The sequence below is a fragment of the Vanellus vanellus genome (genome assembly GCF_965231255.1).
Source record: "Vanellus vanellus genome assembly, chromosome: 23".
Lineage (NCBI taxonomy): Eukaryota > Metazoa > Chordata > Aves > Charadriiformes > Charadriidae > Vanellus > Vanellus vanellus.
Genome location: NC_138928.1, coordinates 450,030 through 735,427, shown reverse-complemented (window position 1 = coordinate 735,427; position 285,398 = coordinate 450,030). Strand labels below are relative to the sequence as shown.

The 285,398-nt window shown below is 50.9% G+C and overlaps 4 protein-coding genes across 5 annotated transcripts; all 4 read right to left on the bottom strand.

Annotated features, from left to right (window-relative positions):
• Window positions 1-16,616: 16,616 nt before the first annotated feature.
• RABIF (RAB interacting factor) lies at window positions 16,617-18,494 on the bottom strand (the record flags this gene model as incomplete). The annotated part of the gene is made up of 2 exons (XM_082494524.1): window positions 16,617-18,190; window positions 18,306-18,494. 2 exons carry the CDS (start codon window positions 18,492-18,494, stop codon window positions 17,948-17,950), a joined length of 432 nt encoding a protein of 143 aa, XP_082350650.1. The 3' UTR covers window positions 16,617-17,947.
• A 5,617-nt stretch (window positions 18,495-24,111) lies between these two features.
• KLHL12 (kelch like family member 12) lies at window positions 24,112-49,628 on the bottom strand. 2 transcript variants are annotated; one of them, XM_082494492.1, is made up of 11 exons: window positions 49,388-49,628; window positions 43,592-43,745; window positions 42,554-42,771; window positions 39,739-39,888; window positions 37,810-37,924; window positions 33,852-33,958; window positions 32,696-32,891; window positions 30,520-30,678; window positions 29,228-29,326; window positions 26,053-26,239; window positions 24,112-25,701 (listed from the first exon to the last, which is right to left on the bottom strand). In XM_082494492.1, the coding sequence occupies exons 1-11, from the start codon at window positions 49,610-49,612 to the stop codon at window positions 25,575-25,577; spliced, it is 1,737 nt and encodes a 578-aa protein (XP_082350618.1). In that variant the 5' UTR covers window positions 49,613-49,628; the 3' UTR covers window positions 24,112-25,574. The 2 variants fall into 2 exon arrangements, with proteins under 2 accessions (XP_082350618.1, XP_082350619.1); XM_082494493.1 differs by lacking the exons at window positions 24,112-25,701; window positions 26,053-26,239 and adding an exon at window positions 28,271-28,524.
• A 26,466-nt stretch (window positions 49,629-76,094) lies between these two features.
• LGR6 (leucine rich repeat containing G protein-coupled receptor 6) lies at window positions 76,095-224,224 on the bottom strand (the record flags this gene model as incomplete). Its single annotated transcript, XM_082494688.1, has 18 exons — window positions 76,095-77,332; window positions 79,880-79,960; window positions 85,493-85,653; window positions 87,761-87,886; window positions 88,680-88,751; window positions 90,399-90,470; window positions 92,978-93,043; window positions 95,855-95,926; window positions 96,898-96,966; window positions 98,096-98,167; window positions 99,379-99,450; window positions 100,941-101,009; window positions 115,124-115,195; window positions 124,078-124,293; window positions 147,987-148,058; window positions 160,461-160,532; window positions 171,970-172,041; window positions 224,028-224,224. The coding sequence occupies 18 exons, from the start codon at window positions 224,222-224,224 to the stop codon at window positions 76,095-76,097; spliced, it is 2,871 nt and encodes a 956-aa protein (XP_082350814.1).
• An 8,652-nt stretch (window positions 224,225-232,876) lies between these two features.
• On the bottom strand, window positions 232,877-268,020 carry LOC309680867 (receptor-type tyrosine-protein phosphatase V-like; the record flags this gene model as incomplete). The annotated part of the gene is made up of 39 exons (XM_082494618.1): window positions 232,877-233,318; window positions 235,660-235,795; window positions 236,463-236,620; window positions 237,146-237,268; window positions 237,771-237,905; window positions 238,266-238,342; window positions 239,014-239,104; window positions 239,604-239,691; window positions 240,498-240,577; window positions 241,157-241,292; window positions 241,683-241,843; window positions 242,324-242,446; window positions 243,017-243,151; window positions 243,982-244,058; window positions 244,601-244,691; window positions 245,635-245,728; window positions 246,166-246,213; window positions 246,334-246,460; window positions 246,635-246,702; window positions 249,501-249,711; window positions 249,821-249,955; window positions 250,185-250,463; window positions 250,932-251,201; window positions 252,045-252,317; window positions 252,836-253,108; window positions 253,885-254,157; window positions 254,565-254,834; window positions 255,282-255,554; window positions 255,846-256,118; window positions 256,576-256,845; window positions 257,394-257,663; window positions 258,098-258,370; window positions 258,946-259,206; window positions 259,858-260,130; window positions 261,601-261,867; window positions 262,442-262,711; window positions 263,738-264,004; window positions 266,795-266,858; window positions 267,955-268,020. 39 exons carry the CDS (start codon window positions 268,018-268,020, stop codon window positions 233,259-233,261), a joined length of 6,819 nt encoding a protein of 2,272 aa, XP_082350744.1. The 3' UTR covers window positions 232,877-233,258.
• Between the last annotated feature and the right edge of the window lie 17,378 nt (window positions 268,021-285,398).

The following is a 285,398-nucleotide window of genomic DNA, read 5'->3' as shown; positions in this document are numbered from 1 at the left end:
CATGCCCCGCCACGTTGCGCTCCGGGAACGCAGGCAAACGCGGGCCCCGGGGGCGGAGAAGCCGCCCCAGGCCCGGGCCCCGGCTCCCCGCTGTTGCGGAGGGCCCGGGCCGGAGTCACTCCCGAGGGAGACGCCACCTCAGAGCCAGTCGGGGGCTGAGGGTCCCGCCGCGGGCGGCCATGTTCTCGGAGGCCACCATTTTGGGACGAGGCCGCGCGGTGAAGGGCCGCCGGGGCGGTGCGGCTCGGGGCCCGCCGGCGACCACGGCCCGGGGCCCGTCCCTCCTCCTCCCCACCGCGGGCCGGGCAGACCCGAGCCTCCCACCCCACCTCCCCCGCACCACCTCAGCGTGCGGAGCGGCCCCGGACCCCCCCTGCCCCGGCCGCCCCGCTCACCATGGCTGGGGCGGGCAGCGCTGGGAGCAGCAGACGCGCAACGGGTCTGGACAGCACCTCAAAAGCGGCAGCCCTTCCCGGGCCCACCTTATATAGGGGGGGGGGGCGGTGCGGCTGGTGCCTCGCGCCTTGCTCATTGGCTATGCCTCGCTCGGAGGCGTAACTTCCTCGCGGCGCTATTGGGTGCCTCCGCATCGAGGTCGTCCGCTCTCCCAATCGAAGTCGGGCGGCGGCCGCGTGGAATGCGCCCTGCTGTGCTCCATTGGATCGCATATATGAATTTCACCTTCCCGCGCTAACTATTGGTTGATTCGTAACTAGGGGCGGGGAGGAGGCGGGACTTAGTCTTCCCGCCAACGGTGGCTGGAACGTCCCTCCTCAGACTCTGTTGCCCGCCGGTTCCGCTGCGGGTTTCGCTGGTCCCTTGGCGGGGCTGGGGCTGGGGCTGGGGCTGGGGCTGGGGCTGGGGCTGGGGCTCGGGCTCGGGCTCGGGCTCGGGCTCGGTGTCCGTGGAGCCAGCGGGCAGCGCAGAGAAGGAGAGGGTGGAGCGGAGCAGCTTTGCCCACCCGAGGGGCGCAGCGGGCGGGCCCGGTGGTCAGCGCTCCCACTGGCAGGCCAGGCCTGAGGCGGGCGGAGGGCTGTGGGAGTACTCCTCTCTGAGGAGAGTGCGATGTGGGCAAACCTTTGTATTTTCCCTCGGAGGAGAGAGGAGACAGCTCCATTGCAGAGCCACCGGGCAAAGCAGTGCTTGTGCCAACTGTTACTGGAGTCACACAGAGGACTTAAAGCCAAAGGACCAGATCTGGAAAGCCGTGGAGATCCCACTGAAATCGGTGCCTTTGGTGTTTAAATGCCCCTGTCTAAGGGGCACAGTGCTTAGATGGGAAGTGTAAAACCCCCGTGCTGTGTCCTAAATTAACAGAAATGTTAACGAGATTGCCAAACATCTTGGGTGGAAAGCGTCTGCTGTAGTGCACGCATGTAAAGTTGGTAACTGGAATGCCGTCCTTTCAAGGGCAGCACAGACATCAGTTTCAGGAAATTGCTTCTCCCTCCCTTGCTAAGCTTTTGATGGCAGGATAGGTATGTGAAACAATTTTGAACAATAACAAAGGAGATCATGTTTTCCTCTTCCTGTGAGGATCTCCAGCCCTGTGAGCAGTCTGAACAGAACTAATACTTTTGAAGGGAGCGTGGTGGAGTGGTGTCAGGCTGGGTCTACAGTCAGCTGGAATGAGTGGTGGGAAGTGATGAACCCCCTTGCTCCTACTGATCTCCAGGGCATGGTAACTGAAGCCTGCTAAGGACGCTGCTATTGCTATTTCCCATTTCATTGTGATCATTTCAACACAGGGTGTTGACCTGCATGGGCGCACACTCAAAATTACTGAAAGAAAGGAAAGGCAACAGTCCTCCAGAAAGCAAGGATCAGAGGATCAAGAGAGAAGGACAGAGATGGAGGAAGGGGAAAAACCCACAAATCATACTGACATACTTATTTTTCCAAAGAATTATGCCAAATGTAATAAGTGGCTGAAAAACAGGTAAAAGAGTACTAAGCTGTCTGTATTTAGAGAATTTGGCTGTGTCCACACTAGAGGAAGGTTGACTAGGGCTTCAGGGATGGTCGGGAATGATCACATGTGCAAGTACCTGTATCAAGAAGCAAGCTTCAGCGGGATCGAGTTCCTCCTGTTCAATAAGCACACTGTGAATATGAAACAGAACACCTTTTGTTGAACCGTGAGCTCAGTGGCTAGGCCGGTTGACATCCGGGGAGTACATACAGCTTTGCAATTAGTTTTTTTAAAATAATTATTCTCTGCTTTTATGTAATCTAATGCTCAACAAGCACAAACTATTTACTTAATGCTATCAAGTTGTTATATATCTGAAGAACGCAATCAACATTATACTTCTAGTAAACCCCCGTTCCAGCTAGCCTCTTGTAATATGCTCCAGTCAGCTCTGAGACCTGAAAGAACTTGTCTTTCTGTTTTTTCATCTCCTTTGTTTTATGCTAATTGCTTAGCCTAATTTAGCTGGGGTATGACCTTGGCCACAAAGTGCCTGTAGCTCAGGCAGTCTCCTTAGCGAAGCTATTCGGTAAAGACCAGAGCAGTTCTAGTTGTTCCAAGACAGGCAGAACTGAAATCTGCAGTCACAGGCGTTCATACTTAGATTGGAGGGATCACACCTGAAGTGATCATGAGCCATCATAGCAATTACTAATGGAAGAGGCAAGTAGCTACAATATTTTAGTTTCTTTTGTTATTTTTGGAGAAAAAAAAAAACAAACCAAACAGTTAAATGTTACTTTTTTTCCTCCTCTTAATCTGTTGTGCTTTTCTCAGTTGGAAACAAAAGTATCAGCACCACATGACTGATCCGACCTTTACAAACCCAGCTTTGGGAATCCTTTTCCTGCAGCATAAAAGAGAAAATAGGCCAAATTGGATTTCGTTCTTCCACATGTTGTGGTTGTATTAAAAATATTTCAGTGTTCTCTTTCTTTTTGCTTCTCTTTAAAGCCTCCCATTTTAGGTATCAGATGAATCTGTGAAAATTTCATGCATTCATTCAAAAATATATTTTGTTCTGTCCTTCTGAATTACTAAGGAGATCTTCAACTTATGAGAAAAGTTTGACCTAAACTCTAAAACATATGGAAAATAAGTGCCCCCCAAAAAGGTGATTTTTTTGAAAAAAAAAAAAAAAAAAATCTTATGATTTTTAAACCACCGCCTCAAGGGAACTTGTGTGTTTTATTGGGGTGGATTCTTAGGAGCTTGAAAGATTTGATTCATGCTTTTAAAATGCTCTGCCCTGAAATAACACTTGACCTGCATGGGCGCACACTCAAAATTACTGAAAGAAAGGAAAGACAACAGTCCTCCAGAAAGCAAGGATCAGAGGATCAAGAGAGAAGGACAGAGATGGAGAAAGGGGAAAAACCTTTCAACTCTGCCAATGCAGTTTAGCAGTGGGTCAGACCCTGAGTTGTCAATCGTACAGAATCACAGTGTAGTATTTTATTCTCCTTTAGAATTGTTACAGGACCATCAAACTAGAAGGGTCAGACACCTTGCAAAAGCAGAAAATTAAGATGGTATCATTTTGTGAGTGCTGTGAGAACTCTTTTCAGCTTAGTTGACAAATAAAATCTGAGACTCAGGCCAGGCTGGGGTGTTATAGTATGCCCTGGTCCAGCTTAAACTGAGGTTTTCACATACTGAACTACTGTACAAATTACCTGGTCTGATTTGTCTTAACAGCTATTGGGAAATGGATTTTTGACATGTACCTCAGCTCTGAAAAGCAGTGTTATCCCTGCTAGTCTGGATTTCCAAGACTGCTCCAGCTACATGAAGTATTTGTCAGACTTTGGTGAGAAAATCAGGTTTTGATGCTACTTTGTCAGACTTCATACAGACACTTCTTGGGCAGCTGAAATCTGTTCTGTCGTACTGTCTCAGCTGCTATAAAGCTTCATTCACTGGCCTTCAATGTGCTTCTCATGTGGCATAAAAGGGGGTGTCAGGACAGTGGGACCACGCAGTTGGCACTTCAAGCTGAGTTTGCCTCCGTGTGCTTTTCCATAGTTGATGCACTGACAAGAAATAATCCAGTCTCACAGAAGCTTGTGTTGCTGGATACCCAGAAGAATGTTTATTGTGGACTGAAGTGCATTTGATTTAGTGTGACTAACAATGATAAGTCCAAGGAGCTATCATGTATCCAGGTTTTCTTGAACACATTTTTTTTTCCTGCTGGAGATTATTTCTGCGTGCAGTATGAGAATTTTTTACATTTGTCCGGGATTTCTGTGTGTCTGGTAATGCTATCAAGGCCCACGGAGCAGAGACTTTGGCTGCATACCATGTATTCAGTGAATATGATACTTTCAGAAAATGCTGGACTTGCTGAGTATTTGTGATAAAGTCTCTGTAGCTGCACAGTGGGTCTGGGGATTCCCGAGGGTTTTGGATGAACCTTCTTTGAATGTACAGCTATGCGGCTCTTGCTTTCTGTTCTTTCTCAGAAGTGTTGGACAAATAATGAATGCACATGCACTTGATCGGTGAATTCCTAAAAACGTGATAGCCTTAACCCTGTACCTGTTTGCTAACTACCTGTCTGTGCTGGGTTTGACATTACCTGTGATTTCCATGCACCGTTTTCTACCACTCAGATTGACAACAGCACTGTGCTGCATAGATTTCAGTGAGGTCTTGACTCCTCCTCATTCCCAGGTCACAGAAAACTCACCTGGGTGTGAGAACTGATGACTGTATGTGTATAGCTAGTATGAAATATTCAGATTTCATGGCTATGGGGCAATGCTTTCACAGAATCACAGAATCGCTGAGGTTGGAAGGGACCTTTAAGATCATCAAGTCCAACCATTAACCTGCCCTGACAAAACCCACTTCTAAACTATGTCCCTAAGTACCACATCTACCTTCCAGGGATGGTGAATCCACCACCTCTCTGGGCAGCCTATTCCAATGTTTAATAACCCTTTCAGTGAAAAAGTGTTTCCTAATATTCAATCTGAACCTCCCCTGACATAACTTGAACCTATTTCCTCTCATCCTGTCACTTATATCCATCCTTATATCACAGTATCACAGTATCACAGTATGCTAGGGATTGGAAGGGACCTCAAAAGATCATCTAGTCCAATCCCCCTGTCGGAGCAGGAACACCTAGATGAGGTTGCACAGGAAGGGAAGGGGCCGTGTTTGTGAATGATTAACTACCTTATACCTTCCCTTGCCCCGACCCCAACCATGTGTTTTATGAATGAAATGAATGAAATGAAACCTTTACCAAGGTTTCATCTTTTTCAGTACTCAGGTTCACCTCCTCCTCTACGACTGCAGATTCATTCAGTTTGAAATACCCACCCTCAGTCCTGTGTACTTCACCCTAGCGGTACCTCTGGCTCCTTCCAGAACTGTACAGCCCCTCTGACTTTTTCATGGGAGAGAGACTGTCCTTCCCAAACGGCTCCTTTATGAAGCCCAGAAAACCAAATCCAGATGCCTGTTTGGAAAATTCCTACATAGTAACAGGGCAGACACAGGGTGGGACTAGACGGGGACTCTGCATGTCCCCGGGCAGTGCAGTTTTTCCTGCTCTCGTTTCAGTTGTGCCTGTGGCCACCAGCCTTGTGCCATGAGATGTTTCAGCCCACTGCAGGCCAGGGTCAGGAGGGTACGTAATCAGCGTGAGGGCCTCGCTCCTCAGTAACAGCTTTTATTCTGTGGCTCTGAATGACTCTTCCAGTCTATAACATAATGATTTTCTTAATTACTTTAAATTCTAGATGCAAGATCTAGAGCTGACCCTGGATGTTGGCTGAGAGCCGGTGAAGGGACATGGAGCGCTTGCAGCAGCTTACAGCAGGGCATAGCAGGTTGCAGCACGTAGTTCCTTAACGCGGATTTCACCTTCTGATAACCCAGGCAAGTGGGGACGGACCGGACCCGGTCACCCATCTCACCTCTCTCCCATTGCAGCAGGACACAGCTGTGGCCGGCTGCAGTCTTTATGGCCATATGCTCATGTCTCCCTGTGTCGTTTGCCATCTAAAGTCTTCTTTCTTAGCTCCCAGGCACTAGTGTTACTCCATGTACTTTCATTCTTTTCTCCCATTCTTTCCTCATCTCTTTTTCCAAAATGAGCACCCAGGCTTTCTCTTGGCTGGGTCAGATTAAACAGCACCAGGAAAACACATGGTTGGGGTCGGGGCAAGGGAAGGTATAAGGTAGTTAATCATTCACAAACACGGCCCCTTCCCTTCCCAGCGCAGGGGCCGCCGGGAGGTTATTGATTTGTCAGCAGGCTGCAGGGTCTCTGCCGAGGGCAAGATGGGGTGGTGCCTCCCAAAGCAGGGATTGATCGCCTCGGCATGCACACAACAAGGGAGTTGTTGCAAGCGAGGGCCCACGTCTGTGCCGATCCCGGGTGCATCTGTCACATGCTGACACAGGAGCAATTAGTGCTGAGCTGAATGTTTGCACTGTTGTGCTGGTGTGGGGTCCCTCTTTACACTGTTAATGCCTCCTGGATGTGTTGCTGGTGTGGCAGAGAATGAGAGGTTGGGTTTAGATATATATCTTTTTTTAATCTTGGGGTGACTATACAGATGAAGAAATTGCGAAGTACATAAGTGTAAGAAAAGTCACATTGGAGAAGACACATGGCCAGTAGCCATACTGGCCTGAGAATACCCCTCTCTTTTGATCCCAGAAGCCAAGCAGGGTCAGGTGTGGTAGGGAGACCCCCCAGCAATACTGGGCGCTGTAGGCTAGTATTTTTTTTTGCATCCAAAGAAGGGCAACGAAGAAGCAGCTGAGAGAACTGGGGTTGTTTAGCCTGGAGAAAAAGAGGCTCAGGGGAGACCTTATTGCTCTCTACAACTACCTGAAGGGATGTTGTAGCGGGGTGGGGGTTGGTCTCTTCTCCCAAGTAACAGGATAGGACTAGAGGGAACAGCCTGAATTCTACCAGGGAAGGTTTAGAATGGATATTAGGAAACATTTCTTCACCAAAATAGTTGTCAAGCATTGGAACAAGCTGCTCGGGGAAGTGGTTGAATCACCATCCCGGGAGGTATTTAAAAGATGGGTAGACGTGGTGCTGAGGGACATGGTTTACTGGTGGATTTGGCAGTGCTGGGTTAAACGTTGGACTCAATGATCTTAAAGGTCCCTTCCAACCTAAACAATTCTATGATTCTATATACCTTCTGAGCATAGTATTATTTCTCTCATAGTGGCCCATAGGAAATGCTTTAGCAAAAATGTAGAAGAGGGCCCCAGTGTAACAGTATCACTACCCCAAGATATTCTTCCCACATTCAGAGATTCCTGTCTCAGAGAATTCCTGAACCACTGGCCTGTGTTTCCTCACCCCAAACTATGATCTGGCCACAGGTTTTTGCTCATCTGTTTTATCCTGCCCCATTCCCCACAGGCAGCTGAGTGCCTGGCCAGAGTCCATGAAGGTAACACAGAGAGACCTTCTGGATTTGGGGTCTTGTATTGCTACAGAACAAGTATTTTTTAGTCTTGGCAAGGAATTCCTCCTAAATTGCCTTGACAGAGTACTTCATGTATTTTGGTTTTGTTTTGATCTTCCTTTGCAACACTGGGTGCAGTTCACTTGGGATCATCTGATCTGGTCTAATCCTTCTCATGAAGACAGGGCTCACACCCTGCCCAGGGCAGCTTGCTATGGAGTTTTATGGGGCCTCCTATTGCACAGCCCCGACCTTTGGCTGTTGCAGAATACATTCTCAGCTCCACAGAGGCTGGCGAGGGACAAAGTTCCTGACATCAAGTAAAGCAGCACCTTCGTTAGCCTTTTGGAGAGGTGGAAGGGAAAGAGAAACAGGGATTTTGTTTTTTTTTTTATTTGCTCTGTAGACTGGGAAGGGAATGGCAGGTAAGAAAAACTGATGTATAAAGTCTAGCTAGCAAAAAAGAGGGAAAACAGTACTTTCCTGTGCCGTGTGATGAGATTTTTAGTTGGTTTAGCACTGGCTGCAGTCACGTACTGCCTAAACTAGCTCATCTGGCCATTTAGGTCTGGATGTCACTTATGGACCACATGCCAGTAGCCCACAGCTGCACAAGCAGAGAGCACCGTGTCCTTTTCTGCCTGACTGTATTGATGTGAACTAAATGGATTGTGCAAATCAATAAAAGACAACCAGAATGGAACGCTCTGTTTCGCTAGACCGGTTTAAAATAGGAAACCATCGCAGGGTGCTCTGCAGACCTGGGGATGCCCCCATGTCCAGGGTACAGAAAGGTCACCCTGTAGCAGGAGTTATGTACACAGCAGATTTCCATTTCCTCGGCAAGTTGAATATCAACAAGCCCTGCCTAGAAAGGGAGGCAAACACAGCTCTGCCGTCAGGCCAGTGGGGGTAGGGCCCTGCCAAGGAACTGGTTGTGCAAGCGGAGGTGCGCCCGGCTACCTGGGACGCATGGCTCTGAGTGGGATGTTGCAGATCTTGTGACAAACCAGTGCAAATCATTAGGCTTTGATTGCAGTGCAAGGTGTTTATCCCATCACACATACCTGTACATTTTATCTCAAGTGCTGCCCGCAGCAAATGGAGGAACAATTTGGGGAGAGTACACAGCAGGTGGAAATGCTTAATGCACTGATCTCAGGCCAAACTTCCATGGGAGGACATGGATTCTCCATGAGGGTTTTGGGAATGTTTGCTGGGTGCCAAAAATATCTTTCATGTCGAGCTGAAAACTGTGCAACTAGACCGGGCTGAATTAATTTCTGACCTAAACACTCCCCATTCCAGATGGGCTGGAAATCCTCCGATAGGGGAATGATAAGTGCAGAAGACAGAGCTAGAGTAGTTCGTATAAGGGAAGGAATCATTCCTCTCTTGAGCACTGAACATGTGCAATAAGTATATCTCTAATTATAGGATTATGCCCTGTTTATACCTGGTCCTCCCCCTGCAGGGAGTGTCAAAATAAGTGGAAGGATGTGCTTGAGTTACCAGATTGGAACCCCAAAGGGCTGGGCTCTCCTTTTGTTTCGCGCGATTTCCTACGTGATAGTCAGCAGAATTGCAGCAGAACGTATGTACACAGGATTAACATTTCATCAGCAAGTTTAATATCAGCATTCTCTACCTTGATCATTTGACTTTGTAACCTTAATGTGCTCTTAGCGTGGCTTCTTGTAGGTAATCCTTAAATAAGATCCTGTTTTTAATGGCCTTAAATACATTCCCTGTTTTTAAATCTTACATTATTTGCTTTTCCAACTGTTTTAATCCTGCTCCTGCAAGCATGGACTTGGCTACCTGCCCTCTTTTTTTTTTTTTTTCTCTGCAAGTCCACATTGCTGGAGCTGATTCCACTCCCTGCTTGTCTCAAATGCTGCTTCAGCCCTGGCTTTCCCACAGACCTCCTTCCCTGTCCGCTCCCCTGCTGGTCTGCGGAGACAAACCTCCATCAGACATTTCTCAAAGCTGAAACAGCTTCTCCGTCAAGTCCATTTACTTTTTCTTTATTTTACAATTAAAAGGCTTTCTGAATTACTCACCTATTTGCAGTGCCATCTGTATTGACAGTTTTGTGTTGCTGCGCTGGTTGGTACCCCTCCGCTTCAAATTATGACAGACTTTGGTAAGTGGATTGGCTGTTAAACTTCTTGGCCCCGGTTCTGTTCATTACCTGGGAATAAACTGACTAGTCTACAGTTTTTGTTGTGTTCTCCACCACAAACTTTTGGTTGAGATACTGAAAATGTACCTTGTCCTGCCCTGCTGCAATAATTGGCCTCTTTTTGTGTGGGTAACTAAACCCACCAGATCTGTCTCACTGGGAAGTTAACCTTCTTCCCCTGGTCAAGCAGTAGCACTGTCTACCAACTTATTTGTATTTCCAGCCTTTGGACATTCCTATCTGTACTGATTCTTTGCTGTGTGGTCCTTTTGACCAAGAAACCAGTCAGCTGATGGTGCAGTTAGCGAATATGGCAAACAGTTCACATCCTGTACTGGTTTTGACTGGGGTAGAGTTACACTTCTTCGTGGTAGTTTGTATGGGGCTGGTTTGGATGTGTGCTGAAAACAGTGTTGATAACACGGGAATGTTTTTGCTATTGCTGAGCAGCGCTTACACAGCGCCAAGGCCTTTTCTGCTCCTCTCACCATCCCCCCAGTGAGGGCTGGGGGTGCACAAGAAGTTGAGAGTGACACAGCTGGGACCAAAGGGATATTCCAGACCATATGATGCCATGCTCAGCAATAAAAGCTGGGGGGTGAAGGATGGTGAGGGCTGTCCTTGCCTGGGGACTGTCTGGGCATTGGTCAGTTGGTGGTGTGCAATTGTTTTCTTTTGCATTGCTCATTTTTCAAGGGTTTTATTTGCCTCTCTCTTTGTTGTTTTTGTTTGTTTTTCTTACTTTTTAAAAATTTCTTTTTAATTATTAAACTGTCTTTATCTCAACCCATGAGTTTTCCTCACTTTTACCCTTCTGATTCTCCCCCCATCCCACCAGGGGGGAGTGAGCAAGTGGTGCTTAGTTGCCAGTGGGGGTTAAACCACGACACATCCACAGCCCAGAGGCGCCGGTGGCAGGGCTGTATCCATCTGTGACGGTCAGGCAGCATGGACTCTGTGAAGTGCCACAGATCTGAGTCAGTTCTTGCTATCTTAAGTGCATACAGGGTAGTTTTAAAGAGAATCCAGTGGATCATTGACCAATAAAGCTGGTAGGAACATAAACTCCTCTGTGGACTGCCTCAGTTTTGAGATCCACAGTGAACTCGTGGTGACACTCACCAATTGCAGAGCAGCATCGGGACAGAGCTGAGCATTGATTTCCCCATCAGCCTTGAAGAGCTAAACGCACTGTACATACTGACGTGGCCAGAGAGCTCCAGGCGGTACAGTAACCTGCGGAGGGGTGCGTATACAGGGCAGAATGGCTTTGCAGGTGCACAGCAGGACCCCCACTGCAACCGGTGCACCCAGTTCAGCACTGCATTGGCCTTATGGTGCAACTGCACATGGCAACAACCTTTCTTCACCGATATCTGTGTCAACACCAATTAAACATCAGTTTAGCTGGATCAGCAGCACCATAAATCTGGTCAGAAAGGCAGGGGATGCCTACAAGTAGAGCAAGAGGGTCCCCGTAGACAGAAGCTGCACTTTATGCTGTGCGGCTCAGACTACGTGCAGCACGTGGCTTCACCTCTCCCACAATCAGGAACTGGGTCTCAGGTACAGGCCAGCTGCTCACAGACATTGCCTTTAGGTGCTAGCATTTCTGTTTCCAACAGAAATCCCCAAATCCCAGCTGGGCTCTGGAGGGAAGGGATGGAACCAGACCCCTGTGAGTGGTGCTGGCATCGTGAGGGTCTTGTGGACATCGGCACCAGAGCCAAACGGGGGGACCTGTGGCTGCAGCAGGGGTTGAGCTGCTCAGGGCACTGAGCCTCCATGTTGCTGCTGGTAGCCACAGCTACATCTCTCGCTCTGGTTATTCCTTATCAAGGGAGGTTCCTCCCACCAGAGTCTGAAGCTGTGCCCTTCTCCAAGCATCTTTTCTTCTCAGGAGTTGGGTCCTGTGTTTGCTGAGTCCTGACACTTCTTTCCTCCTACCCTTTTTGGTGCTAGCTCCTTGGACCTGCCCCAGTTTGACACAGAGAACCGAGTCCTTCTGCCTGTTCTGGAGAACAGGAGTCACAGACTGCTCCCTCCCGAGCAAAGCACAAGGCAGCAAGTTCTTGGAGCCACGTCCTCATGCTCCATTGCCAGAGATTCCAAATTAACCAGGGATTCTGCAATGAGCTGCGGTCTGGATGTTTGCCACGGAAAGAGCATGCTATTAACAGCGTTCCAGGCAGCGTGCAGAGCCAGCTGCTCGAGGAGGGGAAGGATACCTGTGCTGACATGGCTTTGCTTATTTTCCCTTGCTCTCAGGGCATCTCTTCCAGCTGGGTTTGAACAATGGCAGAGGGCGACTCCTGGCAGCACTCAGACAAGATCACCCTGCCTCTGCACGCACGACGATTAAGGCGAGCAACTGTCTCCCTTCCTCCGGGGGAACGCAGAGACTCCTGGAAGATAAGGAAGATGAAAGGGGGAGCAGAAGCACTGCTGAGCATACACACACTCTCTGCTGCTTCCCCAGCGAGGAGGAGCATGGATAAACACATCCATGCAGGGCACTCTCCTCATGCAGCTTCTCAGCCCAGGGACATGTGGCTCCTATCGACGCCGCAAATTGCCCTGAAAGACGTTTCAAGGACAGACTTTGCCTGCAGTTCTGGCCTGTCCTGCCAGACTAACACCCGCCAGGAAGGCAGGCTTCTGGAAAAAACACAGCTCTGGCTCTTTTGCTTTGGCCTCCTCTGGCGGCTGAACGGCAGCTGCTCTGGGCAGAACATGCCCCACTTTCAGGCCCAACTGTGTTTAGGAGATTACACCCCGCCTTGGGCTGCTTCCCTCCCGCCACAGCCTACGCGTCTGATAGAGCAGTGCCGAGGAGGGACAGGTAACCGTGAATTTCTCCACGCAGAAGCTGCAGCTGAACAGTTCATATTTTAACCGAAGACAAAACTGAAGCCCTCAGGAAGTGACCGTGCGATGATCAAGGGCTATATCAAGCTGTTACCACACGTGTAGCTCTCAGATTCCGACATGCAGTACTGAAAAAACTGAACTGAAGCAACCCCTGGGTTGGACTGTGCCATTTTGGATTAAGTTTTGGGAAAGATGCAAGAAACAATTTTTCCAGAGCCTGCTTCCCCCTCTCAGGAGATGGAAGCGTTATCTCAGTGACCCGGGAACCTGCTCCCTCAGGAAGAGTGCACTCGGTGATTGCGTTTAGGGAGCAAAACATGTGTTTTTTCCTCTGTGTGCGGTCAGATAATTTTCAGACGCCAGTGCGCTTCCTCTGAAGCACACTCCTGCGAAGACAGCCTTGGCTTCTCTCGCTCACCGGGGGGGTGCAGCCCCACGGTTCAATAGCTCTCACCCAGATTGCTGGGCTTCCATCTGCCTCTTCTCTACCCCCACCAACACAAAAAGATCCAGCTGCACTTGTAAGAAAGCTGCACTTTCAGAACCTGGGTGACTCGCAACTCAGCACAAAACTATTTATGCTGAAACGCATAACAGAAATTATTGGTTGAAAGAAACATAAAGCTGGCTTTTATCAAAGCCCTCATTTTCTCTTTCCATTTTTATAGCAAGTTCCACTCAGCTGCTGTGGTTTCTTTCCATGTCCCCCAGCAGCTGCAAAATACTTGGTGGTTTTTGGCAAAATACTTGATGGTTTAGCGTTCCTTTGATTCTAGGGTTTGGCCTTTATTAACCTGGCTTTGCAGGAGGCAGGGAAGCATTTCCCTGCAATATTTGTTGAATGACCCCGAAGCCATTTCCTCTCTATTGTTTCCTTTCCTCCTACTTTTCTTGTTCCTGCCAGGGAGTGTAATGTCAGGCACGTAAAATGACCTTCAGAGAACATTCACAACACATTTCAGATATCCCTCTTCTCCCAAACACCCACACTTTGTAGAAACCGCCCGTGCTGATATGGCAGTATATGTTCACATAGTGTAATCGTGCTCTGTAGCGCTGGTTTAGCGAAATAATCAAGACAAGATATGTAGATGTAATGCCAAAAATACCTCTCCTAGCAGAACTGGCCCTATTTGTATCAATGCACAGCCCTTTTCTGAACTCTGCTGAGCTCCATGTCTCCAGACATAATGGCAGTGGGTTCTGCAGCGCTGAGCTGCAGGTATTGCAGAGATCCTACCTCAAGCCCTCCTGGCTGCCTACATGACGACTAGCTGAACGGCAGAGGTCTACAACACAGCAGGGAGGCAAACAGCAAAGTCCTCCTCCAAGCTATTACTTCAAAGTCCATATTGTCATAACTGCTCTGCCAAAGATTTCTTCTGTTAAGAGATGAGCAGTCATGGAGAGAGACCACGGGTGTTGTCAGGCCCAGAAACCAAGACCTTTTGGCTGACTTGCAGCACTGGGGAAGAAAAGAGATCCTTGAATTCCAGTCCCCGCTCCAAGCACCACTTACCTATTTCACTGAAATACACGTAATTTAGGGAAGGAAGAGTGTGAATGAGACCTCTTAGCAAGGAATGGCTTGCAGCAGTTACCCAAGACAGCTCAGCTGATCTCGCAGCCTCCTGCTGCCAAAAATGAGAAGACCTGCACCCTGCCATTGCCTACCGAGTATCTCATGCGGGCTGCAGAGCTCAAACTCCCGTGTTTCAACCCAGCAGCCTGAGAAAAGAAGTGGGTAGCTTTAGACCAAGTTATCAGACGGAACAGTCTCAGCAAAGGGTTCAGCAGCTGGCTTGAGGGAGCGGTTTGGGTGGGAAAGGGAGCAGAGAGGTGAAGCTACGAGGTGTCAATGTCAGCCGAAGCCCAGACCATGGTTTTGGGGCTGTAAACCCGTCTCAATACCTGAGTCAGCATAGAGAAAGATCTGTTTTCACCCATCCTAAATACATTTATATTTATGGTATATAAACACCTAACCAGTACAAACAGCCATGCCTTAAAGCCAGATTGGGAAGCAATTAGACAAAATTGTTATTATTTGTCCCCACCCAAAAGCAGCATGGAGGTTTTGTGTCCTGCCGTGCACAGTCCTCACCCACCTCACTGGCAGGATCGGCCAATGCAAGGGGTGCAGGCTCATTAGCGTTCCCTCTCTTGGCAGGTCTACAGCTTAACACAGAATGGGTCTAATGGGTCTTAGGAGTAAAGTCTATGCAGCTATTTATGTAGCAGAATCAACTTTCAAGTTAATTTAAAAGTGACCTGCATGTGGAAATACTGGTTCCTGGTCTGTCTTATTTATAATAAAGAAAGATGGGCTGCAAGATGAGCGTTGACAGGTCTTAAGAAGCTCTTCCCATACCTGAAGGTTGGCCCTTGTCTGTCCTTTTCCTACAAGTTCCTGCAGGCAACTGGAAAACAGTTTTTCAACATTCTAGGTACAAAGCAGTGAAAAGATTATGTTTATTTGTGAGAATATCCAAAATTTTATTAGCTCTCATTAACACAAAAACTGCTCAGTGCTTCATTAGATGTTCCCAAATCTGATGTTGCTGTCTGTTGCATAAACTTTTGCCCAAGGTGAGGCTTGCTGACTGCAGACATTCTGCCTCTAAAGCTCAGTTAACATCACAGTGGGACTGCCTGGGCTCAAATTCCACAAAGTGATGCTGCCTGTTCCCTCTTCACCATTTTTTTTTTTTCTCTTCTACCCTTCATTCTCACATCAGCTCTCAGGATACGCTCTTACCCCAGAGTTAGCCCAGGGCTCCTGGTCAAACTGCTCTATTGCACGGCTATATGTTCACCAGCACCACGTCCCTGCCCATGCTACCTGGACATCAAGGGTGTATCTCACAGCTTCTCCAAGCTGCAAGAAGCCAAGATCCTACCTGAGGTTGAAAGATCCCAAGATCTAACAGTACAAAAGTTTCCTCTTGTGAATTCTAAGAGACTTCTTAGCATTTCCACAATCTGTATGATCCTACCTCACATTTAAGAGTCAGTGGGAACCAAAACTGGATGCTGTGGAGGATGTAGCCATTCAGTACACCTTTCCTCTCAGGCTGAAGGGCAGGAGGAGCTTTCATTACTCACCATCACTGAGCAACGCCACACTGAAGCGGATTCAAATTGCTGCAGTGCTGATGTGAAGAAGGCCTTTGACCCTATGTCTCCCATCTCTCCAGGAAGCATTCTACTGCGCTAGAAAGCGCCTGGAAGCGATCGAGAAAAGCTGCTGCCACCACCTCAGCTCTGTCCCAGTGCCACCCACTGAATACTCCCCAGTATCAGGAATCCACATGTACCATTTTTTTGAGAAGTGTCATTTTACTCAGCATTAATCCTGCTGATACCCACAAGCCCATTCTGCACAGTGGTGTCTCCAAAATGAAACTATTGTGCAGCACGTTTTATATTTTAGTAACACAGGCTATAATCTAGGTATTATAGGTCAAACCACATTCCCTAATAGATAGCAATCTAAGTGAAAGTGTGAAATTAAAGTGACGTGATCCCACTATTTCATTGTGCCTGTGCAGAACCCAAATGAAGTTCTCCTGTCCTTCTAGGACAGGAGATGAACCTGTTCAGTCACTGGGCTTTGGGCTAAACAAGAAGGGCAGAAGGAAAGAATTTTTCATGTTAAATGTGCTCCTGACACATTCAACAAGGACATAGCACAAGAGTCACCTCCTACCCAAGTGAGAGCCTGAATCACCAGAGTATGGAGTTATGCCTCTCACCCTCCCATTAATAAATCTTGACTGCCCACAGCAGAGGTTTCTGATAGAGCAGCCCCAGAGCAACCAATATCTTCGTTGTTCTACATGAGGGCAGAGTCTCCAAATCTTAAAAGTGCAGCTGCTCAAGCACTGGAAGAGGAAAGGACTTGTTTCTCCTTCACCTGCTGTCAGGATGCCCTTCTGGAAAATCCCCCTGAGGCTGTGCCTGCCTTACAGACTCCTGCCAGCAAAACTGTTTTAGTAGAGGAGCAAGGAAAGGGTCTCTTCCACAGCCTTGTGGCAGCAACATTGCTAATCTTTAAGTACAACCGATCTTGATTTTGGTGGCAAATACAACTTCATCATCCCAGCGCAATGACAGTTGTGCCTTTACAGCAGTGTTGGTACCAAAAGTGTTTATTAGCGTAGCACACTGACACACCTCCTGCAGTAAGGCATGCCCTCCGTGACCCAAGACGATCACTGTAAAGCTGCTGCATTATTCATACAGGGGTTTGCAAACAGAGAATGCAAACTGGACCACAATCACCAAAAAATAAATACAGTGAGAACCATTGCTGCTGCAGCCTCCTTCAATTTTCAGTCCGCTTTGTGCCCATCTTTTAAAGGGCAGGGACCAAAACTGGACACAATAACCCGGCATTGCTCCTACCAGCTGTGTTTACAGAAGAGAAATTCCTTCCCAACTTCTCTGTTTAATATACACATGTCTGTTTTGATATTCTGCAGCACTGAGACACGCGTTCACTGGACACTGCTTGTCCAATGATTCAAATCCTTTTCAGATTGGAATCTCTTAATTCTTGCTGCCTGGAAATACTATGATCTTGCACATTTTCTTTATTTGCCATTCTATCAGCCTATGCTGTCTGCAAACTCTACCTGTATCTTATTTTATTTCCAAGTACTCAGTTAATAAAACGGCATACAGTGTTAATTAAAATGCCTTACACACACTTTAGGTGCCATATACTCTTACAGGTTACGGTTGTCAAGTAGGATGAGGTTTTAGAGAACCTAAATGTTAGGGTTTGGGGCAGGGAACATTTCTTCTGAAAATCAACAGAAGATACAGCCTTCGACCCTGTAACTGCTTTGGCTGTAGTTCAAACAATTTAAGCCACCACAATGATTCAATGCAGCAGTCCTGCCCTCCCCTTGCCCTTGTGCCAGCACCCACATTTACACAGCCGTGTCACAAACTGACCAGCCTCAAAGACATCTTAGCATGTTTTAAGAACAGCAGCTGCACACGGAAGAAGTGACAGGGAGCAGCCAGGAAGGCCTGGGGCTGCTTCTAGCAACAGTGGCAAATGAAACCGTTTGGCAAAACTGTCACGGTGAACTGTCCCTGCAGGTCACAGAAGACCGTCCCGCTACCGACGTCCTTCAGAGGCTCAGGCGAAGAGCGGGCTGTGCCGGTGCTGCGCTTCTTGGTGCTGATCAGTCTGTGGACCTGGGCTGAGGGGTGACCAGCCGGGCTGTAGGTTAGTCAAGCTGTGGGGTAGCCAGGCTGCGGTCAGTCAGGTAGCCGGGCTGTGGGCTGCCACAGCAGGGCTGCGGGGTGGCCAAGCCACGGTCAGTCTGCCGGGCCTCGGCTCAGTCTGTCACTGCCATGGCGGCCCGGCTCCAGGGCAGGCGGGGTTCCCGGTGGCCGAGCCCCGGGCCCGAGCGGGTGTCTGGACCCATGGTCCCCATCCCCAGCCCAGTGTCACTCGTGGGCCACGCGCTCCAGCGCCACGTAGAAGCTGTCCTTGTCGTCGAGGCAGTGCCAACCGATGGGCCCCGCCTCGCAGTCGGCGCACACCAGGAACTTGACGTTGCCCACGTCGCGGGTGAAGCCCACATTCTCGAAGGAGAACATGTCGCGCACCAGCCAGTGCTCCCGCACCACGTCCCCGCCGCCGCCGCCCGCTGCGGCCGCCGCCTTCTTCCTCATGGCGGGCAGGAGGAGCTGCGGGAGACACGGCGTCACCGCCCGGCCCGCAGGGGGCGCCCTTCCCCCCGCCCGTCCGCCCGCCCGCCCGCCCCCCGCCGCTCCCTCCCCCTCACCCGCCGCGCCCCGGTACCTCACGGCGGGCGAAGGTGGCGGCGCCGGGCAGCAGCACCCGCGACCCGCAGCGCTGGCACAGCACCGCCTTCAGGTTGCGGCCCTGCGCGCACACCAGCTCGGCCGAGCCCGGCGCGGCGGCGGGAGGCGCAGGAGGAGAGGGAGGAGGCGCCGCCGCCGGCTCCATCTCGGCGCAGGCCGCCGCCATGGCCGCGCAGGCGCGCTGAGTGCCGCCACCGCCCGAGGGGCGGGGTGGGGCAGTGACGTCAGGAAGTGACGTCAGGCGGCGCCGCCGTGTGCGCGCCCGGCCCTGAGGGGCGGCGGTGGCGGCGGCGCGTCCCCTCAGCCGCGGCCCAGCGCCCGAACCTCGGTGCCGCCGGGCGGGGCGGCCGTGGGCGCCGCCAGCAGCCGCCGTGCTGTGGAGCAGCGGGGTTTGAATGGCCCCTGGGCGCCTGCCGGGCCGCTGGCGTGTGAGGTGACTGCCGCGGCTGTGTAGGCCGCGCTGCTAAGGCACGCTGAGGCGGGCGGGCCTGGCAAAGCGTCCGTTCCCGCTCTGCGGGTGAGGGGACGGCGCGGGCTGAGCAGCGGAACGTGTGGGGGATCACAGAATCCCAGACTGGTCAGGGTTGGAAGAGATGTCTGGAGCTCCCCCAGTGCCACCCCCCGCCAGAGCAGGGGCACCTCCAGCAGTGGCACAGGACACGTCCAGGCGGGTTTGGAATGGCTCCAGAGTGGGAGACTCCCCCCCCCCCCTCTCTGGGCAGCTGTGCCAGTGCTCTGCCGCCCGCACAGGAGAGAAGTCCCTCCTCAGGTTGAGATGGAACTTCCTACGGTCAACTTTGTGCCCATTCCCTCTTGTCCTGTCACTGGGCACCACTGAAAAAAGCCTGTTCCCACCCCCCCCCGGCACCCTCCCTTTAAGTATTGATAAGCATTGATAAGATCCCCCCTCAGTCTTCTCCAGACTGAAAAGCCCCACGTCCCTCAGCCTTTCCTCGTAAAAAAGATGCTCCGGTCCCCTCATCATCTCTGTAGCCCTTTGCTGGACCCTCTCCAGCAGTTCCCTGTCCTTCCTGACCCGGGGAGCCCCGAACTGGACACAGCGCTCCAGATGTGGCCTCCCCAGGGCAGAGGAGAGGGGGAGGATGCCCTCCCTCCACCTGCTGGCCACGCTCTGCTTGATGCCCCCCAGGATGCCATTGGCCTTCTTGGCCACCAGGGCACATTGCTGGCTCATGGTCCTCCTGTTGGCCACCAGGACTCCCAGGTCCCTTCTCACAGAGCTGCATCCCTGTGTGAAACTGGGCTGTGTTACAAGCTGGTAGTGAACAGTTGGCACCCAAAGTCTGTTGGCCTGCCAGCCAGGCCTGTCAGGGACAGTCACTGCCCGGCCATGGGAACCTGGAGATACTTCTTTTACAGCTGTGTTATGGTTTGAGAAACCCACAACAATTTATTGTTGTTTAGACAATCATTCTATCACCTGATGACCCCTCCCCACCCAGGAAGGGGAATTGGGGAAAACCAAGGAAACACGAGGGTTGAAATATAAACAAATATAATAGAATCAGATTAGATAGTTAATATTAACAACACTAAAGCACCAGTATTGATCCCAATACCAATAAAATATACAAGGATTATGCTCAGCCCATTCTATCCATAGGAAGCTGTGCGCTCCTAACAGGAGACAACCAATGTTGGACACTGAGCACTGCGGCTTTGGGAGGAAGGGAAGGGCTCAGGGGTCCGGCACTGGGACAAGGAGTTCTCAGGGTCGCCGCCATCAGGGGAGAGAGAGAACTCAGAAAACTGTCTAATTTGTATTGAATGTGCCATTCATGGTATGAAATACTCCTGTTGGCCAGCTTGGGTCAAGTGCCCGGGTCTCGCTTCTCCTCATCCCCGCACCTGGCGAGCTCGAAAACACTGAGACCTTGAGCCCCACACACCATTGCTGGCTATGAAGTAAATATTTTCACAAATTCAGACACTAGAGTCTTCTAAAAGTGCAGTTTTCCCAAGCATTAGAAGACAAACTAGTCCTGTGTCGCTCAAACCAGGACAAGCCATCAGAGAAAGCAGATCTCGGCTGATGCTGGACACAGGGGAGTCGTCTCCCTGCAATGCTGCTGCATGTATTTCACATGTAGTGATTGCATCAGCATTTCTGAGAGCCTGGGCTGTGCTATTTTCCTGCTGCTCACAGCAGCTCACTTGGCTGCTTGGTACAGAGAGAACCCCCTCAGAAATGGGGAAGGGGAGGGGAAGAATGCACTGAAAGGGTGCTGACATTCAGAACAATACATTTTCCAGGAGAGGAAACCAGAGTTCAGCCAGGCTCTGGAGAGCCTGGGGAAAGCAGGAGGCTGTGCCGGTGCCTGCAGGCAGCAGTGCTGGAGACGAGGTCCTGGGGCCGGAGTGACTGTTGGGCTTGCTCTTCACTGAACAACTCTGAGTTCTGCTGATCTCGGGACCTGCTGCTAGCAGCCCACTGGTAGCACTGTTGGAAAGATGGAAACAGGCCTGTTGATTGTATCCACTGCTCCCTTAGCGGGTAAAACAGATCCCAGGAGAGCCCTGATTCTTGCTTTTCCCTGACTATTCGTTGTAAATATACACCATCCTCCTGCTACCTTGCTGTCTCCTGACTGGCTGCTCCCGAGAACTCTCAGGAGAAGCCAGAAATGGGAACTGATATTCAAGGTATTAAAGGCACGGGATTTCATCAGCAGTCCAGCTGCTCACCTCAGGCTCCAGCCTGGGCAATCCCAGTCCTGAATGCTGCATCGTCAGCCGCAGCTCTGCTCCCTGCCACGAGCTGCAAGGGCAGTGTGGCTGGTAGACACAAACCTCACCATCCTGTGAATCGTGCAGGCATTTCTAAGGCAGAAACAGCGTATGGGGCATAGAAACTCCTCAGCCACCTCTGGGTGTGTGCTGGGGAGCTGAGAGGGGAGCGGATGCACAAAGGGTGGTGTGAAGCTCAGCAACACCCACTGCAAGCAGCCCTGGGGCACCCGCTGCTCAAAAGCCAGTCACGCAGAACAACCTCAGAAAGATCTTGACTTGCCTGGAACAGGCGACAGATTTGGCTGGTGGCCGAGCAGAAGCCAGAGTGTCTCCATTCACTGAGGAACTGCGTTGAGGTGGGGACTCTGCACCCGCAGCGGCTCAGCAGTGACAGGCACAGCTGTGTGACACGGCAACAGCTCTGGTGAGCTGAAAGGGCTGAGACTTGGTCCTGTCCTCACTATGGCACAGTGACTTCACCTAAAGAGCGGTGACAGAGGGGGCTGTGCTGTGCTGGAACGCTGCAGGGAGCACAGAGGACATTTCTACACGCCCTCGGTTCTGCTGTCTCCCTCTCCCAGCCTGAGCTACTTTGTTCAGCTTTGCTCTGCCTCTGTGAAACGCCGGGTGCAGGCAGCACGTTTATCTGTAGAGGAGGCTGTGCTGCCAAGTTTCTGCATCCTCCCTCACCCAAGATGTGTCCCGCTTCCACAGGGTTTGGGGCTTGTGGCACCAGAGAGAGGAGAGGGGTTTCTGCAGCTCAGCAGTTTCCTGCTACCACAGTGCAGGAGTTGCCTGCAGAAGCACACGGTGCCCAACAGCGGCTGCTGACAGGGATTCAGATCTGCTCTGCAGCCAGAGCAACTTTGGGAAGTCACAGGATCCCCGTGCTTGGAGATACTCTGGACTCAATGAAACAACGTCCTGAGAGACCTGATCCAAACGGGATCTCCTCTGAGCAGGATCACAGACCACCAGATTGCCTCTCCCAACCGCAGTTATTCTTCAGTTCTGTGATTTCTTTTCTTGTGTAAGTGCAAACACTTTTACAAAAACGACCCGGGGTGAACATGCCCAGGAGCTCTGGCTCCGTCCCTGCTCAGGCAGTGCGCTGCCCTGAGAGCCAGACAGCCCCTGCTGCCTCCAAGGCACCCCAGCAGCGAGAGTTTGGCTTCACTCCAGAACTTCGGAGCCTCCCGATGGGTCGCTTCTGCCTCCCATGAGCAGCTGAAGGAAGCGCTGCTCCCGCCCCTGTTTGCTGTGTGCAGGAGGCTCCAGTGGAGGAGGCACGAAGCAAAGGCCCCCACCTCCCTGAGGGTAGCGTGCCATGAAGCAACACGTTTGTAGAGCTTCAGCTCGATTGTATTAAGTGTGCACATACTAATTTAGATGGTCACACTATACATGGGGAGCGAGATCCTGGTCAGTTGGGGAGGGGAGAGGAAAACAAGCCCTCTGCCTGGCCTCGGTGAAGTCCATTCCGGTTGCAAGTCAAAAGCTGACAGTGTTGCATCAATGCTTACCTCGATACCACCTGCTCGTCAAATTAACTTGAGATGAAGCTTTCCCAGCGAGATCCACCGCCCATAAAACTCCGATGGGTGGCACAAGACTACACTGCCGCCTCCCAGCCCGTGGGCCACGACTGCTGCAAGACAGGGCTGTGGTGGGCCCGGCAGGTTGTTCAGGGTCGGTTGCTGGTGGGGGGCTTGTCTTTGTTACAGTCCTCTGGAACTTTGCAAGAAAGAAAGAAAAACCTACCAACCCAAAGGGATCTTTAGCCAATTCTTAACATGCTTGGGTGGGAAACTGGTGTTGAAAAATTTATGCTCAATTCTGCATCTTGGCATTTTCTCCTAGATTGTTCATGGAGCAGAGCTTTACTCTTACTGGTCTGTCAGAATCACTACCAGCTTCTTTCCAAGCAGAACATTTTGACCCTTTGTTTTACCTTCAACAGTAGCTTATAAGTTTTCTCACCTCCAGCTATGCAGATGCAGACCATTTTGAAGGTTGATACTGTTCATTATCTAGCTGGAAATGGCGATTCCTCTTCAAACCCTTCAGTACATCTTGTCCTGGAAAGACAGTGATGGGGTCTGCTGGCCACTGTGAATAGGGTCGTGTCCTGCTGTGACCCAGTTCCGATGCTGGCCCTTCAGTCTGCTGAGCTTCAGCAGAACCAGGCACCGGACACATTTATTTTCAGCACTTGTCACTTCTGGAGCTGAAGCCCCCAGAGGCAGGAGAGCAGGGCTGGTCAGGGAAGGGAAGCTCCTGACAGCTCCAGGTTTGGCAGCCTGGAAAGTTCTCCTCCACATGCCCATCTCCCAGATGGTGTCAGGGGTGCAGGGGGTAGGACAGATCCACATATGAAATCACCGAGTCCTTCCTCATGAATACTGCACTCTCCCAAGTGGGTCCTTTTACCTTCTTGTTTCCTCACATATTTCTTGCTGGCTAAAGAGTGACAGAGTTGTTCATCCTGAGGGACACGTGTCAGGAGAGGCTGTTTGAAATCTAGAATAACGGGTCAGAGGTTTACTAGGGGACCAGGTGGTGGGTGAGCATTCAGAGCCATGGAAGGCTGCTGGGGCAGGATGCTACAGTTTGCCTTGAAATCAACAGAAGGTTTTGGAGAGGTATTTTGTAGCTACACCATTGACAGATGAATTAATACTGGGCTCCATTCATCCCACATTTCCATGGTGGACAAAGGAGCTGTTATTTTTTGCAACTGCGAGCTCTATTATAGCAGTATTATCACAGCCTTTTCTGCATCTCTGCTGCCACAGTCTTCTCAAGCAGATCTTGCAACAAATTCACCCCTAGTTAGCAAGTCCCCCAGGGCCTGATAGGTTTTTGTGCCATGGATCTCAGCGGATGGAGCAGTTGTTTTTCACTACCACGCTGAAGCCGCAGGGCAGAGGCACAGCTGCAGGTGGCTGCCTGCTCTAACAGGGGGTTGGTACATCCCTCCACGCAGTAGTTAGACACGTCTTGAACATAGAGAACAGAAGCTAAATTCCCACTGGCTCAGGAAATATTTTATTCTTTATATTTTCATTAAAAAATAAACATAGGAAACAAAACCACAGAACACTTGTGTGATAGAAACAAACGCAGAAGGTCAGAGCGTTGGCTGAAAGTGCATAATTAAGTCATGCTACCACGTCCCTGATCCCACCCTGTCCCCCAAGCACGGAGTCAGCAGTAAGCTCAACGAGCAGCACTACACGGAGCCCAGGCACTGCGGGGGCCAAGCTGACGGCGGAGGAGAGCAGAGCCCGTGCTCCCAGAAACGCAGCAAGGCAGGAGACATGCTGAGGAGAGAGCACTCGAGTGAGCCAGTGATGAAGCTCTCACTTGGGGTTCGTGGGGCAGGCGAAGGATAGCTGGTGTAAGATGTGGAGTTACGAGGCAGGGGAATAAACAGCTGAGAACAAAGGGCAAAACCGAAGCCTGGATGTCACTCCAAAACGGCCCTGGAAGCAGAAAAGTCCTAGATAAAAGGAAAATCAACACAATGAACTTGACTGAAAGGCTGATGTGAGTGCGCTGGACAGAGGGCTGTCCAGGGATGAACCCCAGTCACTCACCAGCAAGCTCTACAGGGATAGTAGCAATTGTGTCCCTACTTTCAGGGCCTCAGCCTCTGCAAGGTGTCCTCCCCACAGGGGTGGGAGCAAAGGCACTGCTGCATCACAGCAAGGCTCCTGCTGCCAGAAAATACTGGCTCTGTCAAGCTTTCTGAGGGAAACACGATGTGATGAACCTTGCTGAGCCCCCTGATCAGAGCACAAATGCTGCAGACCTGCTTCTACACCAGGCAACAAGCTCTCCCCCCTGCCCCCTGCAGCCTCAGGCTTTTGGGTCTCAGTAGTTGACAGCTTTAATCTGCGACTCCTTTTGTGTGCAGACCTGCGAGGAACCTGCAGACGCAGCTACAGTGCAGGACCCCCTTACACATGCTCACTCAATTTGGCTCTGCACTGACGTGTGCTTGAGGAGCGTGTTTAAACATTCAGTATGTACAAGATGATTTGAAGCTGGAACATAAGAGCAACTGGATTCACCCTCACACATCCACGTGGCTGAGAGCAACCAAAGGACCTGCGTGGTCCTGCAACGGCTGAAGAGACCACCCAGTTGTATGTACATGTCCTTGGAAGCATTCACCATACTGGCTGATGCCAAGGCTGGGGGCATCTCTGCTCTGCCGATAGACTTAGCCACAGGAACAGCAGAGAATGCAGCTTTTCCTGACCTACTTCACCACCTTTCTCCAGCTTCACACAGAGCCCCCGATTTCAAATGACTGCTGAGATAACACGTTTATGCACATGCTGTAGTCAAAAGCAGCACAGAAAGCTGCTGTCCTGATGCCTATTTCCACAGCATCCACAACTCTCAAGAACAGTCACTGCAAATCGCTTGGGACTCTTCCTCTGGCCGAGACTTTTTAGGATGTTCTTCTTTGTGAGTTCCCTCCAGATCACTTCTCCCGAAGGACGCAGACTCCAGCATCACAGCGCTGCATCCCCAGGGAGGTTACCACTTCCCAGTTGTCAATGATGGGATCGTAGCATTCAATGCTGCTCAGCAGTGAGTTGCCATCGTATCTGCAAGGATAGAAAGTTACAGGTGAGGGATGCTGCTGAAGGAAGAGGTTGAGGTGTTCAGAGCCCTTCCTGGGAGGCTGGACAGCTGCGGACAGCAGGAATGGCCTGAAATGAAACCACTGCATTAGGCTCCCTTTTGCTGTCAGCTGCTGCTCTCCCGCCTATCTTGACCCTGGACCAACACACCGCCTATTTAGGTTGGGCACGGTGACTCTGTGGGCTGTCTCCTCACAAAGCTTGAAATATAAATGCGAGGAGAGGCCACCTGAAACAGTGCAGCTGGCTGCGTCACCTAAACTCACTTCTACCAGCAAACAGACATGCAGGACATCTCCCTCTCCAGCTGCTTACCCGGCGATTGCATACAGCCTTCCCCGCAGCACGGTGGCCCCCACGTAGCAGCGGGGGGTTGTCATGCTTGTTACAGTTGTCCAGGAATCAGTGCGAATATTATAGGCTTCCACGGAGGAGAGATGTGCCGTCCCATCGAACCCACCAACTACATAAATATGGTCATTCAGCAGAGCCACTCCAGCCCCTGGAGAGAGAGAAGGTGGCACAGTTACACCCATGAGCGACACCGTCAGCACCGTGCCCAGGACTCGCTGTTATAAGCCTGAACTAGGTCTGTTCCTCCCTCTTCAGAGGACATTTTCTTATCCTTTGTCTCCAATACGGCACATGAATACCTGTAACTCTACGAAATGCTGCTGAATCTCTGGCGTAAGAGGGACTGAGCAACGCTGCAGCCAGGGCAGCACTAGCAACATGAGATGTTCACTTTGGCTGAACGACACCCCGACCCCTTGAACAGACCAGCCCAAGGCTCGCTCTGCTGGCGGGTACCCAGCTGGGATTCTGTCACCACACAGCCAGGTTTCTCTGGTGTTTCTGGCTCCCTGGTGTTACCCAGCCCCTGGCTGTAGCAAGGAGAATGACACTGCTCCATGTGAAGCTGGAGAAGGTATTTCTTTGACATTGCTCCTCTGGGACGCAGAGAAATGAAAACTGATGTCCACTGCACGGTCACAGAGGCGTAAGTGGCTGAAGCACCTGTCTGAACAGCTGTTGTCACCCACCCCAGTAAAAACAATCAATAATACAGTTGGCCCAAGTGGGAATTTATGACAACAGCAGAAAATATACCTCTGCCAGCCTCCGTTCCTCATCTGCAGCCCCTTTAGGTAAAGCACAAAAGAACAGAGTAAGATAACGATGCCCTTAGTGGCCGTAGGTGCTCTTGCCATCAGCTGCTGCTGTTTCAAGCTGCATCCTGAGAGGAGCCTAAACCCTGTCAGGCTGTTACCATCAATACATAACCATTGCACTGATGAATATCCCGAAGGAAACAAGCCACCTACCCAGAAACTCTTGGGCACCAACCTGTTTCTTCTACAAGTAGGGTATAAAAGATTTTCTGTTCCACTAAATGCAATCTCACTTTCACTGTCTGTCCTTGCTGAGAGCCCCAAAACAGCTGGGAATGGCCAGGCTGCTCTGACGGCCTCTCCAATAGCTTCAGTGAAGAAGACTTTGGCCGAGAAGAGACCAGACCAAGGCCTAATCAGAGAAGTCGGGTCTAGCAATGCAATATGGCCATGGTTTCTGAGGGGTGGGTGGCCCACCTCCAGAACCTGTCCTACGAGATGAAGAGAAACAAGGAGTCAATCTCTATGAATAAAGGCAAGATTACTTTTAGTCCTGGTCTTTCTTGGAATTCAAAGATCTGCATGGAGACGGCTCTAGAAAGTGTGTCAAACCTTTGGGGCAAAGGAAGTCTTACAGAGACCAAGGTCACTAGGATGGACGGACTGGAACTGACAGCAGGATGGAGGCTGCAAGTGCAACTGGTATCTAAGCTACTAGCAGTTTGGGGTGTTTGTACCACAGAGCGGCAGCACAAAATCCTGGGCCAAATCCTGTTCTTGGGCACACCCCTGTTTCAGACCTCAGTGGTCCAGGTCACAGCACTGAGGAAGGAACCCGGCTTGTTCCTGCTGGCTTGTGGCACTGAGAAGCCTGCTCTGCAGGCCGAGGCACTGCTGCCCAAAGCCTCCGAGTCTTGAGGGAAGCTAGCATGGACCTGGGAAATGCTTCTTATAAAAGGCTCTTCCCTCAAACTCTTTGCTTTTGGTCTTGCCCAAAGCCATCTTCTCTGGTGCCCACAACACACCTCTTGGGGAAAGCCACCTCAGCCTTAAGCTTTCTAGAAATCCAGGCAAAGGTCTCGCCTGTTCCCTCTGACATAGGAAAACCCACAGATATTATCACATGCTTGTACGTGGGGGTCTTCCTGGATGTGGAAAGCAACCAACTTCTAAATCAAATCCATTCTTGGCATATGGGAAATACTTTCCAAACCACACTTAACAGGAACAGCCCTGTCACGGGGGTAAATATTTAAAGCTTGGGGTTTTGGTGAATGCCACTGCGGGCACAAGAAAGCTTAAATGTTTTTAGAACAGAGACCAGTTTTAATTGAGTAACCAGCACTTGTCCCTAAACAAGAACACTGCAGCAGAGAACAAACAGAAACAATGCTGCCTAGCCTAATTGTAAAGGACATTTATTGAAAGAACTAGAGAAAAAGCAACTTCAAAAGGGTTTAGAAAGAGGGCCTGTAAGCACAGCAGAACTACTCCATCGAGGATGACAAAGCTGTGGAGGCACCGAGCATCCTGCTCATCCACACGCGGCTGACCAAGGCCATGGTTCCTCGCCAGCACAGCCATGAAGATCTGGGGCAGGTGGCCTGAGGCGCAGTGCGATAGCAGAGGGCCAACACTGGAGCACACAGGAGCTGCAGAAGCCCCACAGGAACTCCTTTGAGAAATGAAGGAGAGCTGAGACAGAAAGTTACTCCAGAAGTAGGATTTGAAGTAGGATTTAAACTATATTTTTCTTCTAGATACAGCTGCCAAACTTAAAGCTCAGATAGGGCACCAAACAGGAAAGACAAACTAAGAGTTGGTGGGGGTAACTGATGTATGACTGCACTCTGTTTCCAGTCATTACCGTAAGACTGTTGGAGCGTGACACTGCTCTGGCAGTGCTGCGCTCTGTGGTACTGCTGCCCCAGGAGCTCATGTCCAGCATTTCAGAGTGCAGGTGGAGGGCCTGCCAGAGCACTCCTGCCTTTGCCGTGTCCTGCGCAGCTGACAAGCACTGACTTAGCAAACTGTCCCATTACCTTACACTATGGTCTGTTCCTTGCTAGCTTTTCTCCAAGCCGTGCACTGTTCCTAGTTAGGGAAGTCACACAAGACTACTTCTCCCTCCCTGTAACCTATAACCCCCCACCATTCCTCTATACACATCTTAGCATGGGATGGAGACATCAGACACGTGAAAATTAATCTTTCTCTTGGGGAGATAAGTCAGCATGTCCTAAAAATCATCCCTTCTCAAAGCCAAACTACCTGCTGGGGTGAGTAAACATCCTCCAGGGCAGCAGGACAAGCCAGCAGTGACTGCTTCCTCAGTGTGGCCCAAAACATTTTGACATCAAGGCACTCTGGGCTCTTACCTGAGCGCTTAGTGGCCATTGGGGTGACATTTGTCCAGTGTCCAGTGTGGGGATCATACCTCTCTACAGAATTCAGTATGTTCAGCCCATCGTAGCCACCTGAAACAAAATACATGGGTCTGACTTCCGGAGAATGTTTTCTGTGTACAGAGCAATAACGTGCTTGGTTCATCCTTAGCACAGCGTCGCACTGCAATTGGCACAACTCACGGTACGCCGGGGCTCGCAGAACAAAGAGTGTCTCTGCAGCTTGCAGTGCCAGACCGACGCCAGCTCAGAGCGAGCTCTGCCCCTGCACTGCACAGGGCTGTGCTGGGAGACAGCATCACCTCTCCAAACCAGTACAACCAGGTTAGCACCGCACTGCCCAAAGCTGCCTCTCAGCATGCTGATGTCAACATAGACGCTATCCTGCTAAAGCTTCCAGACCTGGCGCTGGCTCAGGGTCGGTGTGCTGCAGCCCGCAGCCGCCAGCTGACGCTGTGAGGCTGCACAGTGTAGGCTGGGATGTCTCAAAGAGCTGTTTCACAAGAGGATACCAAGAAATTCATTGTGCAGCTTCAGCAAAGAAGCAGCGTGCTGGCATCTGCCTTGGGGGACAGCATGAGGAAGAAGAATTTGGGAGAGGGAAGTGAAACCCATAAACCAGTGTCTGATATCTGTGACTCGCCAGGAACAGGACTGCAACAAATGTGGGTACAGCACTGGGCCTTCCTTTTCTGGGGCCCAGAAGGTGTATCTACAGAACAAGCTTACTGAAGTCTTCAGAGTGATTTGCCCTCTAGCTCTCACCATATTCACAGCTGGTGTGGGTCTCTGAAAAAGAAACGAGTGCTACAGAAAGGAGCTGGAACACATACAGCTCAGGATACATTTCTGGAGTGCTACAGCCAATGTTGCTTTGTGCGGAGCGGATGCACCCTCTGTCCTGTGACTATCTGCTTCATCTCTAGGGCATTTCAGCCACTGCCCAATCCCTGAAAACCTCAGCTGGCACTGCTCATGCCCCACTCTTCAGCCATCCCTCAAACGTAGCCTGACTGCGGCCAATTTGCTTCTGACCACATTTACTGTAGTTATACGGCAGCTTCAGTCTAAGCCATTGCGATGGTAACGGTGCGAACAGGCTGCATTTGCTGACAGAGCTGTGCAGTGCCCAGGGCAGTGAAATTAAATCTTCTCTTCTAACCTGGACATGACATAATTGGTGCTCCTCACAGACAGCATCTGCGCTGTCATTTCCCTAAAGAGCAAGTATTTGCAGAATGCCTAGAGGTCCCAAGGGCACCTACCGAGGCAGTAGATAACTCCGTTAGCTACAACAAGCCCTGCTCCTTCCCGTGCTGTCTGCATGTCTCCCAGCATACTCCACTGATCAATGTTCGGGTCGTATCGTTCCATACTGGTGTGACGTCGGCTTCCATCAAACCCACCGGAAACATAGATCATGTCTGAAACAATAGACAGAGGTTGGACTCAGCGAGTCAAGTATCAGGCATGTACATGGAGCAAGCCTACAACACGGACTGCAAAGTACAGAAACAGCTACAGATCATGGCACATTTGGAGCCAAGACAAACCCAGCCTCCTCGCCCTAGCTCGCTGCATTAGCCTGCTCACAGACCCAACAAATTAAACAAACATAAAACCCATCTGGCCCTTAAATCTGCTTCTTGCTAATGGATGAAGGAGAACACGCGCACCCCAGTTATTTTTTAAATGCTGCAGAACCTACTGAAACACTGCCGTGCCCAAACCCTGCCTGTCACTAACAGCCTGTCAGCACCTCCCCGAAGTAAAAGTTTACAAGGTAGTAAACATACAGATAGCAAAAGGAAAGAAGATCCAAAAGACATGTCTGGATCATCAAGGTCAGTCCCTTATACTGGATAACTTAATTCATGCAACGCTTTCACAAATCTGTCGTCTTCAAAGCAGCTGCATTTTTAAGAGAATTTTCATTAATCACAGAATCACAGAATTTTCAGAGTTGGAAGGGACCTCTAGAGATCATCCAGCCCCACTCCCCTGCCAAAGCAGGACTGCCCGGAGCACATCGCTCAGGACTGCATCCAGGCGGGTCTTGAAAACCTCCAGAGAAGGGCACTCCACCCCCTCCCTGGGCAGCCTGTGCCAGTGCTCTGCCACCTGAACCGTAAAGAAGTTCTTCCGTGTATTTGAATGGAACTTCCTATGTTCCAACTTGTGCCCATTGCCCCTCATCCTGTCACTGGGAACCATTGAGAAGAGCCTGGCTCCATCCTCCTTCAACCCACCCTTTAGATACTGGTAAGCATTAATAAGGTCTCCCCTCAGCCTTCTCTTCTCCAGGCTAAAGAGTTCCAGCTCTCTCAGCCTTTCCTCATAAGGGAGATGCTCCAAGCCCTCAATCATCTTAGTTGCCCTTCGCTGGACTCGCTCCAGCAGTTCCCTGTCCCTCTTGAACTGGGGAGCCCAGAACTGGACACAGTATTCCAGTTGTGGACTCACCAGTGCAGAGTAGAGGGGGAGAAGGACCTCCTTCACCTACTGGCCACACTCTTCCCTGTGCAGCCCAGGATTCCATTGGCCTCTTTGGCAACAAGGGCACATTGCTGGCTCATGGATAATTTACTGTCTACTAGGACCCCCAGATCCTTCTCCTGAGAACTACTTCCCAGCAGGTCCGCCCCTAACCTATACTGGTGCTTTGCATTCTTCCTCCCCAAGTGCAGGACCTTGCACTTGCTTTTGTTGAACCTCATTAGGTTCTTCTCTGCCCATTAGAATAGATTGTTATCACTCTAAACAAATAATAATTAATATGGATTAAATATTAAGAAGATATTCTAATATAACCATTAAACCAGAATATTCATTAGAGTAACTGCTATTTTAATGGTTAGAAAACTTCCTCTCAATTCCACACCAGCTTTTCCCTGGCTTGTTTATAACCATTTGTTCTTATTCAATTCTTACATTGCCCATTTCCTTCTCATGACAAGTTAAACTCATAGAGAACAATCGTATCCCCTCTTAGGCTTTGCTTTGCCAGCGTAAGCAACCCGAAGTGTTCTGGTTTGCTCAGTAAAGTCATTTTCTTCTTCCAAGTCTGTGCTAAGAACCCTTCTCCGCACAGGCTCCAGTTTCCGCCTCTCTCCAGTGCTGGATAGTTACTGCTGTACTCGGTGTCCTGTGCTCAGTAATACACAACACCGTCACCACCCCAAGAGCTTCCCACTCCATAATCCCTCAGAGTTCCTTTCCTTTGATGCACAGACACATGCCGTAAGAATGAAGCGGAGGCAGAGCTCCTCTCAGGATATGTGGGCAAGTTTTCCACTTCTACATCCAAATGACGAGAAGGCAGAATTTCAGACTCACCTCCTCCCTCGGAGCCATCCCACTCTGCACATACCGGCTCAGGGCGTTTCAGCACAAGAGCTGCACAGGCTGTACCTCTCTGTCAGTACGGTGACCAGGACATACCTCCGAGGGTCGTGGCTCCTGCCAGGCCTCGCCGTACGTTCATCGGTGCCACAGAGTACCAGATACCATCCTCATCTGACGTATAATCCAAGCACTCCACCGAGCTGAGACGAGAGCGACCATCATACCCCCCAATCACATAGATCCGATCATGCAGGGACACTGTAGCAACGTAGCGCCTCTTACGGGTGATGCTCTAAAACAGTGAAAAGAATAAAAAGATCAAGGAGAGGAAATAACACTGATGCGTGGAGACCAAACACTGTTCTTCCATTATTTTTTTTTCTGCTCTTTTGGAAAATGGCCCACTACTGCAGAGGCAAACAGCCCTGGCTAAAACGCTTAAAATGCTGCGTCTGCCGCCTTCTGCCTGTATTCTGTTTCTGCCATGCTCTTTTCTCATGGCCAGGTCTCCTTGCACTAAAATATTCTGCATTAAATGTAATTTATCTTATGCTGCTACTGAATCTTTGATGCATCTCGGAGGTTTGTGTGCCTCCCACTGGCTCCCTGCAGAGACTGTTAACAGGAAAATGTGGAGACTCGGAACATTTGATGAAAATACCTGAAGCTTTTAGCCTCCAATAAAGAACATAATTTTAGGACATCAGGTGATACAGGGTCTTCTGTGATTAGCGGTATTAAAGAAGAGGCAATTCTCCACCATTTCACACAGATAAAGGTGATTTTAAATTTGGGTAGAAATGGTCCTCAGTGCAGGAGTTCCTTCTTTACTATCTCCCGTTATGCTCAGAAACAATGAAACGAGAGAAATCACGCAGCCTGCCTGAAAGCAGGACCGATTATACCGTTCCTATTGACATTTCAATTACCATCACTAACCTTAAAGCTTAACACCTCTTCAATAAGAAACATGATAGCTCTCACTCCCACAACAAAGATGTGGGTCTCTAGGCTCCTCTGATTCAAAATATGACAACCACCTCTTACACGCAGCATACTTAGCAAATCCGCAAACGTGAAGTGGTTTCAGCATTTGCTATGTAAACCTCAGCAACTCTAAAGAATTCATGTCAGAAATTCTAAGCAGAACGCAAAGGACAGCCCAAAGAGGAACGTTACATAGCTGATGCTGCAGGATCAGTGTTTGATCACAGCTTGTTCAACCCCGTGGTGCTCAAAAACGGTCCCTTACTGGCAAGAAACTCCACTCCTGAGTTTTCGGGTCGTATTTCTCCACAACATCAATAGGTGACTGCTGGCTGCCAAAGCCGCCGATCACAAGCAGGACTTCATTAGCTCCTAGAGCAAAGAGGGAGAGCAAAGTCAAGTCAATCCTTTCAACCAAAGGGTCACCTCAAGGGAATCACCTGAAGAAACCCTGAGCCTTCCTCGGTGCAACAAGCTGCCTCTAAATCCCTGTTTTTATCTGAAGCAGGCACCTAACCTGGGGAGCAGTCACTGGCGCTCCCTCTGTCCTCAGCAGAAAGACAAATTCTTCCAGGGTGCGTGGCAGTAAGACTAACGCAGGTGTGTTAGAAGCTGCCTGCTGGAGGGCCGTTCCTCCTAATGTTAGAGGGACTCTGAGAAGACAAGGTGGCTAAGTTAGGTGCTGATGTTGGCTTGATAATACCTTCTTTTGTATTCTTTCTACTTTCCGTCCCCCCCCCCTTCCAAACCTTTTACCACTCCTTGAAAGCTGAAGGAGGATGGCTGCTTCCCTGCAGCCTCCTCACAAAACAGGGCCTTCTCCCCTCGTTTGCAAATGACATCCAGACCAGGTGACACCTTTGTTCACCATTTCACTGAGAAATAACTCAAGCTGACCGATGCCCCCAAAATTAATGAAATATTTGCAAGGGAATTGTCTCTTAAATCTTATGAATTTTATTTCAAATTTGCCTTCCCTCTACTTTCTTTTCTCTGAGATTGTCCCTCAATTTTTCTTCTTTTCTCCTTGAGAGTTAAATAAGACTTGTGAGCTGGAGTTGTAACTTCACTTGTAATGATTGCCTTAGCGGTAGGTTTCTATCACAGTTTGAAAAATAGATGAGCAACCCCTGAATCCTTTGGGCCCTTTCTGCAACAGGGAGTTTTATCAGAGTTTAGAACTGTCCAGCTCTTCATTGCAGAAGGACTGAACACCGAGCAACAAACCGAACACCCGGCATCAAAGATGTAACAAGACGCTGTCTGTCACAAAGCAAAACAGCTTCCACCTCAGCCGAAGCAGAATAATATAAAAAAAATAACTGGGAAGGATTCACAAAAGAGTTCCAACAACAACATGGAAAGCTTCCTGTACAGTATGACAGCTAAAAGTGCGATTGTTTCATTTTATCCCATAGGAAGTTAATCCACAACTCAATCACAGTTACTAAGTGACACATGATAAGAGCGTTGCTGATAGCAGATGGTACTGAATCAATTAAAAAAAGTAGGGCTGAATCCAGAAGGTAGAATCATAGAATCATAGAATCAGTGAGGTTGGAAGGGACCTTTAAGATCATCAAGTCCAACCGTTAACCTACCCTGATAAAAACACCACCACTTCTAAACCATGTCCCTAAGCACCTCATCTACCCTTTTCTTAAACACCTCCATGGATGGTGAATCCACCACCTCTCTGGGCAGCCTATTCCAATGTTTAATAACCCTTTCAGTGAAAAAATGCTTCCTAATATCCAATCTAAACCTGCCCTGACATAACTTGAACCTGTTTCCTCTTGTCCTATCACTTGTCACCAGGGAGAAGAGGTCAGCTCCCATCTCTCTAAAACCTCCTTTCAGGTAGTTGTAGAGGGTGATAAGGTCTCCCCTAAGATGAACCTTAGCAATAAGGTGCACAGCTTTTGCCTATATAATTAAACAATAAAACAGTTTTGTGGTGTCTCCTTTATCAGGTGAAGCACTTCAACTAAGAACAAAATGAAAAGTGTCTTTCTAAAATGACAGGTTGAGCTGAACTGCGTGTCATTGAAACCCATGTGGGATGTTCCCAGAAAAACAGGAGACATGCTGTGGCCTGGACTGTGCTGGAGGTCAAACCACATTGTAATAACGTTCCCTTCAGGCCAAAAAATCTAATCAATATTTCTGACAAACCTAATTTACCCTCCTCCTTTAGTGGACAAACTGCTTTCTGTCCCTTAAAACAGTGTTAATAACAGGAAATGGCTATGAAGGTCCCTCCCCACCACACAGGCAGCAGCACTGGAGAACACGCAGGGAGGTTGGCTTGCAGAAGAGCGGTGAGTGCTGGCACTGATGGCAGGGCCCCGTGAGTGCGCCCGGGATAAAGGCATGGCAGAGACACTCCGGAGAGAGGGAGTCTGAAGATGAGAGAAGGGATGTCAGGTGAGGAACAGCCACAGTCATGAAGAAGCCAGTAAAATACTTTTTTTTTTTTTTTTTCTTCTGCGGGTCATTCCTACTGTTTATGTTGCTCTCAAGTGCTTACAGCCCTAAGTCAAGCATTTTCCCAAGAATTCAGTGACTGTGCTTGGTAGGAGTTACTGAAATAGAGGAAGAAATCATTATTTGATGACACCAAACTGAGTGGGGAAGCGGAGACTAGGGAAGGGAGAGCCACCCTGCAGGAAGACTTGGACAGGCTGGGAGAGTGGGCTAACAAGAACCTTATGACGTTCAACAAGGACAAGTGTAAGGTCTTCCAGGAGTGCAGCACAGGCTGGGATCTACCCGGCTGGGGAGCAGCTCTGTGGAATGGGACCTGGGGGCGCTGGTGAACAACAAGCTCAATACAAGTGAACAGTGTGCTGCTGCAGCAAAGAAAGCCAACAAGATACTGGGGTGCATCAACAGGGGCATCACCAGCAGAAAGGAGTCATTATCCCACTCTGCTCAGTGCTTGTCAGGTCATACCTGGAATAGTGTTCAGTTCTGGTCCCCGCTATATGAAAAAGATGTGGACAGGCTGGAGAGGATCCAGAGAAGGGCCACAAAAACAATCAAAGGACTGGGAAGCCTGCCGTATAAGGAAAGGCTGAGAGAATTGGCTTTGTTCAGCCTTGAGAAAAGAAGGCTTAGGGGAGACCTTACCACCATGTTCCAGTATGTAAAGGGTGGCTGCAAAGAAGGTGGAGACTTCGTTTTTACAAGGAGTCACACAGACAAGACTAGGGGTAATGGGTACAAGTTACTCCCGGGGAGATTTTGATTGGACACAAGAGCAAAATTTTTCGCAATGAGAGCAATCAGCCATTGGAATGATCTCCCCAGGGAAGCGGTGGATTCCCTAACACTGGACACTTTTAAGATTCAGCTGGACAGGGTGCTGGGTCATCTTGTCTTGACTGTGCTTTTGCCAAGACAGGTTGGACCAGGTGATCCTTGAGGCCCCTTCCAACCTGGGATTCTAGGATTCCGTGATTTATTTGCCTTAACAAGACTTGGGGTGGGGGGGTGGGGGGGAGAAGTACCTCTGAAAGGAAAGAGGGACCTCTCCATCTCCCTCCTTGTGCTTTCCCCTCTGAGATTCCCTGTTGAAAACTTATGTTCACTGTAACACAGCTGTCTCTCACCTTGCAGGTCTTTTGGTTTCTGACACTAACATCTGCCTTTTTAGACAGGAGGAAACTCTTCCCACATTTCTTGGACAGCTGCATACTGAGGTGAACATATCTGGAGGTACCAACAACACAGGAAACCGGTTTTATGGTTACAGCAGATGCCTGGGATTAAAGGCAACCAGCTAGTCCCCACATTGCCAGTAAGCAATTGTGCTCTGAAAAAATACGTACCTCTGCCCCTCGTTCCAGTCCCCTTTCTGTACCACTGGGACCAGTGGATTGACAAGTTACTGCTGTGAAACACTTCAGTGCAGTTGAAAGGCACTAGACATGGTGCACAGAATCATAGAATGGTTTAGGTTGGAAAGGACCTTGAAGATCATCGAGTTCCAACCCCCCTGCCATAGGCAGGGACATCTCCCCTCAGCCCAGGTTGCCCAAGGCCACGTCCAGCCTGGCCTTGAACACCTCCGGGGATGGGGCCTCAACAACCTCTCTGGGCCACCTGTTCCAGTGCCTCACCACTCTCAAAGTGAAAAACTTCTTCCTAATGTTCAATCTGAACCTGGGATACCCGCCAATGCCCCGGAACCCCTCAGCGTCCTGTCCTTTGCTGCTCACCTAGACGTGCTCTTGTCCTGGGTCCTTGCATCTGGCTCCGGAGCTCGGGCCGAAGATGAAATTTCTTTGCTTCATCTACAAGGTCTCTGCACTGCAGACTGCATCGTATAAAAGGCTGAGGAAAAACATGAGTCACTGGTACATGCAATGTATTTTAAGATCCCTCATAAGAACTGTCCTAAAGCCAACTCTCATCAGTTCAGACAGCATTAAAATCACTTGTGTGCAGGCTGTGGCTAGTAGTGTCATGGTGCAAATACTGCACGCAAGGAAATGCAAAGTCAACTTAAGACTGGCCTGCAGCTGAAAAGGTATGGCTCAGTTCTACGCGAAGTCTGGCACTGCAGGTTCCATAATGAAAATAACTCCATTGGAAAACTAAGGAAAACCCACTTCTGCTACATTTAAGCCAGCAGAAGCACGTCCGAGAGGGGGGACTGGAAGTGAAACTACACTTGAAATCAGTTTGGCCGGATCTGCTCCACATAACTCCCAGCATGCACCTGCCATCAAAGAAGAAACAAGCAGCACAACACAACGAGGCAGCTTAGCTGGATTCTATTAGCTTGATCCCTGTGCAAATGGGATGCGGAGCTATGAAGAGACTACGGAAACAGCAAGGTCTTTTTTAAAAGAAGCAGGGGGCACTGCAGCCCAAGGACAGCCTCAGCTCCCCCTTGCATAATGCCATGGACCAACCTCCCCTGAACGTTCAGTGTTCAGTCCCCTCTGGTTGGTTGGCGCCATATGCTGCTGCAATAAGATAAGATTTATTTTTCCAATTTCTTGGTGCTTGTGCAAGGCCAGGGTGTTCAGAGCAGATGATGCCACACAGGGCCAACACTCTTCTCTCCATGCTGCCCCGAGATGATGATGTCCTACCAGTGTGTGTCACTTCCAGACTGGAGAGGCCATTCTGTGCAGTAAGAAAGCTGAGGCCCGGTATGCACACTGTCCATAAGCTGGTTTTGGAACAGATCTAATTGTTTTGGTACCAGTCCCTTTCACGTTAGCGTCAATGTCAGCTTAAGGTGGACCATAACAATCTGACTAAACTCATTTTAGCTTTGGCACAACTTAACTGCCTGCTAGCTGCACTTATTTAAGAACATCCGTAAAAGGCAGCTATATCACATTAGAGATCAGTGTTGCTAAATCAGCCATTTCTCTACGTAGAGAAGTCTGTCATTCAACATTCTGCACCTGTCAGGTGACAACGGCTAGTAACACCTCACATCACCATCAAACCAGAGTGCTGGTTTGAACTTCTCCGTGCCTTCCTGTCAAACCTTGCATGGGGTCATCATCACGTCCAGTTGGGGATTAAACTTCCATTGCAAAAGCTTTGTTATCTTTTATCATCATCCCCATTTTGGTTTGATTCCGCAACACCCCAGCCACACAAAGAAGCAGCCTTAGATATGGCTCTGACTTGTGTGCTGGCCCTGGACATACACAGCTGCTGTCCTCATTCAAAGGTACATGCTTGCCAGCTGCACCTAAACCAACTTCTGAGGAGCCGTTTCCTCCCTCGGATCGCATGCCAGCAGCCTTCAGCCTAGAGAAGGAGAGCTGCTAGCGCTTACGAATGGAAGGCAGAAAGCACTTGTTAGAAAACTGTAACAGATGACAACAGAAAGGCGCTACGTATATCAGGAGATAACTGAATAATTGCTCTGGATGGGGCACCCTCTCAGCTGAAAAGTAGGATGCTGTAACTGCTGGCACAGCAAACTACTTCTGAGTGAATCAGTGGGCACTCCAGCTGAACAGGGACAACTCCATAGTGTCAGCATCAAAAAGCATCAGCAGAGAAAGCAGCTATTAACATGTTCTGTTAGGACAGCAGGAGTTCAACCAGAGAACACGGCAATCACACAAACACTGGCTCCCAGCTGTTCTGTGTCCACGGACCCGGGCTGCCGATACCTCGGTGTCGATGACGTCTGTGATGTAGCGGGGCGTGAGGAGCGGCATGCGCACGTACTGCAGCAGTTCTGGCAGCGATGCTTCCCGTTCTTTTTTCGAGTGCTTCACCCAGTTTATGACTGCCTCAAAAACTGGCTCTTCAGAGTCCACCTGGAAAGAGGAGGCACACGCGGATCAGACTGCAGGGTAATCTTTCGGCAACTGCTGTGGAACAGACAACTTCCAGGCTGTTGACACTGCTTGACAGCTAGCAAGAGAGCAGGACATTTCAAGTAAGAGTCTGTTACGGAAATTCCCTTGAGCTGTATTTACAAGCACTATGAAATTTCCTCATTTTATTTTCCTTAGAACTGTATTTGTTTTTTCTTTACAGCTAAGATCAACAAGTGCCAGAAAAGAGAGCTTTATCGTATGCAGCAGTGCGAGAAGCTGTGAGGGGGCCACCACTTGTGAGAGAGCCCAGTGACAGGCAGTAACTGGCAGGGCAGCTCCCCTGACTTCTCAGCGGAGCAGGAGTTACTGTCCTGCAAAATGCAAAGTGCCATCGTAAAGATGATCAGAATCATCTTCCTTTTTACAGAGCAGTGTCTCGGTTAACCTCTTGCAGACCTGTGCCCACACGCGGCCCCTTTAACACCTGAGCCATACCAGGTACATTTAAGGGTTTTTATTTCAATCCACATTTAAGAAACTATAAACAACTGGATTTCAGAGTGGAGAACCTGAGGGTGAGAATGTTACTGTTCCGACTAGTTTATTTCTCTCTCCGCCTAGGACCAGTGCATGCTGGTGCTTACACCACTTCCAGAGATTATACTGACTAAACTGCCTAAATTTGATACTTTTAAAGAACCTCAGGTGCTTTCGACAACTTTACAAACACAGCAGCTCCTGTGCACACTAAGCACAGCTGTGCAAATTCATCTATGATGACCAAAAAGTGAAAGAATTGTAAAAAGCCCTATTATATATTATTTAGGACTGGTTTTCTTTTTGCACATCTTCAGATCATCCAACGCAAAAGCAAATCAGACATGAATTTATTATCATAAGGTCTGTTAACTGTTATTAAATATGAAGATAAAAGGAGATACTGTAATAAGAGGATTGAGCCGTCCCACCGATATATGACTGGTCCACTTTGAAGTTCAGTTTGAAGCTGTCTGTTGCAGAATGTTCTGAAGCAGGGAGCCACAGAGGTTAATTACATAAGGCGATTCTTCCAAGCCATTGATTTATATTTGCTACAATGTAATTCAAAATGGCCTCTTTCTATTTGGATTACAGGGAAAGGATAATCAGAGCTCACAAAAGGAGAGCAGAGTACTTCATTGTTTCCAATTTTCCCTACCTTCTCTTTAAATGCAATAATCCCACATCGTTTTATTCCCTCCTGAACTGTCTGTCCTCTGATAATATTTAACATTTTGTTGTTTGTGAAATAATTTCTGTTTTCTGACAAACGATGAGCAACATGAAACACGGCATCACAGTGAGGACGTGCCATTACACTTCTCAAACGGCCAGGGGATTTTCTGAGTACCCTCTGATACAGCACATCACCTCTGCATTGGCACAGCGCTGGATATGCTCCCTTCCCCTTCTTAAGGTATTAAGAGTGAATGCACACCTCACTGTGTTCATGCAAGGCCTGAATCAGTCCTTCCAATCCACAATTACTTTTACTTCGCCTGTGTGGATTGTCTGGTTAGTTTGGCTGAGTCGTCCTCAAGTTCCTCGTTATTTCCTCTTCGCTGCCCAGAAGCATTATGTCAGTACTCGCCACAACCCACATCAGCTCAAACCCTCACAGCATTAAAGCTGCGGCTTGTTAAACACCAAACACACTCAGCCTTTCTCCACTGCCGATCTCAGCCTGTGCCAGGGTCTTTCACTGCTATCTTGCACGCTCTTTGTCAAGCGGACTTATTAACAAGAGGATGTCGGCTTGGCTGAAGGCCACTTTCAAGGCATACATCAAGAATTCTCCTCTGGCTACCCCTGTAATGGCTTTTCAGGAATTCCACCAGAGATATCGTTTACATCCGTTTGCTTCTAAGATCACTGAATCGTGAATCACTGAATAGCAATTGCTTCAATCACTTCTTTTACAACAGAAGCAAACATCAACTCTCAACAAAGTCCATCTCAATAAAAAAAAAAAAACAAGTGCCCTCCCTGTTATCAAGGAATATTCAACTTATTTCAATTCTCAAGAACACACATATTCATAGAAAATTCAGAAAAAAAGGATTTTACGGGTTTCAGCCAAATAGTAAATCCTCCAGACGCCAACCTTAAGGGAACAAAATCTGCATATGACTCCCTGAAGAGTCAGGCTACCTTGCACCATCATGCATTCTGCTGCTTGTAAAAGTAGAGGACATCTAAACGCCTGGGATGACACATGCATTCCTTGTGCTGCTTAGTAGCACGCAAAGGTCTACAAATAGAAGTTAAAGTCTTGAGGGTATTTCTGAAATGTAGGCATTGAGACAACTTGTCTTTGTGACCTCTGAAAGCTCCTCCAGGGAAAGGAGGAAACAAGGGAACAAGAACTACGCAGAGGTAACTAACTGTGACTGCCTCACTTGCAGGAAACACTTGTGTGACAACGAATTCTTACATTAAAGTTATATGTTACTGATCAATTTCAGATTACGTGGCTAAAAAAATTAGAATAAGCTTCTTGGAAATTAAATTTCAAATTCAGGAACTGTGTGAGAAGTCCACCTTAGACGTATGGACTAATTTCTGACTGGTTTCAACGTTTTACTTTAACGCTTGCACAGTAACGGTACTTTTCAGGTTTTACCTGAATTTCATCACACTTGATGAGCTTTTCAACCTCTTCTTGATTTAAGAGGATAAACTCTTCATGCTGAACCACCTCTGGAAAATGTTTCTGGCTGAAGACCTCTGCAGCTTGCATTAGATCAACACAATTGTGTGTCTCAGCAAAATCCCGAATGCCCAAACAATTTGATGGATCCAGCTGGCTTTCTAGAAACTCACAGCAAGCTTGTTTCACACCTACGGAAAATTGGAGGGGTGAATGAACACTGCATGCTTACTATCAATGCACTGCTTTGGAAAGGGCTTCAGAAAAGAAAGTTCTAAACAGTAATGAAAATCCAACTCAAAATAACAAGCTTAAAAATACTACAGAAACACACACATGCAAATATTTCTTTGGAGGGACATGAAAACACTATGCAGTAGACCATGTGTTTGGGCTGTTTTGATCTCTGGCTATTCTACTTAAATGCAAAAATTAAATAAATCTGATACTAGGAAAAGACTCAAATGTGAGTTGTAGTCAGCTTCATGGATTATAAACAAAAAACGTACATGCTAGTGGATATGGCTACCAGATTTCTAGTTTTTCTCCAATGTCTTTTTGATAGTTGCCTGGGATTTAGGATAATTACCTGGGCTAGCTCCATAGGTGCACATGCAATGACATCAGCCAGTTTGTTACGACCCAGACATGCTATGATGGTACGTCAAATGACATCAAGGATTTGCTTATTATTATAAATCGACTGAGCTGTAACATGCTAAACATATTGTGTGCTATACAGCCCACAGTTCCTCCTGGGAATTCTCACGCAGAAATACAGTAGCCCAAAGCATGGAACAGTAACCTGTTTCATCCTCTTTTTTTTTTTTTTCCCACTGAAGTCAGTTCCTCAACCAGTAAGACCACAGCGCACAAGACAACAGAAGTTTGACATAATTACTTATAAAATATCACACCTCCCACAATCAGTCTTCCATTCACCAAAGGTCAGACAAACCACATCTCTGAACAGCAGCGATTGTGCAATTTGTGCTGATACCTGGCAATTACCTTTCAGCTGAAGCAGACATGCCGCTGGGAGCAATTCTTGGACGTTTTCTACTGTCACGTGAACAGTTTCTGTATACACAAAGTCTAGGAGGATTTCCATGGTGGAGGCTGTCAGTCCCTGGATATCTACATAGGGTTTATCTTTCTCTGAGAGCTGTAAATTAGAAGGGACATAAAGGTTTATTTTTCAGTAATGTGATCAAAAAGCCAACAACACTCAGCAGTTCTTAAAAACGTGATCTGTCTGAAAGGTTTCAACAGAGATTTGTCCTTTCTCTTCTTGCGCTCACTGGAAGAATAAGGGGATGGAGGGAATTTCCCTACAGAATTTCCCTACACTTACAGGGTGAGTGAGAGAGACAAAGTTCATTATGGACTGGGAGGACAGCTAAATCGTATTGTAAAACGAGCGAGCTGAGATTAGAGATAGTAGAAATTACATGTGTCATTTGTGCAAGACAACTAAGCTCTCTCTGTCATGGAGTAACTCCCAGCTTTACTACAAGGAACAGTCCAGGGGGTTCCTCCCTGGGCTGGACGTGTATGACATGCTGCAGTTTACATGGAGTCTCTACCTCACCACTCTGCTCTAAAACCAACCCAAATACAATTTTTTTCCTAACTGTTCAATTCCTGATCCATTCTGCAAGCTTATGCTGAAGGTCCCTAAAAAGAATGACTATTTCCAGGCCAGAAAGTTCCAAGTTAATGGTTACTTGTTTTAGCTTAAACATTTGAAATTAAAATGATAGTACATACAGTGATGGTACTTACACAATCCTAACTTTATCCCCTGACTGTTTTATCCCCTCTAAGATATATCATTTTGCAATAATTATTTTTTCCAAGGGATGTTACTCTCCCAACAGTCAATCTTTGCGAACAGTAAATTCTGCGAATCCACCAAATTTGCACCTCTGTAGGTACAAAACTGAGATTATATTTCACAAAGCATCAGCTTTGTAGTTTAAGGCACCCATCCCAAAGCTGCTGGCACAGCATCTGATGATTCATGAACAATGGGCTAGCAGGTGGACTCACTTATCACGCCCTGCACATAGCTGCAAGCTCTTGTCAGCATGACGGGACCTCAACAGAAGGATGTCTCCACGCAGCACGCTGTAAACCCAACCTTTTTTCCCCATGGCTTTTGAAGAAGTAGTCAGCATCAGTGCAAGCACGATTCGGATGAAAGCCCTTGACTTTTCTTGCCAAGAATGAGACTGAAGTTGGTTATAGACAGATTGAGCAGAGACTTGGTGAACTGAAAGCAGGATCAAAGCACGATCACTTGGCTTAGAATCTGCCACAGTTGGGGGGAAAGGAGATGATACAAAAGTAGAGAAAATAAGAGCAGTCAAGGATATTCCTACAGAGGCATTTGATGACACAGCAGCAGAAGGGAAGAAATGTCTCTGCTGAGACTGAGCCTGTGCTGCAGAGAGATACGCTTCACAGTAGAGAAAGAAGCGCCAGAGATAATGGTGATACTCGAAGGAATCTGAGGGAAGAGGCCTTTCAAGTCTGTTGACACAGTGAACAAACTTTATGGCATCCAGAGTCAGAAAGGAACAGCAAATTACCTTGTCTGACCTGCTGTATGACAGGCCATACACGGCATTTAGAAGCTAAAATGAGTTCCTAACGTGGGCTACACAAAACATCCCCAAAACAAGACTGAGCTGCTTGGTACCACAGATAAAGGACACAGACGTCACCAAAGGTCAGAACTGATCAGACAAGATGTTCGTATGAGTCCAACAAGCAAACGGAGATGTAGGCTGTACGTACTTAGAAAAAAGAGGACAAGAAGTTACAAACATCTATTGACAGGAGATTACAAGGGCATGGGACCTCCTGGTAATGGATTACACTGCATCAGGCAGAAGCTGTAGACATGTGTTCTTCACAGATCAGCCTGGAGGTGGTAAAGAAGCTCCTGTCCCCACAACCAATATTCAACAATCAATAATCAGCCATATATACTGTTGACCAAAACACAAACCATGGGGACAACACTAACACTACAGAGATGATCACCTCCTGCTTCCCTCGTACTTTGGCTGCACTCCACTACGTGGTTGTTATTTGGCTCGCTGCTTACTCATGTGCTAAGATTGCTTGGAAGGAAGAAAATACTTCAAATAACTTCACACAATGTATGTGACGCAGAATAACTTGGGATCCTAGCATCATACCTTCTTTAAGGATCTCAGAGTGGGGAGTATTTGATTGTGAACATCCCGTGAAGACTCTGAGCTGTAGCTCCAGACTGCATACGCAGTGTTAGAGAACTGTATACGGTGCTTAGCGCTGTGCTGTGGGGACAGAGAGAGTCCCTCTTTTATCAATACAGCCACATATTTGGACTCAGAAGCGATGCAAAATTACGGTCAATGCTAATCAAAACACAGTACAAGTAGCTTTCCTTTCGCAGGTGTTTAGTGGTATGAGACATATCTCTGCATCTCTGCTGCTAGAATTTTAGATTAGTTTGTTGTTTAATATCAGAGTTCTGCTAACCAGCAGGAAGTATAAGCAATACGGGACTGATACTCCCTAATACAAGCACATTTCTAACATGTCATAAAAAGCATGCAGCAGTGCAGATCCAGAAATCAACTGGACCATCCAAGAAAACACATTCCCGCAGTTAAGGAGAGTCACTTGGAGACATCAGGAGTTTTACCCCAGGATGCCCAAGGGGCTGAGAGCCTTAAGGCAAGGGCTGCAGGTCATAGCTCTGTTGAGAAACGTAACGTTACTGTCTCCTACTCCATCCATAAATCATGCAACTCACTCTGCAGGAGAATGGGCCTAAAATTTTGGAACCACTTTCTTATTCAAAGCCGCTTCTTGTTTTAGTCTTCACTAATGCAGATACACAAAAGTACATTGTAATAAACCGCTCCAACTTCTTCTCACCTACAGGGGAAAAGAAATGCTGGTATGACAGTGCTAATATGTGGCTCACTGCATTCTGGAAGGCGTCACAGTACAGTAAGAACCTGGAAACAGAATTTGTTTATTTTCAGAATAAGAAGAGTATTTCTCCATGTTCTAGGGAAAAAAAACAACAACCCAACTTAAATTTCTAGAACATATCCTGCAAGAGAAAGCAGACTAGTTTTTTTCTGAGGTGGAGCCAATGATCAGCTTTTAATGTATTCTAAATTATGCAAAACTAGGATCCAGGGGAGCATTTGCTAAAACTGCTCCTCAATTTTCACTACGAGGAAGAACCCTGTAGGTAATACTGATGGGCTTTTCAGTTTTCCCACACTACTCAGCACACGGGCAGAGAAAAGTGTTGTCAAAAGCCAGGGACTGAACAGGTGATCAGTGGCGTCTCCTCATTCTGGAAAATGGGAACAGAAAAGGGGAAGAAATTAATACTAAGTAAGATTGAGAACTTTCTAAAGTAAATGTTAAAGTCAGAAGTGGGAGAAGGAAGGAAACTAGAGACACAGGGATTGGCAAACGCAGTTCTTTTATGATGATAATCTCTGATGACAGTCTCAGTGCTACACTGGCCACGCACAGATGGAACGTCACGAATGACAGTGGGCAGAGCCCAGGGATCAGTTCTGAGCAAAGCCCTGTGTAGGCCAAGTCTGACAACAGCCACACATTGCAGCTAGCCAAGCAGTCCCCAAATCCGCAGGGGGCGAGCGATGAAATGAAAAGGAAGCCCTCGCAGAGGCTGCTAGCCCGTTATGCAATCCGGCATTTTGAGTTCCCTCAAGTTACAGCCATGGCCAAAACACGCTGTACCCACAAGTGTTTGGAGAGCAACCAAAAGCTGTCCCTTTATGCTCACCAACATACTTGTCATTGACACACATAGGAAGCAGGTCCACTTTGAGGCTTACCAAGCTGCCATTTCCTGGAAAGAACGCTCTCCCACAAACACTCGGTAATTGTGTGTGCCGCTTGGCAGGTTTGTCATTTTGGGGTTTCCATACGAAAAAGCAAATTTGGAAGAAATACAAACTAAGCAAAAGAAGTAAAACCCTTAAAGCAGTGGCAATTTGGGAGTGTGAGAGATCGAGCAGTCATGCTCACTGGGCACTGGATGCACTTATTTTTCTAGGAAGAATTACATCTCCGAATTAAGGTCACTACAATGTTACAGTTAAAATGAGAGTATAAAGAAGGAAAGAGAGACAATCTCAGTTTAGATCCAAAGTATACCGATCCTCAGCCTTTGTTCGCCGCCACAAAGAACGTTCTGTAGCACACAGAATGATCAGATCTCTGTAGACTGCCTCAATAAAGTCCAGGAAGCCAAAAGCATTGACAGGAACACAGACAGGAACACAAAGAAGCAGAGGCAGTCTGCTATGCTGCTGTGCACCTTGAAGCTATTGGGAAACACAGAACTTCAGCCTCCAGGGACTAAATTTGCTTTGTGCATTATTTTTTTTAATTACATTTCCTTTGTGCAGAGAAAGAGCATAAACCCGACAAATTTACAAATTTCATGAAGATATGGACAGAATACATGTGGCCAGTCCACCTATGTCTATTTTTGGTTGCTTTGCACAGAACTATGAAAACCAAGACACCTGCTCACCCGACACAGCACTGAAAGGAGTAGGCAGACAGACAGCTCTGCCAACAGTGTTCATTGCTGGATAAAACAAAGAAGAAAATTATTCTCTCCTGCAATGACTACTGGGCTAGCAGGGAGGTCTTTAGGACCTTTGAGCTACTTCGTAATTTTTCTCCCCGCTAATGGGGAAGTTGCTAGGATAAGGAAAGCATCTTCTGTAAGAAAAAGCCACAAAGATTGATTCAAACTTACACAAGACAAAGCCAGGCAAAGCATCTCCTATCTAACAATATGAACGAGTGGTAGCTTTAGCTCAAATATTACCTTTCAGTGATTTCAAAAAAATAGCATGCAGGTAGCGCGAGTCAATACAGTAAGTACTGTGAGAGCAAAGGTCCTCACGAGCGAGATTTGCCGAGCACAGCACCAGGGGCTGACAGCCTCCCCCCAGGCTCAGTGCCAGAGCTTACATCCTCTTCGCCAGAGCAACAGCACAGCCCGACACGTACCAGCTGATCCACCAGTGCGCAACAGAGACCAGAACATGAGCTAAATACCCTCCATTTCAGTTTTAAAGGGCTGCCTTAATTCACCACCCGGTCTAAGACACACACCACGGCTCATGCAGCTTTGCGCTAGGGCTGGTACCCTCGGCAAGAAAGATGCCCAGAAGCATGAAGACCATAAAACACCGCTAGAAAAATCAGTAAATGTATCAGAGCCTTCCTGTTTGCCAGCTCAGCCTGGCAGCTCTCTGGTGCACAGGTTGGTCACGCAGCTGACAATGACTCAGGACCACGGTCCCAGCTGCAGCCTCTAACTCCCACCATGCCACGACAAAGGGCTCTGGGGCCACCATGAGGAGACCTAGAATCACCATGAGGGGATGCCAGGTCACCAGGAGAGGATCCAGAGAGCTCCAGACTCACCGTGAGGGGATCCTGGGCCACCATGAAGGGCTCCAGATAAACCCAGGGCCACCATGGAGGGGACGCAGGGCCACCATGGGGGAATCTAGAGCCACCACAGGGGGATCCAGGGCCACCACGGGGGGATCCTGGGCCACCACGGGGTGGGGGATCCTGGGCCACCATAGGGGGATCCTAGGCCACCACGAGGGGATCCAGGCCCAGCTGCTGAGCAGCTTGACAGAGAGCAGCCCAAGCATGGGGCAGCCCTGCCTCCTCCACCCACAGAACACCCAGGCCGGGCGTCAGCCCGCGGTCTTGGGGCGCACCGACCTCGCTGGTGAACATGGCGCAGAAGTAGTCGCTGCAGGCGGCCAGGACGATGCGGTGGGCCGGGAAGTCCTTGTGCTCCACGCGGAGGGTGACATCGCAGAGAGTGTTGCTCTTCCGCAGGGCGTTCATGGCGTTGAGGATGGACTTGGCGTGCGAGTTGGTCATGATGTCCTTGGGGGGGGCCATGGCGCCCGGCACCTGCGGGCACAGCCAGCACGGCCACATGTCACGGCCCGCCCGCCGCGCCGCCAGGGGGCGCCCTCCCGCCGCGCCGCGCCGCCCCTCCCTCCCTCCCTCTCTCCCTGCCCCGCCCGGGTCGCCCCCGCCCCGCGCCGCCCCGGCGACCGCGGGACGCCCGCAGCCCCGCGGTCCTCCTTCCCCCCCCCTCCGCTGCCCCACGCCCCGAACGGCGGCCGCGCCGCCCGGCCGGGACGGAATGGCCCGGCCGCACTCACCGCCGCGGGGAGAGGCCCCGGCCCGCGCACCTCGCCTCCCCCCCTCCCTTCCCTCTCCCCGCGCGGCGCGCTCCGATGGCGTCATTACGCCGCGCCGAGGGGCCGCGCTACCCCGCCCAGGGTGCCTCGCGGTTGCCGGGCAACGGGCTCCGGCCGCCGCCTGGGCCCGGACAGGCACAGCCCCCCCCCCAGCGCCGGACTCCGCCGGGCACCGGCCCGGCCCGGCCCGGCCCGGCCCTCCCGCACGGAAGCGGTGCCGAGCGTGACCCCGGAGCGGCGGGGGCGGCTCGGGCTTGGTCAGGTCTGGGGAAGTTCGAGAAGGCCAATGGAACCCGGGGGTGCATCAAGCAGAGTGTGGCCAGCAGGTGGAGGGAGGTCATCCTCCCCCTCTGCTCTGCCCTGGGGAGGCCACATCTGGAGCACTGTGTCCACTTCTGCGTACCCCAGTTCAAGACGGACAGGGAACTGCTGGAGGGAGTCCAGCAGAGGCTACAGAGGTGCTCAGGGACTGGAGCATCTCTCTGCTGAGGGAAGGCTGAGAGCCCCGGGGCTGTTCAGCCTGGAGAGGAGAAGGCTGAGAGGGGATTCCATCAATGCTGATCAATACCTAAAGGGCGGGTGGCAAGAGGACGGGGCCAGACTCTTCTCAGTGGTGTCCATTGACAGGACAAGGGGCAACGGGCACAAACTGGAACATGGGGAATTCCATCTCAATGTGAGGAAAAACTTCTTTGGGGGTGTCAGTCTCCTCTGGAGATATTCAAAACCTGCCTGGATGCCATCCTGTGCAACCTGCTCTGGGTGACGCTGCTTTGCCAGGGGGGTTGGACTAGATGATATCCAAAGGTCCCTTCCAACCCCTACTGTTGTGGGATTCTGTGAGTGAAATGCTACAATTTAATTGACCGCTGTCTTGCTGGAAATGGGCCTGGAGGCACAGGCAGATCCCTCACAAAGTGCTGGACACAGGTCATCCTCTGCCTTCCCATTTTGTCACTCCTTGAGGGCGAATGCCCTGGAATTGGCTCTGCTGGGACTGCTGGAGCCAAATGGGGAGTGAGGCCCCAGAAGACTGATATAAAATCCCAGGATTTTAAAACAAGTGCTATTTTTGAGCTCTTCCCACACATGCAACTCAACATCTCCGGCAGATCGCCTCCAGCTGACAACCCTGAGCTCATGGTGGCTGCCGCCTCCGCTCTCCCCCTGCCCTCGGGCTCATTTCCATGCTGCCAGGTGCCTGGGGATGAATTTTAAAACCTGAAGCTATACGTATAGTCAGGTAGTCAGCATAGAGTCATTGTTAGTGACCTGAGATAAATTTTCAGCTAAATGTAGGACAAATTCTGAGTTAAGAAATCTGTACGTGGTGGTTAAGATATTATCCTGGCCTGGAGGCTGATCGTTAATTCATAAACCTCCTTCTCAGGGGGGTAGGATCAGTCTGTTTTGAGGCTGGATATGGAACAAGATTTTGGAGGATTTGTTAGACCTTAATGGTACTAATCTAGCAAGCAACCGGAGATGAGAAATCACTGTTTAGCCAGGAGAGCAGTTAACCACTACCTTCAGAGCTGGGAGGTGCTCTGCCATGTAGGATCTGTAAAACGGTCTTTTTAAACGGTATGCAGCGTCTCTTTCTCTAGATCCAGCTCAAGCAGAAATTATTGTGGTGGAGGCAGGCACCAGTAAGTGAAACTTGGTGTCAGACTACATCATCATATGGTCCTCTTGGAGCTTAAAATCAAGAGGGATGTTTGACCAGAGTGTCAGAACAGACTGTCAGTCCAGGAGAGATGCAGCCTGGAGTAACAGAGATAAAAAGTCAGCATATGCCTGCACAGTGCTTGTCTTCATGCTATGTGCTCCTCATTTCCCAGCAGGCACATCAAATCAGTCTCTGCGTCCACCTCATGTTGATTTTCCAAGGATATATATGAAATCTCTGACAATACTGAAGACTGTTGAAAAAAAATCTGTGACTCCCTTTATTTTTTTAAGGTATTATTTTACATGCAGGGAAAACAAAGGTAAAAATTGCATATTGAAATTAAACTTTATATCACAAAGGATGGAAAATACCACACGGAATGTACTGTTATATCATATGGTTATGACAGAAGTACACATTCTTAGTTTTTGAATATTGACAGATATATTGAGTTGCTCTCCACGTTAAAGTTCTTCATATATTTTTTCCTTTTAAATAAGTATTTTAAAATAGGAAAAAGGAGTTAAAATAGAGAAAATAAAAACCATCAACTTTGTAAATGTGTAAACAAGAGCAAGGTACATCATGTGGCTCAGAAATAAAGTACAAATAGACTTATGACAGTAACTGTGGTAAGTAACATAGTAACCACTGTTTCAGAATAAGCAGAATAATTTACAGAGCAGAGGCTTGGAAGACAAGTATGTCATCCCCGTGTGTGAGCATGTGGTTCCATCACACAATGGTGGTGCTATCTAGAACATGCTGTAAGAACGCACCATGCTCTCAAAGACACCCAGAATGTACCTGGGCAAGGCTCTGAGCAACCTAACATTGGTGTTGCCTCTGCTTTGAGTGGGGTGGGACTAGAGACCTCCAGAGGTCTCTAGACCTCTGATCTAAATTGTGCTTTGAGTCTATGTTAAAGTCCACTCCTTGACTTGACATGATAGGACTTGTGGTCCTATCCTTGTAGTGTCCTCTGGGATTGCATAAAAAGGTCTCAGCTAGTACAGTATGGCAAAGAAACTTGGGAGAACCTTATCCATAGGCTTTCTTTTGGGTTGCTCCCTCAGGCTTGCTCAGACTTAGAGACCTCTTGCCACTGGGACAGTGCCAGCCCAGGAAATGGAGGAACCGTCTGTGTTGTGGCATATTGGAAGAGGCATTTGGGATGTGGTGGGATGACGTCTGCCACTGAAGTAGTGTAGGTGCTCTGCGTGGTATGGCTTTTGGGGTAGATGGTACTGAATCTCACGTGCAGCAGACCTGTTCAGGCCAGCCAAGACCTGGCTCCTCGTGCCCCCAGGACTACCCTGCAGAATGCCCTGACTGAAACACAGCACTCAAGGGTGACTGAGGTGTGCTCCTGTCCATGTGCTAGGACATCAGGGAAGCCATTACCCAGCAGAAGCACGGGCTTGGCTCACCAGAGCTGCAATACGTCCTAGCTCAGTGTCTCCTGCATAAGCCATGCTGGAAGGCTGCTGTTACATTGCCACTCATACTGCAAATCAAACCTGCGTTGCCCCAGAATTAATATACAGAGACTGTATCTCCAGGTCACATAGGCTAAGTACACTGAGATGAGATCCCCATGAAGCCCAACATCTCAGGCTGTACTCCAGCCCTTCTCTCAAACATACTCAATCTTTGCCTTAGAAAGGCAAGTCAGGCTGTTTCACTTGGGACCAACACTTCAGAACCCAAATTCACAGCCTGAGACAGTTTGCATTTACTGTTTCTTGTGGATCATGGTTGCAATCTCTCCTGTCCCTTCCTTACTGTCCTGTACTTCACAGTGACAAAAGTTTTCAGAGCTGCCATTGGCTATCAGAGTAATCTGAGAAATGTAATACTTCCACAACAGGCTGGGTGTTTTGGGAAGAAGACTGATATGGCTGAGACGAGCATGACTCTATCATAGGGAGTTCAAGGAACAGATAAATGGATTTTTGAAGAGCTGAGAGTGCCTCAAAGACAAATAGGACAGGGCCAGCCAGACTTGTCCATCTTCATATACCCCAAGAGCTCGCAGTGTCAACGTGAGTCGCAGGCGCTAGTCTGTGGTGTCAGAGGGGTAAAGATGTTCAGGAACTCTAGAGAGACAAAATAGATGTGCCCAGGAGAGATCAACAAGAGCTTTAGCCTAAATACAGGCAAAAACATTACAAACCAATTTTGATTTGTGAGCAAAGTGATTTTATTTTAAATACTTCTTAAGTTATAAAAAGTCTTTTGGAGACTTAAATGCAACAGAGCTAATGTACTGTTAAACATTAGACTGATGGCTTTCATTGTTCATTCTCAGAGAAAATATTTTATGTTAAACATTCTTTTGATTCCCCACACCCTCTCCAGTTTTGCATACCAGATCTCAAAAAAAGAGAACAAACTCCAAAATGCAGCATTTTTATGCTTAAGAGCTTCCATTTTTTTCTGGACTCTCATACTTTTCATCCCACAGTAGACAAATTCATTGTGCTTGCTGGAGACACAGAATTGTGCTGTTGTTATGGGAGGAGGAATGGTTTGGGGAAGGCAGGGGAAGAAAGGTTGGAACTGGGTTGACCGTAAGTCACTTAGGTCAAAACTGACAAAAGCCACCAGATTTGGGAACATCCTCTGGAGGATGGATCTAGAGGATGTTTATGCTCTAGAGGGTAATAGGCACTTAAAGGCTACAGCACTCAAAGTGCCTACTGGCTTCAGCTAGGCACTGCAATGAGCTGCTCATCTGAGGACATGCGAGTCTGTTTTCAATTCTTGTGGTGCAGTTTCTAGGAGAAAAAGTCAGTTACTGTATTTCAGCTCTTGTTACAAGCCCTGGGTTAAGAAATGTCTTTATTCTTTTCCAGTCCAGCTGCCTAATGGATGTTCTTCAGTTGAAAACCAGGCAAGCTTTGTAGAAAGAGGTGAATTCTTATATTAGAGCAACTGACATTCCTGTAAAAACAGGTCAGTGTTTGGGCACTCAGGCTCTCTGTGAAGCCTGGAGCAGAAGCAGGCCACCCCAGATTCTTCTTCAGCAGTGGTTTACCAGTTTGGGATGGGCAAGATTATTGTGGCTGTGATCATGGAAGAGCCCAGACTCTTTAATCGTCCACTTCTTTACTTGTTGATTTACAGTCTGGCTTTTTTCTCTGGAGCAAGCCAACTGGATCCCTGGGTGAGAAACTGATGCTCGCTGTCAGTGGAGTAGGGGAAGAGGGAACCAGGCTGGACTCCATCCTCAAGAGGTAGCAGGATTGTGACTGTCACTGTTCTGGCCCATGTTCACCCATAGGTCTCCCAAAATATTCCACAGTACTTTCCACTTTTCCTTTTATGCTCTCAATGTTTCAATACCCCTCTACAAAAGTCTGTGAAGAAAACATGACAGCCCTCCCTCTGATTTTCAGCTTTTCAGAGGAGAAGTTCTATCGCTGTTTTTCATGTCTTCTTCTTCCAAGAAGCTTGCTGGAGCTGTGACGAGAGCTGGGAGCCATCCGGCTGGTAATAGATCAGCATGGCAGCACAAGGTCACTCCCCTGGATATTGTCCAGACTGGATGCATCCAAGAGCCATGTAAATATAAATAATAATAAAAAAACAACTCAGGTTAGTAACAAGACTGCGACTGTCCTTCTGAGGCAGCATGTCTTTTCATGACTGGTATGTGAAATCTGTGAGAGTCTTCCAATGAGCCTCTGATGATACTTCGTAAACGTAGATCCAAGACAGACTTAGAGAGGGTAAGGAAGAACCTCAGGCATGGGTCTTAAAAGTCATTGGTACTTTAGACTTGGGAGTCAAACAGGAGCCCTCCTCCTAGCCAGACATAAGGCCTTTGTCAAGGCTGGGATGATTTCCATGATCTGAACTTTTCAAACATCCATAAGGACATGCTGAGGAGGAGGAGCACGTGTTTGTGGGCGCTAATAGCATGAAAAGGGAGGGCAGAGGGCAAGGAAACATGACTTGGCCTAGGGCAGATATGCTGTTGGAGGTGACGGTAACTGTCTTCAGCTGAGAGAAGGAGTCAGGAGGATGTATGTCCACTGACTGAACAGACATCCCCACACTGTCATTTCAGAGCTTTGTCTTCTCTGGTCAGAGAAGCAACAATTCTGGGCAAGGCTCATGTCGGGGACACTTCTTCTTTCAGAAGGAGCAACCACACAAGACTGGCTAGAGTTTCAGTTTAGCAACAAGATGCATCACATGCAGGACCTTGGCTAATTTACTGGGTCACGATCAGGTGCATCCTCAAGAGAAGCTGCACCTGACCCATCATGGCTGTCTTTCTTTTAGGGCTATCCCCCCCATCTTCCTTTGATGATATTTTTTTCTGTAGGGGACTGATAGCTGGGAGGGAGTCAGTGGTGGCCTGGCTCACTGACGGACCATCACAGATGTTCTATTTGGGCTTGTTGCAGACTGTAAGCATGGAAAGATTCATAACAGATTCAATTTTTTTCCTCCATGAACTGCAGGGTGGTGTTATCTTCAGCTGTCTGCAATATGGCAGGCTTTAATTCAGCCGCCTGCATTAGACGCACTCAGCTGTGGGCTCTAGGAGGAAGGGTCTGCGGGCAGATGGGATCTTGTCCCTCTGGATGACATGGGATGGTGCTGGTGAGGCTCTGCCCATGGCTGCTCCAGCTCCATGTGCCCCGTCCAGGCTCGGGCGTGGGGGACGGGCAACGGTTTATGGAGCATATCCTCCAGCACCGTGCCCAGGAACCCCATAAAATGGGGTCCGTGGTCCAATGACTGTAGTCTTAACAGGGATAACACTCGCAAATCCAACATCACTCAGACAGTTTAAATCAAATCTCTGGTCCTCCCCCAAGACACCATTACATAACCATTATGTAAACTGTCTCAAAAAAATCTATGAAATGCCTCTTGTAAAAATACCCCACCTCCATCGTGAAGCTATTGTGAAAACACACAGGAGAGGCCAAAAATATTGCCAACGAGCTATCAAGAGGAAGCTGAAATCCCCACGAAGGAGCCATTGTAAACAGGACCATAAAAATTGAGGGATCATTGTTTGAATCCCTTCAAAAGGCCCCCATGAGAACGCTTCCAAATATCATACAGAAGATTTTAATACTGGATGCTTTGTGGGATTTTTTGGTTGTTTTTTTTTTTTTTTTTATGGTCCTTTTAATGGGGTGTTTATGGCTCTGCTTTGACATTACAGATCACTTCCAAAATGGCTTCTATGTGGTGTTGTTTGGGGCAATTTTAGAGTCACCAAGATGTTCACAGTAAATCCATATGGTTTGACTCTAGGGCAGCTTCACAACTGCCTTGACAATTTTCACAATTGTTTCATCAGTAATGCCCTATGGGCATTTTCTAAATGTCCCTTCGATGGGATCACTGAGACATTTGATAAATTGCTTTGGTGGGGCCTTAGATCTATATATTTTCAAAACTGCCTTTGGCTGTGGTTTCTGGTCTGCTGAATCTGTAGTTCAGAATTTTTTCCAGCTTTCAGAGGAGTCACAGAATGGTTCCTGGGCTGGGGCTTTGGATGATTTTTCAAATTCTTCTTGGCTCTGTCTCTTAGGTGAGGTCTTTGAGTCAATTTAAAATTATTTTTGGATATCAAGATTCCAGAGCTGGGGAGTGTCTTCAGGAATATTGTAAGAAAAGTCTCACAAGTGTGATCAGAGAAGTGCTTTAAAAAGCATCTGATGATACCTTATGCTCATCTTCAAAATGGCGTGTCTTTGCAGTGTGATTTAAACGTTTATTGGATGTGATCTGTCAGGTACTTTCAGAATGCTCTGTAAGCCCATGTGAAAATGAATACAGCATCTTCTACAGACATCGATAAGGATGATACAGTGATAAGTTATACGGATGTGATATAGTGATAGCCGTAAAGATGCAGTGAGATGCGCTACTGTAGAAGTGTCCACACACCACGAGAGGGCAGAGTAGCTCCAAGTCTGCTCTAGCAGCTCTACAAAGAAAGGATCTTCCCAGCATCAGTGTTGTAAGAACTGTGTAAACTCTGTGCATGTGTGTCTGTGTGTGTGTGACAGTGGAAAGACCCCTGGTATTTCTTCTGAAGCAACCAAGCAGGAGCTAATGGTCCCTCTTAGCTTGTCAGACATCCAGATGGGGCAATATCTGAGTATTGTCATGTCGTGTCCAAGACAAGGTTACACAGCACTTTATCCAGTCTGGGTCTGAACCATCAAAGAAAGTGTCACTGTTTGGACAGCTGTACATGGGAGCACGTATGGCACACAAGCTATACCATCCATGTGGTGGGATGGCTGTGGAAGCGCGTCCTTTCTGCTGTATGGCAGGGTGTGCTGTGAGAGTCCTGCATCCCTCACCTGTTCCCCAAGGTTGAATTCCTGGGCATCAGCACTAGAAAGTGGAGGAGTGGTGATCCCCCAACAACACCACATAGTACTTGTGAGCACAGGATCTGGAAACTGTTCCAATGCCTGGGGCTTGAGATGATGCTCTTGTTGATCACTGAGGAGACCACCTGCTGGCTGTCATAGCATGCACTGGAGTTGCTACCACTGGAACCAGCCTCTTTTCACCTTCTGCCACACATTTAACCCCTGTTCTTGTTTCATAACCCATTTTACCTGACTTTGCTCTCAATGGCCGTGCAGTTGTACCTTAGGGGACATCTACTCATGTCTGCACTACTGGTGGTTGGGCACTGAGGGGAGAGCATGCCCTTGATGGCTTGTGAGGAAGTGACTGTGGGACCCAACGTGTCTCTGCCTCTCACTTGCCTTCATCTTTATAGAGTGGGTTTTCACCCAAATCAAGACCCTCAGTTTCACACATAACCTTCAGTCTTTACCTCTTCCCTGGAATACCATGATGTGTGTGTAATCTGTACTTTTTCCCTTGCGTGTTCCTTGCTTGTGGGGAGGGCTGGAGTGCCAGACTCAGGTGTCCAAGTAATTATATGGGATAAGTAATGAAAAGAGAAGGATGATGGTGTACCTAAAAGGCTAAAGTAAGAGGACCAGAGTGGGGTTGGTGCGCAGAACATCCCTAGCTTGCCCAGCACTCCTTGGAGGGGTCTGGTGTGTGCTGATTGGAGTTCTCTGTCCCCAGATGGGAGGACACACAGAAAAGATCCTGCAGTTGTGGGGAGCTTCTTGCCCCCCTTCCCCTGCAACAGCGTTTTATTCTTCTGGTATTAGAGTCAGCCAGTATGATGAGGGCCCCAATGCAGTTGATGCAGAGATCTCATGATTTTGTGAGGCTTCAGACAGGGATTTCATAGGCCAGAAGATGAGGGGGAAAAAGCATAAAGAGCCTCACCATGAGGTCTAACTGTCATTTAATTTTTGATGAAAGTTCTGGGCAGGCCAGCTAGGGGAGGTGATGGATCTATTAGTAATGTATGAGGAAGAACTGGTTTGGGATGGGATGGTTGATGGCAGCTTTGGCTGCTGGAATCCTGAGTTGGTGGATTTGGGGAAAGTGAGGAAGGCAAGCAGCAGAGTAACAACTCTGACACCAGGAAATCAGACTTTGGCATATTCAGGGGTTAGGTGAGCAATGGAGGCTGCCCTCAGAGGGCAAATCTGCCCAGGAAAGCTGCTAAACCTTCAAGGATGACCTCCACAAACAGGAAAAAGGCCCAGCCTGATCTGCAGGAAGTCAAGCAAGCATGGCAGGAAGCCAGTGTGAACAGGGAACTCATGACTAAGCTCAAAAAAAAATAAATTAGGTGCACAGAAAGTGAAAGCAGGGATGGGCTGCCCACAAGGAACATAGAAACACTGCTTGAGTGTGCAGGGGTGGAGTTAGGAAGTGTTGGCTGAACGGGTTGTGTGTCCTATTGACAAAGGACATACAAAAGTCCCCAGGCTTCACTAGCATGGCCTCCCTGGTCTCCATGCCTAGTGACAGAGTTTGGGAGAGAGAGGTACATTAGAAGAAGATAAACTTAGAGGTTATTTAGGGAACTGGACGTACAGAACCCTGTGAGACCAGACACGATGTACCTGAGAGCACTGAGGGAGTTGGCTGATGTCATTGCAAGGCCATTCTACGTCATCTTTGAAAACTCTTGGCAGCTGAGGAAGGATCTTGATGACTGCCATGAAAATGGCAAGTATCACACCCATCTTCAAAAAGGGCAAGAAGGAGGATCCAGGAAATGACAGACCGATCAGCCTCACCTCAGTCCCTGGGAAAGTTTTGGAGCAGATCCTCCTGGAAACCATGTGAAGGATGTGAAGGCACACAAAGGACAAGAAGGTGACTGGGAACAGTTGGTGTGGATTTATTAAATGTAAATCTTCCCAATTACCTTCCACAATGAGATGACTGGCTGTACTGTTTCCCCTGGCTTTTGCGAGGTTTCTGACACAGTTTCCCATACTGAGGGTCAACCACATACTGGACTCCATTAGTAAAAGTTCAGCTGGCATGTGAAGGGAAGCGTTTGTTCATCTCTACTTGGTACTTATGAGGTTACACCTGAAGTATAGTGTCCCCTTTGGGGTCCCCCAGCATAAGAAAGATATAGACATACAGGAATGAGTCCGGACGAGGTGGTTGTGGGCTGAAGCACAGGACATGAGGAGAGGCTGATAGAGCTGGGTTTCAGCTTGGAGGAAAGAAAGGGAAGGGGAGATCTTGCTGTCTGCAACTACCTCATGTGTGGCCATGTCAGAGGTGCACATTGAAAAGGCAAGAGGTTGTGGACACAAATTTCATCGAGGGAAATTCTGCTGTGAACTTTTTCCACCTTTGGGTGGTGCAGGCCTGAGACAGGTACCTGGGAGCTGGTGGGATCCTCATCCTTGATGGGTTTCAGAACTTAGCTGATAAGGTGCTGAACAACGTGATCTTGCTTTGGGGTTAGTCCTGTTTTGTGTAGGGAGTTAGACTGGAGCTTTCCAGAGGGCTGGTTTGACCAAAATTATTTTAGGTTTCTTTCATCTCTCTGCACACAGGGCTCTACTCTAGTTTTATCTAAACATCCTGTTGAACACCATATCCAGAACTTATTTTTAATTTTTGTATGTTATATTATAGTGTGGTTGGTTTGTTTTTTTTTTCATATATAAGTTTTCTCTGTCCAGAAACTCTCCAAGACCTTGTGGACAGGTTGGTTGCTGTTATAATCTATCTGGGATAGTATAAATTATTTCAAAATCATAAATTGACATTAAGAGATTTTCTGTTTGGTGGTGTTGTGTTTACTAACATGTCTTCATGTTTTGCTTACAGGCTTTTTTGTGTAGGGATAGTGCTTCACAACCTTCATGTAGTTTACCAGAGCCAGGTGAAACTTCCTTTGGCTGTGTTTTGCAACTCAGAGGGCTTTACAATGTTGTTTCTAAACCATTCTGTGTTTTGATGTTAGATAAGGAGGTCCAGGACATATGGAGCTATGTCAGTTCACATTTTATTTGTTCATTAACCAAAAAACCCAGATGAAAGTGAAGGAAAACTGAAAAGGCAGATGTCTCCATGCCTGTACACTGGTGAAAAAGCCGGTGCTTCGAGAATTTGCCCTAGATATCAGCAAAACTTTTCTCTAAAGTCTTCTCTGTTGATATTGCACTCTCTACACCTGTTTCCTCTAGAATAAAAAAGGACCCACCTATAACCTCTAGTATAGGTTTAAATATGACAGCCGCAAGGCTTTTTCTTTTTACTGTAGTAATGCAAGGGGGCTGTTGATGTACTTGGAGTTATGTGGTTGTTGGGGTGAGAAATGGATGGGAGGCCTTTTATGCAGGAAAGGTCGCTGCCATAATATGCTTTAAAGTTTTATGGAGCTGTGTTTCTATATGCCATAATTTGTGTCCCTGAAGTTCTGGTAAAATAAGAGATCGTGCTGAAGAGGAAAAATGAACTCACAAGAAAATTGAACTTCCCCAATATTCTGGACTGCCAGAAGTATAATGGAATTTATTTTCTTTTCTTTTTTAAGTCCTCAAGGTCTGTGAACTGTAAGTGTGCACCCAGAGGCCCTGCAAAGCTCTGCCAGACAGGTTGAACGTGCCTGACTTTAATAGCTGTCTTGCTCCTGGGGTTGGCCTGCAGGTCTGAACCTCTCCTGTCTGATGCAAGGTAGTGAGAAAAGCTGTGGAAGGCTCAGACTCCTTCCAGAAAGGTTATTGTCACCTTGAAAGTTTTCTGCACTCATGGGTATCACTGTGGCCATAAACTTCAAAGTGATCCATAAAAGATGGCGGTGTAATCTGGGACCAGTCATGCAATATGCTTTGCAATTGTATCAACTGTGCTGGACACAAGAAATATTTCTGCTGGTAGGATGGACAATCTGGGGCACAGGACTCGACTAGCGGTGCACTCATGGTGAATTTGAGGTTTTTTGGGTTGGGGAGAGGCCGAACCATAGTGAGAGGACAGAGAGTAGTTACACCAAGATTGTTGGGAAGAGTGTGTGCACCCAGCAGGAACTACCTGGGTGCCTTGAGTTAGCTGATGTCCAATTTTTTTTTTTTTCTTTCCCTTTCAAATCTGGAAACTGTCCAGCCTGCACTGAAATGGCCCAGACTCACTAAGTCTGGCAAGATGAATCTCGTCCAGCTCAGCAGCCATTATTTAACCTCTTCTTTCCCTGTTTCTGACTGAGGTATAACTTCTGGTGGGATCTAATTTTTATTTTTTTTCCCCCTTAAGAACTTTTCACTGGAGCAAAAATATCATGTGAAAAAGGGCATTTTCAGCTTGGAAGGATTTGTTTCTGGAAGGTGAATTGCATTTCACCCTATGGTATGCACATGGTGAGACAGCTGTAATTTCTGCCTTCTTTTAAAGCATGTGGGAGGCATTAAGAGGTGAGGGTTGGTTCCCTGGACACAGTGTTTGGAACACAGACCATCAGTTTAGGATGAAGAACTTTATATGCTGATTTTTTTCCTCTTTTTCACTTTGTTGATACAATTAATTTCACTATAAACTCCCCAAGGCTTTGTTAACAGCAGTCATTAAGGACTGCTATGAAGGAGGAAACTACTTTGACTACTTCTGATTGCAGCTGAGACAATGGCATACCAGATATTTCAGGCACAGGAAGCTGCTGCTAAGTGCTGGCAAAAAGATGTCTGGTGATGGGAAATCTCAGAAGCCAACTGCAGGCATTTGGGGGCGGTAAGTCAGAGGCTTTAGTTAAGTTAGAGATGGAAATACCTCCTGCTAGAGCTGCTGTGTAGAGGGAGGTAAGATTCTGTGAGTGACCTGGGGGCAGGATTTAGCATCTGTTAGTTGTGATCTGGAACACAGACCTCACGAGGTCTGCTTCTCAAACACCTCTTCCTACGAGGTCCCTCTCCAGACTTCTGTGGCTTTGCTCTCTGCCCCCCTCTCCTGATGCTGACGGCTAAAGATCACTGTAGGCTGTCTGAAGATAGGGGAGATTAGGAGATACTGAACTGCCAACTCTCTGCAGCACACCTTCTCTGATGCAATATCCTTCTACTGTTTATTGCTCATGTGGGAGTATGAAGAAAGCGGTGGTGCAGCATGTGCCGATGTCTGACTGTGGCTTCTCGCCTTTGTGTTTCGCTGTTCTTTAAGACTGGGGCTTCCAGATAAACCTAAGGGAGAAGGGGGGTCTCCAAAAATCCTAGCCTCAATGCACTGGGTCAGCGAAGGCCTGGAGGACAGATGAGGGCTCCAGCTGTCCATTGTGTGATGGGAGTAAAAGCCAACCAAAGGACCATTGCTCCACTTCAGGCACAGGAACAGTCAGCACCGCAAGCGATGGGACCATCTCAGCCTCTGTTTGATGGGCACCTGGGAATCGCAGGTTCTCTTCACGTCGGCCGAGGTGCAACCTTGTCAGCATTTCTCCATCATTGCTCGTGCTCTCCGAAAGCACGCGGGGCCTCAGCCTGACTGTCCTGATGGCACGGATCTCCTCAGCCTGTTCCAGTAAAGCTTCTGTCTCAGACAGGCTGTGGCAGGACAGACCTCACACTCAGATCAAGACCCTTGTCCCCCACAAGCCTCAGGGGCTCTGGGATGTTCCTTATTTACCAGCAGTTGTCTAAAGAGAGTATTGGACTCTTCAAAGCTTTGCTCACTTGACTACACCTGACAGCTTCAGATATGCAGCACAGTTTTATTTCTGTTTTCTTATTTTATTCTGCATGGGGTGATGAAAAGGCGTATGTAGCAGGAACTGGTTAATAGAAAGAAGGTTGAGATGAAACAGGAAGAGAAGCAGTGGTGCAGGAAAGTGGAGATAGAGAGGTGGGGGTGGGTGAAAGATTTGAACAACCAGCCATTCACAGCAAGGCAGAGAAAGGCCAGCCAGGCCATGGAAACTGCACTGGAAACTGCTTTGCCTTCTTGGTTTTTTTTCTTCCCTTTGCCCTTAATGTAGCTGAACATCTGTGTGTCTAGGGTGAAATTCACTTCACTATGTTCCTCAGATGTCTTCAATGTGGTGGCAAAAGGAAATGTGAAAATCTGACTGCGTAACTTTTCCAAACCAGGAGTTTAAAAAAGAACTATAGAAAGGAAAAATAAAGATCTAAATGTGACAGTGGAAGAGGAAGGAAGAGAAGAGGGGGGTTGCAGGAGGTGGAAGAGGAAAATAATCTGGTTATTTTAATTGATTGATTTAATTGGCAAAAAATGCGGGAGAAAACCAAAAAATTGTAAGGACAAAAGGCTTTTTTCCTGAGGGCTTGGAGCTAAAACAACTGCAGAATTTTTGGTGCAGTTGTTTTTCTGTTTGTTAACTGGGTCTGTTATTGTGAGGCAGCAAAGCAAAGGAGAGGAAGAGCCTGGCTGTGAAGCACTGTGTAGGAGCAAGGACTCCTTTTGGGCACCCCTTTAACCTCAATGGCAAATTTGAACCCAACTGCACATCTGCTTTTCCCTCGAGGATTAGGGTCACTTTAGCTGCGTTGCTGAAGGCTGTAGTTTCCTTAACAGCATTGCCACCAAAACAACTCATCTGGCTCCATCCTCCTCTCTTCCCCTGGTTCAGGAAATCATCTATAATGAAACTAGCCTTCTTTGTTGTTGTAGTTGTTATCCAGAATCAACATCAAACAATTCCTAGGTGGTGTGGAGCAGCTGTTGGGTTTTGTCCCGAGACTGGCAGGAATGCAGGATCAGTTCTTCCCACACACCATGGTGTAGGATGATGTTTTTTAGAGGAGGAGCTAGTTTTTGCCTCTGCTCACAAAGTTCCTGGCCCTTTGCTCTCTCCTACATCTTGGCTGGGAAAGTTGTAGTAATAAGTTTTAAAAGCTATGTTTGGTTATATGCAAAAAACAGCCCCCCCCAATATTTCTGGTCAAGTGTTATGTTAGGATGAGACCAACTGTGCATCTCCCCCTGCTTCCCTCCTGTCCCTCTGCAATGTGATGAGAAAACCTGGACATGCAGGCTGGGAGTGTGCTGTGGTGCGTAAGGATGTCCCTGACCTGGACAATGGGAGAATCGGGACCATGGGTTGTGTCCTACAGGCTAGAAGTTTTCTTTGTCTTGAAGGCTGTCCCAGGCTGCTGGATAAGGAAGGGAGACAATACCTCAAAGAATCCAGTCTCTCCCCAAGCAAAGAAAATGCTGTCATCAGGAAGAGGGGAAAATGGGTATTTAGTTTGTAGATGGCTTTGCTGTCAACTTGATTTATACTTCAGGAAAATCAGCTAATCGGTTTAAAGAAATAGATCTCGTAATGTTTATGTGTGATGCTGACTTGTTGGCCAATCCTTTCTGGTTTTAGGTTGTTGTCTTTGATTCTCATTACCTTCAATCAGAGTGCTTTATTCCTTGTGAAGAATGTGTCTCCCATGTCCTCTGGTGGGCTTGCTTTTTATTTTAGATTTTATTTTATTTTAGAACACTTCGAAAAGGAATAAATAAAAAATGGATTCTGATTGCCAATTTGTGATGATAGTCATGAATGAATGAGCAGTTGCTTAATACTGCTGAAGGAAGTACTTTGGCAGCCTGGCATTTCTGCCCTTTTATTTTTGGGTGTTGGAAACTCCAATAAATAATGAAAGAGCATGTTTGATTTTTTATGGAGAAAAGATGTCCCATTACTCTGCATGCTTTGGACACCAATATGCCTGTCTAGACCATACCTTGTTTCCCTTCTTGGAGTTATGACATTATACAATATTAGCAGTAGTTCAACATGGGTAACATTCACTGCACGGTATACATGAGGAGCACTGCTGCGTCCCAGCCTTTACCCAGCCATCGCCACACTGTGCAATCAATCATGAAGTTGTAAATCCAAAGAAGATTATTTCATCATGTTGAGTAAATATCTTAATTGCTTGCTATTAAGTCCCAGGAGAGCCTATAAGGAGACTTCTTGCCATGGACTTAATTCCTTTTAGTGTTCTCAAAGCGGAACTGGCATCTTTCTGCTGTTAACTGAAGCTTTACATGTCTGTCAGCTTGTCACATGCTCCTCCATAAACATCAGATCTGACTTTGGACACTGAATGCAAGAATATCTCTGGCTCTCTTGTGTCTCAAAGAAAAAGAAAAGGATGAAGGCTATGGGCAAAATGCTATCACGTGAATCGGGACAGGATGCTGTTAATTTAAATTAAGCTGTTCTATTTCCTGTTTCTTATGGTTTCCTAACATTGAAATTCCACCAATATAGCTCCCTTTACAGGTTAATGCATACCTGTAAATAAGATTGCCATCACTGGATTTTGATATTTCACAGTGCTGAAATACCAGTCATGGCAAGTGGTACTGTGTTTGCTGAGCTGCTGTGGATGCCAGAAAAAGTCCAACATGTTGGCAAAAGAAAGACACGTGTCATGGATTGACCTGGAAAGTGAGAACCACAGCTCTGGAAAGAACATGAGATAAGATTGCCATGCTAATCCAGTTTTGTGTCCTGTCTCTAACAGTGTTGGATGCTGTAGAGAAATCCCTAATCCCCTCCGTTCTGTGCTGAGAAGGCTTGGCTACTGCTCTGCACTGAGGCTGTGAATAAGCCCAGCTCTACACACTGCCACAAACAATAATTTTCTTCCTCTCTCAGGATAACGCACAAGGCAGTTTGGGATGGGAGTTGCAGGACTCTGGCATGAGGTAAGGTGTTTTTATATAGAAATAAGTGAATAATATGCACATATTCGTGGTTACTGGATATTTGTGTGAGTGTGTGTGCGTGCACATGTCTGAAATCGAATATACATATAACAGCATTTACAGAGTATAGAAAGACAGAGCAGCCCAGGTAGAGTCTTTTCTTGACTACGCATAGGCTTATGTAGGAAGAGAAACTATTCCGTGCATCAGTACAAGCTGACTGCCTGGGAAGCAGCTCTGCAGAGAAGGACCTGGGGGTCTGGGTGGACAACAAGCTGACCATGAACCAGCAATGTACCCTTGTGGGAAGGAAGGCCACTAGCATCCCGGGCTGCGTGCAGAAGAGCCTTGCCAGTAGACGGAGAGATGTGATCCTTCCTTTCTACTCAGCCCTGGTGAGGCCACATCTGTGTATTGTGTCCATTTCTGGACTCCTCAGTACAAGAAAGGCATGAACTTACTGGAGAGAGTTCAGTGAAGGGCCACAAAAATTATTAAATACCTGGAACATCTCTCATATGAAAAGAAGCTCAGGGAGCAGAGATGTTTAGCTGGGAGAACAGAAGGCTAAGGGGGATCTTGTCAATGTGTATAAATACCTGATGGGAGGGAATGAAGAAGAGCGAGTCAGACTCTTCTCAGTGGTGCCCAGTGACAGGACAAGAGCTGATGGGCACAATTTGAAGCACAGAAAATTCCATCTGAATGTAAGCCCCCCCTTTTTTACTGTGAGGGTGGTCAAACACTGGAATAGATTGTCAAAAGGGGTTGTTGAATCTACACCCATGGAGTTATTAAAAATCTGACTGGACACAATCCTGAGCAACTTGCTGTAACTGACCCTGCTTGAGTACGCCGGTTGGACTGGGTGATCTTGGGAAGCCCCTTCCGACTTCAGTGATTCCGGTTCTGTGATTTTGTGATTATTCTTGATGTAGATTTGGAATAGTGTGGAGTTATTCTTAAGAATAAGTGATAAGAACGATATAAATAGTGTATCTTTAAAAGCAGACTATGCCTGATAGGTTCTTACGCACCACTAGAACAACTAATATAAAAAAGTACACTGTTTAATTAGTGTCATTATTAAAATTTAGGAGGAGACAAATGAACAGGCAGAAGAAACTTATCTAGAGTATAAAGAGGGAGAGGACAATGTTCCCCTAGCTTGCAGTTCAGCACAGCGTATAGTCTTGGCTCTTGCTGGGCCAGTCAAGAGATCGGTACTTTGCTCCTCTCCTCAGGCTGTTCAAGGAAGCACTTGAACTGCTGTTCATCACTTCTGGAGAGAATGACATATCAGCTGCTGCTTCCGAGCAATACTTGCCCAATGCACTCTCTGCGTTCCTGTTGTGCCTGAGAACCAGATGAAGTCTGAGAGGTGGGAACTCTCAGAGATGCACTTACTCCTAACTTCCATCAAGTGACCAGCATTTCAAGAGCTCTGTGACTCTGGCATGGGGAAGCTGGCTAGCCCATGTGCAGGGACACACTACTTGCTCTGTCTCTCGAGTGTGGATGCAGCATATGCATCCGTGTTTAAAGGGCAGAGTGCCCTGGCTGGAGTAGTTCTGGTATTAGGGTGCTGTCTGCATTCTTACATACACACCTGCTGTCTTGAGTGGGGAAAGACAAACGGAACTCCAATCCCCAGTGGGGACTGCTGCTTGGTTCCCTGTGTAGCTGCATAATGGGCATATCCCGGTGAATATCAGGGAAAGGAAAGAGCTAACTGCATCATTCCCCAACTCCCTCCATCATTCACTCCACACTGAAACCTTACTAGCAGTCACACAAATACACAAATCCTAGATCTTTTTTTCCAAACATGAGTAAATACCAAAGTGCTTCAGAAAATGTCTTCTGCATCTTTAAGCACCTGTACATGGTTAGTAGTGACCGTTACTTAGAGATGCTCTGCCCCGGCCAAGCCTTACTTCTTTAAGCCCTGCGGGTCTTGGGGGAGGTGCCACAGAACAGGTCAATGTGTTTGACTCGGTTTATGATTGGCCAGTGTTTGAGTGTGATTCTTCTTCCTCGCTAACGGCAAGGAAGTTACTCCAGTTTTGAGGGATTCAGGAAGCTGGAGCTTTTTTCTTTTTCCACTTTGGCTTTTCACATTAGGAACTTAGCTTTTCCTGTGATTTTTTACAAGGGTCAACTTGACAGTTGCTTGTGCAATGACATCCTAGATACATCTGAAGAGAAGACAATGAGCAAGGAGCTCAAATTTACTGGTATACCTTGAATCACAACTGGAGAGACTTTGCACATCGTTTTCATCCGAGGCTTAAGAAATCTAGCAGAATACTTCCCACAATACTTCTGCCTCCCAGCAGAATACTTCCCAGCATAGCAGTGGGAGAATGTACTGGCATTCCCTGAGGAACCAGAACAAACTAACTGTTAACTCCTGAACCCCTTGCAAACCTGCCTCCTCCGCACCATGTTGCTGCCTATCACCTTTCAAAGTGGTGCCTCTCCCTCCTCTGGGTATGGGAAGCATACAGCTGGAAGCAAGGTAGATTTCAGACAGATCTGTGGCTTTGACTGCATTCCTAGGAACACCCAGTTACCAGACTCATGCCTAAAGGCTCTAAGTGCTCTGCTGCATGAAAGCAGTGTGGCCTTTACACAGCAGAGGAGGAGTGAAGTGTGCTGTGCCGTTTCCTTGGCAACACAGGATGCCACGAGGCAGTTGCTCCATGCTCTGCCCTGGCTCCTTGCTCCATTTGGGGTCAAAGGCAGAGTCCCTTGTAGTTAAAAGTCCTTCTTTTAGTTATTCTAAATTTAGTTATTCTATTTATTATTATTTAGTTATTAAAAACATTATTATTATTATTTAGTATATTGAGATTATTCATCAGATCTCGCCTTTTTCTGTGCCAGTCTGCCCATCTTTGACTGCTCTATCCTGAAACTGAGACAGACCATAGAATGTAGCAGATACAAGGGAAACCTACACTGTTGCCAGTGGACATTGAAGACCACAAGGTCTTTTCCCTTTGCGAATGAAAGCCAATACGTTTGGTCCCCTTGATGGTCTGGCTCTGGGTTGTTTGTGCCTACACCAGCCAACATCCTCTTCCTGGGGTCTGTGATGGAAGGAAGAGCTGTGTGGAGATGCAGAGCTGGGAGTGCAGTGTCCATATGGAGAAATGTTGGGTCTGGATGGCAGGGGGAACATCCCAGCAGGAATTACAGTTAACAAAATATTGACAGACAAAAAGTTGAGATGAAATGCCTTGGCTTTGCTTCCAGGAGCTCAAACCAGCAAATCTTGTGGGAATGAGATAGCCTGGAAGTTCCCAATCAGGTCTTGAACAATAATGTTTCTTGGAGCATGTTTGGAAAAGATTGTCTGAAAATATGAATATGGTTTTGTGTCACTGGAGCGCAGGGAAAAAACATTAACCCTTCGGTAGCTCACAGTATAACCTGAAACTGCTGAGGTCAGCTGCCAGGCTTGATGTGTCTATCTCAGTCACGAAGATGGGCTTTCATTCTCCAGGAGGTCTCTGTTTTTCTCTGGCCTCCGAGGAGGCTAGTACCAGGTATTGCAATCCCATGCAGAGCTTGGTCCTCATCATTTGCATTCCCGTGGCTGTGGCAGTGCTGCCATCCCAAGAGTTCCAAATCATGGCCCAGCCTTCCAGAAATCACAACCTCGGTGGAAAAAACAATGAGACTGAAAAAATAATACCGTAGGGTGCTTGCTTCACTGGCTTTGTTTCAGAGGAGTTGCACATCTACAGCCATGAGGGCTGGACAAGTGAAAAATTGACATCTGAGAGTGCCTACAAACTGCCTCTGCATTGTCCTGTTAGACAATGCTTCCGGGTCCCTCAGGGCCAAAATCCTCTCTGAAACATGCTGTCTCTTCCCTTCAGGGTGTCCTGACAGTGCCTTGCTGACGTGCAGGGGAAAACTCAATGGTGCCCAACCCTGACAATGGCTTCCAGAGCAGCTCCGCATGTCATCCAGCTACCCAGAGGGCCTCTGCCTGGAATACGCCACATCAGCCGAAATGTAACCCACAAGGCAGCGTGGCCTTGTTCTCCTCCCTTTCAACATGTCCCACCACCTCTGTGCCCTCTTGCTCACTCACGCTGGTGTAGGCAGCACCTGCAAAACGTGCAGCCATTAGCTCCTGGAAACCTCTGGTGTGTCAGAGGGGGCCCAGGACCACCAGCTGAGTAGGGGGGTTTGCCAACCCAGTCCATCACACTGACGGAGCTGCAGCCTTACTACATTGGGACTCATAGACCAGCTCCAGTTGTCCAACCACGAGGTGCAACTCATTGCCTGCTGTCCGAGGCTATTTGACACCCAGACCTCTTCCAACCAGGAGCGATCTTGCTATGGGGAGTGGGGTCAGACTTCAAGTTCTCTTTCACTCTCTTAGTTGCATATATCCCCATTCCAAAGGCTGGAATCCAGGAGAGCCTTGTCTCCAATGAAAAGAGCTCGTGAGGCCTCAAGGATCTCTGGTTGCTGTTGGGAGGCCCATGCTAATATTCGGTGGCCTTGAAGAGGATCATCTGGAAGGCGGGTATCCAGGCAGTGTGGTATCTCACTGCCAAAGCTTAGTCCAGAAGGCAAAAGAGCAGCCTCATGAGTTCTTGCTGGTGGAGGATGGGGAGCAAGAACAGCCCTCTGTTTTGGGCTTGCTGAAGTCATTTCACACCTCTGTTGGTTGCCCAACAGTGGTTTACATAGTGCAAGCTGACTCCCGATTGCCCATGGGACAGGGAAATCCAGGCTCGTAGTGTTGCCTGTGGAGCAGCAGGGTTACCCTCAGTTACCTAATGACTGGCAGAGGGCTGAGCTGCTTGAAGGTGCTCAGCCTGGCACCAGTAAGGGCCAAACCAGCTGCTGAGAAGGGAGATGGAGTGGTGTAAGATTGCTTTTACTTTTGTTTTTAATAATTATTGAATACAGAGTTTGGTAGGGTGGAAACCCTACCAAATGTGTAGAGGCTCTTAGAGATGTGATGAAAGGCGCTTTAACGAGCATTTGCCAGAGTTCATACTCGGGATTTATGGCCTGCAATAGCAGAGAGGAGGATGCTGGTTTTTGTTTCCTGCTCCTCTGCAGATCCATAAGCTCTAACTGTTTCTCAGTCACCTCTGTGGGCCAGGACAGAACATGCTCTGTGTTTATGCTCCCTCCTCTTACTAGTTTTGACAGGGACACAGCTCAGAGAGGGCTTCAGGGTGCATTTGCTCTAAATGGGCTCTGAGGGGCTCCATGTGGCCCTGGGGAAGCAGTGGGGACAGGTCTTATCCCTGCTCCATGACAAGCTTATACTCAGTGAAGCAAGGAGAGTGCAGAAGTACCATGCGGAAGGGCTCTGAGCCTGATGAGAGCTGGCTCTGTGGGGTAAAAAAGAAGGTGCTGGCTGGTGCACTGCACAGGATCTGTACCCAATAGTTTTGTTCTCTTTGGGGTAGGCAGTTCCTGGGTTGCCATGAGATGGGCACTGGCTTTGAGGGGCAACTGTTTCACCAGAGCTTCCCTGGAGGCAGCCTATGGACCCTTGGTGGGAAAAGGTTCCACACTGAATAGCAATGAAGTGCTTCTGTGATTTGCAGTGTTTCTGCTTTCTGGGCTTTAAGCCTTGGGGGGTGACCTGGTACTGTCCCAGTCCCTCCTTCTCCAGAGGTGCCCTGCAGTCTTCCTTGGCATTAGCAATGTTCCCTTCACAGTGGACACCCTGCAGCCGTGTGCCTGAAGACACAAGTGAGGTAGAAAACAGGGTGAAGCAGGATTATGGATGAACAGGGGCTAATGGTCAGGATGTACATGAGCAGCATCTACTGTGGGTGCCCCGAGGGATGGAGCGAGGTGCTGCAGGGCTCAGCTGGACGGCGCTGTGCTGTGCTGTGCTCTAGCACAGACAGGACCAGAGGGGCGGCTGGCCATTGCTTTGCCTGTGAGAGAGAGGGTGGGAAGTCCCACATTGACTACTAGGGGCCCATGTACTCCAGAGGGCTTTTACCCAGCCCTGCAGTGAAGTTTCCCACAGCTTCCTGGGGAAACATTATTGCTCTTAGGAAGGACAGTGTCTGTGCCTGCATCAACCCCATCATTATCTCTTCCCGGGTTGGGCACTCTCAGACGCTCTTCCTCCTCTTCACCCAGTTCCAGATGTGATGAGCATGAGCCCTGGAAATCTGGCTGTGCCAGACTCCTACCAGTCTTGATCTCAGAGTCCCCTGTTCCTCTGTGTTCAGTACCATGAAGGATGTCTGTAATGCTGTTTGCTAGTTGGTCTACCCTGTGGTGTCACCACCTGAGACACCTATGACAACATCACAGTGGGATCTGCCCAGCTAAACTGAGACTGTATAAGGGACAGGCAGGTTGGATGAGGGCTGTAATTCATGTAATCCCAAGAGGAAGCTGTTGGCTCTTCACCGCAATCTCTCCAGCCATGGCAGCCTGTCCGTGCACACTGACATGTGTGTAGGAAGTGTGCATAACATCCATACATTTTGGGAACCATATCTACCAGCTGGGACAACTGGGGACTCAATTTCTGCTACATTGACCATGCAGCATCCTGCTGTTTTTGTCCCAACTGCTGCTCAGCTCCTGCTGTCCTTTTGTATGACTGTTCCCTGATGGCCCAGTGCCCATGGAGAGCTCACGCACTCCATCCATTGGGGACAGCTGTTTGTCAAGTGTTTGCTTTGGTACCTTAATGCCGGCAGCAGTGCAGTGCAGGGGATTTCAGGCAAGAGAGTCGTCATGGTTTGGGCTGGACTGGCCACTGTGGTTAGTCTGTGACTTGTAATGGTGCTCATTGTGTCAATGTCAGTGGGGTTTTTTGAGGGGGTATCTTATAACTAGGGATTTCTTTAGGAGTTAGGATACATGCTGGGGAATTTGGATTTATGCTGAGGATGTATAATCCCAGTTCTGAAGGAGCATTTTACTTCTCCAAATGGAACTAGCTATGAGTCTTTCCCAGTCATGTGCACATGGGCAGCCCTAAGGAAATGGGCACTAAGATGATTAAGGGATTGGAGCATCTCACTTATGAGGAAAGGCGGAGAGCGCTGGGACTCTTTAGCCTGGAGAAGAGAAGGCTGAGGGGAGACCTTATTAATGCTTACCAGTATCTAAAGGGTGGGTCGAAGGAGGATGGAGCCAGGCTCTTTTCAATGGTTCCCAGTGACAGGACGAGGGGCAATGGGCGCAAGTTGGAACATAGGAAATTCCGTTCAAATACACGGAAGAACTTCTTTACGGTTCAGGTGACAGAGCACTGGCACAGGCTGCCCAGGGAGGGGGTGGAGTCCCCTTCTCTGGAGATTTTCAAGACCCGCCTGGATGCAGTCCTGAGCGATGTGCTCCGGGCAATCCTGCTTTGGCAGGGGAGTGGGGCTGGATGATCTCTAGAGGTCCCTTCCAACTCTGAAAACTCTGTGATTCTGTGAAAATGGCTCAGTGTTTTTAATGAGCCAAGCGTGAGAACTGATTTTGAGCATCTGTAGTCTAGAAGGATATCAGAAGTCTAGATCAGGATTCAAGTATTACAACAGGGCTTAGTTTTGTAGTTCCTACCCAGACTGCATAGCAGAACTTTGGATTTGTCACTAAATTTGGGGTTCCCATCCTCTTCTCTAATCTTTGAATCTCATTCCTCTGATTTCCTGATGATCTCTCAAGTTTTTCTTGAGATAAGACTACGGGGCTCACGCGAAGAGAAGGGAAGCAGACCTAGGCTCTGGCTGGGAGTCTGTCTTTGCATGGGAGACGGTGTTATATGATGTCCCTAAACTTTTATGCGGCAGACTCTGTCCTGCTTATGAACCCAGACATTAGATGCAGCTGAGTGGAAGATCAGGTGTGCAACCAGGTGGGTCTAATCCATGGGGTCTGGAGAGGGACACTGGTGATGTAATTCTGCTGCATAAAGGCAGGTAGTTTGGCTCTTCCCTCTGAAGAAGAGGGTGGGGAGGATGGTGCCAGCTCATGTGGACACAATGCAATTTCCCAGTCCTCACTCAGCCAATGCAGACAGCATCCAAGCAGCAGCAGCCTGGTTTGGCTGAGAGGCAGCCAGCCAGCCACTGAATGAACCAACAAGGTGCTTTTTACATGCAAGGGGCAGATGCCAGCCACTGGTCAGCAACGGGGCTCATTTATTATCTCACAAGAATGAACGACTTATACAGCTGCAGTAATATCAGCAGAACCAAAGCTTTGCCCAGGGCCCGCGGGCTCCCTGCTGCGTTGGGTGGCAGTGGGAGGGTTTGTGATGGAGAGGATGGATTTGGGAGATCCCTGAGCTGCAGGGAGTGAATCTGAGACTGTTCCCAGTGGCCTGTGTCTTCCTGATGCCATCATCCCACAAGGCTGATTTCTGTTCCCTCCTTCTAGATGAGCTGCCCTTAAAATAGGGGAGGGCAAGTGCAGCCCCCAAAATGGCTATTCTGCGTGGAGGACATGCACCCAAGAACCAACAGCCTCTTCCAGGAGTGAGGTTTAGGGGCAGTGAGGGAGCCAGACCCCATTTCCAGTGTGTCTGACCAGGAGCCAGGTGGGTATAGGCAGGAGTGCCCTGGGTGTGCTGCAGTGTGCGAAGGTGGAAGAGCAATGAAGGTGGAGGGAGCCTGGTGTTCCCTTGGGCGCCCTAGCCAGGCACTGCTGAGTGACCCCGGGCAAAGCACGTACATTTATCCAGGGAGGTGTTTGGGTTTGGCTGCCTTAGGGTTCAGAGAGCCCTTGTTAGACGCTGTGTGCCAGATTGAAAGTGGGGCTGAGCATCCCCAGCTCCTGGTATCATCTGAAAGTGGGGGTCCTGCCCAACCTATGAGGCTCCCAGTGGATGAAGCGGAGCCTCCCAAAATGGAGGCAGTCCAAACGTCAGGTGCACACATGGATACACTGCTTTTAACCCACTTCCTCTGCTCCTCCAGTTGATGGTGTGGGGCAGACACAAGCCCATACCAGGGGTCTGTGGGACCTGCAGAGGACCCTGGGGGACAAGGCCTGAGGTCCCTATGGGTGGCCACATCATTGCAGTTGGCCATTTCCATGTGTTTCTGCCACAGAGCAATGGCTTTTTCTTGCTAAGATGTCTCTGCCTCAAGAAGACATGCTTGGCTTTGCTGGAGGCTCCTCTCGGCTTGCGATGCTGTAGGATGACGAGGAGGAGGGTCTCCCTGACCCACCTCCTGAGCTGGTGGGGCTCTCTCCCAGGAAGTCCCTAGCAAGGGAAACACTCGCACAGGGGGTTTATCTCCTCCCATGGCCAGCCCTGAGTATCTGGAGCTCAGTAAGAGCCCTTCCAGGCGAGTGGCAGCTGGCAGAATGGTGCCAGTTGCCCAGGCAGATATGATGGGGGGTGTGGGTAGATGGGTTGTACTGGTGCTTTACATGGAGCAGCCTGCTGTCACCTTGCTGGCTACCCGGCGCTGGGGCTGGCCCTCAGTGTGTGGTGTGGGGCTGTTCGGCACGGCTACTCAGAGGAGATTTATAAGTGAGACGTGTAGGGTGGTGTGGGTGGCGAGGGGAAGAAGGCTATCCGGAGGCTGCTGCCGGCCGGATCTCGACTCTCTGAAGCAATCAGCATGTCACTGTCATTGAGGCAGGGACAATGCTCAGAGAAGCCCCTCTCCTTCCCCCTGGTGCCCACCCTTTGCTGGCAGGGGACAAGCGTCATGGAGGGGAAGCTGTAGCTGTCGAGGATGGGGTGCACTCCCAGGGAATCAGGTGTCTCAAATATGTGGTCAATGTCGGAGAAGCTCACCAGAGCCTGGGTAGAGTCATAGGAGCTTTTCTCCATGTCATCGACCCCGCAGGACTGGGGGTATCTCCCCTTGTCCTGGCCCTTCTGCCTCAGCAGGCGGAGGTCATCTCTGAAGTGGGGGTTGAAGAGCAGGTAGAGCAAGGGGTTCAGGCAAGCAGGCAGGGGCAGGACCACAAGGAGGACAGATTTGATGACTTCTGGGGTGATGAGGAAGAGGTTGAGTGTGGAGGAGAAGGTGAGGAAGGCCACTGGGCAGTAGAGGAGGCAGTTGGTGAAGATCAGCCACGCCACATGCTTGACCATGGCACAGTCCCAGACAGCGCTGAACTCCCCTTTCAGCAGGTTGCAGTAGAGTCGGATGTAGGTGCCCGTGATAGTCAGGAAGCAGAGCATGTTTGTCATCACCAAGGCCACAGTGAAGCCCAGGGTGGCGGGTTTCCCATCTGGGATGGGATATGGGAGGCAGAGAGGGGATGCTCCATATTCCCCAATGGAGAAGAGAGGCAGAACGGCAGCCACAGAGGACAGCAACAGGCAGCAAAAGGCAGCAGCCTTGACCTTGCCTAAGGAGGGGGACTTTCCATAGCCCCGCACGCAGGAGACTGAAATGCTGCACTGCACCGCAGCCAATGTCAGCAGAAAGATGACAGCCTCGGAGGCAAACACCGACAGGAACCCCGTCACCCTGCAGCCTGCGCCGGTCTCCCACCTGGCACCGTATTTGGCAAATTGGCCATAGGTCAGAGCGTCGACGAGAGCCAGCATACTGCAGTAAATGCCGGTCAGCATGTTGGCTCCAGCTATGGAGCCGATGATGAACTTAAGTGGAGAGAGGTAACTGGGAGAGGCAAAGACAGCCAGAATGACCAGTCCGTTGCAGAGCACCGAGACCAGAACGATGGCCCAGACTCCCAGGCGGATGATCCAGCTCTCAAACAAGTGATCGCAAGGCTTGAAGGGACCTGGAAGAAAACAAAACCCAAAGTTAAACTCAGAATATACTGCTCTGCTCTAGTGGTGCTGCTCAGAGCAGGGGCTAGGTCTGAGCCCTCTCCTGGCCCCACCAGCCCCTTGCCTACTGAATGCTGAGGGCTGGAGAGGAGCATACAGTGTTGTCTCCCCTCTTCTGCAGCGGGATGGCAGCAGTGCCGCCTCTTGGCTCTGTCCCAGCTCCCCCGCGCTCCTGACCCCTCACTGGGGTGCCTCTGGCAGGCTGACCAGGTCCTTCTCTCACATCTTGTCCAGGGCAGAAATGAGGAGCAGGGAGAGGTCATAAGTGAAATGTGAGAAATGGCAAACTTATCAGAGCTCCTAAAATGTTAAAAGGCCAGGACCCGGCAAAGCCTTTTTGCTCTCATGTCCCACACCTGACCTACGCTGAATCCTGTTCAATGGGGTAGAGTCTGAGTTCCAAGCGGACCTTTGTCCAAAGGAAGTCATGACCATAATGTCCTACATTTCTGTGGGACTCCAGACCCACTAACACTCCTGGTGTCAGCCTGGCATTTGGGCCCCTCTGCCATTAGCTGCTCTTTCTCATTGTACCCCCGGGGATCTTGGAGTCAGGGGTGTGGAGACGTGAGAGAGACGGCAGGATGCTGCATCCAGCTCTGACAATTGCCAACCTCTGCCCTTATACTCAAGACCTTGGCTAAGTGGTGTCTTATTGTTTCTGCATGAATGACCTCTGCATGGAGGGGATGGCCAAGATGAGATGAAGCGTTAAAGCAGGAGGGAGAAACAGCAGGCGGAGAGGAGTCGAGGGAGGGAGCTGGGGTGGTGCCCTGGTTTGAGCGACATGGGACTAATTTGTCTTCTAATGCTTGGGAAAACTGCACTTTTAGAAGACTCTAGAGTCTGAATTTGTGAAAATATTTACTTTATAGCCAGCTATGGTGTGTGGGTTTCAAGGTCTCAGTGTTTTTGAGCTCGCCAGGTGCAGGGATGAGGAGGAGCGAGACCTGAGCACTTGACCCAAGCTGGCCAACAGGATTATTTCATACCATGAATGGCACATTCAATATAAATTAGAAATTCTGCTGTGAAGTTCTCTCTTTCCCTTGATGGCTGCCATCCTGAGAACTTTGTGCCCTGGTGCCGGACCCCAAGGCCCTCCCTTCCTCCTGAAGCTGTAGAGCTCACAGCGTCTGACATTTGCTGTCCCCTGCTGAGAGTGCACAGCTTCCTACTGATAGAATGGGCTGAGTATAATCTTTGCATATGCCGTATTGGTATTGAGATCAATATTGGTTCTTTGATGCTATTAATGTTAATTACATAGTCTTATTCTATTAAATCTGTTTATATTTCAACCCCCAGGTTTCCTTGCTTTTCCCCGATTCCTCTTCCTGGGTGGGGTGGGGTCATCGGGTGATAATTCTATTTTTTATTCTATTGTCTAAAGGACAATAATTTGTTATGGGTTTCTCAAACCATAATGGGTGGAAAGGAAGGGACAGAGGGGCCCGGGCAAGGAGAACATGGAGAAATGTCAGGAGAAATAACGGTGGAGGATGGACATGGGTAGAAGCGGGAGTGAGTAAGGGAAGACCATGGTGGGGTAAAAAGGGGACTGGTGTGGATGCTGTTTGCCAAAGGAAAAAAAAGAGAGAGGGGAGAGTCTGTGCAATGAGTTGCCTCTGGGAGAGATTCGGAAGTTACAGTGAGGGGCTCAGGGTGGGAGCTCAGCAAAACCACAAACAGGAGGGCCAAGTTTTAGGAGGCAAAGAGCAAAAGAAATTAGAGGAAACTGAGAAATCTTGTTCAGCTCAAAGCAGGTGGAGGTCTTTGGCTGCCTTTGCTCAGAGAGCCAGCACCTCTGTACCCAGGCAGCAGGACATGCCCTCTGATACGATCTTGTTCCTTGTCTCTTTTGCAGCTAACTCAGTGGGACAAGGGGTGAAAACCCCATCTTCTGCCGGTGTCCTACGGCTGCCTGGATGGAGCCAGGCCTCTCCAGCCTCCAGCTGTTCCGGTGTAGGACACCACTGAGCGGTGAATGGGGACAAAATCAGAAGGCAGCTTCCTCGTCGCCCAGCCAGCCTGCATGTGCTGGCATCTCTCTTCGCTCCCTTTCTCAGGAAACAGAGTAAAGTACCCCTGCGGTTTGCAGTGCTGCAAGTATGATCAGGAGATCAAGGACAAGGTCTTGTCATGCAATATTCTGGGCTGGCTAGGACAAAGCAAAGTCTAAGTCTTGCAAGGGAACAGGAACTTCTTGAGAGCCAAAGTCTGACTGTGGGCAGGTTGGTGGATGGAGGAGCTGGTCATACCTGAGATTCCTGGTCAGGGATACCATGACCTTGTCCTCTCCTCATAGGAAGGCAGCTACCTCCGAGTGGGAGAAGGAAACTCCTCACTTGTCCCCAGAATGGCCAGAGCCCATCCATTCAGGCTTCTGATCTGAATGTCTGTGAGACACTGCAGGAAGGGCCGTGGGATCCTGGGGATTTAGAGAAGCTTAAAGGATCCCAGCTGTATTAAATGCAAAGGTTTCCCTGTCTGCTCACCGGGGCTTGGTGTGCACTGAATAGTGGGGTGCAGCTTTGATTCCTCATGGTCCAGCTGGAGGTCATCTGCATCTAGGTCATCTGAGGAGAAAACAACAGAGAAATGGTGCTCAAAGAAGAATGAGCAGGGCCATCAGGGCTAGCTGGGCCAAGAGCTTTTCCCATTGCCTGTCCTCAACACAGACCTTCCCAGCCATTTCCCAGCCCACAAGTTCAAAGTAGCTGCTGGTGTCCAGTTTGTCCCCTGCAGTCACTGCTGTAGAGGGAGAAGGTCTTGTAAATGGTGGTGAGTTGCAATGTGGCCAACCCCTCTGTTTTTAGGTTACTCCCAACATTTGAAGTGTAAGAGCCCCAGATCCCAGAGTTGTGTGACTGCAGATGCTTTATTAAAAATAAAGAAATATTCTAGCATATGTGGTTACAGAAAACAAAGCCTTCAAATGCATCTTCTAAATGGAAGCTTTCTGGGCAGGCCTTGTCCAATGTTAGTTCATCAACGAGGACTTTGGAGCTTTGTTCAAAGAGCCGTTAGCCTCTACTTGCAGCACAAATTCTTCGTCAGCAACCACCACCACCGAATTGCTCACAAGCAAAAAGACAAGAGAACCCGACATTTCATGCTTTATTTTATGTCCTATGATTTCTTGGGACTGTGATGCCTTGTTCTTACCCCCGGAGGTTCCCAGTCCTGGATTTCCTTAAAGGCAGACTGACTGCCCGTGCCTGCAGACTTTGGATCCGTGGGGTTTATGTGACCAGACTGCACTGCCCTCACAGACAGCCTGCTGGGCCAGCATCTCCATCGTGCTGGCAGCTGCACCCTGAGCCAGGCTTGGGCTCTCTGGGGGTCAGGCGGAGACTCCCTGGCTGAAGGAGAAGCTGCTGGAAGAGAAAGGGGCTGAGACCTAAGCCGTGTTTTTGATGGCCTGTAGGTGTAGGTCATCGCCAAGGAGAATGGCATTCTTTTAATCTAATCCAAGACATGATTTTCTGCTTTGTTCCTTGTTCCTCTTCTCAAACTAACACTAATTCACGGTGCTGGGACACAGTGAGGACAGCTGCTGTCCTGCTGCACCATCCCCACCCATGGTACCAGCACGGCCTTCTGCTCCCAGTGGAGGTCTCTGGAGGGTTTTCTGCGGGCAGGAGGAAGGGGAAAGGATGTGTTTTCTGCTTGCCACAGCCCAAAAGCCAGGGAGCTGGATCTGTGGTTGTGGGATGAACTCTCCCTTGGATGGTATGGATGGATGCTGGTGCCCAGGTGCGCACCTGGTAGCTCAGGCACTGGACAGGAAGGCGAGTTTCCACAGTGCTGAAGATATGGCTAACTTAAGTGGGATTTAGTTGCCTAATCCGTTTAGAAATGGTGCCTCTCAGGAGGTTTGCTCCCTGCCTGTGTTTGGAAATACGACTGGGATTATTTGATTAAAGAATGATGACAAATAACGTGCTATCTTTAGTGCCTCCTGACAAGCATTGTGGCTTTCTCGGCTTCAGTGAGCTTTGGAAAAAAAAAAAAATGCCATTTTTTCAATCTGTCTGTATAAGAGTTGAAATATTACTGCTGCTTTGGAGTCTGGCAAGAAAACACTCACAGTGGGATGGAAAATTTTTTCCTCCTTGTATTTTATAGTCTTACTAATCTCCAGTGTCTTTTCCATCCCCAGTGCGGAGGCTGTGATGTGCAGTCACGATACTCATATCAATGCAGAGACTTGCACTTTCTGTGCTCCCCTGCCGCCCAACCCATGGTAGTGTTAAAGTGTAAACTGCCCCCATCCCTTTTCTCTTCACAGGGCCAGAATGCGCAAAGGCTGATTTTAAGCGTAGGTTAAACATTTGCATGAAGTGAAGGAGCGATCTTTTGTTTTGCCTGGACCACTGAGCTAGCTGTGAATTGCAAAGCAATCCTTGGCCAGCACAGCGGGATTCAAAGCAGAAAATGTACCTCTCTCTGCTGGAAATCAGTACTTCTCCCAGCCTGGGAACTGCAGAGGAAAGAAAATGGCTGTTGTGTTCTAGCAAGGCAGACTGCACTGGTTTTGAAGTAGCTCTTATTTTTGTAAATTTTGCCGAGGCACTTCCACTTTCTGAGGCCTTAGGGAAAAAAACTTACTTTGCTAGTAGTGCCCTTTCCATGGAAAATGGTTCCCAGCTGGCTGTACCAACACCAAAGTGGGAGGAAAAGGAGGAGAATTGTCGGAGAAGGGGTAAACCAAAAAACACTGGGCTAGATGCTTCTTCCCCTTTTGTATTGTCTGCTTTAGCCAGGGCAGCCCCCACGTGGGGTTTGTAGATAATTGCTCTCTCCCTCAGAATTAGGGCATGGGTGGCTGCAAGGGGCCTGGGCAGGTGCTTTTGGGGGGACTAGAGTAGCCTTCTTGAATGACAGAAGTAGGAAAAGTGTCACTCTAAGGACCCTCCAGGGTTTGCTGGGTGGTTGCAAAAGTTAATTAGTCAGCTTTACAAGCTAATGGAGGTGCTGGACTGGGTAAAGCAGTGTCCTATTGTCAAGGATAACCATACAAGTGTGTTGCCTTCTCACTTTCTGTAGCTTTGTTCCATTATTGCAAACACATGCTTGTAAGTAAATACATCCCTGTCTATCCTCAAACCAATGGTCCTCAAGGGGGGGGGTGGGACTGTGATGGAAGTGCCCTGTGGCAATGGCAGGACTTGCACTTTGCCAGTCGTCCCTCTGCAGCCAGTTTTGGGAGGGTGGCAGGAGCGAGCAGCCGGGGAGTTTTGGGTGGATGTCCTGCATGACAAGCCCCTGAGCCATCTTTGGGCTGCTGCCTAACCACACCGCTTGGGGCTTGGGGCAGGGGTATCTACTAAACACCAGCAATTGTAAACCATAGAGGCATATTCCAAGCACCAAAAATTTTGGAAACGGGACCTTAAATATCTGTCGTGACAAGGTGGCAGAGTGATGAGACATGCACTAGCCATGTTCCTTTGGGCTTCAGGTGGCTGTTACTCAGATGTCAATGGACACACTAGGGTGGTGTCCAGGGGGTTCCTGGGTATCAGGGGCCCTGGGAGGATGGGAAAGAGCTGAGCTGCCATCGGGGGTCCGTGGCAGCACGTGCGCTCTGTGGCTGGAGTCAGACGGTCCCATGGGTGCTGGGCTCGGCTGAAGGACGGCTGCTGGATGCAGGAGCGGGACACTCTGGGAAGCAGCATTGCCTGGCTGCTGGAGCAGGGCTGTGCCACCGGGGACACATTTCTCACCCCTACATGACTGCCTGGGACAAGTCGCCTTTCACCACCCGGCTGTGAAGTTCTGTGGGCTTGTTCGTAAAGGGCTCCTCAGTTCCTTGCTCGAAGCACTATGCAAGGCTGAGAGGACATGGCTATCTGGAAGCGTGCCCCATCCCTCTCACAAGTTCTCCCACAGCATCCAGGCGCCCTGATGAGCCTGGCTGTACACGGCAGGGACAGAGCCCCGAGTTATTTCCTCTTAACGAGACCACTTTATCTCTTGCATGGAAGGAATGTTTGGGAGCTTTTTTCCTCTTTAATGAGGAATTTAAAGATTCATATAACACAGCTGAATACCACTGGTGGCTGTCAGAAAGGAAGCACTGGGAACAGAAATAAAGCAACAAATAATCACGTAAAATAGCAATATCACAAAACCCTCATGGTCGAGAGTAGACCATGTATTGCTGAATGGTAAGGAGAGCCATCTGCAAAAGCTGCACATAGTAACGAAGGACGTTCTTGAGCATTTCACGTTTGCACCTCTGTGGTTTGATATTTCAAGACAAACCCAGTGCTTAAACATCTGAAAATGTGAGCCTTTATGAGCTGGTAATAGTCTCATCTGGCACATCTTAGAATCAGTCAGCATTCCCCTCTGGTCCTAATATCTCATGAACACACATATAATCCATGAGGCTGAGGCTGAGACTGGCTTGGAGGGCTGGGAGCCTGTAGTAGGTATTGGTCTGCTGACGGGGCCAGGAGAGATTATCCTTTGAGACATCAAATGCTTTGGTGCCCAGCAAGTGCAGGTCTATAAGCCGTACTATGGGCCCTGGCCACAAGCCATGTCTTTTCACAGATGCTGCATTTTGTTGGGCAAACACCCCAACAGCATGCATGAGGACTGCTAAACTACAGACTGCGTTAATGATGGAAAAACTGACCCAGCTGAGAAGAAATTCCTGCAGCAATGACCGTAACATATGGCTTCTCTGTACTGTCTGCCCAGTGTAACCACCAAGTCTACCATGCTTCCAGGAGCCACATCATGCTGGTAGGAATCACACTTGCTAGCCTCTGGCTGGACTTTTTATGTTGCTAAAGCTTATTCTCAGTCTGTGAAGGAGCGGGGCAGGGCAGATGGCAGGAGCAGGGATGCAGGGCTTGTGACTCACTCGCTGGCTGTGTCATAAAGTCTCTGGGTCATCCCGCTTCCCGTCACTGCTGTGACAGAGAGAATCCAGCTGCTCTGGGTCAGTATCGGTCCCCAGATCTAGTCCTGCCTGCTTAGGATGCAGAAGGAGATTCTGCCGAGCCCCTGGTTATGGCTGAGTGTGCGGTGCTCCCAGAAGAAGGTGAGACAAGTGCTCCCCAGGGACTCAGCACTCTCCCCATCTCCTACAGGCACAAGGCACAATGTGGTTTTGCCTACAGGGCCTTTCAGACCTCGGAAGTGCATGTGGCCTCTGTATTTACACAAACATATAAACAAATGCAGCATCCAAGCTGTGTCCTGAAATGCTATTTCCACTCTCCAGCAGCTATAGAGGAAGCAAAGGAGCTCATGCTTTTCTTCACATTATTCTGAGGTTCCCTTGCAAAGGGATCACACCAGCTTTGCACCTGGAGCTGCTGTTGTGCTGTGAGTCTGCGGGCGCAGGAGGTCTGCTTCCCACACTCCTCTGCTGGCCTCGTGCGACAGACGTCATGGAGGTCTGTGCAGAAGTGCATTTTGGAGCACAGAATAAATTGACTCTTGGACAGAAAGCGCTGCTCATCTTCAACTGTGCAGCCAATTCTGCCCCCTGTGCTGAGCTCATCATATTCCCCAAATGTGTCCTTTTGCTCATACCTAACCCCGACCTTTGCTGCAGCATCAGGGTAAGCGCACAAGAGTAGCACAGACACAGGTGTCTCTACCTCCAGCCAACTGCACATTCCAGTTCTTTGGGTTCATTCTCTTTTTCAGATTAATCCCCGGGTCCATCCTCTGTATGTTGTAGCACCAAAGACTGATGTTCTGCCAAAGGCTCCATACTGCCCATAAGTCTAATGATCAGGCCCAGAAGCTGTCCCATGTGACCTCACCCACCTCCGAGTGGCTTGGGTAGCCTCCCTTGGTAGCCAGCAAGGCCAATTTAGCAAATGCATCCATGCTGTTGAGGACTGGCAGATCTTTCTGTTAGATTGTGAAGGTTTGGATGCGCCAGATCAGCTCTTTCTAATTGAAGCCCATTCACAGCAACCAGCCACCGTAGCTGGAGGAGGATCAGTCTGCCTTCCCTGGGGCAGGTGTAACTCCATGGCTGGCAGTGGGACCACTCCTGCAAGTGCAGGAGCGCATCCTAGCTCGCAGCTTGGCCCTGCCCCTGGATTGATCACCATTCAGCCCAGTTTACTCACAGTGATTGTCAGCATGACCTGGAAACAATTCCATGGTCCTCTTGTGGGCATCCTCCTCCTCAGGGCTCATGTCTTCTGCCTCCCATTGGTTGGATGTCTTGAAGAAGCTGCTGCAGCTTCCATAGGCACAGCACTGGTAGGCGTAAGGTACCTCAAGGACTCTGCAAAGAGGGAAAGCAGAACTTTTAGGTGTGTCACCTCCATGACCTGACTCTCCATTGCTTTGCGCTTTTTGCTTAATTCCCACATGTGACAAAAGCCAGTCTGTCATGTGATGGTTACACTGGAGCAGGACTTTGCTCTGGTGAAAAGGAGTCCATGTAGGACAGAGCATGAACCTAAGTCACTCCACGGTGTCTCTGCACTGCCCCACTTTTGCTGTTTAAGACACCGTCTGTCAATAAGACATTGTCAAACACCGGGTTTGGAAACCGCACTAAAGTTCCTGGATAATTCCTAAAAACCTTTCTGCAGATCTCCCTAGACTGAATTAGCTTCTCGTTCCTGTGCCTTCTGACAATATGCCTGTACAAGTACAGCCTTCAGTTTTTCACCTGAAGGCCATTTTTTGTGCAGCATCCTTTCTTTTGTTCAAGGTGAGAAGCTTCCTGTGAGCTTGCTTCAGGTCAAAGAGGCACCTCCAAACTCCAGTTCCGTGAACCTGGCTCACCCCTGCCGGCTCAGGCAGGGAAATCTCAGATCTCTCAAGCGTAGCAAGTTACTTTAATATGACTGATCTCTACTTGAAAGTAGAATTGCTAGTTGTTAATTATAGCATGTATTACAAGGTTAATTAAACAGCAGCTGAACATCATCTGGATGAAATACCAGGATATCAGTCAGCAGCTGTATTTTCTTCAAAAACAGCAAACTCCTGCTTCTTTGCTGGAAGTCAGGAAGACTGCTGATGAAGGCAAAGGGACCTCAGGTTTTCCAGACAATTAAGGTCTTCTGACAACATCAGTAAATATGGTGAAACTCTATATTCTAAAAATATGCTTTTGTTTTAAGTTCCCAAACATTTCTGGCTGAGCCCTGGGAGGCTATGGAAACTCTGTATACAAGCTTGCTTCCTGTTATAGGTTCCAAATTAAATCCTATTATTGAAAGGTGGCAGGGAGGTACAGATCCTCCCAGGATGGCTAAGAACTGTTCTCAGATGATTCCTCCAGACGTATGCCCCAAGAATAAGACTACTTAATGGCAGTACCCCAAAATTTAGGAAATGTTAATGGGTACATCGCCTGGTGTGGTTCAATGAAAAACTCCTGCAGACAGTCTCTCCAGTACAAATCCAAACCAGCTCCAGAGATGTCAACGGAATTAGTTTAGAGGAGGAACATCCCTGGAAGTGCTGAACTTGACCGGCTCTGCACAAGGGACTGCCATCTTGGGTGTGGAAAGCTCTCCAGAACTTCTGGGATCCCCTGCCATTTGGAAACCAGTCATGCAGCAGATCCAAGCTATGATAAGTCAAAAAAGTCAGAAGAGAAAGCCTTGCAGGCACCACTGCTGAGGCAGACTGAAATGAAAGCTCCACACTTTTCATTGGACCTGAGCTATTAAGCCCAATGTCGGTGCAGTGACCTGTGACCCCAGCAGTGGGTGTATGAATTTGACAAGCTCCAGCCTTGGGATCCCGTACCAGATGAGTGGGAGCATTATCAGCTCATGCATCCTTGGCTTCAGGGGAACTCCCTGGGGGACCCAAACAAAAGATGGTTTCACCTCAGGGGAATTTGAATCATCTGGACCATGTGCCCCTCAGCCTGAGGGCAGGTGCCACGCGGGAGACCCACCACTAAGGGAGGGTCAGCAGAGCCAGAGCCTGCAGTGCAGCTCTGTGCTCTGAGCGTTTTGCGGCCTCTTCTTGCTCAGTTTGACCCCTCCAGGCTCCTCATTAATCTGTAGCAGACAAGACACGGCCACACAAACAGAGTTTACTGAAGGAAAGCTGGATGTCATTAGCTAGGACTGGCTTCTGGGAATGTTTTCCATTGAGAGGAGCCCTGAGCTGGGCCCGCTCCATGCTTTCCACTTGTGTGTGTGTTTGGGGTGGGGGTGGTGGGCCCGTAAGCGCATCACCACTCTCCCATGGAAGACTTTAAAAGATGAGGCGCGTTAGCAGCACATGAAGCTTCCTCAACCTATTGGCCTGAAAGGACGGAGAAAAGCATGAGATAAACAAGGAAAGCAGGAGGCTGATTGCTATAAGCAAATACAGGCTGTGCTGAGTGCCAGAAGTGAAAGAGCCAACACCACCAATACCTCATTTTGGGGAAGCTCTCCTTGGTGAAGGGCTCAGAGAGAGCTGGGTTGCCTTGGAGCTTCAAATGGGTCAGTCCACCCAAACCATCCAGAGGCAGCGTGACCAGCTGGTTATCAGTCAAGTCCCTGATGAAGGGAAAGCAGACAGCGAGACCGTGGTCAGGATTTTGCTGCTAGTGGTATCTCAGCCAAGCAGAGGCTTGGACAGCCACGCTGCCTGCCTTGCTTGATCCCTCAAATGTCATACTGAAATGGGGCTGGGTGCTGCAACGGGGACCAGGATCCTCCGGACACAAATGGATTGATACTTCAATCCCTGGGGAACATGGGGGGCAGGAGTTAATATCCACACTGGAAGCTCTGTCTGGTATCTACCTCTCTCTGCACAGATCTGCCCCATGCATCTCTTCCCCCACAATAGGTCAGGTGTGACTGTAGCTCCCAGCCCATAAAGTACCCGAGAGTATTAGTCCAGGGCGTGGGGACTGGGGACCCCACCAGAGCCAGCAAAGATGGTTTGCGATGACTCTTGCTGGAATGGTCTATCATGTTGGTCTTTCATAAAGGCATCTAAAGTGGGTATGAAAGCATCAGAAAGTGGAGGTTTAAGTGTTCAGAGTGAGAGCATCTTGAAGATGGCCTCTTCTGCACTTTCATCATCCCTTTAATACCGATAGGAAACCTTGGTCTGGCTCACGTTAGTGCCAAGACATGCACCTCAGCACTGTGGCCTTCTGATATCTAAATGCCAGGTGTCATAGAATCATAGAATAGAATTATAGAATGTTTTAGGTTGGAAGGGACCTTAAGTATCATCTAGTTCCAACCCCCCTGTCCTGGTAGCTTGGGGACTCAGTCTGATGTCCTCAGATACCTGCTGTCCATGGCCCACTGTGAAAGACATATTACTGCAACTTACAACTTGGTGAGTGAGTGCAGGGTCACAAAGGCTTCAGGGTGAATAAACTGGATGTAATTCCAGCTCAGGTCTCTGCAAGGCAAGGACATACCAGTAAGAAGGGTGTAGAGCAGAGTAGTGAAGCTGCTGACAATTCAAGGTCAAGGGCTTTGATGTGAGCAAGTGTGGGATCTGTAGCCCCTTGGTCAGCAGCAAGTTCTATCTCATTGCATCTTCCTGGAGGCAAATATGTTTGGGTCTATAATTGGGTGGTTGCTAACAGAGGGCAGAAGAATTTGCCTCGCAGGAGATCCTCTACTAAGACAAATGGGAAAGGTTCCTTTTTGGGTTCATTTCTGTAAACTTGGAGCTTTTATGCTAACATGAGCAGTAACCTTAGAGCAGTAGACAGGTTATGGCAGTGCCAGAGCATCCCTGGTTGCTGTGGTTACACTGCTGGGTGCCTGGGCAAGGGCAGATAGGGTCAGGAACTGCATGGAAGGTGAACCAAGGTCATCTCAGAGTGTCTCCTTGTCATATACAGTTGGCTTTGGTAAGGGGAGGATTCACTGAGGGGAGCCTCAATAAGCTCTGCTTCCATCTGAGCTAGAGGGCTCATCTCCCTCTGTCATCAGCGGAGAGGAGGAACCAGCGTATCAAGAAGCATTTCTTCTCCTAAGACTGACTACATGAGCAATCGCCTACATATACCTACATCTCTCCAGCTCTGAAGGGAGCCGGGGGTGCCTGCCCAGATGTGTGTGTCTCACTGCAGAAAGCTAAAGTTGGGTGAGATGAATCCTTCCACAGGGACCCAGGACATACTCAAAGGCAAACGCTAGAGCTCACACGGTCATCTGTACATTTGTGTGACTACAGTGTGGCATCAGCACGCTCGTATTTGCATGCTTGTCTGTAGTGTTACACGTAATACGTGGGTGTTCTTCTGCACTTATAAACATGGTGTACATGACACTCATGGGATCGCCTGGAAAGCCGGCCTGTTAAATGACACTCAAATTGCTGCACCATGGGCAAAAGCTTTTATGCGATTCGGTTCACTTCCTAACAGAACAATAAATAAAGACCATCAGCACTTGCAGGGCTCTTCCCACATGTCACAGGGAGAATCATGCCCTGCGGAGCCTTAATAGCTTCTCAAAGGTGCCGAGCACTTAAGTGGGCTGTCTACCGCAAGGTCGCTATCCGTGTGTGACATGTGCATGCTTGTGTGCACTTAATACGTCTAACATATGCTTTTGGGTTGTGGGGACGCTGTCCCAAATCAGATGGGATGTTCTGCACGGATGTTCCAGGAGTGCACGGCCCGGGACTAGCATGTGTAGGGAAAGGGGTGCTAGAGCTCCTGCACACTGAGGTAAGTCCCTGCCACCAGTCCATGTCTGCATGGGCATTTAGGAAGCAGGTGTTGGTAACGTGTGCTGTGCAACATACGAGTTGGAGCGTGTTGTTAGAGCATGTTGGTGAGGAGCGTGTGTGGGACCTGGCAGGCAATGAGTTTATTTACAGGGGGTGTCTGCATGCAGAAGGAAAGCCAGGGAGAAGGTTTGTGCCCTGTTCTTTGGTAAAGGGAAGTGGAAGAGGGACTGGACAGCAAAGCCCCCCAGCAGAGGCAGAGGGATTGGCGTTGGGGAACTCCACAGCAGCCCAGCTGGGTGCTCAGAGTTCCCCTTGCCCCATCAGAAAGCCCAGTTGTTCCCCCTGCCAGACAATACTTACATGGAGCGCAGGGCCATCAGCTGCACAAAAGTGTCTGCTCTGATTTCATGGATCTTGTTGTGCTGGAGACCACTGAAAAAGCAGAAACTGATTTGTGAAAACAGCTGAAGGCAACATTCATACTTCGTAGGGATCGTTGTGTCATGGTGGCAGACGAAAACTGTCACAGTGGAAGTTGGCATTCAAGCTTGGGAGGCCTACTCTTATTGCAAGGGGTAAACAGGATGAGCAACAAAACAGCTCCAGGGCCCAGCCAGCCTCTCTGTTTGATGACATCGTGGTACAGTAAAGTGCAGTGGTCAAAGGTGCCCCATTATCTCCAAAGCCATGCTGGTTTCTCACTCTGCTCCACCCTAAGCCTGCAAACTGCTTTGTCCAGAGCAGAAGATGAGAGGTTGGAGCCAGTGAGTCGGCAAACCACTCTGTGTGACCCTTCAGGAAGGATTAAAGGTGCTGCCCTTTGCCTTGGTGATGATGAAGAGGTTTTGAGGGCTGAAGGCATCTCAGCTTTTCATGAAGAAAAATCTGGGTGTCTTGCTGAACTCACCGTCCACATCATGCACAAGTGCTTTCATAAAGTGCCTGAGCCCCTGCACATCTCCCTTCCAGCAGCCTCCTGTGCTCCCTGGGGTAGCGGAGGGAGCAGGGTAAGAGCTGGACACGGTGTTTGCTGACTGACCCATACAGTCCCCACACCCCTCGAGAAACATCTAGAACTGATCCAAGCATCCGCTTTGCGGGAAACATTCAGAGTTTTTCAGTTTCCTTTTCCCTAGTGTCGAACCATGGTGAATATTTTTTAAAATTCCTGCAAAATGCCCACCACGAATTCCCAGCCCTGCAGAAGCAGTCTACCCATGTGTCACCTTCTGCAAGGGGAAACAGCCGCTGCCTAGTGCTCTACCTACAACTCCCTTAGGACATTTGTCGGGTAGCTGACTTGCTTTTGGACTCAGAAATGACTTATCTCACACAAGGACCTGCACATGATGTCTGTAATGTCTCGGCTGGTATTTGGCCACATGTTCATGTTTCAGACGCAGGGGCTTGAGGCTCTCCTGTCTTCTCTATTGCTGGTTTCTCAATGCCCCCTGTAGCCAAGAAGGCATTCCTTGAACTTCTAGTTAAGATTTCAGGTGAGGCCCATGGGAAGCTCTGTGCACGAATTTAGGTGTCTCAGGTAGGGGAGCACTGAGTGGGGAATGTGGAGCTTGGGAAGAAGGGGTATTGGAGCAAGCTCGTGAAAAAGAATTCGGGGATGTTTAGCTGCGAGGGACCACCTGTGTGCTGCAGGTAAAAACCTGCCCGTTGGCAGTTACAGCAGAGCGACTGGCACATGTAAGTTCTTTTTCATGCCAGGCTGTACCACCATGCACCACCAGGCTTGTTTCCAACATATTTCCCAGCAGGAATGCTGATGCCTGGTGAGGGTGGGGCTTACAGGATGGTAACTTTGGGCTTAAGGGACCAAATACTCATTTTGTAAGAAAACGTTAATTTCAGACACAGTCTGTCTGACTTAAGTAGTGTGAAAGAGGGATTTACTGTGCTTTTATAGTAATGATTAGTCTGAGTTTGGTGTATTATAAAATACTTTAAGAAGAAATTTGGGCGCAATGTGTGAAATTACAGGTTTGGATTTCTGAAAGTTTGCCCTTTTTTGGCTTCTTTTCTATTTTTTCAAACATTTTCCTGGGGGTACTTTAGATAAAAATACACCTAGCTCTAACTTTGTCCTCAGAGCTTCCAGAGAGGCAGCGAGGGCTCTGTAACTCTCATTTTCATGTGACTTCACACAGTGTCCTGATGTCCGGCTTTGCTAAGGTTGGATGAAATGGTCTGACCATCCAGGCTGGAGTGCTGCAGAGAGCAGGAACAACGTGTCCAGTGTATTATTGTGGGGATATTGCTCCCACACATCTATTCTTCCAGGTTTCAGAATTCTATAAAACATCGTGGACTCTATTGTTCTTATTTTTTTTTCTCTAAAAGGCCAAGAAGTTCTGTCAGATTTGAGATGTAGTACCAGATCTCCAGACACTTTGAATGTGAATAAGTGTATCAGAGCAACAGAGGCGCCTCCCAGGGCCCAGAGGAGATCCAATTCAAGTGCTACACATGAGGAAAGCATCAGTCTTCTCTACGGAGGGGCTGACCCTTACCCACCCACCCTGACTGTGGGTAAGAGCCGCTTTGTGCCCATGGCATGGTACCCCTCTTTGAAGCAGAAGATGTTTACAGTAGAGATAAACCCCATCCTTGATTAGCTCTTTGCTGGGGCTTGCGTTAGTGAAGTAAAATTCAGTACTGTCGCGTCCTACTTCTGTTTGCTGTGGCTGTGGCCTCTGAAAAGACCCGAGTGAATTACGCTCCTATGCACTGGGGATGTGTTTTTATTGTATGTTTGCACAGGGGCAAAGCGTGGAGCTCTGTTCCACTTGCAGCCCAAACAGTGAGTTATAACCCTCGGCTTTCCCAGTGCGTGGTGAAGGCTGAGTTTTGTGTTTGGGAGCTGCCTCTATCGCCAGGTCGGCCCCTTTCCCCCCGCCCCGAGCAAGTGATAACGTCTCTTTACTCACAGCTCCTCCAGCCGCTGACACCGATGGAAACTGGGCAGGTCTTCGATTTGGTTGTGTGACAGTTCTCTGCAGGGGAAGGACCAGCACAGAAACGTTAGGAGAGCAAAAGCAAGTGCCCCTGAGCCCTCCCTTGGAAAGCAGATATTGCCGAAGAGGGGGATGACCTGACTTCCATTTTGCACAGCTGAGGAGAGCAGTAACGCCGGGTGAGGGGTATCTCTGCTCTGCACACACCTGATGCTTGCTCTGAGAGTCTTTGAGCAAGGCAAGGAGCGCTCGGTGGTTCACCTACTCATCCAGTCCCAGCCCCGCTCCCTCCAGCACAAGCTGTGGACTGGCGGAGCTGCTTCTGCAGCTGGGGTGGGCTTTTCCTCCCCAGCCCCAAGAGCTGTGAAATGCATCCATGCCAACTTCTGCCCTGCACAGCCTTGGCTTTTCTGCGGTCAAAGCAGAGAGGCGTTTGTGCCAGAGCTCCCATCCTTGAAAGCGAGTTCCAGCGAACTCCTGTTCCCACTGCTTCGTAGCTCACTGGCATGTCAGCATCCAGGGTAGAGTGACTTGGTAGTCAGAGGAAAACCTCTCCTGGAACAGCTGGATGTGAATTTATTAAACCTGAAATGGGCTGGGTAAGGAGTAACGCTTAAAATCAACTTTTTCCCCCACCAGCAGAGGCTGGATTTGCAGCTGTTCAAGGGAAATTTGCCCCAGGGTAGAGTTTTGTATGTGGACTCTTTGCTGACTTTCCAAACTCAGTTTCCATCTTTCTAACAATAAGTTGCTGCTAAAATGTTTCAATTATTTTTTTTTTTTTTTTTTTGACAACCCCCTCTCCACCAGTTTTACGGGGGGGGGGGTGAGAAGGAGGGAGGAAAAAGCAAGCAAAAGTTTTGTGCTTGGCTCTGGAGACTATCCAGTACGGAGAAAAAGCTTTTCCCTGGTCACTGTGTCAATCCACTGGGCTTGACAGGGTGGTGCCTTAGCTAGACAGTGATGGAGGGAGAACGCAACCCCAGGAGCTAATTCTGGTTCCTGCAGAGCGAGGGTAACCAGATGCAGCCCAGATGTGCCAGCAGAGCAGCCTCCATCACTGAAGCTGTGTTGTGGACACATCAGGATGAAGGTACTGGTGGCATCAAGGGACTTTAGCACCGCTCAGGGAAGCTTCAGCTATTTCTGCTTGAGAGGAAAGACAGATCTGGGCCCTGAGCCGCAGAAGCTCTGGACAAAAGGAGCAGGACGATGTCAGGTTGACGCCGAGCTCAAGCTTGGGAAGGCTGCCCTGCCTGGGTGTGCTGGGCTCAGTGCCCATGCACGGCTGCGAGCCTCACGCCCCTGTGGTGGCTCTTACAGCCCCCGTGCAAGGTCTCTGCAGAAAATTTGCAGCATGATGTGAGCAGTAAGAGGCCAAAAATGTGGCGTTAACTGTATCATCTGTGTTCAGACATGTCACGGTTGTAATGTCGACCCAACAAACTGCCAAGGGGCTGGCAAAGCGAGGGAAAGCAACGAGAATAACCACTAGGTCTGTAGGGACAGAAGGCCAACGCATTTCAAAGGCAAGAGAGATGTAAATATGCACAAACGTTGGCCCACATACCCTCTCTCCAATCTCTGAAAGCAATGCAATTAATGTCAGTAAAATTAACTGGGAGGGAGGAACAAGGAACAAGGAACAAGGTGGGGTGTCCCAATAAAACTCTCCCACAAGGAGAGGGCAGGCATGAAGAACAGGCTCTGCTGCGAAGGTTTACAGTCTGATAACTTGCAAACATAAACAGAGTGCTTGGGACCCTACAGCCTGGGCCATTCCAAAGGCTACATACGCTTTGGTGGCAAGATGTCCATTGAATCGGTCCAGATGTCTAAAGATGAGAGATCTTCCCTACAGGGACAGCTGGAGCCAAAATGTTGTGATCTGCTAAGTTACAAATTGCATTCTTTTATTTTTATGTTTTTCTCTTGTTTCCAATTTCTGTGATCAAGAATTCACTCCTGTTGCTTTCCTGGAACAAACTTGTTTTCATTTTCAGCTTGCTTGTATAAAGACTGATGAGAGGCAAGCCTCCTGCTTGCCCTAAGGCTGCAAACTTGTATAAATCTGGCTCATGACTCATTTCCTGAGGATGTCTTCGACTGCAGACAAGGTTGGGGATCTCAGGAATGAGGGGTGTGATTCCTGGGAAGATGCAGGAGTCTTTCTGAGATGCTGATTTCATCACGTACCAAGTTAAAGAAAAAAGCACATGCCCCCACTCAGCATTGTTCAGTGCCTTGCCAAACAGGTAGAGCCAAAGCAACTTAGAGACTGAGCAAACTGTGACCTGCCACTGTTGCACCACGTGAGGGGCTGTGGCTGTGTGCCCTTGCAGGTCTCCATCAGGTCAGGCCTGTCCCCTCCCGCAGCATGAGCAGGATCCTTCCTCCAGATGATGGCACTTGCTGGAGCTCCAAATGTAGTAAGCCAACATTGTGGCAGAGCGTTGTGTGACGTGATTTATCCCTGGCTTTTGTGCTGTATATACATAGGAGTTCTGAGATGCTGCTGCCGTTCTTACTGCACCCCCTCTACCCTCCTTGCATGGGGCAAACACTGCTGCTGAGCAAGGAGGAGGTAAATGTGTATGTGACTTATTGCTTACAGCCCTGAGTCCAGAGCATCACTCCAAGATGAAGCAAACAAGTTCAAGAAGATGTAGAGGCCATGGTAGTGCCTAAGAAGGTGGTGTTTTCTACACAGAAAAGACCAACCACAGGATGGTCTTCCACAGCTGGTCCCCTCCCTGAGTTAGACAAGAAGAAAGCTCAGTTTCTGATGGCACTTTTCCAAAGACCAGGCAGGAGAGAGAAATGGGCAGGAGAGAGAAATGTGTTACTCACAGGACTCGGAGGCTGGGCAGCTGCTGGCACATCCCCCTGGGCAGTAAACGGATGCCTGCCCGGGTCAAGGTCCTAGAGGAGGGGAGGAGAGAGAAGAAATGGTGTTACTGGGAGCCAGTGCACAGACTGAGACCCGCAAACCCATCTACTGGTCCCAGATGGTGGCAGGAGAGACAATATCAATAGGATAACGAAATACCTAGAGAGAAACAAAAATGGTCTTGGAAATGGGCACTGCTGCTGGACCTGGTAAAGGTGAATGTGCCTATAAGAAATTCTGAGATGTTGCTGAGTACTGAATTCATGGCTGTCCTTGGCCACGTCGAGGGCAGGTGGCAGTGCCCTCCGTGGCATGCTCTGCCATCCCAGTTCCCCTTTGTCCAGACTGGTGATCCGCCTGGAGACACAACTGCCTCAGAAACCCATGTATGGGGGATGGATGGTGTGTCCCTGGGTCCCTGAGGCAAGGTCACACTCTTGGACTGGAGTCCTCAGCTGTGGTCCCAGTTTGGGCACAGCATGTGGACCAGTGCCCTAGAGAGGAGAACTGTGGGTGGCAAGAGAGCACGTCCTCCAGGCTGCTGCTCTCCTGGGTCTGGTGGTGTGAGGATGGGACCAGACCAGTTCCAGGAGCCCCCAGCCTGGGTGGAAGATGTGGCAAACACAGCAGATGTTTCCTGCACTGACTAACAGTTCTGGTCCCAGGATGGGCAGAGACACTGGGTCTCAGCAGATCAATCTGAAGCACTGCACCCAAAGGGTTGTTCCTTCACAGACGCAGAAGGGCAGAAGTAAAAAAAAAATAAAAAAAAAAGATTGGAGCACACTCAACAGTACCGAGAGAGCAACTCACGGAGAGGAAAGCTGCTTTCAGGAGCCACAGGGGTGAAACGAAGCAGAGAGGTGAGTGACCAGGGGGAGGCAGAGCTGAAGGCAACCAACTGCACAGCACTGCGAAAGTTGTCCTCGCTGAAACAGCCTGGACCACCTTGAAGGAGTAAGAGCACAAATAGTGGGGTAAAAGGGAGAGAGTTGCCACTCACAAAACTTCTAGGCTGGTGGTGCCTTTAAGGTCTGGGAATTCTCTGATGTCTGTTGCACCGTTGAGCGACCTGCAGAGAAGTGAGAATGAAGTGAGGTGGACAGAGGACGCAGAAGCAAGTGCAGACGCCCAAGGTCCCAGACCCCATAGTGGCAAATCTGCTTCCTGACACCCAAATGGGGTGATCAGAGGCCAAGATCCAAAGGTGCCCCTGTCATCAGCGTGCCACTGCCGGCTGGATGGTGGAGCAGATGTTTCATGCAGAGCAGATACAGTGAGCCAGAGTTGGGCATTTCTATGCAAGGAGGCTTGGCAAGCTCAGACCCTCCCCCAACCACTGTCATTCTTGGCATGGTCTCTACCCAAATTAAATAAAAAATCCCAAACAGTTACCAAGGGGAATGTAAGCAGGGCATCCCACCCAAGCTGCCCAGAGTCTATGAATTTGGAACTAAAGAATGCATGGGCATTTGAAGGATTTACTTTATTTGCCTGAGTGTGTGTTCCTGCAGTGAGAGGCTGGGTAAGGCTTATAAATAGAGATTTTGAGGTTGCCTCTGCCTCAATATTTAGTGCTGTGCCATGACAGGTTAGCTGAAACACCAGCCAGTCCAGGCCAGCCTACGTGGAGCAGCTGTTCTGGTCCAGGTGGTGCCCACCACGTGGTGGTGGCCCTGGAGCAGACCTAGGGCCATCCATGTGAATGAAGCACTGCTACCACTGGCTGCCCAGTAAGATTATTTGTGCCATGGTGTTGATGTTATGGAACATCTGTTCCTCCACTTCTCCGTCTTGTGGAGGAAGGCAGGTGCCTTCAGTGGCCTTGTATTTGGGCAACTACACAACAATGCAGGGCTTGCTTGAGCAGCATGCAGCAAAGGTAATGACCCTTGTGATTGTGGTCTTTGCTGGTGCTGATGCAGCAGTGGAGACCCTAGAAGACTCCAGTGCCTGTCAGCTAGGTGGGCAGGAGGAATGAATTGTTCTCTCCAAAACGCCCTTCTCAAAATTATTCTTCCTCAGCAGAAAACACCTGCAGTGGCTCACTGCCTTTGGAGCTGGCCAGAAGAGTGGCATTGTGGACTTGTATTGGCACAAGGGCTCTAGAAAAAAGGAAAGGAGAAGGCCACAGATGTCCAGCTCACAGGGCTTGGAGCTTGGATGCGTCACCTCTCTGAGGATGTGCTTGGTGAACTTACAGAGTGTGGAGCTTTGGCAAGTACTGGAAAGCAGACTGTCCAACAAACTGGATGGGATTGTCATAAAAATGGCTGCAAAGGAAATGAGTAACTGGTCAGATTCTGCTGCACATGAAGAGAAGATGCTATTACAAGTCAAGAGCCTTGGAGCAACTAGTCGAAAGCTATGTAGAAGGTGCTGGCTATCCTGTGAGGAACTGTTGTTTTCTAGATAACCCCAGACTCTCCCACTAGCCTGTTTTAGCTGAACATTGGTACGAATGAGGTCTCCTGCTGCTGTGAAAGAGTCCTTTAGGGTTCCGTTGAACCAGGCAGGATAGAAAGATGCAATGCCCTACTTCAACCCTGCTATAGTGCTGTAAACCTCCCGGGAAACACCTTGCACTTGATGACACATCCTTTGATCTTACGTATTCCCAGCACCAGCACCTTTCCTACTTGTCACAGTCAGTGGAGAGAAGTGAACTCTTCTAGGATCCAACTAGAAGGAGTTGGATCATCCTACAAGAAGCACTTTTCCCCCATTGACTGTGAAAGACTTTAGATGGGCAGATCCAATGGAGACATGAGTATTCTGGATGTGTCCCACTCCCACATCACTCCAAGGTGCCCAAGGAAGATGGGGATGAGTCTGGTTTGTTTTGACTGGAGCAGTGACTGTTTTCACCCAGTCTCACCATGGCTTTCCAGATGTTGGTATTTCTATAACTTAAGTCCCAGACAGGCCAAGCAGAGCTTTTGTCACTAGCCATGATTTCCAATATCAGTGTGGTTCAGGGAAAAAATGTTCAAAAATCTCTGCCTGTGTCTGTGTCAGAGGGGAAATGAGCTGACGACTGGATGTATTTATCTGCAGAACTTTGCATCCATGGGTCTGAGGCAGACACACAATGGGGTGTCCAAGCTCCCCGACGCATATAGCTACTGCTGTAGCTGGCTAGCAGCTTGTCTAAACACGAGGAGTAAACACAGGCGGGTGTCAACTGTGGCTTGGAAAATTCTGTTATGCACAACAAGATTTCCATGCAGACCACCCATATATTGTTCCTTCGTTGTTATCAGCCGGTACTGCAACAATGTTCAGCTGCAGGGAAAGGAGAACCCATGGCAAAAAACCTGAGATGTAGCTGAGAAGCAGCTAATTTCAGCTTGCGTTGGCCCATATACAACAAATGTCAAATTGTGGTCATGCTAACAACTGTCAGAAATCTCAACCATAGACACCACGAAATGCCCCTTTTGGGGGATGTAAGGATTTAGGAAATATTGTTTCATTTTCTTACATTGTTTGGAGGAGGGGATTCCCAACAAATGCGTTCTCTGGAATAGCTTTGATGTTGTTGTTATGAAAACCGCTGTTGGGAGAAACAAATATCATGACATTAATGGATGAAAAAGGTTTGGAGACACCTTCTTTCCTCAACACTTTTAAAGGAGAAAGCCTTCAAAACACACATAAAATAGGAGGTGAGGTGAGGAGGTGAGTTCCCAGCAAGTGAACAAGGTCTGTCCTTTGGCAGGACAAAGCCCTTATTCTGCTGCATTTACTCTGCGTGTAGCTTGGTGCTTTGTATGTCACTCCATTGAACCTACCAAGAATACAAGGACTTCAGGTTTAAGATTTTACAGGTCAGGAAACAGGAGCAAACAAAACACACTTATTTTATACCCTCCATGAATTACAATTTTTAAGGATTGTCTCCATTATAGCTCCACAGCTGTTAACCAGAGTGCAGTCTACCATGAGTTATTGGCCCATGTGACTCCAAAGTATTTGTAAATCTAGCTGTGATATTTTTGGTTAAGCTTGAGAAAATCGATGTCAGCAAACTTTTGCAGCAGAAGAGAGCTTTGTGGCCACAGTCTGATCTCCTGTACATCAAAGGCAGCCACGGGATCCTGTGTCCAGGACCAAGGCTGGCTCTGGGTGATGCCCAGGTTGTTTGAGTCTGTGTGAGTGATTAGTTGGATGGCTGTTTGAAATTTGCCTCTTATTTAGTGATGGGTCTTTCAAAAGCCATCTCAAAGTGGATTAAGGATCTTATTCTCACTTTGAATGTCAGAGTAAATGATCATATCTGGTCTGTTCTAAGAAATCTCCTTGACAAGAAACTCTTCCAGTAACAGAAAAAAGTAGTGTCAGATTTTTACTCCAAGCCTCCCAGAAGCACCAAAGCACCTGCTTTTGTCCCACCCCAGCCTGTCACCACTGCGACACAATCTTAGGGTCCACAGGAACTGCAGGTACACATCAGCTTGACTTGACCCCATCTTGGGGCTTCTGCCTTTTTGGGTGTTAAGTGGGATGGTTTCCCATTTTTAGCATCTCACAGGCTGACCTGTTAGAAGAGAGTGAGCTAGACACTAAAATGGTCATAAACTTTTGTAATTCCCTGTTATAAATTTGTCCTAAAGGAGACCAAACTACTTCTGCATGTCAGAGGAGGTGCCTGCAGAAGTCATAGCCTCACAATGACACAGATAACTCCATGGTTGTGGTCCCAAGCTGGGGAATGGACATTAGAAGTAGCTGGAGATCAGATGGACTTTGAGTTCATCAGATACCACATGAGAATGAAGAGCTGCAGGAGGAACCTGCTCCAAGACTGATGGGGGTTCTCCCACTCCCCTCCACCAGCCGTGGTGCAGGGGCTCACGGTGAGGTGATTAGAGCTGATGGAAATTGAGGCAATAAACTGGTTTTATGTGCATAGTGGAAAGGGCTGGGAAAGATAAAAGAAAGTCTTGAACTGAGTGGTCTCCCCAAGTCAGAGCAAACGCGACACTTTATTGGTTGCTCTCCATCGGGGAAAGCTTTTGAAAAGAAATAAATAGAAAATCTCACAGCTCCTGCAGTCGGCCCAGAGTCCTGATAGCCCCAGGGAATTCCAGCAGCTCATTGTAGTTTAGATCCCTGAAAGACAGAGAGGGGAAAAACATTCATTAATGTGGCTGCAGGAACTCAACCAAGTGTATCTGTGCTTTGAAGGCACGGAAACTTGTTTGTTAAGCATGGGAGACAGGTTTTTCCTACTGTGCTGATCCAGCCACTGCCTGGAAACAAAATCTCACACATTCCTGCAGCAGGAATATTCCCTGCTAGGAGCACTGTCAGGCGAGAGCCAGTCCAAGCCATGGCTGCTGCCATCTGGACTCCTTTCCCCCCAAGTCGCTCCATGCCTGGTGCTGGACCATGCTGCTGCTTTGCATCTCCGTACTGCCTCGGCCCCCTCTCCCGGGGCCTCACCCACAGGGGCTTTGGCTGTGAGTCATTTTCCCTGCCTTTCCAGGTCAAAATGGGATGATATAAAGGACAAGAAACACACCAGCAGCTTCAGTTGTGTGGGTCTCATGGAATGGCTTTATTTGGGCCACCTCGACGTGCGGTGTGGAGGTGATGAGAGGACCGTTCCCTTGGTGCTTGTCCTGGGGACACCAGAGCTCCCTGCCACTGGGACCTGCTGTGACTGGGACCAGTGGGAAGAGTGGGCTATGGGAAGGCCTAGGTTTTCTTCCGATGGTTGGGGTGAACCCCCCATTGGAAACTGTGAGCCAAAGGTGGAAGTGATGTGCAAGAGGTATTGACACTGCAATGTTAAATTTAATTTTCAGTATAATAAATCAAGTAAAATATATGTTGGTCATAATGACAAGTGTAGAGTTTACCTGCCCTGACTTGGCAACCAGAGTAGACATATGAGCCTGAATGAAACCTTGTGAGCTGTATTTGTTCTCCAAGGATGGGCTGGCACCTCCAGAAAAGGATTTATTTGAGCTCTGGGGCACTGCTGGCAGCCCAGGAGGAAGAGCTCTCTGAAGGTACCAGTCCTGTTGTTGGCTGGAGGGGGACCATGATGACTGACTGGGATGTAGATGTGTAACGCTCCTCCTTCCTCCCCTAGTATTCCCAATGCTCTCCTTTGAAAGGCAGTTCCAGCTGAAATAGTATCATTTGACCCCATCCTGGTCATCCCACAGACCAAGACACTGAAGTCTGAAAACCATATGTCTGCTTCCTACCTGCATGAAACTCACTGAGTTTTAAGTGGTAGATACTTTGGAACACGAGGGTAATTACTGGCTCCTGGAGATTACTGTATAATTACACTTAATGGACCTCAAAGTAATTACCATGTAACCTGGATTGTGGTTTACGGAACAGAAATAACCGTGCATTTACACAGCAATGAGTTGCTGCCCAATTACCTTGTAATTCTCATCCTCTGGGCCCAGGCATGGTAATTACATTATGATCTCTCTTGCCCCCCCCTCCCCCCCGTTACATAGTCTTCTCCTTTACCGGTGTCCCTGCTTGAGAATTACTCTACAGCAGTGTCTCAGCTTTGCCCTGTAGATGTTTACACAGCAAATCACCCCAGATAGTCTCTCCAAATTGGTCTTCCCTTGTGCCTTCCAGGACTCCAGGCTTATATGACTTATTCCATACCTTTCTTCTGATTTTGACCTGTCTTGTAGTTCCCTAGGACATGAGGTTGGCCTGGGTGGGTTTTATCTTGTGCAGCCCTGCGAAGCTCCATACCAGACCTTGTCGCTGGATTCCCTTTGCAGTGCAGGGGTTGCGGCAGGTCCTGCTGTGGCTGGGTTTGCCTCCCCACACCATGGGCTGTTTTCTCTCCTCCGGTTCGAGGGGCAGTCTGGCTGCCTGCACTACGCATACAGATTTCAGCAGATGAATCCTGCTCCTGTAGGACCTACACCTCAGAGCCTGGAAAGCGTCCACGTAATTCAATAATCAGCAGTCAGCAGGAGAGGAGCACAGGGCTGGTGGCAAGACCACAAGCTCTGCCGCCCCGCTGTGTCCAACCTGCAATGCAGCGGCAGAGTCCCAGCGCATGCGAAGCTGCTGTGCACGTCCCCAGGACCTGGGAGCAAGACAGGAGCGTTGCGTCCCCTCCTCACACCAGCTCACATCTATCAGATATGGGAGCTCTGCGTCTCCTAAAGAACTTGCTCTGACACAGTTCTCATCTGGGTCCAAGTGGAGCAGTGATTTTTCCCAGTCTTCTCTGCTTGAGCCCAAAATGATCTGGCTAAGAATAAGTAGCCCAACACATGACTGCTCATACACCTCACTCTTTGCAAGGCGCACGTTATCAGCTGCTTGGGTGCTCTTAGCCAGTTTCTCTCGATGATGCCTGTCAGGCGTCCATCCCTGTCACGGCTGAGCGCCTCACATTATGCAGGCTCTGTTACGTGGGGGAAGACGGGGCAGGACTTTTACCACGTACATCCCTTCACCAAAGCTCAGAGAGGCACAGGAGTGGATTTCCAAAGAGAACGAGCAATTAGAAGTGCAGACAGGACACCGCTGGGCATTTTGAAAGCATCAGTCAAATCCCATTAACCTTCAGATCACTGCGCTGGATGAAATCAGAAGGCATTAGCAGCCTAAGTTGACTGACAGTCCCAAATCTCTATCTGCGTGTAAGGTGCTTAATACCTTTAAAAGTCTCACCCTGCAGTGGCTTTCCAAGGTTACAGCGAGGTTTTGCAGCGGCGCAGGGAGCTGCAGAGGTGACTCGAGACTGGGTGTCTGCCTGCGCTGCTTCCCTCCCTTGTACCACACACCGAGGAGCTGCGATCAGCCCGCGTGATGCCGAGGGACCGACCCTGGAGGAGAGGCTCCGAGAGCCCCGTCCCCAGATGACACTCAGCCCACCGCCATCACGCCACCGATGCTGGGGGAAGCTCTGTGTGATGGCGCGGGGTTGGGTTTCTCCCCAGCGATACCCAACGTATCTGTGAGCAGCCGACATGGAAAATATTGCCCAACAGAGAGGAGGCTTGGCTCACCTGTGATTCACTAACAGAAAAAGGGAGCTTAGATCTGTAACCAATATTATTTTCAAGGAGTAATTCAGTGTGCTGTAATATTTGCTCCTGTCTTCCTCTAAAAACGTGTTTCCTTTCCAGCCCATGTCTCTTCCAGGCAGGCTGGTCTTTCATCAGCAGATGAACATTTTGTTTGTACCTCCGTGTGTGTGCAAGTATGTACAGGACCAGTTCTTCCTGAGTGAACACACACACCTTTCCCAGCCCTGGCAGCACCTCGGTGCCTCCCTCCCCCCTGCACTTGACAGATACAAAGAGCATTGTGTTCAGCAGCTCCCTCTGGGTAAAAAAGCCATCTCCGAACGCTGGCATATACTGGGCTTGTTGGAAGGTGGAAATGCAACCAGGTGTAGTCACGCTGCTCCAGCCTGGCTGCCAGCAACCCCGGTCTGTTCAGGAGAGACAATGTGCCTGTGCTCGCTCCTGCCGGTGCTTCCTGGTTTTCGCTGAGGTGAACCTCCCTCCCGGAAAACAAACCCAATTGTGCTCGTTAACAGCTCCCCTGAGTGATGCTTGCAGCCAACTGCTCTTCATCTGTGTGCCGCTCGCACACCGCCCTGACTTGTCTCCAGCGCTGCCCTGTGCCAAGCTCTGCTGATTTCGAGGGGTTCATTTGCTTGGAGGAGGCTGGAAGAAGCTGGTACCTGAGATGGTCCGCTGGTGTCATCTGCTCCTTGCAGCGAAGCAGCTCTCCCCGAAGTCCAGACAAGGGTGGCTTCTCTCTCCCTTCTCCTTCATTCCCAGAACTTGAATTGGGCTCTGGTTCAAGCAATGACCCAGAAACAGTCTCTGACCTTCACCGCAGGGGAGCCTGTGGGTGTTTGTGGCAGTGGGGAAGTTTCTGCTCATTTAGTGAAATTCAGTCCTTGGGTCTTTCCACAGATATCTGATATCAGCAGGGCTACATCCGTCCCAGACATCCCACCTTTTCACCTGCTCTCCTGTGATGAATTTGGCCCAGCCTGTGTGCCTGGTGGTGGGTCTCCAGAGCTTCTTTTCCGGCATACGATCAATGCAGATGGGAAGGAGTCTGGGTTGGGTGGGTTGGGGAGGATTTTGCTTTCTGACTTCAGTGGCAATAAAATTTCCTCCACTGAGCCTGTCAGTGAACTGTACATCATTTCCAAACCCTTCCCAGGGGCTGGGTGGATATAGAAAATGGATGTGTTGTAGAAAATACTTCCAAGTGCCCCCTTTCTCTCCCTGCCTTATCTGAGCTGCTTGGGCAATGCTTTACTGATCCCAGCTCCACACTCTGACACTTTCCCATGGCTTCCAGCTTCGGGAAAGCCACAAAAAGCCAAACTTGCCGCCAGGTGACACTATGCCTACTGCACTGCTGTGGCACATGGGCCGGGGTGGCCATGTGGCTGGCCAAGGAGGCCTCTTGGCCCAAAGGAACTGGACCTGACACTGCTGGGGTCTCAGAAGCCCTGGCTCCTGGGTCTGCCCCAAGGCTTTGCATGCTATGTATGGGGTCTCCCAGCTGTGGGGTGCAGCCCTTTTTGGCACACCTGGGAAAGTGGACCCCATGCCAGCATTACCTGGTGGAAGGATGCCGACTCGCCATGGCCATGGCTACGCCAAAACAATAGAGAATCCTCACAGCAAAAAAAGAAGTAATGGGCATGGCATAAAGAAGAGAGTTTTGCCCATTATCAAGGGCTTTTGGAAGCAAAATCACCCAGCCAAGAGGTTCAGAAATGATGTGCAAGAGAAATGACTATAAAAAATCACTTTCCTTAGTTGGGCTCCAAGTTACCAGCTCCAGGCATCACAGTGGGTTGTCGAAAGAAGCCTTGTCTGTTCTTCTAGTTAAAATGAAAACTTAAAGGTCACCCAGTCTGCCCAAGACACAATGAACTGGCTGGCTTTCCACTGTTGTTATTTCTAGAGTGAGCCTATAGCTTCATATTTGGAAGATCTTAACCAACCCTGTTGTTTATTTAGAAATGAAAGTAAATTGACATCAAAGGCACAGTTATTTTGGGCTTTAACTGCCAGGGTGATTTGAAGCTGACAACATGCAGCCTGAAACTATTAATATCTTCAATCGGGCCAAAAGGAGAGAAGGAGGGGAAAGAGTCTCAGGTCAATTTTCTGCCTGTTAGGGACTATTAGTGGTTCCACACAGGAAGCCAAAAAAAAAAAATTATATAGTACTATAAATTCTTCCATAAGCCACAAAACACCACAAATTTGCAGCTAATAAACCTGAAGATGCAATAAGATTAGAAGCTGGAGATGGGACATTTGCTGACTATTTCAGTCCCAGTGCAGTGCAAGATGTTACTGCGGTGCCCTGGAGGGAGACTTTGTGCAGCCTCCGATAAGGACTTGCATTTCCACCTGTCCTCTGCTGGCATCTAATCGAGCTGCCAGTAAATATAATTACCACTGCTGCTAGTCGTGCTGGTTACTGTGGCCAAATCAAGCACTGGAAATGATTTAATTGGTAGTCTGCAAGCCCAAGGGGGCTGTCGTGACCATTTAGTTTGACCTCTTGCCTGGCACCGGCCAGACTGCTTTACCCAGAGGTTTGAAGGTCATGGCTTGGGGTTGAGCTTGAGCTGGGAAGAGCTGCTTGATTAGTCCAGAGTATGAAAAGTAGCTGCACCATTAGGTGCCACATTTCTGTTGTGTAGCATCAGCATAAACCCGGCTCTTCGGATAGCGACTAACGCACACGGTGAATGTGTGCCCTTCCCCAGCACGGTCTGGATGATGAGATGCTGCAAGTGCCTGTAATTAATGGAAAGAGGGGAGGGGGACAGGAAAGGACCTGGAACGTGTCTGACTCTAGCCAGGCTGGAGCCGTGCGCCCATCCCCTAAATGGAGACACACAAGAGGTAGATGCTCAAGTGTGCGCAGAAGAGAGAACTACCTATCATGAGATTCATCTGCTAGGGTCAGGGTTGTAATTTGGGAAATAAGTCCTAGAAAGGCCCATTTTGGGCAAATAATAAGGAGAAGCCAGGCTGTGATGGAGCGCAGCAGAGTTTATGGGTGTCCCAAAGGAGCAGAGATGGGGTCCCGTACCATGGGAAGGTTGTCAGGTACTGACGATACCGGATTTCTGCCAGGAGCAAGCAGCAATCTCTGCGCAAGGGATGATTCTGACAGCCTGGCCTGGAAACATCACAGCCTCTCACTTACACCCTGCTGCACCATTTTAGAGGGTTTATGTGGCACTGAAATGTCTATTGCTGGGGCGGGGGGGACCTGTCTGTAGGTCCTGCCTCGCACGCCTGCAGCCGCCAGTCCTCCCTCGCACAGCTCTGTTCTCCATTTAAAAGCGCAGCAATGCCCAGAATGTGTCTGTTCCAACCAGTATTTCTGTCTGTTCTCTAACTGACGAAGGTACCGGATTAAATATGTTTTCAATTCTGTTTGATTTATTTAACAAGGTTGAAATAAGCCTTTGAGAGCGGGATCTCGTGGGGGGTCCTGGGAGCACAGGCGCTGCCATGCACATATCATTTACAAGACACAAAAGGAGCTGACCGCAAACCGGAGCAGTGGGGACCTCGGTCGCTGGGATGCACAGACAATAACCATGGAGCTGATGACTCAGGCAGGGGAGGCACGGAGAAGGCTGCTGCACTTTGCCAAGCAGGGGAAGAAGGCAGGCTCGAGGACGCCTGGTCTACAGCAGAGCGCTTCCGAACTGCGGGAAAAAAGCTGGGGACCCCTACCTACCCCCCAAGGTGCACAAAGTCCTGATGATCGGCCCCCCCGCAGCGTGCGGCTGCTGGAAGGAGGGGTCGTGGGGTGGGGGCAGAGCTTCTGTGCATCAGCACATCCACGGTGGAAAGGTGCCCACAAGTTGCCTCTGCTGCCATTGCTGCTGCCTGCAGTGTCTGTTCCTCCGTTCCACAGGCAAGCAATTCCCTCTCACACGTTTTCGGAGGCAAAGGCTTCCCTCCTCCGGCACGGGCAGCTGCTCTCGCTCAGCTGCTCTGTGAGAGGGCTCCGTGTCCAAGGAGAAGGCTTCGAGCGAAAGCCTGAGGAGCCAGAGGAGTTGAGGATCCCCGAGAGGTCACAGCAAGCATTTCTGGAGACCCCCTCCGGGGGTTGGAGGTTTGGGGAGACTCGGTGCTGTCTGTCACTGTGCGATCAGCAGCTCCAGGGAGTGGGGAGCCAGGCTGGAGAGCTGGCAGTGTGCAAGAGGTGTGCAAGGGTGCAAATCGCGAGGGTTTGGTGGGAAAAAGGAGAATAGGCAGAGTCCTGGGAAGGGGGTGAGCCTTATAGCAGAGTTATTACCTATGCACAAATGCCGTGTCTCCAGAACTACCTTTTCACCTGGGCTGCATTCACTCCCTGTTGTTTTGATTCATAATTTTCAAAAATATCATGTCTGCTTGGGGCCATGTTCAGCCAAAGCTCAGCGCCCAGTTGGAAAGTACCCTCCTGGTTCAGAGCCTGAGCTGCATCAGTGAGGACAGGTTTCTGGCAGTCCGGGCTTTTGATCCTGGGAGAGACCATGCAGCAAAAACTGGGTCATTCGGTCCAAGGAGAGGGCAGAAGGGATGTGTCTTGTCCCCGTGCTCCCAGGAAGTGCCTTTGCCGATTCAGTTTTCAGGTGGCTTTCTCTGTTTGGAAACGCCACTTTCCATTTACACGATGATCAGAGCAAGCAGTGTACTTTATAGCTCTGTTCTTAGACCAGACACGGGGACCCATGCAACCAGGGCCCTGAGCTGTGGTCCCTCTCTCCAAACAGCCACCTGCCCCCTTCCTTTCTCCATGCCCAAGCCTCTGCCGATGTCCCCTCCCTCCTCTGGCAGGGCAGGGTGGGACCACGGAGCCAAGCTGCCTCTGATGAGCTGCCCGGAGACCCACGCTGACACACAGCAGGGTTGGAGCATTGGGATGCTGCGGAGGGAGCGGAACAGCTCAGGGCAGCAAACAGGACACCTTTGGAGGAGTCAAAGCCATCAGCTACTTTGGGAATTGCGCAGACTGGGATTAGCATCAAGAGATTGTACAAAAGGTTGCAAATTAAACATGCTGATGAAGCCAAATGCCACTTGAGGAGCAAGGTAGCACTTGGCAGACAGTTTTCCAGGAGAACAGCAAGGTCTGCCTGGCCCTAAAAGGGTTAAACAACCCTTGTGTGAGCTGTGGTGGAGATATTTCCCATTTCCTCCTTCCTGCCTTCATTGCCTGAGGTGCGCTTTATATTAATTTTTCTTTTTTTCCTCCCATAGAAAAGCCAACTCTCCGGAGGAGTTGGTAGGTTCCAGCTCTGCTCTGCGTTTACAGACTTGACTAATTACCCGGATAATAGGGCAGCGCGCTGCGAAAGCCTGTGGTAAGGGCATTTCCTGTGAGGCAAGGTTAGGCAGATAAAACGCCTGGAGGCAGAGGGTTTTGGATTCAACCCTTCTGGGAGAGGAGACGTTTTTAATTTATTAGCACTATTTTTTAAAAATAAATTAAAAGGTTATTAAATGAATGGAGTTTTGCTCTAAGTGATTTATCTCCTTTGTCTGACGAGCGGAGGAGCTGGCAGGGACGTGGATGGGAGGGAGAAGTCAGAGAGATAGGAAGAGGCAGGGTCATCCAGGCGGAGGGGACGGGCGAGGGCTGAGGGGCCTCTCTGAGCTGCTCCCCCATCACGTCCATGTCCGAGATGGGCCGGAGATGCCCAAACAACCAGAGGAGCAGCACTTTTGGGGCAGTTCATTGCTATTTTGGTGCTAGCCCAGAGGCCTTCAGCATTTTGGGCTGGTCCTGGGGAGCAGCCGTTCGTTTCCCATCCCCGCCTCTGCCCTGGGCAGCCACCTTAGCCCTGCTGCGGGGTGGGCAGACAGGACACTGCTGAGACACGTGTTCACTCTGCCAGCATCAGGGACTTGTCTGGCTGCGCGTGCCAGGGCAGAGAGAAGCACTGGCCCCTATTTTCAGCTGAGCCCCTTCTCCATGTACGTAGGGGACTCGGCCATGCCCATGGACAGGTCCACTGGGAGGGCCAAAACTCTTACTTTTGTATTTCTCCCTTGCCACCTTTGCCTCAGTAGCTCAAAATCGAGACCTGAGAGGGCATCGGGGGATACGTGATGGCGTTTGTGATGGGGGACCCTGCACGTACCCACGTCGGGGTGCTGCTCGGCACTGCCAGCCCATGTGCGCCCAAGAGCCATGTGAGGGTGCAGACCTGCCTAACCTGTATCAGAGGCCCCAAGGACTCGCCTTGATGGGTCTAGTGGCCATGCATGTGTGGCAGTTGGCACTCAAGGCCACAACACCTCCCCTCCCTGTGTGGGCAAAACAGTCCTGATGGGAGAAAAAACACTTTCTCCTTTTCTTCAAAGCGGAGCTCCCAGCCCAGCAGCGTTTTCAGTGAAGTACTACTGTTTTGGTAGAAGACATGGGAAGATCCATGCAGGAACTTTTCCACCCCTTCACCTGCCTTCTCTGCTTTCTGTCTGGAGTCTGCCCTGCTTTGCCATGGGGACACTGGGCTCCCTAACAGCAGTCAAGCGAGGAAATGCTAAATGATGGTTTATGTGCACTGGTGTTTGGAGGTAGGACCTGGGGGCCAGCTCCAAAATTCAGCTTCCATGATTAGATGCCCTCATGCCTATCTGTGAAGTGCTATATACAGACACACAGAGACGTATATATAGCCTTCACCCTGCAGAGAGCAGCAACATGGGGCTTGGCCATCTGGAGATACTTCATGCATTCGTCTTTCCCTCAGGTCTGATCCATGAAAGCTTTGTATTCCAGGGAAGCAGAGGGCTAAGTTCAGTATTATCACAACCTATCTAATGAGGTCAAAGTCAAGCACTATAAGGCATGAGGCAATTATTCGTCAGCCTTTAGATTGCATTCAGACTGGCTGCAAAGCTCAAGGACCTTAGGACACCAGTCAACTTTCCAGGTGAAGCTGGTAAGGAGGAAACTTGGGCACGGGATGAGTGTCACTGTGGAAATTCATGTCACAGGGATCCCCCCATGAGAAATACTGTCCTCACACAGCGGTGGAGAACTTGGCTCCTGTATTAGGACCATGCAAACCTTTGGATGTCATTTTTTCCTTGCTGCTCCTCTGAAAACACAGCCCTGTCTCCTCTAGCACTGTTCCCCAGCCCTGAGTACGAGATCTGAATGTTTCCAAGAATCAACCTCTGTCACTGCAGCGATGCCTCTTGCTGCAGTTGACTTTTCTTCACATTAACTTTTCCATAAACATCCCGACTTACCAGGCTTGTGCTACAGAATGGGTACAATCTAATCCCCCTTCCCCTTCTCCCCGGATTGTTAAAGATTGAAAAATTAAGTCCAACATAATCAGGAAATCTAAAAGTTAAGACCCTCCCATCCAAACGGCAGGAAGCCAGTTATGCTGCCTGATGTTTTACAGCATGCATTAAGTGCCCTAAAGAGCAATACACCACAGGGCAGGTTTTACAGGGCAAAGCAGGAGCAGCGAAGCGACGTGAAGAGCGGCGTGGCAGGAGTCTCAGCTTTTGCCATGTCTCGCTCCCGCTTCTTGCAAAATATGGTGCTTCCCTTGGCTTTGCTTTTCTCCCTCATTTCAACTTCCCACTCCTTCACCCGAAGCCCTCTTGGGATCCCCCCAGCCCACTGCACCAGGCCATTTGCTGTGGTCCCAACGCTCCCCTTGGCCAGAGGTCTTCCCCTCTGGGCATGCCTATGGGTTATGGTTGTCCTTTCCTTGGTATTTAAAGTCTTTGTCCCCAGCTGGCCCTGCTCCGCTTACCGGGCAGCGCTGGCTTTGCTTTACATCACCTGAGCTTACACCTTATTTAAAGGATCTAGTCCATTACCCAGAGAGGCTACAGGAAGAATATGTCACATAAGGACATTTACACTCTCATTTACTCCGTGTTTTTTGGAGAGGGCTAAAAAATGCCAAGTATCACCCACTTCAGCGATCTAATACCTGGTTTCACAGCTCAGACACGCTTGGGGTTTCTTCCCACAGCCCTGCAGGGTTGCTCTGTGTCATCTCTCAGGCTTATGGGAACTGATGAGGGAATCTCCCTAGGCTTCAAGGCTATTTCGAAACCTTATCGGGAATCTGGCCAGAGCGGCTCTGACTTGCTTCGAGCCCAGGTTTCCTTCCCAGGAAGCGGAGGTTGGGGGGGCTTGTGAACAGCCAGATCTTGTACTGACAGAGAAAATTTTCTTGGAGCTGCTTTCTCCAGCTGCATGCTGGTGTTTGACCGGCTGAGACCTGGTGGATGTTGCACATTCAGCTCCATCTACCTGCCCTTCATCAGCATGGAAAAGGCAGAGCTGCTTTTGCTCTGTACCTGGCAGAGCTGACTTGTGTACGGTAGCTGCAGGTCAATGCGGGGGAAAGATGAGGTCATTAATCTGGCTTCACTTTACTTCTTTCTAGATTTGCTGCCCTCCTAAAATATCAGGGCCAAGCCATCTCCAAGAGCAGATGCTCTGCTGGGATCTGTTTTTGCAGAAATTATAGGACCTGGGGTAGGCGTCTGGTGTGGTTGTGCACAGGCAGCTTGTACGCTGCTGAGACCTGCAGGGAGCAGTGGCTGCTGTGTATCCTGGAGTTTTGGCTACATGTGATAAAAATAGAAGGTTTTGTGTCCAGACAGCTTAGAGGAACGGAGGTTTCTGCACCTAAAACTTCCTAGCCTTTTCTGAAAACCCTGAAACAAATTTTTTTCCTCTCAACTTTTACAGCTCAACTATTGTGCCTGGCTTATAATCAGCATCTGGCCGCAAATGCTCATTTTAGGAACCCTGGAGAAGTTTCTGTCTTCGCCGGCTCTTACCATCCTGCTGCCTTCCAGGAGGTAACGCCCATGGGGTAACTGAGAGCACAGTTTGGTCTCCACAAGCCAAGAAAATGTGCTAAGTGCTGTCAACAGAATGTAATCATATTTTGAGTTAAAGGGTATATGTGGAGACTATAATAGTCTCCACATACACAGGAGCCGAGAGGTGGTAGGTAGATGCAGGTCTAACAGCTTGGCTGAGCTGCTGCAGGGACATGCTTGGCTGTTTTTGTCCCCAAAGCTTGGCCAGCTTTGGTCAGCAGGGCAAATGAGTGCTGGAGAGTAACACGAGGGGGATGGCTCCACTTGAGGAGCAATGCGTTCCTCAAAGGTCAGTGACTTGAGATAGTTGCTAACCTGGAGGTGAGAGTTAGATGTTCACGCCAAGAGGAGCAAAAGCCGTCTCACTCTCTCTTGAGGACACTCCTTCAGCGTGATCAGATGTGGAGGAGAGTTTGGAGTTCTCACCCACAGCACTGTCCTTGCCGCTGCAGGTGGCTCGTGGAGGCTGTGGGCTGTGGGATGCTCACACACACAAGTCCATCGAGCCTGGGCACGGGCAGTAGTCAGGCAGAGCCCTGCTCCAAGGGGACAGCCCCTGGAGGTGGAAAACTCCCAGGGCTTCCTGGTCAGCAGGGACAGGACTTCCACTGCCGTGGCCCTGCAGAAAGCCCTGTCCCCGTGGTGCTGTGCAGTCCCGTCCCCGCAGGGACTGAGAGCAAGAGAGGGAGACACTGAGCTCCCCTGAGTTCTGGGCATCTCAGGTGAGCAACAAAAGTTCTAGAGCAGGAGCAGAGGGGAAGAGAGGGAAAATGAGCTCTCAGCAAATGAGGGGAAACCCTCACAGGGTTTCCCAGGGCAATGGAAACCCTTTAGTCTTTCCCACAGTAAATAAGGGTCAGTTTCTTCTCTGCAGCCCCGTCCTACTTGGGATGGGCAGCAGCATGGCTTCACCTCGGCTGCAGAATAAGGTTGCCCTGATGTATGCTGTGCTGTTGCTGCATGGTCTGCCTGGGCTATAGCCCAAACAGGGTTTTCTTCCACCAGCAAGTCCTCCACTCCTCCCTGCAACCTGCCTGCCTTTGTGCTGCCTGGATGCCTTGAGTCTGCCCTCACGTATCTGTCTGTGCCCACCAGAAATGGCTGGGGAGAAAGTCGAGCTGGCACAGTGGCAGGGGAGATCCGTGGATCACCAGAGGAGACCTTCCAGCCTCCCTCCCTGCACCATCCCTGGCACGGTTCAGCCTCTCTCCAGCTGAGCCCTTCTGGGTGGCCCCAGGATGTGCCAGTCTGAAAGCCAGAGACAATGCCTGTCACGGCCCTGACCCCGAGGAGCGTGTCGAGGGACCGAGGGCTTGCCTGCCGCTTCCACGCTCACCCAATTGCTGCTGCTGGCACTGTGCTGGGCACAGAGGGGTCCTATCTCCTTGAATGACACTTGAATGTTGGGAAGCGTCACCTCTTTTTGCTATGACCCAGACCCCTTAGATCTCCCTGGCAAGGAGTGAGGGCTTGACTCTGACCCCAGGGCCTGCATGGAGGGACATGTTTCTGCGCAATTAAGGCAACAGGCACCTCTTCCAGTCTTTCAGAGCCTTGATTTATTTGCTTGCTTGTTTACGTTTCCTCCTAGGCCAATGCCCAGCACATGAGACCCAAGCAATTCATACTGCTGTCAAAGATGTGGTGTGTGCAAGGCAAGGCTGTCAGATTTACGTCTCTCTGAGCTCAGGGTGACCTGTCTGCTGCTAATGAAGATGCGTCTTGGAGGAGGGTTCATTCCTGCTTCCCGTCTTCCCTCGTGGTCTCCTGACAGATTGCCTACTCAGCCATGCCAAGAACATGGTGCAAGATGAAGTCAGCTGGCTATGGGTGATGCCAGATGACATGAGACCATGCAGAGATATATTCCACAGATCCACAAGGATTTTACCAGCCTTGAACTCAAACCAGCCCCTCATTTTGGTGGAGTCGAGTGTCTAGGAGGCTTTGGGACTACATGCATGTGGTGAGGAGGTGGGGACACTCTCAGAGCAGGGCATGCATGCAAGCTCTCTGGGTGGCACCAGGACTAGACTTGTGTCCAGGGCCTCAAAGCCACCTCCCAGACACTCTTCCCACATGCACAGACCCCTCTGCAGCAGCACAGCCAGAGCAGCTTGCACAGACGCAGAGAGAAAGTCCAGTCTGCCACCACCCCAGGAAGCGTCATGCCCTGGGCATCTACTTGCTGGCCTGGTGCCCAAAGCCAGCCCTGCTGCTGCGCTCAGAGGTGGCGATGAGTGAACGTACAGTGGAGCTGACCCAGAGACACCAGCCCTTTCCTGCGGGCTGTGCTAGAGGGGATGAACACACAGAAGCTCTTTAGGACAGAGAAGACAACAGGTAACTCACAGGGTTTCCAAGCTGTGCAGCCCATCAAAGCCGTTGGCTCCCAGGCTTTGGATCCGGTTGTTGTGCAGGTGCCTGTGGACAAAAGGAGATGGTCAGTGGAGGTGCAAACTGACCTTTTCCTGCCAGTCTGAGCCATGGCCCAAGGACATCCTGCAAGCTAAGCACAGCCTGGGCTGGGATGATGAGGGGTGTTATAAGGTCCCCTCTGTTGCCCCATGAGGCACATGCAAGGTGCAGTAGTGTTTGCAGAGCAGCTACAGAGCTCCCATTTGTCCCAGGAAATCCAGACTGACGTAGGAGTTTCCCTGAGACATCCACTTTCGCAGCTGCTGGGTGACTTGTGATGAACATGCTTAAGCAAGAAGCTTCAAGAAACACCCTAGATCTCACCTTACATTGGGCCCAACCCTACAAAGTGCCATGTAGCTTCAACAGTTGTTCATGGGCACTGAGTGCTATCTAAGGACACGGTGATATTTGGACTCCTCAGAGTCTTAGTAGCAGAAAGAAGGCTTTGGGTTCAAAATCATCCTGTTAGTCACAGTTCATTAATCTTACTTGCAAAAAAATGAAAATGCCACGAGTTCCTGGATTAGCTCCAGTTTGATTGCGATGAAAGTTGTCTTCAGTTTAATGCTTCAGAGTGTCTGGCTGAAGTGTAGGGGCCATGCAACAAGCTGATGTACATGCCCTACACTAAGGCAACAATTTTTTCCTGTTCCCCTTCATCCTGGTGCTACATGCCATGAACATTTAGTGCTGGAGCTCCCAGCCTTAATGTTGGTGCTGGAGGCCCATGTGCTGGGAGCCCCTGCAAAGCCACCTGGGGTATTTTTGCCTTGGAAGCTCCACAGGTGATGAGTTCCTGGAGTCCCATCTGCTGGGTTCTGTGTTCCATGCACCCCTTACTCCCATGACTCATTTTTTTGGCAAACCCAAGAACTTAATTCCTGGATTCTTCCTCTTTGATTGTCAGAGACTCTGTGTGTGTATGCGTGTGTGTGTGTGTGCGCATGTGCACATCTGAGTGTTTTTGCCATCCTTTACAGCTGGTGGGAGCTGCATGGATAATTGTGCATCCCCCTCTGAGATCCCACGCAAGGGCACCTTGAAGTCCATCTAGAGAGATCTTGTTATCAGCCTGAGAAAAGTCTGCTGAAAAACAGAAGACAACCCAATGCTGCCCAGCCTCCTCTTCTAGCCTCTTCCAGCCTCCTCTTCTAAGCCCGTGCTTAAGCACGTTAGTGATGTGCGTGCATCCACTGGGATGGTCTGTGCAGAGAAATGCCCACCGAGGAGGTAAGGTCCTCTGAGGCAAGGTACCCTCTTTGCTCTCTGTCAGGGTAGGTTTCCCCATCAGTTCATTTTACAGTTCAGGTTCTCCTTTAACACAGAGTGCCATGTGGTTAATTTGCTGCCACACCACTTGCCTTTGGGGACCTTTTCTCCCTTGCCCACGCTCGGGGACGCACCAGCCTTTGTCCAACTCTGCTGCCTCCTTCCAAGAGCCTGGGGGAGACTCCATGCTGGCAGGTGGATCAATGACTTTTTCGTTATTTGCTGCTTGATCTAAATCTGTCTCAGCTTGAAAAATCTCTCACTCCACCTGGATTCAAATGTGAGCTGTTTGGCTGAGCGCAGGCAGCTCCCACTGCCAAATATTCTAGTCTAAAACAGGAGGGACCTGGGAGTGGAGGAACAGCCAGGCTCTAGGGCAGTTTGGTAGGGGCTTGCAAAACAGAATCCAGCCCAAGACGGATGTTTGTCGTTGGGATGAGAACATACAAACATTTCAGAGGAAGGGGAAGGGAGGGGAAAGATGTGTGATAAAATATGTTTGCTTTTTTGAGCAAATGGGAAAAAATAGAAGGATGTTGCCTGCAAGAAAACTTGGTTTGATTGTGACTCTTAGGTGGATAAAAGAACTCGAGATCAAAATCAGAATCTTACAGAAGAAATTACTCTTTGTCAAAAGAAGAGAAGTTCAAGTCCAGATGGTTTCCTCTATCAAATATTATGGGACAGCTTCAGACCATGTTGCCCTTACTTGACTTGGCACTTCCAGTGCAAGATGGTGCCAACAATTTTGGGTCCCTTTGAGCACTGGATATCGCCTCTGGGAAATCGAAGGTTTGGATCTGGAGTTGCTCTGTAATCGCAGCAAGAGGTGTCACAGGAACCCCTTGTCCCATACCTCTGTCTGCTGTGAGGAGACAGCATGGGGAGAAAGGAAATGCTGGATGCTAGGGAAGATGTGAGCTCCCTGGAGCTTTGTAGGGGTGGTACAACAGGACACCTTGTCTAAGCTCAGACATGCTGAGCAGTTGACTGCTATCGCTCAAGTCAGGCAAGGAGGCAGAACAGAAAAGCAATCACCTGCTGTGTTTATATTTGGCTCTAAAGTGCTTTGTTTGGAGGCAGAGTAATGAAAATCATCAGAAGGAAGTTCTTTGTTGGTGAGAAAATTATGAGCAACTGAAAAAGAGAGTTATAAAAAAATTTGCTGTCCAAGCTGAACTCTACTGTTGTTACCCAACCACATGCAATAATAGAAACAAGAGAGTTGGAAAGGTAAACACTTGAAAAGACATTCCTTTCTTCCATCCTGCCTTTTTTTTCTCCCCTGGTAAACAAATTTTAACAAGTGGAATTGCAACATCTCCAGTGTTTGTCAATTTAAGCTCAGCCCACACGACGTTATATTCTGTCCTGTAAATTACAGCTGGTTTGATAACAGCTTGAGATACTTGGTTCCGGGCTATAAACAACCCTCTTGTGATGCAAAAACATAAGAAATCTTTAAGCCCTTCCTATTTCTATTGCAGCTAGTACCCACCGCTGTCCTCAGCAAGAGCAACGAGCTCTGTGTATCTCCCTTTGTGGGTCAGCGCCACAGAGTGAGGCTGATTTTGGGCAATCCCCCATGAGAGCAGCTTTGCCCAGGAAGGAGAAGGACAGTCATTGCGTTTTTGTGGGCTGGCATTGCAGACTGTTTTTCAGTTATGCATCTCCATTAGAAAACAGTGGTGTCTTTGCAAAAGCAGTTGTCACGACTGACCTCTGGCGGGGTGGCAGACAATGTGCCCTGTGTGCCCCTGCGGCAGCAGGAGTGCTGCCACATGCCACGAGACAAGCCAGCTCTGCTGTGTCAGGTGAACCCGTGCTCCGTCTTACTGAGAGGCGGCGTAAATGACAGTGGCTGCGGAATACCGAATGGCCACAATCCCCCAGGCAGGCTAGGGAGAGATGCTTCACCTTGGTTTGTGTCTCAGGTGACGAGACTTTAGAAGTGCGCCAGAAAAAAAAAAAAAAAAAAAAAAGCCAACCCTACAAGATTGATTTGTGCCCCACAAAAATAATAATAAAAAAAAAGCACAACAGTCTCGAGAAGGAAGATTTTCTGTCCTTTCCAACAATTTCTTATCACAAATTGAGCATAACTGTGATTTCTCCAAATCATCCCTGAAGCACTCCTAGTAGAATTTGTTTGATTTTCATGTCACTTCCTTTTCGATATATTTTTCCAGTGGATTAAAAGATCCTGGAGGACAGTCTTGTACTGAAGTGAGAGGCAGTCCAGTGCTGATGCTTACAGGCGTGAGCACCGTGAGCTCCAACTCTGGAAATGCCACCTCCAAGGGGACAGGGCACCTCTGCCATTTGTCTTACACACAAGGGAAAGCAGGTTGAGCTAATGCACTAAATACTGGTTCAGTAAAGGTCCTTGTCTGCATGAACAAGGGAGTAGACTGTAAGGAAAGGGAAATTATATTACATCTGCATTGCGCACTGGTGAAACCGGCTCTGGAAAGGGTATTTCTGGTACCCGCATTGTTAACTGGAGGTTGATAATTTGGAATGGGTGCAGAGAAGAGCAATAAAAATGATCCAAGGGCTGGAAAAAACTGGTATGGAGACTTAGAGAACTCAATCTGTTTAGCTTATTAAAAATAAGATCAAGGGGATGAGTGCAGTGTAACGTATAGGATTTTTCCTGGTTAGAAAATGGGTACTAAAATGGTTCTGTGATTTAGTGGAGAAAAGAATAATAAGAACAAATGTCTGAAGTCAAAGCCAAAGAAAATTCAAATGGGAAATATGAGCTTTTTTTTTTTTGTTAACACTAAGGATGATTAACCATTGGAACAAACTACAAAGAGAAGTGGTGGATTCTCCATCGCTTTCATTTCTAATGACTTCATTTTTTCTTCTCAAAAAGGACAAATGTAAATATTTTCCACCAGTTATTTGCATTAAATTTTTTGAACCAAGTTCAAATCTGACATGATATGAATCTCCCACTGGACCAGGCATTGCCATGATGAATTTCCAGCCCTATTGTGGCAAAATTGTCCTTTTCCTCAACTTGGCCATGGATAAGTAGAGAAACCTAAATCATAAATGGTGCAAATTCCCATGGATTATTTCCGGCCGTGAAGGACCAGCGTGAGACTTGTCTGGTGAAGAATAAAGCTTGATCAGAAGTGACATTCTCAGGGGTGCATTGGAGTGCTATTTGCTTCTTCCTCAAGTGCTCGAGAGGGAAATTCACTTTTGCCAAGGCAGCATGCTCGGCCCTCAGAGACAAAAGGCACTTTTCCAAATTAAAAGGCCCATGAATGGGACCCAGATGTTCCAGGCAATATTGTTCTTAGTAATAATAAACTGCACATGCCTGGCACTCCCCGCCAACACCAAGGTTCCCAAGAACTTCTCAGAGAGGAACTTAACTCCCTCATACAGGTGAAGGTAGCGATGCAAAGGCTCATCTTGACACTCTGATCCACCAGACCTGGGGTTTCTTGCTGGGGACCTCTGAGTCTCACAGATGCCAGCTGGAAGTACTGGTGCTCAGCTCCCCTGGAAAGCAGGGATGAGATGTTTGACGTGTGCTCCCAGGCAGTTTTGGCCAGAGTAACACCAGAACAAGGACCAAAATGGGGATGGGAACCCAGGAGTCTTGGAAACTAGTTTTCTCCTCTAGTCACTAAACCATGCTGTTAGAAAGAGAGAGCGAGCGGCATCGTGTCCTTACATGATAAAAACTGTAAGCAAATAAATTCTACTGAATGTCCTTCATTTGCTGTCTTCAGATCACAACACATTTAGCTGGAAGGTCTTGCTGGGTGACCTAGGAGGGAAGCACTTTCAGGTGGGTGGCTTGTCCTCAACAATAAAACATCAGCTGAAATTCAGGTTGCATGAAGGTAAAGTGATGTGAAGCGGGAAAAACCAGTCTTATATGAGCATATGCAGTAACAGGCTCTTAAATATCTACAGGAAGGAACTCTTGATGTTTTGTAGCTGTCAAAAAGGCAAATCAAATGATAGGAATGACTGGAAAAGAGAAAATGGTCTACGGAATGGCATTATACCATTGTATAAACTCATTGTTCATTCTCGGCTTTGCTACAGCGTGAGGTTCTGGTCTCTCCACCTCGCAGGTGTGGAGGAATGAACAAGTGTGATATGCAGGCAAACTTCTGATTGTAAAACAGCTGACTGGATGGAGACTGGAAAAGCTGCGACGAGGGAAGGGTATGACAGACAGTAATAAATACAGTTACGGCACAGACGAGGTAGAGACAGAGTACAAGAATTAGGGAGTGTTAAACAAACCTATCTGGTAGCGGCATGAAAACAGCTTTCCCAGATTCCTTGTTTTTCAAAGACCTGTGTGCAGGCAGACAAGGGTCAGGGCCAGGTAAGAGGAGTGGAGCATCTTTTTTGCATTATGGGGCCAAGTTAACTCACTGGCTCCAAGCTCACTGCACGTAGGGCAGCAAGTGCTGGGTCCTTTAGACAGCGGGATGTTCAGCATTGCAGGAATGTTGGAGTCAGTGGGGCTTCCACGCTCCCCGTGGACCCAAACAGAGAAGGATAGGGGTTTTGACCTCATTTGCTCTAACTTAAGGGATTCCCTGTCATGTGATGAAAGTAAAACTATCCAAAGACTTTCTTGAGCCAGGTCCATCATTACAGGGCTGCAGGACAAACCCTTCTACTGGCTGGCCTGTGCAGAAGAAGGCACCCTGACTCCATGTCCCACATGTTCCATCCGTCTCCCAGCATCTCTGCTGAGAGCGCTCACTGCTCCTTTGGTGACACCAGGAAAGAAGGGAACTGCAGCCCATTTCAGAGGTGTGGCAGCAAGGACGTGTCCGTGGTGTTGGGGAAATTCCCGGCTACAGTTCCCAAATTTGTCCATGTGAGATTTTACTGCAGGACTAATGGAACCTGTCTGCAGGTGGGGCTGAAAGAGGTGCTGTGATTCCTGGTTTGGGAGTTGACTTTCTGCTGAATTCAGCTGACAGAGGAGATGAGGGACACCAGCAAGAACTGCTGTCATGCACTTTATTAGCCTGTCAGCACAGCAGCATGGGGGTTTCAGATGATCACTTCTAAATGAAAAATCTTTTATGGCCGAGAAGATGCTTTTTGTAAAAAACCCTTTGCTTCATACAAATCATTAGCTGAAAAATATTCGGGACTATTTCTGCTGGGAGATGCTAAGGCACATTCTGTCAGACCTGGAGCGAAGATCTTCAGTATCCTATTCCCATGAGCCCTCCTGATCAAACGAGCCTTCTGCCATCAGCAGCACAGTGCCAACACCACAGCACGTGAAGCCCTTGATATCAAGGCTGGGGAAAGGATGGCGCCAATTACCGAGACTCATAGATTTCATGATGAGTGATTTACATGAGGCTCCGCTTGCTGAACACCCTGCAGCCCTAGCTGGAAACCTGCAGCAGCAGTACATGGGAATAAGATCAGGGAATTCCTCAACAGAGGTGTAATTTATTAGCAGAAACCGAACCCCTTAACTTGTTCCAGATTGAGGTTTGTATATTCTGGTGGTGGTGCTTTGTGTCCGTGCAGGATGATCGCTCACACCTCTCCCAAAGGCCCACGGTGTGTGCACGTGTCTGCACCCGGGAAGGTCGTGCCCTCAGCTGTGGTCAGCCGTGTCCGTGAGTATTAACCAGGCGTATATGAGAGACCCCCCTGTGCTCCTCCACATCTGCTCTTGGCTCTCCTCCCCCAGGTGCTCATTTTAATACCTCTCAGGCTAGAAGTTTCCCGACGTTTATGGTAGCGGCCAGCTCTTCTCAGTCCACGTGCAAATTCAGACACGTGCGGAGGAAAGCGCATATGTATCATCTGCATCCCGATAGGGAAAGTCTCCTCGCAAACTTTACTGTCTAGCTCAGATGGCTTTTGGGAACATTTGCTTCTCGGCTTGGTGGGTGTCTCCGAAGCAGGGAAACATCCCTGGTAGGGGCGCAGGAAGAACACTGGGTGACTTTCCACTGGTTGCGCGCTGACAAGGGTATGCATGGAAGCACGGGAGAGATTTATGGGGCCAGTTCTGCCAAACACTTGTGATCCCACAAAAATTTAGCATCGTGTCCCACAGCGCCTGGCAGGATCACACATGTGTTCCCTTCCAATTGTCTGTGGTGGGACATTATTCTCTCCCTTGTGACCTAATGGTCAATGACTTTTATTTCTTGAGCTTGCCTGTTTAATTAAAGAGTTGCTTCTCACCCAAAGTATGGGATAAGCCAGAATGAAAGCAGCATGCTTTTGAGACTGAAATAAAATCCCAAATGTCAGCTCACCCTCCGTGCTAGCTATTAAAGCTGAATGAAGTGGTTGCATTATGATGGTCATGGGATACCTCGTAGAATGAGCACTGTTGTGGGTGAAAACTACTTATTTGACATTTCCCAAGTTGCTTTTAGCATTTCTCCTAAATAAGCCTTTATGCTTTGTCTAAACAGCTGAAGTTGATGCTAATAAAACTCTGGACTGTCCTTTGTGCAAGCACTTTCTATGCTAGATGGCTTCAGTAAACACTTTAAATTTTGAAAGCAAAATAATTGCTAAACTTTCACTAAGGCACCACATGCTGAGGTTACTTAATATCCTGGTATCAATCTGTATTACCAAACTGAAAGGTAGCATTTCATGTAGATACAGGAGCTCTAAAGTAATTGGCAACCACACCTGAACTTGCTAATCAACACCGAAAAAGTAACGACTAGCTAATTTGCACATGTAAACTTCCTTTTTAAAACTAGATAATATACAAGCCTCTGTTGGTAGAAAGGATGCACATCCTGATGAAACTGCCAAAGTTTGTTTTCTGATTATAGGCTGCAGAGGGTTTTAGTATGTCTCACTGCCCTCCTGGCCAAGGTATCTTCTGGGACCAGCTCTGTTCTTTACATTGCTCTGAAAGCTGTCAGTAAAATATTTATAACGCAAACTGGACAAGAACATGCATCATGGGGTTGTGATCACCGCAGAGAATAGTTGATCTGCATGGATAACACAGTCATGCAAACAAGCATGCACAGGCTTGGACAAGGTGTTGAGGTTATACCTTTTGTGCAAAATCGTATTTGGTCAAAAAGTTTTGTTGGCATGTTTTCCAAGGGAAAAAAAAAAATCGATTTTTGACCTGGCTGCAAGTTTTTGCAGGTTGGTGTTTTTTTTTTTTTTTTTTTTTTTTTTTTCATGTTGATAGAAATTCCTGTAATCTTAACACTGGGATTGGAGGGGGAAATAGAAATGAGCAGCTTTTTGCTGCTTGAATCTTCAGGGGGAAGAAAACCTGCTTTTCTTTTGCAGATACCGTTTTGTTTTTTTTTTTAATGCAAAACATTTTTTGAAAGTTATCAGGGAGCTTTTTGGCTCTTCAGTGAAAAGGACAGAAAACATGAAAAAAGTCAAAAGTGGCAATTCTAGCACTTCATATCAAACAGTGGGGGTTCCTTGACTCTCGTGAACAAAACCTGCTGCCCTCACAGCAAAAAGCTGCTCCTGGGGAGTGACCAGCAGGTCTTCCCATGAGAGGAGGACCCTGTTTGCCAGGCACGGTCAGCACCTTGTCCCCGCCGGAGGATGCCACGGCTGCGAGGGAGTAACAAGCGGAGAAAGCTTACAGCACCACGAGGCTGCTGAGGTTCTGGAAGGCGTAATCGGGAATGTGCCAGATCTGGTTGAGTGCCAGGGTCATGGCTTGCAGCGCTGGCAGGTGGTTCAGAGCTTGGACAGGGATCTCCGTCAGGGCATTATCATCCAGCCACAGGTGACGCAAGGAGAGCAGCCCCTCAAAGCTCTTCTCGGGCACCACAGAGATAAGGTTTGCATCCAGGCGTCTGAGTGGGAAAGAAACAGGGTGGGGATAAGTGAGAGATGGATCTAGCGTTGCTTTACGTGCCCGCAGTGTTGTGCAAAAGGAGTTTTGATGCTGAGGCGGGATGGATTGATGGCCGGGGAGATTGGATTAGGCTGTAAATAGCGATTAGCATAAGGAGGTCTCTCCTGCCTGTGCTTGGAGAAGTCTGACCGCCACCAAGGCTGATCCCTTCTTGATGGCCATTTAGTGCTGCCAACTGACAGCAGCTTCCTAAACGAAATGGTTGGGCTAAGCCCTTTCACACAGACCCACCAGGTGGACGCCGGCCAGCTGTGGCTCGCGGGCACCCCCTTCAAAAAGGACCATCAAAGCTGCATCCCCTGGGGCTGGGCTTGCTGTGCTGATCTACGGGGGCACAGCCCTATCGGGGTACCCCACCACCCGCTCAGACCCACTACTGTGGGGTGTGCAGGACAGCCAAACCGTGTGGCCAAAGCCCCATTCCAGAAGAAAAGGATTTGTCTGGAAACCCAAAATATGTGGCAGCCCTGCTTGGGGGTCCTGCCTTTGGTCCGAACAGCCAGAGCTACCTGCAAAAGCACTGTGAACGAGTCAGACCATATGTCATGGTGCAGGAATTAAGCCTCTGCTCTCTGTATTGCACATGTTCAGGCCTTTCTTTCTGCTTGATTTGCTAATTGCCTTTTTTTTTTTTTTTTTAATCATCATGGAAACCTCAAGGCGGTTGAATTTGAGGTTTAATTTGGTAAGAAACTTTAATTTTTAAGACTTGTTTTTGTTCTAAAATAGAATGAGAAGCCAAAAAATATTAAGCTTATTATGAAAAAAAAAAAAAAAGTTAAAAACCTAGGTTTGGGAATCATCTCTCTTAAAGATCTCTTATTTCAACAATGGTGAGCAGGATACAATGTGTTATCTGTAGATTTCAAAATCAAAATATGAGGGGAAAACACTTTGAATTTGGACGAAATACCAGGAACCAATTATACCAAGGAGAAAGAAAATTCTGATTTCCACCCACAGCCAACAGACCTTATTTTATTTTTCCAAACTATCTAAAGGAAAGATCTCTGAATTCAAATTGCAAAGAGAAAACACTTTGCCTCTAATCAAAGCATGAGAGAAGGAAGTTAAAAGAACTGTCATGGCCCAGCCCTCAAGTCAACGATCCTCCATAATGGAAGGTGTATAGAAATTAGTATTTTTGACTACATAAAGTAATATTTTTGATGAAAATCGGGCACTGGAGCAGATCCCCAGATACTGTTCCCCGCTGGCACCAGACCCTTGCCCAAAGAGCACAGACAACATTTCCTAGCTCACAAACCACTTCCCAGCACCCCACAATAAATTTCCAGTCTGCGGGAGACCAAATGCCCCACCAGGCGCACGGAGCAGGGAGGACCCCAGGTGTGAGCTGTCGTCTTTAGAGTGGGGCAGGGGTGATGTTTCCTGGGTGAAATTCTCAGATGATCCTGGGAAACAGACCTTTTCCTATGCCACAGGGAAAAGCATTTTCTCCACTGGCTGTTCTAACCTGGATGGACAAAGCCGGAGTTACGTACCCGGCCGAGAAGTGCAGTCAAACCTTCTTGATATCTCCGCTGGACAACTGTCCTTTGAATGCAGCGCACAAGTCTTGATACATAACCTCAAACCGAAATGATACCCCAAGGTGGATTAAATAACTATTTTGTTACTCCCATTTTGCCACATGAATGTATTTTTCCAAAGTGCAATACACTTTCATTGCTGCAAAGCGGCATTCGCTGGCGCAAGGCTGCTCAGCTGAGAGTTTTTCAGCCATCTCTATTGATTGCTCTCTGGGTGACAAAAGCACATCTCACCCAAAGCTCAGGTCAGTTGCCGCAGGATTTGCACCTTTGCTCAGAGGGCTGACATAACACAGTGTATATTTTCCTCTTGTAGAGGTGGGAATGTTGCAAGTTCTGCCTCAATTTACCTCCTTTTACCGAGACTACAAACAAATCAGAGCATAGCATCATTCATTTTCCTGAGAAGACAAATCCAAAGAATAAAGAGCGGAAAAGCAAACCCTGCAGCAGCTCAGGGTAAGATTAAAGACTCTATTTGAAAATTTTCATCAAACTGTTTTGGGACAAACAAGAACTTTTTCACCAAAATTAAAACTTGTGTGGGAAATGCTAATCTTTGTTTAATTTTTCCATTCCTTCTTCAGCATAAGAATTCTGTTAGTTTTTGGCATCATAATCTGATTTAAAAAAAAAAAAAAGTAGTACTGCTTACTTTTCTCAGAGACATTCTGTCATCCAAATCCCTATATGTTTACTGAAAATTGTTTTAAAGTGAACGCTCTGTTTGAAGTTTAATTAATTAAAGAACAGACAATGAAAATATCTGCTGAGAATAGTTATCATTTTTCAAAACCAAATTAAGCTTTCAGAAATGGAGATGCTAAAACAGAGCCAAGGGCTGGTACACCGGGTTGAGCTGTCCAAGACAGGGATGGTTCATGGCAAGGGAACGAGGTGGGCCCCATGACTGTCTAGCTTTATGTCCCACTCTGGTCATGAACTCATGGGTGAAGCCACAGACGTGAGCCACAAGGGTGTTTGGCTTCAGTGTGACAGTGCCCCAGGTGTTGGGGAATCCATTAATGCTGATGGATTTTCTCCGTGGCTATTTAGCACATGGTGAGGAAAGGCACTTTTTACATCCATGGTCCACAGCTATGGGAGAAGTGCCAGTGAAGTAACATGTCTCCTTGGTAGATTTTTTTGAGGTACTCAGACACCTCCCTGTCTTTGTGGATCTCTATGGTTAGTAGAGGGGCAATAACAGATTCATCTAAGGAATTTGTTAATGCCCCTGGATGGCCACTAGCTTTGGACATGCTGCAGCACCAAGCCAGGCTCTGCCCCATGTCTCCACACCCTGCCATCAGCGAGAGGTCACCTTTGCAAGACTAAAACGAACCCCAGTTCTCCTGTCCCCTCACCTCTGCAGGGGTCACCTGCTGGCAACGTGGCATGTAGTGATGACTGTGGCCGGCGTCCATGAGACACTATCTGGAGAGCAGTGTGCTCAGGGAATGTTGGTGAGCTCCAGCCACGTAATTGCTGCCTTAACTGCTCCAGAGTGTGACAATCAGACCCCAGTCAGGTTCCTCCGTGGAGTGAAAGGAAAACTTTCTGCTGGGTGCAATGAGCTGGACAAGGGCCTGAGGAACCTCAGAAACAGCCTGCTTGGACCACAGCACAGCAAGACTCACCTATCTGGAGCTAGTGAAGTTAAAATTAGGAACAAGGAAGTGTCCAGGTGAAGGCATTTCACACACAGCATGACAGGCAGGATTCCTAACGTGCCTTTGCAGCATTGACAAGGGAACGGGGAACATGGACTAAGTGATGGCTGCGTTCTTGGTACCAAAAGGTCTCTGGGTTGTCCAATTGCGTCTCAGGGAGTTGCTGGCTTTTTCTGGAACAGAGGTGCATTCTTTCTAATAAAAGCTGTGCATGTGGGGATTGCTAATTGCTATGGCTTTCAGACAGCTCTCCACTCTCTTCTGGAAGGAGAAAAGCTGAAGTTCTTGGCACGGTGTTGTTAGCAATTATATCAATTATACTAAACAAAAACCAACCCAACAGTTCTCTCCTTTCTTCAGTGTGTGACTCTGGCTCCGTAAGTGTTTTGTGTTATGATTTATACCTAAGATAATTAGGCTGATTAGTGGGTAAATGGGACAGCGCAGGCTGGGGCTGGCTCCTCAACTTCCATGGAGATGTTTTAATCTTTATTTCACCAAATCACTCAGTTGGATTTCCTTGCAAGCATTAACCCGTTTGTTGCTTACGGAGGAAGATGCCTCTTTCACGGAGCTGCTGGATGGCTTAGAAGTGGGACTTCATCACACGCCTACTGTCAAGCAGTGTTGTCAGTCTGGAGAGCGGATGACACACACAGTGGTCTCCAGATGTCTTCACGGACAAGATTTCCAAGTGACTTCACAGGCTCAAGCAAGGCACTGCAGAGTATCGTCCTGTTTGGTGCAGGCTAAAGGAGCTGATTTTAAGTGGGACATTCAAGATCAATGGCATATGAAAATCACCAGCTGCTTGAAAGTCTCAACTTCTGGCTTTAGATCTGCATCTACTGCTGATACTTATGGGGCATTTATTGACTTCGACATGACACTCAGCCAAAAGTCCTAAAAGTGCCTGGAATCACCTCAGATTTTACTCCATTTTCTGTTTTAGGGACTACAGGGATGGGGACAAAGGGACTTGCCAGGGAAGCACATCAAAAGTCCCTTGGCTTTTGTTCTGAGGGATTGCCTATGTCATCTTTGTTCCTTAAGCAGATGTTCACATCTGTGCTGAGCCATGGTGAGAGGACCAGATCAGCATCAAATGCAAATATGTCTGAGCCCCACCAGCTGGTGCCTTTGCTGCTGCTGTAGCCAGTGGCGGCTCTGGGGAGCCAAAGGAACCTGTGTGGGGTGAGAAAGGGAAGTCTTTCCTCGGGCAGGACAGTGTCAGGTAGGCTTTGTGTGGGTGCAGGGTTAAAAGCCCAGTATGCCTTTGAAGATCCACTTCATTGCTTGAACATTGTCTGTATTTGATAAAGGTTCGAGGAGGAATTGCCTGCCTTCTTGCCAGAAACAGTCTAGAGATGATGCTAGGATCAAAAACATTCCTAGAAGAAATCAAGCAGGTAGGGAAGTCTTTTTAATGAGAAAAGGTCAAGAGTGGGAGATTTCTCCTTCCCAGTGTGCAGAGGAGAAGCCAATGCAATCAGTATGGCAATTCAGGAGGTCCAGGTGGTGGTGGGCCTACCTGTAGTTGCCAGTGCAGTGAACATGTCATAAGTTTTGTATTAATTCTGACAAGTCAAGCTATAATCTGAGGTCTTTGGTTTCCTGTGCCACAGACCCATCAGTTTCTAAGAACTATCTTGTTCTAAGACCTGATTCTAGAGTGTTTCAGAGGATGGACAAGTGCATTTCCTAGACATCTGTGAGCATATGGATCCTGCTGTCTGTAACACGACTGGCAGAAGCGTGCAGCAGTGGATAACCAGAAACAGTCTCTCTGCTCCCTAACAGATGTGGTGCAAATCTCAGGCTATGACCAGCAGAAGCAACTTTACCCATACCTTTCCTGGTCCTTCTGGCTGTGGAATATTTACAGGGGAAGCTGGAGCCTGGAAACCAATAAAATGCACAATGCCATACTGTCAGGAAACGTCCTGACTTTTGCTGCTGTTCTTCCTTCCTTGTACCCTGTAGAGCCAATAATAGCCAGCTGTCTGGGTGCCTTAAACAAACTATGTACCGTAACTGGTCTGCGGTATGGACTCTGTGATGTTCCTCCCCTGCCCACAGCCCAATCACAAGGGGACACTGGGACTTCAAACTCCAATCCATCCTCCCAGCATTTTTTTGCAATTTATTGGGCTATTACTTCCCTTGATAAAGTTGGACAAAACTTTCCACCAAACATCATAGGCAGCATTGGTGTCACTGGGATGGGCGGTTCTCTCTCCAAACCAGGGAACTCCTCTGCATCTCGATTATCTGCCAGCAGCAGAATACAGGGCATAAAGAAAGGATGTTCTGGAGAGAGAGCTGCGACCCTCGAAGGAGTGACGACTGACCCAGCAGCAGTGGGAGGAAGAGCCGGTTGCCCACCCCTCCCTGGGACCACCCCGTCCTCGGGGAGCGAGGTGCTTGCTGTCTTCCCTGGCCCCAGCGTGCATGTGTGTCGGCTGCACAGAGCTGATCTCACCAGAAATGTCTAATTGGTGCCTTCAGGCAATCATGTCTCTCTTCCTGTCTGAGTTTATCTTGAAAGGCTCGATTGAGTTACCTCCTATCCCATAATAGGATCTAAGTTCCTTGTAGTAACATAAGAAGGAGGTGATGTCACTGCAGCTAAACTTCTCCGATAACTTACTAATGACTGGGGCAAACACCTCAGCTCCTCTCTCAGGCAAAACTCCCAGACGCACTGAGTCAGTACCTGGTTTGTGAGCTCCTGCACAGAACTCGCCGTGCAAGGAGCTGAGGGCGCAGTAAGGGTGGACGGCTCCGGAGCTGTGCAAAACATCCTGCCCAAAGGCACTCCGTGCCAGCCTGTACCCCCCTGCTGCTCTGCCCCACAACTCAGCTCCACGTGTGCTGCTCTTTCTGCCAGGCACAGCACCCAATGGGGCTTGGACACTCGGGGCAGGAAGTTCTGGGTCCCTGAGCCTGCTCGAATAGCCCAGGTGAGGAGCAAGAGCTTCTTCCACCAACTGATACCAAATAGGATAGGAGAAAGACAGCTGGGGACTAACCTCAAAAGTGGGAAACAGGGTTCGATTTCTTCTCTGCCTACCATGTCCTTGTGGTCATAACGTACTGTAGATACAGTGGGAGAATGGACCTGTTGGAGCAGGTCTAGAGGAGGATTGTAAAAGTGATCAGAGGGGTGGAATACCTCTCCTATGAGGACAGGCTGAGAGAGTTGGGGTTCTTCAGCCTGGAGAAGAGAAGGCTCTGGGGAGACCTTATCACATCCTTTCAATACTTAAAGGGGGTGTATAAGAAAGGTGGGGACAGACTTTTTAGCAGGGGCTGTAGCAAAAGGACAAGGGGTAATGGTTTTAAACTAAAAGAGAGTAGATTTAGACCATAGGAAGAAATATTTTACCATGACGGTGGTGAGACACTGGTCCAGGTTGCCCAGAGAGGTGGGAGATTCCCCATCCCTGGAAACATTCAAGGTCAAATTGGATGGGTCTCTGAGCAACCTGATCTAGCTGAAGATGTCCCTGCTCATGGGACGGGTTTGGACTAGATGACCTTTAAATGTCCCTTCCAATCCAAACTATTCTATGATTCTATGATTCTCTGAATTGCACATTATTGAATAGGTAAAACGTTGCCTTGTAGGCCTGCACCAATGCCTGGGCTCTCTGCCTCTGCCACAGAAGAGCTCACAGCCCTCAAATAAGATTCACTAGAATTCTCTAGCTCCATTTCCAGACTAAAAACTTCTGTGAAAACTATGCCAGGCAGCGGATGAAGCTGCAAACTTTCCCAGTCTGTTGGCTGTGGAACAGGACCTGGTGGAAAAGTTTGCAGAGCTCTGTTTGGACTGCAATGAGTCTTCACTCCTGACTTAATGGGACATGTACCTCTGGGAAGCCCTCCATGAGGGATGCTCAGGAAATGAAATCAGAGCAATACCTAGACTCCACACAAAGTACCTTTGCTACAAACAAGAGGGCTTTGTTATCCCCAGTTGCAGACACCTCCAAAACCCCTCAGGTCAGAACCGTGCAAGAAGGATTGCCAAAATCTCTGTGCAGCTATAGAAACTGCTGACAGCTGGGCAGCTGCACTCCACCACCGCACCAACTCCCTGACTAGCCCTCTCCTTGGCCAACTGGCATTGCCCCCCTTGCCCATGGTGCCAGGCACAGGGAAATGGAGAAGGTACAGAAAGCAGCCAGAGGCAAAGAAGAGTGGCTCAAAGGCACACGAAGCGGTGTGAGCCCTGCATATTTGCTGGGAAACATGGCGTTTGTCAAGCACACAAGATAGCTGGAAAAGAGAAGGGAGAACAGCTCGTGGGGACAGGAAGGACAGGACACACTGCTCGCCGGGGAGAAGGGCTCTGAACAGGTCATGGCGCCTCAAGAGATCCCGTGGGCCAAGCATGTAGTGGAACGTAAGTGCCAGCTCATACTTTGAATGCGTGGGGACCAGGGCCAGACCAGGTGCATCACAAAGTCCCTGTCTGGTAGGGGGGATCTGCAGGGGTGTCACAGCTGGGTTCATGTCTGCCTTGCTCCATCCACTTTCCACTCATGAGTTAACATGGAGATAGGGCTCTAGGTGTTCCATCTGTGGTGTTTCACTCAGGCAATCACTGCTAGTCTGGTGGTTATTTTGTTCTGATGGACACTTGGGTGGGTGCTGACTCCTGTTGAGCTGCTGGACTGTACCCTGGTGTGATTGAGTGGCTCCTTGTGCTGGGTGAGCACCCATAGGATCCCCCTTGACCTTCCAGTGCAGTGAGTTATGTTTTAGAAATTAAACGACCCCCACCCTTATAGCTCATAGACTATACTGGGGAGAAACACTGGACTTTGCTGAGATGCTTGAGCCTTGATGGTCATGCATGTGGTGCATCACTTCTTACTAAACACATGTGACCCGTGACTGGGCAGATGTTGTCCTGGAGAGGAGTCCACCACAGCTCTCCATCTCACAATGGCCTGAGGCCCTCTGGCTGGGCCCCTCCACAAGTTGCCAGGCTGTTTTAAACAGCATGGCAGCCACGAGTCCCTCACAGAGCAAACACAGGGGTCTGGGTGACTGTCCCCTGGCTGAGGGGCTCCTTCATGGGCCAGACACAGTAGTTTTTGAGCCACACCACAACTGCAGGGCACTGGAAAGCTCTTCTGCTCTACCTGGCAGCTGGGGCTGCTTTGGAGGAACAACACTGAGTCGTGAAGAGGACATAGTCTGGCTGGCTGGTATTTGGAGCTAGATGTCCAGTGCTCCTACCCTGCCATGGGCTCAGTGTGACCCTGGACAAGCTGCTTGGCTTTTCCTTGCCTCCTCCTTCCTTTGTATGACGGGAACGGTAGCTTTGCCCTGCATTGCAAGGGACTGTGGAGGGGGCTGCCTCCCCTCAGGAGCAGTTAGCGCTGCAGATGGCTGTTAGGAGACAGATTGCTTGGACCATCTACAGCCTGGGCTAGCAGGGACCTCACAGATCATGACACTGAGGTCCTACTGCCAAAGACACCATGTCTGATAGGGCCTGTCATGCACAGGGCTGGCTTCTGCTGCTCTTAAAATTTCATTTATGTGTATCACATCACTTGGCTAAAAATTAATTTGGTGTTTATCCTACCAACACAACCAGTGATTCCAATGCCTAGCTTTATAAAGTGAGACAGTTCTGTACTTTTCATCCCTGAGTCTCACTAGACTGACTGTGCCCCCATCTACCTTGCCATGGGGGGAACTTCTTGAAGTCCACAGGGATATGAAAGAGGCAGGGCGTTAAAGATGAGAGCAGACTAAGGGCTATGGCTCTGTCTTGCATAGAGGACTAAATGCTGCATATATGGGTGCCAGTTTAAATATGTTGCTCATTTCTTACTTTCATTCCTGTCTCCAGCTTACCTGAAGCTTCTCTGTGGTTCATCAGGAGTGCTTACACATTCAATGCATGTAACATCTGGGACCCATCTTCCTTTTGCACTGACACATCTACTGTACGTAACATCTGGGACCCATCTTCCCTGCTGTGCGGCTGTATCTACTGTATGTAACATCTGGGACCCATTGTGCATCTTCTCTATTGAGTCGTCACTAGGGAAGTGCAGCATGCCCTGGATACTTATGTGTATAAGCAAGTGAGTTAAGGTTCATGAGTCCCCATAATAAAGGTCAATGGAAAACACATTGGAACTTACTATATGACTCATATGCAAGAGTGTGTGTGTGGATCGTGGATGTGAGCTGTGACTATTATTTCTTTAGTGTCTACAATGTTCTAGGCACTGGGAGAGCAGCCAAGACAGCATGTGCCTCTTCCTGAAAGCTATCACAGCCTGAGATGGGAACTGAAAGTGCATATGAGAGGGGTATGAAGATGGAATTAAGTTTTTCTGTTTGTCAGTCTCTTTTGAAGAACATTTACTTATTGAAAGGTGGGTACTGCAGCCATTGCCATGTAGGCAGAGAAAGAAAGGAGCAATATAGATAGACAAGCGACCACCAGTTTCATCTGGGAGTGAATGATCTCTTGAATGTTTATCCAAATGGAGTTCCTGGTTGCCATACTGGGTTGCTATCAGTCAATACAGAAAAGTTTGTAGGTGCTGGGGCACAGCAAGGGTGTCACTCGTCATCACCCTCTTCCAACTGGTGTGTACCACAAGCTCAATGGATGGGAAAATTAGAAAGTGAAGTGTCAAGAAAGGAACTGACTCAGGGGAGCATCATTAACGTGATGGCCCAACTCAAGATCACTGAGAGCTGAAGAGCCTACTCTCTACATGTTCCAGGAAAGAATTACAAAAGCTGTAAGGATATGAAACCTTTGCTTTTTACACACAGAGTACACAGGTAAGGCATCTGATGCGGCCATGGGTAGAGTTTCTATATCTGCTGACACCCTTTTGGGGAGGAGATAGCCATTTATGCAGACACCCATTTTTTCTTTATTATTTGCCAGTTCTGACACACAATAAAATAAGTTAGAGTGACTGAAGTTTGCTAAACTTTTAGCTGTTAGTCTGATAAACAACGTGACACTCTTGTCTTCCTAGGAGATGAATCCAGGGATCCTTCACAGCATGGACCCCCACAAGCAAGAGCCATACGGGCATTTCCCTTAGATAAACTTCACAACATCTCATTGTTGAAAGCCAGGGAGTAATGGGTGAAGGACAAATGGAGGCAGGGATTTATTGGGTCACTGCTAAAGAGAACTGTTCCTTGAGGATGACACATTCAACAACTTGTGTGTGGTCTCTAAATCTTCCTCTCAATAAAAGCTATTGAGGTCATTGTAGTTGGATAACCACATAGCATTTCATGCTTTTTTTTTACTGCTAAGCAGAAAAGGCTCTATTCTGACCAGCTGAGTTCCTGCCACTGACAGGAAAAAAACATGTCTGTGATGTACCCAGTATCCATGTCAGAAGGCTTTCTCATTTCTGACTTGCCCCCAGAACAATGGTTACAAATTCAAATCCCTCCAGCTCTGGAGTGCAGAGAAATGCCTCTCTGGTTAATGGGTAAGCTGCTCCTTGCACTTGTATTTTTTGGGCAAGATGACCTCCTCTGATACAGCTTTCTCTGAGGGCTACACAGGTGTGTGCTGGGTTTTGTGCACAGGGCTACGGGGGAGGAGAGGTGCTCAGCTCTGCTTTGGTACCCAAGCTCTGATGACGTGTGTTAGCTTGGTGAGGTGTTTTTGCCAGTTAAAAGTGGAGGGTGAGGAAAGGGGCATTTTTTTTTTCTCTCTAGGGGTAGGAAAAACACATCTCACCCAACTTCATTCACACAGAACTGGAAACCAATTATAGGGCCTTTCCTATAGAGAAGAGAAAACCAAAGTCCTCCAGAGAGTGATTCACTGGCCCTGCCCACCCCCCAGACAGGGCTCTGAGATAACAGGGATGATTCACCCTCTGGAGATGCTCATCATTTTCCACTGCCGACTAGCTGAGGTGAGTAATACCTAGACAGCTAGGGTTAGAGGAGGCAAATCCACCTGGTCTACCCGAGGGAGGTGTAGGCACAGCAGAAGCTTACCTGAAGGGAAGGAAGGTTGTGTAGTGAGGCCATGGAAGATGACTCAGAAGAATTTGATTTCATTCCTGGTGGTATCTTAGGATCTCCCACCATGAGGGAAGGATCTAGCACTCCAGTCATAGCAGAAGCATGGAGACACCAGCCTCCTGGTCACAGCCACTCAACTTCCCAACTACAAACCTGGCCCAGGCTGCTCTGTTGTAATGCCAAATGCCAGCGTGGCTGATCCTGCTGCTGTTCTTTGAGGGCTGCAAAAGGGATGCAGTGAAGCTGCTTTCTGGGGGCTACCAAGAACACAGTGTCCAAGACATGTTTTTTGCCCCTGTAAAAGAGGGTGCGTTTTCTTGCCAAGTGGATTTGCCAATGGCTTTTGAAAATGTATTCTTGCTCATCATTGCAGTAAAAATGCTAGTGATCTTCAAAGGTGTTAGGGAACACTCCATAAACAACACGGGGAGACAAGCTGAATGGCAGAGAAAGCTGCTGGGATAAGAAGTAAGGTCCAGCCACACACTTGGTTTCCTAGCCTGGGATGCTCTTGAACCCAGACCAGGGATTTGGATCAGGCCAGTGTAAGCAGAGGAACGACTCCAAAATATGAATCTTGGATTTGTATTTTAATGCAGCTTTTTCTCCTCAAACCTGGTCTGATACTGCCAAGCTAATCTGCCAGTCCTGGTGACAAGCACAAACCTTTAGTGACAGCTCAGACTGGGTGAAATGGAGAAAAGAACTAGTGAGCAGCAGGTTGGATGACAGCCGGTGGTATGTGGAACCAGAAAAATCTTGTCTGCTCAAAATCTCTGCCAAAAAGCAGTAATTCCTCTGAATTTGGTTTCTAATTCCTGAACCAAATTGTGAGATGTGGCTACAGAGAAGAGCCTCAGTCCCTTCCAGGGACATCATCCCACCTGAATCCAAAGAAAGAAACCACAGCTGTAACATTTCCACACTCTGTGCACTGGCTTAACTACACAAGCTACAGGGGCCACCTTGCAGCTTTTCAGGTGAATCTGTTTGTGCACACTACACCTGGGAGGAAGGACGATGGCACGTGGAGCCAGAGAGGCTCCTGCTTCCATACAGACAGTGAGGAATACTATCAGCAGCCAAACTTCAGCAAGGACTCACCACACCATGGCTACGCCACTGCATGAAATTACCTGCAGTACATCCAGATGTTTGACACGCCTGACTGTAGTGTTCACTTGGATGTGGTAGATGTCTGCTCTTGGCCCTTGCTAGACTTTCTCCCTTGCAGAAATACCATTAATGCCAAAATGGAGACCAAACTTCTGAAAAGAAGAATGGGGACAAAACTCCACTGCCTTAGCTGTGCTCCTCTCCAGAGCTGCCGGCTGAGAAGAGGTGCCTCAGGGAAAAGAGAGGATTTCAGAGATGGGGCAGGAAGCTTTTGGGCAGAAAGCGTCCTCTAGAGTGGAAGGAACTTCTTTAACACACTGACTGCACTGTGAAACTTTTTCTGGGCTCTTCCCTGCCACAGGCATGCTTTCTGCTGCAAAGTGGTCTGTAACAGGTGAAATTCAACGTCCTGTGCTCTCAGCAGCAGCAATCACCAGGAAAGTACTTGTGATTGCTTTGTTTCAGTCTACCTTCAGATTCACCATTAAGAACTGCCTCATTGCTCTACCCTGACCTTTTTTTCATTGTGCTCCAGAAAGACCTGGTAGCCAATAAATCATGTTACAGGACTGAGGTGGTCTTGCCACAAGACGACTTCTATGCCAACAGATTGTAAGTCACTGTTATGTTAGGCTGACTTTATAGATTTCTGTTTTTTCCATAGCCTTTATCCTCGAAACACCCAATGGAAACAACACCTTTCTTAAACCTTATTGCATCACATGTGATTTATAGAGAAGAATATTGCTGTTAACAGCAAACTGTCAAATATCGAATAGATCAAAGAAGTTAAACGAGGAATGAATTGACTGAGCTCTTCAGGCCATGCTGATTCCAAAGTAATTTTTTTCTTCCTTCTGTCATAAGAATTTATATGTTTGTGAGAATCTGATCAGGTGGGAAGAGCTTTTCTCCTTTGTCTACATCAAAGTCCACATGTTCTCAAATTGCTATAAGTCATTCTTTGCATTTTAATCTCCGGCCATATGTATAAAAATAATTACCTGCCTTGAGGGACAGGGGATGAAGTAGTCTTTATTACATTTCCATAAGACTCTAAAAGGTTCCTGCTAAAGATATCAGAGAAGTGAACCAATGGGTTGGAGGAACTGGTTTATTTTAGTTAGAGGTAAAATTAACTTGTGTGCACAGAGTGTACATGTCAGGCTGATTTAGCGCTTAGAGATTACGAGCCAAGTAAAGCTGGAGTGAAAGCAGAATATAGTGGGAAATTATATTTGTAGAAAACAAGAAAATGCTTGCAATGTTTTTAAGAACAATGTATATGACACAGTTTGTCCTCCAGGTTGCATCCCATCAACTTATGAAGGCGTCAAATCCTTCTGCAGAACAGATAAAAAGAGGACAGACACTGCTGTCATATAAGCACCTGAAATGGGAAGGTGGTGTCAGCAGGACCAGTGCTGGTGGGACTGGAGTCTTCCTCTTTATGGAGACTGTGGCTGACTTCAGCTGCGAACAACAGCTTTGTGGCAGAGTGGCAAGTGAGTACTGCAAATATTTCAGAGGGATGCAGCGAACAAAGACTGTGAGGGATAAAGGACAACTAAAATGAGAGCAAGGACAGGATCCCAGGGAATGGGGTCTATTGCACTGTTGCCCACCACCTGTGTAGGGTTGCAGTGGTGACGGCTGTGTACTGGGTGCATCAGCCACCAGGTAGCAGGAAATGGTTTGCTCTCGGTGACTGACATGCTGACATGGAGGGAAGATCTCTTGCTTATCTGCCGTTGCTTCTCTGACATGCTGGACAAAGGAGGAGTCGCCAAGAGACGGAAGACAGATGGAGACATGGTCACAGGGTTTTTTTCTTGGGCCCCTTTGCTTTGTCAAACACACCATCAAGCCCAATAGCAAGAGAGTCAATCCTTTTGCGATACAGGGCTAATGAACTGCCTGCAAGGACTCAAGCCGGTGTTTGCTAGCTTTGTGGTGCATCTTGTCTGGGAGACAAGAGAAAACTCAAAGTACATTGTGGAAAGGCGGTAAGAAGAGCCTGACTTTGTGGTGCAGGATCTTGAGGCTTCAGTCCTCATCAACCACTGCTTCTAATGGGGAAAGGGAACATTGCAGAGCAGGAAGTGGGCCATAACGGAGAGACAGGAGAGTGATAGCAGAGGGGGAGATTTGCCGAAAAGTGGCTGGGAACCATTCTCCAAGTCTTGTGCCACAATTAGTTTCTGTGCTTGCAAATGCAGAGGTGAAGTGGGGTATGGGCTCAGCGTGCTGGAGGCTGCTGGGGCGAAAACAGCTGTTGGGGAATCCCATGGTCAAGGCTGGTCCAAGGCCCTGTTTGTCACTGATCACTTGGACAAGGCAGAAATATCTGAAAATTACTTTATTGGACTGAATGGGCTTTGCACACCTTTAGCCAAGACACCAGACTTCTAGTTCCCACTTATCTCAAATTTTAGTATTGATGGACTATGATTTACATGCTCTCACTCCTCTGGAGCAGGGTTACCAGTTGTTTGGATGTTTCTGAACAAATCCCTGCACATGCAGGCCAGGGGATGTACTAGAGCTGTGGTTAACTCCCCGATTCACATGCCATGCTCCAGGTACCAAGGACTTAATGAGGACATCGAGTTTGATACACAGGCGGGTATCACAGCTAGGAGTCATCTCAACTATAGTCAGATGGCTCCTTTCAAACTGCGTGTCCCTCTCCAGCTGTGAATGGAGAGGACCAGGCAGCGCTGTGAGTGATCCATCTCCGAAGGCAGGTGCCTACTTCCAGGAGATGATTTACTCTCCTAGTGCATCTACTTGTCTCTCTTGACTAAAGGGTGCTGCTCAGACACATGGAAATGAGGTCAGCCAGAGACTCCCACACTGCTGATGTCCCACCAGGGGGTTAGATGACATTATGTGTGTTAGTATCTCCATGCCAGCTATGTCCATACTCTTGGGGTCTGGGGTCTACATGAAGTGACATGCAGCCATAAGTCTCCATGGGAGGAAAAATGAGCTACCATTGGGTGGGAGATAAACGAATGGACGTCTTTATCCAGCTGGGAGAAATGTGACTCTGGAAGCTTTGTGCCTATGCTACTGTGTCTTACTGAGTCAGAAAACCTGCTGCTATCCTAGGGAGGCCCAAAGTCTCTCAAGTCCCAGTAATTTGCTATTAGCACAGTTCCTCCCCAGTCTGGAGGAGGTAACCCCAAGGAAATGCACAGAGCTCTGGGATTCATGGCCATAGGCTAGAAATCACAACACCAGTCTGAAAGTTCAGGGTGGTACTGTGGAGTTGAACTACAGTGGTAACTTTGGGAAAGCTGCCGCTTAGAAATCCTATCCTCCTGGAGCCCCTGGCCTCAAAGCTAGGTAAGAGAAGCTGCAATGACTGTCCTGAGGCCACCATATAGCCACCCATACTGGAAAAGCTCTGACACTCTTCTGGCTGGCACCTATCCCCCTTTCCCCCTCCAAACTGCTATAGGCAACACCCACCCAGACGAGCCAGACACATGCTAAGCACCTTCCCAAAGTGCTGATCTGCGAGAAACTCCAGAAAGAGCCAGCCATTCTCATCACTTTCCATAAGTATTTGAAAAAGAAAAAGCAAGAGTTTATCTTGATCTCTTAATCCATCAGGTTTCTTTTCTCTTTTCTTTCTCTACCTCTGCAAGCTTGGTAATTATAATTTATAGCACCTGCTCACTTTGAAATACCTTGGACTCCTTCTGCCTGGCAGAGGAACAGACACAGTGCCCATCTGCTTTAGGTAAGTGCTCACAAACCACAAAGTCGTTAATTAGACTGACACACGACTCTTCCAGAATACACATGGTATGTTGTATTACTGCACCTATAAACCACTGGTAACCAGATACTCTGCCAGGGGATCACAACTGGATCAGAGCATTACGTAAAGCCTTGGCACCCCTTGCAGGGCTTAGAGCATTGCCATCAGGTGTGCGTGTTCTCTCTAATCCTCCCCACTGGGCTTCCCAACATGCTTCCCAGATAAAGCAAACCTGCTGGGAAGCAGCTCCCTCACACTTGGTAGGAGGCTCAGTCTCCAGAGCTTTGTATTCTCGTATTTTGAAATCCAAATTCCTCTTTGCATTCATCTAGTCATCCACGCCAAGGTCTTCTTCCTGACAGCTCGGGCTCCAGGCAGTGATGCCTCCACATCCTGTAGCTGACAGGGAGCGGGGCAGGTCTGATTCTGGCCCCACGGGCATGGCTGCAGCTTCAGAGGACCTGTGATGAGGGGTGTTGGTAAGGACAGGTGTGTCTGATGCGGATGGGGGTATTTGGGTGGATTTGACACTTGCCTCCTGAGGCTGGCTGGCACCCGTGGGGCAGAGTGAATCATGAACACCTCTAGTTGGGAAATGCTGAACCCCCGTAGAACCTCCCTCTGGAGGAGGACTGGCCCAGACCACATGAAGTCCCCGATGAGTGATACGCAGCAAGCCAACCTGGAGCAGCCAAGCTTTGGGGCAGCACATGAAGTGACAGAGAATGGATGTCCCAGACCTATGAATGCAGAGTTGGCACAGAGTTATGCTGAATGACTGGAAACCTCCACCTGGTTTGCCAGTCTCCCCGGCACCTGTGGTAGGGTTTGCAGGAGGAAGCCCTGTTAGTGTGTTTGAAATACTATTTGGCAAAAACTCAGGACTGCATCTTCCTTGGTTAGAAAAGGTATGGGGGGATCACACAGGACAATGGGAACATTCTCTTGGAGAGCTTCCGCAGAGGAACACCCTGAGCCTCTCATCTCACCTAAACTTGCCTGAATCTAAAGTAAGTTTTTTGGCATGCTGTCTGTCCTGTGAAGGGCTGGAATTCAGTAACTTAGGTTTCCTGAGCGCCAGTACACCTCATCCAGGTCAGTTAAAATTAGTGTCCTCTCATTGCTGGTTCCTGCACCACAACATGTCTTTTGTGGGTGACACCACACCCGCCATGGAAAATCCTGCACACCTGAAGCTCATGGGCTGGCAGCTTTGAGAAGACTCCTTGCCTGAAGACAGTGTCTCATCTTAGCCACATCAGAAGAGAAGAGCAGGGGGAGGCCCACAGAAGGAGGGCAGTGTAAGCATGGTCTTTGTGACACCTGGCCAGCGTTTCTCCTTCCTTGTTTCTGGTCTTCTAGAGACAGGTGTGAGAGCAGGTCCCAGGCCAAGTTAACAGAGACCTGCTGCTTCCTTTCCCTGGAGGTGGAGTCCTTTGTTCAGGCTGCCACAAAAAGCTGTGTGGGAAGCCATGCAGCGTGCATGTGCAGTACAAGAGGGCTCCAATGTGAACAAGCTTTCCTGGGGGCAAAGTACTCTGCAGAGTAGAGTTCATGCCCTGACTGTGCCACAGACTCTCTGATCATTCTGGACAGGAGACTCCTACTTCCCTGTGCATCATCCCCCAGTAAAAAGGAGGAATAACTTTTCTTCTGCTCTCTGAGTTACAATGTTTATTGGAGTTTCTCTCTGCCCGGACTTTCATCTCCTTGAGCATGTATGTCCAAATTGATCTCCTGCTGTTAGAGACTCCCAAACTTGCTGCAAACTTCCTAGCTGGTACTGTGGCCTCACAGCACACATCCGGCAGACCCTGAGGAGTGTCTGGTATTCTCAGCAGAGGGACTTCAGTACAGGTCTGAACATGCCACATGCCTGGGACCCCAGCTAGCTTGGACCCCAGCAGTGCAGCAAAGGGACCCAGCAGTTCAATTCTAAGTGCTACCAAGGCTTGGGTGCACGTGTCCTATCTCAGTGGGCATCCTCTCTGAATGCTCAAAAGACAAGACAGCTGCCGCCTTTGGAGACAAATGGAGTTTATTAATCATTATTTTTTGCTTTCCTATTTCAGAAACTCCACTGACACATTAGGTTTTTGCACCGTTTCAGCTCTAACTCGGTGCCGTGCAGGCAGTAAATACCAACCTCTCTATGTCCATAGCGGCTAGAAACATCCCCTTCCATCACACTTGTTTGGCCACCTCATCCCTTGAATTGCCTGATAAGTCCTACTGGTAGAGCTACGCTCAAAACAATTGTTCTCAGCTTCCACTTAGTTTGACTGCTTCTGTTGTAAACCTGACTTGTGTATTGAGAAGTCTGTTTTTCCTGTCCTGTATCAGCTTGTCTTCAGAGATGCATACTTTCTCTTCAAACCCTGCCTGAACCCCAGAATGACGAACATGGACATCAAATGCAAATATCTGAAAGAGCAAGAAAATAACCAGCACACAATCCCTTTCTGTCTAGTACAGCCGTCTGTTCCACCCCACTCCTGTTGGCTCCCATTTTCACCCCCCTTTTCAGCTGTCCTGCCTGCTGAGCCCGTGTTGCCAACTTATGAAGCAGATGATAGTTAATATTCCACGAAGTGCCATAACAAGTCCGGTAACTCATGAACTGTCATGATGTGCCATAAAGCCACTTCCCCTTCTGAATGGAAAAAATAGTCTCTGGGCAACACGAGTACACTGGGTCTCAGATAGCCTGACCAGTAATGCTTGGAAACCATGCTGTGGGTGACCTATGGGTGTTCCAGGCTGGCTAATTTTTTGGCAACGAATACACAAGAGTCTCATAAACTTATGGAAAATGACTCAGATATTTGAAAAGGAGGGGGAAAAAAAAATCTCTCTAATGCAGACCTCGGCCTGAGGTTAGTAACTACATTTGGAGAAGTCATAGCAGCACCAGTGAAAACCAAGCAGGGCGTCTTAGCTCTGTGTCTGCCTTAAGACATAGTGACTGTCCACACTGTGCCACTCCAATTTTTCAATTCAGGTCTCATTTATCTTTATGGAGCATTTCCCTGTTTGAGTGGAGAGAGAAGAAAAAGGTGGCTATGGAAGAGCATCTTCTGTAAACATTCTAAACATGAACTAGAAGGAGAATTGTAAGACTGCAAGCACTGGCTTCTGCTCCCTTGGGGAAGCAGCGCAGGATGGGGACCCAGGATGAAAGCAGGTCATGCTTTCACCAGTGAGACACAGCAGTGGTACAATCTCGTAACACACAGAGTGTGTCTTCAGAAATGTCCCTTTCCAGGCAGGAGGCAGGACCGTACCTCATAGCCACGCTGGGCTTAGTTACCAGACATGGTTCTTGGGCCTTCACCACGCCCAAGGGTTCTCTGCTGTACAGTTTCTGTATAAAGATGAGAAAGTGAAAATCATCATCTTTTTCTGCACGTGCCCTCCACTCTTTCAAGTGGCCGAGCTAGAGGCGCAGACAGGGCTTGGTGCAGTGCTGGTGTGAGGCAGAGCTGGCTTGTGCCTGTCCTCTTGGAGAATAACTATCTGCAGAGAACCGTCTCGGAGAATAACTACCTCCTGTACTCTCCGTACTGAGGGCAGGTTTTACTGCAGCCTGTTGCTCATCTGTGATCGGGGTCTTTCTGAGGCGCCTTCTGCCTGTCCTTTAACCAAACCAGGTAGCTCGGACAGGGAAGAGGTGTCCATTGCGTGGGACACTTTTGAAACTTTTGCTTACAGAGACAGCCCCCCACCGCCCCGGTTTGAAGAGTTGGACCAAGCCTGAGGGGCAAATCATGGGAAAGCAACTGTAGGGGACCTGACTGATCTCTTATGGCCGTACCCTGAATTCTTGTAAGCACAGAAAGAACAGGATGCGTGAGGTGGGTTCACTGATGTGTCACCTACAGAAGATACTACTGTTTTGGTGCCTCTTTTTGTTATAGAAACCTCTCTCCTGAAGCTTTTAATCTTTCACAGGCTGTCCTAAATACTTCCTCTCCTGGTGACTGGTGGTTATACATACCAATCGTGCCATTGCAGAGTCTCGAATGAGGCATGGAAACACCTTAATGTGGCAAGTGGAGCCAGGACACCTCGGTCCTACTCCTGACTTTGCTGTTGCCCTAGGGAAGACTACTTCGCCTTCCCATGCTCGTGCAAGCACTGACAGTGAGCGATCTCTCTGGAAAGCACTTCTGAGTGTGCAGCTAGAGATGAGTACGTGCAGGTGTTATTATCCTAATGGGGAAAGATCCACAGCATCTTGCCCCACAGTTTGCTGTGTCTACCGATTCCCACTAATTTGCTGCCTGTGGCTTAGCTAATCCCTTTCCAGTTTCTCTGATCAGGTGAGATGTGATGAAGAAGATCCAGCTCGACCGCAGCTGGTCCCACCTTCCTGAGCTGGCGAGCGGGATACCTGTCTGGCTCAGGGGGAGAGGTGTTGCCCACAGCAGATCTGCCACAAGGGATTGTGCTGCTTTCCCAATGCACAGCTCTTATTTTCTGATACTGTCTGCCAGTTCTTAAAGTTGGGCCTCCCAAAAAGGGTGTTTAATTAAATACTGATCTGTGTAAAGATGGTGCAGAAGCCCTGGGCAGTCTGTGACCATGAGAACGTGTACCCAGGCTCCCTTGGCTGGAGGGGCACTTTAAGCTCCATCCCATGAAATACTTATTTTCCCAACAGGAGCCTTTCTTTGAACATATTTACTCTCACTGTGCCTGGTGGCTGGCGGATAAACTGTGGGTCTGGCTGGTGTAGTCAGGAGCATTGAGTAGAGCAGTCCTGCAGGTCAGAAGTTGTTGCCCCCTCTCCCATCCCGGACCCAGGTCTTGTCAGGTCTAACAGGTTTTTGCTTTCTTTAAGAAAGAGCCAGGAGTGGGGGGCCACTGCCTTGGTCTCTGCTGTGCACAATTTGTGTCTAGGGCAGGAATTTGGGTCTGATGAGAGGCTGGGAAGGGCACCTGAGCCTCAGAGGTGGATCTGGAGAAGGCTCAGAAGAGGTGGCTGTGGTCCAGGGCAATGAGGGCAGGTATCCTAAAAACAGATGGTGAGGAGAGAAGGAGTGAAGGAGCCCGGAGGGACCAGGCATGAGTGCTTGTGCACTGCTGGGAAGAAAGACCTGGCTGAACTACCGGGAGTGAGGGGCTGAGGGGAGCGCTGAGAGGGGAATAACAGCCCAGACAGGTTGGTCCAAAGGGCCAAGGCTGCTGGGAAAAGGCAGGAGGTCCCTACTCAGTCACCATGGACCCTGGATGGGAGCCTGCCATTTGGGGCAGCATGCTCAGGGGGCAAATGGGACACAACTGGCTACAGCAGCTTCTCTTGCTCCTGCTGCTGTGGCTCTTGAAACCAGTCCTAATACAACGGGCATCAGGTCTATCCTAACCAGACATACCCTGATACTCAGCCCTCTGATTTTATTCCAAGCCTAGTCTCCCTTGGCTTGTCTGAAGCAGCTTATTTCTTCCTAAAATTTGCTCTTATTGTTCAGTTTCTGCAGGAAGAACATGAGATCCCAGCTGGCCTGAGCTTTCCCTCCTCACCCAACTTTGGAGACACTTGGGGGGGCCTACACTAGACGAGGTGGCCTCAAAGTGTACTAAGAGAAAGTTCCTCTGTGTTGATTCAAGCTAGACCATTCTCCCATCCTGTGCCTTATATGAAGCACAAAAGTGCTGTGAGCAGCTTCTTGGAGAATTTTGCATTTCTTGTGTGCCATATGATATTTCAGTGGGGGCTGTTGGCTGAGGGGATGGAGCGTGTGGATCTCTCAGCACTAGCTGAAGTGGCCATCCATCAGTGGTGTGTGCCCCAGGCCAAGTGTCCAAAGCAGCAGTGGTGCCTGCAGGCAGTTGAACCTTCAGAAGCAAAGTTTGGGTCTATCCAACCATGGGTTGTGGTGGCACTGGTTGTCACACACTCTTCAAGGGCATAAGAGAGACAAGCTGAAGGGGAAAAGGGACATTCTGGGGCAGCCCCATTGTGGTGACCTTCCATGTCACGTTACCCTTGAAAAGGAAGTAATTTAGAAAACAGTCTAATCTTCAAATCCCTGGGGTGGGGGTCTCGACTCTGGCACTGGTGGTGATGTCAACACATTTTAATAACAGCCACAACCATGTGCCAATGATGTTTCAGCAACAAATGTTTCAAATCTCTCCTGGCAGAAAGAACATTCCTATCCTGCACAGCCAACACCCCCATTGCAAATTAATATTTAAATTAATATTTACAGAAACTCATACTTGGTGTTGGGAGGGCCACACATGGAGAACTGTGCCCAGTTTGGGGCTGCCTAGTGTAAGAAGGATGAAGAGGAACCAGATGGGTCCAGTGGAGGGCTGGCAACTGACTCAGGGTCCCAGAGCGCTTGCCCCACGAGTAGAGGTGGAAGGAGCTGGATTGATTTCACCTAGCAGAGAAGAAACTAAGAGGACATCTGCTAGTGACCCACAACTAAAGATGATGGAGCGAAGCTCTTCTGGGTGGTTCCACGTGACCAAAGAGTAATGACAACAAATTGTGCTCCAAGAGTTTTAGGTTGGACTTGAAGAAAAGCTTCTTCCCCAGGAAGAACAGCCTCAGGCCAGGTCACCAGTGAGGGGGAAATCTGTGCTTGGAGGGTTTCAAGGCTTGGATAGACAAAGCTGCAACTGCCCCACCAAGTATTGGTGATAGTCCTGCTCCAAACAGGAGGCTGGCCTGTAGAGACCCAGAAACCGCTTCCAGCCAAAAACTTCTGTGATAAAATGACACAGTAAGACTGAGACTGAATTAAGGATTAGGGTTAGTTTTTTAGTGGTTCAGCCCAATTCAGAATGCTCTTATTAGCTTCAGCAGTGTTGCTTACACCAGCTGGGCGATTACCAAACAGACCTTCCCTAAATTCAGTGGCATTACCAGGATCTGATTGCATGTCCATACTCAGGAAAACTGCAAATATTTCAGTGATGGGTGATTTTTAGTGAATACAGTAGCACAAACCTGTTGTGGATACAGTTACTTTAAAGGAAAAGCACGGTCACAGCCTCAGCTTCTTCTCCTGGCTGAATCACTAAAAGCGTTTTAAAGCGTTTCTACCCTGACACAACTACCCTTTATCTGGATTAAATGGCCCAACTGACATGTTGACAGACCAGAGTGTCCTCTGTGCTCCCTGGCAGGTCCACAGTGGAGAGGACAGAGCCCCTTTTGGGTGGATATTTTCCAGTGTTCCTTGAAATATGCATTGGCGCTGGTGGCCTTTTCATCAAGACGCACACATGGGGAGCTGTAATTTCAACATCCTTTACCAAGACACTGTTCCTTCCTTGAAAACTGCGCTCCCCTCCCTTCTACGCTAAGTGACAGTAATCTTTGCTTTAATTCGAAAAGAAAAGGAAGAAGGGACAGAACATCCTTGACAAAGGAACTAATGACTCAAATGCTGGGAAGCCCGCGGCCCCCAAGGGACGGTGCAGCTCGCAGCATTGATTTTTAATGACTTACAGAGATTGGAGGTTTGGAAGATCTCTCAGTGCCTCTGCAGGGATGCGACTCAGCTGATTGTTCTGCAACATCCTATAATTAGAAAAAAGAAAACTTTGTTTTAAAAAAAAAATAATCCTGACACAAAATGGAGGATATTGCCGCTTGTTTCTGAAGCTGTCCTGGACTTATGCTGGAAAGCTAGAGGGGCTGGAAAGCACCATGTTTGTCACCCAGGCATCTTAAGCAAGCTTGCAGGCTGCTGGCAGGTGAGCTGCAGTCCAGGCTGGCCCAGGATCTGGCAGCAGAATGTCCCAGGGAAGGCCAAATGAAGCTGGTGAGGGGTCTGGAGAACGTCTTACAAGGAAGGGCTGAGGGAACTGAGGTTGTTGGAGAAAAGGAGGCTGAGGGGAGACCTTATCACTCTCCACAACTACCTGAAAGGAGGATGTAGGGAGGTGGGGGTTGGTCTCTTCTGCCAAGTAACAAGTGATAGGACAAGACGGAATGGTCTCAAGTTGCACCAGGGGAGGTTTAGGATGGATATTAGGAAAAATTTCTTCACCGAAAGGGTTGTCAAGCATTAGAGCAGGCTGCCCTGGGAAGTGTTTGAGTCACCATCCCTGGAGGTATTCAAAAGATGGGTAGATGTGGTGCTGAGGGACACGCTTTAGCGGTAACTTGGCAGTGCTGGGTTAACAGTTGGACTTGATGATCTTACAGGTCTTTTCCAACCTAAACAATCCTATGGTTCTATGATTCTATCCACTGGGAGGATGTGACTGTAAAGGGGCCTCTCCACTGCATACGTGCATCTGTTAGTCCAGAGTAATAACCAGGGCTTTCAGCTGAGTTGTCCCATATTTATACTTGTGTAAGACATCCTTCTCCCAGTGTGTGTCAGTGGCGGTTACCTCTGCAGGGTCTATGGAAACTAGCCTGTGGGCAGGTTTCTTATTCAACTTGTGGGACAGTTGCAAACACAATGGATGAGCAGCCACTCCATAGCTGTTTGCTAAGGGGCTTCACAGCACTGGCACAGCTTGCAGCAGTAACTGGAGCTGTTGTGGGAAAAAAAGAAACCAGCCCAGGGGCTTCAGAGAGAGCAAGTGACTGGAGCTGTTGGGCTGAATGGGCAGGACCCAGGAAGACTTTTCAGAAATGGAAGTGAGTGCAGGACATGGAGAAGGGCCATGGACACTGAGCTAACTACACAAGTGACTGGAGGGGAGGAGATGCTGGGTGGCAGTGCTCCTGCCCCAGGGGTGGGTGTCTGACTGTCTCTAGTGATTCAGGCAGGGTCAGAACCAGACCCCAGGAATATTTCTGACCTGGTCAGCTGCTCTCCGCTCTCACTGACCTCCTGGAGCACCGCACATGTGAGTTTACTGGGTTTACCATCTCTGTATCTCTAGAAAGGCTAAGTGTTTGACTCTGGACCACCCTCTGTCCTGAACCTACTTATTCCTTCCCGAATTGGGACATCACGGGCACATGCTCCTCTGGATAAGAGAGATATCCCAGAATGGTAGCTGGGCTGGGGAAAGTGCTTAAAGAAGGGAGTGTTTTACATATCTGAGGTTTATATTTCCAAGACCTTCAAGGAGTGGTTGGAGATGACATGAAAAGGAAAAAGGTGCTCAGGGGGCTGTTGTAATTGCTACCAGTGTCAAAGGGATGCAGCAAGTCCTTAGCAGTGAGGGGCAGCCAAAAGAGTACTGATGCAAGCAAGAAACTTTCCCATTGCTGCGTCTGCTAGCTTTTCTGCAGATGATTCAGAGGTCTGTCATGAAAGGAAAGTTGGAAAGTGACAAGTGTAGAGACAATCTTTAAAAAAGGGAAACTATAGGCCACACAAGTCTTCAATTTCTGGAAGAGAATGGGGACTTACCATTAATTGATTTGTATGCACGCAGAAGGAAAAGCAGGGAAACAAGCAACTGTGAGTAGTGGCTAGTGAAAAATGAGTTGAGCCAAAGCAATCTAGTTTTTTTCTATACAGGGTAAAAAGCAATGAGAATGGAGAGGCAAGAATAGGCATCATCTACCATGACTTTAGCTTTACTTTAGTAAGAGGTTAAATGCTGGCATGTTATGCACGAGAGAAGACACATTTGACGTGGTACAAAAAGGCAGCAGAGAGGCCACACTCAAATTAATAAATGGTTCCCTTTCAAATGAACAGCCTGTTTAAGGGTCTACAGCATCTCTCCCAGAGATGACGCTCAACATTATTGCTAATGACCCAAATGATAGCTGGGAGGGGAAGGTTGTTACCTCTGTTGACAACACGGGGCTGCACAAGGCATCTTGCACGTAACAAGGAGGGGTGCAGAGATCAGCTAGTGTGGGAGAGCAGCTGGAAAATGCAGGATGCTGCAGGGAGACCAAGATAAATGCTCCATGGATGGACAAAGACACAAAGACAGCTGGGCACGGGCATGAGCCCTGCTGAAACTGCCTGGGCTGGTGGGGATCCCAGGAGACCTGAGGCAAGATAGACTTGCTCTTGGGAGCGTGTAGAGACCCTGTGGGGGCAGCTACGTTGGGGGTGTGAGGAGCAGGACACCAGCTGTGATCTTTCTGCTCCTCTTGATGCTGGGCAGGTTATGGCCAGGCCATGATGTCCCATCTGGGACCTGCCCTGAGGTACATGGGGTAGCAGGAGAGCAGCCAGAGGACAACGGGCAGAAGGATAAGGAAATGCCAGATCCTTCCCTCAGGGGAGCAATGAATACAAATTACAGGGGTGGTGGTAATCATTGGCCCTAGTTCTCCTTCCAGGCTTGTGAAAGGGGAATGTAAGACCCAGTGATCAATCCCATGGGTTGTCTCTGCAGCCCACTGGGATGGGGAAACTCATCAGGGCAGACAGCTGTCATGTAAGGACCAACACAACTTCTGGGTCTCCTGGTGCTGCATATGGGTTTGTTTCTGTCCCTGAGGTGTGGTGGGGAGATAGGACACTGGGTCCTGCAGCCCAGTGAAGTACAACAATTCAGGTCTATTAAAAATCAAGAAGATGCACAGCTGAATGGTGAGTGATATAGAGTGAGGCTTTAGGAAGTGCTGTCAGAGTTTTGGTGGGACACTCATTGGATCTTAGTGGCTCTATGGTACCTGAGCTCAGTGTTCGGAGTTGATCAGTGGAAGTATCTGGAATTGATATTAAAGCAAAAGCCATTGCCATGCTACTGCTGGATCCTGCTGCCTCCCAACTATTACAAATCCCTTCTCCAACCAGTAACACAGACTGAGAGTCTTTCCAGACCACCATCAGCATGGACTGGTTCCAAAATGAACCCATTTTGGCGCAGGCAAATGATATTTAAGGAAGATGCTTCAGAGACCTCTGAAATCACTGTAGTGCTGGACAGTGCTATTTTTCACAATAGCAGGACAGCTAGAGAAGTTTTTGGATGCTGGGACTGGGACAAGAAGCAGGGTTTCTTCACATGGCATGTAATTACTCCGACAACTCATCATCCAAGCATAACACAGAGAGGCCAAAAAATAGTTCCAAACAGCGATGCACAGTTTTCTAGGGACACAGCCACACTGGTATTAAACAAGTTCTTCATTCAGCCTCAAAGCTTAGGAAAACCCCAGCTCTGCTCATTGGGAGCTCAGGTTTGAGCAGGAAAAGACATGCTGTGCCTACCACTGGGTGTCCCAGCATGGCTTTTCTTACAGTCTGGTATTAAGGACAAGCGCCGTCAGGCCCTTGGTCAAGGCAGTCAATCCTTACATGTCATGTAAAACCATTCTTGCATATTTTTTTTCATAAAATGTCCGTTCAGCGGCAGCAGATAACTTGATTCTGTCAGCAGCCAAATAATTGTACCAAAACCTGGGGAATGGTGTCAAGGAGGGCTGTACGCAGTAGCAGGAGCTTCTGGTTCCTTGGGCTGCTCTGTACTGGGGTACTGCCCTAAGTACCTGTCTAAGTGGTGGCTTTTCCCCTTTTTGGGATGCTGGTCTTGTAGAAGATGGAGGAGGACATTGTTGTAGCTCATTGAGGAGAGCACCCACAGCAGGAGTCCTTGGCTCCAGGCCAGCTCCAAGGATGGCCGATGGGTTCTACATTAAGGGGTCACTGCATGATTTACGTGAATGGCAAAGAGGGAAACAACTCTGCAAACCAGTCATCTCCTGCCTTCCTGTCCCTGAAAGCCTCACGCATGCCCTGTCCCCTCCCTGCAATCATGCTCCCCCAGGAAAGGAAGCTGTGTTCCAGGGTGTGTGCATGAAGGATGGTGCAGGGACCTGCATCAGGATCCTAGGTACACTGCAGGGTGACCAACTGAGGCACAGACATGGTCTTTGAACCTGGACCTCAGTCTACAAGATCCCAGCAACCCTGAGATCCCAGATTGCACTGGCCTCAGGCTTTCTCCATCAGCGTCTGTCTTTTCTCCTGCCTCTCCATCAGCTCCTGGCTCCAATTCAAACAAAATCCCTGGACTTCATTATCTTTCCTCCTGCAAGCTGCTGTGAAGCAGCAGCCTGGAGACAACCTTAGTCAGAGCTTGACTTCTTGTGCCCATGGCGCAATCTCACCACCCGCCCAGCCCTGTGTTCACTCTGGTTGGTGCAGTTTCTCAGTTGCTGAGTGCAATTTTCTGTCTTCAAGCAGTATCAACGAGTAAAGTCGTACAAGACTGTGCTGGTTGATAAGCGATTATCAAATGCAGCAGCACCAGGCCTTCTGGACAAGCTGAGGACATTGATGACCATGACAAGCAAAGACCATTCAGGCCAACAAGCGCTCAAAACCAAATCTGGATAGTGCACTGTCACCTTGGGTTGGCACTGTTCAAGTGACCCTACTGGAACTTGAGACGCTGGGAGACACGGACACAACCTGCTACCCACCGCAGTCTGACTGGAACCAGCATAAATCACAAATCTTCAGAGGTCATGTTTTATTTTCAGAAGTAGGAGGATTGTTTGTTGGCAGAGACCACGCCTGAACGACCAGAAAAATGCTGGGATCAGGTCCCATCACACCAGGATCCTTGCACAAGACAGTCTCAGCAGACTTCCAGCCCTCAGAGGTACAGGCCTGTGCATGATAAAATGTCCCCATCTTGGGAGGCTGAAGTGACTCAGCCAGCACAGTCAAAGGGCTGTTATTGCTCGAGGCAACTGTGCCTGGAGCCTGTGCATGGGGATTAAAGACATTCCAACCTCTGCACGTTCCTCTTCCCTCCCCATGGGAGCGTCTCTTGGATGTGCCACACCATTCCCTTTGTCTCAAAGCCATTTCTGTTCTGCACAGGTTCGGGGCTGTCAAAGAGGTAGGGTCTCTCTGAGGATTCCTGAAGTGTCCCAAGCCACCTGCAAACGTGGCATCCTGGGGCAACATGGCTTTTTTGGTGATGTTTTTTCATGTGTGTTCACAAGCCAGGCTAGTCAGCGCCTGTCCTGGACCACATGAGATGCTGTGATTGCAGCTCAGGAGGCGAAGAGAAGGAGGGACCAGTGAGGTGGCCCTCACTGGTAGGGTCCATCCAGCCAGGAGATGCCGCATGTGCAGAGCAAGGCCACTCTTGTCAGGCTCAATCCAGCCTACCTGTTGGCTGTTGATGGAGACCAGCCATGGGCAGCACCGGGGCAGTGTGTGGGTGGGAGCGGCTGCAGGCAGCACCGGGTCAACATGCTTGTGCAGGCAGGTGCTGGGCAGCACTCACACCACTGTCTGTGCAGGCAGGCTGTGGGCAGCGCCGGGTCTGCACGCTCACGCAGACTGGTTGAGGCTTGTTGAGGAATGGAGCAGCGGGGTGGGCCACCCCAGCTGGCTGCTGCGGGTACGGGGTCTGCAGCCAAGAGGATGCACGCAGGCATTTTGCCCTCCACATTTTGGGGTGAGGCAGGCTCAGGTTGTGGTTGCACTTGGAGTCTTTCCCTGTGGAGTTTGGTGTGGGATTCCTTCTTGGCTAGTACGTGCTGCTGCTGCTGCTGCTGCTGCATGTTCAGCCAGGAAAGTAAGAGCCTGGCAATCCTGCTTGTGTGGCAGAGCACTTGATGAGGGATACATGTGCCAGGGTGGGATGTAGTGTGAAGCTGTGCAGCACAAGCTCAGCCGCATGGCCAGCTGGGATGGATGCTTCCTGGCCGATGGAGCTCCAGCTAGGGCACTCGGAGGTGAGTGGCATCCAGGCAGCTCATGAGGAGGTCTGGAAGGACGGGGAAATTTCCAGTTTTCCAGAAACTCTGATTAAGCAGCACATTCTGCCACCCTGGAAAGCTCCAACACCGGGAGATCATGGACTATGGAATTAATCTTGCAAGGGAAGGGCCTTGGCAGAGGAGACAAAACAGCCCATGGAGCTGGTTTCTTATGATCCGAGCACTGAAGCACAGACCCAGGAGCATCAGCCTCCATGGGGAGGGTATGGGTTGGCCATGCTTGCAGAGCAGAGACCCTGAGAGAGGTGCACTTGCAAAGTCTTTTTGCAAAGACATGTACCCATCGGTTGAGAAGACCTCAGAGAACCAGCTACCAGTGCTGAGCATCCATTACTGTCAGTCTGCACTCATCCGAGGGGCGTCGAGGAGGCCACATCTCTCCTTGCCTCTGGTTGGGGCTGGCTCAAGGCTTGGTACATGAAGATCTCAGCACGTTCCCCTGTGCCACAATGTTTTGTTGGTAGTGGGTCAGCCTGGGTCTTCACTTGCTCTCTTCCAAGTCTCCACACACCTGCTTCCCTGGGTCTACCCCTGCATGGTTTCTGCACAGGCCTATCTCCGTGGCCACTTTCCAGGTGGTTTTTTGTGCAGTGTAGCAGCCGGAGGAGGCAGAGCCAAGAATCTGGTCCTGCTTCCAGTAGCTCTGGGATTCACTCCGAGGGCAGGGAGAGGACCATCTGCACAGGCAGGTTTATGGAGGAATTCCCAGGGTGTTTCCCATCCTTTTTTAAACATAAACTAATTCTCTGGAAAGACTGGGAAAGCACCAGGCCCCTTGACAGCCCAAGATGTATGCAAGAGTTTACATGTGGACATGCACATGACCGCAATTATCTCCGAGGCCCTAGCACATTAAAATTAAATTATGAAAATTGTTACCATTCCCAGCTACCAGCCTGTCTCCTCAGGGGACACCCCTGTCATCAGAGGTAAGATGTCTGATCCTGCTGTGAGTCAGCTCCCGAATACCTACAGGCTTCAGTTTGTCATGTTTGGGTCAGCCATTCCCAACTCCAGCCATGCCTGTCACCAGTGAAACCTCACCCATCCTGTGAGAGAGCATCCACATCTGTAGATGCAATCTGTCCTGAATATCCCTGGTGCCAACTGCTCCAAAACCTATTAGTCCTGTCTTCAGATATGGAGAATACTTATTTCCTTCCTTATTGCAGCAGCCGCTTGTCCTTAAGGGTTTATGTCCATACTCATTCCCCTCTTCTTCGGGTTACGTAACCTCAATTGACTCATTGTTCCTTTAGTTCATCACTAGACCCCTGATCCTTCTCACTGTTTTTAAATAAAATGATTTGTCTTTCTACTTCACTGGGCTGCAGGACCCAGTGTTTTATCCCTCCAGAACACCTTGGCTGCAGAAACAAAGCTGTATGCAGGACCAGGAGCCCCAGAAGTTGTGTCGGTCCTTGCATGACAGCTGTCTGCCTGGATGAGGTTCTCCATCCCAGTGGGCTGCAGAGAGAACCCATGGGATCGGTCACTGGAGTTTATATTCCCCTTTCACAAGCCTGGAAGGAGAACCAGGGCCAACAATGACGGACTTGCTGGGACACAGTTCACACCTCTCCCAGCAGCGACCAGCCCCATGCCCTCCATGGGTAACACTCATCTCAGAGAGGTCCCACCAGCCTTGTGGCATGCACCCTGAGGGAACTGGCTCGGTGCAACAGTGAGGAAGCTCATGGTACTCTGTGGTCCCTGCACTTGGCCCATGTCCGTGCAGAGCAGGTGGTGAGAAGATCACCCAGGAAAGTGAACAGGGGAAGTTTCTTGAGAGTGGCAGGATGGTGGGAGTCAGGTACAACAGGGCGATTAGAGGAAAATTAGGAGTTGATGGAGCAGGGATGTGAGACTGCCAGTGTCTAAGGCTTGAACAGTCCCTTGCATGCAACAGGACACTTAGAATCATAGAATGGTTTAGGTTGGAAGGGACCTTAAAGATCACCTAGTTCCAATCCCCCTGTCGTAGGCAGGGACACCTTCCATTAGACCAGGTTGCTCCAAGCGCTGTCCAACCTGGCCTTGAACACCTCCAGGGATGAGGCAGCCACAGCTTCTTGGGACAATTTGTTCCAGTGCCTCACCACCTTCTGAGTGAAATATTTCTACCTGATATCTAATTTAAATCTCCCCTCTTCCAGTTTGAAGCCATTCCCCCTCATCCTATCACTACGTGCCCTTGGAAAAAATCCCTCCACAGCTTTCCTGTATGTCCACTTTAGGTACTGGAAGGCTGCTATAAGGTCTCTCCGGAGCCTTTTCTTCTCCAGGCTGAAACTTGGGCCACTGATGCTGCCCATGGACCAGCTTTACACAGGAGATGCAGGAGGAGGGCATGGCCACAGGGAGCCACTTCAAACACAGCCAGCCCTGCCCTGCCCACCAGCGAGGGGTGGTGTGTGAGCACCCTGCACATCGCTGTGCCTCACATTCCCACCCTGCCTCCTGAGCCTTTTTTCTTCTAGACCAAATTATCCCGTTTATGCTCTTCTACCACCTCTCTAATTTCTATTCTAGTTTTCCCACAGGTGAGAATCTGGCATTTCCTCACCCTTCTTGTCCTCTGGCTTCTCTCCTGCTGCCCCATGTCCTGCAGATGAGACAGTGTGGCCTGGCCAAAACCTGCCCAGCATCAAGACCTGCAGAAGCATCACAGCTGGGATCTGGGTGCAGGTTGGTATCCAGCCCAGCAGCTTGTCTCTGATGCTTTGCTGGCTGTCAGAGCCCAGCACCCCCAGGGAAGCTCATTGTATAGCCTGAAGGGTGACTTGCCCCACCCCGAGTCTTCTCTCTTGATTTTCAACAGAGCCAGAATGGTTAAGTACAAACTCGATGCTTTGGCTCTATCTAAAGCGAGGAGACAGGACTTTCCTCCCTGTTCCTGTCATTTATTACCTGACATCCTAGCATTTCTCTGATCTTTCCTGCCTCACGGGCTCTTCAAATTCCCTCTCCAGATACCTCATTCAAGATCCGTGGGTTTTTGGTGGAGACTAAAGTGCACAGAAAGCATGAATGTGGGAGTGGTTATACTGGTCCTAAGGGAGCAAGGATCTGATCTGGGCAGGGAGCAGTGTGGTGAGCAGCTCATGTCACCACGAAATGCAGTGCTCTGCACAGTGTAGCTTCATGGCAACCCCATATGACATGGACGTAACTGTGGTAAAACTGATGCTCCCCAGTTACCTGACACACTTCTGTATGCTGCACGAGGCACACCAGTTTACCCCTCTTTACAGCTGGTTACACTCCCCCATATTTGTGTACTGCCCAGAGTATCCATAATGACAGTACCCTACAAATCACTGCAGTTCCCCGTTAGCCCCAAATGCCTCCTACAGTCTTCTGGGTTGAAGCTGCTCTTCTCAGTTTCAAGCTTTCAGGCTGTGTGAAGATCTCGGAGCAGCTGTCTTACCAGGGGAGTCTTGCTCTCAGCAGGCTTGGATGGGAGTGGAGAAGCAGAGCAAGGGAAGAGGGAACTGTGACACGGCTTGAGAAGAGGATGAGAATTTTTGGTAACTTCCAGGGCACAAGGAGCGAGGTGAGACAGCCCTGAGGTCTCTCTCCAGGCTCTGCTGTCCACCCCTGACCACAAGCAGACCCTGAAGGAAGGTGCAAGCTGCTCTGCAATGGGCTGGGAAGGGACACCCTGCTTCCAAGCTTGGTTCCTGCCTTGTTTTATCCAGACAGTAAAATGGCAATAATTTCACCTTTACCTACAGGAGGTTTTGGTGATTTTATTGTGCTGTCAATAAGGTTGTGGTGCTGCTGTGGAAGGCACCCTGCACTCATACTCCTGTCCTGAGGAGGTCAGAGGGAAGGCAGAGTGGCCCATGACTCTCCAGCAAGCCAGTGCCAGGAAGGACACTTGTTCCCCCTGGTCCCTGAGGAGATGGAGCAGATCCTGCTGAGATGCTGTGGAATCACTATCCCCAACCACGTCACTGCTGCAGTGACCTGAAAGACCCGAATCACAACCTGAAGGAAACACATGGTGGCCTTCACCTGCCTTCTTCAGCACCTTGTGCTTTTCCTTAGTCTTTTCTCAGTAGAGAAAATCAGTGAGACCCCCCCGTCCTTGCCAAGAACCCTTCCAATTGTGATTAAGCTTGATGCTCCCAAGGCTTTTTCTGGCAAAATTTCTAGTTCTCTTCCAGCAAATTCACAGGGACCAGCCTATCCTTTCCACGTCCCTCACTGATGGCCTCATTCTCATCGTGACAGAGAAATAGATGAGAGTGAATGATTGCTGCTGCTGGAGGGTACAGGGACTCACAACTGCATCCGCCAATGACCTCAGTCCTGTCAAGCCCACAGTATTGTTACAGAAAGCAATCAGAGCACCTCCCATAGCAAGAGCATGTGGCAGCCCAACATACCCTGTAAACCTGGCCAGGAAAGCATCAGAGTGTTTGGGAAGTGAAATGCTCCTGGTGAAATGCTCCCAGTGATGAGGGCTGGCAGTGCCCCTGCTTTTAGGAAACAGGGACTTCTTTAAACAAGAGGCCCCTGGCAGGGTGTGCATGGGCCCGCCGCTGTGTGCATCAACCCTTCTTTCCCTGCCCTTGCAGTGGGACTAGTGCTCTGCATACCTCCATGGGAAAGGTTGGGGGTTAGAGCAAATTTAAGACAGCCCTGCAGCCAGAGGGGTTGATATGACAGCCCAAGTGCCACCCTGTGTCACTGGGCACAGCCTGGCTGAGAGCAAGGCAGGTTGTCCTGAAGAATGAGGACACCAACACCAGCTCTCACAGGACATCCTGGAGCAAGCTTCTCCATGCAACCATTTCCTAGTTGAAAATGCTCTCATCCTTCAAGCCTCTCCTTACAATGGGGTCACTCATGACCGTGTCCCACCTAGTGCTGCCCTGTGGTGGAGCACGCCAGGTGTCCGTGGGGCAGCGGGGCAGAGAGAGCAGACTCTTCTCCTGACTGCCACCCGCAGGGAGCAGTGCTGGCTCCGGAAGGGAGGCATCGCTCTTATACTCTGCATCAGTAGTTACCTGGGCCTGACACAAATAGAAATTGATCAAAAGCGGCTTTAAAAGCTCCCGCGTTCCTGGGGTAGAAAGTTCCTCTTGTTGAAATTGGGTGGGAGAGCTGCGGTTTTTCCTCAGTTCCTTTGATTTGTTGCCTAATGCAGGGGATGGATAAATCGCTAAGCCCTGAGATTTAGGGCAGGATTCATACTTTACATCTTCAGAAGACGTAGTAAACAGCCCTATACTCTAATCCTGGGAGCAGGTTTGTACCTGCTCACTCTGTATAAACTGGACCGGCTACAACAATTTCACATTGCGGCTGAGTTCAAAACATCCCCTTGGGGATGAAATGTTTATTGCAAGAGATTTTTAAGATGGTTCTGAAAGGGAGAAAGGGACTCCCACCTCAATACCCTTCACAGACCCTGCTGGACTGTCACACAGATGCAAAAGGTGGTATGACTGCACACCCTCACCCATAGGAAAATACCCTGGGGAGGAACTTGCTGGTAACCCTTTGTCACTCAGACCTTCCCCACTGGACAGGCAGAGGTGGGTGGCCTGTCCACCGTGACAAGGAAGCCTCTGTTTACCAGGGCTGGTGATTCCCAGGCATGGCCTGATGACTGCAGTGCTCCTGGACCCAGCTGCGCATGTCCCCATCGCCCCTGCGATGGGCTCAGGCTGAAGACAGACTGTCCAAGGATCCCACCCTTCCCAGGGACGGGTCACTCCAGAGTCTTGCAGAAGCCTCCTGGGCCATGCAGAAGTTTGCAGCAAGGGCTGGATGACTGAGAAGAGGCAGTTGAGCTGGGCAGAGCACAGGAGCTTTCCGCAGCCCTTGCCAGAGTGCAGATATCTGGACTTTCGGGTTGCTCCAACCCAGCCCCAAGAAGCTGCAGCAGAGCAGATGGGGGCCAGTTTGGGGTCTGTGGGACATCACATCTGGGGGACACCACGTCAGGGCGTTTGGTGAGTTTTATGCAAAATGTGAACCTCTGCAGATTCTCCTGTGGTGTGTTTTCACATAGCATGGAGGGCTGTGCCTTGGAGGTGAACTGCTCATGGTTTGCTGTAGCAGAAGTGAGGAAGCAATGCAGGGGGGCGGGTGGTCCTTGAGGTGGGACACAGCTCCCCACTCACCAAGGGGCACATTAGCCAGTGTGGGTTTAACAACTGACACCACACCGCCTTGTAACTTTGCATCCCCCTCTGGGTGGCTGCAAGTCCCCATGCATGGCCAGTGCCGAGGGGCTGGGGGAAGCGGGGGTGGTGGTGGCTCTGCAGAGGGGAGTGAGTTACTTACAGAATCTTCAGACTGTAGAGGCCAGAGAAAGCTTCTTCTGGGATCCTGGAGATCTGGTTTCCAGAGAGGCGTCTGCAGCGAAAAGAAGAGACAGTAATGTGTCAGCATTCTTGTAATGACAGTCCCTTGTCTGCAGAGGCTTAACAATTCATGCATTTTGCCACAGCCCCCCTGGGGAGGAGGCTACGACACCTGCAAGCTGAGCTGTGGTCATGCGCTTGGGCAACCTTTGCGTATGATCCCCTCTTACAGCTCGAGGAACAGGCTAAGATAATAATAGGTTGTTACTCCTGCCAGACCTGAATCCAGTGTTTTTAGCATCCAGTGACAGCTTGTGGCTGAAGTCATTCCCTGGATACCCGCAAGGGACCCCACTCCATAGGAATTACAGCACAGACAGCCTGGGAGAGGGACCTTTGCTCGAGGGCACTGACCAACCTACAGACCCTGCTCTACACCAGATGCCTGGCCGTGAGGGTGGAGCAGGGGGAGAGCTATTTTCTGCTCATGCATGGGTCTTGGGAGGACTATCCCTAAATCATGGACCCTTATCTGTCCCTTTTGTCTGCATGTGGCCTGTTCCTCCATCCTGCAGGTTCTCCTTTGTCCTGGCCATCAAAGCTCGATAACATCTGATTTACTTCCATTCCCTTATTTCCAGCCCTGCTTTTCATGCATGATCACAGCTAAGGCAGGGCTCCTTCAACACTGAGTTTGGTATCACACTGTGAGGGGAGACAGGAAGGGGCTGGAGATGGGGGGTACCGTGCCACTATAGAGCCAGCTCATATCAGTACAGTTTCCAAAACCAGGACAGAAGAGTCAAAAGTGGTTCTTGGATGATCTATGGCTGGAGAAAATAATGGGAGAGGAGTTGAGGATAGGGACCAAGCAGCCTGGGAAGGCTGATGAATGAAGATGAATGTGAAGGGATGGGACAGGAAGACAAAGAGAAGAGCAGCATCACAAAGGAAAGTGGGACGATTGGGGGCCTAGAGCAGGGGACAACATTCACAAATGGCTGAAAGAATTTACTCAAGGAAACCTGTAGGATTCACCATTGTACATCATCATCTGATCAGAGCGCTCAAATTTTATCAAGGCCCGGGGCAGGCTAGGGCATTACCAGGTGTTTAGATTTTTCACTGACATTGGAAAATGCATCACTGTTACCATCACTTTCACTGACGAAGACAGTGGTCCTGAGAGACCATGGTGAGAGCCTGTGGTGTATCCAGGAGTCCAGGACTTTTCAGCCTAGGCTTGACCTAAGGAGAATCTTCTCTTTCTCCTGTTTCTCCAATGAAGACAAATGTGGACTAAATCCCAGTGCCCATCAGCCAGAAATCATGAAGACAGGTTCAACAACCTGATTAAAAGTCCAAATCACTACTGCATTTGTGCTTTACTTTCTGATCCCCAAGTGGTTAAACAGAGGTCAAGGTTGGACTTCTCCATAGTCACAGTATAAGAAACTTGTCCGCTTGACTTGGAGTGGAATATTGTATCTCCCAAAAGGAGCCAGTGAACATTACTTGCGACCAGGCTCATCTTCACTCTCAGAAACTCTAAGCCAGGCCCAAGAGGTCAGGCAAAGATGTTGGCAAGCTTGTTGTATTCATTTAGCATTCACAAAGCTGTTTCTTTGTAGACTTCTTGGCTGCGTAGGAGGCAGGTGTCAAGGATGAACAGTGTAATCCAGGCTGGAAGCAGAGTGCATTGCAGTGAGGACTCTGCAAAGGTCATGGAGAGGATCTGAGCTGTTTTGGGGAGCCACACTCACCAGTGGTGGAGTGGGCAAGTGTGGGTGCCTGAGCTCTCTCCCTCCCTGTCTCTCCCCTCGGGAATCTAGAGAAAATTGCTCCGGTAATTAGGCCTCCGACAGCATAAACAGCACAGGGTCGTCTCTTTAATGTGTGTGAGCAGGTTGTAACCTGCCTTTCTGCAGTATGCAAGCCGCCTGGCAGGCTGGGCTATTTGTCACTTGGGGGCTTCGATTTGGGGTAATTGCTCCTTTTGATTGCTGATTTCCACATGGGAGGGAATGTTGTCCAGGAGACTGGAGTGCTCACCTGGAGGGGAGGTGTTCCTGCACAGCATCCTCAGCCTGCTCCCAGCATCCGTCCTACCAGGCTGTGCTTGCTCTGCGGGGGGCTGTCTGTCCTCACCTCCCCGGAGCTCCTGTCTGCCCCATGCCTTCACGGGTAGCAGTCTACATGTGTTCACGGTTAAATGTGCCTCTCGACTTGTTTCCTGGCAGCTCTGCACCTCTATGTTCACCTTCCTGGGTGTGTTTGAGTGTTTGCCAGGTCCCTAAATGGATCTGAGACCTCCAGGATTAGCAGGAGAGGAGTGTGGAGCTTGAATGGAACCCTGGCTGGGGCTCCTGGCCACAGAACAGCGTGGTAGGGAGCCCCGCTTGCTGGTGGGACATGTGCTGGGCCAGCTTGTGGCATCTCAGCACCAAGGGCAAAACAGAACATGAGGGGAAAAACAACTTTGTGGGAGATGCCCCGGTTTCACTGGGCACCATTTCAGCATGTATCTAGTGGCACAAAGCATCCCCCAGCCTCAGGAAAGGCAGCCATATCCCTCTGTTGCTGCTGCTTCTGTCCTTGGCCCTGCCGTACTAAGACTATGCCACGTTCATGGCTGGCCTCTGGTGTCTGGCTCCTCTCTCTCTAGCTTTACCTCTTCCCCACTGCCAGGGCAGCCTAGCTCCTCTCCCCGAGGTGCAATTGCCGAGCCAAGGAGCAGACACAAAGGGAGCCACCAGCCGCAACCAATTTACTCAATCCACCTGCCAAGGCAATTGCCAGTGCCACTGGGGTTCAAGAAGTGCTCTGCTTACTTGTATGCATGCAGAGACTGGAGGTGGGAGATATCTTTGTTCGTGCACACAGGCTGAGGTTTCACTTTCCTAGAGGGGTACATGGCCCAGATGTGCACGTGGGGTCTGGAGGCGTGGGCTTTGGGGTTTGCTGTACCTCCCAGGACAGGAGCTGCATGATGGCAGTAGTAGAGAATGGTAGACAGGTGTCCCAGGCAAGGGGACATGGCTGTCCCATCTCTCTGAGAGTAGGCCAGGAATGGGTAGGTCTTTTGGGGTGTCCTGTTCAGCAGGAGGAGAGGCCACTGGGAAGAGATGCCTGCTTCTGTGTCAATAGCTCCTGTGCCAGTTTGTGTAAGAGACCCGAGACACAAAAGACTCCCTGTGTACTGACCCTTCCTCTGTCCATGGTCAGTTGGCAATCTCCCCAGTGCTTGGTTCCCTCTGACCCTCTCATTCAAACTCTCCAGAAGTCTCCTGGCCTGGCAGAGAGGCACCCGCTGAACACATCTCCAGAAGCCAGATCCCATCGGAAATTCACTGAAATGGTCCCTTCCTTTCTATTTAATAGTGAATAATAACATTTGAAGCGATGCTGCCGGTGTGACTTCCCCTGAGACAGCTCTTCATTTTCTCCTTCTGTGGAGAAGACTGAAGCAAATAACCCCACCAAGCAGGACTGAGAGGTGGAATTCCCTTGTGCCCTAAGCACACAGAGGGAAGAGGAGCTGCTTTTGCAGCTGGTCCACAGCACACGGGTTCTGCTCCAGGCCTGCTCAGGTCAATTTTTAGGATAGGCAGACCTGATTCAGCTGTATGTCCTGCCATCCCAGAGCTTACACCGTGAGATAGGGTTGGGAAAAAGGGAAAGCTCTGGATTTAAAGTGACCGATGGAAGAGGGAGAGAAGGGGCAGGTGGAAGGGGAGGGTGGGACCCACAGTTGGCTCGCTTGCTTTGGAAAGCTCATGTGTTAGGTGGATTTTAGATTCTGCACGCCCCCCGGCCTTCCCTACTCCCGTGATTTCTGGGAACATTCCTCCAGGCTTTGATCTGCATTCCCAATACACTCCAAGTTGGAACAAACTCATGGTTTACCACCTCATGGTTGCTGCAGTTCAATTACCACAGGCTCCCACCCCCTCCTGTATCTTGGGCTTCTTGGTCATGCTACAACTTCCATGGCACGCCCAAAGGCTGTTTGTTGGGCATGATCGCTCATGTCATATGCTCAGGCAACATGATGATGCCCTTATCGTTCACATTAGGAGGCAGGAACATTGCCCATTGGCAGGACAGGACAAACATGTGTGTCCATATCCCAGTGGAATTTTCCCCTTGCGAGATCTTCATCGAGCATGTCAGCCTCCCCCTTTGATCTCCTGCTCTGGTTCATTTCTCAAACACTAATACTGTCAATGCGGAATCTGTGCCCAGATAAATTCTCTGCGCTCCTGTCTAAACAATGTCATCACACCAAGACTGTGCCATCCCCTGGGCACACAGGGGACCAAGGGCTCTGTGTTATGTTCGAGTTTGTTCTCATGCTGGTGCAAAGCAAGAATGAAGCCAATTAAGTCATGCAAGTGAAAACATGGTACATTTGAGAAAAAAGCCAGGCTTGGACTCTCCCTTTCCACACAGGAATCCGCAGCTGGTCCTAGTCTCGTATCACGTGGAGGTGTCTCTAACGTGGTCTTTACTGCCTTGTTCCATCCCTGAGGAGGAGACTATACAGGCCTGTTTCTAACTTTGCTCTCCATGCCCCCACCAAATGCCTGTTCCAACTCGATAGATTGATGGCATTTGTTTCTTTTGTTTATGGTCCTCAAGCCAGTTTTCAACCCACACGAATGTTCATATGCAAGCTAGTTTGGATTAATTTGCCAAGTAAGATTTAATAAGACACAACTCCTTAATGAACAACCCAATACAGGACACTGAATGCCTTCACTCCATCCCCTTATGTTGTAAACTGTCAAGGTTTTCAGGGGAGATTTGCTCTCTCCAAGCTTTCAGCTCAGTTTTGACTTTTGACTCTACTCTGGGTGCCCCACTTGGGGTACCCCAGAATGGAGTTAGTCATTTGGAAGGCAGTTTTCAGGAAAATTGGGGCCAGCTATCCGTGCTTGCAAGGATTTTTCAAATGCTGAACACTATCCCCAGCCTAACCAGAATAGAAAAATAATTGAAATCTCTAATTTTTCACAACATTTTGAATGTCACTTGGGATCCTTCAATACCTTGGGTTAATTTTTCAATGCATAAGACGGAGAACCCCTCAGAAGCCCTCCTTCCCTGTCCCCACCTGTACCTTGGCCAGCATTTGTCTTTGCACCATGCTAGATTGCACAGGGGTGACCTTTGGAAGCCTTCATAAGAAGAATTATCCTTTAACCCTCTCTCTCTACTGTTGCCAACCCACTGCATCAATAACTAGTGTTGTCCTCTGCCAAGGAACAATGTCAACCAGGAGGACAGAAAGTCCTGGTTGAACAAGGGCTAGCCCTCTTGTTGCCAACATGTTGCAGAAGAGCCACAGTGGTGTGCTCCATTGCAGCCTCCTGTTACCTTCTCAGACACAGGAGCTGGGCAGCATCCTGGGGGAACCACAGTACCCGTGCATACAGAGGAGCTGCAGCTCCTCACCTACAGCCATCTGGAAAAGGAAACCAGTGTCAGGCAAGGTGGCTATCAAGGGAGCAGCAATGCTGCCTCCAAATCTCAACATGGCAAAGCAAGAACATGGCCCTATTAGCATTTGTCTCTCTGCCAGAGACCTCTCCAGCCTGCTTTGTCATGGAAACCCACCAAAACTGCTCTCCTAGGAGTACCCTACTCCAGACATGTTACTGCACTGCTCCAGGAAATGCTTTTCACCATGGTGCCAGCACACTTGTACGTTGCCCAGAAATGTCTGCACGCCTTTACACAGCAGAGCTGTCACTCCAGGAGTCATGCCCCAAAGCCAGCATTACTTCAGTGCTGCCTCTTACAAGAATGAGGTTGCCTTTTAATGAGACCCTTTGCTGGACAATACCCACAAAGATGGATGTTTCAGATGTCTGGGAGCTGATGTGGGTGGTGGTGGGTGCTCCAAGAGCAGGCAGGGGGACACTGCAGAAGTTCTGGTGCTCCATAACCCACGATGGCTCCTCTGGTCTTTCACCCCCATGGGAAGAGGAGTGGGAAGGGGGTTTCTTCCCTGATACAGAGGAGAAGGAGAGGGCTGCTGTGCTCACATTCCCAGCGTTGTGTTTTATGTTAGTTTGCTTTTATGACGTTCCTTGGCCTCCAGTCCCTTGAGTTGCAAGAGCTGCCTGGGAAAGGGGACAGCCTGCAAGGGGAGGCCATGGCGTGGGTCCTGAGCCTGCTGTGCCTGCATCGCTGCAGAGGCACGGCGCTCCCCGTGATGGTGAGTCCCTCTGCCCTTGGGGCCCGAGAAGAGGCAGGTGAAAGAGCCAGTGGCTGGGAAGGGGTCTGATCTTGCCGCTGTGCCCCGAAGCAAGAGGTGAATGGCAATGAACACCTGCCTTTGGCTGCAGTTTCTCTTCTTGGCACCAAACGCTGGTGTTTGGATTCAAAGCGCGGTAACAAAGCCCTTGCCGGCGAACACATTTCAACATGTTATTATTCCCAGGCTGGTTTTCAAGATCCTCTTTCTATTCCTTCTGTACTGATTGCTCTTGTTTCTCTTGGCTCCCAGCTCTGGCTTTTCAGGCTTCATTAACTGGAATTTATTAGCAACTTTAAACAATCTTCCTGCTGCCAAAAAGAGAGAAAGAAAGAAAAGAAGAAAAAAAAAAAAAAAAAGGAAAGAAACAAAGAGGAGACACACTAAACTCTGGGCTGCTCCCTGCCTGTGTGAGGCCCAGATCTAAACACCTCTATCACTGGAGGCTTTCTTTGGAAGGGAGGACTGGTGAGTGCCTGGGCTGGGACCGTGCCTGCTCCCGGTGCAGCCTCTCCTGTCCCTGTGCTGTTTCCCCACTGGAGCTGGAGGCTGGTGGTGGCAGAGGACAGCGTGGACTGATGGAAAGCCGCCAGAGAGGAGTCCTCGGTGGTGTTGCCTCTTCAAAGCTGGCTGAGACCGGAGAATCTGGTCTTTTGGCAGCCTCTGAGCACGAGGGCTAATTGCATCCGTAACACCTTCCTGAGCAGCTTGCAGTAAAAACTAATGACTAACAGGTCCCGGCACACCTGAGAGGCCTGTTCTCGTCACTGGATGGATGGGTAAATAGAGGCACTGGCAGGGAAAATCGCTTTACTAAGACCACACAGTGAGTGAGCAGTTCGAGCTGGAGCAGTCCTGGTGCCCTCATCTGTGCCCTAACGGCGGCGTTGCCTCTGATCCCTTGTGCAACATGGCTGTTTGGCCCTCGGAGGGGAGCTGAGCCAATGCAGAAATGCCCTGTGGGACACAGCCCACCTGGACATCGTGGTGTGGCCTGGGTGATTGCTTTGCTGTCCTCAAGACACTCAGGTGCCACCCTGTTCTCACTTGCTCCCTGCATGCCCCCACCTGGCATGGGTTCCTGCAGAGGACTGACACACTCAGGTGGGTCCATCCGCCTGGATTCACAGTGCTTCACAGCAGCCTGAAGGGTGTGCAACGTGGCCCATTTGTCCTCAGTGTCCACGGGGGGACACATCTACATTTTTGCAGCTTTCTTTCCCCTTGCCATTATTCCTGTTCCTCGTTTGAACCTCAGCTGCATGCACAAGACGAGCCTTGACCCCAGCTGATCTCTGACCATCGTGGAACTCCACCTTCATGAGGAACCCGAGATGATGTTAAAATAGAGGCACACAAAAAAAGAAGGAATCATAAAAGGTGTGAAACACCAGCGCTTTTCTGAGCCGCTGTGACCCTGGGCTACTGCGACTAGATCTAATGAGAGAAGATTGGCAACGGCAGAGCAGGAGAGAGGAACGATGAGGAGTTCGCAGAGGAGGCAGAGGAACATGGACTTTCTCTGACTATCAGAGAGGATGAGGGTTACAGGTCATACTCATATGTGTTCAAGGGCCAGGGGTGTCAGGAGCTTCTGGGATGTTTCTGAGCATCAGACCAAGATAAAAATGTCCCTAAGATAGAAGAATTTCCAGGGGACCCAAAAAGGAGATTTGTATGTCTGTGTTGAATTTGGCAAATATTTTTCGCTGAGGAACCTATGATTTTTTTTTTTTTTTCAGAATGTTCAAGCATCTTGTTTAAGGCATCTTTACAATAAAGCAAATACCATTTGAAATAATGTTTACTTTTCAAGTTTGACCCAAAGTTACTTTTCAAGTTTGACCCAAAGTAAAAGACTAAAGGTTAAGAAGTAACCTGAAAATGAAACAAAAATTTTTGTTTCAGGTCAAGGAACTCTTTTGGGTTGACCAAAGCCCCAGAACACCAGTTTGGGTTCACCCTGAGTTGAATTTTTCCAGTTTCATCTTCAGTTACATCTTCCAGCTGGTTACTCACCCAGTTTATCAAGGATGTAGCAGGGAACATAACTGGGTATGAGGCAGGTTGGGGCTGTAGGGTCACGCCAAAATCACTGGAGATGAGAAGCCTGCTGAAAGGCTGTTTTCTGACTGAAGACAGGCACTTGCAGCAAGGATGGGCTGCAGCAGAGCCCTCTTCTTTCTTGTCAGCCCTTCTCTGCCGGGAGGGCAGGCAGGGAGGCAGGTTTTCCTCCTCCCCAGGAGATACCTGGATTGTGCCTCATTGCTCAGCAGGGTTTTCTAGTCTTCACTGACTCAGCATGCCCCAGCATGGGCAGTTCTTCCATGGGGAGAGTAGACAGAAACCTTGATCTCATGTGCTACATGTCACCCCAGTAGACCTAAGGGAATACGTTCAGGGTAGATGAAATCTGAAGAGATCTGAGCTGTGAAACCCAAACAAACTTCTACTGAGGATGTGTAAACAGGCAGGATTTTTTTGCTGGATTCTTGTGCACGTCCCAGCACAGAGGATGATCCCATCCCAAATGTGATGGTCCTGATGTAATGTTTTGGGATTAAAGTTTAGTAAAGATAAATGAAAAGAGCAGCAGAAGTGCCCGGCAAGTTGTATTACTGGTCGATGGCAGCCCTGTGAATAGTTTATGTTGGAAAAGACCTTTAAGATCATCCAAGTCCAAGCATTAATGTGTATGCACACATTGTCCCTGTCTGGGTGCTGTTGTTGAAGGAATCACTTCTGATAATATAAACAAATTATTTTTTGCTTGATTTCATATAAATTTCTTGATTTCCATAAATAAAACTACTGTATTATTGCTATCAAATTCAAACACAAGCTTGGGTATGCATAGATATGTAATGCTGCAGTTTCCAATTCTTCTCTTAACGGTGATGTTTTTTCCTAGTCACAATACCTTTGCTTTCCGAATGAGGACTTGTGGCATTTTGAGCCTCTAGTAAAATGTTCTCTAACAACTTCCAATTATTTGTTCAGATTTTCCTGTTTAAATTTTTCCTCTTCATCTGCTTTATTCATAATTATTTTTGGCTCTGGGAAGCTGGCTCTTTTGGAGCCTATGAATATTTATTCATTGCTGGTCGAGACTGTTCTGTTTGTACATGACATGTAATCAGGACACAATTGCCTGCAGCAAGACAACTGTTAATTGTATACAACAGAGTATGGTGGCTGCGTGTGAAAAGCTGTACTACCCCCAATGAATGCTTTGGGTATCCACACTTCAACACAGATGTTGACAAAATGGAAAGAGAAAGGCTGCAAGATGTATGCAAGGTCTTGAAAAACCCACCTTCTGTGGGTATCTTGAGCTCCAAAGCTAAAGGGGATAAAAAATGACTCCTGCTCAGTCTGTAAATGCCTAAGGGGGAGGAGAGTTCGGGCAGCTAGGGACCTTACAGGTCTAATGAATAGAAACTACAGACAGATGTAGGCGAGTTGCAAGACCATTTGAAGTTAAAAACCTATAGTAGGATTTGATACTTTTGCAGTTTGACCTGTTGTGGGAGTAATCATAGAATCATAGAACGGTTTAGAGTTGGAAAGGACCTTGAAGATCATCGAGTTCCAACCCCCCTGCCATAGACAGGGACACCTCCCACTAGGACCAGGTTGCCCAAGACCACGTCCAGCCTGGCCTTGAACACCTCCAGGGATGGGGCCTCAACAACCTCTCTGGGCAACCTGTGCCAGTGCCGCACCACCCTCAAAGTGAAAAACTTCTTCCTAATGTTCAATCTGAACCTGCCCTCTTCCAGTTTGAAGTCATTCCCCCTCGTCCTATCACTACATGCCCGAGTAAAAAGTCCTTCCCCAGCTCTCCTGTAGGCCCCCTTTAGGTACTGGAAGACCACAATAAGATCTCCCCGGAGCCTTCTCTTCTCCAGGCTGAGTCAAGACTGAACGTTCAGAGAAGTTTTTCTTTGCATATGTGTGTCCACCTAAGTACGTATGCCCCTCTGCAAACTCTTTTCTAAGTGCCCAGGCAGGACTTTCTGCTCATGACAGTGGTGCCTGAGCACTGCACACAGCCACACAGTGCAGCGGCTCCTGTCCGTCAGGGAGATCAGCACCACAACCTGTGGGCATCACTGGCATTACACTGTACCACTGGATGCGGATGATTACGGGTGGCTTCACTGCAGAACATGTGGGATAGTGCATCTGGGAGATGAAAATGCCTCCTTTCAGGGCACTGAAAACAACCTTTTCTGTAGGAAATTCTGACAGTTTGGAAACTAATATTTTTGAAATCTCAATGATGATGTGTGTGGTGGTGGCTGCAAGAACTGATTCAGTAAAGTCAAAGTGTTTCATTTAGACAGAATAAGCTGTAATAAGTGTTATATATCCAGTAAGTTTACAACACATACATCAAATGCGACGTTAATATTGGTATTTCATGCAATGTAATAATAGTGTTTTGAAGAAACTGCGCTTTCCAACAGAAGCTATTGTGTTGAAAGGAGCAACAGCATGAGAATAACACCTGGAGGGATTTCTCATGGTCAAGTGGAATAAGACAATACAGGTGCAATTTACCCATGCAGAAATAGCCAACCTCAATCCTCTGCCCCCCAGGCTCCCATTTTTGGGGCTCCTAAGGGATTCCAGTGGTTTCTAGTGCTGGTGGTTAATTTTCACACTTTCAGAAGTCGAGCCACTCCTTCACTGACACACAGCCACATGCCGATCCCTGGGGATTACGATTGCTGCTGTGTCTGAGTGTGCCTGCTCAGACCGCAGTACACACTGGTGCATGACGGGACACCTCAGCCTCTGGGGCAAATTTTTTGGACTTCAATTGCCCAGGCTCATTGCTGTCTGAACTGCAGTGACTGGGAGGTAAGGTGTCCCTGGACTGCAGGAGCATGTGAGGGTGACCCATGTATGCAGAAGGGTGAAGGAAGCTCCTTGTTTGCTGGCTCTGGTCCTGGGCGCAGTGCTGATTTCTGCATAATAGATGGATCCTCTTTTGTTTTGGCTTTTGGCACATACACCATCTCAGCCTAAAGGTAATGACAGTCAAACCTGTAAGCGAGAGCAGCAAATAAACCCTCTCCCAGCGTGCAGCCTGCTTCCATCTCAGCCTGTAGCCCCAGTGACAATGCTAAGCGTTGTTACCAGAGCCACAGACATCCTCTCCAGCGTCCCCACCACCACCCTGGCCATGATCTGCCCAGTGCGGCCGCTCCATACTTACAGCTCCTCCAGGAAGCGCAGGTGACGGAGAGTGCTGGGCTGCAGCCGGCTAATGTTGTTCATGCTCAGATCTCTAGTGGGGAAGAAAGACAGAAGCCACCAATCAGTCACACTGTGGTTTGCACAGAATAAACCCCAAAGCCACGCTCTGTGTCCCATCTTTGCTAAGAGGGAAAACGAGAAGCCCCTGCAAAACATTTCAGCATGAGCATCTTGTGACAGCCCAGGCTCTGCCTGCAAAGAGATGGAGAGGAGTAACCAGAGAGGGACACTTGCTCCTTCGAGGTGGTCTGCCTGAGCTTCTCCAGGTTATGGAGCAAGTTATGACATTTTCTAACAGCACAAGCAGTATTAGTGTCTTAGAATTTTTGGAGAGTGAACAGGAAGCCCAGTGACGCTGCAGTAGGACAGTATGTCCTTGGGCCCAAAAGTATCTTTCTGTGACCACCAGTCATGCCAGCCACCACGGGGAGCTTTTCCAGTGCATGCTTTTGAGGATAGAGCAAGTCATGGAAGAAGTGGTACATGCTATTGGACAAGCCTGCTCTAAACTGGAAAAACTAGAGAACAATGCCAAGAATGAGGGTTGGAAGTTGGCTCCATGGGTGACAAAGTCTGAGTTTAGGGGGTGAGAGGAATCTGTCTGATTGTGCTTGTCTCGGTCTTTGTAATTTCCAGCTAAAGGCTCACCTCCTATCTTCTTAGGGTCTGACAGACCCTCACAGGGGAGAATGTGCCACAATCCAAGGGGTCCAGGGGGTCTGCTGAATCTTTAGCCCTTAGCGCATTACAGAGTCACTGTGAGCTGCCCACAGCAGAGCTGTCATCCTCTCAGGAGGAGCAGCAAAGTTTGCAGCAAATGGTGCGTTAGACCAGCTGGTAGTTGGAAAAAAAACAAGGATGCTTCTGGACTCTAAGGCTCTCCAGAAGGTCTGATACTTGATAGCTGCAACCCTGCCCTCAGGAAGGAAACTGCACTTGTGACCCAAGTCTAGAGCGAGCTGTGTCCAGGTGACTGCAAGTGAGCATCGATTTTTACAACTATGAGGAAAGACGAGGCTGAATTAGAAGCTGGTGTGGTTGGGAATAAAAGGGCCGTGTCCCCTACCGAGCAAAGCAATCCTAGTGAAATGCCATCGGAGGCGTTAGGTAGGCTCATGTGAGGCAGATGGGGCTAGTTTTGATCATTGTGTTTAGACAGGACACCACTTAGCTCCTTCGGACTGCCTAGACTAAATGGTAGAGACAGACGGATGTCTCTCTTGTGATGTGGGAATAAGGAAGCACAACATAAAAATAAAGGCATTTTACTTTCTTCTTTCCTCCATTAAATATCATGGACTCATGAGCCTAAGGAAGGATGTAACCCCCTCAGTATCAGCGGGAATCTGTCTTGGTGTTGGACAAATGGATGGAGGAAGGAGTCTTGTGCCAAGGAAAACTGAAGCACGAAGGAGAAAAGTCCCTCAGCAAAACCCAGCCATACAGGAGGGACCTCTCTGAGCTGGGTGCCATCTGCACAGCACACTGTCATTGAACTGAGATCCTGCAGATCCAAGACATGAGACTGCAGGTCACATATCACCTGGAGCATCACACCCTGGAGCATCACGGGCTGACTTTGGGCTCTGGGTAGGAAATCGCTTCAGTGGAAAATAGGTTTATTGAAAAAAATTACTCAAATTCCTTTGCATTCTTCAGTGAGAAAATTCTAGAGTTCTGCTAGTAAAGAGGCTTAAAAAGTTTGAGGATGTAGGCTTCTTCATTTTGCATCATTCTCCACGAAAAAACCTCCACTTTCTGACCAGATCTATTTGGCATTGGTGGTTGCAGCTTACACCTAGGGAGGATCTAAAGCCTGTCTTTACAGTTTCTCTGGAGGTGTGTCCTGTGACAAAGCTGCAGTTTCATGAGCCCTATTTGAAGATACTCCTATTTGTTTTTTTCATTTGTAAATTTCTCCTCTCCAAAGAAGCGGTGGAAAAATCCACAAAAGACTTATGAGAATTCAAAACCATGTTTTCAGAATGAATGCAAAAATAAAGTTGTCTGCATTGTTCTGTGTGCAACGCTGCATTCTATATTCGGCTGATCCTGTGATTCAGTAGAAGGGTTAAAATATTATTTTGTGCTGCTTCTATTTTTATATTTAAATCCCTAAGGGCGGTTGCTACTTAGCACCCATTAAAACATCTTTTTTTCCTACATCAAAGTGTCTCCTGTTTATGTTGTAATGAATCTGTCTGATGTTTTGACATGTTGTGAAACAATGTGAAAATAACGAAAAATAACGTAAAATGAAAGGCTGTGAAACAAAACACAGATCTGAAACATCCAAGGTCTCCTAGAAATTCCAAGGCATATTCCTTAAGTTGCCTTCTGCTGGCAGTGTAGGGAATACTCCTTGCTCGCCGCAGGAGACACTTTTCAAATCTCATTGAACTCCATTTTGGGTGCCCAGCCCTTTCCTAGGTCCGATGGGGACAGCTGCCCGTCCCACACCCCCGGGCGGGTGGACGGGGGGTTGCAGGGATGCACAGACCCTCAACATCAGTCCTACTCAGTAGCACATCAGTACGTGGCTGGTAGTAATGGGGAGGCTGGTGGTAATGAGGATGTTTTGACCCCTTCTTTCCTCCCCTTTCATCCATACCCTGAAGAGGGACAAAATACACTGGTTTCTGAAGAAACCTTCCAAAAGGCAGAGGAGAAATACCATTAGCCCATCGCTCTGACAGCCTCACAGCTCCGCAATGCATGATTTTTCTTTAAATGCCCCGTTCCCCTCCCTCACTCTCTTGCACCCCTGGTGCTCCTGGCCACAGACAGGTCTGAGGGGAGGGGGTCTCTCCCACCATCTCTTGGGGTAGTGAAGAAAAACCCAGCCCTCATTTCTGAGACTGCTGCACGGGGAACATTGTGGGTCATTTTATTTAAAACGCACTGATGTTTGGGGTGTTCGTGCTCTGGTGATTGGCAGTACTGCAGGACTCGAGTGCAACACATTTACACTCATGATACGGAGAAGAGGAGGCACGTAGTGCAAACCCTGGTAGTGGTCTGCTGGCTAATGAACAGTGAGGCAAATATGGTGCCAATCACTCAGCTCTAGGACCGTGTTTATCATTAACTCTCCAGTGTGATATCCCATGGGGGCCCCACACCATCTCCTCTAGAGCAGTGGACATCACACCTGGCTTGGTGTGGTGGAGTTCCTGGACTGGCCATGGTATGAGGACAGCACGGAGGGCGTGGTGCAAGGACAGGTGGTGTGAAGGAAGAACAAGTTCCTCCAAGGGCTGGAGATGAACTTCCTGAGCAGAGTTCTGGGCTCAGGGATTTTGCTAGCCACAAAAGTACGAGATGTTTCTCCACAGGCTGTCCATGCTTGTGTGAAAGCCGAGGCACAGGATTCTTGTTTAAAGTGTTGTGGGAGTAAATATTTTACTTATTACTCATGTAAAGATGTTGTTGACTTGTTGCTGTGTTTTCCCAAGCTCATGCTTTTCCTCTTAGTAAGATTTCTTGTGTTATGTACATCCTCAGTGCATGCAAGAGTGGAAATGCTTCCTGTCGGAGTAATCAGGGAAGCTATTTATCTTTTCGAGTGTTTGAGGGTGGTTACTTCAGCCAGCCACATTTCGTTAGTTTTAAAAGGAACCCAAGGTATTTGAACTTTATTGGATTCTTTTTTTTTTTCAGCAACATCTGGCAGAAGGATTAGGGATTCACAGACTAAACGGATTAGGGACTCTGCTGACCTTTCCCAGCTCTGTCAATGACTTTGACTTTCCAAAATAGCTCTCTCTGTTGAGTGACTAGCATCCAGCAGAGTCAAACAAGTGTTGGGTCACTTAGATGTAAGTATGGCTAGTGTCATTTGCACTGGAGAAACCGCTAGAAAGATGGGGACCGTACCATAGCAGGCATTATAGAAGTGCACAAAGAAGATAATTCAGATCCCAAAGTCCCCCAAACTCTAAAGTAAATCAGAAAGGTTGGAGAGGAAATGGGGTGCTACAACTTCACCCAGGTGTGAGATATAGGACCAGCAGAGGAGCTGACCAGATTCTTGCCTTTGAGTTCATGAGACCACACTGCACTGGCCCACTGGGACAAGCTGTCCCTCTCCTGTCCCAGAGCTCCCATGTTCCTCTTTCCCCAGAGACTGGCCCATCTGTCCTCTCTGCAAGCTATCAAATGGAAGCCGGAAACCTTTTGCTGTCAAATCATTTTGCATGGCTGTGGTCTGAAACGCTGACAGTAAGGTGAACTACTCTGCTACTCCTGGAACTGAAACCCTGTTCTGGTATCACCCCCATTTACCCACGAAGCAGTGTCTTTTAAGGCCTCTTGCATTAGGTGTTGAAAATACCTATGCTTTCCAATGGCACTGCACCAAAGCCATCATGGCTATAATTAGTGTGATTTAACATCCTCCCCTTCCCCAACTAATTCTAAACATTTATCGTAAGCATTTCTAACTTGTACCTGCAGGAAAACTGAGACACAGTTCATGGAAACTTAGCTCATGTGATTCAGCCTCAGACCTTACAACTACTCTGGCCCTCGAGGGGTTCCTTAAATTATTTGCTTTGATGTCGCCTTCTTTCATGAACAACCTTTGATTATTCACTGATTAGCTGATCTTCCTCACCAAAAAACGATGTGACACGTACCATGCTTTCGGTACTCCAGTAGGACCGTCTGCCATGCTCTTTAGCAGTGCTAGGAGATGGTTACCACAGTGTTTTAGTTCAGGGATGATATGAGCTTTAAAGATCAAAGGAATTTATCTTTGGCATAATTGCTCGGGCTGGTGGGATGCAGGCTGTGTTGCTGGTGCTCTGGAGCCATGGATGTCCCTGCGGGGAGCAGCACAGTCCCAGCAGACTCTGCCCAGCTCTGGTGAAGGCACCTGCAGGACCTTGTAGAAGTATGTGCTTTTGGGCCAGAGGGCAAGTTTTTTACACTTCAGGATGTGGGTCTGCATGAAGGGCACCCTGTGATACTTGCCCAAGAGAGGCCTAAGCAATATCCCCAGGCCGTATCTCAAGGTGTCATCTATAACTGCCTACAAAACTGGGGAGAGATGAACCCTGCCTGTCACCCCCAAGGCTCCTGATATAACTCGTCCTGGACTATAAGCCGACCATAATGTTTCCCCAGACTATAAGTGTTTCCCCAGAGGCACACTCTAATGTGAATTAACACAAGCAGAAGTCACCAGACCTAAAGCGATACAGGTTGAAGCCACACCGGAATAACGCAACCAGGTTGTGGCTGCTCACTCAGGAAGTTTTGAAGGTGAAATCTGCAGTGATACGGTCTTGGCGGAGGCCAAGTACGTAACCTTCAGACCCAGATGTACAGCTGGCTCAAGATCTGCAAAGTGCACATGACTGGCAGACAGATGGAGCTCTCCTGGAAGCCATCACAGGACTAGTACGTTTCCTGCAGAAAGATCAGCTTCTGGCTGTGGCTGGGAGAAGACATTGCCCAGCCATCTCTCTCTGTACTCCGAAGGGGCAGAAAGTCTAGTCACTAGCTTCAGTCCCCTGAGGTCTCCATAGGTCTCTGTGTCACTCAGCACGACGAGAAGGCTGTGTCCTACTGCCATGAGAGCAGGGGGAAGTATCTGCCTTCAAGCAGATCTGTGATCTACAAGGTTTCTGCAAGCTCCAGGTGTGGTTCAAGGGGCAGACCTTCAGGGAGTCAGCAGTGGGGTACTCTATGAGCTCCTGGCTTCTTTCACACCTCAGTGAAATCCCATGCATGTGGCAACAGCTGGAAGAGATGACAGATAGTGCCTAAGCCACTGGACAGGATTTTCAGTATTTAGGAAAATGGACCTTGCACTCCTCCTTTGCAAGGAGGCAACGTCACCCCAAATAACATATCTGACTGCTGTCCTCAGGTTTTGAGCCTACAGGAAGCTACTATGGATCCCAAATGCTGACTATCTTCTCAAGCCCTAAATTGCTCCACTATATGAATATCTTTGTATTTTTCAAGATGTTCAGGATATTAATGTGCTCTCTTCCCAGCATGGACTCAATCTGGCTCCTCTCAGTGCTAATGCTGAACACACAGGTTTCTGGACCATAAAAAAGACCTTCTATACACTCAGGCAATTGAGAAGAAATTTTTATGATTGTGGGGAGAAGCTAATGACCCGGTATCCTCTTGATTAATTAATTGCACAATTACAGCATTAAGACCTCCCAGTTCTGATCCTGCAGTCTGATTTCTGAGGGAACTGTACAAACCAGACAAAAATTCCCATTCTTATCCTGGAAAGGTCCAACAGGACCTGTTCTTGCAAGGCATGAAACACTCTTGTCTCTCTGAAATCACTAGGAGATGAGCAATGTCTCTACCTATCTTCTGGCCACTCTCATTAGCATTCAGTGAAAAACGCACAATTACACCACCTTGAGAAAAGAAGCCCAAAGGCAATAAATGATGGGTTTAGAAATTCTTCGGATTATACTAGAGTGATTCATAAAGGTTCTTGTTATCTCCTTTCCTCTTTATCTTGAAATCTCCGAGGTCACCACAAAATGCCTGCATTGCTTGGGGTAAAGCTGGGCTGACGGTAGAATGGTACTTGGAGCCATAGAGCCAGCTGAAATTTTTCCTAAAAGCCTGCAGGTTGAAAACTACACTAAAGGTAGTCTCCATAAAGAAAAGGAGAAAGGGAAGATAAAGAGATCAAAGCAGTAAGAGCTCATTTGCATTACACCATATCTGGAGGCACCAGCCCTGCTTCAATACCATATCACTGCAATAGGCAAGAGCGGAACGTGTTTCTACTCCCACCTCTCCATGTTTGAAAATAGATCAGTCATCTTAGATCATCCCTCATGTGTAGGCCCTATCCGAGATCTCCACAATGTTTCAATAATAAAGACTCAGCCAAGGCCAGTTTGCCAGGGTGAGATTAAGCCCATCCCTGCACCAGCAGGTCTTCAGAAGTCGGGTCTGTGCAGTGAATAGCAGTGACCTATGGCAAGCACAACTCTCACGCCGCTCTGGCTACTCCGATTCCAACTCATCCCGTAGCTGCCCTGGCTCTGCACCATGTTATGTGTCCTCCACACAAGAGCAGAAAGGGGCTGAGCAGAAGAGTAATGCATTTCTGCCCCTGGGCATGGTTGATGTGAGACCAAGAAGAAATGACTTTTTGAAACCCTCTGCCAGGTCAGGGCTGTCAGCAAATACCATCTCATCCCAAGTCCCACAGGGTCTGCCATGGAAGGGCTCTCCCTTGGCAGCAGAGGAGAGAGGAAGAAGGTGTGGGGTGCATGGGCAAGGGTAGGAGAAGGGCAGATCACTTGGCAGAATAGGCTGCAGCCACATGGAGGAGATACGGCTGAGAAGCAGCAAGGAGCTGCCTCCAGAAGGCACAGTGCCATGCAACAGAGGTGAAACTTGGAGCAGAACATAAAGGTGCTTTTTCCAAAAAGGCAAAATGTCAATCTTGCTAAGTGTGCTCCTAGAGGTTTTTCTCATGGGGTCCACCTCCTGTCTGCACTGTCCTCGTTGACAGAGGAAAGGACACACAGCGATAAAAGAGGAAAGCACTTGTGCTGTGACAAGGCAGGGAGAAAATAGCTTGTCTTGTGGATATAGCTCTTATGAACATGATGGGCATTGACGTCCTCTGGCCTACAGGTGTACAAGTGCCCTGGTGCTTCCAGTGCCCATTAGTACAGAGGTGCTTCAACTGGAGAAGAAGAGTCTCATACACCAAACTGAGCGAGAGGCTGATGGAGCGTCCTCCAAGCCCCTCTGCTTTCACCTTCCAAACAGAGCAGTCAGTGCAGCAGGATGTTTTGGGTTGGATGTTGGGCAAGGACCATATTTTCCATTTCTGATACCATTCTGCAAGTTCATGTTTTTGGTGATTCCCATGAACAAAAGTCCAGAAGGAATTGTTTTGTGCTGATCAAAATAACAAAACTGTGTTGTGTAGTTCTTTTTTTCCCTCCAGTTTTGACATTAAAAAAATCACCCCCAAAAAGACATTCTAAACCAAAAGTAATTTGGAAAGAAAAATACTTTCAGTGCTGGGAGTGTCCAAGCAGGACTTCCCAGCCTCTTTAAAACTCTTTTTATGTTTTTGCCTCACATAACAGGATTCAGAGTTGGCCAATGTTGGAGCTGGGTCAACGTGAACTTTTTCCTTAGTGTGAGCATATCAAAACCAAAAGAACTTCTAAACTAAAAAGAAATATTGGGGCATGAATGAGAGCAAGGAACATTTTTTTTAAAGCCAGAAAAATGAGATTGCAAGCAAATGTCCTTTCTGCCCACTCTGTCCTTTGGAGCAGCCACATCCCAGCAATGTCCTGACTTTTAGCAATTAATGGTCTCCACTAGATCCCTGGAAAGAGCCTCCCATTCCCTTGTGTCCTGAGTGTGGGTTTGTTCCCTGCCCTTCTCTACTGGGCTCCAGCTCCTCACACGCTGGGCTTTTTGGGAGCAGACCTAGTCACTCTCACGGGAAGTGAAACCTCTCTGCTGGAGTAGGTATCCTCTTAACACCCAGAACAGCTACCAGGGAAAGGTAAATCCAGGAGCATCTTCCTTTTTGCTGCCCAGCCAAAGCCTTTCAAAAGAGCTAACGAGCAGTAAACAGCAAACAAATGCAATTGGTGCATCCATCACATTCCCCACGCAAATGTCCTTGAAATCAACTGAGTCATGGAAATATTGTGCTTTCAAGTTGGCATCTTCTGCTTTGATTAGGGCAGGATATTTATGAAGACAAATGTTGTGTTGAGAAACTCTTACCCAGCTTTGCTCTGGGACACTAGCCACGCTCGCCTGAGGGCTGGCTGTGGGGGACAGTGCTGTGTCCCAGGAAAAGCAATGCAGAAGGGTAGAAAGCAGGTCAAGGCAAGCCGAGGATGGTTGTAAGCCACGAGGCTGTTCTAGCGAGCCAGAAACTCCATGGAAGAGGCACTTCCAGCAGTCTGGAGCTGTTCTGCAACCTGCAGTGCCTGAGAAGGTAGCTTGCTCCCTACAGTCTGCCCTGCCTGCCTCATATTCCAAATATCAAATGATCCACCTGGAAAGCATGGCTTTTTGGACTGTACCAAAAAAACACAGACACTGAAGGAGCAGACAGATCATAGGAGAGGGAACAGGGTCTAAGGAACTGGGTCAGTGTATCACAGAATCACAGAATCACAGAATTATCAGAGTTGGAAGGGACCTCTAGAGATCATCTAGTCCAGCTCCCCTGCTAAAGCAGGATTGCCCGGAGCACATTACTCAGGACTGCATCCAGGCAGGTCTTGAAAATCTCCAGGGAAGGGGACTCCACAACCTCCCTGGGCAGCCTGTGCCAGTGCTCTGTCACCTGAACCGTAAAGAAGTTTTTCCGTGTATTTGAACAGAACTTCCTATGTTCTAACTTGTGCCCATTGCCCCTCGTCCTGTCACTGGGAACCATTGAAAAGAGCCTGGCTCCATCCTCCTTCAACCCACCCTTTAGATACTTGTATGCCATAATAAGGTCTCCCCTCAGCCTTCTCTTCTCCAGGCTAAAGAGTCCCAGCTCTCTCAGCCCTTCCTCATAAGGGAGATGCTCCAATCCCTTAATCATCTTAGTTGCCCTTCGCTGGACTCGCTCCAGCAGTTCCCTGTCCCTCTTGAACTGGGGAGCCCGGAACCGGACACAGTATTCCAGTTGTGGCCTCACCAGTGCAGAGTAGAGGGGGAGAAGGACCTCCTTCACCTACTGGCCACACTCTTCCCTATGCAGCCCAGGATTCCATTGGCCTTTTTGGCGACAAGGGCACATTGCTGGGCCATGGATAATTTACTGTCTACCACAACCCCCAGATCCTTCTCCTCCAAGCTACTTCCCAGATAGAGGTGGAGATACTGGGACTGTTCTACTTGGCAAAGAGATGTGTGAGGAGAGTTCTGACAGAGAAGATGATGCTGGTTCCATGCTCTACGAGGATGTACTTTTTAGCTACAGATTGCTGGTAAAGAATTTTGTGGAGTCCCCTATAAAGTCACAAGACAAAGATACAAGACAAATTAATGGAGAATAAATCTACCTGTGACTATTCAGGGTGATTGTCTAATACTACATCTGGCTTAAGGGTGCCTAAACCACTGATTCCTAGGACCTGGGTGCAGCCAAGTCAAGGTCAATGCAGAAGAAGAGGCTCTTGCAAGTCGTCTTCTTGTTGCTGCCAGTGGCTCTTGGTGAGTTTCCCTGAGCAGACACCTGAGAGCGCCGGCCTGGCTTGCTGGATGCCAGCTTTTAGCTGGCCAGCCTTGCGTTTGGGCCAGTACGTGTGGAAACTCGCGTGGCCCAAGTGCTTCCCAAGTGCGTTCTTGACTGGGACTGGCTTTCAGACTACCAGTTTGGTACCCATGCCTGATTCAGAGCGTGTGCTGCGAGCTCTGGTTCTCCTTTTAGGAGTAGGCTGGGGTGAAATTAGTGTGGTCTGCACACACATGCCATAGACATGCTTCCAACTGCATATCAGGGGCACATGCGACTACTGTCATCCACATCCCTCCTTTGACTGCACAAGGTCTGCACAAAGTGCGTTTGGCCCTACAGATCCTGGAAAAGTGTCAGTTGGAAGTCTGAGGAGAGGCAGTATTTGAATTAGGGAAAAAAGTTCTCTGAATATTGAATTCCACCTCTGCTCGGGAGTTGAAAGTCCTGCTGGACTCTTTCAAAGGTGCTCACAGTTAATTAGTGCACGTGGGGGACCCCTGCACATCTGGCCCGGAGCAGCCGCTTCTATCCTGTTTCTCTTCATTGCACGCATCCTCCCTTCGCTGCCAACTTCTGACTGCCCCAGGGCTGTTCAGGAATCCCCGACAGCTGATGCCCATCGTCTCCAGCCCTGCTCCATTTAGTTTCAGACCCACTGAAAGGAGATGGCGGAGCCCAAAGGCTGGCGGGCAGGAAATTGATAGCCTGTAATTGACCAGAAGTGCATGTAAACATGCTGTTTTCTTTCACATTGAGAGGATCTGGCAGCACACAGTTATTTCTGTTAGTTCTCTGGCTGGCAAGAAATCAGAGAAAGGATTTGGCAGGGTGTATGGTCACAGACGGAGTGTGACTTCTACCTGAGCTGGGGGCAAAAGCTCTGAGATGGGGATGAACCAGGGCAAGGCACTCCTGGAAGAGCATTGAGCCAGACTGCCTCTGCCCTTGCAAGTCATATCTCCGGCGGGTTACAGCAGCTCATGTGTGGGGAAAAATCTCATCCCAAAGTCCTGAGACTAGAAAATAAATGGTACACGTAAACTAGAGGGTTGAAGGAGATGCGCTACTGAATCTCTGTGGTTTGTGTCTGTCATTAACCGGAAGAAGCAGACAAAATTTGAAAATATTTTACAGGGGACAAATCCTGAGAGAGGGACTTTCCACAAGGGCATACAGTGATAGGATGAGGGGTGGTGGCTTCAAACTGAAGGAGGGGAGATTTAGAATAGATATTAGGAAGAAATTTTTCACTCTGAGGTTGGCGAGGCACTGCAACAAAGTGCCCAGGGAGTTTGTGGAGTCCCCATCCCTGGAGGTGTTCAAGGCCAGGTTGGACTGGGCTTTGAGCAACCTGGTGTAGTGGAAGGTGTCCCTACCCAAGGCAGGAGGGTTGGAACTAGATGATCTTTAAGGTCCCTTCCCACCCAAACCATTCTATGATTCTATGATTTTAGTTGAAAATGTCAGAATGGCTGATTGAAATGCTTTATGCTGACATCAAAACATTTCATTCACTAAAAGCCAAGCCATGACAATGCAAACTTAATGACAGGCAGTACCTGCACATATTAACCTCAGGCTGAATTTGGAAAAATCAGAAGTAAAATGAAACCCCAATTGAAACAAAATCCTTCACTTCAGGTTCAAATGCCTCCAACATGTTTTCATTCAAAAATTTCGACCACATCTGTGTGTTGCCTGGAAACTTTTGCATTTGCTAAAGAGCAGTTTTTGCTCTAGGAAACTGTTTCTCAGAGAAAAACCTGTATTCCCTGCACATTGTAAGCAGATCCTTTTTGCTGCTCACCAGCAAGCTACCAGCATGGCACCCTGCGGGGTGCGGGTTGCCCGGCACTGCCACTGTGGAAAAGGTCTATGGCCCCATGGGAACCCTGGTCTTGGTGCCGGTCTGTGTTTAGACACAGGAGACATTGCCTGAACAACTGTTCCCCATCTCCCCCTGATGGAAAGATGATGAGTTTCTGTATTTCACTGGCATGCTGCTTTGAAGCCGTCTGCATTATCTCCAGGGCTATGCGTGCCCTGATCTGAAAACCCACATGCTAGGACGGAGAGGTGGCTCAAGTGCTGGGGAGAGACCAACGCACAAACAAAGAGCTGGCAGAGGGAGTAGGGCTTGGCATTCGGAGACTTATACATGGGCTTCCTCTCCTTGCATGTGAGCTCCTGGACTTGCCAGAAGTTGATGTCAGTGCTGCAGCTGTGCATCACTCTCTCAAAGAACAGGATCCAGTTACTAGTCTATGGAGGCTTGTACCTGATTTGGCACTTCTGGACAGATTCTCTAAAGTTCCTGGAAAAGCACAGGAGGTTTGCTGGCAAGAAATAATATGAAAAACTTCGATGAGAAGCCTGCGTCTTCTTGCCTCTGATTCCTCGGAGCAGACTGCTAGCTCCAGTGATAACTGATTTCTCTTACCAAGAAGGTGAAAAAAGATCTTAGGTCAGAGGAAAATGAGCACTTAATGTGCCAGATGCAAAGCGATGACTTTACACTCAAATACTTGATCTCATGGAGAGGGAGCGCTTCTCCAACACTTCTTAGAAAGCTCAGTGAAGACAAAGCATGCAGATCTCCAAGAGTTAAGGTCCCAGGTGGGATTTATCCAGGGAAGGGGACAGAGGCTCTCCAATTAGCACAGCCTGGCCAAGAGGTGAGGAGAAGCCCAAACTCTATCTTGGTTGCGTGCAGCACCATGTCCTACACCAGCATCCTCGCACCGTCATTTTGCAGCCAACCCTGAACTCCATCTGTGGCCAAGGTTGTGTTTACCACAGTGGCTGCCATGGTCTGTTGAACCTGCCAAGCTGCTTTCCAGACTCAGCTCTCCCAAAAGACTCTTCATATCTTGTTCTGCTTTAAGTACTACTTGCACCTATGTAGATTCCCACTGCACTCATGACTGCTTTGTTGTGGGGTGGTCAGGATTGCAGCTTGGGTCCCGGCAAGGTCTGGACTGCTACAAAGGGCTCAACAGGGCTGTAAGCATGGAGTACAAGTGAGGCACAGGCATGTACTTGCGACAAGCCGTGGAGAACGCGTGTGCAGCACATCTGCCCTGAGACACACCAGTCTCAACCTGCAAACAGACACAGCAGTGATGAGCATGGCCCCTGGTCTCTAAACTGCTGCTCAAAGGCTAGGAGCCGTGTCAGCTTGGGAGCTGGCAAGAGGGACCAAGGGAGGCAGTGCTCTGTCTTGGGAAACAGTCCCCAGGAGCACTCAAGTGCTGGCCCTTCCCACGTTTGGTTTGGAAAGACTTTGTGCTGCAGAAGCCTGCGTTTAAACGGCACTTTCTAAACACTCCCAGCCAGCATGACCAACCAGCAAAGACAATTCAGTACCACAAATGACCAAAAGAGCCAAGGCTGTGATCTCATGCCTGAATTGGGTGGATGCTTCAGTTCTGGTGTCTCTGACACTGCTCTAGCCAGCTCTGGTGCCAGATGTGTCGCAACGCTGGCCGACAGACGTGAGAAGGTGGGCTGCTGTGAATGTTCCCATTTGGCTGGTGGTGCACTGTGAGACAAAATTTCTCCTCCAGTATCATCCCCCCGCTCTTACAAGTGCTGCTTTCAGAGACACCCTGTGAACCTGAGCTTGGGCTTGCTCCTGGAGAGCAGCAACGCCGGGGGAGCTGGGATCAGCTGAGAAGCCAGGCCCCTGAGTAGAGAACTGCATCCAACCCCAAAAGACTTTGGGAAATCTTTGGCCAAACAAAGACCGATGGTTGTGTTCATCCCAGAGGTGTCAGAGAGACCTCTGAGTTGCCTCTCGTCTTTCATACGCTTTGGACCCCAGCAGGCAGGTCAGCAGGGTCCTCCTCTGAGCGGGATGACTGAGAGACACAAGAGAAGAGGATGAAGAGTTGTGGCGGAATGACAACCCTGTGCATTTTATCATGGATTCAGGTGCTCTGTTACACTGTGAAGTCTTGTTTGCCAGCAGAGAGGCATGTTGCAGGGATACAGGATGCTCCTAATTGCCTGCCCTGCCCCCAGAGGGGAGCTGCCCATTGCGACGGTGGGGCAGCACAACCTCCCTTCAGGTTTGTACTTTGCTTTTTTAAGCTGGTTTGCGGCACTACCTTAGCCGCAATTGTGAGAAGCTGTTGTTGAGGTAGAGAGCTACCTGTGCGGGATGGGATTTTCAAAGAAACTTAAGTAAGGCCTGGAAAATTGCAAACAGCAATAATACAACATCTGCGGAGCGGCTGCCTCGAGAGGAGAAAATCATGTCATAACCTAACACCTGCTTAGCAATGAGACAGTGTCCAGGCTTTGCTTTTCAGCTCACTCGTCTTGGAGACTGTGTGCTCTGTGCCAAAACAAGTAAGAGAAGGAACAATCACGTCATGACAAGGCTGAATACATTTAATGTGCTCAAGCAGGAACGGAAGGCAATAATTCACTCCAGAGTAGGACGAACTTGGGATGGTCTGGCACTGCAGATGATTTATATTTAGAATTGGGCTTGGCAGGTGCTTTTATGGAACAGAAGTTTGGTTTTCTATTGTATTCAACCTGTCCCAAAAAGAGTGTAAACCATTCTGCTTTGTGGCATGGCCAACTATTAACTATCTCAGCTGGGAAAGAAGCGCACAAAATTGCCCTCTTCTATTTCTTGGGACGTGGGTAGTGCTAGGAGCTGCTGAAAACATGACACTGGCACTGATCAGAGGTGACCAGCCTCTTCAACATCCTGCACCCAAATATCTGGGTGGATTGGCAGAAACACTGGAGCTTACTCCTCTAGTGCCCCAGCCCTCTCCCCTGCTCCCCAGCTCCCTGTACTGCGATGCTGGCGTGTGGGCTGAGAATTAAAAGACTAGCTGAGCCCACATGCCCCCAGCACTGTGGCGGGAGGGCAGACAACATGTCCTTGCAGTGAGGCTGTCCTGGCGTGGGTGTCTGTGATGGGTTTTGCAGAACTGGCAGTGATGGGCTGCAATGTGCTGTCTGCATCGACCCTGCGGCATCGGCTCACGCAAGGTGGTGGCCAGTGCTAACACTCCTGAAGCCTGGTGGTGGCCACGCAGCATGTGAAGCAGGGAAGGGCACGAAGGGGGCTGGCTCACCCCCAGCCCTGTCCTCACAGCGTGGAGGCAGCTGGTTTGACCGCTGGTTCTAGAAATCGGATCCCTACCCTGGGCCCCGTTAGACAAGGCTGTGATGCCAGACCTGTGGGGATGGATGAGCCTCTGCTGCTGCCCAGGCCAGTGTTAAGTGAGTCTTTGAGTAAAGGGAATCTCAAAAAGTTTGCTCCTGCAAATGTTCCTGCCTTCCCTCTTTTTTTTTTTTTTTTTTTTTTTTTTTTTTGTGTGTGTGTGTGTAATGAAGATGGATTTGGACAGTGTGAGAAGGGAAATCACCTTACTCGAGGGAGCAGAACAGGCTCTGGGGTGGGATTCACAGGCCACCCCAGCTATGGGAGTTAGGAAAAGTGAGAAAAAAACTAGAATTCGAGATAGTTCAGAAGCATAAATAAAACTTTAAGTGGCTTTTTAATATTATTTTAGTCCTGTATCTAGGGCTTTACAAAAACTGAGAAGCATTGGTCTTCATGCTGGAACTAGGGCAGAAAACCACAAGACTGGTGTTGTGTTCAGAGACAGGATATTACTGAACGATTCCCACTGTTGTCTGCAAGGGGTGTTGGAGGCCATGGCATGATCCTGCGACATGGACACTTGTCTGTTGGCCTTCCCCCGCCACCCAGGAACCAGAGCTTTTGGGGTGCACAGACTAAAGTCTGGGGTTATACACATCCCCAGCATGTTGCCCACCCTGATGCTCCCACCCTGTCTCTGGGCTGGGAGAAGTAATGTCCGTGGAGCACAGGGAGTGGGTTGCTGCACAGATAGTCTACCTGTCTGGCTCCACCTGAAAGCCTGTTGACAATGTCTGTGCAAGGGATGTGCTAAAGGGCCCCCCAAAACAGGTAATCTTGAAGCTTCTTGTTAGTTTTCTAACCAGCTCACTTATGCAATGACCTAAGCACGCCCAAGAACATAACCTCAGATGGCTGGAAAACTCAACCATCCAGAGCCACCAAGAGAGAACGTGGCAAAAATGCGCAGCTGCAACCAGTGGACCCGTATTGGGTTAAACCAACCATTTACTGAAGACGTAGCACCTTCCTGGAGCAGTCAAGACTCTAAGCAACGTGGCAGCCTAAAGCTATTGTGGATCCCAACAGAATGTCCTTTCGCAGCAAAAAGAACGATGAAGTGCGAGCACAGCTAGCGCAGCATTTCCTGATGTGTGCCTGCTACACCCACACCAAGAAGGGATTGCAAAAATGCCATGCGGGCAGTTGCAAGTTGCGAAAGTGTTTCTTCCAGCTGGAAATGGATACCTTCTCACCCCACACAGCCCACAAGACCTCACCTTTTGCACTGACTTTCTGCTGGCCGCCCCATGCACCCACACGCTTGTATGATCTGGTGTGTGATGTTGCCTGTCCGTGTTCTAACGCACTATCAAAGGCATCAGGGAGACATTTTTATTCTTACTGGTGGCGTAAGTGAAAAAGGTCGGGACATTTTTGTGCTCTGAATAAGGGGAAGGGGGGGTCACCAACCAGACATGGTTGAGAAACCTGGCAAAAGAAGTGTCAAAGCAGGTGGGGCAAGCTGCGCCCAGAGGCAGAAAACAGTCACAGCCCAAGGATTCAGGTTCTGGCTCAGGTCTGTGAATGGAGCTGGCACTCAGGAGGCAAATCTTGCCTGTCGCAAGCACACCACACGCTGGGGACCCTCCCTATCTCCGCTTTGCTGACAAGGCAGGACAATGGAGGCAGTTCCTGAAGCAAAGAAAGTTCAAATTCCTCCAGCCAATTACCTCATGGCAGTAAATCTTCCACCTCTCTTTCCCAGTCACTGGTGAAGCCTGTCTATTGTCTGGGGAGCCCGTCTGTCTGCCCCAGCACAAAAGGGAGAACAATCAGTGGGCTTGAGTAACATCCGATGCATTAAAAGGCAGAAGAATAAAGCAGGGAAAGGGCCAAGGAGAGCTGGGTGGGGAGGAGATCTCCAAGAGGCTGCTCCGATGCGTAGGTGTCTGGCATGCAGAGGCATCCAGCCGTGCCTGCCTGGTGCAGGTGTCATTCCGGCTGGATGCTGCTCAGGGTCGAGCAGGGGAGCACTGGGGACCCCTCTGCGTGGAGTTTTTCAGAGAGGGGGGTTGTTCTGGCCTGGAAGGGGACTGCTGCCTACAGCGTTGTCCAAATCCTGTCCATGCACCCTAAAGCTTTCTGCTGCGTGAGGTCAAGCTGCCTAGTCTTCTGGGAGCAGAGCAGCAACCAGCCCCTGAGTGCTGGTATGTGAGCACCTCATGGTTACTTCTGCTGCCCCTCTGCACTGCGAGGCACTGCTCTTCATCAGAAAGAAAATATCCCATGCTCCTGAGCTCCAGGCTGCTGGAGAACAATGTCTCTATGTTATTGCCATCAGCCCCGACAGTTCTGAGAAGGGTGTGAAGCCTGCATGCTCCCTGGTTGACTAGGGGTCCACAGAGGTCAAAGGAGGTGCCCTTGCCAGCCTTGCTGCTCGGTGCCCTCGCTTGACTTGCTGGAGCAAGCCTCACCCTTCCTTTAGATAGCCCAAAGCACTGATCTTCATGGGAAAGACCAAGGTCCCAGGGGATCAAATATGAATTGAGTCCATGCTTAATCAACAGGACATTGCTGGCCTGCTGTATCCTGCATGACATATGTGCAAGGAACGAGAAGCAGCTGCAGTGATGTCTGCTTTCGGAGGCTTTTTCAGCAGTCTGGAAGAACCAGGAGCTGCACCTGTCAGCTGCTGAAGCTGAACTGCTTCACAGTTTTAGTCCTTCCATCTGTAGTCCTCTCTCTCTCAAGCCAAGTTATGGCCAAACTCCCAGTTCCAGTCTTGCTAGACAAAATTACTGAAAGTAGGAGAAAGAAGACTTAATGAAAAAGAAGTATTTCCCTACAATAAAATGCAAACCCTGATGAAACAAGAGACAGAGCCCAGAGATGTGCGAATCATGAGAAGACTGGGGATAACCAAGTGAGAAGCAGACATCGGGCTTGTTGGCAATCCTGGTGCTGGAGGACATCCCATCTGGCTGTTGTCTGACCACCACCTCTTCCTGCCAATGCTGCTCCACCAGATCTGCTCTGATGACCACCAGTTCTTTGAGGGCTGAGCGTAAGGGAGAAGGACAGCAGCTGCTCCAGAGTTCTGGACAGGTAAGATGATAGGGCACATCCCCTGCAGCATGGTCTGAAGAGCATCTCTGTGTGCAAGAGGTGGAGGCTGAGTGCAAGACCATGAGGCTGTTGCAAAGCAATCCACCGATGTCAGGACAGCACAGTATGCTTCCCTGATTTGTCTCCCAACTTTGCTGCAGTCTCCTCTCTGCTCCATGCTTTTGGCAGCCTCTTGGCTGCAGTGGGCACCTCTAGTCTTTTCCAGCCCTACTGCAGTATCATGATATCTTTTTTTTCTCATTTCTCCAGGACAGATAAGTAACTTGCTGAGTGATGTCAGCAGGCACTTTTTGTACAGCCTGGGCTAGAGGGGTTTTGCCTCTAGCGCAGCAGGAGAGTGGAGAAAGGAGCAGCAGAGAGGAGCTGGATGCTGTTATGTGGAGACACAGAAAGGCTCTGCTCAGCCTCAGGTGACTCCTCTGCCCTGTTTCAGTGGAGCTGACCTTGGACACAGAGATTGAAGCATTTGTGTGGGTAATCTAGGGAGTACTTTGGGTTTTGACTGCCTTCCCACTCAGGATGTGGCCATGCTCCTTGGGGTATGGGCAGACACCTTCCCATGGTTGGAATGGTTGCTGGCAACCTGATCATGCATAAACCATCTTCAGAGCAATGGCCTGCCTTGCTCCAGTACCTGTGGTTATTGCCTGCCAGGTGGAAGGAGGGATCTCTGGATGACAGTGAGGCAAGCAGCATCCCCCCATAGCCCACGCTGGTCCAGCACTCCTGTCCCACTCCAGTTTGATCTTGCTTTTATCTTGTGCAGTTCAGTTGTGCAAAATGTTTCTGGAGGAAATCAGTGATTGGGTTATTTGTCTCCTGCATTTTGGACTCAGCTTTGGGATCAGTAGTCTTTCATTGCCTGAACAGACTGAAGCACAGAGAAAGTCTTCATCTACACTATGCATTAGAGTTGGCACAACTCCCATGACCCACCACCAATCTGTTGAACATTGTGGGGGAATCTGAAACCACCATCACAGCCACAAAGTGATGTGCTAACCCAGACTATTGTGGGGAATGACGGATGATAGCTGACAGAGGAAGGGAGACGTCACTCTCATTAGCAGATTCCACAGGTGCTGTGCAGATGTCCTATTCTGAGCCAGCTGTGCCCATTCGTTATCTTGAGCTGCTCCTCATTTCCACAAACCAAAGGTCAGCTGTCCTGCAGGATCCTCTGAGTGGTCCCCACACTGCTTCTGACAGTTGGCAGGGCTGGGTCAAGCTGCCTTTGATGTTTTTTTTTTTTTTTGTGAATTGGGGATAGGAATCTGCCCACAACCTCCATTTGTCAGTGCCCCACCAGAAGAGGGGCGCAAAGGTGGGTTCCTGTGTCCCCATTTGGCACTGCTCATGGCATCAAGAACACATCTCCGCTTCTCAGTGCTTGAAAAGTGAAGTGCAGCCTGGGCTGGAGATGGGGATCTGGCAGCAGAGTTCTGAGCATCATGACTGCTGAGCAGTTACTGAGTTTCCAGCACAGAAACCAGTGTCACACCCAGAGGACAGCAGACACACGGACTGTCAGCGGTCATCAGAAATGTTTGAAACCTTGTCTCTGTTGGTGAGCTGCAGCCTTGTGCCTGCTGTGGTCCCTGCTTGCAGACGCAATCCCTGCTTTTGGAAACTGAGCTCTGCCGTCATGGGACATGCCTCACAGCTGTCCTAGAGCCGAGGTGGTGGCAGGAGAGGGAAAGGGCGCAAACTACGGCACAGGCTGGTGGGAGGTGCGGTCCCCAGCCATTTGTGAATGTTGTTGCAAAGCTCCTTTAGAAAGTTAATCACATTATTTAGTAGGTTTATATACCTGAAACAGAAGCAGTAAAGCATGGAAGAAGAAAGAAGAACATCCTCAACAACTAGGCACCAGCTGCTACAGACAACTCCAAGAAGAGCACGGGCAATGGTGCCCACTGTGCAGAAGGTGCATGGAAGGAATTGCAGCCTGGTGTGCTGTGATCACAGCTTGGGGGCTGTGAGTGATCACAGGGTAATGTCTTTACACGTTGTCCTGGGGCAGGGCCTGATGCAGGGAGTGACCACCTTTGCTTACAGCTGTCAGGGGTCCGGGTGCCTGGGCACCATTTTTAAGGGGACTTATGCCTGGAAATGCAACAGAAAGCTTCAAGGCACTGGGCATGAAGAGCCCTGAATCACCCTGAGACTACAGTACTGAGACTTGTGGTGCAGATCTGCCTGTTCAGCCTCTAAAAAAAATCTGGAATATCTCTGCTAACTTAATATCCCAATAACACCTGGACACCTGGAAGTGTCCATCAAATAGTACATTCCTACCTCCTTTTTATATCCACCTGCGTCAGTGCGTTCCTGCCACAATGGTGCAAGCAATTCCAGTCTTGCTTTCAACACCAGAGATGTCCATCTCCAGCTTTCAAATGCCCCATATGGTTACAGAATGATGCAAATATTATCTTAAGGAGACATCAGATTTTCAAGGTAACTACCTCAGTGCACTCCAATTCCCTTCCAGCGGTGGCTGCCCTGTAGGTTCCAAACACATACATCCAGTTTCCAAAAGTCAACCCCATTTTAACAACCAGATTTGAAAAAGCATCATGCTGATAGTTGCTATCCACTCCCACAGAAGAACCTCAGACCGAAAGCTGTATAGGATTTGCAGTATCAGGTCCTGGACTCAGCCTGCAAGTGGTGGAGCTTGGTCTGGGAGAAGCTGCTCGGTGACAGGAGACAAGGCTTCCTGGGCACGGAGGGGCAGGTGTGGGATTTCTGAGCAAGGCTGGTGGTGTTTGTTCTGCAGGCAGAGGGGAACAGGCCCCAGCATGTGCTCTTGGTAAATAAATGAGATTATATCAAGAATACACCCAACTCCTATAATTTGCTTTTCATCCTAACAAAACCAGCCCTCGTGACTCTGGATATTGTCTACTTGCTTGGGCAAAAGGGTTAACAATGAAGAATATTGGGTTTCTCTTACTTGCCTTCCGAATTTTGAACTTTGAATTTTGAGTTTTGAGGCCTGGGAAATGCCTTTTTCAAAGGAAAGACCCTCAGTTCATGTGATTCCAGGAGCTGGTGTTTGCTACAAGGTCTAAGAAGTGTAAAGGTTTGTCATTGCCACCAGTCATGCATGTGCTGCCTTCTGTGCTCCTGTAAACAACACCTGCCCAGTTCCTTGCCAACCAATCTTCCAAAAGTGACCTGGGACACTGATATTTGGCTTCACGGAGACAATCACTGGCACTTCCTAAAGCCTGGTGAGGATGGGAGGTGGGAAATCAACACCTAGGGCTGCTGCTGTGGTATCCCCGGATCAAACAGAGGCCACTCAGCCAGTCTTTGATACCTGACACATCTCCCTGTCATCCTTCAGCCGTGCTGCGGGTAATATTTATCAAAGCCAGGGAGCTCCTTGGGACCAACATAAATGCAAACAGTCCCTGTGCTTGGTGCTCAGAATTTGCACCCTGTTGAATGAAGAGCCCTAAGAAAAACACCACTGCCCTCCCTGCTGTCACAGGCAAGAGTCAGGCAGCTGTTAGAGATGTGGCATGTGGAGCTCAAGGACCATGCCCTACCACGTGGAAAGCGTGCCTTCATCTACTGCGATATGTGTCTACGTGTACTGCACAAGCAGGTGGGCTGGGGACAGCAGGCAGCAGGGAGGGAGGTTTGCAAGTGGTTGACCACCCTATGCCGTTGTCTCTCCGTGGGACACTCAGATGGTCCCTTACCTTCACTGGGGCCTTGAGACGCCTGGAAAGCAAGGAAAACTGAGCTTTACCTTCACCTGCCAAGGCCCGGGAGCTAAATCACAAACCCAACCAAATAGCAAAATGCTATGGTGAGAACACGTCACCGTATGCTGCCCAATCACCTTCAGCACGTGCACATCAGCTGTGGAGCCTCTTGGCTCTGACCACAAGTTTTCTGGCCCCTGGCCAGGGCAGTCAGTGCAGTGGTTTCAGCAGAAACTGCCTTTTCTCTGAAAGCAGCAGTCCCCGGTGCTGCAGGGTTTTAGGCTGGTGTCCCGGCTGGGGCTGCGGGAAGGCCGTAGGGGCTTGGCTGCAGGGGTGCAGGTCCCAGCCATGCCAGACCATCCTTCCGTTCAGTTTGTGTCTTCAAAGGACTCCGCTCCCGCTCTGCACTTTTAATATTGCTGCTTTCCCCACCACAAGCTGTAAATCCTCTTGACAGCAAGGGAGAAGAAAGCACCAAGCCCAGATCTGTTATACACGGAGCAATGCTCCCTGCGGCCACTCTGAAGAGAGAGGCTCCATCAGGCAGAGGCACACAGTAGCTCCCCTTCCTGCCGGTGCTTGCAGGATGGCCTCGCATGCCTGCGGCTGGCACCGCAGCTTAGCCCACGGCTGCTTCTGCTCTCAGCCCACACTGTCCTGTTCCCAATTTCTGCTCTAATGCCAGCTGATGGGTTCATATCTCCTCATCTCCCCCTCCAAACTTGTCCCCATGTCCAGGCCACCTCCACCTCCACAGCTGCCCTTCTCTCCATGGTTGCAGACGATCATCTGCTGGGCAGATTATGGATTACATTCCCCCATACCAAACCAGGATTTTGTTTTTCTGCTTACAGTCAGTAGACAAAAATGCTGCGGCTTTTCCCATGTTTGCTCTTGAGCTTCCAGCTCTGTCTATGCCTACCCATGCAGGGCCCTGAAAAAGCACCGTTGCCCTGCCCAGAGCACCTCTTGGCATCCACCACGTGTCACCAGGGGCAACTGTTATTGATGTCGGGTTACACAGCAAGCTTTTGATATAGACAAAAGAGGTCTAAAAAGGAGCAAAATGAAAAAGTCACCCTTGGTTTGCTGGTGAGGAGTTGCTCTGTGTTAAGATCTCAACAGATATCTTAAGACACGGCAAATTTGTGGCAAGTTATCCAGACGGTCTCTGTCCTACCACGTGTTCACAAGACAAGAGTTCAGCCCCATTCGCTGTGCAAGGCAGTCGTTGCCTCCTCCGCTGCTCGCTTTTTGCTGTGCTGGGGTACTTGGCCAGCAGAAAATGGAACAAATCAATGAAATTATTGCAGAGATGAGGAAAAGGTTTTGACTAACTTTTGCTTTGCCAAATACACTCATGGAATGACAATGCAAGACTTGGCAAATGGGCATCAGGTTTTCTGATTATTTGGGGAGGCAAAGGCTGCAAAACTTTGAAAGTATTCAAATGCTTTGTGTTCACAAAGTCCCTTGGAATATGTTATTCTTCATCCAAACTGACACAGTTAAATAGATTGAATTGCTTGAAATCAGTTTGGACAAAACATTGTCTTCAACTGAGAACAAATGCTCCTGTTTTTTCAACTTGTGAGAACAGCTGGAGTATTTTCTTCTAGGATTTTTTTCTTGTTTCCTACAGTTTGTCCATCTCTACCTACAAAGATCACCAGCCAGGAATCAGAAAGGACCTGGTGAAAGACCAACAAATCTGATCAAGGCTGCCTGAAATATTCACAATATCTTTTTTCAGAACAAAAGCAAAGCTTTAGATACCATATTTGCTTTCCTTAAATATCTGTTTTCCACATGGAAAATAAATTTCCAGCATTAATGTCTTTATCACATCACAGTCAGCCTGTGGCCCCAATTAGGAAAACTGTTAACAGGATTATCTGACCTACAGGTCCAAGCAGGTGCCTCCCATTACACAGTTCAGTGTCACTGTGAAGTCAAGTATGGTTTTGTTTGACCCAGCCAAGTGCTTCGACTGAGCATTGGAGGATGCCGGTCAATTCATCATGATTCAACTTTCTTAGTGGAAACTTGAGATGTTCTGGCAAACATCACTGTGTTCTGAGGAAATATTCAATTTGAGGACAAAATGCATTTTTCCATCAAAAAAAACCCTAAATCAGAAACTTCCCTCTCCGATTGAGCAGCTCCTGCACAGACGTCAGAGTGCAGCACTCGCCTGGGAACACCACGCCAGGAGCAGCTAGTTTTGGAGCCAGATTTTTAGAAGATTTTAGCTTCCTTGTAGGCACCTCAGTACAGTCTGGATTTCATAAGAAAGCATCACCAGCAGTGACTGACAAGACAATGGTTCAGTTTTTGAGCACCCCAGCACCAAATATAACGAACGCTTAAGAACTGACCTAGACGGAGATCCTTCAGAGGGACCTGGGTCTCTCTGGCCCAGGATGGAATGGGAAGAAGAGATATGGTTCCTGTGAAGTTATTGTTATTTTGGCAACACAAGAGGAGTCAGGGGAGTGGTAGTAGACATAGAGATACCTACTCTGTGTCATTTTCATGCTGGGGACAGGGACCGTGGTTTTATAAACATTTCACTAGCAGTTCCCACACAGCGAGAGCACATTGCACCTACAATGGGCCTGAAAATCCCTTCTGAAGTTGAATTTTTCCACAAAGTGCTTCACAGCGTGGGAACTGCTCTGAGCAGAGGCAGGAGGAAAAGTCTGGCAAAATGAACATTTTCCTAAGCTCCAAGTAAAAGGCGTGTGAAACTAGCTGGGGCAGTAAAGCAGGACCTGCTGGAGTAAACAAAAGAAGCAAGGACTGGTGCAAAGAACTGATTCGTAGATATTACAGATCTGCTTTCTCTTTCTTTTGCTGTCTCTTTTCTAAGCTCTGGATCCTGAACCTATGAGACTATGTACTTCGTTGCAGTTTGGGAAGAAGGCAGTCCTGATCTCTGGTCATCCCTTTTGACTTCAGTGGACATACCATATAGTTTTAGAGACTAGATCTGGTGCATCTTCCCTCCCATTCCTGAACACTGCCTAACAAACAACTGTCTTTTTGATTGCCCTGAGGACAAATCTTACACCTTCATCAGTCTGCTCGCACTGCCTCCCTGGACTCTTTTTCATACGGTCATAGCATCCACACAGCCCACTGCTGTGTGCACACAAGTAGTAGTTTATCCCTGGATCTCTCCAAATCAAATTTTGCCTATTTTGTTCTCCTGGCAAAGGTCTGCCGTCTGGCAGAGGCACAGGTTCCTATGGTAGTCTCCTGGTCCTCGGTTCCCCCCACCTTCTGCTCTGAAAGTGCCCACTAAGCCTTCTTTCATTTCTTTTCTCCTAACCAGTCATCAGTCCATATCAACTGAATTTCCTTAAGAGAGTTTGATGGGGGCTCATCTTGGAGACTTTCTGGAAACTCAGGAACTGTTTTATGTTAGACCAGAAGCCTGTTGGCAACTTAATAAATGGCTTCATCTTCTTAGACACTCCTCTTTTCATCTCCTACCCTATCTACCCTTTATTATTTTATCTACTATTTCTGTTCCTTACTTCTACCTTCACTCCATCTGGTGGGCTTAAGGGTCTATGACTGCCTGGATTGCCCCTGAAGGCTTGTCAGAGGTTGATGTTGCATTTGTCCCCTTGCATTTTTCAGACAGCAGAACTGGTTAAACCATGGGCTAAGCAGGGTAGTTGGTAGGTCAATAATCTCAAATTTGGATGCCTTTAAAAATTGTGCAAGTACCAGCTGGTTCTGCCAATTTTTGTTATTTGTCTTACCCATTTGTTCTCACATTTGTCCACATTAAAAATGGCTTTGAGGGAAGCACCCACAGCCTGTTCTCAGGGAACAACAAAGAACATTATTTAATCTTATGGCGACGGCCCTATGTTTGAGCAGCTCTTCCCATCTCTGCCACCTTTTGGCCTCTCGGATTGCCTGCTTCTCATGTGTTGGAAATAGTTTATATTATTATTACTGGATGCTGTTACATTGCAAAAATAATTAGCTATTAAATTTTGTCAGGCTCACTCACCCCGTTTCCCAATTATGTGAGGGGGGATGAGGGACCGGCTCTCCTTGCACAATCTTTAGCCCTTTGGAATAAGGGGATGACATTATTCATTTCTGGGTTTTGTCTCCATCAATATGTCATCAGAAGCAGTGTCATCCCAGTCACGATCTCGGGAGGAAAGGCCATTGGCATTACACCAGCCTTGCCTGAGTTAGAAAACAAGTACTTGTTACGGCAGTACAATACTCGGTTATGGCGACACAATGCTGCTCCCCTCCACCCTCCCTTTGGGCAGATGACCACTCTGGCCCTGGGAGCCAGATTTGGGTTCCTTTATCCATTGTCAAGAGCCAGCATGAAAGCACTTGGAGAACACCTCTGAAGGCCAGCCAGAGGGTTTGTACGTCCCTCAATTTTGCCACAGGTGTCCTCACATTCTTTTTGTGTGCGAGTAGGGTGGCTTATTTCCATCATACATCAAGGTTTTAGAAATCAGGTAACACAGTTGTGAGAAAAGACATCTATTACTCTTGATCTTGAAAATTAGATTGCAGAGAATGTCTTTACAAAACTGCAACTCAGAGACGTCTGAAGTTTGGCAAGAGAATTCTCAGAAGATAAAACGAAAATGATCTTTTGGAGCAGAGACAGACACGTTGAGTATTTGGTCATGCCCTTTGGCCTATCTAATGCTGAAGTTACCTGCAAAATTTTAATTATGTTTTTTAGAGATTTACTAGATTTCTTTGTAATAATACTCTTGGACAAAAGCATTATTTTTTTCAGAGGGCATGAACCAACCTGAGCAGCTTGTAGAATCAGTCTCAGAGTATCTGAGTTGTCACAAACTCATATGCCAAATGAGAGAGGTGAAATTCTGAAAGGTCTTCCGCTGAATTCCTGGGGTGCTTCACCTCCCCAGAGGCAATGGAAATGAACTCTGAGAAATCACAGACTTGGCCCCGCCACAGACAGTTACTAGGTTTCAGTGCTTTCTTAGCTTCATTAGCTTTTATCACCGATTAATTAAAGACTTCACCAAATGATCTTCCCATTCCTGGACTTATTAAAGAGGGGGACGTTTGAATCTCACCACCTCAGGTTAGATGCCTACAATGCACATATCTATATCAGAGCTAAACTTTGGATTCCCTTTATAGTCCCATGAAAAGAAACAAGTCCTTTTACTGTGTGATTCATACAGCCTATTTTAGGTATGCATTTTAGGTGGAGATAAATCACACCCTGGTTGCTGAGGAAATACGTGATAGTTTTAAACAGGTTTTTATAATTGTCCCATTCATAATACACACAGACCCTTCCCATCAGTTCTTTGTTAAAGCAGATGTTTCTCATTGTGCTGGAGGAGTAGTGGTAGCTCAGTTAAAGATCTTTCAACCACAGCTTCCTCCCTACACGAGCTATTTTTACTGACTGACGCTAGTTGAGTTCGAGCTGCTATTGACGAGCTACCTGCAGCAGAGCCACTCCTGCCCAGCCGGGACGGGAACACTGAGGAGGCTAAAGCACCATGACTGCAAGGCTCAACCACTTTGTTAACCCACTTTGTTTCCTGATGGTCATCTTTTGTTTCACCATCTCGCATGTTGGCCAGTTTGGAAGATGGGGAAAGCTGGCTTTGTATTAACAGCACAAGCTAGCCAGCTCTGGTCTGTAGTCCTGGAGATCAGTTTTAAAACCGCCTGGAGTTCATCAATGTAACCTCTTTAGGTCCTTCAGCCACCCTAAAGATGATTTTTCCTACAGATGGCTCTAAGTGGTCAACCACAGCGAGGTACCCATGCATCATGTGAACGTGAGATCGCTTACTCTGGCTGGAGACAGCAGTAAGCCCATAAGGGGCTGTTTGGTTCAAGGTCTGAGCATGCCATGTTTCTGACACCATAGGTTGTTCAGGGATTATGCGCTTATCACCATAGTCTTTTTAACTAGCCTGCCATGCCCGGGGACGCCCAGGAGTGTATTATATATGCTGAACCCTGCAAATATATCAAGGCTGTAGAACTAGTGATGCCCCTGCATCTTTAATTGCAAAGCTCTTTCTTTAGCTTACATTTTTGATGTAAGCTTACATTTCCTACCTCCAGGGAATCAGAACAGCTTTTTTTTAAACCATATTTAATGAGCTTAATTAAGACAATACACCTTCTACCCTGCACCTACCCTCCTACTATTATGAATCAACTCAGCTTTTCTTAACTTGTAGACTTGCTGCCTACTGTGATTTATGACTGAAAGCCTCAGATTTCACCCATGTTTTGGAAAGAACTTCTTATCCTATTGGGAACAAAAGAGTTATTCACTGTTGCATATTCGCTTTAAGTTAATGGATAAGTAAAGAAAATAAACTAAACTGTGGGACGATGGTTAGGCTTGTACTGTCTGGATGACTGGGTATCTTTTATCCCACTTGCACAATTTCCATAGCATTCCTCCATTCATTTATCTGTACAGCTGTCTGGACTGACAAGTTGAGGTCTATCAATGATTTCACTCTCAGTTGCACTAAATTACAAAGGGCTAGATTTCTCAGATAGGCCAGACTATGCACTGGGATTACAGTTCTTTCTGGAAAAATCAAAGGAAGTCTTTAAAGCCCAGCCAGATTTTCATTGTTGGGAGTCTCCAACTCCATCAAAAGGAGAGGCAGTCTAGACAAAACACCTACAAACTTCACTCCCATCTAAAAATTTAACTGTTGTTTTTGTGGGGAGCCTTTCACAACTTCTGCTTAGATTGACCCAATAAAATATATCTTTGCAGCTTTGAGTTCTTCCACTGTTTCATTAATCCCCACGAAGAGACATTTGAAGAAGCATTCCCCTCCCTTTAATCTAGGATGCTGACCCTCCAGAGTGTCAAATCCACGAAATACTGGATTCTGAGGAAACTCATAGACAGCATTTTTTTGGTTTGGGAGTTATCCACATTAGGAGAACTCCTGGACAGCCACTAAAATCTCATAGAAGTCCTCCATTCAGCAGAAACTGAGAAATCTAGGTCATGCCATGGTAGATAGGTATGGTGTCTCTATGCAGGCTCTATGTCCTGGGGAATCCCTCTCCAATAATTGTATACATGTGTGATAAATAATGAGATGCTTGTATAGCTATCCCAAAAGCTTCATACACTCAGCTGTCAACGCTTCCTCAAAACTCTGCCTATGCGCCCATTAATGCATCCTGCTTTACTAATCCGGTCTTTTCCTATCCCATAAACCACATTTCTTTCTGGAAAAAATACTGTTTCCATTTTGTTCTGGTTTCAGTGGTTGCTTCAAGGTAGAGGCTCAGACTCTAGAGAGTCCTGACAATGGAGACCCACAACACAGTCTGAGATTGTAGATGGGTTCTTGCAGGTTTTTTCCCTTTCCAGCTTCTTGTAAAGATGAACAGACTAGAGACCTTTAAAACAGTTGTAAGTGAGGAAGGTGAACTGCTCTCTGCCTACGTGAGCAGTCTGTGCTAGGAAAGCCAGCGCTTAGCCATGCCTGTCAAAGGACGGGCACCCAGGCCACCTTGTAGGGGCCATGAGCTCCTGCACATAGATAGATCTAATAAATCATGGGGTAGTCACTTATGCCCTGAGCACGTGCATTAACCAGGGAGCCATCCTCTATAGTCAGAATGAGTGGAACATAAGCAAAAGAGATAAGTCCCACAGATAAAATCACATCTGGGGAATAGCCCTGACACAATCACAGTCCACTGAGGAAATCACAGCAGTGACTCATTCTGTTGTCTCCTGGATAAATCTGGAAACTGAGATGGGAACGCAGAGCGAAAGCAGATCCACCCAATCTTGAGGCTGCCAAAGTACCATGGTCCCTGTGGTTGGCAGGTCTATAGCCTCTGTGCTGGGCTGGCCCACTATATCTGTGATTTTCAGAGCTTGCACCTCCCTTACCAGAGAGCGCGCCAGACAGGCGAGTCCCAGATCTGTACTGTATGGGTGCGGAATGGCATGAGAGCAGCATTCCCTTTCCACCGGATGCACGCTGTTAATAGGTGACCTTGCTCTGTCCCAGGCATGGTGCCCTCCAGGTGGAGGAAAGCTATTCCTGGGACTCAGCTCTCTGCTATGGTCACAGTTTGTTGTTCTGCCTTCCTCCGGTAAACCCTCCCCCGGACCCGTAGGTCTGTGTCATCCACCAGCCCAGCTCACCCAGGTCTGTCCACCTCTGTCTGCAAGTGCTGACACTGGGACAGCACTTACCTCCATCCCACCAGATTCTCAGTGATGCCACTCTGGGAACTTGCCCTCAGATGGGTGCAAGAGACAATTAATTTATACAGAGAAAACTCACAGACAGCATTAAGTCAATGAGAATTTTGTGGAGAAAATGGAAGCTTTCAACAGCAGCAATCGGTTTGACTGCTCACACTTGGTGGAGTGAAACTTCGTGTTTTGACATCCCTGCTCGTTGCTGTGGTGTGAACAGTTAAGTGACCCTCAAGCAGAGTGTTTCTAATTCCTTTTTTTTTTTTTTTGACAGATGTGATCCAGTGCAAATCCACTTGGCTGCAGTACCTGGAAGCTAGTGGATGTGGAGGATTAAGAAGCAGGTAAATGCCAAAGACTTGGAGAATATTACCTGGAATTAGCACATCACCAAAGACAATGTGGATGAGACAGGTTCATCTGTTTAGATCAGTCTCCACATTCTTGCAGGAGGCAGCAGAGCCAGAGGAATGCAGAGACTGCACACATCAGTAATAATGAATTGTTCCATTATGACACTTAATGGGAAGGTTCATTAATTACAGGGAGTATTTAAACTGTGGGGGTTTACTCTGGCAATGGCCAAGCTCTATGGGCAGGCCCAACGTTCCCTGATGCTCTCCCAGATTGGGAAATCATAAGCAGAACTTGTGCAAACCTCCCACCTCTGGCTGCCATGTGCTGGACCAACGCCTGAGTGCTCAGTGCTGGTTTTACACAGCTCTTCTCGGTGCTGGTGGCTTGAGCAGCAGATGGGTCTCCCAGCCTGCCCCTTCCCTGGCCCTGCTAGAGGGCAAGCTGTGTGGGACAGCAAGGGGGGCAGAACAGGGGTGGGAGGCAGGACCGTGGTGTGAGGTAGTCCGTGCCTAATCCATACCCTGACCTGGAGAAGGGACTGGGACCTCCTTGCTGGGGTTGTGGCAATGTGTCCTCATGTGCATAATGCCACATGCATCTGGTCTGGGTCTCCAGAGTCCTGGCCATCACCTGCCCAGCGCTTGAGGGACACTGGCACCAAGTACAGCCAGCAAGAGGGGACGTGCAGGGGCTCTGAGCTGGAGAGAGCTGCCAAGGACCCTCCCTACTGCAGGATCAGGCTGCTCCTGTTGTTCGCTCTCTCTTCCCCACAGCTCCAGGTAGGGAACTGACATAGATGTTGCTCCACATGAAGGAGAGAGAACCTCCCACCAGTGACTTTTGCTCCCAGCTCCCTGGCAGCTGCAGGATGTGGGAACCTTTGCCTGCTGGCAGCAGATGCTGCTCCAGTGGAAAGCTCTGAGTGCCAGCCCTGCTCCCTCCCTTTTTGGATATGGGTTGACGAAGGGATGACCCCAGCACCTGTGGCCCAGTCTCCTGGGAGAAAGGCAGTGGAGTGCGTGGGCCACGTCTGGAAATCAGACACCCCGCGGGTGACTCAATGACACTCCCTCTGCTCATGCACCAAAGTATCATCTGTCCTGTCCAGACAAGTTGCACCAGCATGAGCAACAACTAAAAGCCGGCAATATCCCAAGATTACAATATCTGAGAGCCCAGTGCTGCCAGGATCCATCTGTGGGAAACGGCCCTTTCTCAGGGAGCGTGTGGTGGGCACCATTTAATTATAGAATCCTAGAACGGTTAGAGTTGGAAGGGACCTTAAATTGAATTAAGAAATTCAACTTGCACAGTGAAACACCTTCCCTGGCATGGAGGAGACCAGGGAGGTGGAGGTGCAGGGACGATGGCAGGATCTAGGTTGATGAGGGCTACACCTTCTCCAGCCACACCACTCCAAAGTCCACAGGGCAAGCAGGGATCTGTTCACACCTGCTGTATGAAAAGTGGGGAAGTCCCAGGTAGCACCAGGCCAAGGGAAGTTTAAATGCCAGGCATACAGCACCTCCATCACTGCCGGTACCAGGCTGAGACAAGGAGGGAGGGCACTCTGATGTTCTGTACCTTCTCTTTCCATGAGCTCCAGCTACATTGACCACAGTTGCCTCACTGGGTAAAGACTCCTGTGGCCATCACTCAACCCTGACCTCCATGGAGGCTCCTTTTTCAGCAGCTGGGCATCTGCATTTGAGGAGAATGCTGAGCCGTTGTCTTTCCTGGTCTCCATTCCCTGAGCAGGCAGTGAATGTGCCTGGCATCTCTAACAGCTCTGATTGTCCTCTGGGAAAGGGCTTCTGATAGACAGGTTCTGGCTCACAAGGTGACCTGCCAAGTATGGCTGTTGTAGCCTGATCCTCTGTTGGGCCCAGCTATGACAAGACTGACCTCAGCTGCTGTGAAATGTGCATTCTGTATCTGCTTGAGCTTTGGGGCACCTCCAGTGCCTAGCATAGGAATGTCAGTGCTAGTCCAAGGCAAAGACAGGTGTCCTCTCAGGTCAGCTTGATGATGCATGGCTCATACCATCAAGCTGGTCAGCTTGATATCTGCCAGTGTTCTTTCTCCTGAAGGTCTTAATCTCACAACAAAGCAACCTGGAGCTCTGCCTTAGGCTATGGAGACCAGAGGTCCCAGCCCTGGAGGTCTGTGGCTTATTCAAGTCCTGGGCTAGCCAAGAAGGAACGGTCAACTTTGAAACAAGCAGGATTGTGAGAGAAATAATGGGTAACAAGTACAACCGTAGGACTCCCCTGTGTGCTGAGGTGGTAGGACTCCAGCATGTGCTGATCTGTCCTGCATCTGGGACAGACCACTCCCCTGCCAAGATAACTCAAAGTCATAGGATAACCAAAAGCCCTTCTAGGTCTAATCATGAACCTGTTGGGTCTGGTGAAAGTTCAAACTGCAGCAGAGAACAGGAGCAGCTAGGACAGCCCAAGGCACCTTTGAAACCTTCTGATCTCACCAAGTTTGACCTCAGACACAAAACCTCTCACATCTGCCAGGCAGAAGAATGTGATAACTAGCCAGTAGTTGTTATCTGGACCTTTAGAAAAATCATGGTACGGATGGGCCCTTTCCAAGAAGGCTGGTGCTGTAACCAGTTTTGTGGGACTGTGGGAAAGACTGTGGGACTGGAGCTACAGGATATAACTATTGCCTTCCTGCCTCCAAAGAGTTGTGAGTAACACGGTCAGGGAGGAGGTCACGTAACTGATGAATAACATTACAGAAAAAAAAATGGATATAAAGTGAATAAATTGGATTCATTTATCAGGATTGGATTGATTTATCAAGATTTAGCAGAATCCTGCCCACAACAGCAACAATGATCTAGAAGATCAAGACAAACAATGGGATTAAATAAAGGATGATTTTAATCTGGCTGTGGCCATGAATTCATGCAGTCATAACAGGATCTGGGAACAGAGCCTTGACCTCCACACCAGCCTGCAAAAACCTGCCAGAGAGAAGTACAAGTGGGTGGATGCTGGAGTCTGGCAAATAGATGGAGGTGTGAACTGGTTCTGGCTGGGCTGGAGTCAATTTTTTTCACAGTAGCCCACAGGGTGCTGTGTTTTGGATATGTGACTGTGTTGATAACACACCAATGCTCTGGCTATTGCTGAAGAGTGCTTGCACGGCATCTTTTTCCCACTCTGCCCCCTCCTAGGAGTAGGCTGGGGGAATGGAATGCAAGAACTTGGGAGGGCACACAGCTGGGAGAGCTGGTCTGAACTGATCAAAAGGATCCATATGACATCACGCTCAGCAATAAAAGTTACGGAGGAAGCCGAAGGAAGGGATGGAAATTCGTGGTTATGACATTTGTCTTCCCAAGCAACCGTGACGCTTGATGAAGCCCTGCTTTCCTGGAAGTGGCTCAGCACCTGCCTGCCGATGGGAAGTGGTGAGTGATTTCCTTGTTTTGCTTCACTTACATGCCCAGCTTTGCTTTACCGATTAAACTGTCTTTATCTTGACCAGTGAGGTTTTTCACTTTAGCCCTTCTGATCCCCCCCTCTCCCTCCCCGGGCAATGAGCAAGCAGCTGGGTGGGTACTGAGCTGCTGGTCGGGATCAACCCCCATAAGTTGTCACACAGGGAAGCTCTCTAGGGCAATGCACAGCCAGTCCTTACATTTACTGCAACTCATCCAGTCTCTCGCACTTTTCTGCAGATGGCAGCACTGCAGCCAGAGTGACAACCACGTTTTACTGTTTTCTGATGAAGCCCCAGACCATACCATCTCTTCTTTTTCTTGGACTGTAGCACAATGACCCTGGAGGAGCCACTCAGCCAATCTGGTCTGCCTTCCTTCGGGGACAACCTTATCAGCCTGCTGTTAAGTCCCTAAACCAGGGCTGCTTGCAAAGAAAGAGCCCAGGACATAGTCAGAGGGAGAGACTCTGCTCCCCATCTGCTTCATCAGGCAATATTTCCTGTTCCTACAGTCTCACAGGTAGATGTGGGCTCTACTACTGCCCCGAAACACTTGAGTTTCCCACCTAATTTGTTACTGTCTCCCAGCCAGGGCTTTATTAGCCAGCACCGTTCTGAGTTGTGGTTTAAGCTGAATCTTACTGTGGAGCAAGCCACCAGCCAGCAAGCTCAATAAATAATGTTCCTGTCCACACACAACCCAGACCCCTGGGCCAGAGGCAGCATTCTGCATCTCTTTGGAGATAACAGAAACGGCCCCTGGAGAAGGCACTGTGTTGGGGAGAGAGATGGATAAACTGCTGGGAGCCCAGGGAAGATGTGCCTGGAGACATTTGTTTCCTCTTGCAGGAAACTGTAATGAGCAAGGAGCAAAAAACAACAGTTGTTGACACTGTCAAATGGAGAATAACATTTTTATCGGAACTGAAAATTGCTGGTGGTTTTCAGCCATTTTTGGCTGAAAATTATCTGTGTTCATAGCTAAGATTTCCCAAAATGAAACATTATGGCTGAAAGCTTTTGAAAAATGTCTTTTGGACTTCTGGCCTTTTCATGAGGAAATTTCAAAGACAGCAGCCATGAAATCTCAGCCAGAAGAAACTGAGGATCCAACCCAAGGGATCCATCTTGGTTGTGGGGACACACGGCAGATGAGATCCCGTCGGTCTTTCCTTCTACTGAGGCAGCCCATGCGGGCAGACTTCCCTTGAGGCACCAGTGCTGGAGTGGATGATACAACCCATTCATTTCTGAACCCTTTCCCAGGGAACTACTGATCTTGTCAGCATCTTCCCTACCATAAACCAGAAAAGCCTGGGTCTCTGTGGCCAGTAAGCACCCAAGCCCTGCCTCCAAAGACAGTGCATAGACAAAGAGTCTCCGAGCATATATGACAGCAAAGGAGGAGAGCTTCTGAGTGCTGTTTGTAGCATCTTGGCTTCTTGGCCGAAACTCACAGCCCAAGGAAAGAGATGAACACCAGCTGTACCCCTCACCATGCTCACTACCGGCTAAGGGCAAGTAGATGCCTGCAGGTATTTGGGATGAGGTGGTCTCCACTCCAGCCAAGCCCAGCAATGGCCTGGCAGGGGGTTGGGAGCTCCTCTGGTGGGACAGGCTGTGTTTCAGAGATGTCAAGAGTTGGCTCGTCTCAGAGTGGTCTCTGCTACCCCGAGTAACTAGCGGGTTTCCATTAACTGCAGCAGACTCTATGGTGTCACCAGGAAGCCACAAGACATTAGAGCGTGACGGATCTTGCCTTGTCTCATTCTCGGGTGGGTGGTCCCTGTGCACCAAGAAAAGCCTTTCTTCTGCTGTCAAGTCAGTAACAAGAGTCTTCCTGTCTCCAGCACACATTGCTGCTGGAGCGCCTGGCTGCATGGTTCACAGTGAAGCGGTGGTGAGTCACCGTCGCTCCCAATTCTGCTGGGGGAAAAGCTCCACTTATCAGTGCAATTGGGAAAGAGTGGGGCAGGGCTGGGGAGCTGAACACTCCTGCCAAGGAGCCAGACCTCACTTGTGGGAGTTTAGCAACGGACAAACTGGACAAACTGCTGTGGATGGACATGACTCATCACCCCTGATGTGATCCAGCCTTTGCTCCGCGGCCCGTGCGGTTCAGGTAGATGCCCCACTCCTGCTTCTGCACACCTGATTTCACAAGGCACGAGGAGTAACAAGGCAGGGGCAATATTTGACCAGAAAAATACAATTCCCAGGAAGCCAGCATGTGTGGGATGTCTTGGTCAGAAAGCTTTGGCCATGGGGCAAACTGACAGGAAGAGGAGTGGATGAAGAAGGAGCACAACAGCCAACAACATGGGGAAACCTGAGTCCCAGAGCCCGACATTCACAGAGCCGAGCAGAGACCTGCCCAGGGGTGCACACAGCAGTCCCCAGGGCTTCTGTTTGCCAGACTGGGGCACAGCAACTGGCTCAGGCCACTCAGTAGACACACGTCTGTGATTTACAGCCCTTTCAAAGATTTTTGGCACACGTCTTATCAGAGGAAATGTTTTTATATCTGGATATTCGGATGCCTGGGATGATCCCTTGCTCCAGGGGCACCTCTGGTAGTTCAGGGATGTTGAAAATCTGCCTGTCTTTACTTAATGGAGAGTTTTGCTTGACAATGCTCAGCTGCATGACTGCACCAAAGTCCCAGTGTCAATGATCTGCTCTGCAGGTGAGGTATGGTTTGATATGAATGTAGCATCTAGCATAAGGTTCTGGACATCTCTTGAGAAAGGTGTTTTTTCTAAGGCTTGGAAACTGATTCTGGAGTCATATTGGCTCTGGTTGGTACTCCAGATGCTCCTTTGCTCCCTCCAAGACCACCAGGCCTAGCTAAAACACTAACACTTTATGAACCCTTCCTTGCAGTGGTTTTGGATTCCCCCTTATTGTACCTGCCAGAAACCACATCAGGTGAGGAGGAAGCTCCTTTGCAAAAGTGCTGTAGCCAATGGCACCCCAGAGGGCTACCAGCATGCAGCTATTTCCTACACATTCACCTCTGGCAGTTGTTCCACACCCTTATGGGAAGAATCTGTCTGGGAGAAGCTGCCCCGCTGCACACCATGCTGGGCACTAAAGTGCTGCCACAGAAACAGCAAGAGAGAGGCTTGAAGAGAGCCTGCGTGTACACCAGCCTTGCAGACAGAATTGTTCACCACCCCATCTCATAGCCACAGCTGAACGCTCTTTTCAGGCTGAAGCACAAAGCTGCCTGCTGATTCACACAGCGCTGCAGGAGAAGGGAGGTCTGCATGCCTGAAAGGAGTCTCCGGGTGCATTGGTGCAGTCAGTTCAATCTGCACCCGGGCTTGCCCCAGGGACCAGGTCCAACAGGGTATGTTTGGTGCCTGTTGGAGCTCATCAGCTAGCTCCCAGTGCCACATCAGACCTAGCCTGTGCCAGCCAGAGCCAGCGTTGCTACCCAGGAAAGGAGAAAGTCTCCTTCAAGGCGGGTTCTAGTTCTTTCAAAACACTTCCACCTGCCTCCTGTGCCCCTGGTTCAGCTCTTCAGTGAGACCAGCTGAGTGCAGACCTGCCTCTGCTCTGACATAGGTGAGAACCACTGAAGCAGAAGAGCCAAGGCCTTTTCCCAAAATCTTTGAAGTCAGTGGAAAAATTCGAGCTGATTTTGCTCAGGCTTTCAAAGCTGATGGAAATCAGAGCAGATTAAATCCTTCCCCCACCTTCCCCAGGAGAGGCAGCTGGAGCTGCACACGAGGGTGAAACCTGATGCTGTGCAGAGCCTGTGACACCAGAGAAAATCACCACGGGTGCTGTCATGGGGAGTCCTGCTTCAGCGCCTGGCTTCGCTTAAGTCCCCCCTTGTTAATAAGATGTGAGTGCAGAACACGGCAAGAGAAACAACTTGAGGCTGATGGCAAAGACTGTGCAGAGCCACAGACCCAGGAAGGATCAAAGCTGATCCCTGTCTTCCTTCGTGCTCTGCTCCCAGGCTGCTCAGGGAGAGATGCGATTGATGGCTGGAAAGAGGAAGATGAGCTCAGGATGCTGGATCTGGCCCCGGCCCCGTCTCTGCGGGAGTGCAGGAGGACCAACGCGCACATGAGCTCTCTCTGCTGCTCAGCGACACTGGGAGTTTGCTCCAGTTTCACCCCTGCTAAGAGCCACTAGTTCCTGTACTTCTCATACCGCTCAAGCGACAGGGACTTGTTTTGTGATGGCTACGGTCTGCCTGGCAGCAGACAGAGTGTCTCAGAAAGAATGGTGAAAATGTCTGATGTCATTTTTTTTTTTTCTGCAAAAACTGCTCTGGAATAGCTCCACCTGAAGACATCCTTCTGAGAGTCAGAGCAACTTGAATTTGGGAATCATGCCTGCATACAGGACTTCATCCATAAAAGCCCCAGAGCTGTCAGTGCAGGGGAGCCAGCCAGTTCTGCTTCCACTAGTAGACAAAACCTAATTCCAGGCTGAAATTTCCTTAAGACACATCTCATATTTCAGGATCTTTTGGTGCTACTTTCATCTCCAATCCACATATTGCAGCCCTATAATAATAATAATAGTAATAATAATAGTAATAATAATAGCAATAATAATAATACCTTTTGTATGTACATAGCACCTTTCATCCAAGGATCTAAGTCACAATTACAGCCCCACACATTCCTGTACATTACAGCCCTATAATTCTAAGACTGCTCAGGTATCCAGACTTCAAAGGGAATGTGGATTTCCCCTCCAGCCCAGTCACGGTGCCCAACATGCTGGAGATGTTTCAAAGGTGTTTCGAAGGTGCCTTGGCAGTAGCCAGAGAGAGTCAGAAGAGCCAGAGGAGCTCTCTGAAGCCGAAAGAAGCATTCGTGGATTCTTTCCTCCCCCCTCGCGGCCACTCTCTAGTCTCCCTGGAAAGTCAGCACAGCCCTGGGATGAGGATGATGCTCCCATGAGACCCGTGTCTGTACAGTGGGAGGCGAAAAGATGGAAACAGGGTTGAAAGGCAAAACAAGTGATGGCAAAAGCTCGGGTGGGTGACTTTCCAGGTCAGGCAGAACCCACAGTGTTTTGGTCAAAAGTAAATTCACAGAAAAATTATCCTCCACTGAAAAAAGAAAGGGGGGCGGGGGGAGATGGTGAAGCATGTCAGTGTAAGCTCTTATTTTAAAAGGGCTTAAAGATTTTCAAGTAACTAAAAAATTAACCAAAGCATTCCTTTTTGGGTCAAAGCAAAATGTTTCAGGGATACCCAGGGCAAACATGTTTTGGTTTGGTTTGGTTTTAATTGCATGGCAAACCTGAAAAAAAAATCTCTTTGTTTAACCCCAGCCAATCTTTCCCCTCCTTTTTTTTTGGTTTAGCCAAAGAGCTGAAATATAGCTATAATTTACCCCTGTACGTTCAGGAAGAAGTATGTTAAAAACAAGGTAGCTTCCTATAGAAAACAGATTAGATGAAAGAATTGGGGTTTACAGAAGCTCTGGCCAAGCTGCAGTTTACCAGCTGGGTTCACTTCCTCTACGGAGTTTGCCAGTGCTGCCCACGAGCTTTTAAACAGCTGCTGGATGCGGCTGCCGAGGAGTACTTCAGTAGCTGCACTGACTTGTGGCTGGATTCGTAAGCAAGGAGCGATGAGGTCAGTGGACATGAAAGGCAGGCTACAAATCTGAGAGTTTAGCATTGTTTTTCTTCATGTTGCGGCTGAACAAATGCAAAGCTCAAGAATTTTTTAATGAACTTCTAAAAGGTATTGTAGTTCGAGAGGTCCAGACATGTGGCTGAAAAGTGCTGAGAGTCTCCAACTCTTCTATAGCACTTTTTTAATCAGTCGATCTCAAAGTGCATTAGAGAAGGGTTTATTATTAGTGTTTTAAAGATAGGGAGACTGAGGCACGGGAATATGAGAAGACTTACTTGGGGTAAACCATGAGGCTGGGACAGAGACAGAAAGCAGTCCGTGTTTCTTGCGCTGCACTCCAGTCCCCTCTATCTCCCACTTCCACCACACAAGGCAGCCAAAGCTCATGGGGCACCTATCTGTTCCCAAAAGTCTGAATCTCTGTGTCCTGCCATCTAGAAGCTCTTTCTGCAAAGGATCTGCAAGATGGTTAGCAGAAAGTCATCCCCTGGAAAAGGAGAGGGTCTACCTCATGGTGTCACCGGATAGGCCAGAGCACCTCATGGAGGAGCAGGGCAGTTTTCACAGCGTGTGCTAGCTCACCTCAGACACACCACACCGACCAGCATGGGCTGCAACACGTTTCCTCTCCCTCTTCTTCAATAAATCAAGGCTCTCAGCATTCGTGCTTTTGTCACTAATAAATCTTGCGCTGTCTTACACCACATGAAAGCACAACAACACCTCAACTGACAGGCACTTCCCCGCGCAGGACTGCAGCTGCAAACACAACCTGCAGCGCAAGAACCTGCTGGTTTGGCCCCGAGCTGAGGAGAAGTTAAAGACAGGACATACAGCAGGGCTGCCCCTGCGCTCAGTAAAGCCCCGCACGCTGTTGCGCACGTAAAACCGCTCCGTGCAACGGGCGCCTCGTTGATCTGTGGAACTCATTGCCACAGGAAATGAGTGCGACACCAAAAGTCATACCCGCACTTGCAATCAAGGTCCTGTCTCGGTTGTTGTAGCATTGGTTCTGCAAATACAACGCTCCTGACCCTAAAGGTATGTCTCTGTCCTTTGGTACCTGGGGCACGGGCCGCTTGGGCAGATGACCTCCCAGTCTTGGGGCAGAGCCTTGGGACAATATCTGGGACAACGGCTTGGGACAATATCTGACAACTCGCATGCCTCTGTGTACAGGAAGAAGAAAGCCTTACAGCGCATCTACGTGACTGCACCTCGTTTTCCCTTTGGGAGACGCTGACTGAGCAGCAGCAGAAGCACTATTTTCATGTCCATAGTCAGACTGACTCAGAGTGCTGTCTGGGAAGCCAACAAAATGCTCACACAGCTATTGCCTTTCTCAGCTCCCGGGAACTGGGAAGCTGGTGGGGACACTGCCAGCCGAGCAGCGGCTGCTGCTGGGAGCAGCTGCAGAAACGGGGATAAAGCAAAACTGCAGACATTGTTCCCTACAATCAGAATTTCTTCTCGTGTTCTCTGGTAAAGAGAAGATGAATTTCTGTCTAAAAATGCAAATGCCTTTCCTGCTGGTTTTATGCATGCAAAAATGAAAACTTGCTTTACCGAGGTTAAAAGATGCCCAGAATTGGCAATTCTCTTGAACTTGCTAGATGCAATTACACACAGAATCATCTCTACACCTCCTCGGGAAGGTGAATTATGCCTTCAGATCCTGCAGGTCCCTGAGATCCCTGGTGCTTGGCCACACCGTCACAATGCCAGCAGCCGTCGTGGCCTTGGCTCAACTCGTTGCTCTGTGCACAAGGCACCGCTGGCGCTGGGAGGTGGCACCGGGCAGGGGGACTGTTCCAGGGGCTGGTGGTCTGCAGGGCTCAGGGTCACGTTACAAACCCTTTCAACATGTGTGTGGGGCATCTTCCCAACAGCCCTCCCTGCCGCCATGCATGTACCCCCTGCTCTCTCACCCCTTACTCAGCAGAGGACACCATGACCCCGCTCCCCTTGCATCCCTCCAGTTCCCCCCTTGGCATGCACAGCCCTGGTGGGATAGCGCGGTGCTTGGGCTTCCCTTCGAACAAAGGGGAATGTTACTAGTTGGTGCCCCACGGGGATGTTCAGTGCTGGAAACTATCCTGTCTCCCCGGGGTCTCTTTGTAGTGGGACCTGCGGCTGCTCACAAGAAGAGGCAGCGGGTCCCTTGAGCAGGTCCCATCCTTACAGGTGTGTCTGACTCGCCCCACTCCCATGAGGGCTGCTTTTCATTTCCAAATCCTTCAAAGAGGTTTAAACAGCTACAGGAAGGACTCCAAACAAGGCAAATGGAGGCAGAGAGCTCTGATACCTCAGGAGACTCCTCTGTCATCCCACGGAGGGGAGGAGGCTGGAGAGCTGCCCTCCATCACTATCAGCAAAGCCTGCGCTGGCGGATCTGGGAAAGGTTTTGCATTACCCCTTCCTGGATCCTTGACGCATCCCTGCAAGACTGGAGGCACCATGTGAGCTTCATTGTGTCCTCCCCTCCTGCCTCGACTTGGGCTGGAGCCTGCCTCTGTTTTGACTTGGCGGCAGCACTAGTTGCCTGTGCTTGGTTCTGCTCTTCATGAAGGCCATTTCTGATCTCTCTTCAGCTCCTGCCAAACTCAAGTCCTTCTCCAAGACCTCAGCCCTGACATTTCTTCCTTACCCCTTCCCACTGCTGTTCAGAGCACTGCTGTGGTGAGCCCTGTCCTGTCCTTGGCTCCCTGGCCCTAGCTCCTCTCTGGCTCCCCACAGCCTCTCCTGGCTCCCTGACACCAAGGCAGGACCCTGTGCTGCCTGCAGGGAGCTCATCGTCGGGCTGCCCTTGGTGTCCCTTTCCCCACTCAGAGCTATTTCCCTGTGGTGCGTGAAGGTGGCCCATGTTCCCATTTCAAGGTCCCTGAGGAGCCCGGCCCATGTCGGATGCCTTCTGGGCTGTCTCAGAGCAGCCAAGAGGAGGAGTGTCCGTCTGTCCCATGGGTGGCCGGCGCACTGAGACCCCACTCAGCTCCTCCAAAGATGGACCTGGGGGAGCAGCTTGTTCCACAGCGGTGGAGGCATTTTGGCACCCCAGTGGAAGTGTCTGGGCTCAAAGGCAGCGGCACCCCCTGCCCTGCTGTTGGCAGAGGGTGCTCCCCCTGAGACGGGGCGACGGGGGTCCCTCAGCCCCCACTGCAGCAAGCTGGGAAGTGCCGCGCTTCCCTTTCCCTCCTCCACCCTCCTGCTGCTCCCTGACCCAGGCAGGTGCAGAGGGGGAGAGGCGTTTGCAGCTCCATTGCTGCCTTTTGGCACCAGAGCCTCTGCCAGAATCAAAGAGATTTTCAAAGAAAACCCTAAACTCCTTTAATCGCCAGCGAGAGCTCCTCCCGCACAGATCTAAGGGCCATGAGCTCAGTGTTTTCGTTGCCCTAGGCAGATTTATGAGCTTATTCTTCAAGGAAGGGAGGGAGAGAGGGGAGGCTGTGGCATATTACTTAGCTTGGGGGGCGGGCAGGGAGGAGAGGGGGGAGGATGGAGGAAGGCGTCTGCAGTGGAAGTGCACGACTTGCAGAAAGCCCGGCTCTGCCGCGGCCAGTGCTCTCAGGCATGGTGGAGAGGGACGGCGAGAGCGGATGTGAGAGAGGACCAGCCTGCTGCGGATGAAGTCCAGAGCACGTGGAGGGTGAGCGGCAGCTCCCTCCCATCCGGGCTCACTGCACAGAAGGCAGCGTGTGAGCATGGCATGCCTGCTGCCGCCCAGCCTCGCTCACTCTGACAGACGAGACCAGGAGTGGGGCATCCCCCAAAGAGTGAGCGGGAGGGACCAGTCACCCCCAGTCCCAACCAAGCTGCCCTGGTTGCAGTTTGCAGAGCAAAGGAGGAGGGAGGAGGTTTGCTGGCAGTCACATATGGCTGTCCACCCCGGAGCACAGCCCCATCCCCACGCGCATTTGCTCTAACCACTGCCTTCCCCACCACGCTCCGCGTCTGCACACCTGCTCCCTTCTTGCCAGGGAACGCAGCGCTCGCTGCCAGCTCTGAAGCAAGTGCAGTAAAGGTCTGGCTGCTTCCTCTCCAGCAGAGAGACCCGGGCTTTGGGATGGGGTAGATCCTGCGTCTCACCTCCCTACACAGACAGTGCCCCACCAAGAAGTGGACATCTGCACACATCCAGTGCCCCAGACACCCTGCTGCCACTTCTGAGCAGCCCTGCAAAGGATAGAATCGCAGAATCACAGAATCGTTTTGGTTGGAAGGGACCTTTAAGATCATCAAGTCCAACCATCAACCTAACACTGCTAAAAACATCGCTAAACCATGTCCCTCAGCACCACATCTACCCATCTTTTAAATACCTCCAGGGATGGTGACTCCACCACTTCCCTGGGCAGCCTGTTCTAAAGTTTCATAACCCTTTCAGTGAATAAATTTTTCCTAATATCCAATCTCAACCTCCCCTGGCATAGCATAAGGTTGTTCCCTCTAGTCCTATTGTTTGTTACTTGGGAGAAGAGACCAACACCCCCCTCACTACAAGCGCCTTTCAGGTAGTTGTGGAGAGCGATGAGGTCTCCCCTGAGCCGCCTTTTCTCCAGGCTGAACAACTCCAGTTCCCTCAGCCGCTCCTCATAAGACACGTCCTCCAGACCCCCCAGCAGCTCTGTTGCCCTTCTCTGGACACACTCCAGCACCTCAGTGTCTTCCTTGTAGTAGAGGGGCCCAAAACTGAACACGGTATTTGAGGTGGGGCCTCACCAGTGACAAGTACAGGGGGATGATCACTGCCCTAGTTCTGTTCACCTCTTGGGAAGGTCTCAGCCATGACCTGTGGTACTAAAGCCACAGCCCTCTGCCTGGTCACCCGCAGCATCCCCTGTCATAGCTGGAAGAATTCAGGGGCTGCAACCCTTGCTCGTGGACCAGCCACTCTCTGGAGAGCACGGTATTCCATGAATCCCAACAGCAGCCACACTGGGATAACAGCAGCCAACCAAAACAAAACACTGCTGGACCCAAAGGTCACGATACCAAGAGGTAAATGGGGGCAGAGCGTATGGCAGAGAAGGGGGATGGGAGACGATGAAGCAGGAGGAGAAAGGAAGAGCTGCCGTGAACCTGAAAGTGTCGTCTCATTGGAAATTCAGAGACTTCAAAACTTCCTTTCCCTTGAACCCAGAACAAAGAGCCAACATGTCAATATTTAGTATAGAAAAAAAAAATCAATGTATTGTGTTTTAGAAACATCAAGATGCTTTGCTTTGATAGTTTTAAAGTCCTGCAATGTGAATATTAAATCACCTACAGGTAAATGTAACACCAACAGGTGAAAATATGTGAAATGGAAACTTTTTTAGAAAGCCACCATGAAGTGAAAACATTGAAATAATCTTTCTTGATTCAACTTGTTACTACGTGTCTCCCATTCACAGTCCCACGAACACTGATCCATTTTCATAAAGCTTTTCCTTTTCAATGAAACAAGGTATTGCCTGGAAAATCATCCCACCAAATGTGCTCTTCAGGCAGCTCTAGGACTGACCTCACTGTTAATGGTCCCGCAATTCTGGCTTTGCTCTGAGTGCTGCCAATCCCTGCTCCCTCACCACTACTTTGTCTGCTTGCTGAGCGGTTCAGCGTGTTCCTGCTGCTCTGCCCCGAGCCTCGAGCCCAGGCACACCACCATGCAGCATCTGATATCATCCCTGATATTTTAGGGGTAGAAGAAAAAAAAAAAAAAGGTCTCTCAAAGCTCTTACTCGTGAACCTAAACCCATGAACCCACTTCAGAGTGTGTGTCAGAACCCAGCTCTTCTAATGCCTCTCACCAGCCTTATCTCCCACATCTGGAACCCCAAGCTTACGAGTGTTTCTCCTTGCTCCCACTGTGGCTGCCATTCTCCCAGGCATGCTGGGCGTTTCCAGTGGCAAACCTGTGGACTTCTGGCTGTAAGGGCTAGGAGTGGCATTTCCCATTAGTCTTCCAGCTGGGAAGAAGATCAAGCAGAGACCCAGATCTTATTGCATCAGTCTGGCCACCATGACCTGGGGGTGGCTTTGGAAGTCCTGTGCTCTCTTATGGCCTGAGAAGTGGAGGGTCTGGGAGCTCTTTGGGGTGAGTCTGCACCTTTGTGCTGTGTTTGGATGAGTCCTGATGCAATGTTTGGTCTCCTGTGGTGACCATGGCATGAGGAAAAGGCTGTGGATGGGCCCTGACACTGTGTAAACATCAGCCACAGAATGGTGACTCGCTGCTCTTTGCAGAATTACCTGGGGCAGGAAAGCAGGATCCCCCCAGGAAGGAGCTAATTTATACCTTGCACTGGGATTTGGTGTTCTCTGCATTTTTGGCTGCTCTGTCTGTCTCCCCAGCGTGTGTGACTGACACCTAATACCCAAAGGCACACAGAGGTCCCTGTCATCCCTGCATCCCTGTCATCCCCTGCAAGCCCAGCCATCCCTTCTGCCCCAACAGCTCTCCCCACAGCTGCCATGCCTGCCAAGGCTCCTACCGGTCAGCCACCAGTCCCGTCCCTCTATTGGTGCCCCGGCTCTTCTGGCAGCTCTTGGGGTGCCTCCCGTCTTAGGGTGGCTGTGGTGGGGTCTGTCCTCCTTTTTCCCAAGGTGGGACCTGCAGGGGGACAGGGTCTGGGGTAGACAGTGAGGGAGGGTTTAGGGCTGAGGGGAGCTGCCTTCCGCATTGCGACTCGTCTTGCTCCAGGCATCAGCTGTGGCTCTGGAGTCAGCCTTCAAACCCTGCACCTCACCTACCCGGAGTTTTGTGGTTGTTTAGAAAATGCAAGTATCAAGAAAGAGACATCTCCCAATCGCTCTTTCCCTGCACTGGATGCAGCATTGTGTGACCAGGGGAGTGCCTGCCCGACTTCATGTCAGAGTGTCCCTTCCTCTTGCAGAGCCCTATCGCGTCCATGCAGCATCTGATTGCAGAGGACAGCTCGGGGGAGAGCACGGGTTATGTGGAGCCCTGGCCCCAGACTCCCAGTGGGATGCTAAATTCCAGGCAATGGCTCAAAATGTCTCTGCGAAGTGAAAACAGCCCTGAGAGCTCCTGATCCCATTCACCTCAATCGAAACAGCATGGGGAACAAGAAGCTTTCTATCTGGGCAGCCTCCTGAGATGCGTGATGATGGTTGGGAGCAGCCAGACTCTCTGCTGCTCTTTCTTCCCCCAAATCTTGCTGTGAGGGCAACAGCCCAACAACCTCATCACCTGCCTTCTGCTCCAGGTCTTTTCTGGCTTTCCAGGACAGAGCAGCAGCATCGCATGCAGTGAACTGTGCAGTAGCTGGCTGGCTTCACTGCAAGGTGTTGCACGGGGCCTGGGATAAGGACACAGCGGTCACCAATACTTCTGGGGATGGGACACAAAGCCTGGCCCCTCCGTGGTGCTGTGGGGACCTGGGACCCCGGGGAAGCAGGGGATGGCTCCTCCAGCTGAGCTTTGAGCCATGGTGCTACTGATGTCTGGTATCCTACAGGTTTGTGTCCTTCATCCTTATCACTCCCACTGCAGTACCCTGCATGCTCCCCTCTCCCACATCGCAACACTCCCTGCTCCACCCGTGTCCCATGTACTGCTCGTACAAGTAGGTTTGATCAGTCTTCACAACAGAAGGTGAAATGGAGGAAATTGCTGTCTTTAACTACTGACTGGGAGGGTGTAAAGAAAATGGAGCCAAACTCTTCTTGGAGTTGTGTAGGGGAAGGATGAGAGGTAATGGGCACAAGCTGGAACATGGGATATTGCAATTATATATTAAGAAAAACATTTCCTATGAGGATAGTCGAAAATGGGAAAAGAGCAAATCTTAGAGATACTCAAAACCCTACTGGACAAGATCCTGACCAATCTCACAAGCTGGACCTGTTTTGAGCAGGAGTGTGGATCAGAGACCTCCAGAGGTGTCTTCCTGCCTGAGATATTTCATGATTCTGGGCAATCCTTCCAGTTCATCCTCGTGTTCCCTTAGCCCAGGCTGGGGATAAGGCAAGATGTGTCATTTCCAACCTATATGTGTGCAGGTTGACCAGGGCATGTGTGTGCTGTCTGGCCAGCTGACCTGAATGCGTGACCATGACACTACTGCTGTCACCTTTCCATCTGTGGGTACTCCTGATGATGTCCTCTGCTGAGTACAGGCACTCCACTTCTTTAAGCCCCCTATTTCCTACCAGCTATGGTTGGACAGACCAGCGTGTCCCTAGGAGGGACCTGGCAGGCACCAGCAACATGGCATCTTTTTTTTTTTTTTTGTGAAACAGGACCAGCCTCAGCAAATTGAGAGTATCCCTTCACCCCCCAGCATTGCCCCCAGTATCATTGCCAGGGGCTGGTAGCCAGATGCCAGGGGGCAGAGGGGGGTCAGGATGCCATCCTGGGGGCGGAGGGCTGCGCTGAGCACCTGCACCCCACCAGAGCCCGGTTCCCAGTGCTCAGGCAGAGGGTGACGGGCATGGGAACAGTCGGGGACTGAACTCCCCCAGTCCATGCGATGTGGCACGTCCATACTCTGGGGATTCTGAGGTGGGGTTGCTCAACCAGGTCATATGCAGGGTTTGCAGCAATGCCAGGAATCAAAGTTAAGCTAATGTTCTGAGTACCAAGCAGCTCTTCCCATTTTCCCGTACTCCTCTGTGCCCCTTTGTGCAGTCTCCTCTCTGCTGAGCAGGAGCCTTCCCCTTTGCAGCTCCAGTCTCCTTCTGCGCTCTCAGCTTGCTGCTGTCCTCTCCAGAGAGCCCCCCATCAGCTCCAGCCCATCGCTGTTGCCAGACCCAAAAGCAACTCTCCTACATACAACGCTGGCCGCGGAAGAGAGAGATGTGATATTTGACACACTGCTGTCAGGACTTACTGGCACGTCAGCTGAAGGTTAAATCCACTCTCTGAATAGCTCAAGACTTTTGGGTTGATACAGGTCCTGGGGTCTCTGGATGCAGCTGAATAGGAGAGGGTGTGCTGACTTTTAGTGTTTCATGGCTGGACTCTAAGGCCAGGCTAAGACACAGTTCAAATATGTCATGCACTAAGAAGCTCTTTGCCAGCCCCTGTGTGATGAACCAGGCAGGATGGTCTGTGCTGCTCCAGAGGAATGGGCCGTTAGAGCCAGCACGAGCCCTGATCGAGTTCAGGCTGCCTGCAGGAGCAATGCAGACAGCAGGGACCTGTCACCTAACATGGACTGGCTGCCTGGGCTGCCTGGGCTCTCTCCAGGGCTGCCAAAGAGACACCAGCATGTCTAAGTGCCTACTGGGGAGGTGCCCCTGGGAAGAGGTGACTTGCTTCTCTCCCGTCTCCCTGACGGCAGCTGCAATCTTGCCAATGATGCCTCCATTGGAAAAGCTTGGTTTTAGATGGGTGGGATCAGGTTCAAGTTCAGGGAGCTGCGAGAGTGAGCAAGGACAGGGTTCTTGGAGAGAGACAGGCATGGCAGAGGCACAGCGTTGTCAGGATGGGGCATGACTGTGAGCTCATTAGTGGTGAGGCAGTGTCTAATCAGAAGTTATTACGAGGATCCTTTATTTTGCACCTGAGGGAGTCCTGGTCTTTACAGAAAGGAGTACCAGTAATTTTCTTAGAAGACAGGGCATGGAGCAAAGAAGCTGGAAAGTTTTGGGAGCAGCTGCCCTTCAGCTCCAAGCTCCGTGTTGCCATTACAGGGCTTGCTTTTCAGCACTTGCAGCTCTCCAAAAAAAAATCTAGGCATTTCTTTACATATCTGAATGTGGATTTAAAGCCTGAATTTACATGAAGAGCTTAGATCTCTCTCCAATATCCATACTTTCTACAAAATTTATGCTGATCTGCTTTGAAAAACCAGCCCTGATTGCACACCTTATAAGTGAGAAACTAACCTTACGTGACTTACTGAAGGTAGCCCGAGAAGGTAGTGACAGAAACAGGGCTCTCCGGTCCTCCTCCAATAATTGCCAGTTAATCCTGCCTTCCTACCTCTGTTACATCTTATTTGTGAATTCACAGGCAATGTTTAACGGCTAGGCAGCAAATGTGCTGTTTTTCCCCAAGTAGGTCCAGCCCTAAGGGGAGGAGGAAAACTCTGGACCCTCCGACACCTCCCTGGCTCGACCCCATGGATTTTTCACCCGGAGGGTCCCTCCAGCCCTGCATGGTGATGGGCTGGGAGGTGGCGTTGCCGGTGCCTCTCCGGCAAACGGCTGTCACGGGCGCCACCGTGTGAGTGCAGCCGGCTGGTGGAGCACCCACGGGAGAGAGTGGAGCGTGGCCGAAGCCGCTCCCAACGCGGCAGCTACTGCAGGGCTGTCCTGAAGACCGAGTCCCAGCGAAAACCAGACCTCTGCAAGAAGCAGCCGCAGTGTCACCTGCTGCACCAGGCCAAGAGCATCTTTTAGCACCCACCCGCAGAGGTCCATGCACAAGGGGTCCGTAGCCCGGGGTTCTGTGTCCCTGCTCTGACCGCTATAGTCAGGGCGGCACTGAGAACCATTTAACATCGAAACGTCCCTTGGTTCACGCAGTGGAGTTATCTGCAGCTCCCAGCCCAAGGGACAACTCTTCAGAGATGATGGGCAGCATGTTCTCTGCAGAGTGGGAGCCATGGGTGCCCCACGACCACAAAGGTGGAGGGGGTGCCCGACAGGGCTGCTGCTTGTCCTCGCAGTAGCATCAGTGCTGCAAAGCCCTGCAGTCTCCCATGCTTACAGCCCACATGTTTTTAAACACCTCCCTCAAGAGCTGTAGTAACTTTTTACTCATAGGCAGCTGGCTCCAAATGTAGCCCCAGGGTGTGTGCAGGGGGGATAGCTCTATACAGGACACAACTCATGTGACAAGTGCTCTGTGGTTCCCTCTCCCAGGGAAATACAGCTTGCATTACACATTTCCCTCATTTTTCATACTTTCCAGTAATAATCGTCCTCTCCTGTCATATTTCTTTCTCAGCTGACCCAATACAGCTCTGGCCATCCAATGGCTGGCACAAAACAAAGCGATGTGCTCCTCAGGCAAGCAGGATGAGCAGAGAAGGTCTTATCCATCTGTGGCAGCTGCAACCTGGCTTTGCAAAGCCCTTCCTGAATGGGTTAGGGTGCTTAGCTTTAACAGTTGAGTAACTGCATCTTAGGACAGCCCAGGAACTCCAGAAAAACAGCAACACAGTCTGTATGCCACCCCTGGACACAAGCCCTCTTCCAGCACGCTGAGCACAAAATGAACATCTCCAGCACTGCCTGGGGGCTACTAGCTGTCCTCAATGGCTGCGGTACACACGGCTTCCCTTGGCAGCACCATAGTTGCGTCGCTACCTGGGAAAGGCAAAGTCCTCACCAGCCTACCTGCCAGACAGCTGAGGTTGGTGGCTGCAGCACTTGCTGTGCATAAACAGACCAAGCATCTTCCCCAAGTGCATGCCAGCGCCAACCTGTCTCCCTGAGAGAGGTGTTTCCTCTCCTGGTCAAACCAAGCGATCCTTCCACAGAATCCCTTGCTCACCCTGGGGATGTCCTCAGTCATCACTACTCAGATGGCCCCACTAAGACCACCTCTGGGGCTAGGAACGAACACACCAGTCCCTGTGGTGGTTTAACCCTTTGGGGTATTAATACCAGAAAGGATGGGAAACAGTGAGATAATTAAGAATTTTTATTACAAAAAAAAACCCAAACCAACCCAAACAAAACCAAAACCTACCAAAGCCCCTACACCTCTTATAACACTTTAATACTCATTTTAAAGAGGCAACTTGGGCACTGCTGGTGGCCAGCTCAAGCCAAACCCCTGAAAGCCATGAGTTATCACAGCTATTGAAATGTTTGACAGAAGGATCCCAGAGCAGTTTGCACTAATTGCTCAGTATAAATACTCCATTATGTTCTCAGACAATCAGAATCTACCCAGCAAATCAGCTCCTCTGATCCACTGTAATCAAGAAGCAAAGCATGCATAACATCGCAATATAAACAGTGTTTGCAGAGGGGCGCGGAGAGGAGGGGGAGCTGGCTCAGCTTGGCAGGTCCTGGAGTAATAGCTGCCTTTTTTTGTTGTTGATTTGTTTTGTTTCTAATTTCCAGAGGAAATTTAATTTCAGGAAAATGTGGCACAAACTTCCAAGCTGGTGGAAAGCTGCAGCTGACGAAGGGGTCCGGAGAAAGCGTTGCAAAAGAAACAGCGAGGGCTATACTTACAGGTAAGCTGTTAGAGGGCTCAGGTTGGCAGGGACCTCCGAAAGCCCCAGCTCGGAGCAATCCACCGATAGCATGATGCCATCCTCTTCGCAGTGGCAGTGGGGTGGGCAGGAGGGCGCAGCACCTTGCTCTGCGGGCAATGCCTGGAAGCGGGCAGAGGAGGCCAGAAGAATGCCCCAGAAGAAGAGCTTGTCCATCCTCACCTTGCTTGCAGCCGCGGGGACGGTGCGAGGTGCCGCCGGCTCGCTCCGACCCCGGGGCTCAGCTGGATGGAGGGGAGTGACCCCGCTGCCCGGCATGCAGCAGGCAGGGTATCTCCTGCAGGTCGGAGAGTGGTAAGGATGCAGCCAGGGAAGGGAAGGCATTGTTGAATGATCTTGGTTATTGGGTTTCAAGGGCTGGGCAGGGGCGTGAGACGCTCCAATGGGAGGAGTTAAACTTTCTACTCTTTCCCTCTCTCTCTCTCTCTCTTAGAGCTGGCAGGAATTTCATTCAAAGGGAAGAAAGGGGAAAAAAAAAAAAAAAAAAAAGAAACCTCAACAAATAAAGACCTGTTCATAGCTCCAGGACCTGTGCTTGTTTTGTAACAAGGTTTTTGTGAGATAGCAGGGCAGGGGAAGGCAAAGCTGGCTCTGGCAGGTCAGAGGAGTATAAATAGGGAGGCAGGAGCACCCAACCAGCACTTCAAGGGCCCCAGACTTTGGGACGCTGAAATACAACCCCAGATAAAGGACTCTGTGTGTCTGTGCTGGCTGCTCAACCCAGCTGCAACTGGAAAGTCAGGGTGTAGCTGGGAAGAAGGGAGCGAGGAGCTCACAATGAGCTGTTTGCTGGGAGCAACCATGCCCAGGACTGTTGGACCATCTGTCCTGCAGTCCGACCCTCGCTCACGGGGAGCCCCGTTGCTGTCCCCATGCATGGGGCAGGGGCTGGCTGGGAGACACAGGGGGATGGAGCAGTAGCATCATGGTGCTGAGCTCAGTGGGGGACCGCTCCAGAGAGCTCTCCAGGACAGTGGGACACGGTGCTCTTGCAGCCACACTGCTTGCTATAGTTTTGTCCAGATCCACATCAGGACCATGTGGGAGCTGCGTTTGCAGGAGCTGCCCCACATTGATGCCAGGAGTGGGTGGCTGGTTTCTAACCTTGGGTGAAATGGTCAGAGGTTAAAGTAGGGGAACAGTCTATTTGAATGGAGGCTTGAAGCCATGTCATCTGGAGCTCCATCACGCAGAAGGGAACAGGTCTGGCTTACAGGGGGCTACTGCCTGTGCCACCCCAGCCCCGGGCCTCAGGTTGTCCTGAAACACGTGGGATGTGCATCAGAACAGGATTTCTGGCTGCTTGGGTGTCAAGGAACTACCGAGGTCTGGGGCAGCAGAAGCACCTGGATCTGTGATGGGAGAAGGCTGCAAAGGCCAGCATTGTGTGGCCTCTCTGCTCCTCCCTCCTGATTACAGCCACTGGCTGTTCAGGGTCAGCCTGATGCCCCTGGCTGGGGTGATTGCTGTCCGCCCATGGCAGTGGGTTTGGTGACGGGGGCTGAGTCTGGTCCCACAGCTTGCATTGTGCTGCGTCTCTCTCTACAGGGCCATGCATCTTGTCTGTAACGGGGACGGCAGCCGAACACGGGTCTCTCACACTGCAGAAAGACAGCTGACCACTGGGCTTGAGGTGCATGTGGACTCCTGTCAGGATTGGTGTGTTCCTCCCTCTGCCTCCCCTCCAGCCATGGCTGGAGGAAGGGGATGGGGCAGAGAAAGAAGAGACCAGGTTTGGGTGGCTGCAAAGTGTATCCATGAAGTCACTCCTTTGGCTGTGGCCATACCATAGTAAGATGCCGCATGGCTGACGCACAGACTGGGAGATGGTTTTCACTGCCGCTTCCTCTGAATGTGCTTTTCCTTCTGGCAAAAGATTTTCCTAATTGATACCCCATTATCTCAGGATAAAAGAGATAGGAAAGTTATCTGGAGTCAGGAAGGTGAGCCTGCAAAGTGGGAGACTTAAAAAGCTCCAGCTAGCCTGGGGCTAGGGTGCCTTGAGGCCCTCAAGTCAGAGTGAGTATCTCCTCTTGAAAAAAACTGCTCAAGACTGAGCTCAGGGTTGGGGCTGATGCACAGGCTCTGGCTGAGGGCTCCTGGCCTCGATGATGTAGGATCTGAAACTATTTCATTTCAAAGTCCATTTAGGTCCTGCAGTTTCGGGACTGAAACCCCACTGAAGTCAGTGGAAACTTTGTCACTGAGTGCAGAGGGGTGAGGATTTTTGTCTAGGAGCAGGAACTGATTTAATTGGAATTAAGCCCTTTCCATCATGAGCAATTCTGGAGATGTCATTAATTAAACGTTGGCAATGTGTTTTGACAGCTCCAAATGTAAAACACTGCTTGGTGGGGAGATGGGAAGCCCTCCTCGGAGACAGGGTTCCTCCTTGAGTTCCTTGACAATCTTCCCCTCCAGCTCTGGTGTGGGGCTTTAGCATGGCCTGAAATGGCCAGATTTGCTCCGACAGCAGCCAGGAATTTGGTGTCAGTCTGGAGAAAGTGTCAGGCCTATCGCTCTGCTCCTGGCTGCAACAGCAGCTTTTATCTACGATTTCCCCATCCCTCTCCAGCCCAAGCAGCCAGACACCAACCGCATTGCGCGCTCCTGACAATTTCTCGCTCAGTGAGTTCTCCTTGGGGATCCAGGGCTCCGGCTGAGCATACTATTAATAGAGCTCTTAAAAAAAAAAATCACACTGAAGAGATTCCTATTGAAAACTGCCATTCTGCTGAAATAGAGCCATTTCCTCAGGAAGGCATTGACTGCAATGACATTTTTCACATTGTTTTTGGAGCAACACAGCCTGAAGTTGGAGGGCTTTGCTCTGCGTGTCTCACTTTGCTTTGACTTTTCTGTTTGCTTTTCATTCTAGCTTGGCTGTAGTGTTTCATTTCCATGTCTCATTTCTTTGAGACCCGATAATAGGCATTAATATTCAAAGTGATCACTTATTCCAGTGTGTCGCACGGCTCCTGGCAAAACCAGGAGTCTGGACATCAAGTCATTTAGACCAGAGAGCTTTGATGTTTCCACGGTAAACCTGGAACTTCTGAATAAGTCCCTCTGGGGTGGAAGTGTCACTTTTCAGCCAGCTCCCACTGAAACTGCAGTTTGCTCTGAGTAGTCCGGGCTGCACCGTGTGCCAGGAGCTCCAGATCCAGCTCACTCCTGTTAACATGAGTGGATGTTTTCCTGCAAGGCTTACACGTGTTTGTGTGTTGTCCTCTAGCGGCAGGCTGCGGTTTGGGGAGATGAGAAGAGCACTGCTCCGCAGCAAGTGGAGCAGCACTGTCTGCTTACCTGAGCCGCTCACTTGCTGCGGCTGCACCAGCCAGGCTCCCCGGCACCTCTGTTCACGGAGGTGAGACACTGGAATCGGACACCGGGGCTTTGTGGCTGAATGTGACACCTTAGCGTGGGGTATCTCTGGATGGCAGGTGACATCCCAGGTGATGCTTCTCCTGCTGCCTCCATGCTGCACGGCTAACAAGTCTTCCTACAGCTTGCTTAAAAGCAATAAAAAAAAACGTGGGAAAATTTGGAGTACAGCTTCAGTGGGGAACAAGGTCCAGCTCATGTGAGATCCTGCAAGCACAGTTATTGCCTCTGCTCGTCAGGGGCACAGGAGGGGCAGGGGTGGTGGGAAAGGGCTGTGCTACTCATGCCAGCACAACATGCTCGAGATAGTCTGGCTCTGGATCTCAGCCTTGGACCTGAGGAGAGCTGGGACTCCAGTTACCAGTGCCGGCCAAATCCTCTCTGTGGACCAACAAGCCAAACAAGCTTTGGGCTGTGGACTGCTGCTGTCAAGACTTTTTAGAGCTGTTGCAGTTTAAAGGCTAACAAAGTAGTAGTGGTGATACAGGTAGGCCAGGGCTGCAGCTAAACCCTTACAGCAGGCACTGATGTCTGCTCCCACAGAGCCAAAATGACTCTTTGGGCCTGGATGGGACAACTTGTTGGACTTTGACCTGGTCACTCAGCAATGCTCTTCCTGCAGAGCAGAGGGAGGTGATGGGCAGTGCTGTGCTGTTGTTGCTCCTCCCAAGGTGCTGCCGATGCCCTGGACATCCAACTGTGGACCTTCTCAAGCTGAAAGACAGGTTGTGCTACCTGAGCCAAAGGGCTGGAGGCTGTTTATTTCTGTCCTCAGCATGTGCCAGGGTCCCCAATGTGTATCTTCTGCCCTGTTCCCATGGGACAGCTGTTTTGTGCCCTCTTTTTATTCCCTTCTGGATTTTAGAGGGTTCAGGATCACCCCAGTAGAATCCTAGTTTGGCTGTTGATGTGCAAGGACAAGCAGTCCCTACCGCAGACCAGGAGGACACTGGCTGTTTTTCACTGCCAAGGTGACTGAGACGGCAGGAACCGAGACCTCACTGTGCCACACAATGGAGAAGACAGCAGGAGGCAGTCCCTTCCAGAAGGGCTTGCAGGGGAAGGAGGAGATGCAGAGAGCCCCAGGAAGTCTCACAAAGCACAGGGACACTGGAGAAAAATAGGCATCACCAGGACTGGCCTGTGCATGCCAGGGCATGCACTCATCCACCTCATTTATGATACTTCTTTGGAGGTGTGACTCCTGGGATGTGCTCTCTCTATAAGATAAGCCCTCCAGACTTTCTCGCCATCCCTGGCTCCTGGTCCTCCAGGTCCTGGAGAGAGCGGGATGCAGCCCAAACCAGCAGGGATGGGCTCAGTGCAGTGGCAGCCAAGAGTCTGGTGCTTTGGTTGTGTCTGTAAGCCCGGGACGTACCCCAGGGAGCCATTCGAGGTTGGGCGTAGGGGCAAAGGCCAGAGGAATGTTCCCGGTGCTCCTGCTCCCATCGGGGCCATCCAAAGGCTGAAATACCACAGTCAGGCCACGGGCCCAGCAAGGGTTCACAGAAGCTTTCCGAAATGTAAATGCAAACCTTTGCAAACAAGCAGAAAGACCCAGTGCCCAGCATGCTGCTCCAACCGCCTGCCTGGGGCAAGGGGAGGACGAGGACTGAAGGCAGTTGTGCCCCCTGGTAGCGGGAAGGGCTGGTGCCAATGAAGTCACACGGAGAGGAACAGGGAGGGTTCCTCCCTGATGCCCAGAGCACAGGACAGCACAAGCCTCAGATGCACTTTAAGTCTTTACTCCAGGAGGACTGCTCACCATGGGGCAGCCTGGTGGCTCCATGCCCTGCAGAGGGCAGGGACAGAGGTGCAGAGCTAGGTAGAAGACCTGATAGGTGGACCAGGCACCTGGTTCATTGTCCGACGTGCTTGAAGACCCTCCTTTTTGGAGTCCTTGCATCAACTGGGTCAGGGAGCCAAAGCCCTGGCAAGTGCAGCACATGCAAGAGCAGGGTGTTGAAGAAGGAACCTCAGCTCTGGTCTACTTGGCTGTCCCAGGAGAAACTCCCTGTTCAGACCTGTCCTGAATCTATCTGGCCCCAGTGCTTCTGCTTTCCAGAAGGTAGCTGGCAGCAGTAGCTGATGAGAGATGATGCTGGAGATGCTGGGAGGAATAGGCTGCAACCCTGCTGCTCCCCCAGTGCTGGTACAGCTCAGGTGGAAGAGACAGTGAGCAGTGGGAGCCAGTAGGAGGTGTCCAGCTTGGAATGTGACAGGGTGCCATGGGCTCCCTGTGGTGGCAGCAATGCCCTGTTACTGTCTTGGGCGAAGACATGGCAAATGCTGGACTCTGTGCCCTGGAGGGAGCAGAGGACAGGGAGAGCCTAGGGCGGAGGTTCAGCACCTGTGAATGGAGAAGCTGTGGATCAAGGAGCTGTAATGCCCCAGGAGTCACCAGCAGGCTCCCATGGCTGCGGGTCCCCAGGAAAACCGAGGGTTGGATACCTCTGCTCTCCTGTCACTTGGCAATGCTAACCCAGTCTGCCCCCTGCTCTGGCAGCCATGGGAAGGGGGAGAAGGGGGTGGAAAGCGGGGTCCAAATGGACATGGTCCTGCTCATCTCCAAGGACTTGAGTTCTGCACGGGGGCTGATGGAGGAGGGTGGTGGCTGGATGCTGCCAGACTGGAGCAAGCTAAATACGAAGAACAACATGGCACGGTCCAGAACTCGCTGGGCGGCCCGAGCTGGAGGCTTGTTTTGTTTTACTGTTTTGTTGTCTCTCTCTCCCCCTCTGGGTTTCGTGGCTCTGAGCTGCAGGGCTGGAAAATTATTCATCCAAACCACAGCTCCCACGACACCCTCTGTAAGCATCTGTGGCTCCAGACTCCGCTGCAGCAGTGGGTGGGATGTCGTAAATTCATCATCGTCACCAAGTCGGCCTCCTGTTAGACAGGACATGAAACACGGAGCAGCAGGCTGTGCCACAGAGGCACCCATACCAAACTCACTGGGAGAAACCTGTCAGCCAGTTTGCGTGAGAAATCCCTGTCTCCCGTGCCTGACCCATTGCTGAGAAGGTCCCTTCATACCCACCAGAGCAGATGTCTGCAGGTTCACCTTGGCTGCTGGCTCTGCCGGAAACACTGTTGTATTGTGCTAGCCAGATGTGAGGGCCGTGGGATCACTTGCTCCTGGACTTCTGGAAGCTCTGCAGACAGCAGCAGGCCTCCCCCACCGTGGCTTTCGCTTGCTTACGTCTCGGAGCCAGTGCCCCTCGCCACTCTGTGCCATGAGCACAGAGGTCCATGCATCAGTCCTGCCTGGCTGTGTGTAGCTGTGCCCCGTGCTGGGGCTGTCATCTCTGTTCATGCCAACATGGGAGACCCATAAGCACTTTCCCAAGGGGCTGTAGGAAGATCCTGGTGCGGCAGCCCATCTGGCAAGGCAGATGGGCAGTGATGTGCTGAACCAAGCTCCGCTGGGATGAGAGGTGGTGTGGGGTAGGTGCCAGCAGAACTCACCCCCCATCTTGCTTGGTCACTGCCAGCAGCTAAGGGTGAACCTGGGGGTGGCCAAGTCATCTCATGTGGATGTTCTGCATGAAAGGCAAGAGCCCACAACCAGTCCCTGGGAATGCTGTCCCATTCTGAGGTCTCCCTCCTGTGCCGCAAGCTGTAGAGCCAGACCCAGACCCTCTCCATGGGGAATATGGCTTTGAGCAAAGCCCCAGGCATAATGACTCTGAAAGCCACAGGGTAGATCTGATTGCAGAAAAATAGAAAAGAGAGGCTGGGGAGTTCCTGCCCTTCCTTATCCTTGGCTGCTGCCCCTTTCTGAGGATGCAGTCCTGGACAGGGTGTTGGGAGACCCTGGTAGCTGTGCTTGGCAGAGTAAGGAAGTAAGGAGCGCTTGTCTCTGCAGAACCCCAGGCTACTCTGGGGTGACAAACAGCCAAAGGAGCAATGACCACCTGGTAGTCCTGCTTCTGTGCCCCTCACAAGACTCCTGCTACCTTATGGCAACAGCTCCTCCTTCATATCTTCACTGTCACTGCAATTGGCCTCACTTCCCAGGTCACAGTTCTCCACAGATGTCCTTGAAATCTTCTGAGAGTAAGCGCATTAGGTGTTTTACATACCATAAACCATGTTGGGATATAGAGATACAAATGCTTCTCGGTGTTCAGTGGAGACCACACACTTTGAACAAGAGCCTATTGGACACCAGGCTAAAGCTCGCGTCTACACACACCTTTGAGATGTAACTGAGCTCAGCATCTGGGGTTTCTGGGCCATGCAGAACAAATGAGAGCCACAGACTGCGTCCAACAGCACCAGCAGGGAGATGCTGGGGTTGGATCCAGTTGGTTTCATCCCTCCCTTGTTTGAGGGAATGAGCAGCAGTCCTTGTTCTACATCAGCAGCTGCTGATATAGGTTCCTGCATGGGGACCTCTGCCTTTGTGTGCTTTGGAGGTCAACTGTTTTGGAAGTGGGAGAAGCTGTTTGTGGAAACACAGGGGCAGTAGGATAAGTGGCCAACTCAGTCCACGGCCGGAACTGTCTACTCCTTGCAGTAGGTCTTGGAACCTCCTCATTGTAGCTGTGCCTCCTCGTGTCACCCCAAGGCAGCTCTCCCAGTTAATGTGGGTAAGAGTGTGGGCCCAGACTGGGACAGGGGTGCTGGTTTGAGACTGTACCATAACCCTATGCTGCCTGAAGGGGTGAAGGAAGGTAAATGGGTTCCCAGATACATTTTTTTCTACCCCAGGAATATGCTCGTGAAATCACCTCCTTTTTTTTAAACTCTTCGTTCTGACCTGCACTTGGAGCTCAACCAACCGAGCCAGTACTTGTAATTTCAGCTTGTGCATGGCTATTCCTGCTTGCAGCGCAGTGGTGTCCCTACATGTGGCTGCATGAACAACCCAGTTCCTGGAGTAACAGCCAGTGCTGTGTGTCACCTGGACCAGGTGGCTTTGCCCTGGCCCTTGGCTCTTGGGAGCCAGCAGGTTCACCACTTCAAGCCCAGGCTTCATCAGAAAATGTGTCTCTTCCTTGTAAAGCTGTGGGTGGGTTCGAGGCTCACTGCAGAATTGTTGCCTCAGTAACAGGAGCAGATGAGAGTGAGCAGAAGCTGCTGTGTGCATTGGGCTGTAGTATCTGGACTGGCCAAGAGCGCCCCATCCATTGCCCGTGGCTAGGGTCACAGCAGCTCTTTTGGGAACGGCTGGTGTGCTGCAGCAGGGGAAAGCCTTGGCGTTGCTGAGACCCCACAAAAGCCAACCCACCCTTACGAGCACACTCTTTCCTAGAGCTGTTTATTGTTTGTACCTAAGACTGATCCACCAGCTGAGACAAGCCAGCTCCCACCACAGCAGTGTCGGAGACCTCAGCACACCTTGCGCCCATGGTGGCATGGAGACCATGGTGCCCAGCGCTTATGTCAGACCTCAGCAGCATGTGGGTGCCAGGGCTGTCCAGGAGCAAGCCCAGGGCTGCCCCTTCTGTGCCGAGGGGCAGGGTCCTGCAGCTGGTGAGCATACTGCGGTGGGGTTGGCAAACCTTCCAGGCACCAGGAATCCTAGGCGATGGCCAAAGCAGGGGAGCGTCCTTCCCAGCCCCTCACCGTATCTGCATGGAAGGGCTGCAGCAGTGTGTGGCAGGACAACGCTGCCCGTCTGCTCAGGAGACCCCATGTCACTGCTGACACCGTGTAGGACGCGTTGGTGGCAGTGCCGGGGTGGGACCACTCTTGCTGCAGGTGTCGCTGTGTTCCACGAGCCCCACGGTGCTCTCACCCCTGGACAGGGCCCCGCAGATGTGGAGGGCAGGACAGTGCCAGGAAGCGCCGAGTGGTGTTAGGGCTGTTTCTGGGCAATGATGTCACGGATGCAGGTGTACAGGAACATGTACTGGTCCTGCAAAAGAGAAAAGGGGATCTGGAACGAGGTTTCTGAGAGACAACTGTTTGCAGGACTAATGCTGCAATTTGCCTTAAAAGGTCCTAATTAGCTAACAGTGTCTGATGCCAAAGTAGGATTTGAGCACCAAGTGGTCCATGTTTGTCCTGTGTCACCAAAGTTGCCCAGAAGGGAAGACTCAAGGCCTGGAGCTGTAGTCACACCATGTTTGTTTCTTCCTGTTTCATCATCCCCACTCGTAACACCTGAAGGCAAATTGCACTGTGGCATGAGGGGAATAACGTGATCTGACTTCCTCAAGTGTCCCAGCGGCTTTTGGCCATGCCATTGTATCCAAAACAAGATTGAAGAACAACTGCAGTGATGGTGCAGAACATTGAGGGGGAAAGCTCTGTGGTGTTGGAGTGTACAGGGTCTGGCAGGGACCTGAGGCCAGGAGGGAAGACCTCTGGAGCAGGAGTTTCCCTTGGTGGTGGTCTCAGTGTACCTGAGTCAAGGGCTGACAGCAAATCAGGGTAGATCTCTGCAAGCCCTCAGAGGCAGACAACAAGATCTGGGTGGTTTTAGTCCAGTTGCATTTTTTCTCTATTTTTAAGATCACCAAAATGCCACCATCAGCACCAAATGCAGATCCAGAGGTCTCAAGTCCACTGTGGACTTGATACGGGGTTCTGCTCAAATGCCAGGCTGGTCCAAAATGATGCTAGGCTACAACACACCCAGGACTGGCCACCTCCATGGCGAGGCTCCGGGAAGGGCAAGGTGTGGGAAAGGTAAATGAGGCTGTACGCAAAGCACAAAGCCGAAGGGCAGGGCCAGTCTGCAAATGCCGGGGGTTGAAATCACATGGTAGCCAGGAAGGGGGGATTAGGGACTTGACAGAGGGGCCTCCAAACAGCTCACTAATGCGCTGGCTAAGCTGCAAGTCACGAGGAGCCTCCTCCCCTGCCGGCGGTGGCTTTAGCCCCACTGAAGGGCCGGGAAAGCCACAGATCACACAATGGCTGTGGTTCCAGGTCACCAGAGCGTGTTTTCAATGAGCCTGGCCCGATTGTGAAATGTGGAGTGACAGCCCAGGATCGACTTCAGACCAGGCACACTCAACGCCTGGCCAAATGCAAGAGCATATCCCCAGAGACACGCGCCGTGCTGGAGCTGGGGGTGCTTAAATAGCCAGCGATTGTCCATGGACAATCCCTCAAAGGTTCATCTCCCCGCTTTGTTTGGTACCCACCCCCCCACCCCCCCAAAAATAAGCTGATGCCCCCAGCACGACCGCAGCATGCCCCCGCCAGAGATAAAGGGGTCCTGGCAAGCCCCCGCAGTGATGGAGGAGGCTGGCAGCCACATGGCAGCGGAGCGGGGCTGGAGGGCGGCCCTGCTGTCCTTCACTGGCCGTGCTGGGATCAGAGCGACCACTGCTCACGGCAAGGTAGGGAGGCATCTGCCCCTGCGGCCCCCCCTCAGTGGCGCAGCGGCTTTTGATCGGTGCTTGCTGTGCCTTTATGGGCACATTTTGTCTCTGCTCGGCAAGACCACTGCTGAAATACAAAGGAGCTCTGAAGCAGGGGCAGCGGGTGCCTTGCCCTCCTCTGGCTCCCACCATGCGCATGGTTCACATTAATTAAGAATGTGATTAGCTGCTTGCAGGCGGCTCTGCAGCTGGGAAGCCCTGGAGAGATCTGCCCTAATTCTGCTGTCCCCTGTGGGGAGGGTTTCCAGGGATGCTGCATCAGCTCGTTCAGCAAATGAAAGCGCTGTCCAGAGGGCTTCTGTGCTGCCAGCGCCCACCAGGAGCGGCACTCCGGCGGCTGCGAGGCTGGGCTGGGCTGGCACAGCACGGCAGGGCACGGCTGCGGCACCATCAGACAGTGCCACAGCCCACACGGCCCCAGCTCTGGCAGCAGGCAGGGGCTGGGAGCAGGCTCTGGGTGTGGGGGATGCGGCAGGGAAAGGCACCAGGCAAAGGGAAGTCTGGGTACCGGGGCTGAGAGCCGTGTCCAGAGGCTGGTGTGAGCAGGCAGGTTTGTCATGTAGGATGAAACCTTCATGCTTTCCAGGGCTGAACGGGAAGAGCGCCTTGCCATTCACCATGAGCTCACGTGCAATTTAACCTGTTTTAACTCCAGAACTGAGGCAATGGAAAGCCCTTCCCTGGGAAAAGACAGCGTCCTTAGCTCTTGGTTGCTGGCCGAGCAAGCATAGAATATATCCCTGCATAGGCTGGATGGGATCCCCAGTAGCACCCGGGGACTGGGCAGCATGCTGCCAGCTCCAGGCAGCTCAGCATGAATGTCCTATTCTGCCTGGCCCACCACCCTTCCTCCTTCCCACCTACCAGAGTTGGTGTCATGAGACAGCAGCTTCTTGTCAGCTGGAGTGTCACCCCGTAGACATCCACAATTCTCTCAGCCTTCATCTGGTGCAACAGGCAATCCAGGGAGATCAGCATCCCCATTTGGCTCATGCCACCACTGCAAGGGACAAGAGAGGGACCTTGGTGCCAGGCCAGGCTGAGCTGAACCTCTTTAGAAGTGGGCACCAGCCCAAGAAGTCAGAGGCCCCATGAGAAAACATGCATCAGCTGAGTACAGTGGGGCTAGGAGACTGTGAACACTGGTCTGGGAATTAGGAAGCTCTGGGCTGATCAAGGGTATGGGACCCCAAAGCCCCCGCTGAAGAAGCCTGGAGACCCAGCCTGCCCTGCCATGCTCTGCCAAGCTGTGCATCCCTTACTCAAGCCAGCTCTGTTGATGTGCTGGCTGTGTTGACTCCTGTGGGACTGTGAGTTCTCCCTGGCTGCAAGCAGATGAGGACACCAGGGCTGCTCCCAGGATCCTAGCAGTCAGCCCAGGGATCACCCGGACACCTCCACCCAGGAATGCCTGCCCCATCCACACTTGCCCCTGGCCCAGCCCTGTTTGCCCTCCCTTCTCCTGTGCGCTTGGCAGAGCACTGCTTCATCTGACCTACCAAGCTCAGAGCTTCCCGGGCTCCCACAGACCTACTCTCAACATGCCCCAAAACCTTGGGGTCCTTGGTGGAGGATGCAGGCTTGCTGGTGGCCATGCCAAGGCGCTGTGCAGCCTGCTAGGTACCAGCTCTGGGAGGCTGCCCATGGACAGCAGAAACGTGATGTACCTGCAGTGCAGCAGGAGAGGACCGGCTCTCTTTCGGTGGGGCATGCACCGTCTGACAGCAGTGAGGAGCTCCACCAGGCTCTGAACATCTGGCTGTTTCTTGCTGCTCCAAAGCGTGTATAGGAACTGTTGTACCTGCCTCTCCTTTGCTTTCTTCTCCTGATGAGACACAAAGAGTTGGCATGGCTGTTGGGGAGGGATGGGTGAGTTTGGATGCAGAATGGTCCCAGCTCTCCAAGCCTTAGGTTGTCAGTGTTTTCCTGAGCTAACTGCTAGCTTCTGTAAAGCTGTCCAGGCAGACTGCTGGGGCATTGCCCATCACCTGCACAGTGGCTATGTTGTGTCTGGCAACCCGCTGTCCTTCCCCACAGCACCCTGACCTGCCCCTTGAGAGGGAGACTGAGAACTGTGTGGGGCTTTTCAAAGTGGATCAGAAAGAACTATCAGCAAGGGGCGGGGGAAGCCTCCAAGCATCTTCTGTGCATCTCCTATGTCCGCTCAGCAGATGTTCTTCTGGATGTTGGAATCTAGATTCCCTCCTGCATTTGTGGACTGCTAGCACTCTGCACTTGCAGCTCAGACAAGTCTCTGTGGACTTTTCATCCCTTGCCCCTACAGACCTGTTAGCTAGCAGTGAAGAACATCCCGGACAGTGGGAACCAGGCCAGCCCCATCAATACATACATGTTTCATTTTGAGCTGGATACACCTCCATCCGGAAACAAGCTTCTCCGTGCCACACTGGATGGTCAGCATCTTTGTGCAAAGAGAGTCTCCTTCCAGGGGCCAGCATGCCTCATTTGGGACCTGTGTGCAACAGCAAGTTTGGCTTCATGTTGATGGTTGTCATATTTCAGATCCTTCACCATCACAGGAGTCTGTGATGGGGTTGGAACAAGATATCACTCCATGTCAGTTTGTCCCCTAGCTAAACCTTGGGGGAGTTTTTGGAAACGAGCAGATTCAGCCAGCTTCCCTGTTAACACAGAGCTGCTTGGCAGTGGGAAACTGCTCAGCAAACACTCTCTACCTCGGATGTAAAAATGCAGGAGCTGCCATGGAGATGCAGCTTGAAGAGTACCAGCTGAGTCCAGGACCATGGACTGCATGGTGGGTAGACAGAACCTGTCTCCCATGACAAGCAGTGCAAGCACTTTGACATAGAAAAGGTTCGGCTTTACCTAAGCTGCGTCTGCACCCAGGCTTCAGAAGGCAGTGAAGAGAGTCCAAGTTTTGGAGCTATGCTAGCTTCCAGCTCCATTAAACAGACCCCTGCTCTGCCATGGCGCAGGCAGGCATGGCACCTTACCTGTCCCTTCTCCTGCCATGGGAGAAGGGTTAGGATGGTGTGAACATCCTGTTCCCACACCAGGGTCCAGAAGTCCTCTATGGTCAACTTGTCAGGCCCCTGGACAGCCAGATACTCCCTGCTGGAGCTGCAGCCCTGGGTGGGGAACACAAACATCATTCTCCTGCTGGAGAGGGTGGCACAGGTACCCCGTCAGTGCAGGCAATCACAGGAGAGGCCAGGAAAAGAAGGGAAGCTCAGTGGGTCAGGAGGCAAAGAAAGAGGAGAAAGCACCAAGGGAGGGAAGTGAGGACAGCCCAAACCAGGTGCTGGGAAGGTGAGGGAAGACACATCTTCAGTCCCCACAGTCGCCTCTTGTCCACACAAGTTCACAGGGCAGTGAGGAGCAGTGCAGGAACCAGGCAGCAGGGAGCAGGGGCACAGTGAGGAAGGGGGACCTTCTGCCTGTGGGACCTGGGCACAGGGGTGGGCATTGCTGCTGGAGGTAAGACTCACCGGGACATGCCACACCTGCAGGAGACCTGAGAAAGGGCCCTGTTCCAGCAAGGAAAACTTCACTCTGGAGCGATCATCTGCAAAATATGTGGGAGGTGGAGGGATGCAGGACAGTCTTGTGCTCACACAGCTCCTGCGGACCAACTGCCAGACTCCACACCACCACACAAATCCAATGCCCCCATTCACCGTTTCTCTGTAAAGGTGAATGTGCTCTTGTCCTGCTCATGGACATTGGTCCCCAAAGGACAGGTCTCTATCCCAGTCTCCTACTCAAAGCAGATACATGTAGTGCAGGTTGCTCAGTGTCTTGGCCAATGGACACCTGCATATCTTCAAGGATGGAGAGCCTGCAGATGCTCTGGGCCCCTGTTCCAGTGCTTGGCCACCTTCATGGGAACTCTTTTTTCCTTATACTGAGTTTGATTACTCTTCCAAGTCATCCTCAAGAGGCAATGGCCTCTTGTCCTTCCAAGGTGCACCTCTGGGAAGACTACATTTTCACTCCCAGCAGGTAGTTGAAGATAGCAATAAGATCTACCCTTTGCCTTCTCTCCTCCAGGCTGAACAAACCCTATCTCAGCCCCATACATCATGTGCTCCACCCCTGAAACACCTTGGTAGCCTTCTGGTGGACTCACTTCAGTGTGTCAAAATATTTTCTTGTACTCTGGAGTGCTGTCCCTGGTCCAGCCTAGCTCCACACAGGCACAGGAAGGAAGAGGATGCAAGGTGTCACAGCACTTACATGGGAGGATGCTGGAAGATGGATGTGTCTGCTGGTTGCCTGAAGATGGTGTTGCAGAGCTGGCTTCTTCCTTGACAGCCTCTAGGAGGGCCTGCCAGAGTGAAAGAGAGTGGAGGAAGCAGTGTGAGCAGGGAAGGGTCAGGAGAAGCAGGAGGAACTGGGGACTCCTGAGGATGTCTGGCTTTGGCAGAGGGGTGGTTATAGCTGCACATGCAGAAGCCTTAGCAGGGGTGCTATGTGACCACCTCTGGGCTGGGCTGCCAGATCTGCTCCGCACTGTCAGGAGATGGATGCATCTCTCTGTAGGAGAAAGGTGTTTAGATAGCTTCTTAACCTATGGAGGGTCTGGAAAGGAGGGGTTCATGGACAGACCCTGATAAGTGCAGGATGCATGAAGGAACTATGTGCCTGGGGATGCCATGCCATGGAGAGGGGACACTGCCAGGACAGCCAGGCATGTGGAAAACGGGGCATGGGACCCACTCAGGAGGCACTTCTTGGGTGTCCCCCAGCCTGAGCAGGCACAATCGCTCCCCAGGTCCCCCCAGTGCATATGGCCATGGCAGCACCCTGCCCAGGACAGCTCTTACCTCGTACTCCCTCAGGAAACCCACATGGGACTTGGCTGCCTTCTGGTCATAGTGCTGAGCAAAGCTTTTCAGTGGGATGGGGCAGGACCTGGGGAGAGAAATTGGGGGTAAGGGTGAGGTCGAGCAAACTCAGCAGCATCCAGGCTATGTCTGTGGTAGGCAGACGGTGCTGTCTACCTGAGGGCAGACCTTCAACCCTCAAATGCTGGGGCCCTCACAGGTCCCCAGCCCCGCTCTGGCCCGTGCCAACCCACTCTTCCCCAGACAAAGGCAGGTCTCAGGTGTGGCACAGCCCAGTGCCTATGCCCAAGATGCAGCAAGGACAAGGGCATCCTGTTCTGCATGAGGTAGGAGACAATTTGACCACAAAGATAGCTATGTGACCTCCAGGTGTAGCCTCAGAGACAACAAGGTAGGTGGGCAAAGCCATACCCAGCCTCACCCTGCTCCTTCCTCTTGACCTCCGTTAGAAGGGACATCCCAAGGCCAGCCCGCTACTATAAGCCCCTCCAGTTTGCATCTCTAGTGCATCCCTGTGGGTTGGAAAGCCAGGGGCTGATCAAAATGCCTTCCCCAGGACAGCTCTGCTGCTCCTTGGCATTGGCGTAGCCCAGGAGACTGGCATTGGAGGAATGGAGGATGTGGTCCCCCAAGCCCTCCCAGCATGCCCAGTGACTCACACCTAGTGCTGGCCTGGGCTCCCCATGTTGCAGGGAACCACCCGCCTTGGGCTGACCCCCCTCAAAACACTGGGTGGGAAGACTGGCTGGGCTTCCCCGTTCTTGTCCTGGAGCCAAGGCTCAAGCTGGGGTCAGGATCCCAGCCTGCATCCTGAAGGGACTGTGCGTCAGGGTAGGTGGGTAGAGTGGCTGGCAAAACACAGCAGGCCCTTACCTCTCCGTCCCTGATAAACCCAGAAGTGGTTCCTCCAAGATCTTTTCCAGGATACAGCTGTGCAGAAAAATATACTGGGACTGGAAGGCAAAGGCAGATAGCAATGTAGAGCACTGCACCATGCAGACAGCATGAAAGGGTGGGTATGGCACTGCCTAGTGGGCAGAGGGTGTCCTACATTCATGCTCCAAAAGCACTACATTCGTGCCCAAAAGGCCCTGGCTACTTCAATCTCAGAACCCTCGGGTCTGTCTGTCTGTCCTGAAGGGTAGAACTGACACTATGTCCCAACTCCAAGTGCTAGAAATATTAGGTTGCCTGTGGAGCATCACAGGCCAACAACATGGTGTGAGAATTGCCTGCAAAGGGCCTGATCCTGTTCCTCGGTGTTCTAGGGTGTTGCTGAACCTCCTGGAAGGGCTCTGAGACTATATATGTTGCTGCTGTGGGTCTGGCAGGGTATGAAGCTGCTGGAGACCCCCTCAGAAAAATTTCCACTCCAGCTGAGCTGTCGCTTTGAGCAGCACTGTGACATGGTGTCAGGTTGGGGACCAGCGGGGGGTGCTGGCTCTGGCTGGCCAGCTCATCTGTCTGCCAGACCGGCCAGCTTTTACACCATGGAGCAAGAGGCCTGGGGGAAGAGGGAACTGAGCTTTTACCAGCGTCTGAATCATCAGGTAACGGTTCATCCGCAAGGTGTAAACAACACCAAATGTGTCCACCACCTTCTCCTGCTTCATCTGCTGCAGCAGCCGGTCCAGCGCAATGAAGGTGCCAGTGCGGCCCACCCCGGCGCTAAGAGCACAGACAGCAAGGGTTAAATATTGCCGGACCCCACAGCCGATGGGCTCCCCTCCAGCTGCTAGACATGGCTCCCAGATGCTGCACACTGGGCCACTGCTCCCAGCACACTGGGGGCACTGGCCCCAGCACAGAATGGGGCTGAGGAGCCATTCAGACTGCCTTGGGTTGGTCCTGACCACCTCCAGCTGCCCCATTCCCTGGGACTGGGGGGCAGGCTGCAAGCAGACCTGTGATCTCCAATACCCAAGCAGAAGACTCTCTACAGACCAGCTGTGTCTCCCAGGAGCTGCTTTCCCTCCCAGTTTGTGCAAGATGAGGGCCCTTCTCCCCCATGCCTTCTCCCATTGTCCCCTTCTGCAATCCCCAGGAGGAGAACCTCACCTGCAGTGCACGAGGGTTGGCCCTGCGTCCTTGGTGCTCTGGATGTGCTCCCGGACCAGATCTCTGAAGGTCATAATGGAAGTTGTGGACTCTGGGATCCCATGATCGGGCCATGCTGTGTAGTGCAGGTGGGACACGTGCCGCTCTGCCCGGAGACCCTCCTGCCAAGGGGGAGGTGGGTCATGGGTATGCAGTCCACCGGGACAGGGTCCTGCATGCACCCCGCAGCCCTGAGAGCACCTGGGGACCTGGGGACACCTGGCTCAGCTGCAAGGAACACCCAACACCAGGTCTGCTGCACTGCCTGGTGGCTCCTGCTCCCCTGTCCTTCCCCACACCCCCCTGCCGTGGTGAGGCACGTGGAGGTGGCAAGGAGACCTGCTTTTGACTGCTGGAGAACATACCCTTGAAGCTGCAGGCTGTGTCCCAGTGCAGGGACGTGGAAAGGAGAGAGCAAGGGTGCTCAGCAGGGGTGGTACATGTTGACAGTGACATCCCACAGGGGATTGGGTCTTTGAATCCCGCTAATGGCAGGGAAAGGAAATTACTCCACCACCACCAAGGAGAAACACCATTGCATCCCATGCAAACCCCCAGCCTTTGACAGGTCCCCGAGTCTGTCCTCTTGGGTCCTTACTCACATGCCACAGTTTGAACTCGCGCATGGTCCACTCCTCAGAGCTGCTCTGCGTCAGCAGGTGGACCCGGACCTGCCCGTAGGAGACTGGAGCAGATTCAGATGGCCAGTAATGATCACAGAGGACCTAGAGCACAGGCAAGACAGGGTCCCAGTGAGGCCAGTTAGGGCCCAGGTCCTACTGGGTGACCTCCTGGGACAGTGGGAGCATCTAGAAGGCAGCTGCTGTGCAGGGAGTCGGAGCACGTCTTGGGGAGCAGGTGGTTCCCCTTCCCACCAGGAGCTTTGCACGGTACTCTCCCACCTCCCCTTTGTTTGGATCTCAGCCTCCTCAAGAGAAAAGGACCTGTGTGGGTCGCATCATCCTTGGAGACTGGAGGGACAGTCCATGTGAGGTGTCTCATGCAGAGGCAAGTGGTAATTTCAGACACTGCAGAAATATCTGAGGGTGGTGAGCATGGTTCCAGCTAAACTCCACTTCTGTGACTTCCTACCCCAGGCTAACGCTGAACTGCACACATCAACCTCTCCTCGCCCCCCCAGATTGCCTCTTGGGAAAGCTGTGTGGCCTGTGCTCACCCTGCAGCCACATCTGAGCAGGGGTTGGTGAGGGGCACAAACCCAGTCCTGGGCTCAGCTCACACGACCAGGTCTGGGCTTGGCTGGGACACGTGGAAGCCTGGTGGTGTTGACCTACCCGCCCATTCTCCATGCACACTGTCAGCATAATGATGTTGCAGACATTCTGCTCCCACACCAGCCTCCAGAAGTCCTCTATGGTTTTCTTCAGGGGCCCCTGGGTGGCAATGAACTCCTGCTGGGATGTATAGCCCTGAGCAAGAGGAAGACAGGAGGATTTGGCAAGTTGCTGAGGCAGGTGGATCCTTCCCTGGGACAGAGTCAGTGCCTGGTCTGCTTTTGTGGTAGAGGGAAAAACGCCCATTGCCCTTAGCCCATGAGGGCACAATTCCCAGGCAGCTGATCTCAGAAGCAGCTGATTTAGGAAGCATGTGTGGCCCAACACGTGCTCTCTACATATTTGGAATAAAGACGTGACCCCTGCCGTTTCCCTCCAAGCAGTTCCTCATTCAGCCTAACCAGGGACAGACAGATCTGGGTCTTCCTTGTGCTCCCCAATCACTGCTGGAGGTAGGGTGAGCATGCAAGGTTTCAGGCTGCTTCTTTGCCTTTGCCCCTTTGCCACACACATGCCCCACAGATCCACACACCCGCGCATGCATGCTGTGTGCCCTGCCTGTTACCTGGGAAAATCTCCCGGATGGGGGATGTGGGCACATCTCCAGGGTTGTTCAAATGCAGCTGCACAGATCAGAAGGAGAAAGAGAAGACAGACAGACGGGGCAGTAAGCTGGGAGAGGATGGGAAGAGGATAGTCCTCAAGGAGAAAGCAGAAAGCCTTGCCGGTCTCCCCACACTCACACCTCTGCATTCACAGCACTTGCCATCTGCCAATCTCCATCAATCCCTGCTAAAGCGCAAACTATGCGTCTCCGCCTGACCCCCAACTCCTTGCCAGTCTGTGCCACCTGCGGCTTCAGTGGCAGCTCTTGCCCACCAGCCCTCACAGCCTCAACCCAGTCAGAGTTCCTCTGACGGTGCCCTGTGGTCATGTCTCCGTGGGGAAGGTAAGCAGGCACTTACAGGCATGAAGTTGGCATTGATGTAGTCTGAGTGTGGATCCTCTCCCAGTTGGCTCAGCTTGACCCGAGAGTGATCATCTGAAAGAGACCATACACACATGATCCCCCAAGGCAGCCCTTCACCAGGACATGGCCATCTCCTGTTCACCTGGGTAACACATTGGGAGAAGCCCCAGCAGCTCCCCTAGCTCCATATACGCAGCCAGCAGTGAGGCTCTGTGCTTGGCCAGGCACCTTCTCCCTGGAGAGGCGAGCATTGCCTGCCAGCGGGGTTAGCAGGGAGGTAAGAAAGCAGAGCTGGTATCATGAGGCTCATCAGAGAAGCCATGGGAGGGACCATGGAGGGACTTTGGTCTCCAGCTGGGACCCATCCCTGAGCTGGGCTCACCCAGCACCTGCCCAGCAGCCTCCTGGAGGAGCTGAGGAGGATGGTAGCTCAGCTCAACCTTTAAGTCTTGAGTCTCCAGCAGGAAAATGGAAACTGAGGCCCATTTCAAGACTCCTCCTTCTCCCAGGAGAGGAGCCAGGCACTGTGTACCCTGCAGCCACTGCATCCCTGTGTACTGCAGTGTGAACTCCCATCCTGGATCCTGTGGGAGGAGGGAGGAGACAGCACTTACAGGGCAGCACGTGGGGATATCTGTTCTTGGAGACATTCATTGGTAGCTCGGCTGCCACCTTTGGCTGCTCCTTCCCAACTTCCTTCAGCTCCTGTAGGACAGGGCAGAAGATAGCACAAATGTCTCTCTGGATTGCTCCTGGCCAGCCCGGCTCCCTGCTCATGGCCAGTGGCTCTGTCTGATGGTTCAAGAGGGTCACCCACATGCATGGAACTGCTCTACTTCTCCCTCAGTATGGCCTGTGAACTCTGAGCCATAGGTTGCTTTTCCCAGTGCTTCTTCCAACAGCACTGTTTGTATTTAAAAGAAAACAAGCTCAAGAACAAATGGGGGGGGGAGGGGGGGGGGGGGGGGGCGGAACACCTTATCAGAAACAAGAAATCCACCAATAAGCTCAGAACATTTTGCGCTGAGAAAACAGAAACATCTTGTGCTGCAAAACCAGAAATACGTTGTACTGCTTCTGCCTCTGTCCTCACTCAGAAGGCCAGAGAAGGGCGATCTGAGGAGGGTTTGAAATTGCTGATGAGACTTTCAAAGATGCTGGCAGGAGAACGATTCAGAGCCTGTAGCTGGCAGTGGGAGCCAGTGAAGGTAGCCTGAGGTGAATTTTACAGCCTGGACCTATAGCTCTGAGAGTGATCCTGAGCATCCTTTTGGCTGCAGGCTCTTTTCTAGCACTGTCGAGGTGGATCTCATTGCAACACCACTCAGTAACTTCACCTCCAGTCCAGGCCTGGGGTCCTTAGTTTTGTCCACCAGCAGCTATGGACAGTGCTGGTTCACCTCACACCACAGACAACACGTGTTTCTACCAGAACTTGAACAAAACAGGTTTTGAGCAAAGAAATTGCCCAATCACTTGGTCCATCCAATCTTTGGCCTCTAAAACTGCCTAGTAGGGTGGTTGGATTGCTGGAGAGACGGGTTACTGTCCCTGGGGATGAGGAGTCCACACAGGCCACCCAACAGCTGGGGCATGAACTACCTAGAGGCAAAATTAAGTCTCATCTCTAGCAGGAGTCTCTTCTCACCTCAAACTCCTGGAAAAAAGCGTGGTTAGCACTTGCTGTCTTCATTTCATAGTACTGCTTGAAGTTCTGTATGGGAATCGGCCGATGGACGTTTCTGCATGAAATGAAGTCCAGAGGAAAACTTGCCTTAGCTATTGGGAGGTCTGGCAGGCCAGTCATGTGGCCAATGAGACAACCCAGCCTTGACACCTGCAGTACCTGGATGCACACACCACACAGAGATGATTTATAGCCCACGTTATTGCCCAGGGAAGTGGGTCCAACAGATAATTGTTTAAATATTGGGAGGGATTTCAGGATGATGAGGATATTATCCTACTGCAGAAGCCTTGCAGAGGAGGTGTGGGCAATGCATTGACTTGGAATGAAGCCGGGCAATAAATACTGAACATGGGGAAGCTTAAGATTTAAAAAATAACTGAGGGAAACAGAGCTGGATTTTTCCTGAGTCAAACCATGAGAAAGGAAGTAGGTGGAGGACTCTGGGACCTGCAGTGGGGACTTTCAGAGGGAGAAGACTCTAACACTCACCTCAAGCTGTAGGTCACCATTTCCTGGGGCAGGCTGCTCTTCTTGGTTCTAAAATCAAAGCATGGAAGATGTTACTCTTGGCTGCAGTGTAGGGACAGATGCTAGCCTGGCACTGAAGGTTGGGTTTCTCAGCCTGCAGTCACCGGGTAAGAGATGTCTCATTCTCACCTCTTTGCTCTGAGCTGTTTCCAGTAGACCAAAGCAAAAATAGCTGCAAGTGTCAAGAGAAAGCCCACAATGATTCCAGCGATTATTGGCATTGAGAGTGGAGTTGCATTTGCACCTGATCCAGCAGCTGGAATAGAAAAAGAGATAGAACGGACAGAAGTAAGAGCCGGTAAATGGCTGCATGTACTCTATTTATTATGTTTGCTACAGCCTATAGTCTCCTTCTGGCTTGCCATTGTCAGGTTGTTAATTATCTCTAACCTACACAGCCAGGTAGAGAAGATGGCATTCTCCATCTTACCTGAGAACATGGTGAAGGTCACCGCAGGGGCTACGGGGTCATATTTGGTGAAGGCAGCGATGCTGAACCTAGGGCAAAACAGAGTCCTGCCGTCAGGGGCAATCTGAACTGAGCACAGCACCCATGCAGCCAGCAGCAGGAAGACCCAAAGGAACCCGACAGCTGCCTCAGTTTTGAAATGCTGTATTGGAAGAATCTGTTTTCCTGGCAGGGATTTCAGGAATGTGTGGAAATGGTCTTTCCTCCCTTTTCTGCCTCTTGGACAAGTTTGTTGTGCTTGGGGCAACAAGAGAAAACGTTCAGAAAGCACAAATGGGAAACAGCTCTCCTCCAAAGGGCTATTTGCAGAGACAAGTAGTAAGTTTCTGCTCTCTTATAGGACACAAATACGGGAAGACAACAGTAAGGGAAAATCAAGTTGGGTTGAGTCACTATCTTAGTTCCTGTCAACCCATTAATTGGGTTGACTTGAAAGAGCTGAGCACAGGTAACTGTCTGAAACAGGGGCACCTCAGCTGGGAGGGCTGAGCCCCGACCCAGACCCTTCCTGATGGACACATAAATGGCTGGTGCATCACCTTCCCCACGGAGATCCGCCCTACATCCTCCTCCCGGCAATGTGCGCACCAAGCCTCGCAGCTCCCTGCAGCGCTGACTTCCTTCTGAGTAGCTAACTTGGAAGGGTAGGTCTTCTGGTGCCCTAAACGCAATGTAAGGCTTTCAGATGTAGCTTTGGATTTTAGCAGCCAAGAGTTTGCGGAGCCCAGTGTGAATCCAGGCTGGCGGCACCACGGACCCGGCTGCCAGGGCAAAGACCTCTTTGGAAACCAAGACTGCAGATGCCATGGCATGACAGACAAGGGCTTGTGGATAACTAACTCACTGAAAGGTAGGAAACAAAGGCTGGCTTTCAGAGTGGAGATGGGCTGTCAGAGCTATCTGCTTTCCACCACCCGACTAATGACTAACTAGGAAAGCAGCACACTACTGAGGGGACACGTTTGTTAGGGCAGCCAAAATGAAAGCAAGCTGTGAAGAAGTGCAAAAGGATCCTCTAGTCCTGAGTAACTGGACAGTTAAGTACATGTTATTCAGTCACAGTAGGTGGGCTAACACCACCCTGATGGCTCTGAATTAGCTGCCACCCTGTGGGAGGTCGAAGTTGGAGTGAAAATGGCAGCTGGGGAGCAGGAAGGGCAGATAGATGCTCTGAGGCTGGCTGGACAGTATTTGGGGGGTGGAGGGGTACCCCCGGGCGTTCGTGCTGTTGTTGCAGTCCTCTCGAGGCTGCTGGCAGCTACAAGAGATGGGTCAAGCAGACCTTGGTCTGAGCCAACACGCTGTGACGCGGACCTGGCTTGTACCCAGGCTGTCCCCTGTGTCCCCGCTGCTGGCTGGAGCAGTGGGCCAGATCCCAGGCTGCCAGGGTTAAACAGTGAGGCTTGCCCAGCCATGCCTGAGGGTATTAGCAATAAAGAATAGATGGGCTTGACGGGCAGTCAATCTCAAACCTTCTGAATCAATTGGAGGCTCTCCCATGCCAGCTGAGGGTTCACACCACCTGTGGTGGGCATGGGATGGGAATGCATCACCATGCAATTCTCCTGCAGAGCATGATAACACAGTGCCTAGGGAGAGCCCCAAGAGCTGTTTGCTGGATGATCCTGCTCTGTGTGGGTTTTCCAAGGGAATGGGTCTCTGGAAACTCCCTCTTTTTCCTCAGGAGAAGCAGTCATTTCCCACTCCTTCTGTTCTCTGCCAGTGCTGCCCCAAACCACAGCTTGACTGAAGAACCCCTGTTCGGCATCATGTGTAAAAAGGACTCCATAAGAATCAATGTAAGTTTTTCATGTAAGTGCAGAGTCTGCACATAGCAAAAGTAGAGAGAGCAAAGGAGAAAAGAAGAAAGGAAGAAGAGCCAGCAGGTCCAAACCCAACAGCAGTGACCTGGACTCCTCTCACCACAAATATTAAGGGCAGAGCTAATTCTCACTTTACTCACAGGGGAAAGTGAAGCTCTGGCTCATGCGCACACTCTCACACGGTCTTTCTCTTTTCCAACACTCTGTGACTTCTATCCTTAGTCAGCCACCCTTGCTGTAAGTTTCTCTAAATTGAAATGGGACGACCTTCCAGATTCTGGGGGATCTCCAGGCACAGAGAAATGCCTGGAGATACAGTCCCTCTGATGAAATTATGAGCTGCTTAATTAACAGACTGACTAAAGATACGATTCTTTGTAGTAGAAAAGCTGTTTTACCATCAACTATTTTAAAGGTACCCTTTCACAAAATATGTATCCATGTACATTCATGTTCCTGGATTCTATTTACCATCAAATAAGACTCTGAATTTATTAATATTGTGCTCTCTGTGTGTCCCTTGTGGGGACCTCGGACCTTAGCCTGTGGATTTGCTTCTCCTCAACCTTTGAGACCCCAGCTGTGGAGGCGCCACTTGAACTAATGTTTCCAAATCAGTTTCATTTTTGCACTCTCTGAGCCTGCGGGTGGCTCTGAGTCCCGCGCAAAAGTCCTACAAACAACAGCAACCATTTTAGTTCTTACCCTGGAGGTGGACAACTGCCCAGCTCCCAAAGAAACGCAGACAGCCCTTGTCAGCCTCAGCTTTCACTTCTGCCCTCCCTCTCCCTGCCCACGTACACTGTCTAATCTTCTCCAGCATGCCAGCCCTTGCATCCCTCAAACGCTGCTTGGTGGAGCAACCCCTGGGGTCCACTGCTGGGGGTCAGGGGAGTACGAGGGTGAGGTGACATCCAGAGAGCTGGTGGCACCTTGCAGGGACACGTGCAGTCCCTTTTCTTCTCCAGCCCCTTGCCCTCAGGAGGGATGTTGACATCTCTCACCTGTACTGTTCGTTGGCTTTCAGCTTCCCGTTGCACGTTGCCCTGGACTGGCCGCACTCCTCTGTTCCCACTGGCACTCGCCAGGTTTCGCGGGAGCTCCTGGGGCTCGGATGGAAGGGATTGGGGATTAGCACAGCCAGGTAGGAGTCCTCTGTCCCATAATAGTGGTCATACCATGTGCTGGACATGATTTCCTGGGTGGGCCTCAGCACTGAAGGGGAATGTACAAGGTGACAGCGGTAGTCCCAAAGTGATGTCCAGGGGACCTGCTGCCCTCTAGGGAGCCACTGCAGATCGGGATGTACGGGGGGGGCACTTACATGAATCATTAGTGGTAGCAATGACACCGTAATACTCAATCTGGCCATTCTCCTCGCTGAACAGGTCAGATGAAATAATAACCGTGGAGCTGGCCTCCACCTGGAAGATGTCTGCTCGCAGGGGTGGAGGCAAGGCTGGAAAAAGAACCAGCAAGCACAGCCTGTTAGTGTGTCCCTGCTCCCACAGGCCCACCACACATTGCTCAGCCCGTCTCTGGTCCCAGCATCACTGCCCAGAGCCCTGAACTGCTGCAGTTCAGTGCAGGACCACATGGGGCCCACAGGCTTCTGAAAGAGTTCCCAGGTCTAATTAGCAACACTGGGTGTCTTCTCCTGGGGTCTGTGGGAAAAGAAGGTGACTCACCCTCCACTGTTGTGTTGCAGAGCACAGTCACAGCCTGGCTTCTCATTGTGTTCATGCCCACTGTGCTCACAACAATTCGGTAGGACGAGTTTGGCCCAAGCCCCTCCAGACTGGCCTCACTTGTAGAGATGCTCATGACATACTTGGAGGTGGGAAGTCCATCAGACAGTCTCTCTGTCACCACCTCATAAGCCTCCACATCTCCAGGGGAGCCTGTCCAGTTCAAGTAAAGGCTCCTTGACTCCGGTAGACATTGCACATCCTCCACCGGGTTTGGCTCTGTGAAGGAGATATGGCGGGCTCTGGACTTACTGGTTCAGAGAAATCCCAGCCTCAGTCCATGTGTCAGCCCAGAGCCACTGCCTGTCCCTAGAGCAATGAGGGAGGGGCAGAGCTGGACATCTGTGACCTGGGAGACTTCTCTGCCAAGGGCCACAGGACAAGGCGAATGGGTCAGTGCCTGAGCAGATGTCTTATAGGAGAAGCAGACCAATGGAGATCTCTGCAGAGTCCTCTTTGCTTCACAGGTAGCCAGGCCAACAGGTGATGGGAAATCTCTCTGATAGGGCTAGCTTAGGGACCTGATCGCTACCAGAGGGTGACCTTGCTGGCTTTCCTTATCTCCCACCATGAATACTTTCCATGCTTCTGTTGATGCTCAAGAGCTGATCCAGTCTCAAGGCCACCCAGATGTTTCTCCACCCTCCAGACTGCACTCCCCTCATCCCCACAGCAGCGCATACCCACCCATCGAAACTGCCAAGGGTTTGGTGCTGCTCCAGTAGGGTCCAGCCACGCAGCTCAAGGAGACAGAGTAGTTCCTCCCTGGGATCAGCCCCTGGAGGAGGTGCTGGACTTGCCCTCTGCTAAGAGCATGCCGCCAGGGCAGCGTGCTGTTCCTGGGATCCCGCAGCCACAGCTGGCACTCGTCCTGCTGTCCAGAGACACTGCCCCAGGAGATAAGCATCGTGTTGTTCCCTTCAGCCACCGCAGAGAGATTTTTGGGAACTGAGGGGGCTACAATGAAAACCACACCAGGGGAGAGTTACTGGCATGCATGTACTCTCTTCCATCCTACAGAGATACAAATAGAAAATATGCAAAGAAACTTCTCATGTTCAGTGATAACATTTCTGCAGCTGCTGGCTGCCACTGCCAGAAATGACCTCTAAATGACAAGTGGAGGACATGCAGAGTGAGGAGCATGAGATGGGTTCTTCCTCCTGCTAATTAGCATGTTTTATTAGAGACCTGCCTGAAGGGCTCTGCACATGACTCCCAGCACCCTGCCAGGGGCTGGCTGAGCGTGGGAGCAGAGACCACTAGATTCCCCAAGCGAAGTGCAGGGACTGCGGGGACAAGCACATGAAAAGGCTTATTGTGCTTATCTGCAATTTCCACATTCCTTAAACAACAACAAAAAAAAGCCCAGCCTTCCCTTATCCCCCATGCCAGGAATGTTCTGAGTGCCTGGGAGAAAGGCGGTGGGGATGGTGGGGTGTCCCCCCCTGGCTGTAAGGCCTCGTGGTCTCCCGGGCTGTGGCTGTCCTCTGCCAGAGCAGCACTACTGCCATGGGATCCCTTGCCCGTGCCTGGAGGAGTCAGCTTGTGTGAACATGGGGGCCACAAACCCCTGACTCCTGAAACAGCAACCATGGCTGCTAGACTGTCCTATGGGCAGCAGTAGTGCCCTGCTCTCCCTTCCACCGGGGGCTTGCACAGCCCACGATCCTATTGCTAAGGTGGTACCTACAGCTTCCAGGCAGCAGTCCTAGCTGTGTCCCTGCCCCTTCCCACCGCAGGTGCTGGGGAAGACTGAGCCTCATGCATGATGCAAGGACCACTAGCTCTTGCACTCACTTGTCCAGTCGCTGATGTTCCCCGCAGAGGTTGCGTAGGGTCCTGCCATGGACACCACTTCCAGCAGGTATTTATGTCCTGGAGCCAGGCCAGAAAAGGTGAATTTGCTGGTGCCTTTCCCAACAGATACATTGGCTGCCACAATACCTGATCCTGAATGATACAGGAGGAGCCTGTAACTGTCTTGTCCTTGGGGTTCGGCTCGCCAGGATGCGCTCAGCCTGTTGGGATACCCCTGGTTCGTCATGTACACGTTACGGGGTGCCAGGGGGTCTGGAGAGACAGGATGGGAGACATGTAGTGAAGGGTTTGAGGACATGGCCTAGGTATCTTGGCAGTGTCATCAGAAGGGATGCACCACACAGGACAGGGCACTTCATCTCGGCTAGAGGGCTGCATCCACCAGCCTGGAGGCATCTAAAAGCAGCTTCTGCAAGCTTCAAGAGGTGCTTGTCTGAGCAGAGTCAGCCCTGTCCCAGCTGGAGTGAGACACCTGGAAATGGGTGAGGAGGGAGCACCCAGCCAGCTAGAGGGGAGGGGAAGGTGAATGCTCCCTCCTCTGTGGTGCTCCTCTGAAGCACAGTCCCCGGAGCTTCAGCTGGCCTAATCCAGGCTGGTACAACTGATGGTGACGGTGGGCAAAGCCCTGCTCAGTACCATGGCACTGACATGCCCTTGGGTTCAGGCAGGGCTTGGGGTCTACCATGAAGGTCAGCAGGGCCATGTCCTTTGCCACCAGCTTTCATGACTGCCTAGAAAGGCACATATCTCCCTCAAAACAGGTTACTCACATGTCCAGTTGCTGACATTCCCTGCAGGTGTCCGGTAGGACCCCGCCATGGACACCACTTCCAGCACATATTTGCTTCCTGGGGCCAGTCCCGTGAAGGTGAAGTTGTGGGTGTCTCTCCCAAGCGAGGTTGTAGCTGCCACAGTGCCCATCCATGCGTGGTACAGGGTCAGTGTGTAACCATCTCGCCCCCCAGTCGCAGCTCCCCAGGATGCACTCAGTCTGTCGGGATGCCCTGTGCTCAGCAAGCGCACGGTGGCTGGGGGCAGTGGGCCTGGGGAGTCACCAGACCTGATGTTAGGGACCAGAGACCACGTAGAAGGAAACAGACACTTGATGGACCTCAGGACAGATGCTCCCTGAAGGCTGGGACTCATAGACCCCTCTGGTACTCTCCACTTTTCTCTTTCCTGTCCTCATCCCACCTCACCTCTAATGCTGCTCATCCTTGTGGTCCTTCACATGCCAACGCTTCTTCACTTAGGTCACCCTTGTCCCCATAGCCTAGCTGGAGCACCTTTGCCACCGCTGCGTGCACACGTGTCCTCCAGCACCCAGCTGGTCTGCAGCTGCCTGGGCAGAACTGGCACAGCATCCAGCACTAAAACCTTTCTGGGTGGGGAGAAGTGCTGGACTAGCCCATGTCCAGAGCAAAGACCTGTTCTCCTGGGAGGACTGTGGATTAGCGTCTTCCTGTACTGCGCTGATTCATTTAATGAACTTTATGGTGATGTGGTTTCTACCTGCTGGAGGACACTCAGCAAGGGTGCAAGTGCTCATGTATACAGGGAGATGGGGCAGCATGGTCAGGGGGATGTCCCCACATAGGCACAGCTGGGCAACCCTGATTGTCATCAGCATGTACTTGTGCAAGTCTACAGTTGTGCCCATGAGGGTAATAGTGTGCCCCTGCACTAACTGCTGTGTGTTGCATCCATGCACATCTCCAAAGGCACCAGGTCCCCTTTAAACCTCCCAGCCCTCCCCAGGGCTGCCCAGTGGTGCAACATCTCCCACCCCTCTGCAGAGGACACTCCTCCAGGCACTCACGTGTCCAGCCACTGATGTTGGGTGCTGCTGCCTGGTACGGTCCAGCCGTGGCACTGGCTTCCAGGGAGTACTCGTATCCTGGCGTCAGGCCCATGAAGGTGAAGTTGTGGGTGTCTCTCCCAAGCGAGGTTGTAGCTGCCACGGTGCCCATCCGCGTGTGGTACAGGGTCAGTGTGTAGCCGTCTCGCCCCCCAGCCGCAGCTCCCCAGGACGCACTCAGCCTGTCGCGGTGCCCCGTGCTCAGCCAGTGTACGGCAGCCGGGGGCAGCGGGCCTGGGGAGGAAATATGAGTCACTGCCAGGAGCCACGTTCAGGCTGAGAGAAAGGGGACGCTCCATGCCTGTGCCAAGCCCGTGCAGCAGGAGGTGGGTCAGCCCTTCACGGTCCTGAGGGCTGCCTTTGCCTTTGACTCTCTGGCAGATGCCTCGAGGGATTTCCTCCTCTGTGGTGCTGCCTGAGCCAGTGGATGGCTGTGGGTGGCTACCTGGGACATGGGTGGCCAGGCCACAGGGTCATGCACAGGCTCCCCATGCTGCACCCAGCAGGGCATGGGCACTGGGCGCTTGCATGGGTGGGAGAGGAAGGCGGGATCGGGGTGCGCCAATGTGGCCTCTGATTTGAACCGGAAAGGGGCAGATCTGGTAGAAGAGACCTGGCTGCAAGGAAAGCATCATACTCACGTGTGCAGTGGGTGAAATTGGGGGTGCTGGCGTCGAAGGGGCCAGCTGTGGCCCCCACTGCCACGCTGTAGCGGGTGCCGGGGCTCAGGTTTCTGAAGGTGTGACTCCTGGCATCCCCACCCAGCACCATGCGCCCAACATGACTGCTGGAGTCTGTGTCATAGACATCCACCACATAGCCTTCTGCTCCTCGCCTCGTTGCTGCCCAGGAGGCCTGCAGCGTGGAGGCAGAGGGGCTGCTGAGGGTGAGGTTGGCAGGGGCCAAGGGATCTGAAAAGCAACAGGGACACAGTCAGCCCCTGTGTGCCACCTCTCGCTGCTCAGTGCTGTGAGCCAGACGGTTTGCCCAGTGGTCCCTGGGCTGGACCAGTGCTGGATCCCAGCTCCCAGTGGGCAGGGGGCAGGCTGGCCACCAGAGATCCTCCCAGAGATCCTCCCAGAGAGAAACATGGGGACAAATGGGCAGGCAGTGCACGTGTCTCTGAGCGCAATATCCCCAGGGTTTGCAACTGGACGTATCCAGAGCATATCCAGAGCCTTTGAGGTGGGTAGGGCTCTGTGTTAGGGGGGGAGTGGGGACAGTGGGCAGAAAGGTGGGACAACTAAGGGGCACAGCAGGGATGGTTTGGGATGGGAAAGGTGGTGGTAGGTGCTCTGCAAGGCTCAGATGGAGGGTCTCGGCACAGTGGAGTGCCCATCCCAACCCATCAGACTCACGTGTCCATTGGGTGACATTGGTGGAGGAGGCTTCAAACAAGCCTTTCACTGCAGTGACCTGCACAGCAAACCTGCTGCCTGCCTCCAAGTGAGTCCAGGTGATGTTCTGGGCATCTGGACTCAAGGTCTGGACCCGATCCCTACTCTGGGTGCTGAGGCTATACAGAATAACACGGTAGTGATCCCTCCTGCCAGGGGGCTTGTTCCAGCATGTGTAAAGCTCTGAGGAGCTTCCTGGGTTGGTAAGGCTCAGGTTTGTCGGTACAGCAGGAACTGCGAGGAAAGACAAGACACGTGAATCAGAGAGAAAAAGATCCAGTTCTGAACATGCAGCTGTGTCTGGGGAGGAGTTGTGCTTTCCCCAGGCAGCCAGCAGCAACCGGCCAGCAAGCGCTCTGTGCCCACATGGTACAAGAAAGATGCAAGAGGCAGGGGATGACTGCAGGCCAGGATCACCGGGAACCTCCTCTCCTCTCCCTGGGTGCCAACATTGGTCCCCATCCCATTCTGGAGCTCCTCACAGTGCTCCCACCCAAATCACCCATGGGTGTTATGGATGCTCACCTGTGCAGCCAGTGATGTTCTTGGGGAGGGAGCGGTAGGGTCCAGCTACTGCCCAGATCCCAATGAGGTAGCAAGTTCCTGGTTCCAGCCGTGCCAGGGTGACATTCGTGCTGTCTTTCCCTGCTTCCAGGTTCCTTGCTGGTGCAGAAGAACCCTCCTCGTGCACACTGAGCAGGTATCCGTCCCTCTGCCCAGGAGGGGTCTCCCAGTGCACAGCCAGAGCCCAGGCAGTGCTGACAGGGCTTGCCGACAGGGAAAGAGGAGGTAGCGGGACTGCGGGAGAGAAACAGCATTAGAGGGGACAAACCTGGGATATGCAGGATTGACTCTAGTTCCGGAATGAAGCTGGGAGCTGCAGGACTGTGAGCATCTAACATGCTGTCCAAAGACTGCTGAGAGCAGAAATTTGCTCCCAGATCAAAGCTGCTCCCTGTGTCCCAGGTAATAATGGTGCATCACCACCATGGCCCGAGACCCCCTTGGCCCAAAGTGCTGGGGCAAGCTCACAGCATGCCCCATTGAGCTGCTGGGCTCAGGATGAGTGAGCGTCCCAACAAGACAGCCAGCATCCTGAGTAGGAGACAGGCACCAGAGGGGTTTTGGGGACATGGTCTCAGGGTCCTCCTGAAGAACAGCCCTGGGACCTCCTCTTGGTCCCCAGCCCCTCACCAGGTCAGAGCCAGGTTGGGTACCATGGATGGGGATGGGTGCAGAGGAGCTGCGCTCCTACCAGTGTAGCCGATGGCAGTCTGAGAGGAGGTGCGATGAGGCCCAGCCTGAGAAATGATCTCCACACGGTATCGGGACCCTGGCACCAGCCCCTCCAGGTCAAGCTGGGTGACTCCACGGGGGACAGACACATTCCTTATGATGGACAGGGACTCAGCCACTGAGAGCTGTACCAAGTGGTCTCTGCCACCGCCTGACTCCACCCAGCTCACATGTAGCTCCTGAGGTCTCCGGCCAGGCTGTACACTCACGTTAGCCAGAGACAGCGGATCTAGGGGGAAACAGCATGGAGATACATGAGACGGTGGAGGAAAGCAACTGAAGAAGCCAGGAGACAGCCTGCACCTCTGCATAGGGCTAAAGGAGAAGTGGTGGCCACTGACTGCCGGCTCTCCTGTTGTCCCGGGGGGCATGCAAATTGCCTGCCCATATTCCCAAGGTGCTGCCAGCAGGCAGGTGCTGCACCGTACAGTGGGCTGCTCTGCTCCATGGACAGGGAGCAGCAAGCCCATACAGGTCTCTGTGCTTCCTCTCTCGCATCCCTGTCCCACCAGTCCCAGGCTGGCCTTGAGATCATGAGCAGTCTAGGCAGAAGGTTCAGCCTGACCGGTGAAAGCCTGAGCTGGGGAAAAGGGTCTTTTGGGGACTAGAAGCCAGCACACAGCACCTAACTCATGACACACGCTCTGATTCCCAGGGGCAGGTCTCACTGCAGCCCTCCCTCTGCCTGGACATGCCCATGTCATGTCTATGTCCAGTCTTGCAGGCAGTGCCAGGATGACCCGTCCCTGCAGGAGGCTGGGGACACTTCTCACTCACATGTCCACTCAGTGGCAAAGTGTGATGAGGATCTGTATGGACCAGCGAGGACGGTCACCTTCAGGAAGTACTGAATGCCAGGGGACAGCCCCAGGAATGTGAAGTTATGGGTGTTTGGGCCCACCGAGATGTTCCTCTGTGCTGGATGGCTCTTGCTGTAGAGCTGGAGGTGGAACTGGTCCACATCACCAGCAGCCTTGTCCCAGAAGGCAGAGAGTCCTAGTGGGCGTCGGGTGTTGGTCAGGGTCACGCCAGCTGGAGCCAGGGGGTCTGAGAGAGAAGAGACATTTAGGTGGTGAGAGGCAGTCGTGGTGGAGCTGCTTCAGTGTGGAGTAGGGGCCTGCATGCACTTGTCCTGGGCACCCTTCACTGCTTGTCCCTTGTGGGCTCAGGTCAGAAATCAGCCCTGGCATATCAAACCACAGAACAGCAACAAACTTTGGAGCAGGTCACCAGCTTTCCTGCTGGGTGATATTTGGAGATGTTTTTTCTTCAGTGATGGGTTTCTCCTGCACTGCAGACCCTTTCACTTCCAACCTGGCTGAATGTGGCTCTCCTTCCACTCTTTGCCTATGCATCCCTGACCCTGGTTCCCCATACATGGTCCACACCCTCCCTTGCTTCCATGCCACGGGCTTTCTGCTCTCATCAGCAGGCCATGGTTGTGATTCATAGTAGGGTTGAGGTAGGGGTATCACACTCACATGTCCAGTCTGTGGCTGATCGCACAGGGGATCTGTAAGGTCCAGCCATAGCAGCCATCTCCAGTGTATACTGTCGCCCGGGGACCAGGTCCTCAAAGGTGACATTCATCCAGTTGTTCCCCACAGTCATGTTCCTGACCTGCTCCCAGGACTTGGTTTCCCGGAGGGTGCCCGTGTAGCCGGTGCTGCCAGTGGGACCAGCTCTCCAGGAGGCTTGCAGAGACGTGCTGCGGCCCTGATTGCTGAGGGTCAGCTGCTCCAGGGGCAAAGGGTCTAGGAAAGCAAAGGTCTAGAGTCACAGCTACACCTGGACTGGGGTCACTTGGCAGAAGTGCAACCCCAAATGTGCTGGGACTGGAGCCCCTTCCCTGTGAAAACCTGCATCCAGGTGCTCTGGCCACCTGCAGGGTCTGAGCAGGCCACCGTCCTCCCTGCTGACAGCCACACACCAGTTTGGCAGGGACTGGGCCAGCACAGACTTCAGACTGGCATGGTAAGAGAGAACTGTTCTAGTGCTGGAGGGGTTGGTGGGTGGGATGGTCTAGACCAGGGTGGTGGAGAGGTGGTTCAGGGCAGATGAAGCCTGCGCAGTGCAAGGGAAGGGTGGCCTGGGCGAGGAGGAGGAGGGCACTGGGCTCTGCTGACCCTTGTGCTGGGCGACTGGGATACACACCAGGGTCAGACACATTCAGCAGTACCTTTGTTTCCCTCCTGAGCCTTCGTCCCTTTTATTGCATGAAGCTGCAGAAGACCCATGCTATCACATGCCCTGAGGCATGACATTGTGGAGAAGGACAAGGTCCAGTGGGAACCCTGGGACTGGCCGTGGTGAGGGCTGTGGCACTCACATGTCCAGTTGGTGATGCGCTGGGGTGAGGATGTGTAGGGGCCAGCCACGGTGCTGACCTCAAAGGTGTAGAGAGTCCCAGGACGGAGGCCCTCGTAGGTGAAGTTGGTGACATCTCCGAGCAGCGAGCGGTTCTTCACGGGGTGCTCCATGGGGCTGAGGGCCAGCACGTAGCCCTCTCCCATTGCCTCCTCCCAGCTGGCTAGCAGGCTGTAGGGGCTCCCCTGGCTGGACAGACTCACACTGGATGGTGGTAGTGGCTCTGCAAGGGATAAGGATGGGATCGTGCATGTCACTGCGTGGGGCAGTGCATTAGGCAGCCAGACTGCTCTCGCGACACTCTGCAGTGTTCCCCCACCAAACGTGGGCAGCCAGGGCTGCGGGGAGAGCCTTTTACTGCTCTGGGCACCAGGGGCTGGGTGAGTGCCTCCCCACACTGTTTAAGGCTCCAGTCCTTCCTTCCCGGGGTGGCAGCTCTGGGGTGGCTGCCTGCGCACCCGCTGCAGCTCCACAAGTTGCCGAGGAGGGACTGGGCACAGGGAGACGTTGCTCTGGAGAGACTGGTGGTGCTTCACTACCCAACCAGCTGTGGTGAGCAGAGGGAGGGGAAGCTCTCTTAAAGCCTGCCGAACACTGAGTCCAAAGGTTACTGAGTAGGATCTGGTCTTGATTGGTGCCTGACACTACCTGGCACAAGTCTGCCAAGGACCTCCGAATCCGTCCTCACGAGGAGCTGTGGGGCAGCAGATTTTGCTGCTCTGCCCTTGAGACCAGGCGCCACTGCGCTGCACAGCTCCATCTCTGACCCTGCTGCAGTCCCCCTCCCCATCCCACCAGACTCCCTCCGGGCATCAGCCCCTCCATCAGGCAGCAGAAAGGGCCTTGAAAGGACACGCTCGGGCTTTCAGCTTACGTGTCCAGGCTGCTGTGCTGCGGGCTGATGCCCGGTAAGGCCCAGCCACCGCCGTCACCTGGACAGAGTATTGCTTTCCGGGGCTCAGCCCGTGGAAGGTGACATGACCGTTGTCTCCGCCGACAGAGATGTTCCTCGTCGGAGCACCGTCCTCTCCCTCCTGCAGGGTCACCAGGTAGAAGTCCCTCTCTCCTGCTGGGGTGCTCCAGCGAGCCTGCAAGGAGTTCTGCTCCTCTGCAGTGCTCAGAGTCACATTGCCAGGGCTCAGGGGGTCTGGAAGGGAAGGGAACGGGATTGTGGGATTATGGGGTGCTCTGGAGCCCATACACTCCTGAGCCTCATTCCCTGCTTCCTTATCTGCAGGGTCACATCCAGCCTTAGACATCTTTTTGGAGCATGCTGTCTCCATTCCCCAGCACAACCACTCCTTGTTTAGCAGAGCCCAGATGAAGCTGGCAGCCTCACTGGGAAATTCCTAAAAGTCCCTCTCCTCTCCATTTGTGTCCTATCATGAGCTTGCTGATATTCCCAGGAACTGGCCTGGACCGAACTCCTGGCTGGACGCCCCTGGCTTGTGCGTCTGGCACCAGGGACGTTTGTTCAGTCGGGTAGGTCAGAGCTTCAGATGGCAACGGCAAGGATAGAGTCAGACTCGCTTCATAGCAGAAACAAACCAGCTGGGGGTGTGGAGGTCTTCCAAAATCCCAGTTGCGGACTCAGCAGTGAGCAGGCTCCAGTTTCCCAGACTGGCAGGCGGAGCAGTAAAGAGCTGGAGACTCATCAGCTGGTGGCACCCAGGTCTTCCAGCGTATGCCTGACCAGTGTCTCTGCCCAGGGACAGGACAACCCACTGGCCACAACAGCCCTGAGTTTGCACTTGGCACCTCCATAATTTGTTGCTCCTTACTAGAAAGGACCAATGCTTTCTTGGCATTTGGCATGAGTCTTGCTCTGTCCTGGAGGCTAGGCTTGCCCTCTCCATTTCCCCTCTGGTTTTCCTGGGAACATCTGAGAGGTTAAATCCGGGGTCAGAACTGTTCACAGTGCTATGGACACGGTGTTGGCAGCAAACCAGGACTGTGGTGGGAGAAGTCACCTGCTCTCAGGACCCATCAGCCTGAGACCAGAAGGTGGAGGAAGTTGGATTGAATGGTGCAGCTAGCTGGGGTCTGGGAGGGCTACCTCAACTTCTTGACCTGCTGGGCTTCCTTGGCTGTGTTTGCACAGCACCCAGCACATTAGGGACATCCACCAGGATGCTACCAATATCAGGTGCTACCAAAATATACCCTTCACAGCAATCAAAGGGGACCAAAGTTTCATTTCCCTCCAGGAACCTCCAGTTCAAACTAGCTAAACTGCTATCCCCTTGGCCTGTTTTCTCTGCTGCCCTTGGACAGCCCTGAGGCATGCGAGAGCCCAGCCCCAGCTGCATTGAACACCAGGGGGATCTGTTGTCCTTCCATCCTCCTCCTCAGGGAGAGGCCACAGGCTGATCCCAGTGCACCCCATGGAAAAGCAGGATGGCGCTGGGAATTCACCCACCCGGGGGACTCGCTGGCCCCACTATCACAGTGCCCCAGAGCTGAGTCCTGGAGCAGCTTTTGGCCAGGTCCAAGCAGAAGAACTGCCCTCTGCACCCGGGGCTCTGGCAGGAGACCTCTGGATTCAGAGGCTGGACTAGAGGCAGGGAGGAAGCCGGGGCCGCCAAGGTCCTCCCCCATCCCTGGCCATCATACTCACATGTCCAAGCGGTGGCATTGGGTCCCCCTATGGTGTAGGGCCCAGCAGTGGTGCTCAGTCCCAACCAGTACTGGGTGCCGGGGTGGAGATGCTGGAAGGTGTAGCTGGTGAGGCCCCTCCTGGCTGACAGGGTCGTGGTCACTGTCTGGGTGAGGAGGTTGTGGAGCACGAGGTGCAGCCAGGCAGCGCCCCCAGCACCTTCCCAGGAGGCAATGAGGCTTGTGCTGGAGCCCGGGCTGAGCCTCAGCTGAGTGGGGATGGAGGGAGCTGAGGGGAAAAGCGGGAGGGAGCGAGGCTCAGTGCTGGGGCTCCCTGGACCCTCCTGTCTCCCCAGGGTCTCCTACGCCCACAGCTGCTCTATATGCTGGCATGAGGGCTGAAGGTCTGGCAAGGGTCTGCTGAGGGGTGTTTCTCCCATGTCCCTTCCCAGGCAGGCTGAGGCTCTTGAGGTCCCTCCATACTGTCACATTCTTTCAGGCTGCAGGGCAGAGGGGGTGGCAGCCTGGGTAATGCAACATTTCTGCAGCCCCCACCAGCCAAGATCTTTTGTCAAGATCCCCAGATTGCCCTTCTTCCAATGTGGACATGGAGCACCCAAACCCAAGCTACAGGTCCTGCAAGGCAGGACTGAGGTGCGAGGATGTCCAAGGCCAAGCACACTGGGCTTACAGCGGGGATGTGAAAAACTCCCAGCTGTTCCCCATCCTATGTAACCTCCCCATCCCGAGCCTGGAGACCTCCTCCTCTCTGCCAGCCCAGCCCGCACATGTGCTGCATCCCTCCTGCCAAACCTTTTCTCCCACTCCTTCCCTCTTGGCCAGGCACACCCATCACTCCCTACCTGTCCACTGGTGGATACTGGTGCTCGCCTGGCTGGATCCAGCCAGCGTGCTGACCTTCAAGGCGTACTCGCTGCCGGCCAGCAACCCGTCAAACAGGAAGGTGGAGGCGTTTGGCAGGACGGACGCATTTCTCACAAGCGTCTGGGAGTCGCTGTGGTAGAGGGCAAGGTCGTAGCCGTCTCGCTGCCCATGGGCGTGCGCCCAGGAAGCGTGCAGCATGGCAGAGCTCCCACCACTGCTCAGGCTCAGGTTGCGGACAGGTGAAGGACCTGCATTGGACACGGCACAGACAGTGTCGGCTGGTTGCCTGGGGGTCCTGACCTACCAGGTTGCTGAAGGGTGGCCAGTGGGACAGTGCCTTCACCTGGTGAGGTCCTGCCAGCTGACTCCACAGGACCCAATCCCCCATCACCTCCCTGCCAGCTCACCAGTCTCCCCAGGGTTTTGTGGGCTGCACTATCCCCTTTGGATCAGTCTCTGCACAGTCACTCTGAAGTGGGCAGGGAGCCTTGGTCAGGAACAGCACACCAGGTGTGCACTGAGAAAGGCGAAGCCATCAGCGCTTACCTGTGAGCTCACCTACTGCCAGGTCCTCTGTTCCTGCTGGCCTTGTGGGTCCTGACACCTGACTTCCCATGAGCACCTGTCCCTGCTCCTTGCAGCCACCACTGCCGTCTGACACCCTCCCTTCTGCTGGCCAACCCCCTCCCTCCAACTCTACTCTCCTTTTCTAGGTTTTCCCACTTCACCTGCACTGATTTACACAAGGATCTTCTGGAGAGATGCAGGCAAGGGCTGCCATCCTCACCTGAGCTGTGGGCTCACCAGCCCTGCACCCTTTCCCAGTCCTTGGCATCAGCCAGGGATGGCATAGAGCAAGGCTTGATGGGTGAGCCAGTGATTGACAGAGATGTGCCAAAATCACGGAGCAGATGCTACTTCCTTGTCTCTCTTTCTAGACCTTCAGGCATGACATTTTCCACCCCTCATCTCTCTGCAGCCCACATCACAGATTGGTCCATCATTAGCTATATTATTCCAGGAGAAGATACAGCATGAACCCTCCCCATGCAAGGTGCAGGGACGGGACCCTCCCTCCACATGGATGAGGGAATGACCCTCTGGGGACCAGGGAAGGACCCTAATCCTTGTGGAAGTGAGGAAAGGCCTTGACCTCCCCATGAACTCATGGGATTCCACCCAGACCTGTACTTCCCAACCTCCAAAGCAGTATGACGATCATTGGTAGGAGCACTGAGACCCTTTGACACTGCAGTCCCTGGGGAACCGCTTACTTGTCTGTGCTGTGACTGTCTGCCTGGTGGTCTCCATACAGGCAAGCGTGGCTGTCACCTCAATCTCATAGCGCATGCCAGGGGTCAGCCCGTGGAACCAGAAGCTGGTGATGTTGGGTCCAGCAGATCCATTCTGCAGCAGCATGCCTGACCCCAGGGAGGAGAGGGCGAGCAAATATCCCTCAGCACCCCCCTCTGGCTCATCCCAGGACAGAAGGAGGGAGTCTGACCGGCCATGGTCACTCACACTGAGGTTCAGGAGGGTCCCTGCAGAGGCAAAGCCAAAACACTCAACAGGTAGGTATGGCCCCCCAGCGCAGCCACCCTTGCTGCATACCTTGGCACAGGCCACCACCATGGGCACTGCTGCTCTTCGGTTAGGCCCCCAAACCCAAGGGCTCTCAACTGCCTTTGGAAAACACAGGAAAGATCAGTAAACCCCACGGACTGAGGTCAAAGCCACCACGTGAAAGAGATGCTCCTAAACATGGAGCATCTCCTCCATTGGAGAAAGACCAGAAGGCTTCAGGCCATCGCATGCTTTGTCCAGACAGCCTTGGTTTATAGCAGAAAAGTTGCCCTGGCTGGGTATAATCTGTTGCTCACCACCTTGGTTGGTTTGAGCCCCCCAAAAGATGGAATCACCGAACCATAGAATTGTCTAGGTTGGAAGGGACCTTTAAGATCATCAGGTCCAACCATCAACCTAACACTGCCAAAACTGCCACTAAACCATGTCCCTCAGCACCACGTCTACCCATCTTTTAAATACCTCCAGGGATGGTGACACCTGGGCAGCCTGTTCCAGTGCTCAAGAACCTTTTCAGTGAAGAAATTTTTCCTAATATCCAATCTAAACCCACCTGGGCATAACTTGAGGGCATTTCCTCTTGTCCTATAACTTGTTACTAGGGACAAGACACTGACCTCCACTTCTCTACAACCTCCTTTCAGGTAGTTGTAGAGAGCGATAAGGTCTCCCCTCAGCTTCCTTTTGTCCAGACTAAACAACCCCATGTCCCTCAGCCACTCCTCATAGGGCTTGTTCTCCAGACCCCTCACCAGCTTTGTTGCCCTTTTCGGGACGCGCTCCAGTGCCCCCATGTCTTTCTTGTAGTAAAGTGCCCGAAACTGAACACAAATGTTGGTGGGCTTTGGGTCCACTCTGCAGAAGCAGGACAACATCCAGTTAGGGAGCAGGATGGATATGGCCGTGGGGCCGTTATGCTCCCTGCAACAGTCTCTGTCTCTGTGTGGGCTTTGACAGAGGAGAGGGTAAAGGTTGCTTTGGAGGGATCCAGGTACTGACTCCCACTGTCCTGCCCAGTGCAGGGATGACATAGGAGGAGCAGGACACTGCATATGTGGAAGAGATATGGGGCCACATTGGTACAGCACCTGCTGAGGTGTGTCCCTGCTTTGGCTTTGCTGCAGCAGCAAGGTCAGCAAGCTGCGGCTGCAGGGCCGGTGCGGTGGCATCCAGATGGAGAGTGTGTGGGGACAAGGAAGCGGCGTACGGGGCTTGGTCTAATTGGTGGGTCAGTGGCCAAAACTGCTATTGAATCCCTGCCCTTAGAGTTGCTCAGGAACCACCTACACAAACAGGAGCCAGACAGAGCCTGTCTGTTGGGAGCAAGCTGGCAGCGTGACCCTTGCAGGCTTCATCTTTGCCTCCCCAAGCCTCCACTAGCAGATGGTCACGCACTCCCCGTCCCCAGCCTTGCTGTGAACGATGAGCTCTCTATTGCCTCCAGCCTTTGGGAAACACCAGAGCAGCTCTAGTGATAATAAGACATTTGTGTAATAATTAGCACTTGAAATTTATGATGTGCAACACGTAACAGGCTTACATGTGATCTGGCATGGCACGAAAGCTTTAAACAAGCATAGCTATCGCCCCAGAGGTCTGCCCGCGGGCTGCCTTCACACAGCAAAAGAGGAGCAGTGTGTGGTGAGCCCCAGGGCCAGGGGCACCTTTGAGACCACTCAGGTGTTGTGTGTGGCCTTCCCACAAAGCTGGACAGTTTCAGAACTTCATGCAACTTCTGTTACACGCCATACCGTCGTTTGGAGCCTGTGGCCACGCTGAGAGCTTTGCTCCACAGATGAGTGCAAAGGGAATTGGGGAAGTTAGATGGACACAAAAGAGGAGGCAGATTTGGGGACAGACTGCTCAGGAAGGGTTATCTGAATGTAGCTGGGTGTCCACGGGTCAGGTCTCTTCACCTGGGCCAGCTGCCCTGGGCTGCCCTTGCTGACAGCAGAGACCTGGTGGCAGTAGCTCGTGGTGCACGGGGCATGGCTAATCTCCTCCTGAAGAGAGCCAGCGGGATTGTGCCCTGTGTGGAGTTCAAACAGGGTTGGTTTTTCACTGCGGGCTATTTCTTATCTCACAAAGGCATGAGTTCTCCACCCATGTTTGTCTGCTTCTCTCAGGTTTCCAACAGACTGCACTGCCTGCCTCCATCTGTCACTTGGCAATCATCTTCACCTCTGCAGTACAAATGTACCAATACCTAAACCGGGCCAGAGGCATCCTCCAGCCCTGAGGCCCATAATCACAACACTGCTTATGTCTCCATAGATAAGCTCTGCTAACCACATCAGACAGCCACATCCAGGTACACCCCATGCCCTGACTGATGTCTGCAGATCATCTGGGAGAGTTTTCACCGGCACGGGCCAGCACTGTGTGAGCACCGCACTGGCTACAAGCTCTGTGGAGCACGATCCTGCCCAGCCAACTGCAGGTGCTCCGTGCAGGGCTCTTATGGCTGTGCTGCTGCTGAGCCCACGTGATGCTCCGTGGAAGGAGAGAGCTTGGAGCCTTGTTTGTCTCTCACACTGTCCCCCATAAGGCTGGTTACTGGAGGAGGATGGGACTGACCCCCTTCCCTTCCCTGGCCATGACCCGCAGCCTGCAGTAGGTCTAAAGCAGAGTATGTACAAAACGACTCTTAACTCCGAGTGTCCTGGCCCAGCACATCTGCTCATCTCACCGTTCCCGGGAAGCGTGACCACCCTCCGCAGCCTGGGAACCTCTTTGCTTTGACTTACCTCTATCAATGGGTGCCTCCTGTCCCTCCAACCCTGCCCGTGCTGTCCGGTTACATCCCTCGCCCTGGGGGATTGAAGGTGTCAAGTGAGAGAGGGGCAAGGTGAAGTGGTCTGAGCTGAGACCAACGCCTGAGAGGTGCCCTGTGCAGGCCAGGGTCAGGCTGGCCAGGCACAAGTCCCACCCCGCCATGACATCTGGGGGCTGCAACCCGCTGGGGACTGTGACCCCTTTTCCCAGGAGAGCCCAGATCAGTGCTCACATCGCCCTCCCCCAGCCAAGGCAGAGAGACAGACTCAGCAGATGTAGCTTGTGGGCTGCTTTTGCATGGGTCAGGACTGCAGACCAACATGGGCCCATGCCCACAGGGGAGGACATACCACCGAAACAGCCAGGGCACAAGGGGAAGATGTGGGCAGGGAGGGAGCTCTGCAGAGGCCCTGGCAATCTCTACAGGTTCCCCCGCTTCTCACGATCGTGGAGGGGGAGCATGGAAGGACCCCAGACCTCCGTCCAGCTGCCATCCCCCACAGGCTGCAAAGTGAGGGCTTGGCCGGGGAGCTCCAGAGCATCCAGCACCCTCCACACCACAGCGGGTGCTGAGCACGCTCGCGGGATGCCCGTCTCCCCACAGTCTGCTCGCGAGCAGGGTGTGCCCTGCTTAGGTTGAGGCTAGTTCCCTCCACATTAAAGGAAATGTCTCTGCCCACTCCCCGTCCCGCAACAAGCCACAGAGGAGCAATCATCTTTCTTTAGTTATTTCCCCCTTGGCTCTGCTGGCTGACTCATTTCTGGCTCCCCCACTGACTGCAGTGCTTTTGGAAGTGTGCATGCGGAGGGGAGCGAAGGGGCTCCGGACCCTTGGGAATAGCAGCCAGCCAATTCCTGGGGCGAGGAGCCGTGCAGCCATGGCAGCAGTAACACACTCCGATCCCGGGCGCTGGGGCGAGAGGGCATGGCAAGGCGGGGGGAAGCGGAGGAAAGAGCCAGCTCGTAATTGCAAACGTCGCTAATTTGGTGCAGCTGCATGGCTGGAGAGGCAGCCCAGAAATATGCCGTCATTCCTCAGCGGGGTAGGACTATGCAAAGCCCCTTGCCGCCAGCGAGCTTGGAGCCAAGAGCATGCACGGACAAATGGGGGGATGAAGAGAGAAGGGCTTACCTCTGCCAGGGTTCCCAGGAGCCGCGGCACCCACAGGATGAGCAACAGCAGCAGCGGTGGTCTCATGGGGACCAGGGTGGCTGCAGATTAGAGGGATGACAAGTTGGGGGAGGGGGGTAGCTTCTTAGCAGCGGCTGTCCCCAGCCAGCCCCTTCTCCCATGGCAGCGAGGGGCTGTGTCCCCACATGCTTTCTGAGCGCGGGTGACAAGATGACATCAGTGGGGACCGGCGTTGCATGCCAGCGTGTCGCACATCAGCCCTGCCAGCTGTCCTTGGGCAGGAGCAGAGCGCGCCTCCGGGCTGGGAGAAGTCCAGTGTGTGTGTGTGTGCCTCTTGCTGTGTGCATTTGCTATTGTTCCCGTGGCTCTGTGTCCCTCTGCGGTGACTCTGCAGCTGTCCTTGTGTGAGTGTTTGCGTGCTGCGGCCAGAGAGCTGCTTGCCGGGGGGCTTGGAAGGGGGGCTCTGGCTGCGGCTGGGTCTCTGCAGGGCTGGAGCCCGATCTGGCCATCAGAAGGAGTTCTGCAGAGTTGGTGCTGAGAGGGGAGGAGAGGGGAGGAGACAGGACAGGACAGATGGCGGCTCAGAGCTGGAAGGGAGTGCCCAAACCAGCCCCCAGCATGGGGAGGGAGGGCGGCCCGCGGCCTCCAGCAGCCGAGCGCGGGCGCTGGAGGGAGCATCGGCAGGAGCGGGGAGCCGGGGTGCTGTGCACCTTGCGGCTCGCTCTGTGCCCGGCACGTTCGTGCGCCCTTTAGCTCTGTATGCGTGAATTTCTGCACGGGGTGCTGATGGGGAATGGGAGGTTCGGTCCTGCTGGGTGAGTTTGAGTGATGCCCAGGCAGCTGGGAGCTGGGGGGGTGGGGGGTGTAACTGCCCATTGTGAGAAGTTCCTGTGTGCTGCATCCCACAGGCACAAAGATGCCTGGACCACGCTTTGCCCATTTGAGGGGTTGGCTGGGTCCCTGTCTGCTCATGGGTTGTGGGAGTTGTACTCTGTGGTGCTGCCATGGGGAGTGCGCTGTGCTCCCCCCCGCCAGCCGCGTGCAGGGCTGCGCGTGGTGTGGTGCTGTGCTGTCTGTGCAACGCGTGGCGGGGTGCCAGCTCTGATTCAGAGCGGAGATGCCATTGGCTTCACATCAGTGCTGGAGATCTGGGACAGTGCTGGAAGAGGTTCAGTGATGCATCTACCCTGGAAGCCAGCGCAGCCTGTGTGGCCGTGGGAGTCTGTCCCGGTAGCCGTGCTGGCCACCAACGGGGGCTATTCAAGCTCTGCTTATTGCTGTGAGCCACTGAGCTGTCAGAGTGGGACACATCCCCCAGCTGGCCCCAAGACAGCAGATTCCCTCCCCCAAAAACTCAGAGGTTTGTCAGGTGGGACTTTTGACAGTCAGATCAGCCCCCAGTGCCCCAGCTTTCCCCGGGCAAAGACATGGGAAAGCCCCATCCCCTGCACGTAATTGAGTCCCCTTCCCTTTGCACGGGGGACCGTTAATTCCCCAGGTCCTGGCCAAATGGGACTGGTGCCAGGAGTCCTGGTCCGTGGTCACAGTCACGTCTCTGCAGAGGTCCAGTCCCCTGCCTGGAGCAGGCTGAGGGTAAAGGAGCCCCGGCCCTGCTGCTCAGCCCAGCAGCGAGGGCTTATTTATCACCAACGTCTCCTCTGTTAGTGGCTCGGGCGTCCCCCCAGCAGAGAGGCACAGCTCAACAAGCAGAGCCCCTTCGAGTCACTCTGTCCCCAGACCCTCCAGATCGCTCCATGTCCCCCTGCACCCTGGACATGGAGATTGGGGTGGGAGCAGAAGCCAACGTCTTGGCCCTAGTGCAGGCAAGTTTTTTAATCCTTAATACCGGCAGCTCCAGGGAGGTCTGAATGTCAAAAATGCAAGTGGTGCATCTGCTCAAGTGGTGGAGGCCTGGGGTAAAAGCTCTGGTTCTTACGAATGCCCTGATAGGCATTTGGGACTCAGGTCCACCGGCACCTGGGGTGATGACTGATCAACAGTGCCACAGACAGCTGGGGACACCCATCCCTGCTGCTGGATGTTGGTGTGACCAGGGGCTGGACATCGTCCCCAGGAGTACAAGGTGGGTGCTCATGGATACTGTAGGTGACGTCCTCCAGCCACTGAGATGGATGGGGAGGGAGTCCCCCTCCACAAGCTGAGGCAGAGGGAGGTTTGGGGCTGGCTGCTGCCATCTCCAGTGGGCTGGGGACTGTTTTAAAAGGCCCCTTTCCAGAGCTGGGCCGCTGCAGCCAGCTGGGAGGAGGCTGGAGCTCCCCACTGCAGCGAGGGTTTGCCAGGTTTACCCGGAGGCCCGGGGTGGGATCCGGGAGGATACAGCTGGCTGGTTCCCAAACAAGTTTGCAAAGAGGCTTTTGGTGGATGTCCCCATGCGGGTCTGTGGCGAGGTGCACCCTGCCACGGTGGCTCAAGGAGAGGTGACCCCGTGTTGGACGGGGAGCGTGGGGTTGTTCGCTGCTGTGAGGACGGCTGGGGTGGAGGCAGAGCAGGCAGGGGAGGCTGGGGTGGATGGGACCGTGTGATGTCCCCAGAGGGTGAGGACAGAGCTGAATTGGAGGAGCCCCTGGCTGATGAAGCAGGGGTTGGAGGTTAGGATGGAGGGCCTTGGTGGGCTGGGAATTGCGATCCAGGGGGACTGGGCAGGAGGGACCCTTGGTTATCAAGAAAATCCCTGAGGAGAGATTTTGCATCCCCCAGTGTCTGAGGCAGGTGACAGGAGGCAGAGTCCCCTGCAGTGACACAGCCAGGAGATTTTCCCAGCCCCAGAGCCAAGGTGGGGCTCCTCTAGCTTCAAAGCACACCAAAGAGCAGCTCCAGGCCAGCAAGAGGACAGACACACTCACTGGAGTCCCGGTAAACTCCAGCTGGGATGAGTCTGCCCTGCCCAGCTGGGGGGCGAGCTGAGCCCACGCACACTCACTACACCTGCCTGCCTGCAGCCCCAACGCTCCTGACACCGGCCTCTCTGCAAAGCTGGTCATCTCCACCTCCAGCCACCCCGGCTCAGTGGGATGGAGATGCAAGGGAGGTAGGTGGGATGTGGCATCTCAGGAGCTTGTTGGAAAACAACAGCTGCTGCCACGGCCCTTTGTGGGGATACAACTCTGGGCATTGGCTTGCCCAAGGACCAAAGGATGTGTCCTGCCCTCCCTGGTCTCTGGGCTGGGGAGCTGAGCAGGGGCTCCTGGAGCACAGTGTTCCCATCCCCCCGGAGCCCGCTGCCGTGCTGTGCCACTGCCCCGCACCTCCCCATCCAGGAGGAGAGGTGACCCCCCCGCCCGGTGTGACATGCCTCGGCACCATGTCTTGCTGCCCACCAGGATGGGACTGACCTCTGGGCACAGACCCAGAGGTGTCCCAGAGGCTCTTCCAGCCTCCACATCCTTCTGGTGGCCTGTTACAGGACACGTGGACCTGGCACTCCACTGGCTGTGGGGACACATCCATACCAGCCCCACTGATCTAAAACTGGGGACCTGGCAGTTTTGCTCCCTGAGCTCAGGGATTTTGGGCTGTGCCTGTGGTGGAAACAGCCCAAAATGCTGGTGGTAGCCAAACCCAGGCCCTGTCCCTGGCGCCGCGGGGCTCAGCAGCCTCCCATACTGGAGAGAAGAAGCTGCTCATTACATGCCAGCACTGCCCTCCCTGCGACCACCCCGGTGACACTGTGCCACCACAGGTAAAGGACAGCGAGAGAGGCTGCCTTCAGCTGGGGATGCCAGATCTCCCCTCTGGTCCCCCCGACAGTGAAGCTTTCGGCTGTGCCAGACCCAAAAACAACTGCAGAAGGTTTCTCCACCCAGCAGCTGGAACCAGGCCTGGAAACTCAGGGGCTGCCGAGTCATCACATTTTCCACAAAGCAGCAAAGGCTACCGCAAGGAGCAGGGGGATGGGGGACGCCCCGCCGACCATAAGCGCTCGAAAGCTATGCTGGCCGGAGCTGGGATGGGACCGCGGGGTCTCTGCAGCCAAGCCACCACCTCCTGTAAGGGGGAGAGCCTCAGCCTGGGAGATTGTCCTTGCCTCAGGCCCTGGTGGGATCATCCAGTCTGGAGCAGAGAGGGGAAAGGGGACCTCTGACAGCGTGCCCATCATTGTGGTGTCAGGTCTGGCTTACACTGGGGGACAGCAGCCACAGTACACTGGCAAAGGCCCTGTTTGGCAAAGTCTCCAGGCAGTCCTCCCAGGCAGTGCCAGCCTCAGACCAGAGCAGAGTCCACCCCCAGTTTGCCTTTGTACTCCATGCACTGGCCTTTACCCCAGGTGCCCTGAGCATGGAGCTGGTGGCACAGGACTTGTCAGCGCTGAGACATCTCCCAGACCTGAGCATGGTCCTCCACACCTGGGGGAAGCAGGGGACCTCCCTGGGGAGCACCAGCTGGGGTGAAGATGAGCAGGGTGGGCAGCAGAGTGTCAGCCTGCAGTGTCCCAGCATCCCCGGTGTCACAGGGTCCGTGTGTGGTGACAGCAAGCGCGCAATGCTCCCGAGGCTGGGCATGGGCAAAGCCCGACGGGGTCCCTGCACACCGCTGCCAGGGGACAACACGCGGGCAAGGACGCTGCCACTCCCCAAGGGACCCAGCCTGCCACCCAGAGAGGGCACAGCCATAGCCTGGCACTATGTCATGAGCAATGCTGTCACTGCACGGAGAAGCCTGTACCCAGGTCTGTACCCTGCTGTCCCCGTGGGACCCCTGGGCAGGACCCCTTGCGTCCAACCTGGCACCTTGCAACAATGTGGAGCTCTGGGGATGCATGATATGGGGCACTGGTACCACTGGGATTGGGCTGGGAGTCACTCTGGGGCTCCTGTCCTGCCTCTGCCTGGCAGCAACATTCCTCCGGTCCTTGTCCCTCTGGTCCCTGTCTCTCCTTGTGCCCACCAGCGCTGTGAACTGCTCCAGGCCACGATTTCTCCCCTCTGCCACCTCTGAGGTGCTGAGCGCTGCCCGGGGCCGCGAGGGAGGAACAAGGGGAACAGGCTGTTCCTGGGGCAAAGCCTGCGGAGGATGCAGGTGCTGCTGGGACCTCTCTCTTTGCAAGGTTCACACGCCACTGTTCTCCAACCCTAAACCCTGGAGCCCTGGGATGCTCTTCCTTCAACCCCTTGCGAGTGTTTGATCATTTCCATGTGGAGCCCTGCCAGCGCCTCTCTTCCCATTTCACAGAGAGGGCAGGGCAGACAGGTTGGGGGGGGGGGGGATGTCATCACCCCTTCTGCAGGGCACAGCTGTGCCCAGGGAATGCACGGCCGCGCTGGCCAGGCTGTGGGACAGCCAGGAGGTGTAGGAGTGAGTCCCGTGCTCTGGAGATGCTCGGCGCTCCCCCGGCTCGCTGCTGGAGACCTGGCAGCAGAGCCCGGGATGCCTGCGGGTGCGAAGCAGGCGCCTGCAGACCTGGGAAGAGCAGGGCTGCGGGTGACTCAGAGCACACCCAAAGCCGGCAGAGCCGGGCAGACCTGCTCTGCCCCCCCCGGGGTGTGGGTGCTGCCCCTGGGGCTGAGCAGGCTCAGAGGCCCCTTCCCCTGGCCGGGGCAAGAGGCACCCGGTGGGGAGGGCTGATAGCAGCTGCCTGGAGAGCGCCTGCCCCACACCTACTGCAAGCAGTGCTAGGACAGCTCCCGGATGGCCCCCCAAAACCCCCCACCCCACTGCCAACAGCCTGCGGAGCCCTGCGGGACTCTGCTCCCACCCTCTGCAGTGCCAGCACGGGCTGACAGCAAAGGTGCCCGGTGCCACCAGGATGCCACCCTCACGGAACCAAGGAGTAGCCACGAAGCAGCTCCCAGTGCCCACCCGCGCCTCACCATGCCGGAGACCCCGGGCACAAGATCCCCCTGCGCAGGCACAGCCGTGTAATGCCAGGCTCTGCTTCTGGCACAGCCATGCACGGATGCCACCCGTCCCCTGCCACCCATCCCGGGGCCGTGGGATGAGGTTTGCCCGCACGCTGTGCTGGAGCACAGGAGAGTCCGCACTCCTTTCCCGCACGCGTCCCAGGAGCCAGTACCTGTCCCGGTGGGCATTCCCGGCGTAGTCCACAGCCCGTCCCCGTGAGCCTGGCGCGTGCGGTGTCAACTTGGCGCGCTCACGCTTGCTTGCCGTTTGCTCCTGCTTGTGCACGGCCCTGACGCTCAAGTCTGGGCTGGTCCCGGGGAAGGCCCGCCTGGGCTCGCCCAGCGTCTCAGCTGCAGGATGCCAGGGAGGAGGGATCAGCTGGACGGAGATGTCTCCTGCGGCCCCGTGACGGCAGGGGTCTGCACAGAAGGGAGGGTGGGAGATGTGTGCCGTGCCGCAGGCTGGGCACGGCTCACACCTCCTTCCACCTCTCCTGGGTTTGCACCATGTGCTGCGGGGTCAGTACAGGTGCTGAGGGCACCCTGTGATGGGACCCTTGGAGAGAGCGAGCATCCCTTCATGCTGGCGTTGCACAGGGAGAGAGGGAGCGCCCCAAGGCTGTGATGGAGCCAGCGCAGACACCCAGACCCACACTCCAGCCTTGAAGGTGTCTGTGGGCTGTGATCGCTAAAGGCTTTGCTGCCCTGGGCCCCGTCAGACCAGCCACCATCCTGCAGTGAGAGCATCCTGGTCCCTCTCAGTCCCACATCAAGAGGGAGATGGAGAGGAACCGGTGAGTCGGCTCAGGAGGTGCAGAGCATCCCAAGAGCTTGTCAAGGATGGCACTTATCCTCACCCTGGCCAGCTGGTCCCTGGGGGCAAGGAGAAGGGTCTTGCCAGTGGGTTTGGAGGAAAACTGGGACCACGGGAGCGGGTCCCAAAGCACCCCTCTCCCATCTTGATGGATGCGGCAAGAGGAGGTGCAAGAGCCATGGCAGTGACCGTGAGGATTCCCGTCTCCTGCAGTCCCAGCTGAAAACAAGGCCTGGAGCTCGTGTTTCTGGTCCTCCCACAAGAGGCTGGCAGGATTAACCCGGCTTAGCCCCACGCGGGAGCAGCAGTTTCCCCCATCTGCTGTGCGGTGCACGGCAGGAGGACTTCTCCATCTGACCCTTTCCAGTCCCATGAGCGTCACACACGTTTCAGTCGCCACTCAGGGGGTTCGGCCATCCCACCACCGGCACCTGTCCCTGCCGGCAGCTCCCCCCACCCCACCGCCTCGGCTGGGCAAAGCTCTCTGCAGAGAAAAGGCAGAGGGAAGGCGATGCTGGCTCAGTCCAAAGCAGGCTGCCTGCACGGCAGGGAGGGGAGGAAGCCCTGGACACTGCGGCCATGCTCAGCAGCTAACGTGAAAACACAGCCTCCAGTTTTGGAAAGCAGTTCAGTTTCCAAATACCGCCATGAACTGAAACAACTCACCTCAAAATGAAACCAGCCCCGGCCCTCTGGTTCAAAGTTTCCTGTATAAAAACAAACCTGCCAGACGGCTGCATTTGCACACAAAAGGTTTTGTTTTCTGGAGGAAGGTCTCTTTTTTGGAGGAGTAAACACAGGGCCTGCCCATCCTCCATGCCCGCGGGCGGGAGGCCTGCCTGCCAGCTCCGGGCGAAGGCAGGCAGGGCATTGTCCAGTCTTGCTGCCTGGCCGCTCTCCCTCTCGCACCTCCCCTGCGAGCAGACCGCTGCCCGCACCATCGCCAACGCCGCTGCCCTGCCGAGCTGCCGACCAGCCCATCCCACAAGTGCTGGACCCCAGCGGCTTTTCGCACGCATCCCCGCGGCTGTCGTGCCTTGGAGGGTCCCGGGGCACGGGGATGGGTGCAGGATGGGGCTGTGCAAGGGCAAAGCCCCCAGCAGAGGGATCGGTCTCTACCCGCAGCTCTCCTTGCACCGCGGCGGTGCCGGGGCGCTGCGGCGTGGCACCCGGGGGTGCTCCCCTCCCCGCAGCAAGGCTGCAGCCTTGGCAGCGCCTGCTTTTCCAGCTCCTCGGCTTCTCCCTGGCATCTCCAGCAGCAGCCGGAGCCAAACACAACACGAGCCCGTCTCTTCGGCTGTCAGCGGCGCCTGCTGCTTTCTGCGTCCAGCCCCCAAAAGACGGCAGGTCTGCTCCTTCACAGGAGCAGCTGGAAGACTCCCACCCTGGCTCTACTCCCCCCGGTTCAGCTGCAGGCCCCCCCGAGACCACCCTTCCCAGGCCGACGCATGTTTGGGGCCGGCACAGCCACAGCCTGACTGCTCCCCGGGGCGCTGCCGTAGGTGGCATTCACCCATTGCAGCAGAAGCTGCTTCTCGGGACACATCTTGGCCACGGGTGCGGGTCTCGCAGCTGGTGATTGCTAAAGGCTTTGCTGGCACAAGCTTGGCCTCAGCAGGCGGATGCTGGAATTCTGGAGCAGGGGTGAAGCAGTCACAAAGGGATGCGGGGTCAGCCCCCTCCACTGTTGCCTGCTGACGGTTTTGCTCCAGATCTCTGTGAAGTGTCTATCCCACCAGCCACAGCCTCTGCTGCTTGACTTGGGACGGTAGGACCATTTGTTGGGCCTTGCAGAGTGACACAGAGCTCAGCCTTGCCTGTCCGGGGGTCCCCGGTGAAGTGTCCATGGAGTTGAGCATCCTGGCTTGCAGGTTTGGGGGCACAGAGGGTCTGTGGGGCTTGGAGATGTTACCAGATGCCAGACTTGGAGAGTTGGTCCATACCCAAAGCACTGGCAGAAGCTATTTTCACCTCTGAGCTGGGACACACCTGCCCTGCCTCAGTTTACCATCCGGGCACCGGGAAGCAGAGGTGCTCTTCTGCTGGAGGGGAGGGCGGGAGAGCAGGCGGCAAGCTGGTAACGGGGACGCATTGAGCTTTTCCGAGCCTCCTCATCCCTCCCTGGCCTGTCATTAGCACAGAGTTTGGCATCCGGGCTGCGAAGCCACGCTGTCCTGCTTCTCCCGTGGGTGGTGCAGCTGGGCCGGGCCGGCCGTGGGGTCCGGGAGGGACTGCCCCAAGGCTCGGGGGGGTCAGCTGGGCTGCCGTTCCGCTCGAGCCGCTCGGCTGGGAGAGCCTAAAACAACAAACACTGCAGAATAAGGGAATGTTTCACTGCTTTTTCTTGGTCAAGTGGTTTCCTGTTTTCTAAGCAGCTCTTCCAGCACCACTGGGGCAGAGGACTCGTCTGATCCCAGAACAGACCTTCACCGGGGAGGCAAGTTCCTGCTGCTTGACATCTGGCAGAGACAGAGGTCACAAAAGATTGGCTCTAGGATCAGCTGCGACCTTTACCGGAGACCTGCAGCAGGCGACAGTGTTACTCTCTTCCCCTTGGGCTGAAAGCATCCATGAACGCATTGTCTTACCTAGGTCAAAATAGGCTGGACACCGCTTGTTTACACAGCCTTGCTGGTATTTCTTATGGACAGTTTTCTGTGGCCTGACAAACTCATCACATGCATGGCCACCCACTCCACATGCTCAGCCCCCTGCGGGGGGAGTGTGGGAGCTCCTGGGCCCAACACTGCTCCAATGGGCTCTGCTGGGGTGGCTCGGTGCTGCAGTTCCTGCGGGATGCTGCTGGAGGCAGGGGACAAGGGCAGGATGCCCCATAGCACGCCGCTGCTACATTTCCCAGGAGTGTGGAATGCATGTCTCCATCTTGATCACCCCTGCTCCTTCCAGGCCAGGCCCTGCATCTCAACTGTGTGTTGGGGTCCTGAGCAGAGCCCTGTACCATTTCAGTGCTGTTCCAGCCTTGGGTCCACCCTTTCTCCCCCAGAGCCTGTCTGCAGCTGTGCACACAGGTTAAGGTCACCCTGCCTGGTGGCACTGCCCTCGCAGCACCCATTCCCGCTCCTCTGCTTCCAGAGCCCCCAGCCCAGCTGCTCCTGCTTCTTCCTCTGCCTGTCCCTGCCCTTCCCTCTGTCCTGGACGGTACCAGGGGCAGGGACGGTGGGACCATCGCACCAGGTCTCCAGGGAAACACACAGATATTTCCTCAGTTGACGAACATCATCTTTCCCCTCCTTTGCTGAGTGTTATTACCAAGAGGCTGTTGGCAGAGAGTCTGCCCCAAAAGCCAGCCTGTAAGTGTCAGCCCCTGGGGACTGTCTGACCCATGGAGAAGAGGCAGGCAAAGAGGACGCTGACACACAAGCTGGCTGTCACTGCTTGAATCAGTCCTGGCTCCTCGTGGAAGACAGGACCCAGCTGGACCTCCTCAGGGTCCATCCTGGATCCTCACACGCTCAGCCGTCCCTGACCGTGACAGAAACATAAACCAGGCTCTTGCAGGAATGGAGAAACAGGCGGACACAGGGGGCTACTGTCAGCACCCGTGGGGGCCAGACCCAGCCAGGGCTGTGGGATGTGGCCCAGCACAACATCTTCTGCCTGGCAGGAGAAGGCAGCAGGGACCCTGCCCAGCACGTGCCTGCAGGCTGCTGCGTCTGAGCCCTGCAGGGTCCCCCCGGCTGAACTCCAGCTCCCCAAATTGGAGCGACCCCAGAGCCCAGCTGAGGTGGCCTCTCTGGTGACTCTTACGTCTGGGGAGAGGCTCAGGAGACCCACCAGAAAAGGGGCAGTCAGAGCTGCTTGGGGGGGCAGTGAGGGGAGGTGAAGATGCCCCCTGGCAGGGGTGATGCCCACCAAGTGGGACACGATCTGCTGTGGTGTCATGCTGCCAGGCTGCCTGTGGCATGGCAGGGCAGGGGTGACCTGCCCCAGCTGACCACGGAGCTCACTGGTGTTGCACCGCTCTCCACAGCCCTGTGGGTCTTCAGCCAATGCTTCCCCATCCTCTCCCCCCCTCGCCGGCAGCACGGATCCCTCCTGCCCTGTCCGGGTGTCACAGACCTGGGCCCCAGCACCACATGCAGGCTCTGCTTTACAAAGTAGCCCAGCCTTTCCCAAAATGCACACTCAGACCAGCAGCCCTCGTTGACAGGGTGCAATGTCCCCCATAAACCAGAAGTGAGGGGTGGGGGGGTGGGGGGACGGACAAGGATGGTTTGGTGGAGCAGAAGCTGTAGCACTGCACAGTGACCTGCCCACCGGGCACCACGGCTGTGACCCGCTGCTCACCCATGCAGTGGCAGACCCGGTGCCTTCAGGGTTACTGCAAACACTGCCCTGATGCCAGTCCCGTGGTTTGACCCCGTGCCCACGCCATGTGGGAGCAGGGAAAGGCTGTTCGGCAGCTCTGGGTGATGGAGAGGTCTGCTGTCTGCCGCTGCATCTCATCCAGCACTGGCAAGGAGAGGCCTTCACGGGCAAAAAGCCCGACCACTGTGCTGCATCAGGGGCTCCGGTGCCACCAGCTGCTGCCTTGTTTTATCCACCAGTACTGAAAGCCCCACAGCTCCATCCTCCACTACCTGCACTTGCTGGCAGGAAAGGTGTCCTCTGCCCCGAAGCATATGGGGACCCTCCTTAGTCCAAACAGCAGAAGAAAAAAACCCTAAAAAGCTTGCAGTTTCTTAGCTTTTCCTCCAGATCTGGGGCATTTATGGCTTCTGGCACCGTGGTTTCCCCACAGTGAGCCGACAGGAATACTTCTTATACCTGGAGCTGGGATAAAACAGACCTTGTGTGCCATGAGCTCCTATGGCTCAGACCTACGGCCGCAGGGATGTCATGGGACCGAGGGGACTCAGGAGGCAGCGCTCAGCAGGAGCAATGCACGGCCCAACGTGGCAGCTTCCTGATTTTCTGAGGCCAGAAAGCACTATCCAAAACAGCTTTCAAGAGCTGACAGGCGCACGTACTCACACGCCGGAGGAGCCGCACTGTGCAGATCTCCATCGTCTCTGCGTTGCTGCCCTCTGGCTGCCTCGGCACATCTATGGCGAGTCTCTCCTCCGGCTGCAGAGATGGGACCTGGCCCTTGCGAAGATGCACCACAACTCAAGAACCTTCATTTGGGTACAGATCAACGCATTTTAGCGCACCATCAGCCAGGCGCAGGTGCTGGCAGCCTTGTGCCAAACCCCAGGACCGAGGACTTGAATTTAGGCAATTTGTCTCATTTGCACATGCACTGTATCTCACATGATCCCGGCAGCCCCCGGGTGCAGGTCCTGTCTGTAGGACATGCTCTGCTGTGCTGAGACAGGATTGTCTCGGTGGCTGCAAAGCACCAGTATAGGTTAGGGGCGGACCCGCTGGGAAGTAGTTCTCAGGAGAAGGATCTGGGGGTCCTAGTAGACAGTAAATTATCCATGACCCAGCAATGTGCCCTTGTTGCCAAAGAGGCCAATGGAATCCTGGGCTGCACAGGGAAGAGTGTGGCCAGTAGGTGAAGGAGGTCCTTCTCCCCCTCTACTCTGCACTGGTTGAGGCCACAACTGGAATACTGTGTCCAGTTCTGGGCTCCCCAGTTCAAGAGGGACAGGGAACTGCTGGAGCGAGTCCAGCGAAGGGCAACTAAGATGATTAAGGGATTGGAGCATCTCCCTTATGAGGAAAGGCTGAAAGAGCTGGCACTCTTTAGCCTGGAGAAGAGAAGGCTGAGGGGAGACCTTATGAATGCTTACCAGTATCTAAAGGGTGGGTTGAAGGAGGATGGAGCCAGGCTCTTTTCAATGGTTCCCAGTGACAGGACGAGGGGCAATGGGCACAAGTTAGAACATAGGAAGTTCCGTTCAAATACACGGAAAAACTTCTTTACGGTGAGGGTGACAGAGCACTGGCACAGGCTGCCCAGGGAGGGGGTGGAGTGCCCTTCTCTGGAGGTTTTCAAGACCCGCCTGGATGCAGTCCTGAGTAATGTGCTCTGGGCAATCCTGCTTTAGCAAGGGAGCTGGACTAGATGATCTCTAGAGGTTCCTTCCAACTCTGAAACTCCGTGATTCCGTGATTCAGAGTGAGGAGGCTGAATGTGCCTCTGTGCTCACAGGGGATCTTGCAGGGTGCTGCGTAATAGAGATAGGGCAGTGGATTCACATTCGCAGGGAGTAGCAAAGCTTTTCTGTGGGCTCTCCCACCTTAAGAAAATACTTCAATAGAGTGCAAGAAAACAGCATGGAAAGTCTGGATAAAATGGCTTTTATTAGAGGATCTGGCGGCCCTCAGCTCTACAGTTTGCCCAAGAAAAGAGGAAGAGGCCACCGGGGTGAGTTATGCAAGTTATCTGCATGGAGAAAAGATGCCTCATGTCCAGCAGCAGCAGCCGACTTGCCGGCAGCTAGGAACTGGAGGAGCTGAGATCTTGGGTCAGCTTCACCCTGTACCACTGGTCTTTCAGGCACCCCCAGCTCATTCCCCCTCTGGCTCCGTGCAGAAGCTGCTGGCCTGTCCCCCCCTGGCCCATGCCATGCAGCAGTTAAAGCCCTTTGGCCCCAGGTAGCTGCATCCACAGGTCTGTCCTGTGCTAGGGCCAGATGGTACAGTCAGCATCACACGCATGGGCTGTTTTTAGAGAGGTTAAGAAACTTAGCCCCCGTTGGAGTGACAAACTCAGCATCTGTTTGACTCGCTGCACCTATTTCGGCACCGGACGTTGGCTGAGACTGGGCTATTTTTAACCATCCCTGGTTTACTATCTTCTTTCTAGCTGTTATCGTGGGCTAGGAGAGGATCTGTGCGCTCTTTGTGAAAAACTCACTGCCGATCCCAGACCAGATAAGCCTGCAGAAAGCCAGCCCCATCTCCCCCCGAGCCCGGTGGCGCGTGGGCGCAGGATCTCTCGCAGCAAAAATGGAAGTGACTACTTTCTAACCGCTTCCTTTCGTTCTGGGTCTCTCTCTCTCCCTCCTGCCCCTCCTGACGAGTTCGTTTCCTGTTATTGATAATGGTCCCTGCACCCGGTGAGAGGTCACCACGCTTGGTGCCCCCCCCTGAGAAGACAGCCCAGGGGCAGGAGACAGCAGGGCTGTGCAAAGCAAACCCCGCCGAGCTTTGCCGGGACAGGCAGCGAGGCTCAGCCCGTGCCGCCGGGCGCCGAGGTCCCTGCTGCTACAGGGTGCAGTGCACCAAGGGACCCAGGGTGCGAACGACGTGATGGGTCTTCAGGATTTTCAAGCCTTTTTGTGCCTTTTTCATAGGGAGCTGCTCTGCCCTGTGTGCTCCTGTATGATGGAGGGTGGCTGGGGGGTTCTTGTTCCCGGGAGCCTTTTTCCTGCCCACGCACCTCGCCGTGTTTTGCAAGCAGGTGCTGTGGTCGAAAGCCTCCTGAGAAGACACGTGTGTGTCTCTTGGCCTAGGGCAAGCCGGTCTTTGCTGCCACCCCGCCAGGCTTCCTGTGCGAGGTGAGCAGCTAGCTCCCCCAGGGGAAACTGAGGCACGCAAAGGTTTCAAGGCGGCCTTTCCAAAAGCACAGCGCTCTCAGAGGCAGCCAGGGAAGCCCAGGACTAGCCCAAGTGACACGTGGATGAGCAAGATGCTGCCGTCAGAGCTGGGGCTGTGTCCCCTCGTGGTGTAGCCGTGTCCTGGGTGACCGTGGCTCTTGCTGTGCCTCTGTGGCTTCTCCTCTGGCATTTGTCGGATAGAGAGTCAAAGTCTCAGCACCCCGGAGATCTGGCCCCACATGCTGGCTTAGATCCTCTCTACCCTCACCACTTGACTTAAGAGCGATCCTCCATGCGTGAAGCTAAAATTAATGGGAAGAGCTTGTTCCCACATGAGGAGAGGAATAAACCATGCTGACATAAAGCACCTTCGTGCTAGGAGAGCACCTTTCCCGGGGGGCTCTTCCTTGTGCCCACACACATCTCTTTAGTCCACAGCAGCACCAACTCTGCCTCGTCGTTAGCCCCACGCAGATGGGGCTCATGGTTCACCTGCGTTGCCGAGGCCTTTCTGTTTGCAAAGATGGAGGAAAGCTCAGCTTGTTTGCAGGAGATGTGGGAGAATATCGAGTTCCAGAAATCAGAAGTGGTTCAAAAAAGAAAAAAAAAAATAAACAAATCCAAACCAGTAAAGCAAGAAATCCAGGTGATATACCATCCTTTTGGTTCTCCTTGAGGAGAAGGGCGGGAGCGCAGGGGCTGGCAAGATCAGCGGTGGATGCCTTGAAAAAATGAAACAGCAATTGCTTAATTGCTCCTAGCCGGAGCCGGGCAGCGGCAGGAGCAAACTCTGCGCAGACAGTCACCGGCAACGGGGAGGAAGGTCACACGTCCACTCCGTCCAGCTCTTCCTCCCCAGGATCAGCTCCATCCCCGCGGGATGCCTGAGGGTCCGGGCTCATGTTCGGCGCTGCTCTGCGGGCTCCCATCTCCCCGCAGCCCCGCCAGCACGGGCTGTGCGTGGCAGAGGTTTGCACAGAGTGCCGGGGCTGTCCTTGGGAATGCGCTCACAGGGAGGGAGCTGGAGTAACGAGACATTGTTCTCTGGGAAAAGCAATCTGCAGAGGTGCTTCGCTCAGCTCCCGGGTCCTGCCTGTCCCCGGGGCCAGTGGGTGTGTGACGCAGAGCCCCCCCCCCCCTCCCCGATGCTGTGCCGTAACTGGGTTGTTCGCACCCCCGGCAGCCGGCTCTGCGGGATGCTCAGGCTAATTGCATAGTCCTTCTCGCGCCTGCCGGCAGCCGATCGGCTGATTTTAACAGAGTCTGCTGAATCCCAAGGCAGCCGCTTCACCTTCAAGCCCATGAGCGATGTTTAGGCAGCGAAGGAGATGGGCTGATTTCCAAAACCCTGCCGGACATCCTGAGCTCCCAGTCGTGTCAGCGGGAGCAAGACCAGCCTTTTCTGAGCGCTGGACCCAGAGGTGACGGAGGCCCAGCGAGACGAGGCCATGGTGTGGTAGGCAATCCTGGTGGGACAGAAACAGCGGGGCAGCATCTGCGTTTTGGGTGCTAGTTTGGTGCCTGCCTGGGCTCAGGTGACTTTGGGGCTATAATGCTGTTTAGAGAGCGTGAGGAGAGGTGCTGGGGTGTGTGGAGAGGGCAGGGGGGCTGGGAGAGGAGGCTCGTGCTCGGGAGGTGGGAGGGCAGAAATGGGTGTAAGGATTGGCTGGGCTTTAGTGGGGACAACAAGTCCCAGTCTGAAGCTGGGAGCTGCTCTTTGCACCAAGGGAACTGACCGTGAGGATGTGGCCAGAGGATGCTCAGAATGCAAGACGACCCCACGACAGTGGAGTTGTAAAATGCAAGTGAACAACCAGATTTATCCCCCAGTCAGGGGTACATCCAGATCTCCCTCACCAAAGCACCAGCTCTGTAGGGTTTCCATGTCCTGCTGGGCTTGCTGAAAATAAAAACACAGCCATACAGCACATAGAAAACCTGAGGCTCTGACACAAACCTCTCCAGTCCCTGTATCCCAGCTCGTGACTCTAACGCGCAGGTGTCCGCAGGCAGGGGACAGACGGGATCCCATGCCTAGCACATCTCTGGGCACCTCACCTTGGCCAGGGTGGATGGCTGATGATGTGGTAACGGCTGGGACTCTTCTCTCTGCATCTGCCCCTCCATCACCAGTCCTCTGCAGTCCCAGCACCACTCTGGGCACCATCATCACCCCACCGAAACACAACCATCACACTCCCCCTCCCTGCTCTCCGCATTGGGCACTGGGGATGCTGCGTGGGTGGGATGCCTCTGGGGGCAGGAGAAGCCTGGGGCTTCTGCATCGAGGCAGGAGAGGGATCTGGCAGCAGGGGGGCTATTATCCCTGCAGCAGTCCTGCTCCCCATGTGGGCTGTGAGACCACAAGGATGAAGGCCACCCTTGAGGGGTCCAGGCGCTGATATCCTGCTGCCACTAAGGGGAGAGCAGAGAGGAGTGCCGGGGACAAGGGACATTCCTGTTCTGGGCCCTGACCCCTCCTGCCCCACCAGGGGAGGGAAGGAAGATGGTGAGGGGCACAGCTGTGGCCCTACGGGACCCACCCCAGAGCCATTTCCTTCTGTGCCGCTTCCCCCCATCCCCTTCTCAGCTTTGCCCTCCAGGGACTGCCTGTGGCAGAGCTTGCAATGGAGGTGGCTGCCAGCAAGTCCTGGTCCTGCCCTGACAGCAAACCATCCCCAGCCTGTCCCCAGCCTGGACACCCTCTTCACACAAAGCCAGGCCCTACCGCAGGTCCTCCATGGCCCCAGCTGCTGCTTCTTGTAGGACCCGGCAGCTGTCCCACGCTCTGCACCCCAGGCCAGCCTGATGCCTCCAGCACAGAGCTGGTGGTACAACACGGGATAAGCATGGCTGACCAGCGATGCGGGGCCCCTTGCCTTGCACCACCGGCCAGAGCAGCTCCTGGATTTTTGCTCACCCCTCTGCAGACACAGCCCGTGTCCCTCGGGAGGAGCGGGGTGGCAGCATCATCTTCCAAGCTGGGACACAGAGGTGGCCAGAAGTAACGTGCACAAAAGCCGGTGTGTGTGCACCTCTGGGACTTCACTCCTCTGCGAGGTATTTGCACGCCCTTCGCCTGCATGGGTGGACGCTGGTGTGCAAACAGGGATGTTCTCTCTGCACGTGTGGGTGTGAATCCCCGCCATGTGCTCCTGCGGGCAGGCAGGTGGAGGGGGATCTGCCATTCCCAGGTGGGCAACAGCGGGGGGGAAGAGTGCTGCAGGAGTGGCACTGAGAGATGAGAAGTGTCCTGGGTCA

Bases quoted from the DNA above. Each gene is read 5' to 3' on its own strand.
- KLHL12 (XM_082494492.1), bottom strand. From the start codon at position 49,612: ATGTGGCCGTGCTGGCTGTGCCCGCAGGTGCCGGGCGCCATGGCCCCC. The intron at 29,327-30,519 runs GTAGGTGCCCTT...ATTTTGTTTCAG, and splicing joins CGGAGTTATCTACTGCCTCG to GTGGCTACGATGGGCTGAAC. The intron at 25,702-26,052 runs GTAAGCAGCTGG...CTATCCTTGCAG, and splicing joins AGGCTGTATGCAATCGCCGG to ATACGATGGCAACTCACTGC.